Source organism: Giraffa tippelskirchi, chromosome 5, assembly GCF_054371585.1.
Source record: "Giraffa tippelskirchi isolate mGirTip1 chromosome 5, T2T-mGirTip1v1.2.pri, whole genome shotgun sequence".
Taxonomy (NCBI): Eukaryota; Metazoa; Chordata; class Mammalia; order Artiodactyla; family Giraffidae; genus Giraffa; species Giraffa tippelskirchi.
Genome location: NC_137279.1, coordinates 16654171 through 16942528, shown reverse-complemented (window position 1 = coordinate 16942528; position 288358 = coordinate 16654171). Strand labels below are relative to the sequence as shown.

The 288358-nt window shown below is 43.8% G+C and overlaps 5 protein-coding genes and 2 long non-coding RNA genes across 65 annotated transcripts; 1 reads left to right on the top strand and 6 right to left on the bottom strand.

Annotated features, from left to right (window-relative positions):
* Nucleotides 1–33308: 33308 nt before the first annotated feature.
* LOC145504651 (uncharacterized) lies at nt 33309–45757 on the bottom strand. Its single transcript, XR_014052371.1, has 3 exons — nt 45651–45757; nt 44940–45112; nt 33309–34302 (listed from the first exon to the last, which is right to left on the bottom strand). It is a non-coding gene; the product is annotated as an uncharacterized LOC145504651 (long non-coding RNA).
* Nucleotides 45758–92818: 47061 nt separating this feature from the next.
* On the bottom strand, nt 92819–103495 carry GLUL (glutamate-ammonia ligase). Of its 4 annotated transcripts, XM_081485812.1 has the most exons (8): nt 103377–103495; nt 102207–102323; nt 100535–100713; nt 99055–99216; nt 96028–96174; nt 95501–95628; nt 95100–95299; nt 92819–94560 (listed from the first exon to the last, which is right to left on the bottom strand). In XM_081485812.1, the coding sequence occupies exons 3-8, from the start codon at nt 100698–100700 to the stop codon at nt 94242–94244; spliced, it is 1122 nt and encodes a 373-aa protein (XP_081341938.1). In that variant the 5' UTR covers nt 100701–100713; nt 102207–102323; nt 103377–103495; the 3' UTR covers nt 92819–94241. The 4 variants fall into 4 exon arrangements, with proteins under 4 accessions (XP_081341938.1, XP_081341939.1, XP_081341937.1 ...); XM_081485813.1 differs by lacking the exon at nt 102207–102323 and having other exon boundaries at nt 102378–103495; XM_081485811.1 differs by lacking the exon at nt 102207–102323.
* Nucleotides 103496–104979: 1484 nt separating this feature from the next.
* Nucleotides 104980–231626, top strand: RGSL1 (regulator of G protein signaling like 1). 50 transcript variants are annotated; one of them, XR_014052366.1, is made up of 25 exons: nt 162070–162094; nt 164223–164306; nt 165592–165674; nt 167622–167696; nt 169123–169252; nt 171068–171172; nt 172184–172366; nt 173434–174401; nt 182451–182513; nt 183036–183258; nt 186951–187058; nt 194333–194438; nt 197903–198096; nt 200334–200451; nt 200844–200958; nt 203383–203509; nt 205138–205309; nt 208245–208383; nt 208625–208749; nt 211598–211707; nt 213549–213641; nt 214692–214758; nt 215843–215989; nt 218153–218231; nt 228504–228632. XR_014052366.1 is itself a non-coding variant. In XM_081485783.1 (23 exons), the coding sequence occupies exons 6-23, from the start codon at nt 171073–171075 to the stop codon at nt 215877–215879; spliced, it is 3027 nt and encodes a 1008-aa protein (XP_081341909.1). In that variant the 5' UTR covers nt 162065–162094; nt 164139–164306; nt 165592–165674; nt 167622–167696; nt 169123–169252; nt 171068–171072; the 3' UTR covers nt 215880–216267. The 50 variants fall into 50 exon arrangements, 28 of the variants coding, with proteins under 28 accessions (XP_081341924.1, XP_081341899.1, XP_081341900.1 ...); XR_014052357.1 differs by lacking the exons at nt 162070–162094; nt 164223–164306; nt 228504–228632 and adding exons at nt 161640–161725; nt 230923–231626 and having other exon boundaries at nt 172205–172366; XR_014052350.1 differs by lacking the exons at nt 162070–162094; nt 164223–164306 and adding an exon at nt 161640–161681 and having other exon boundaries at nt 172205–172366.
* On the bottom strand, nt 110344–116340 carry TEDDM1 (transmembrane epididymal protein 1). The gene has a single exon (XM_081485815.1). It carries the CDS (start codon nt 111827–111829, stop codon nt 110927–110929), a length of 903 nt encoding a protein of 300 aa, XP_081341941.1. The 5' UTR covers nt 111830–116340; the 3' UTR covers nt 110344–110926.
* On the bottom strand, nt 138350–161906 carry LOC145504650 (uncharacterized). Its single transcript, XR_014052370.1, has 3 exons — nt 161744–161906; nt 144604–144724; nt 138350–138690 (listed from the first exon to the last, which is right to left on the bottom strand). It is a non-coding gene; the product is annotated as an uncharacterized LOC145504650 (long non-coding RNA).
* RNASEL (ribonuclease L) lies at nt 226217–245648 on the bottom strand. 6 transcript variants are annotated; one of them, XM_081485808.1, is made up of 9 exons: nt 245547–245648; nt 244945–245068; nt 243207–243466; nt 241380–243042; nt 233983–234068; nt 232369–232574; nt 231376–231508; nt 229106–229236; nt 226217–228441 (listed from the first exon to the last, which is right to left on the bottom strand). In XM_081485808.1, the coding sequence occupies exons 4-9, from the start codon at nt 242854–242856 to the stop codon at nt 228297–228299; spliced, it is 2178 nt and encodes a 725-aa protein (XP_081341934.1). In that variant the 5' UTR covers nt 242857–243042; nt 243207–243466; nt 244945–245068; nt 245547–245648; the 3' UTR covers nt 226217–228296. The 6 variants fall into 6 exon arrangements, with proteins under 6 accessions (XP_081341934.1, XP_081341931.1, XP_081341935.1 ...); XM_081485805.1 differs by having other exon boundaries at nt 243207–243295; XM_081485809.1 differs by having other exon boundaries at nt 243207–243295; nt 244945–245064.
* A 10075-nt stretch (nt 245649–255723) lies between these two features.
* Nucleotides 255724–261383, bottom strand: RGS16 (regulator of G protein signaling 16). Of its 2 annotated transcripts, none has more exons than XM_081486785.1 (5): nt 261231–261383; nt 260224–260334; nt 259387–259451; nt 258927–259093; nt 255724–257609 (listed from the first exon to the last, which is right to left on the bottom strand). In XM_081486785.1, exons 1-5 carry the CDS (start codon nt 261272–261274, stop codon nt 257388–257390), a joined length of 609 nt encoding a protein of 202 aa, XP_081342911.1. In that variant the 5' UTR covers nt 261275–261383; the 3' UTR covers nt 255724–257387. The 2 variants fall into 2 exon arrangements, with proteins under 2 accessions (XP_081342911.1, XP_081342912.1); XM_081486786.1 differs by having other exon boundaries at nt 259387–259448; nt 261231–261380.
* Nucleotides 261384–288358: the final 26975 nt, after the last annotated feature.

Sequence of the window (288358 nt, the reverse complement as noted above, 5' to 3'; positions counted from 1 at the left end):
TGAGATCTCTTTGTATTATCTTTGCAATTTCCTGAAATCTATCATTGTTTCAAAATAAAAAGTTTTAAAAGTTACTCTTGTTCAAGAGAAAGAAATAATAACAGACACTTTAGAGGTATGAGTTGACTACAAGGTATTGTGAATCAGTACTGTGATGTGGGTGACAAACTAATGTTGATGCAGTTAGGATGAAAAGAAGTAAAAAAGTTCTGAGGAGGGACTGTAGAAATACCAGTCTCTTATGTTTAGGTCAGTCCACATCTGAAGTGATAAATCTAGTTCTGGTATCATACTTCCAGATTAACAACCACATTGAATAACAGCTTGACAAAAATACCCAGAATGGGGTAGCTCTGTCATATAAGAGATAGTTGAAGGAAGTTAATTTATCTACCCAAGAAAACTGCAGACCTCCGTGAGACATAACACCTGTCTTCAAATACTTGGCAGACTGTCATTTGGCAATCAAATATAGATGAGCCTTTGACATCCCTTAGCTGCAATAAACTTACACTTTCTCGTCACAAAATGCCAGAAGTATTTTTAAAGGACACTTAGAGAAGCCATTTTAGCCATGCTAAGATTTCTGATTTTTTAAAACAATGGAAGCAGAATAAATCTCGAACATTAAAACAGTCTCCTACCTGAGTCTTTAAACTGTTAATTTCATTTGATTTGAAACTGTCACAATTTTAAGGACCCTCCACTTTATTACCACCACTTTCAAGTATTTCTTCCTGCCACTGTCAAAAGAGCCTTTAAGATATAAGATCTATAACTCAGAGGTCTGTCAGCCTTTCACATGGAACCAAGAAGTTTTATACTTGCCTTGACTAGCAAAGATGGGAGTACAGCGCTTTTCCTATTTCTCCTGATCTATGGATGGAAAAGAAGATGGATTTAATACTGCAAGATTAACATTGATACCTCTTAATATTAGCTTATATACTGCAATGAAGCTGAGATGGAAATTTAACAAGAAAGAAATAATAAAAGGCTACAAAAAGTATGGTGATAAAACCCAATGAAAAGAATCTTGCAGACACTGATTTTCATATCCTGATTGTAATGAAGGCATGAATTATGCATTCTCACTATTGTGTTCCTGTTCAGTCTGCTGATGAATTTTTCTAATTCTGACCCCCCACACAGAAAAAAAGTCAAAAACAAAAATGTTGAACATCATCATGAACCAAAAACGAAATACAGAACATTGTTCTTCTTTTCAACAAAACCAAAACCCTTGTTATACCTGGAATGGGGACTGATTGTGGTTCTGGGTGGTAGCTGTCTTACAGTCTCGTGCCATTTGCATCATCATTGGGAACAGGCAACAAGCAAAATAAATAAGTAGATATATAACTTGTTAGATGTGACAAATGTTATAGAGAAGAATAAACTAAGAAAGGAGAGTAGGAGATGCTGAGATAAAGGCCTAGAAATGAGAGAGCAAGATAAGCAAAAATCAGAGACGAGCAGTTCAGGAAGAGTCCCGGAAGTGTGCCTGGCATGTTCCAGGCAGAGTTAACAGCATGAGAAGTCACAGAGAACCTTGCAGGCTATTGTAGGAACTTTGGCTTCTACCAGTGCGAAGAGGATCTGGTGGAGTTTGAGAGGAAGAGTGACCCAATCTAAACTACAGTTTTATAGGAGCGCTCTGACTGCTACACTGAGAATAGATTGGATGAACTGGGAAGGGAACTCATAAGCAGAAGAGGAGCAGTCAGGAGACTGTTTTCATAATTTGGGTAAGAGCTAATGATGGCTTGGAGCACAAGGACAGTGGTTGAAATGGGGAGAAGTGATTGGGTTCTGGGTTCCATTTTGAAGGTCAAGTTAACAGGTTTTTCTAATAGATTTTTCGTGGGGTGTGAGAGGAAGAGGAGTGTCAAGGAAGGGTGAAGTTGCCATTCACTGAGGGAGGAAGACAGGCTGTGGGAGAGAAAGTTTGGGAGATGGAGGCTGTCAGAATCTCACTGGGGGCAGAATCTCACTGGGGGCTGCTTGGCTGGATATGCCTTAGGTCAGGGGTCCCCCACACCCAGGCCACAAACCTGTGGCGTGTTAGGAACCAACCACACAGCTGGAGGTGAGCGGCAGGCAAGTGAGATAAGTTTCATCTGTATTTATAGCCGCTCCCCATCACTCACATTACCACCTGAGCTCTGCCTCCTGTCAGATCAGGGGTGGCATTAGATTCTCATAGGAGCACGTGAATCATCCGTAGATCATCCTCCAGCCTTCATGGAAAAACTGTCTTCCAGGAAACTGATCCTAAGTGCCAAAAAGGTTGGGGACCTCTGCCTTAGATATCCAATTGGAGTTGACTAGCAGGCAGTTGGATATATGAGGCTGGAAAGCATGTCGGTGCCAGAGCTATAAATTGGGAATGGGTCAGTATTTAGATGATGAGTAATCTGCCTGCAATGTCGGAGACCTGGGTTTGATCCCTGGGTTGGGAAGATCCTCTGGAGAAGGGAATGGCTACCCACTCCAGTATTCTTAACTGGAGAATCCCATGGACAGAGGAGCCTGGCAGGCTATATAGTCCATGGGGTCTCAAAGAGGCAAACATGACTGAGCGACTTTCTACAAAGACCATAGTCACTAGACTGGATGAAAACTCTAAGCGTGAGTGTGGAGAGAAGAGAGACGTGGCCCACTGCCTGAGCAGCATTCAGCATCAGAGAACTAGAAGGAACAGGAGGAAGGGAGGAGAGAAGCTGTGGGTCCTCCTTCCCCCTTGCTTCTCTCCCTGCAACTCTCATTCTCCTTCTTCACTTTCCACCTCTCTCAGCCTCGCCTCCTTCAGCCTCACTCTTAGATACTAACAAAGACGTTTTCTATCAGAGTGCACAAGTCAAAACAGATATTTACCAGCTAAACACTATCCTTTTGATTGGGTGATTCTTTTTAAAAGGCACACAGATCACTCTTAGGTGCATTAGTTACACTATGTGGATCAGCTAGAACAAGTTACTCGGCTCTGTGGGTTCCACCGACCTGCCTGCCAAGTCGTATTGAAGATGTTCTCATTAGTGTTGCCGTTGTTATTGTCCAGGGAGGCTTCAACCCTCAGTGCACCCCTCCCTCCTGCCTTCTCCCACTCCACCCCCTGATGCAGAGGCCAACAAATGCTCACATCATTTCACTTCGGTCCAGCTGCCAGGCTGGGGAACAGATGTTGTATTGTTCACACCAAGAAGAGAACAAACAGCCCTGCTCCTCTGTGTTCTCCCACCTCCCCCTCCATCCCCATTTTAGTTCCCTGGTGAAAATGGGCAGTGTTGGGGGGAGGTGAGGATGGGGCTCCAAGTGAGTAATGCCATCCTCCCCAGCCAAGGCTGAGCCCCGGCCGGAGGCGCATGGAGTGTTCTGCCCGGTACTGTTTACAGCAGACACGAGTTCAATCAGCTGAGAGGCTGGCTCGTGGCTGGTGACGTGAAGATACTCACACTGAGCAGAGCATTGAGAGAAAGAACACAATGACCCTCTTCTACGTGTAGCCCCAGTAACCCATCTACCTGCATTTGATGAACAAATCTGTGCCCAAAAGACAATCCCAAGGAAATGATTTCCTAGCTGAGGTCTGCTCATTTCTCCTTTAGAAACTTTTAAGAGTTGGAGGGACGTGGGCCATTTCTTTTCTGGAGACTAGAGGTTTAAATTCTTCTGATTTTTTTTTTTTTTTCATTCTCCTGCAGACCATTTCCTCAGGTTCAGGGACGTGGTGGGGTGCAGGGGTGGAGTAAGCATGGGCAATTGAGAACCAAGGCTAGAGATGAAATAGGGCATGGAATTGAGGAGGCCAAGTGCGGGGCAAAAAGGTGTGCAGGGCCATGACGACCAGGCTAAGTAGTTGGAACTTCCTTGAAGTTACTAAATGGCGTTGAACAGATTTTTGACAAAAGAGTGATGTACAGGAAGCAGATATTTCCTCTGTGAAGGACGGACGGGAAGGAAGAGCTGGTTAAGAGGCTGCTCTAAGAATCTGGGTAGCAGACAGAAAATATGCTAAGAGTCCATTAGAGTTGGCTCAGCTGTTGTCAATGAGGCAAAATCAACAGGGCTTAGGAAACAATTGGGTGTGGAGAGGGGATGGCTGAGAATGACTATGGTTATAGTGAGAATGTACTGGTTCTCAGCCGTGAAAAGGTTATGCCCATCCAGCCTCCTCTATGCATCATTCAAAATAAAATAGGTGTTAAGGAAGTGGGATGGAGAAGGAAATGACAACCCACTCCAGCATTCTTTCCTGGGAGATCCTATCTACAGAGCCTGGTGGGCTATAGTCCATAGGGTCGCAAAGAGTCGAACACAGCTTAGCGACTAAACAACAACAACAAGGAAGAGGGGAAGGAGAGTTAGGATAAATTGGGAGATTGGGATTGACGTATAAACACTGTTGATATTGTGTATAAAGTAGTTGGGCTTCCCAGGTGGCTCAGTGGTAAAGAATCCACCTGCTAATGCAGGAAACATGGGTTTAATCCCTAGGTCGGGAAGATTCCCCGGAGAAGGAAATGGCAACCCACTCCAGTATTCTTGCCTGAGAAATCTCATGAATGGAGGAGATTGGCAGGCTGTGGTCCATAGGAGTCGGACATGCCTTAGCGACTAAACAACAGCAACATAAAATAAATAACTAGTGAGAACTGATATAGCTCAGGGAACCCTATTCAGTGCTCTCTGGTGACCTAAATGAAAAGGAAATTCAAAAAAGAAGGGGATATATGTATACATATAGCTGATTCACTTTGTTGTACAGCAGAAACTAATACAGCATTGTAAAGCAACACAACATTGTAAAGCAACTGTTTTGTTGTTATTTAGTGGCTAAGTCATGTCCAATTCTTTGTGACCTCATGGACTGTAGCCCACCAGGCTCCTCTGTCTGTGGGATTCTTCAGGCAAGAATACTGGAGTGGGTTGCCATTCCCTTCTCCAGGGGAGCTTCCTGACCCAGGGATAGAACCCACATCTGTCTCCTGCATTGGAGAATCCTCCTCGGTGGATTCTTTACCGCTGAGCCACCGGAAAAGCAACTATACTTCAATAAAAATTAATTTAAAAATGTTTTAAAGTAAGTGTAAGGAATTTCAAAAAGTTTGTTTTATTCTAGAATGGCTTACTTGACACTTTTTTAAAAGCACTGAACACTTTCCAAATAATTCTTTGGCACCTGTTTTCTTGGTATTTCAAGCACATACCTTTTCGTGCTTGTTGGACAAGCCAACACGGGGAGAGAGTTGCGAAATTCATGTTTGGCCCACTAGGTGGATGGCACGCCTCTCACAAAGAACAGTGAAGCAGGAAGAGAGAAAGCAGGGGCAGAGTGGGGCTGGTGAGCTCAGCCTTGGACTTGTGAGTGTGAAGTATCAATGGAGACAGACACTGCCAGAAGGCAGCTGATTAGATGAGTCTGCAGCGGAGATGGTAGAACTGGGCATCATCAGCACTCATGGGACAGAAGTTGGGGCAGAGTCATGGGAGAGGGTAAGGTCATTCAGGGTGAATGTGTGGAGGGAGAGGGAAGAGAGCCTGGAATAAACCTGCAAGAAACTGGCATTTTAGAAGTTGCACAGGAAAAGGAGTCTGATGAGGAATATCTGGGAAGATGAAAGAAAATTCAGGAGGCAGTAGAGCCTCAAAAGGCTAAGGAACAAAAGAGATTCAAGAAGTAGGAAATAATCAATAGCATCAAATGCTGTAGCCTGATGCAAGTCAGATAGGAGGATGAAAGCACTGATTAGCATCACTGCACATAACATCAAAGAGGTCCCTGTTTAGCTAGGTCCCATTTGTTATTTTCATTACTCTAGGAGGTGGGTCAAAAAAGATCTTATTGTAATTTATGTCAGAGTGTTTTTCGTATGTTTTCCTCTCTGAGTTTTATAGTGTGTGGTCTTACATTTAGGTCTTTAATCCACTTAAAGTTTGTTTTTGTGTATAGTGTCAGATAGTATTCTAATTTCATTCTTTTATATGTAGCTATCCAGTTATTCCAGCACTGCTTATTGTAGAGATTGTCTTTTCTCCATGTATATTCTTCCCTTCTTTGTCATAAATTAGTGACCATAGGTGTGTGGATTTATCTCTGGGCTTTCTATCTGGTACCATTGTGTGTGATACGTATATACAATGGGATATTACTCATCCATAGAAAGGAAATTGAAAAGGAAAAAGGAAAGTGAAATTGGGTCATTTGTAGAGATGTGGATGGACCTAGAGTCTGTCATACAGAGTGAAGTAAGTCAGAAAGAGAAGAACAAATATGGTATATTAATACATATATGTGGAATCTAGAAAAATGGTACTGATGAACCTATTAGCAGGACAGGAATGCAATGCAGACATAGAGAACAGACATGTGGACATGGCAGAGGGGACGGTGGGAGATTAGGATTGACATATACACACTACCATGTGTAAAATAGATAGCTAGTGGAAACCTGCTATATAGCACAGGGAGCTCAACTCGGTACTCTGTGATGACCTAGAGGGGAGGGATGGGTGGGGGGCGGTGGAAGGGAGGTCCAAGAGGGAAAGGATATATGTATACATATAGCTGATTCACCTTGTACAGCAGAAAGTAACACAACATTGTAAAGCAATTATACTCCAATAAAAATAAAAAGAGGTCACTGTTGGCCTTATTATTGAGGGTAATTCCTAAGGAGTGGTATATGTGGAAGGATGTGTGAGAAGCGAATGAAATGATAGAGAAGAGGTAGTGAGTTTACCCTATTAGTGGTGGCTATAGAAAAATGGAAGGTTGAGGTTGAGAGAGAATTTTATGAAAAGATGGCAGAGGACACATTAAAACCGTATTTATACCTGCCAGACAAATACATGAAGACCCACCAGATTCAGGGGCAGAGTGGGAAGCTTTAATACATAAATGAATTTTAGGGGAAAACTTTTCTTTTCGTCACCTATAGGCTACAGAGCATCAGCTGAGGCAATGATTTTGCTTGGCTTGAATGTGGTGTTCTGCAAAGTTGGATTGTCATCTGTCAGGCATTTATTACGCATGTTAGTTACTGCATGAGCTGCTGTGGGGGATTCAGAAACAATGAGCTCAAGAAGCTCATCACCTTCTGGAGAGAGAAAACTTATGTCAGAGGCTACAAACGTATAGTGTGAAGCACCTGTTCTATTTGTCCTATGTAGTGTTTTTGTAAAATCGAACCATCATTTTAAATGATCACATACAAACCTGGATATTTGGCTTCTCTCAAAAAACTAGAAGATATATGACTCTTAGCCTGCATTACTGCCAGGCAGTGGTTGACTGGAGTGAAGGTATGACTGCCCATTACTGAGAACATCCATTCTCTAGTTCTTCCCTTGCTTAGAACTCTTTATTAGCTGACTCATGGAGAAGACTTCATTTACATTATCTGCCTAGCCCTTGTGAGTCATTTGTGACTGCTCCTGAGGACAACCCGAGTCATGTATGAATCCCTACATACTAGAATGCGTGAGGCCAATAGCTATGTTACAGGTATTCAGGAAAGGAAGAAATAAGTAGAATTAAATAATTAAGCAAAGCTTCTCAGATTTGGTCTTGACAAGTATGTAGGAGAAAAATAGATGGTTGAATGAATAGATGATTGGTTAGATGAAAAAGAGCAAAGCATTTCCCTTGGGTTCCAGGATGGACTTGATGCATTTCCATGGCGTGCCATAGCTGGGATTGAGGGAGCACAGATCTGGCACTTTTCCTTTAAAATATGAAAACTTATTTTCAGAGCAGGAAGAAGAAATTTTAATTGAAGACAGTGGTATCTGTAATTTCTCCATTCTCATTTGACTGTCTTCTTGTAGACAGCTTCCTGGTCAACAGCAATGATCCTATAGTGATATTGCAGTGTGCTGCTCACTTGAAAGTCAAACAGAAAGGTCGTGTAACTTTAGGATTTTATATCTATATAGTCCACTCTTCCTTGGCACAGTTGCTTTAATCTCACATCCCTGGGTAGTCGTAACAGCCAAATCATCTTTCTTTTAATCTTTTCCATTGTTTGTGCCCATCCCCAGAGGGGGTGCTCTTCAGGCTCAGGAGGTGCAGTTCCAACCTTGCCTCTAGTTTCAAGTTTGGGACAGCATTTGAAAGGACCTCAAAAGTATAATCACTTATTAATCCCTTTGATGATTTCTAAAGTTTAAGAATGAAAGAAAGGTCACCCTAAATAAAAGGGAAAAGCACTGAACTTATACCTTGCTACTTCAGTGACCCTTGTTTCAAGGACCTGGCCTCTGCACTGAATTTTCTGGGTTCTGAATATGACCAGCTGTGTGTGAAAAAGCCCGCTTGTCATTTGATGACCAAGCCTACCAGTTGACAAACCCCACTGTTAAACAAGAGCGGACAACCAGATGCTCGAGAGAGCCCTCCGACATGAAAGATGGAGACAACAACAGTCAGAAGGTGACTTGCAGAAGCAGAGGCAGTGCAGAAAGCAGAAAATTACCATGAATATATAATCAGTGCCTTCAGAGAGGTGAGGGAAAGTTTATATCCATGAAACAAGGTTAAGATGCAAAAACAACAGCAAAAGAAATCATGAAAATAAGAAAAAGTGTTTGAGAAGTAAAGGTACAGTAAACTCATTGGAAAATGTAAAAAAGAAAAGAAAAGAAAACCAGCTTCCAAAAGGTAAGAGAAAAAGTGTAAAAAGTGTACAGTGATGGATAAGATTTTTTTTTTTTTAAGTTAGGGAATCAATCCAGGCAGTTATTTTTCTGAACAATTACAGTTCCAGAAAGAAAAAAAAAAAGGGAAAAATAATAGAGAAGAAATTATCAAAGATGTATTACAAGAAATGGAAGAATAAACAAAAGCTTCCATGTAAAAAAGTTACAAAGAAAGAAATGGGAAATAAAAATAGCAACAAACTTCTCAACATCAGCACTAGACTAACCTACTAGACAAAAAAAATTTTTGAAGGAAAATTATTTTCAACTATTCCCAACTAAAGATCTTAATTAAATGTGAGCATAGAATAGACATTTTCATATGAGCATGATTTCAAAGCACTGCCTATGTATGCCCTCTCAGGAATTCTTGGTAAATGTGCCCCACCAAAAGGAGGGTGTAAACCAAGAAGGGTAAAGCCATGGGATGTAGGAAACAGGAGATGCAACAGAAGAGAAAGACGAAGGGAATTTTTGGAATGACTATGAAGGGAATTCCCTTGTGGTCAATTTTGCAGTGAGACTGGAGAGCAAGCCCAAAGAGGAGCTGGAGGACAGAGGCTCCTGGAGGAAGAGCTGCAGGAAAAAATGAAGTTAGACACATGGCAGGCTGCAAGACGAATGCGGAATGATCTCCATCCTCCACTGACAGCCGGTTTGACCTTGTGGAAATTTATGTACAGTGACTGTTGAAGGTGTAGGGAGATTTAGCCATAGATACAAATATAACTGAAGAAGGGGAAGAGGAAGAGGAAGTGGAGAAGGAGGAAAGAGGAAGAAGAGGAGGAGAGGAGGAAGTAGGCTATAATGCATTACCTGAAAAAGCAAAAGGTTGAAATCATAGTCCTTCGGCTGGGCATGCACAATCTTTCAGTGATGATAATAATCTAAACCCTGAATATTGTTTTTAATTCTCTGTTAGAAGAATTGGATGCACTAGAGAAAGAAAAGAGTGTGTGAAAGATCTAATACCTCATTTACAGTAAAATTTTAAAAATAAATCATCAAGTGACAGAAGAATTAGCATATTATTTTAAAATTAAGAAGTACATATCATAAGAAAGAGCTGAAAGACTTGAATGCAGTTGCCTCTGGGGAACCAGATGTGGTGGAGGTAGTCAGGAGGCCACTGGACTGCTGGGTTGATAAGTATCTAGCACGTTTGACTTGTCTCAACTCAGAGCCTGCCTATGTTGCTTTGATTAAATTTTAAATTACTTTCAGAAATAAATAGTAGCCCCAAGGCAGTTTTAGAATACCTGTGCACCTACCAAGGTGAGTGCTGGGAAAGATAATGACTCACTTAGATGCATCAGTTGTGCATCTGGTATCTTATCAAATAGTTACCAGCCTGGAGTTACAGCTTCATGTACAGTCCTCCGTGGAAACACTTGCCCAGTGTGTTCAGGCAACAGCTGCTTCTGCCAGTCCTTGTTTTGGGAAGAAGGAAAGTGGATGAGTTAGACAAAAATAGCTATCTGTGTGGGAAGAGATATTTTTACCTTCATCTTTAAGCCTGCTCCGTGTATAGCTACTATGACAGAAGACTGAATGTTGAACAGTATTGAAGCCAACAGCTAGTTCTCAGCCTCTTTCTGAGATATCCAGGAAAAGGTAGAGAAAAACAAAATGAGATATGCCAAGTTGCTGAAATTTATAGTATCCTTTTCAAGTAAAAACTGTCAGGTCGCTAGTCAGAAAAAAATACTCTACCCGAGGTGTTAGAATGCTTCATACTGAAAAGTTAAGTGTTAGAAAGGAACTTAGAAATCAACCAACTCACCTATCCCCAGAGACTCAGAGAGGCAGAGATTGTCCAAAGCTACCCAGCTTACTTGTTTGAGAACAAGATCCAGAACCCTGGATGAGACTCAGTACTGCCTACCTCAGAGTTTGACTTGTAGCCTTCGGATAGATAAATAGATACAGATTGTAGAGCAAGGTCGGGATCCGAATACGATTGTAATTCTAAAACTTGTGATCTTTCTACCACTCCAAACTCTCTTACAGAGCAGCAACAATAAAAGGAGAGCTATAAAACCCAACAAATCAGAAGCTTATCTCTCTGCCTGAACTGCCAGCTTTTAGGGTTTAACTGGTCCATTCATTCAACAGTGACTTATTGAGCACCCACTGTGTCCTGAGTGGTTTCCAGATAGAGGTGGCTAGTGGACCGGTGGATGCTGGGGTTTGAGGTGAGAGATTTCAGAGTCATGACAAGTTAGGTGGCGATCACTATCACACTGAAGAATGAGATTGCCTGGGGAGAATGAGTACACTGAAGAGAGAAGATGCCCAAGACAGGATCCTAAGGAACAACCAGCCTGAGGACAGAAAGGCAAAGGAGTAAACAAGGAGTACCTGGAGCCTACACCTATCTCTGAGTGTAGGATCTTACATGTCTTACATGCCTTAACTCGTTGCTTGTTTTTCTCTTGAGTGTTAAATTTGTGTCATAAGTATGAGTAGCCAAGGCTTGAAGTGGTAGAAGGGAGTAAGTGGGAGGATTTAAGAGTGAACAAAGGCATTCAGACTTCTCCAGGTTCATCCTGGAGAAGTTAAGTTAGTGGAACCAGTTCTGGACTTCCTGTGGAGGAGTAAGCTTCAGCCCACTCTGCCCCTGTCCCAGCACTGTTGCCACTAGCATAGGCCCTGGGGAAACCTGGGGAGGACAGGTGTTTCCTGGAAGGGTCAATGGAATGCCATCACCCTTTGGCCAGATGGGCCTGGTCCAGATCAGAGGATGTGCGCCTAGATGTGCACCTTTCACCTAGTTAAGTGTATTTCTTAGAGAAATGTCATTTTAGAAAAAATAGGGATTCTAAGTAGGAAAGTGTTGAGTTGGCCTAGAAGGGATATTGGTTGTTAGTTTTTGATTAGGCCAAGATCCAGGAGATTTTATGAGCAAGAAGTTCCAGATCTCCTCTCTCATGTCCTAATTACATAGGCCCTCCCTGGAGGCTCTCCTTGGCTGGGCCTTCATACCCAAAGGGAATTGAGAGAGCTGGAAAACACTGCAGTGGAGAAGAAAGAGGCCAGGTTTTGGAGCTTTGCAGCCTAGGTTTTAACCCTGACTTTAATAATTGATCAGTGTGACCTTGTAAGATTTATGTAAACTCCATGGGTCTTGGTTTTTTCATCTGAAAATGTGAATGGCACTTACCTCAAAGGATCGAGTGAGATAGTATTTATGGAAAGACTGAGCTGAACTGAACTGAACTGAACCAGTGGGTACTCAACCAGTGCTCCTTTACCTCCTACTTCCTTCTGTTCATTTCCCCTTGAAAGCTAAACTGTGGAAAATTCTGAAAGAGATGGGCATACCAGACCACCTGACCTGCCTCTTGAGAAACCTGTATGCAGGTCAGGAAGCAACAGTTAGAACTCGACATGGAACAACAGACTGGTTCCAGATACGAAAAGGAGTACGTCAAGGCTGTATATTGTCACCCTGCTTATTTAACTTATATGCAGAGTACATCATGAGAAACGCTGGGCTGGAAGAAGCACAAGCTGGAATCAAGATTGCCGGGAGAAATATCAATAACCTCAGATATGCAGATGACACCACCCTTATGGCAGAAAGTAAAGAAGAACTAAAGAGCCTCTTGATGAAAGTGAAAGAAGAGAGTGAAAAAGTTGGCTTAAAACTCAACATTCAGAAAACTAAGATCATGGCATCCGGTCCCATCACTTCATGGGAAATAGATGGGGAAACAGTGGAAACAGTGTCAGAGTTTATTTTTTGGGGCTCCAAGATCACTGCTGATGGTGATTGCAGCCATGAAATTAAAATACGCTTACTCCTTGGAAGGAAAGTTATGACCAAGCTAGATGGCATATTTAAAGGCAGACATTACTTTGCCAAGAAAGGTCCGTCTAGTCAAGGCTATGGTTTTTCCAGTAGTCGTGTATGGATGTGAGAGTTGGACTATTAAGAAAGCTGAGCGCCGAAGAATTGATGCTTTTGAACTGTGGTGTTGGAGAAGACTCTTGAGAGTCCCTTGGACTGCAAGGAGATCCAACCAGTCCTTCCTAAAGGAGATCAGTCCTGGGTGTTCTTTGGAAGGACGGATGTTGAAGCTGAAACTCCAATACTTTGGCCACCTCATGAGAAGAGTTGACTCATTGGAAAAGACCCTAATGCTGGGTAGGATTGGGGGCAGGAGGATAAGGGGACGACAGAGGATGAGATGGCTGGATGGCATCATCGACTCGATGGACATGGGTTTGGGTAGACTCCAGGAGTTGGTGATGGACAGAGAGGCCTGGCGTGCTGCGATTCATGGGGTTGCAAAGAGTCGGACATGACTGAGCGACTGAACTGAACTGAACTGAACTGATTGGGCAAGATAACACTTAATAATCTTGGCTTCCCTTCAACTCCTTGCAATTTGGACACATTTTCCAGATAGACAACAATCTCAGGATTTTTTCCTGTGGACCATTCGTAGGTGGGATGCTACCATCATGTCGCCAAGCTATTGCATCCTGAGCATTGCATGCGTCAGTCATTGGATATGAGCCAACATGCTTTGGTAACTCTCAGCTATTCACTCTGTTCTTTGAGAAAACATTACATTTCTGTCTGTCATTAGAGGTAGTGGAAGCTTGATAAGATTCCTCATTTTCCATCATCTTTAAATTCCCAGAATGGCTCAAGTGCCTCAATTAAAAAGAATCTCTCCCATCCCCACCCCCCACACACTGTAATATACACAGCTAAGTAGCTGCTACTGGTCAGCATTGATGAGATTTCCCTCTTTTGCTGCTGTGATTCACCAGCCATGGGTACCATCTTTTCTGGTTTCTCTTCCTGGCATATAAGTAGTTCCTCATTTGTATTTCTTTCCCTGAGGTTCATGCCCTCAAGCACCGCCAGCAACCTGGATAAGTTTAGCTCTTCTCAGGAACTTCTGCTGACTTGGTTCCATGACTGCTGAAAGTTTGACTGCTCCCCAGAAAGAGTTTGGGGCTGACTCCCCTCACTTGGAGATCTCATCTGGTTCTGTTGATTGCTGTGTCACCTGCATAATTGGTCATTTGAGTCACCTCAGGCCACCCAGTTTGAGAACCAACCAGTTTGTGCTCTTGGAAGCTGAAATCCTTCATTCCTGCTTCTGACCCCTTGGAACTCCTTCCCTGTTTTTTTCTTGCTCTGAACAGCCTGTGGCTACTGCTCTTAGCTATCATGGTCACTTCCCGTTAGGGCTGAGAAAACGACTAGGCTTCTTGGCTCTCTTCTCCAGAAGCAAAACCTCAGGTCCCATTACCAGGATCCAGCAGAGAGAAGTTTACTGAGCAGATGCTCATTTAATGCTTACTAATTTGACTTCTTCTAACTAAACACCAAAGAGGCTAGAGTCAGAATCCCTTGTGAGTGAGTGAAGTCGCTCAGTCGTGTCTGACTCTTTGGGACCCCATGGACTAGAGCCTACCAGGCTTCTCTGTCCATGGGATTTTCCAGGCAAGAGTACTGGAGTGGGTTGCTATTTCCTTTTCCAGAGGTTTTTCCAACCCATGTATCGAACCCAGGTATCCCGCATTGCAGGCAGATTCTTTACCAGCTGAGCCACCAGGGAAGCCAAAGAATACTGGAGTGGGTAGCCTGTCCTTTCTCCAGCAGCTCTTCCCAACCCAGGAATTGAACCGGGGTCTAGTGCATTGCAGGCAGATTCTTTACCAACTGAGCTATCAGGGAAGGCCCCAGACTCCCTTGGTCAGCCACTGGAAGAGAATGGAAGAGAAATGCACCCTTGGTCAGCCATGGAAGAGAAATGCACCCCAAGGCCAGAATGTTAGTTTAGACACGCTCATTTTCAAGGGTCCAAAATAAAGCTCATGGATCACATTGAGTAGGCTTGTGTCGGATCTTAAAGGATGGGAAAGATTTGAATAGATACAGTGGAGAGGGGAGGACTTGTTAGGGGAAAAATACAGCACAAATGTAGAAAGCAAAGACCAGGGGAGAGAACTGGCACAGGGTATATGTGTGTATGTGACTCGGTGGTGTTCAGAAAGAGCTAGTTTTTCTCCAGTGAAAATACATATAAGGAAAAGAAGAAAGAAAAAGTGGGCTGTGGTTAGTCACTATTTGTTGGGCCTTGGGTGCTAGGCTCTGACCCACTCAACCAACCAGCTGCAGACCTGCCCCCACCCCTGCTCACTCCAACCTCCCAATGGCATGAACGAGCTCTAGTTGGGAAGAGGAGATTTTGTCCTTGCTCCTTACAGGAACAACTAGAATGGCCTCTTTCCAGTCCTGTATCCACCCACACCCCTGTTTAGCCGCCCTTGTTTCATGGAAAACCAAGTTTAAGAAGTGTCTGTAGAACCAAAGCAATCTACTCCAGAGAAATTCATGAGCATGCATCATGGTAAGGGTCTCTAGAAGTGCCTGGGGCGGCAAACACTCATCTGAGGACTCTACCCCTTGGTGATGATCAGGGCTATGGAAGACTATGGCTTCAAGAGGCAGTGAGATGAAGGAACAGCTGTGCCCTGCGTAGATGAGGAACCCACGCACTCCTGATTGGCCATTGTTCTGGCAAGAGAATGGGACCAGTGACCCTGGTGTCACTGTTGCCATCTTGGCTGAGCCACAGATAAGTGAGTCAGTTCTATTTTAAGACTTTGTTCAGCTGGTCACATGAAGAAATTGCTGTTAAAAAACAGCTATTTACCAGGAAAGTAAAGCTCCTGCAAAACAAAAGGTTAGTATACTATCCCCAGTAACTCTTTAAACCAAAGCAAACAGCAAGGCAGTCCATGTTTGCTCTGTAGTTCTTTCTGCTCTCCGCCCTGGGTTATCCAATTCCCAAGGTTCCTGGTTGATCTCCTCCTTGGGAATAAGCTGAGACCAGGCAGCTGGGAAGCTCAAAGGGCAAGGGTTTCTAGAGGGTAAGAGAGTTAGGGATACTTGGCAGTTTTCTTGTTAAATGATTGGTTGGTTTTTTCTAGGAAAGTCAAGGAGCTCAACCAGGCAAAAACACAAAAGAACCTGGAAGGCTTAAGACCCTTTATCAGGAAAGTGTCCCCTTGTATTTGAGGATTCTGTATTAATGGATGGGAAGTACATCAAATACGGTCCACGGAAACACTGCTCAAACTGGAGGAGCAAACCATCAAGGCAGGAGCAAGAACATTAAGATCAACATTGAAGAGACAACAAATGTGCTGATTATGGTGCCTGTGCAGCGACTGGCATTTCCTCCAGACTGTCACAACAGTATGACCTCAGCTTCTCCGTGGGTATCCCCTTAGACTCAGCTTAAGCTGTACTGAGTCATATCAAGTTAGTACATCCTTATGTGGCCTGTCCTGTGAAACTGACAGTCTTGCTTAGGGCACAGTGTGACACATGTATCCGACAGAGAAAATAAGATAAAGCAATATATAAATACTAGAGAATAAGTGGCATAAAAAATTCAAAGTGTGGCTGGGGACACATCAGTATGCATCTGGTGGGCAGATCAGATATGTGGCCTCAAGCACACAAGAAAAGACATTGTCTGTAATGGATATTGAAGTCCCTAGCCTGACCTCCAGAGCTTTACAATCTGGCCTCCACCTGCCTGTCAGCCTTACCTCCCAGAACCCCTCTTTTACTGTCCAGCTAGACTGCAACATGGGTGGTTTTTCACCCCTTAGCACAAGTCTTCCTTTCCTCTGTTTTTCCAAATACTAACCATGTTTGAGGTCTGGCTCACATTTCTTCTGTTCCTTGACATCACTCCAGCCACCTCATCCCCAGCCCTCAGTGACCTCACCCTGCCCTTTGTCCACCTGTATTTACTCTCAGTGTTCACTATCTGGATGCTTGTCCAGCTGTCTGGACAGCTTAGAATGACTCTGAATTAGTTAACTCAGACTATTACCTAACCTTTGACTTTGGCGGGAGGAGGGGGTGGGGTGGGCTGCTCTGTGTCTTTGTTACTGTACGAGTTGCGGTGAGTGGGGTCTGCTCTCTAGGTGCAGCGCATGGGCTTCTCATTGGGATGGCTTCTCTTGTTTCAGAGCATAGGCTCTGGAGTGTGGGGCTTCAGTAGTTATGGCCCAAGGCATAGTTGCCCCACCACACATGGAATCTTCCTGGACCAGGGATCGAATCCGTGTCCCCTGTGTTGGTAGGCGCATTCTTAACCACTGGGCAGCCAAGGAAGTCCCTAACCTTTGAGTCTTTGTGTATCATCTCCCCTAGCTGTGTTATTCTCCCTTTGAGAGCTTGCATCTTGGATGCCCTGCATCACCCAGCACAGGACCTAACACATAGTAGGTGGTCGATAATTTGTAAAATGAATGACATTATTGCTTTTTGATGCACAGCTTATACTTCCTAATTTATTCTACCTGAGGAAGTAAACAAAGGGGATACATTTAATGAGGGTCTATCATCTGCACCTGTTTGGCACTTTCTGAACATATTTAAACTTTCTGTCAGTCTGAGAGGAAAGAATGTCATCTTCGATTTATACGTTAGGAAAATGATCAGAATTTTGAGATACTTTGTTTAGTGTCGGTCAGGATTAAAATAGTTAGAGTTGAGAGCAAACCGTGGTGTGCCTGACTTAGAATAGCACGCTCTTCCAGTGGTCCTGCCCTCCGTCCCCCCGAACATCCAAGGGAAGGTTGCTGACGTTCTTGGGTGGGTCTTGGGTACTCTGCTCATAACTTTTCACTTCATGGCTCCACGCATTTCCCCCTCCCTTCAAGCTACCTCCCCAGAGTTGCTTTTCCTGGAACCCATTGCAGGCTTGTATATTTCCTTGTAACTCCCTTGACCTGGAAAACATCCTCCTGTCTTTTCTACTTGTCAAATCTTGCTTATCCTTAAGATCCACCTGAAATGAATATTGTCTCTGTGAAGTTTTCTGTAATCACGCATGACAGTAAAATTAAATGCCTTTACATCTGAGCCCCCACAACCCACTGCCTCTTCCACAGTTTGTAACTCAACTTTATTCTGCTTCAAATTCCAATCAGTTGTTTACCTTCCTGTGTCTTCTCCTAGGCTCTAACCTGAGGGCACGGAATGCATCCTCTTCATCTCTGTATCAACTTGGGCCCTGCATGAAAGCAGCCCGGTCTCCTAAGAGTCTTTGATGGTAAAGGCAATTGTTGGTTCAGAGCATGGATTCAGTGGCGTCACCTGTACCTTCAATGATTCTGCCTGGATAATGAGCCACTGGATACCAAGCAGAGCCAAGAATAAGAAGCTCCAAGCGGGGACTTCTCTTGTGGTCCAGTGGCTAAGACTCCAAGCTCCCAATGCAGGGAGCCAGGGTTTGATCCCTGGTCAGGGAACTTTATCCCACATGCTGCAACTAAAGATCTTGTGTGCCACAACTAAGATCTGGTATGCCAAATAAAAAAATAAAAATAATATATATATATTTTTAAAAAAGAAGTTCCAAGCAGATTTCCCAGTCTGTCTCCAACTCTCAACCTGGAGGGCCTTCACTTTGAGGCTATACAGTCCCCAGTGTTCAGCAATTCAAGGATGGTCCTACCTCCCTTCTGAATCTGCTCTAAGGTCCAACTTGTTCCCGAGATAGTTAATGCCACAGGGAGAGGCTGTCATGACAGTTTTCTCAGTGTTTTAAAGTACTATGGAAAAGAAATGGCTCTATATATTCTTTTTAACCTCACCTTTAAGAATAAGGTGTAACCCTTAGGTTTGAAAAATGAACAAATGAATGAATGAATGGTGAACATATCAGGCCCCATTTAAATGAAGACATATGACATTTGTCTGATCCTCCTTATAGAGTTGCAGCCCTTCCCCAAGGTTCTAGAACATATTCCACCTAAAGATGGAAATTGGGTTTCCTTCTGAAGTGCAGGTGCCATAAAGGGATACTGATTAGGGAGCCAACCCAGTGAATATGACCAGCATGGTATCTGCAGCCCAGAAATCTGTACACAACCTCTGACTCCATATGACTCAGCCTCGGACCACCTGGTAGCCCAAACAACAAAGGTCTTTGGAAGTAATCACTCAGCAGAGGTTTAGGGAACACATTTTCTGTGGTGTGCTGTTCAAAAGTTTCACAGCTTAAAACTTTTCATTACGTGTTCCTCCTGCCACTGCTAAGTCGCTTCAGTCGTGCAGCCCACCAGGCTCTACCGTCCCTGGGATTCTCCAGGCAAGAACACTGGAGTGGGTTGCCATTTCCTTCTCCAGTGCATGAAAGTGAAAAGTGAAAGTGAAGTCGCTCAGTCGTGTCCGACTCTTAGTGACCCCATGGACTGCAGCCTACCAGGCTCCTCTGTCCATGGGATTTTCCAGGCAAGAGTACTGGAGTACGTGTTCCTAGTTTCTGGCAAAAAGTCTGCACTATGGCTGACACTTTATACATATTTGTAGATGGAAACCATTCTTAGTTTCTCTTCTTTTGTCCTCCCACTCTCTTTTTCCTCCTTTCCCATCTCCTTTCTGTCCATTAGGACTCGTTGAGGCCCTAATAACTGGAGAGTATTAAGGCCTTAATCACCTTCCCCTTGTCCACCTTCCCTCCAGGCAATACATGAATATTCCTTATGACACGTTAAATATTGGGTTCCCTTGTTTTTTGGATGCCCAAGCATGATAGTTGGCTTCTTGGTGATCAAGCCCTGTTGCTATTCCTTCACCTTTTCTCTCGTTTTCCTCTCACTTCTTTTCAACTGTTAGTAGCGTCGAATCCTGCTGACCCTCCACACTGACCCTAGAGCAGCTGCTGCCCCTCCACGCTGAGAAACTTGGCCCTCAGAACCCTTCCTTGGGAACTTGTGCTGGCTGATTGTGTCAGGTTTCTTGTAGATAGGTTCCTAGCTACCATTGGCCGTAATTCCCGCTTATACCCCCATTCTTCTATTCTATGCTCACTCCCCCCCAAATCCAAAATATTACCAAGAACTGTACGCTAGGGGACTGGACACATAGGCTGTACCGGTAGACTTTGGGCTGTGCTGGCCACCATCTCCAGATTAAAGGCAGGCCACAGAAGCAGGAAAATAAACCACAATGTGGAGAATGTCAGCACTCCCAGGAAGACAGATAGAACTCCCTTGTCTGATCTGGTTTAATTTTCAGAGTTCATGCTGAATCACTTTGCTTGCTTGAGCCTCACAACATACACCCACATAGTTTTGAGCCCTAGTCCCAGCACACTCCAGCCCAGATGTTCTCTGGTCAAGGGGTGGAGTTTTCAAGATAGGGAATGTGCAACCGTGAACAATCCCCTGCATGCTTACCTTCCATCCCATTCGGAGAGCCTGCCCCCCATAGTGAGGAGTATTTGGTCCTCCTGTCTTCCTGATAAACTTTCAGACAGACTGTGTGTGTGTGTGTGTGTGTGTGTAGTATTGAGTGGGGATGGTAATGTCCTCAATAATAATTCAAAACGATTACCTACATATGAATATTGTCTAGTATTGGAAGGCAAATATGTATTCATTACATGTCAGTCATTGCTTGAGAAGAATTTTTAATGGGGAAATACTCAAAAAAGAATGCTGATAGAAAAAAAGCAGGCTTTCCAATGGTCGATATTATATGTTATAGGTAGAGATAGAGACAGAGATATGCACTGAGCAAGGAGTAGACAGAAATAGATCAAATGCTGGAATTTTTCCCAGGGTTGTGAATTATGGGTGATTTTGCTTTCTTTTTTTTTCTGCAGGTTTCTGTGCTGTCCAAGTTTTTTTTTTTTTTTTTTTTTTTACCATGAGCAAATATGACTCTGTAATGGTGGGTGGGATGAATACATTTTTAAATTTGTTTTTCAAATGTAGATTGCCTTGCCTTGATGCAGCTTCATCATGAAGCCTCACTGAAAGCTGAGTGATCTGAGTGCCAAGACTTCAGATCTTCCCACCTCACGGCTCAGCCCACCTTCCTATTGTCCAGCACAGCATCCAGCAAAGGCCTTCACCCTTATCTGAGGGCAGAGGGTGAGTGAAAACCACACGAAAGGGGTAGTTCAGCACATAGGTCTGTGGGAACCAAGTTCAGAGGTAGGCCAAGAGGCCATCCAGTGCTCTATAGCTGTGCCCTAACCCCCAGCGCACCCAGCCCCCCAACCCCACCCCCTCCTCCCCCCAGCTTGCTCCAAAAAGATTCATTAGCAAAATGGAAAAGGGAGGAGATCAGATATAGGAGGGGAATGAGACAAAGGAACCAAGAAGGGGATTTCTAACAAAGAATTGAAACAGCCCTGTTCAGGAGCAGGCAGGTTTCCGAGGATTTCTCTGGGTGGGTGGGAAGGGAAGGCCTGGAAGGAAACCAGAGGCAGGAGCAAGGTTCATCTTAGCTCCAGGACACCCCACCTCCTCCTCTGGCTCCAACCCCCTCCACTCACTGTCACCTCTCTTAAATCCCCTTTTGTGCTTCTCTTATCTCCCTTACCCAAGCTCTAGCTCCCACCCCCACCTGACCATGTGAGCTTGTCTCTCCAGGGCCTGCAGTTCCTGCTGTGGGGATGACAGTCACACCCAGTTCTTGCAGAGGGAAGTAGCTTGTGAGGTCAGGGAGGAACTGGCGGGTGGGGCTGGGTGCAGAGGAGAAAAGCTTCGAGTGGACTTTACAGAAGTGTGGAGAGGGCAGCTGAGGGCACCCAGCTCCACGCCACCCCTGCCCCCATTATGCTGTTACTGTGGCCCACCCTTGAGCTGCCCTCCATGTTGGCTTCCCAGTGGGTGGGTATCCAAGAAAGAGAAACTATGGAAGCGGAAGGCAGGAAAGAGCAGGCACTGCTGGGCGATGCCCACCTTTGCACTCACCTGTCAAGGCCCACTGGAAGCAGCAGCCATAGGTTGACATCTGTTGTTTATATCCCAGTGCCAAATAGATTGCTTGACAGTAGTTTAACATGCACATCTAAGATGTGCACGCATATGTGTGTGTGTGTGTGTGTGTGTGTGTGTGTATAGGGAGGTTAGTGGGGGTTCATGGGAGGCAATGATGGGAGGGTCCCTCTGGAGAGTGAGATGACTTCTGCATTCCTCCAAACTTCTGGGGGAAGAACTGGATAACAAGTTCAGAAAAATCACTAAATCTTGGGGATTTGGAGCCAATCTTCCCACAGCCAGATATGCCCACATCTGTCCTTCAGGCCTTATTGCCCCTGATTTTTTCTTTTGGAAACCTGACTTCTTTTTTGTATATATATATATATATATAAATCTGTGTTCTTGAAAAACATAAGCCATCACTTATGATTTCCACGACATTGGGAGTTTGCCACAGGAGGCAGTCTGACACAATGGTCAGGACGTGCACCACAGAACCAGACAGAGCTTGAAAAGCCTAATTCTGACCATGGCGAGCTGGGTGACCAGTTTGAGCATCTGTAAAGCAGCAATGGTCCTAGTTCCTCCCTCATGGGGTCGTTGTAAGAAATAAATGAGAGCATACGTGCCGCACTGAAGCACAGAACCCGGCGCCTGGTGAGACTGCTATGGTCCTGTTATCTGGTCTGTGCTCTCCATATGGCTTTGCCCCCAGTAAAGCTATTCCGGGTAGTTAGTAATAGACTAGGCACCAGAAAAAGGGTAGCAGACTGTAGCCAGTGGGCCACATCCTACCTGACACCTACTTTTGTTTGGCCTGAGAGCTAAGAATGTTTTTCCTTTTTTTTATTTTTTAATTTTGACTGTGCTGGGTCTTCCTTGCAACACAAGGGCATCTGTAGTTGTGGCACAAGGGCTTCTTGTTTCCATGCAATGGCTTCTCTTGTTGCGGAGCACGGTCTCTAGAGCACGTGGGTTTCAATACTTAGCCAACTTAGTTGCCCCATGGCATGTAGGATCTTAGTTCCCCAATCAGGGATTGAACCCTCGTCCCTTGCATTGGATGGCGAATTCTTAACTACTGGATAGTTTTGTGTTTGTTTGTTTTTTTAATTTTGAAATGATTGGGAAAAAATCAAAAGAAGAGTAATATTTTACAACAGGTGAAAAAGTACATGAAACTCACATCACAGTGCCCATGAATAAAGCCCCTTCTGGAACACAACCACAGTCATTTGCTCTGTATCTTCTATAGCTGCTTATGCAAAAGACCCACAGAGACTATCATACTCTCTGACCCTTTGCAAAAAAAAAACCAATCAACCCTGAATTACAGGATCAGTAGCCGAATTCCAGCTGTGCTTCCCACCTATGACCAGAGATAATACTTTCCCCTTTGTCACCACAAAAATGCCCACCAGCAGAGTACACACACACCATTTGTCTCATTCACCGTGTTGTTGTTGACACCAGCTGGCCTACACATTGAAAAGTGTAAGACAGGACTTGGCAATAAAGCATTACTGTTATTTTCTGATCAAGCACTTGGGAGTGGTGTAGTCCCGGTCACCCTACTGAAAAGATTCAATGTGCTCTTTGTTCTCCCAGCCCTTGATCTTTCACTCTTATTACTATTTCTCAGGCCTGCTGTGTCCATGAGCACTAGCTCAGCTGGGAAAATATGAGTTGGGCTTTGTCTACACCTTGAATCAGTTTACTGGAAAGAGGTCAGAAACCAAAAATAAAAGAGAAAAAGCCTTAAAACGTATACATTATTGAGTGCTTGCTATATGCCAGGCACTTTGGGGATTAGAGTGTGAATAAAGAAAGATCCCTGAGAGAGGAAGAGAGAAACAATAAGGCAAATAGTTCTAAAACAGTGCAAAAGCTGCTATAATTGAGGCATGTACAAAGTACTGAGGGAGCAAAGAAAATGACGTAGTTTATTGGGATATTGACAAGGAGCATGAGGAAAAGTCACAGGGAGGTGACAGCTTAGAAGAGTGGAGAAGAGTTTGTTAGATGGGAAGAGAGGGTGAAGTCGTGAAAGGACAGGAGAACAGTAAGGGCAAAAGCAGAGATAGGGTACCCTATCTCTGTTCAAGCATTCTCCTGACATCATGTACCCTATCATGTTCAAGCAGAGGGGGTGACCCAGGGGAAGTAAGCTGGCACTAGTGTGTGGGTGAGCCTGTGTACCCTAGTCAGGGGGTAACACTTTTATTCTAGATGGGTATCCTTCAGAGACTTCATAGACTTAAAAGAGGAGCACGAGATCATAGAGTTGTATGTTAAAAGTGATTATTGACAGCAACAGAGAGGGATGCGCTGGCATAGAGTAAGTCTTGGGTTAAAAGCAAGTCCTGGGTGGTAGAGAAGTGTGTCAGGAAGAGAGATCTTGGGTATAGAGGTAACAGGACTTCATGACATGTTGAGTTCTTAGGTGAAGCAGAGAACAGAGTTAAAGAATGAATCCAGGGATTCTGGAGTGGTACCTAGATAGATATTAGTGCCATTAACTGAAGCAGAAAATGCAGGAGAAGCAGCAGTTCTACTTGGGCTGAAGGTGATCCTTGGGCGCGATTAACTTGTAGAAGACGGCACAGTTTTAGGTCATCCAGGTGAAGAAATCCAGTAGGCAGTCACTGACCCTGTAAGCTGAGAGCCTGGAAGATGTAGGGGCTTAGAAGTAGGTGTTTAAGAATCATCAGTCAATGGGACTTCCCTGGCGGTCCAGTGGTTAAGACTCCACACTTCCAATGCAGGGGTTGTGGATTTGATCCCTGATTTAGGGAACTAGATTCCACATGCTTTTCAATGTGGCCAAAGGAAAAAAAACTCATCAGTCTATGATGCATGGGAGTAGAGGACTTTATTCAGCAAATGTGAAAGGGAAAGAAAAAATTACAGTTAGAACCCTGGAGAGTACTAGTGTTTCAGTTCAGTTCAGTTCAGTTACTCAGCTGTGTCTCACTCTTTGCAACCCCATGGACTGCAGCATGCCAGGCCTCCCTGCCCATCGCCAACTCCCGGAGCCTACTCAAACCCATGTCCATTGAGTCGGTGATGCCATCCAACCATCTCATCCTCTGTCGTCCCTTTCTCCTCCCACCTTCAATCTTTCCTAGCATCAGGGTCTTTTCAAATGAGTCAGCTCTTCACATCAGGTAGCCAAAATATTGGAGTTTCAACTTCAGCATCAGTCCTTCCAGTGAATATTCAGAACTGATTTCCTGACTCCATTAGGATGGATTGGTTGGATCTCCTTGCAGTCCAACTTATTCTCAAGAGTCTTCTCCAACACCACAGTTCAAAAGCATTAATTCTTTGGTGCTCAGCTTTCTTTATAGTCCAACTTTCACATCCGTACATGACTACTGGAAAAACCATAGCCTTGACTAGATGGACCTTTCTTGGCAAAATAATGTTTCTGCTTTCCAGTTCTCACATCCATATATGACTACTGGAAAAACCATAGCCTTGACTAGATGGACCTTTCTTGGCAAAGTAATGTTTCTGCTTTTTAATATGCTGTCTAGGATGGTCATAACTTTTCTTCCAGGGAGCAAGCGTCTTTTAATTTCATGGCTGCAGTCACCATCAGCAGTGATTTTGGAGCCCAAAAAATAAAGTCTGACACTGTTTCCACTGTTTCCCCATCTATTTGCCATGAAGTGATGGAACCAGATGCCATGATCTTAGTTTTCTTAATATTGAGTTTTAAGCCAACTTTTTCACTCTCCTCTTTCACTTTGATCCAGAGGCTCTTTAGTTCTTCTTTACTTTCTGCCATAAGGGTGGTGTCATCTGCATATCTGAGGTTATTGATAGTTCTCCTGACAATCTTGATTCCAGTTTGTGCTTCATCCAGCCCAGCGTTTCTCATGAAGTACTCTGTATATAAGTTAAATAAGAAGGGTGACAATATATAGCCTTGACATACTCCTTTCCCTATTTGGAACCAGTCTGTTGTTCCACGTCCAGTTCTAACTGTTGCTTCCTGACCTGCATACAGATTTCTCAAGAGGCAAGTCAAGTGGTCTGGTATTACCATCTCTTTAAGAATTTTTCAGTGTTTAATGGGATGCAAAGCAAGAGAAGCTAATTAGAGATGGGAAAATGCAGAACATCTAAAATGCAGAACATCACCAAAGCCATGGAGAAGAGAGCTCTGAAAGTTTCTCTTGTGCAGGAGAGGAAGGTCAATAGAACAAAAATGATCAGAGCAAACAATCCTCATTTAATGGGTTCCCACAAGACCCGCTTGGAATTCTGTGAAACACTAAGTGTCACCACAGAGAGTTATGAAAATCAGTTTGTCTGTTTCCATAGCCCATTGCCCAGGATTGGTAATTTAAAAGGCAGAGGTATTTTTCAGACAGATCATTGGTTTTGGATGAGCACCAAAAGGAAGCTGCTGGGTTTGCCAAAAAAAAAAGGTTGTCATTGATGAGATGGACAGGGGCAGTTTCCAAAGAGTAGTAGGTACAGAAGGCAAATTCTCGTGGGCTCAGAGTCAGTGAATCTGGAGAAATGAGGGCAAGGAGCATACAGTGGACTTTCAAGAAGTGATATTTCTAGAACTCTTCTTTTTTTTTCCCCCTCTCAAAAAATAATTGTCTGTCCTGGAAAACCCCTCTGCTTTCCAATTTACTAATCCTGGGCACTGTGTTCTGGAAATAGACCAAGTGACTTTTATAACTCTCCTAGGTGATATTTATCCTTTCACAGAATTCCTGATGGGCCTTGTGGAAACCCATTATTTGAGGGATTTTGTCTTTTGTCTCACAAATACTTCTAGGTAAAATCAATGAAAAGGATTAAAAAGTCTTGTTGTGAGGGCACACCTTACAAAGATAGGTTCTTGTAAAGGACTTTGCCATGAGTCCGCACAAGCAGTCAGCCCTCTTTTTTCTCCAGCTTATGGCATGGTTCCAGGAAAGGAGGAAAGGGGGGTAGCTCTTCTCTTAAATTTCACTTCTAACCCAAGGCCCCTTTTTCACTTCAGTCTGAGACCAAAAAAGAGCATAGAATATAGGGTAGTAAGAGACTAGGCCCCTGGAGAGCTGTTACCTAGTTCCAGCTCTACTTCTTATCCACGGATCCTACCAAAAGGAGACAGTTGTCCCTTTTCTATTTTGACTCTCTTTTATTTATTTTTAATTTTTAAAATATATTTTGGCTGCACTGGGTCTTTGTTGCTGCATGGGGGTTTTCTCTAGTTGCAGCAAGCTGGCTTCTCTTGTGGTTGAGTAGGCTCTAGAGAGCACAGCCTCCATAGTTGCAATGAGTACCAGCTCCTCTAGAGTCTGAAGGTGCTTCATGAAGCTCTTTGCAATCCCCAAGACTAGGTTAGACTTCCTGCTTTAGACTGTGTGTCCCTTTCTTAGCATCGCCATCCCAAAGCTTGCTTCAGGTCAGTATCTCCTCCTAGAATATTAGGTATCCATTAGGGTAGAGAACTGTATTTCTCTGGTGAATAGTGATGTCAAGCATCTTTTCACATGCTTATAGCCATATGGACACTCTCATTTATATACAACTTCTAGAATAAGACATATAATTTGTCATGACCTTGGGACAGGCAAAGACTTCTCAAATAGGAAACACAGAAGACTATCCTTAAAGGAAAAGAGTGATAATGCAGACTCCCTTAAAATTTAAATATTCAGTTCATCAAAGGACATCATTAAAGGAATTGAAAAGCAAGTTACTGAATGAGAAAATATATTTGCAATCATAGCCAAAATTCTTAAAGAACTCTTGGCAATCAGTAAGAAAAAAAAAACATGCCTCAATGCAAAAAGTGAGCAAAAGACATGAATTAAACCTTTATTGTGAAATATCCAGAGTCATGTATGGATGTGAGAGTTGGACAATAAAAAAGGCCGAGTGCCAAAGAATTGATGTCTTTAAACTGTGGTGCTGGAGAAGACTCTTGAGAGTTCCTTGGACTGCAAGGAGATCAAACCAGTCAATCCTATAGGAAATCAACCCTGAATATTCATTGGAAGGACTGATGCTGAAGCTCTAATACTTTGACCACCTGATGTAAAGAGCCAACTCATTGGAAAAGACTCTGATGCTGGGAAAGACTGAAGGCAGGAGAAGAAGGGGATAACAGAGGATGAGATGGTTGGATGGCGTCACCAACTCAATGGACAAGAATTTGAGCAAACTCCAGGAAATGGTGGAGGACAGGGAAGCCTGGCGTGCTGCAGTCCGTGGGGTTGCAAAGAGTTGGACACGACTGAGCAACTGAACAACAATTGTGAAACGTTACAAACATTAAAATATTTTTGACTGTACTTTTTTCTTTTGTGTAATTATGGTCTTTAATAAAGTCTGTTCATTCAGTGCAGTCTCATTATTTTATATCTTTTCATGATATTTTACATTAAAAAAAGTCACATCAGAATGTAAACAATTCTTTTGTGTCACAGTTTATACTGTTATATTGATTTTAAAAATTTGATCACAATGATTACTTCATCTGGTTCAGTTCCCTACCTACCCTGAGCCCTTATCTGGTGAATAATCTCCCCATTTTCAGGACTTAAAGATACTCAACAAAAACATGGAAAAGAATGATTGCCCCTCTGCCTTACAGGATCAGATTCAGAAAAAGCTCAGGTTCAGATAAAGCACTCCAAGCCTTCGGGCCTATAAGGAATGTGTACAACCTCACCTTTTTTCATCTCTCCTGGTACTGTTTTCCCCTAGCTACATACAAACTCCCTTTCTCCCCATACCACCACCGCTATCACCACATTCTTTGAAAATCTTCAGAGTGCCAGGAATGGGCAGAGAAGTCAGTAAAAGCAGGAAGGCATCTCTGCAAGGAGGGAGGTAGATGTGGAGAAAGACTAGGGTAGGCGCCAAAGTTCTCTTATCTACAGAAATAACATCTCTGCAGTCCTTTGGGGCTGGACTACAGCCAGGGTTAGGAAATCTCTATAAATAACTGCAAATATCTTTTTCCCCCTTTTTCTTCTCATCTTACTCAATTAAAAAAAAAATATTGAATTGAGAACCTGCAGTGACAGCTGCAACACTGAAAACAGAAGAAAGATACAAAACCCAAATATCTACTGAACACCTACAGATGCCAAGCTGTATACTAGATATTAAACAAATCTTTGCCCTCAAGTCACTTAGAGTCTAGTATGGATGAACAATAATAACAGCTAGAATAACAGTGACATTTATTTAGTGCTTATACTATACAAAGAATTTTAATACATGTTTTGATATATATAATCATATATTTGGTGGTGGTGGTTTAGTCGCTAAGTCGTGTCTGACTCTTGTGACCCCATGGACTGTAGCCCACCAGGCTCTTCTGTCCATGAGATTCTCCAGGCAAGAATACTAGAGTGGGTTGCCATTTCCTTCTCCAAATCATATATTTAACATAAAACAAATACTCTGATGTATAATATATTTAACATATGTTATAATACATTTTCATGTTTTAAATATCTTAAATCTTCAGAGCACATTTCTGAGAAATGTCATTTTTCATTCCCTTTTATAGATGAATAAACTGAGATATCAAAGCATTAAATAACTTGCGTAAGGTCAAGTAAGTGGTTAGGAAGAAGCCAGGCTAGGAGTTGAACCTAACACAATTAGGAGGCAGTAATAACAAATGCATGCATTGTAAACTACACTGGGAACACAAAAGAGGAGCAATTAAACCAGCTTGGGGAAGTCAGGCAAGGCTTCAAAGAAGAAGTGATATGTGCACCATCCTGAGGGGTAGGTATAGGGTTAGGAAGGTAGGTGAGGGAAAAGCATTTAGGAACAATTATAGCACCTGGGAAGATACAGAAGTGTGGGACAGCTGACTTGCGGTGTGACTGAGTCACAGGTCATCCTAAAGGAAATCAGTCCTTTATTTGTAGGACTGATGCTGAAGCTGAAACTCCAGTACTTTGGCCACCTGATGCGAAGAGCTGACTCATTGGAAAAGACCCTGATGCTGGGAAAGATTGAAGGCAGGAGAAGAAGGGGACGACAGGGGATGAGATGGTTGGATGGCATCACTGACTCAATGGACATGGGTTTGGGTGGATTCCTGGAGTTGGTGATGGACAGGGAGGCCTGGCGTGCTGCTGTTCATGAGGTCGCAAAGAGTTGGACACGACTGAGCAACTGAACTGAACTGAAAGGCAGTGAGAATCCATAAGAGGATTTTTTTTTTTTTCCTGAAAGAGAATATAAGAGGATTTTAACTAAGGAACATACAAGTTTAAATTTGGATAGTACTGAAGATGATTTGCTGAGAATGAGAGAATTGTAGCCCTTACCAGGACTGCAGGTTAGGAGGGTATGGGAAGCCAAGGGAAAGAACTATTACAGAGGGAAGATTTTTGTTTTAAACTTATTTGTTTTTGCTTCCCTGGATCTTAGTTGTGACATGCAGGTCTTTGATCTTTAGTTTCATCATGTGGGATCTAGTCCCCTGACCAGGGCTTGAACCTGGGCCCTCTGCATTGGGAGGATGGAGTCTTAGCCACTGGACCACCAGCAAAGACCCTAACCATGTAGACTCTTTTGACTTTGTTCAGAACTGTACACCCAGAGGTATGGACTTGCTAGAGCAAACAAGACCCGGCCCACCACCAGTTGTGGCTAAGGTAGCTTTGTCCTAGTTCCTGATCCTGCAAACAGCCATCTTCCATCCTTGCCTCAACCCGTCATTTCCAGCCTCCTTCACCTTGCACTGCCTTATATGCTCCATGAGATATGTGTATTTTAGCATCATGCATATGCAGAAGGATATATGATCAAGAGCCTAGGCTTTGGAGTCAAAGAATCCTGGGTGTGAATTTCAGCTTAACTATATCAGATATGTAGCCTCTTGGCTTTGTTGCTGTAGTATGTGAATAATAACATAGGGCAGATTCAAGCGCTAGTGGCCTTGTAGGTAAAGTGTGCCTTGTTAATTGTAGCTTTTATTGTTCTTATTATTATTCAGATCCTTTATCATCTGGCCCCTACCTGCTACTACAAGTTAACCTCCTGCCAAATATCCCCTTGCTCTGTATTTTACACTCCCATCAATATCACACTGCTTGACATACTGTTTGATTTTACATGCTGTGTGCTGTGCTAAGTTGCTTCAGTTGTGCGACCTCGTGAACTCTACCCACCAGGCTCCTCTGTCCATGGGATTATCCAGGCAAGAATACTGGAGTGGATTGCCATGCCCTCCTCCAGGGGATTTTCCCAACCGAGGGATTGAAACCGGGACTCGTGCGTTGCAGGCAGATTCTTTACCATCTGAGCCACCAGGGAAGCCCAAGGTTTCACATGCTTATGCCTTTTACATACTATTTTCAGTACCTGAAATACCATACCTCTCTTGTCTGTCATGGGAATTCCATTTCCATCTGTCTTTCAAAATCCATCTCATGTGTCATCTCCTCAAGGAAGCCTTTCCTCATATTCCAACTCTGAGTCAGTTCCTCTACTGTGCTTTCTCTGTGTCTTACATCTTAGAAGTGCTTCTATTCTTGCATTTATTACTCTGATGATGTCTTACAGCATACTTCTCTGATTGCTTACCTGTCTGCAAGTGCTCAGTTGTATCTTATTTATCTCTGTACCCTTCAGGTACAGGGCCCAGTGTCTAGGATCTAGTAAGGAAGAGACTTATCCACTGAATGAATGATATGTCAGGGAGCATAAGTCTAGATAGTCCATGGGTTTTTGGTAATGCCAGTCCCCAAGATAAGGGTAAAAGTAGAATAACTGGCTTAAGGGTTAAGTTTATCCAGTAAAGTTCTAGCATGGAATTTATAACATGAGACTACATGTGAGATGAGTGATAAGGGCCTGATATAGTTTTGAGAGCCCAATCCATGTCTATATGATAGCTGAAGCTGTGGTTTTGGTTAATGGTGCCCAAGAACTATGAATAAAGTGAGAAAAGGAGAAAGCCGAGGACTCCTGAGGACTCCTTTTCATTTCAGAAGTCAGCCACAGGATTTCCTTTGTGGTCCAGTGTCCAAGACTCTGTACTCTCAATGCAGGGGCCCAGGTTCAATCCCTGGTCAGAAAGCTAGATTCCACACAGTGCAACTGAAGATCCCACGTGCCGTGACTTAGATCGAAGATCCTCTGTGCCTAAACTAAGTAAATATATTTTTTTCAGTCAACCAAATTAGGTAAAAAAGATTAAAAGATGAGCAGGTGGAAATGGAGGAGAACCAGTGAGAAGACGTGTCCCAGAAAAACTAAAGGAAGACAGAATATCAGGAGATGTCAATACTCCACAGATGCGAGTAGATATGGATTTGGCAAAATGGAGGTCTTTGGGAAATTTAGTGGAAACAACTTCAGCAAATATCAGAGGGATGGTGTGGTTGGGATTGCAGATTACTTGGGAAAAGGGAAAAACCTAGACAGCATATTAAAAAGCAAAGACATTACTTTGCTGACAAAGGTTCATCTAGTCAAAGCTTTGGTTTTTCCAGTAGTCATGTACAGATGTGAGTGTTGGACCATAAAGAAGGGTGAGCCCTGAAGAATTGATGCTTTTGAATTGTGTTGCTGGAGAAGACTCTTGAGAGTCCCTTGGACTGTATGGAAGTCAAACCAGTCAATCCTAAAGGAAATCAACCCTGAATATTCATTGGAAGGATTGATGCTGAAGCTGAAGCTCTAATACTTTGACCACCTCATGCAAAGAGCCAACTCATTGGAAAAGACCCTGATGCTGGGGAAGATTAAAGGCTAAAGGAGAAGAGGGCAGCAGAGGATGAGATGGTTAGATAGAATCACCAACTCAGTGGACATGCGTGTGAGCAAACTTGGATATAGTGTAGGACAGGGAAGCCTTGACATGCTGAAGTCCATGGGGTTGCAAAGAGTCGGACACAATTAAGCAACTGAACAACAGCAACAGGGAGAAAGGATAAAAGGAGGATGTGGAGGATCCACCTACCTGATCATTCACATGAAGCGTTTTATTACCTGCTTAAAGGTCTTAAGGTAGTATTTGTGCTTTCTTCAAGGATAGTCAGCAACTCCAGAAGTCCTATCATAGTGCTGGCAACTATGCTATATGCTATATGCTGCATATATAACTATATGCTGCTAACACACAGTAGGCACTCGTTATTTGTGGAATGAATGAATAAGTGGAATTGAAAGAAAGTAAAGACAAAGTTGTTTTAGTCTAACTCCACCTTGCCTGGGGCCTTTTCCAGCTTTTTTCTTCCCAGAACAAGGCAGTTCCTGGCCCTATCTCATTCTTTCCCACCTTCTCCCACCCTTCCCTTGGCTGCTGACTTCAAAGCTTTTTTAACTTTCCATACTTCAGTAAATGCTGTTGCATTGAATTGTGACACAGACGCCCCAGGATTAATCAGATAAACCCAGCCAATCAGTTAGCTAAGAGTTTTTACTCCTCCCTAGCTTGAAATTTTAATCCCCTTTTGTCTCCAGAAGCCCTTGAAAGGAGAGCTGGAAAAAATCTGTAGGGCTTTTGCTATCCCTATAGTTATTTCCCTTCCCTCATGCCACTGTGACTCTCCAAATGCTGCAACTCCCCCCATCATACAAGCAGAAGCACATATTTTTCAAGTGGGCCAATGAACTTTTATGCAGAGTACATCATGCAAAATGCTGGGCTGGATGAAGCACAAGCTGGAATCAAGATTGCAAGAAGACCACTCTTATGGCAGAGAGTGAAGAACTAAAGAGCCTCTTGATGGAAGTGAAAGAGGAGAGTAAAAATGATGACTTAAAAAACTTCAACATTCAAAAAACTAAGATCATGGCATCTGGTCCCATCACTTCATGGCAAATAGATGGGAAAACAATGGAAACAATGACAGACTTTATTTTCTTGGGCTCCAAAATCACTGCAGATGCTGACTGCAGCCATGAAATTAAAAGACACTTGCAAAAAAATAAAAAAATTAAAAAAAAAAAAAAGACACTTGCTCCTTGGAAAAAAAGCTATGGCCAACCTAGACAGCATATTAAAAGGCAGAGACATTACTTTGTAACAAAGGTCCATCTAGTCAAGGCTATGGTTTTTCCAGTAGTCATGTATGGATGTAAGAGTTGGACTAGAAAGAAAGCTGAGCGCTGAAGAATCGATGCTTTTGAACTGTGGTGTTGGAGAAGACTCTTGAGAGTCCCTTGGACTGCGAAGAGCTCAAATCAGTCAATCCTAAAGGAAACCAGTCCTGAATATTCACTGGAAGGACTGATGCTGAAGCTGAAGCTCCAATACTTTGGCCATCTGATGCGAAGAACTGACTCATTGGGAAAGATCTAATGCTGGGAAAGATAGAAGGCAGGAGGAAACGGGGACGACAGAGGATGAGATGGTTGGATGGCATCACCAACTCGATGGACATGAGTCTGAGCAAACTGGTAGATGGTGAAGGATAGGAAAGCCTGGTGTGCTACAGTCCATGAGGTTGCAAAGAGTTGGACATGACTGAGCAACTGAACTGAACTGAATGGATGAAGAGACTTCTCTGCCCGCCCCTTGGCTTACATGGTAGGAGAGAGTGCCCCAGGACTGGCTGAGACCAGGTTTCAGTGACCTTCCACCTTGTTACCTTGATTTATTGCTTCATCAAGGTGATCCTGGGAGAATTGCTTGTGTCACCTCCTAGGCCTAAGGGAAGATCTCTGGCTGCTGAAGCCACTCACCCCATCTAGCCACCATCCTGGGTTACCCTCTTGCTCCCCAATTCCAGTTTGCCTTCCTTGGCTTGCTACTGGGGCCTACATGGCTCAGGAGATTTCTTCTGTTGATGGCGGTGGTGCTGGTATTAAGCTTTGTTTTGGCTTTCTCCTAATCTGGAACAGATGGAACGAGGAAATGAAAAACATTTGACTTATCTTTGGTAAACTTCAAAGACAGATTAGACGAAAATAAACAACCATTCAGTAAACAAGAATTTAATGCACATTGTTTTGGTGATCCAAATTAGTTCTGGCCAATAGAAATATAACGTGAGTCATGAATGCTATGAAAAAGTTTTTAGTAGCCACATTAAAAAGATTTAAAAAATAGCGATGTTAATGTTTATAAAGTGTTATTTTTATAACATGTTATTTAACCTAGTATAGGTGGCACTAGTGGTAAAGAACCTGCCTGCCAATACAAGAGATATAAGAGACACAGGTTCAGTCCCTGGGTCGGAAAGATCCCCTGTAGGAGGGCACAGCAATCCACTCCAGTATTCTTGCCTGAAGAATCCCATGGACAGAGAAGCCTGACAGGCTACAGTCCAGGGTCAAACAGAGTCGGACAGGACTGAAGCGACTTAGCACAACTTAAGTGGCTTAGCACGCATGCACTGTATACCCCAAATATTATCATTTCAACATATAATCAGTCTAAATTTATCAGTATGATGTTTTTATACTAAATCTTCAAAATCTGACATATATTTTATACTTCGGGCACATCTCAATTCAGACTAACCACATCTCAAGTTCTCAGTAGTGCACATGGGTCCAGTTGCTCCCATACTGGACAACACAGGTCTAGATAGAAATCTCTCTGGTCGTCATACAACTTTAGAAACTAGGTAAAGAAGATGATTTTAGATTATGAGAAAGAGAAATGCTAGAAACGAAACAATGCCACTGAGAGGTCGGGGTGGGGAGTGTTGCTACTTTAGATGAGGAAGTCACCTTGGACCTCTCATGGGAAGCATTTGACTGGGACCTGCCAGGTTAAAAACGGACCAGCCGGTGAAGAAGTGCGTTCCAGGCAGAGAGCACAGAGCAAAGGCCCTGAGGCATCAAATGCTTGGCTGGTCATGTTCTCAGCATGGCTAAAGAACACTGTGGGAGAGTGGAGGGAGAGGACTGTAAGCCAACCCCAGAGCACATGGGGCTTGTGGTAGGCCTTGGAGGAGAACTGGATGCAATTCCAGCTGAGAAAGGATTTAAGCAGAGAAGTAATGTGATCTAATTTGCACTTCTAAATGATTTCTCTATCATTTGCATGGGCTTCCATGGTGGCTCAGTCGGTAAAAAAAAATCTGCCTGCAATGCACATAGAGAATTAATTAGAAATTAGCGAGAGTGGACTTCCCAGGCTTTCCAATAGTTAAGACTGTGCTTCCACTGCAGGGGGCACAGATTCAGTCTCTGGTCAGGGAACTAAGATCCCACATGCTACCCGGTGCAGCCGAAAAATAAAAAAAAATATATTCTTTAAAAATTGAGATGTTAGCAAGAGAGCTGCACAAAAACTAGTTGGAGGAGGTAATCTGTTGACTTGGTAAGAGACAGCAGAGGCTTAGGTAGGGTGATGGCAGTGAGGGTTTACAGAGAAGTGACTTTAGGACAAGCTTTGAAGGTAGGACTGCCTGAGTTGCTAATAGACTGGTTATCAGCGGTGAGAAGGAAAGAAAAATCAAGAATGTCTCCTTTGACTGTCTCGAGCACATGACTTCCTTCCCCTTCACAACCCTAGCTCCGCCCTCTGTAACCCACATCCCCAGAATTTCCCAACTCTGTCCAGAAAACCAGCGTCCCTGGGTGTTGAACAGGAACTTGTCTCCAGAGTTTCAAGCCAGCATATGCATCCTGCTTCTCTGTTGAATTGTGCTCGGCTGCTGCTGCTGCTGCTGCGTCGCTTCAGTCATGTCCAACTCTGTGCGACCCCATAGACAGCAGCCCACCATGCTCCGCCGTCCCTGGGATTCTCCAGGCAAGAATACTGGAGTGGGTTGCCATTTCCTTCTCCAGTGCATGAAAGGGAAAAGTGAAAGTGAAGTCGCTCAGTTGCTCAGTTGTGTCCAACTCTTAGCGACCCCATGGACTGCAGCCTACCAGGCTCCTCCATCCATGGGATTTTCCAGGCAAGAGTACTGGAGTGGGGTGCCATTGCCTTCTCCCGAACTGTGCTCATCACTCCCGAAATCCTCCAGGAATTCCTGAGCTCCCATGTCAGGACTGTATTCCTGAGTGAAGTGTGTCTGTGCATTGGGACCAGTGAGGTGCTGAGAAGGCAACCCCATTCAGGTCACTTAGTACTGAACAGGTGAACCAGCCTTAACTGGCATGTGAATTTATCCTACCAACTGGAGAAAAGGTAGAGATTTCTTCTAGGGGTGAATGTCAACCAACAATACATTCAAAATAAGAGGTCAGAAAGGCAAGCCTGTGTGCACCACTGTGAGGAACAGCTGTAATAACAAAAGGTGCTGGTCTAGCTTAAGACATAAATAAGATCCTAAGGAAAGAATTTCCTAACAGCACTTCCTTATTTACTCCGGGCAAATGTTGAGCCTTAGTACACTTGATATGGAATTCACAGAAGCACAGAAGCATTTAAATCGTGTTGTGGCTTGAAAACTAAGGGAGGGTATTGCTGTGTATGTGTGGGGTCAAGGGGATGAGGGGTGTTTACAGCAAGCTGGGAAGATAGGCAGAACATACAAAAAGAGGGTGAACTGGATGACGGCAAATGCCTGAGCCCTACCCTTGTTCCCTGCCACCTGGGACAAGACTAGCAGGAGGCATGCCAAGTAGCAGCTACACCAAAAGCAAACTAGTAGCATTTATGCTGCCCAGAAATAAGTACCCCTAACAGATGGCATTTCCCAGGAGAAATGAATTGGAGGCATAATGGATAATGAGCCTGACCTTAAATCCTGGAATTGGCTGAGTCACAATAGCAATGAAAAAGAGAGTCCCTGTTCAGTTTATCTTTCAGGCTCCCCCCGCCCCGCCACCCCATAGTCCACACACACACAAACCTTTCAGGCTCCCCCCGCCCCGCCACCCCACCCACCACACACACACACACGAACACACACACACACAGACACACACAGACACAGACACACACCCCAGTCCCAGAACCAGTGCTGCATGGATTTAAGAGATGGGAGGACACGGTACGTAATTATTTCAGTCTGCTCCATGACACCTTCTTAGCAATGGGCATAAATCCTAGGCCTGCTTCTCCAGAAATAGCCAGTAGCTCCTTGGGCAGGAAGCCTGACTTTCTCTCTAGTTTAGGTATATTTTCTTTTCTGAAACTTTCTCATGCTTTCGCTAGAGGATTAAGGAGTGTGATTTCCAAGGCTAGTAATACCATGACTTGAAGCCCATCCCCAGAGAGACTCTCAGGAAAAGGGACTGTCACTTCCCCCACCAGATCTAAGATATGAATGGATGGCAGGGAGACATGGAGTGGAGGATGGAGGTGGGAAGAAAGGTGAAGAGAGAAGTCATCAATGGAGTTCAAACCAATTCTCACCCCTTTTGGACAACCAGCAGGATTTCCCATCCTGACCTGGTAACTTGAATTGTACATCGTCGTTAATCTTTTCTTATTCACCCTCCAAGTGATGGATATCCACGACCTTCCCCAACCTCTTTTTTAATTTTCATTTACTTCTGTTTTCAAACTGTAACAACCATGCACTTCAGTTTCATTGACAGAGTCTGTTTTTCTTTAAACCAGAACTCGCCTTTCAGTTGGTGGTGTGACGCTGTCCCTAGAATTAGTAAGGACTAAACATTCTAATCAACGGAGCCGCACAGCATTCCGATAATAATTGTGTGCTCATGCATGTGTAATCTCAGCGAGGCCTTTGGATCTAATCTAGTGCCTGGAGAGCAGAGACCCAGAAATCAGGTGTCCTAGAGTCAGACTGCAGCTTTGCCATTGAGTTATGTCACTTTCAACAGGTCATTCCTTCTTTCTACTGCCAAGCCCAAAAGCTGAATTTAGGCAAACACCAAATCAAAAATAGCAACAATTCTATGAGTTTGTTCAGGATTGGAAATGGAGGCGGGGCAGGGGATGGGGGGTAGGGTGGGAATTGACACACTTGCATTTTTTTTTTTCTTTTTGGCTGCACTGCACAGCACGAGGAATTTCCCTGACCGGGATAGCACCCGTGCCGCTTGCAGCGGAAACCCAAAGTCTTAACCACTGGACTACCAGATAAGTCCAGCTCACTTGCATTATTAAACAGTAGAGGTGCACATATGAAAAACCCACTCAGCAGTTGCACAAAAAGCTGATCTGAGATAAAATTCTGAACAATATCCTTATTATGAGATCCACAAATTTTAAACATTCACCAATGCTTCTTGGTGGCTTGTCTTTCTGGGGCTTTCAGATCATTTGGTCTTGCACAAGCAGCAGCTGTAATCAGCAGGGAGATTCTGCAAGGGGAAAGTGCATTGCTGATCCTGGCCAAACAGACTTGCCTTTCATTTCTAGAGATTTGGAATTATGCTGCCTGCCTGGGGGGCAGAGAGGAATGAAGGGTTAATCTAATCGGCCTGACTGCACAAGACAATCTTGTTTACGTGGAGCAGGGTCAGGAGACTTTACTACATACCTTCAAATTACAATTGAAAAGTTAAACAGAGTTTGTTTCCAGTAGGGTTTGGCTTTCTTAGCAGAGGAAAACTGCATATTTGAGTCCAGAGAGAAAGACAAAGTCTAGCTGGACCAGTAGTTCTGAACCTATTTGATGGTATTTCATGTTATTACTTGCTTATTATTTATCATTTGCCCCCCTCACTAGAATGCAGGTGCCGTGAGGTGCGGCTCATGCCTATTGTACTTCTACTATATTTTCTGGGACTAGTAGGATACCTCACACTCAGTAGGCACTTGAAAAAATATTTGCCGAATGAGTGATAAGTGAATGCGTTACTTGGCCTTTTTTAAGGTCCTGGAGTCCTTTTTTAAAGTTGGATGAAAGTTACAACTCCTCTCTCAATTAAAAAAATTGTATATATACGTGTGTGTGTGTTTGTGTGTGTGTATGTGTGTGTATGGGCTTCCCAGGTGGGTCTAGTGGTAAAGAACCCGCCTGCCACTGCAGGAGATGTAAGAGACTAGGGTTTGATCCCTGGGTCGGGAAGATCCCCTGGAGGAGGGCATGGCAATCCACTCCAGTATCTTGCCTGGAGAATCCCATGGACAGAGAAGCCTGGTGGGCTATAGTCCATGCGGTCGCAAAGAGTCGAACATGAATGGAGTGACTTGGCATGGCATCAGTGAAGAATTCTAGCCTCCAAAGGATATTCCTGCTTCACTAGTATGCCTCAAAAACATGTAAACAAAAGCTCTTTTGTCACTACATTCTACAGAGGAGCAGTTCTGAAGAGGACCAGGGTTGGGACTGGGGTCTCCTGACTCCTGGACTACAATGTCTGAACTTGGTCCTTAGACGGACAAAGGATTCTGGGTCACCTTTGGACACACACCCAATAAAAACAGACCCTCGGTGAAGGGGAACAAAATAATCTTGAATTTGTGACTCCGAAAACTGGAGTTGAAACCCAGCTCTTGCCCCTTACTAGCTGTAGTATCATAGCCAGGTAACAGACCTCTCTGGGCCTTGGTTTTCTCATGTGAATTAAGTGGTGCAGCCTAGGCCCAACATTCCATAATATGGGTGTGTGCAGAGTCTAAAGTCATGTCCAACTCTTTGCCACCCCATGGACTGTAGCCCACCAGGCTCCTCTGTCCATGGGATTTCCCAGGCAAGAATACTGGAGTGGGTTGCCATTTCCTTCTCCAGAGGATCGTCTTGACCCAGGGATTGAACCTGTGTCTCCCTCATTGGCAGGTGGGTTCTTTACCACTAAGCTACCAGGGAAGCCCATTCCATCATAGTAACTTGTGAATCAGGCCAGTGAAGCAGCTAGCAGGGTTGCTTTGTAGTTCAAGCCATCTGTCTCATGGCAGGGCTCCCTCACACTAAGAAGAGAGAACGATTTATGCTGAAGCAGAAGAGATTTTAAGTAAGACATTGGGAAGAACTCTGAACTATAGAGACTGTGAGACACTGAGTCGGGCATCTGGGTGGAATCTCCCTCTGAAGGTGCCTCGGGATGATGGCTGACCCTCAGCTTTCCAATGATCTGCTCCCAGTAATGCCTGGAAAGGAGTCATCAGGTCAGATTGTCTCCAAAATCCACTCAATCTCCTGATTCTAAGAAGAACCCTAGGCTTACCTTTGCCACAAATAAGATCTTAAGTGCAAAATTCCTGACAATCTGTTCTAATTCTTTGGAACAGGATATTGGTTGTCTTGAGATATTTTTCTTCTGGTTGGTTCTTAAAGAAACCTGGTAGAAGGCATCATGGGTTGAGGCCCTACCTGGCAGTCCTTTCCACTTCCTGTCTTGTTTAACCCTGGAATATCCCTGCAAGGCATGTTTTTATAGATAAGAAAGCTGAGACTAAGAGGAAGAAAGCAACTTGCTATCACATAGCTAGGAAATAGAGTTTAAATCCAGGTCTGTGTGGCTTGGAAATACTTTTCTCCAACACTGGGCTGCCTGTGGGGAGGAGCTAAGTGCTGATGGAGCAACAGCAGTGTTTCCAGGCCTTTAGGTAGTGCCGTGTGCAAAGCACAGTCTCCTCATTCTGCTCACAGAGGGCCAAAGTGCACTCCGTATCTGGAGTCTTCTCTGATGTTCCCGTGAGTTACTATCTCCAAGTCTCTTCCATAAAACAATGGACTTTTAGACCCCAGCATGTAGTTGGAGTGCAAAACTCTGAAAAGAAGAAGCTGAATCATTGTCTGAGAACTATAAGGCAGGAGAAGGGACTAGGTGACCTCCAGAGTCCTCCCAGCCCTAGCATTTGGTGGCCTGTATGTCCTTAGGAATCTTAGGTTCCTTTCCTGATGGCCCCCTTCTTTGTGGCTGTAACTAAGGAGCATGTCAAGTTGTGTAGTATCCAATGTGAGTCAGTTCCATCATAGGAATTCATTTTGAGGCTGTAAACCTCATACTAATACCCCTACTCTTTGAAATGCATTTTCCCATGCTTTTTAACGCTTGTTCATACATCACGTTATTACTTCAGATTCAGAGAAAACAACATTCATAATTAGATTAGGTCTTGGCCAAGATTTTAGAGACTACCCACCACCACCCTCTGTCACTTGCAAAACTCTGTCTCTTCCCCTTTCCTTGCTCTTATCATCCCTGCCTCTTCATCACTTAATCTCTATATTCTGCCTTAAAAATGATTTTTATGACTGTAGTCACAGGTGGTATAATTAACAATTTCTGTCATTGCATATTAACTTTAGGAATGTGGTTAACAAATAACTGATACTTGATAATATTGCCAACCATAAAAAAGTTCATATAACAGAATATCCGTCTGTCGCAAGAATAATGAATCAAGTATCTACAACAAACACTGCCATGTTCTGTACCGGTGGTTTCATAGCATTGAATGACATGAAACTATGAACAGGAAGAGTCCCCCTTGAAGGAAGATGCAGCTAAGTAGGGTTTGTTTTAGCTATAGAACTCGAATTACATGGTGGTCATCCTTTGTAGGAGACTACTTTTCACAGCATGGCTGAGAGGCCCAGCATGTAAACTCAGCCATCACCTCATGAAAGATGGGGTTACACAGGGGTTTCAGATGATGTAAGAGTTCTGGTGGGTTTCCCTGAGCCTGGGGTATTCCACACCTTGCTTCGTGTCCCTCTTACTCCATCATAGAAGCCTTAAACATTGTGATTTTGGCAAACTTACTTTGGCTGAGTGCTTAGAAATGCATCAAGCATGTTTTCAATATCTTTGGTTTTTAGGATAAGCAGCCTTTCTTTGCAGGCTGGTCATCTCATCCTTGGCTTCCCTGGTGGCTCAGTGGTAAAGAACCTCCCTGTCAGTGCGGGAGACGTGAATTTGATCCCTGGGTTGGGAAGATCCCCTGGAGAAGGAAATGGCAACCCACTTCAGTATTCTTGCCTGGGAAATCCCATGGACAGAGGAGCCTGTTGGGCCTCAGACTGTGGGGTCACGGTCATGACAGTTGGACACGATTGAGCAACTAAACAACAACAACAACACATCTCATCCTTACCTCAACCACCATGTCCGCCCAAGCTGACCAAGTCTCAGCAGGATCCAGAGGATGCTCTAGCTCAGAGGTTCCAAAAGTGTCACGTCACCCCTGCTTCAGAGAGAGCTGCAGCAGAACTCATGACATTGCCTAACAAGCTCTGCCTACCCTGCTTCCAGCCTGGAGCAGAGGAAGCGGCAGTGCTGTGATGAAGAGTCCTGTGCAGGTGATCAACCTTTGGGTCCATCTTCTTTGTGAAGATGAGTCAGGACAACCCCTGAAGTCCCTCCTTATTTTGACATTCTAGGCTTCCACTCTGTCGTGGAAAGGGAAGCTCTCCCCTTACTCCCAGATCCAGATTCTTCTTTTTTTAAATTATTTATTTGTTTATTTGGCTGTGTCAGATCTTAGTTGCAGCACTCAAGATACTCATTGCCACGCACAGACTCTCTAGCTGTGGCATGCAGTCTCAGTAGTTGCAGCGCGCAGGTTCGGGTGCTCCGTGGCATGTGGGATCTTAGGCCCCCAACCAGGGATCGAACCCACGTCCCCTGCATTGCAAGGTGGATCCAGATGCAGTTTTTGCTGGCTTTCTATTGTTACCTCTCCCAAATGAGCAATATTGTGTTATCCTTTCCTCTTTTCATTGAAAGGAAGGAAGAAAGGGAGGAGAGAGAAGGAGAGAGAGGAGGAGGAAAGAGAAAAGCTTTTATAAACAAAATTTTAAAAATCACAAAACAGAGCCATGCATTTTAGAGTTAGTTGGTTGCTGGGAGGAGGCGGTACAGTGCTCCCCTGCCTTGCAGGCACTGTATAAGTGCCATTTCATCTCATCCTAAAGCCGTGACTCTGTGATCCCACTTAGTTATTACATCCCATTGTTTATTCAAAGTGAAATATGGGACCTGGACAGCTTGCTGGGTAGCATCAGAGATCTCCATCAAAATAGGAGACAAGAGACCACATTCTTCCCTGCTCCTTCCCCTAAAAGATCTGGACCTGTCAGTCCATGCTTCCTAATCTAAAAGCACCATCTCCTTGTGGAGTTTTACTGGGATGACTAATGAAAACATCGTCCACTAGCCCCAGATGGATGCTTTGTTAAAAAGAATATGAGACACTGAGAAGTATTTAAGATTTCAGAAGTATTTGATTCTGACAGTCCTTCCAAACACAGGAACATTTTAGCATCCTTCCTCTTCCCACCATCAGTCAGAAGTGGAAAGCAGATTTTGCCAAGGGGTTTAAGGAAGGGCTTTCTCTTTGTTTCCATCACTGCAGTTGAATAAACTGTCCCCAAACTGCAGCAGTGTTAATCATTACTGGAAAATGAAGACAAAATCACTTAGCCATGGGATCTAGGCAACCAAGGGTGCAACAGTCAAATCCACTTAGTTCAAAAGGATTTCCAGAGGAAAATTCCACTTGGTGTTCCCTAGGCCAGCGCTTTCCTGGCTGCCTATCACCTATTCCCAGAGCTTCCTCCCCCTCCACCCATCCTAACTGCCTCATTAAAGAGCAGCAGTCCCCCTCCCCCAACAAAAAGAGCAGCCCCTATGTCCCACCCAGGCAGGAATTACTGTCATACCTCAGGCCAGCTTCACATCTGGAGGGGAAGAGAACCAAAATGGTCATTTCAGATACTTCCTCTTCTGCGTATCTGGGGATTGAGGATGGAGGCAGCCTAGGGTGTTTCTGTGTGTGTCTGTGTGTTTATCAGCTTGTTCTTGCATGCCTACGTGAAGTTTCCATCACAAACAAAACAAAATTCCTCCCTTTGAAGAAAGAAGATATTCAAAAGCAGTGCTTCTCTAAATATGTGCCACAGCACTTGTGTTACAAGCAAAAATGTTCTTTGGTGCTATTTCCAAACACTGAGTTTAACAATCTTAAATTAATGGGGAGGTGGGGTGGGAGGAAGGCTCAGGAGGAAGGGGATATATGTGTGTACATAGTTGATTCATTTTGTTGTACAGCAGAAACTAAGACAATCTTGTAAAGCAATTATGTGTGACTTGCTTAGTCGTGTCTGGCTCTTTGCGTCCCCATGGACTATAGCCCGCCAGGCTCTCCTCTGTCCATGGGATTCTCCAGGCAAGAATACTAAAGTGGGGAGCCATTCCTTTCTCCAGAAAGCAATTATGCTCCAATAAAAAAAAAAATCTAAAATTGATTTCTTGGCCACAAGACTTCTCAGACACATTCCTGTGGATCTCTGAGAAGAGGATATGACTTTCAGCATCCTGTTGTTTCATTTGACTATAAAATGCTTTTGTCACGGCGTGACTTGATCAAACAAATATTCTTCAGAATACACTTTGGGAAAAGCTGACTTGGAGGAAAATGAGAATTCCCCTCCCAGCCACCCCCCTCCCTCTTTAACCTCTGGTTTAGATCTTTGGGGATTTTCAACATTGAGGGTAGAACTGATTTAGAACACAAATCGCTACTGCAAGTCACAGGTATGATGGATGTTTAGTTTGGGAGACTACGAGCTGTTATATAGCTGTGCTTGTTCTGGCAGCTAAGGAAAGAGATCTGCTTCCTCGTTGGAAAAGCAGCCTTTTATATCTGAAGCCCAGGCTCTCTGAGTAGAAAGAGACCCGACCATTGTCCTGGAGCCCCTTACCTGTTCCATGGTACCTTTGAGGTCAACTTGTCTTGACTTCTCCTGTCCCTTAACATGAACTCTCCCCTCCCAGGCTCCTCCTGTGACTAATCAAGAGATGCATTTTAATAGGGTCCAGATGGGGTTGTGGAGTCTCAAACTATGGTCCAGCAGCATCAGCAGCACTTGGAAACCTGTGCAAGAATGGACTATCTCTTTACATGTTAACTTCCCCTCTGTTCTTTCCTCATCTTCCCATGAAAGTTAAGTTACCACTGCTCTGTACTAAGTCCCTGTTTATTATATGGAATCAAAGTCTTGGATAATGGTGACAGGCAATGCATTTACCTTTCAACAGCCTTTCAGAAGACATGGGCTGCACATTATAACAGTAAGAAAAGAAACACTCAATACCATACATAATGTCTGATGAACACATAATATGTAACAACCGATGTTGCTGATGGATTGAGATTTCAGGGTTAATTCTCTTCTGCATCTATTTGGATATGGACCAAGCCCCTGCCCACATACCTTGACTAAGTACACTAACTTGAATATAGATTAAGGAGTTCTCGCCAGGAAATAAAAGTAGAATTGAGATTCTGACCATAAGTGATGGTCAGAACTATAAATGCATATGCAATGGTCAGGGCTGGACTCCTCTGAAGCACAGCGTATCTTAAAGGACAGCTCAGGCTTCCCAAGTGGCACTAGTGGTAAAGGACCTACCTGCCAATGCAGGAGATTCAAGGGACATGGGTTCAATCCCTGTGTCAGGAAGATCCCTTGGAGGAGGACATGGCACCCCACTCCAATATTCTTGCCTGGAGAATCCCATGGATGGAGGAACCTGGCATAAAGAGTCAGCACAACTGAGCACACACACAAAGGACAGCTCACAGTAACAGTCATGAGCAAAGAGAAGTCTAGCCTGATTGTGATGCAACCCATGCCCTACAGATTTCAGGGGAGTGGGTGATTGCATGTACAACGCACAACTGAGAGCAGAGGTGAGTCCACCGTCCTTGCCCTGTCAAACTGAGTGTTCGGGGGAATGTAAATGTGAACTCCTTTTACTTATTTATTTATTTATTAACATTTTGGAGTTAGGAGACCTGGCTCCAGGTTTCTCTTTTAGTGAGTATAAATAGAGGAAGAAACTGTTTTTCTCCTCACTTAAAAAGTGATTTCTAGATTGCACAGTGACGAAAGAGATAAAGAGAAATTTGGGGGGAGAAAAGAATTGAGTGACGTCCTAGAAGTGGGAAGGCTGAGTCGTGAAACATGCAGGCGCATTTGGAGCTTTGCTTGAGGTTGTCCAACTCTTTCTCCTAAGTGCTTGACCACTTGCAGCCAACTAGAGTTTTTATTCTACCGCATCCTGGCCAATACTCACTATTGTCAGACTGTATATTTGCCCACCTGGTGGGTCTAAAATGGTTTTCCAATATGAGTTCAATTTGCTTTATCTTTGCTTATAATGAAGTTTGTTATTTAGTAACTTTTCCTGATGGGTTAACTGCTCTGGCCTTGATATTTAAGGGGAAGAAAGGGAAATCAATTATTCCACCCTTCTCATTACAATAGAAATTGCATGACTCACTTTGCTACACCCAGTTGATGTGTTTGCCTGTCACTGGGTATCAAAAAAATACCCTGATGTCCTAATCTGAGTTTATTTTTTAATCACACAACTGTTGACCCTGTTTGAGTCCATTTAAATCAGATCTTTGAGGAATTAGGGAATTTTGTCAGACACAGTAGGTCTATTTCACTGGGCTCTCAGACATTCTGTCTTTTCCAAGGGAGAGAGAAGTGGGTGATGTCATTAATTCATTTAGCATTTTATGGATTAGGCCCTGGGAATAATTAAGAATAAGCCCCTACTTTTCTAGAACTTGCATTCTGGCAGCACAAATGTAATTAACAGCCCACCCCCAACTGCCCTTTCCATCTTACCAAGTCTCAAGTCTTCATGCATACAATCAGCATTACTGAGCACACACCCTGGGCCCCACACTCTGGGAAGCACCAAGCCACCTTGGAGGAGGCATTGTTTCTCATGGTGCCTCCAGGAACCCTGCCTGGCAGCCTGGCTTCAGGGCTCCCTGAGGAACCATTAGTCCTTTAAGGGAGGTGTGAACTGAATCACGACTTTAAACAGCCACGTTTCCCCAGCTGCGGTTTACGTGCAGTCAGAATCACTCTTCAGTGCCTGTTAAAAACAAAAATTCCTGCACCCCTAACTCAAAGAGCTAATGATTCAGCAATTTTGAGGAGCTGTGCTTCCACAAGCTCTCAGAGGTTTCTGATGGCTGTTGAAGTTTGAAAACTACCATCTTCCTAAAGTCACACAGCTAGAGAATGTTAGCACCAAAGGAAGGAACATAAAATAGCAGAGTGGGCTGCAGGCTTAACAGGCAGGGACTCCGGCATTGTGGCCCTCTGTCCAGCGTTCCTGGCTCTGAGGGGACCTGAAGCAGCGGCCCTTCTATGTCCATTGAGCTGAGGCTGCTGACTTAGTCAACTGGAGAACTTTGCTGCTGGAGTTTCCTAAGGTAGATACACTGCATGACCGCTCCACGGGCCCCTGGACATTTGTCCACGAAGACATGTGAAAACACTCCGGCCCCTGAGTGGCCCTTCTGGGTGGTAAACCGCCTCAGTTCATAGTCGAGGCATGCTTGGAGCCCCACTGGCTCCCCAAAAGGATCTATCCAGACAGCAGAATAACAAACAAATGGATAGCAGGCAACATGGGCCCACTCATGGACAGGCTGGGAGAGGGGGCCTTCCCAAGGCCTGAGTTCCTGCTCAGAGGAGGGGAGAGTCCCTATCTCTCAACAGGTGCTCCATAAATGCCAGCTGCATGTTGCAAGCACTGTGACAAAGACCCAAAACACTGGGAGGAAATGGGTCTAGAGAGGCTGGACCATCACGTCCTCAGAGAGAGCAGAACTCATCCAACCTTCTTCCCACCACACCCTGGGACTTTCATTGTCCTTACGATGCCTTCCAGACACTGGCCAGTGATGCCAGCTCCAGGCTCTGATCAAGGAATGCGCGGCAAAGCCACAGAGGCTGAAGACGATTTAACTGCTATTAAACTTGATGACTGTTGCACTATATAGTTCGTAGAGCATTTTTTACTCTTATTAGCTCAGAGATTTGCCTGGAATGCTCTTCCCAGGTTGCAGGGCTGGCCCCTTCTCAGTTTGCAGGTGGAGGCTTTGGAATAAATATCACGTCCTCCCAGGGGCTGTTTCCTCATCCTCTGAATCTCCCTCAGAGCAGTTGTCACAATCAGTAATTGTCTTGTTTACCTATTTCTTTTGTCACCTCCTCTCTCTGGAATGCAGGCTCCAGGAGGTCAGTGATTGAAGCTGTCTCGTTAAGCGCCATATTGCAACCCTGGAGGAGCCAGCACAGCGTTTTTATTAATGACCGAGTAAGAGTTCTAAGGCAGGTGTTGCTCAGATGCATGCCTGGGGCACAAAGGGAAAAAGCAAGCTGCTTAACTGTGAGCACCTGATTAGTGACAAGACCTGTACTAGAATCTGCAGTCTCTGGCTCCTAGTCCAGCCATCAGCAGGATGCCCGCACCTGTCCCTGTCCTGGAAAGGAAAGGAAACTCAATAATATGCCTGCAGAAGAGGGAAATGAGGGAGAGCCAGACCCAAGAACAGAACTGTTGCTGGAAGGGGGACCCCTTCCAGGGCCTGAAACTGGGCTCTTGTCTAACACTTGGAAATAAATTGTCTGAGGAGACACATGTGCTGACAAAGCAAGAGATTTTATTGGGAAAGAGCACCTGGGTGGAGAGCAGGAGGGTAAGGGAACCCAGGAGAACTTTCTGCCACATGGCTTGCAGTCTCAGGTTTTATGGTGATGGGATTAGTTTCCGGTTGCCTTTAGCCAATCATTCTGACTCAGAGTCCTTCCTGGTGGTGCACGCCTTGTTCAGCCAAGAAGGATTCTGGGAGGTGGTTGGACATGTGGTGTCTCCTTTTGACCTTTCCCGAACTCTTCCCGTTGGTGGTGGTGTATTAGTTCCGTGTTCCTTACCAGGACCTCCTGTTGTAAAACAACTCATGCAAATGGTTACTATGGTGCCTGGCCAGGGTGGGCGGTTTCAGTCAGTGTGCTTCCCCTAACAGAACCAGCCAAAGTCTGTCCTCTCTTTGACCAGTGTTCTCAGTAGATTTCCTCTGTGCTCGGGCCCTGGGGACAGAGGAGAGAGTGAGTCTGGGTCCCAGCAAGCCACACCAAAGGTGTATCCTCCCGCACCAATTTGCTACCTGCCCGAGCTTTGGTAGAACCCAGACATGAGGGCTCACTCAGGTCCATGGAACTGACGGCTCAGACTGCTGGGCTACTGTAACAAAATACCACAGACACTCTGTGGGTGAAACAGAAATTAATCTCACAGTTCTGGAGGCTAGAAGTCCAAGATCAGGGTGCCAGCCTGGTGGGGTTCTGGTTAGGACCCTCTTCCTGGTTCTCAGATGGCCACCTGCTTACTGCATCCTCACACGGCAGAGAGAGGGGGACTCTCAACCTTCATGACCTCATCTAAACTAACCACCTCTTAGGACTTCCCTGGAATCCACCTTCCCATGCAGGGATTATGGGTTGCATCCCTGCTTGGGAGCAGAGATCCCACATCTGCAGGCAGATTCTCTACCGACTGAGCTACCAGGGAATTTCAAGATCCCACATACCATGGAGCAACTAAGCCCATGCGCCGCAAGTAGAAAAGCCAGCACGTTGCAGCTACTGAGTTGGCGCGCTCTAGAGCCAGTGTTCCACAAGACAAACATGCATGCCACAACTAGACAAGCCCCTGTGCCCCACAATTAGAGAAAGCCTGCCTGCCCGCCCGAAGAGCCCACACACCACAAGGAAGACCCAGTGCAGCCAGTAAATAAGTAAGCAAATCAATCACCTCTCAAAGGCACACCTCCTAAAACCATCCCACTAAGGGTGGGGGAGGTTAGGGTTTCGCCACACGAATTTTGGAGGGACACAAACATTCAGCTCTTAGCTGGGACTCAAAAAGTGGCAGCTTCAGGGCAGAGGAGAACCAAATGTAAAGCTCCTGTGACCCTCCGCCAAAGGTAAGAGAGGAAGAAACAGGAAGTGGGCAGGGAGATGGAGAATTCCACCCCCATCGCTCCCCGCGCTAAGCCCTCAGGTGGTTCCCACGGATCTCACATGCTCAGCAGATACACTGGGGAGGGAGGCTGCTGGGCTGAACCCCCATCGGCAGGCCTGTGTTCTGTGACAGGTTGCTAGTGTGCTGCCCCCGGCTGGGAGAGTGCGAGGCACCACCCCATGCTGAGTCACCGAGCTCAGGGACCAGGAAACTTACATAACGAGATGGATTGTGTGTGTTTGCACATCAGGCTCAAGCTCCATGGGCAGAAAAGAAAGAAAGGCAAGGCGGAGGGCAGCGGGAGGTCAGGGGAAGTGGTACTCCTGGGGACCCCGAGTCTATCCGTGCCAGGAAGTCGCTGAGGACCCAGGAAACCATGAGCGGGCACACGCTATGGCCGGATTCCTGGGGATTACAAACACAGATTAAAGAGAACTACAAGAACAAGGACCTCTAGCTTTCAGTCAGTCCAGCTCGTTTCCCTTGCAGCCTGTTCTCGGGGGCTGGAGAATGTTAAGCCAGTCCAAAAAGAACACAGGTGGCAAAAGAGGAACTTCATAAAAATGTGAACTCCTGAATCCTCTTGTCTTCAGGATATTGTTAGCGCCACAGATAGGCCTGCAGTGACATGGAATAGTGTTTGTTGGGCAGGGAAACAGCCTGTGGGCTAGAAAAATGTGAGTAGGTGGCTGTTTGAACTTCACTGCAAAGCTCCTTTCAGTCAGGAGCCTTTGTAGATGAAAATAGACTGGCTAGGGCAGGAGGCATTCCTGAGAACTGGTAGAAAGGACATACTTTCCTTTGTAAGAATATTTTTTCCACCCCAGCCCTTCAGATGGCTTTTGTTTATGCCATTCCTGTTCTTTATCTGTTAATGGTTATACTAAATTTACATTGTCAGAGCATATTGCTATTATTACATACGATGTGCCCTACTGCTAACTCTCATTTAATCTAATTCTACAAGGAGCCATGTATTTAACATTCATCAACAGTCCTTATGGACTTCCCTGGTGGTTCAGCTGGTAAAGAATCCTCCTGCAATGCGAGAGACCTAGGTTCGATCCCTGGGTTGGGAAGACCTCCTGGAGAAGGGAACGGCTACTCCGGTATTCTGGCCTGGAGAATTCCATGGACTATAGTCCATGTGGTCACAAATAGTCGGACATGACTGAGCGACTTTCACAATAGTCTTTATACTAATTATTTCTAAGTTGTTCAGCTTGTCCGAAGCACATTTTTTACAACATTCTTTATGAGGGGCTCATGGAACAATATTCCTTGGCTCTTGCTTGTTGATAAATTTGTCAGAGCCGTTTCTACTTTAAAGGTAAATTTCGCTGGATTTAAAATCCTCAGTTCAGGACTTCCCTGGCAGTCCAGTAGTTAAGACACCATGCTCCCAAAGCAGTGGGCTGGGGTCCTATCCCACATGCTACAACTAAGAGTTCACATTGCTGCAACTAAAAAAAAAAAAAAAAAAAGATCCTGGATGCTGCAAGTAAAGATCCCATGTGCTACAACAAAGACCCAAAGCATCCAAATAAATACTTTTTTTTTTTTAAAAGAAGTCCCAACCTAAATAAAATCCTCAGTTCATCCTTACTTTCCTTGAGTAACTTAAAAATGGTATTCCACTTGATCCTGGTGTAAAGCATTGCTGTGACAAAGTCTGATGATAAACGAATTTTCTTTCTAAGTAACATGCTCATTTCACTTTCTTTACAATCTAAAAGTTTTACTAATACATGTTTGTTCTTCAGCACTTTATATGCTCTTCCAGTATATAGTTTAAGATCTCTTTCTTTTCTTTTTCTTTTTGAAATTTAGGCAAATTTTCTTAAGTTACAGTGTTTAGTTTTTGTTTCCTTGCTTTGGTTTTCTTCTTCAGGACTCCCATTAATTAATATATAATATTAAAAATTATGTATAGAATTATATATTAATATATATTAATTATATAAGATATAATTTATATCTTTTTGCCAATCTGAAATATTTGTCACATTCTCTCAAATCTTTGTCGTCTTCATTACTTTTTGCTTCTCTTTCTGCATCTCTTTTGTCCTATTTTGTTGTATTCTGAATCCACCCCCAGCAATTTCTCCTCCAATAGCACTGTGTCCAGGAAGGGAACCTGCAATGGGCAGTTTCAAAAGTTCAGAGGGACTGGTGTGCTCCAGCCCCGGGACCTGACCTCAGGCCCCACAATCACCTGCCTGCAGAATGATCTTCTCAAATTTGCCTGTCTGATACCATGACACAGGAGAAGCTGACATGCAGGTCTTATGGCTTTTGCTGATGTGTTTCCGTCCATTTCTTTTTTGTGAAGACACTTTGTCACCTAATTTTGAGCTAAATGTTGTCCCAGGGTTTTTAGTTTTCATTCTAGTTTCTCCATCTGTTGTTACAGGGAGATTCAGAAATGTCCCAAAAGTATGCCTCCACTGCTGCTGCCATCTTTCTAGAATGATCCTGTTGAATGTCAGATCATACCACTTCTCAAAAGTCCTGAAAGTGACTTCCAATTTCATTTAAAGTGGAAGCCAAGGTCTTCACAGTGGCATACAAGGCGCTGTTGTTTCAGCATCTCCCCCCCACCCCTCACTTCCCTGAAGCCTTCTTCTTCGCTCTTTCCCCTCCAGCTACTCTGGCTTCCTTGCGGCTCCTTGAACAGGCCAGACGTCTTCCCATCTTTGCACCTTTCCTCTAGAAGTTACCTCTGCCTTGATCACTCTTCCCTCAGAAAAGAGCTGAGTTAACAACCACTTCCTTCAAGTCTTTGAAATCTCTTTCTCAATGACATCTAGGATGACCTCCCTGTCTAACACTGTATCCTCCCCACTGGCAGTCCTGGTCTCCTTTGCTCTGCTCTTTTCTTTTTTCATAGCATTTAACATCTTCTAACATTAAACACTTTATTTAATATGCTTATTATTTATTATCTGTATCCCCCTTGTGAGAATATAAAGTCCATGAAAGCAGGAATGTTAAGTCTGATTTGTTCTCTTATGTGTATGAAGTTCCCAGGTACAGCTGTTTAGTGAATTCACAGAACTTCCCCAGTGGCCCAGTGGTTGAGAATCTGCACTTCTGGCCACTCTTGCCTTCTGAGATGGACCACGGTCTGTGAAGTGTGTTTCTCTCTAAATAAATCCACTTCCTGTCTATCATTTTGTCTCACTGAATCCTTTGTTCAATGAGACATCAAGAACATGAGCTTCATTAAGTCCTGAGACCAGGAACTAAGGCCCCCACTGGGTGGAGGATGGAATGATGATGTTGACCCTCCCGACTTCAGTCAACTAAAGCTTGGACTCTGTCAACCTTTGCCTCAATTCTCTACTGAATTCTTCTCTATGCATGTACCTTTAGCTTAAAACTTGCCCAGTTTTGCTATTAAGGAGACTCTTCTTCGGAAGCGTGTTTTCCTTACTTGCTGCTAGTAATAAGAAATCATTCCTTCTCCTGCTTAAAAAAAAAAATTAAAAATCTGTGCTTCCACTTCAGGGTGCATGGGTCCAATACCTGGTTGGGGAGCTAAGATCCCACATGCCACATGGCATGGCCAAAAATAAGTAAAAAATAAATAAATGAGTAAATAAATAAATGAAGCAGCCAAGGGTGTCATTTGCTCTGAACCAGCCACTAGAGAGCTGCCTTGGTGTCACCACTTCCATCCCCCTTCTGCCCTGGCCCCTGTGGGTGCCGTGGTTCACAAGCCTATTGTCTGAATGAGTATCAGGAACAGCCAGGCAGAGCATTATGAATTCTCAGAAGAGAAGTAGTGTCACAAACATTCTTTCTAGGACTTCTGAATTCAGCCCAAGCCAGAAACAGGACCCCAGCCGTGTGCCTTGTAGCAGTTGAGCACATCTGCCGCTCATTGCACTGAAAGAGCAGAGGAGCCTGGAGGGCACCTGAAAACAGAGAGACAGCCCCAGGCCTCGAGAAGGAACCCAAAGGTAGGGAAGATGAGAACACACGCCAGCCCGGGCCCAGCTGTGTGCTGTGTGCTGTTTGGAAACCCAGTAACTAGAGTCAGTTGTGTCCTTGTCTCTCTGGATGGAATTTGTGACCAGTATTTACAGGGTGTTCTCAGCTTAGTCTCAGGGAATAGACATCACTGGCCTATCTTATAGCTCTTCCAGCACAACTAATCAAGTCATTACCGACCTAGCAAGCATCAGCTCAACAGTCTTACCATCTAATCAAACCTAGTAGGTCTCAGGCAAGCAGTTACTGACCTCCTCTCAGGGCAAGGAAGCCTAAGGCAGAGGCCTTCTTAACAGGGAAAGTCTCTCCTAAATGCTAATTAGTCTTGGGAAATGCTCGCTGAGTTTGGATGCCTGAGGGATCATTGTCCAGTCAGGAGATTGCAAGCCTATTGCCAGGCCCAAGAAAACAGGTAAAAGGCCAAAATTGAGGTTGTTTTCAGCCCTAAACTTACCATCTCAGCTCTTTCCTTCACTTCCTATTTATTCAGTTCCTATTTACATGGAACCTGCAACCACAGCAACCAAGATGACCTCTCATCCTCTCTCCACGTTGTCATGGGTGGGCTCATGTCAGATCCTCCCCCAAGCCCTTCTCTGCCCTATTTCCAGGGCAGTACAGGAAGTACATTTTGAAGTGTTTTTTTCTCTCTTTTTTTTTCCCCTTCTTATTCCCAAGTGGTAGATGGATATGCTTTCAGTTCAGTTCAGTTCAGTTGCTCAGTGGTGTCCGACTCTTTGCAACCCCATGAATTGCAGCACGCCAGGCCTCCCTGTCCATCACCAACTCCCGGAGTCTACCCAAACCCATGTCCATCGAGTCGGTGATGCCATCCAGCCATCTCATCCTCTGTTGTCCCCTTCTCCTCCTGCCCCCAATCCTTCCCAGCATCAGTCTTTTCCAATGAGTCACCTCTTTGCATGAGGTGGCCAAAGTATTGGAGTTTCAGCTTCAACATCAGTCCTTCCAATGAACACCCAGGACTGATCTCCTTTAGGATGGACGGGTTGGATCTTCTTGCAGTCCAAGGGACTCTCAAGAGTCTTCTCCAACACCACAGTTCAAAAGCATCAATTCTTTGGCGCTCAGCTTTCTTCATTGTCCAACTCTCACATCCATACACGACTACTGGAAAAACCATAGCCTTGGCTAGATGTACTTTTGTTGCCAAAGTAATGTCTCTGCTTTTTAATATAATATCTAGGTTGGTCATAACTTTCCTTCCAAGGAGTAAGCGTCTTTTAATTTCATGGCTGCAATCACCATCTGCAGTGATTTTGGAGCCCAGAAAAATAAAGTCAGCCACTGTTTCCACTGTTTCCCCATCTATCTGCCATGAAGTGATGGGACCATATGCCATGGTCTTAGTTTTCTGAATGTTGAGCTTTAAGCCAACTTTTTCACTCTCCTCATTCACCTTCATCAAGAGGTTCTTTAGTCCTTCTTTGCTTTCTGCCATAAGGGTGGTGTCATCTGCATATCTGAGGTTATTGATATTTCTCCCGGCAATCTTGATTCCAGCTTGTGCTTCTTCCAGCCCCGCGTTTCTCATGATGTACTCTGCATATAAGTTAAATAAGCAGGGTGACAATATACAGCCTTGACGTACTCCTTTTCCTGTTTGGAACCAGTCTGTTGTTCCATGTCCAGTTCTAACTGTTGCTTCCTGACCTGCATACAGGTTTCTCAAGAGACAGGTCAGATGGTCTGGTATTCCCATCTCTTTCAGAATTTTCCACAGTTCATTGTGATCCACACAGTCAAAGGCTTTGGCATAGTCAATAAAGCAGAAATAGATGTTTTTCTGGAATTCTCTCGCTTTTTTGATGATCCGTCGGATGTTGGCAGTTTGATCTCTGGTTCCTCTGCCTTTTCTAAAACCAGCTTGAACATCTGGAAGTTCACGGTTCATGTATTGCTGAAGCCTGGCTTGGAGAATTTTGAGCATTACTTTACTAGCGTGTGGGATAAGTGCAATTGTGCGGTAGTTTGAAGATTCTTTGGCATTGCCTTTCTTTTGGATTGGAACGAAAACTGACCTTTTCCAGTCTTGTGGCCACTGCTGAGTTTTCTAGATTTGCTGGCATATTGAGTGCAGCACTTTCACAGCATCATCTTTGAGGATTTGAAATAGCTCAACTGGAGAAGGCAATGGCAACCCACTCCAGTACTCTTGCCTGGAAAATCCCATGGATGGAGGAGCCTGGTAGGCTGCAGTCCATGGGGTCGCGAAGAGTCGGACACGACTGAGCAACTTCACTTTCACTTTTCACTTTCATGCTTTGGAGAAGGAAATGGCAACCCACTCCAGTGTTCTTGCCTGGAGAATCCCAGGGACAGGGGAGCCTGGTGGGCTGCCGTCTGTGGGGTTGCACGGAGTCGGACACGACTGAAGCGACTTAGCAGCAGCAGCAACTGGAATTCCATCACCTCCACTAGCTTTGTTCATAGTGATGCTTTCTAAGGCCCACTTGACTTCGCATTCCACGATGTCTGGCTCTAGGTGAGTGATCACACCATCATGATTATCTGGGTCGTGAAGATCTTTTTTGTACAGTTCTTCTGTGTATTCTTGCCACCTCTTCTTAATATCTTCTGCTTCTTCATGGCAAACTACTTCAGTGTTCTTGCCTTGAGAACCCCATGAACAGTATGAAAAGGCAAAAAGATAGGAGACTGTAAGATGAACTCCCCAGGTCAGTAGGTACCCAATATGCTACTGGAGATCAGTGGAGAAATAACTCCAAAAAGAATGATGGGATGGAGCCAAAGCAAAAACAATACCCAGCTGTGGATGTGACTGGTGATAGAAGCAAAGTCCGATGCTGTAAAAAGCCATATTGCATAGGAACCTGGAATGTTAGGTCCATGAATCAAGGCAAACCGGAAGTGGTCAAACAGGAGATGGCAAGAGTGAACGTCTACATTCTAGGGATCAGCGAACTAAGATGGACTGGAATGGGTGAATTTAACTCAGATGACCATTATATCTACTACTGTGGGCAGGATCCCTTAGAAGAAATGGAGTAGCCATCATGGTCAACAAAAGTGTCCGAAATGCAGTACTTGGATGCAATCTCAAAAACAACAGAATGATCTCTGTTCATTTCCAAGGCAAACCATTCAATATCATGTTAATCCAAGTCTATGCCCTGACCAGTAACGCTGAAGAAGCTGAAGTTGAACGGTTCTATGAAGACCTACAAGACCTTTTAGAACTAACACCCCAAAAAGATGTCCTTTTCATTATAGGGGACTGGAATGCAAAAGTAGGAAGTCAGGAAACACCTGGCATAGCAGGCAAATTTGGCCTTGGAGTACAGAATGAAGCAGGGCAAAGGCTAAGAGAGTTTTGCCAAGAGAACGCACTGGTCATAGCAAACACCCTATTCCAACAACACAAGAGAAGACTCTACACATGGACATCACCAGATGGTCAACACCGAAATCAGATTGATTATATTCTTTGCAGCCAAAGATGGAGAAGCTCTATACAGTCAGCAAGAACAAGACCAGGAGCGGACTGTGGCTCAGATCATGAACTCCTTACTGCCAAATTCAGACTTAAACTGAAGAAAGTAGGGAAAACCACTAGACCATTCAGGTATGACCTAGATCAAATCCCTTATGAGTATACAGTGGAAGTGACAAATAGATTTAAGCGACTAGATCTGATAGACAAAGTGCCTGATGAATTATGGACAGAGGTTCATGACATTGTACAGGAGACAGGGTTCAAGACCATCCCCATGGAAAAGAAATGCAAAAAAAGCAAAATGGCTGTCTGAGGAGGCCTTACACATAGCTAGGAAAAGATGAGAAGCAAAAAGCAAAGGAGAAAAGGAAAGATATTCCCATCTGAATGCAGAGTTCCAAAGAATAGCAAGGAGAGATAAGAAAGCCTTCCTCAGCGATCAGTGCAAAGACATAGAGGAAAACAACAGAATGGGAAAGACTAGAGATCTCTTCAAGAAAATTAGAGATACCAAGGAAACATTTCGTGCAAAGATGGGCTCGATAAAGGATATTCTTTAGCCAGTATAAATGAATGGACCCCACTTTCATTAACTTATAGTGGGCCAAGTATCCTAAGATCATAGGAACCTGAAACTCAGATCATCTCTCAGGGTTTCTAGAGATCCTTTGACCTTGGACCAAATATTGAGTGGTTCCCACCACTATCCCAACAGCCACAGGGGTCCCCAGCCCAGCTGAGAAAGAGATTAGTATGCAGACTTAGTACCTATGATATTCTTACTTATTACATATAAGCTGCCCTGAGATAAATACCATTTGCTGTTATGTACATGAGGAAACTGAGTTCAGTGAGGCTGAGTGGCTTATCCAAGGTCATGCAGATTGGAAAAGGCCCCATAATTTTTTCTGCCTTATGATATGTCCTGTCTCACCTATACACATGTGTTCTCTATGTTCAAGGATTTCAAGGCCATTGACCTCTGAAAGGTTTCTGAAATGTGCGGAAATAAGACTTCTAAAATAGAGAGACCAGGGGGACTTCCCTGGTGATCCAGTGGTTGAGAATCTGCCTTCCAATGCAGGGGATGCAGGTTTGATCCCTGGTCAGGGAAACTAAGATCCCACGAGTTGTGCGGCATGGCCAAAAAAGAGAGACCACGCATACTGGTTTCCCCCAGGAGATTCTGTTATTCTAGAGTTATTAATATTGTTCTTCTTTCAAAAATGTCTTAGTTTGAACAGTGTTCCATAGTCACCCTATGCAAGATAGACCAGGAGCAAAGAGGTAGGAAAAAACTACAAAAAGAATTGCTCAAGAAGTCACTGAGCAGTAGGCATGGAAAGGCCTCATTAGGGCTTTGATGTTCTCAAGCTTTTCCCACAGACTTTGTCTCAGAGGCACTCTTCCAAAACCGCTTGTACCCTCCTTGTGCAGTGCCAGGAAGGAAATGAGGCTGGAACATGCCAGAGGGTTCTTACCACCCCAGATGACCCTTCCAATGGATCCCTGTCTTAATATGAACAAACTACTTCTCTAGGCAGGAGACACATGTCCTTCCAACCCTAACAGGAAGGACTCACTCCTGTAAAGGAAAATCTAAGACACTACCAAGGTTTTGAATGTCATGTTAGAGAAAAAAATAAGAATGTTTTGACTAAAGCTTTTACTCCACATAGGAGCTTCCCCAGAGATTCTCCTCCATCACATAGTGAAATGACACATGGAAAGAAAATCAGACCTCTGAGTTTGTATGCTAGCATGCCCGCTTCTGAGTTGGGTGACCTTGAGTAACTTTCTCAACCTCTTTGAGCTTCAAGCTTTCTAATTCATCTGAAAAATGAGTATAAGAATACCTACTTTGCAAAGTAAATATCAGATAAGATTATGTGTAAAATATGTGGCATATAAGAGATTCATTAGATGCTTCCCAGGTGGCACCATGGTAAAGAATCTGCCTGCCAATGCAGGAAATGCAAGAGGCGTGAGTTTGGTCCCTGGGTTGGAAAGATCCCCTGGAGTAGGAACTGGCAACCTGCTCCAGTATCCTTGCCTGGAAAAAATGGACAGAGAAGCCTGGCAGGGTCCCATGCCATGTAAGATAATGGATACTGGAGATTTCAGGGATACAAATGAATGAGTTCATGCCCTTAAGCTGCTCACAGTCAAATGGAGGAGGGGCCATGTGCCATATTGTTATATCTGGCCTCTTGCAGTTTTTAATTGCTTTAATCTATAAGATCCATTCCAACTCATATTCTTCAGGTGTGTGTTGATATAAAATTCATAAACTCTTAAAAATAAATAAATAAAAGAAGGGCCACGTGGAGAGTTCCCTGGTGATCTAGTAATTAGGATTCAGTGCTTTCACTGCTGTGACCCAAGTTGAGTCTCTGATTGGGGAACTGAGATACTACTAATCTTGAAGCACTGCCAAAAACTAAATAAGTAAATAAATAAAGTCACACAGTTTCATTAAAAAAAAAAAACACAGGGAACATGTGTCCACACCTCACCATGTTGTCAGGCAGGGTTCTTTTTTTTTTTTTGGCTGCACTGAGTCTTTGTTGCTGTGCACCGGTTTTCTCTAGTTGAATGAGCAGGCTTCCCATTGGGGCAGCTTCTCTTGTTTCAGAGTACAGATTCTAGGCACTCAGGCTTCAGTAGTTGTGTCTCTCAGGCTTGATTGCTCTGTAGCATGTGGGATCTTTCCAGACCAGGGATTGAATCCATGTCCTCCGGTTTGGCAGATGGATTCTTATCCACTGTACCACCAGGAAAGTCCTAGGCAGAGTTTTAAAACACTGTCAGAGCAAAGAGAATGAATAGACCATTCTGGCTTAGCAGGTGCAGAATCTCATAGAAGAGTAGGAAAATGAACAAACCCTGGATAGCTAGGTTCCTAAGCACCTGACAGCATGTTTATAGTCTAGCTTGGGAAAGTTTGGTTCCATTCTTCCTTCTGTAAAGAAGACAAGTTGTTTCTCAAAAAGAAAGATAAAGGAGACTGCATACTCCTCTTCCATTTTCTCATCTGAGATAAATTTCCAATTCTAAAACTGAAGACACACCTTGAGAGCCACCTAGACCAAAACACAGAACTTTTGGTGCGGAAATTAATCAAGACTTGGATATAAATTCAAGTCACATATGAAAAATGTTTCAACTCCATAGAGTTCACTTTGAGACATGTAATAGAAAACACAGCATTAAATCACAAAATAAATACACAAAATATGACTTTTCAGAGGTAAAAAAAATAAACAGTACTTAAGACATGCCACTGCTAAGAAATATTAACCAAGGTCATTGGCTTGAAAGGGGAATTAGCAAATTCATTCATTAGCCTTCTGCTTCTACTGATTCTCAAGCCTTGTTTAAACTAGTAAGTTACAACTTTTTATTAAATAAGCAAGTAATTGGCTCTGAATGGAAAATGAAACAGAAGCATAATTCAGTTTGCTTGTTCATACTTGGATATCATCTAGTAGAGCATGAAGTGTTTCCATGTCTACTGCTGGCCATCTTGTCCAGTTTTCCTCCGTTTGCTTTAAGTCTGAAGCAACAGGAAATTGCTCCTCAGAGGACATTTGGCAATGTCTGGGAACATTTCTGATTGTCAGAATGGAGGAGGGTAGGAAGTGTCACTGGCATCTAGTGGGTAGAGACCAGGGATAATGCTAAACATCCTGCCGTGCACAGAACAGTCCCCCAAAGCAAAAAAAAAGGGGGGGGGATCCAGTCTGATATGTTAGCAGTGCTGGGATTGAGAAACTGGACAAAGTCTGGGTAAGTTGAGAAAGGCCTTGCAGAGAAAAAAGAGAAGATAAAATTCAGCAAATCCATAGCTTTCTTTATGATGAAATTGTGAGAAGAGTGTTAATATGAGCAGGTACTTAACTTCAAAGATTCTATAGCATTTTGAGAAGAGCAGATCAGAAGCTCCACAGTTGCTGTTCAGGTTCTGCAGTGATTCCATTTTATTAACTCCAAATTGAAACCATGGTTTGGTAGACATTTTCCTTTTCTAAGTAGTGAATTTGTTTATGTGAAAAATTTTAATAATAAGAAATAGTATACTGCATGTGTATGTTTGTGTTTATCTGTATCTGTGTGTACACATACACACACACAGGCTTCCCAGGTAGCTCAGTGGTAAAGAATCTGCCTACCAGTGCAAAAGAGGCAGGAGACTCAGGTTTGATCTCTGGGTCGAGAAGATCCCCTGAAGTAGGAAATGGCAACTCGCTCCAGTATTCTTGCCTGGAAGATTCTGTAGACAGAGGAGCCTGGCAGGCTACAGTCCACAGGGTTGCAAAGAGTCAGACACAACTGAGCGATTGATCGTGCACACACACACACACATATATACATATATAGATATAATTCCATTTATTAAAAAAATTATACTGTGGAAACATATATCCATTGATGAAGGACTGCTAAAATAAATTATGGTACGTATCTTTATATCAGAGTATTTGTATATCCATTAAAAGTAAGAAAGATGAAAATAGAAATATGGTATGCTTTAAGATTCTACAACAAAAATTTTAAAAGAAGAATAGGTTTAAAAATTGACAACTTAGCAATAATTGTTGAGGCTTGATGGAGGTTATTTGAAAGACTAAATTTTCCATATACTGTTTTAAATTTCTATTAATAGAAAAAGTCAAAAGTAATCATTGGGAAGCACTATGTGTTTTCATTTAGAAATATCAAGATATAATGTGAGTAGGGACCTAAATGGGAAGGAAATCCAAAAAAGAGGGAATATATGTATACATATAGCTGATTCACTTTGCTATACAGCAGAAACTAATGCAACATGGTAAAGCAACTGTACTCCAATAAAAATTAATTTAAAGAAAGATATAATGTGAGTAGAAAGAAGTGAGGAATAGAAGTGGGGGGGGCAGAGTGAGGAAACACAAAAATTTATTTAAGTATCTGTAAGTGTTTAAATAAGGAAGTTATGGAATGCTACCCAAAAATGAATTAAAGTCGTTATGTGGGGACCTGGAAAGAGGAGTCAGGAACTAAAAGGATGGGGAATAAGAATGGGAACAAGACTTTTCAGTGTATACCTTTTGTAAACTTTTGAGCCCTATGAAAATACTACATATTTAAAACCTTAAATGGTATGAAATAAGAGTTCATAAGATAGAAATGAATCTGTCCTCAAAAACTGGGGACATGTTGGTGCCATATTACATTCTACCCTTGAAAAGAACTCAGACTACTTTCACAAAGATTATCTCATTTGTCTTCACAAAAACCCTGAAAAATTTTAAATGGGCATTGAAATGGGGGTAGAGCAGCAATCTTCAGTCTGATACAGGCTGCACACATCACATGAAACTGGAATTAGGTTTGTTCTCCCTGGATCTTCAAAATAGAAAAGAACCAAAGTATAAGAGTAAAGAGAGAGAGGGTAATTCCCTGGTGGTCCAATGGTTAGGACTTCATGCTTTCTCTGGCAAGGGCACGGGTTCGATCCCTGGCTGGGGAACTGTGATCTCACACAGAGAGAGAGAACATTAGACACAACAGGATGAACTTTTAGAACAAAAACCAGTCTAAGGGAGGCCTCAGAAATAGCAAATTGACTGGGTCATCTCTATATCAAATGTTGGTGGAGCATGCATTTCAGCAGGCATTTATTGAGCTTAGATTGTGCTAGACCTAAAGGCAGAATGGAGTTAAAGATGAACAAACCACCTTCTTAGATATGGTTATCTCTGCATGTGAGGAGAGTGTTACCTGGCAATACCTGTAAAGATTTAAATTGCCTGCCTCCTAAAACCCAGAAATTTCATTTTATGGTATCTATATATACAAAAGAGGCAAGTGTGTAAGAATGATCTGTGGATCATGTTTCTTCAGTATCCTAAATTGGAAATGACCTATGTGTCAATTAGTAGGGGATTGACTGGCTAAAGAAGGCTAGAGTAATATATTCATATTAGGGAATATCAGGAAGCAGTTTAGAAATAGAAAGTAGAAGACAACTTGAGAAAGCTACATGTAATAAAAGAATAGACTGCCAAAATATACAGTTGAATTGGAAAGGGAAGAAAAAGGTTGAAGGACCACCCATACAATATGATACAAATGAAATTTTTTAAAAGCTTTATATTTTCCATGGGCATATACAAATGTATGAAATATGCAGGAAATTTTCTGGAGGAAAAGAAAAAAGTGATAACAAATGTTCACTTCCAGGGACTTGGAAAAGGATGCCTTTAGCCGTCTCTGTAATGTTCTAAATTTTTACAAGGCCAGTGAATTTATGGAGCATTTATTTAATTAAAATAATTGCTTTCATGTGTGTGCTAAGTCGCTTCAGTCGTGTCCTAATCTTTGCAACCCTATGGACCATAGCCTGCCTGGCTCCTCTGTCCATGGGATTCTCCAGGCAAGAGTACTGGAATTGGTTGCCATTTTCCTGCTCCAGGGGATCTTCCAGACCCAGGGATCAAACCTGCATCTCTTACATCTTCTTCATTGGCGAGTGGGTTCTTTACCACTAGCACAACCTGGGAAGCTCCATACTTAAAAGCAAAGAAGAGGAGAAGGCAGCATCCTTTCTCAGTAGTGCTAAGAGATGCAAAAGCCATCTTGAGACTACGAGAAGAGCCACATACTAAGGATGGTATGTGGCAAAACATCTTCTGAGGAGTTTGGTACCTTGATTATATCCTAGCTCTGCTGCATAGCCTGGGCAGTTACCTCTGACTTCTTCCTTTTTTAAATTTTTTTTTAAGAGACATATTTCTTTGTTTGGTTGGATATTCTCTCTCTCTCTTTAAAAAAAAAAAAAATTACTTATTTATTTAGTTGCATCAGGTCTTAGTTGTGGCATGTGGGATCTAGTTCCCTGACCACGGATCAAACCTGGGCCTCCTGGCATTGGGAGCGCAGAGTCTTAGCCTCTGGACCACCAGGGAAGTCTCACCTCTGACTTCTTGTTGTGTGAGGAAAATAAACCTCTTTCGGTTAAGTCCACAGTCAGATTCCTTGCTGACAAATGTGATCTAACAATCACACAGAACTCTAGAAAGGTTCTAGGTTCATTTTGGGGAAAGAATAGAGATGCCAGAAAGGCCTTAGCCAAGTCTGGCTTGGAAAATGTAAAGGAATTGCTCCTCCACTCCAAGGTCCCTTGGGACCACCAGGCCCAGAGCATGTGCCAGACACACCAGGAATCAAATGGAGCCACAGCCCTCAAAGACTCAGAGAAACATGGAATGGAGGGAGGGGGCATGCACGGGGCTTCAGATCCCCCTAAGCAAAAACACAGGGCAGAAGGACAGTCTGCTAGAGAGCTGAGTATCTGCAACTTGACTCCAGTGTTTATGGCCATAGATCCCACTCTACACGTAGCAGCAGCAAGTGTGGCAGGGGAAGGGCTGGGGCTTTGGCAGCTGTTTGTTTAAACCTGCCTGGGCAGCTCCCTGAACACTTGTTTCAAAAGCAGGCAAGGGATGGGAACATTTCAGGAGTCCCCAGAAAGAGCTTAGGAGAAGGGAAAGGAATGGCACACACCCTGGAAATGGATTATGTTCCCCAAGGCAATCTTTGTCCTTTCAGATAGGCCAAATCTCCCCTGATGGGATTTCCCTGAAACAGGAGGGAAGGGGGCAGGGCACAACCTTTAAAAGAATGACAGAACCATAGGACATGATAAAAAACTGAGTCCAAGATGGCACAAGATCCAACTTCAAGTGGACCTTGAGCCACATTATATGTTCATTGTTATACACTAACAAACTAAAACTTAAAACTCAGCATTCAAGATCGTCCCATCACTTCCTGGCGAATAGAAGGGAATGAACTATTAATGAGAAAGTAGAAGCAGTGACAGACTTTATTTTCTTGGGCTCCAAAATCACTGAAGATGGTGACTGCAGCCATGAAATTATAAGATGCTTGCTCCTTCAAAGAAAAGCTATGACAAACCTAGACAGCATATTAAAAAGCAAAGACATCACTTTGCCAACAAAGCCCCAATAAGGGCTTACTAGTCAAAGCTATGGTTTTTTCCAGTAGTCATGTATAGATGTGAGAGTTGGACCGTCAAGAAGGCTGAGTGCCAAAGAATTGATGTTTTTGAGTTGTGGTACTGGAGAAGACTCTTGAGAGTCCCTTGAACTGCAAGGTGATCAAACCAGTCAATCCTAAAGGAAATCAACCCTGAATATTCACTGGAAGGACTCATGCTAAAGCTGAAGCTCCAATACTTTGGCCACCTGATTCGAAGAGCCAACTCTTTGGAAAAGACCTTGATGCTGGGAAGTATTGAAGGCAAAAGGAGAAGAGGACAGCAGAGGATGAGATGGTTAGATAGCATCACCAACTCAATGGACATGAATATGAGCAAACTCTGGGAGATAGTGAAGGACAGGGAAGCCTGGCATGCTACAGTCCATGGGGCTGCAAAGAGTCAGACAGCACTTAGTGACTGAACAACAACAAGCTAAATGGCACACCCACCAGTGCCATGACAGTTCAGAGGCCAACTATAAAAGGCCAAAAAATGGGCAGTGGCTCAATTCCTGGAACTGAAACACAAAATTTTGATCATAAACATTTTTTTTTTACATGATACCTGCTCCAATACAAAAGCTCATGTAGAATGAACCAGACTCTGGGTATTGCCCTCTCTCACATCTTCTGGGATTTCAGCAAAGGCAACCATGATAGGGACTAGAGTTAGGAAATTAGGTTTCAAATCCTGGCTCTGCCTCTTAACCAACCACGTGGCCTTAAGCAAATCACATCATTTCTTGGAACCTCAGTCTCTTCATCTGCTAAGTGAGAATAATGTACCTGTTACCTAGAGGAGGAAATGGCAACCCACTCTAGTATTCTTGCCAGGATAATCCCATGGACAGAGGAGCCTGGCGGGCTACAGTCCATGGGGTCACAAAGAGTCAGACATGACTGAAGCCAGTGAGCACAACTAGAGGAGTTGTGAGAATCAGATGAATACTTGCTGAGAGCAAGTGCACCCAGATCAAGCTTTGCATGAAGTTGGCCTTCATAGACTGTTGGTCACATCTGAATCTGGGGAGATGGGCAGCCCCCCTCTCTGAGCTGGATTCCTAGTGGGTCTTAGTGGCAGCATCTGGTTGAAAGAGAGCCCTGGGCTAGTTGATTTGAAGCTATATATGCATAGCAAACACAGTGTTTTTGTTTTGTTTTACTTAAAAACTCTATCATTTCATAACATAAAGTTCCCTATTAAGAAATTAATTTTAAACATTTTCATCATAATGTAATACATTCTCACCTTACTAAACATTTTTAAATGTAGGAAAATCAACCATAGTTCTAGTATTTAATTTACATTTAACATATTTTTTCTAGTTTTTTTCAATGTGTGCTTTTTTTTTTTTTTTTTGACCTTGGTAAAGATGCTGGTAAAAACTAATTAGGTTCTATTTTCTCCTAGGAAAAAATTTGTAGATATATATATGCTTATCTATAAATAAATATATATATATATGAGGTGAGATAGAGAAAGAGATAGGGAAAGAGAGGGAGAGGGAGAGAGAGAGATTTATTTTAAGGAATTGGCTCATGCAATTGCAGAGGCTTGGCACATACAAAAGAGGTAGAGATTCAGAGAAGAGTTGCAGTTTGAGTTGCAACAGAATCCCTTCTTGCTCAGGGAAAGTCACTCTTTTTCTCACCAAGTTCTTCAACAGATTAGATAAGGCCCATCCACATTGTTTCTCAAAGTCCATCAATTTATTTTATTTTATTTGGCCATGCCCCGAGACCTGTAGGATCGTAGTTCCCCAACCAGTAATCGAACCTGTGTCCCTTGAAGTGGCCACACAGAGTCCCAATCGCTGGACTGCCAGGAAATTCCCAAAGTCCATCAGTTTAAATGTTAACCTCATCCAAAAACACCTTCACAGAGGGGCTTCTTTGGTGGTCCAGTGATTAAAAATCTGCTCTGCAGTGCAGAGGATGTGAGTTCTATCCCTGGTCAGGACACTAAGATCCCACATACCTTGGGGCAACTAAGCCTGTGAGCTGCAACTACTGAGCCCTAGAGCTCTAGAGCCTATCCTCTAAGAAAGCCCGCATGCCCCAATGAAGATCCAGTCCAGCCAAGATTTAAAAAAAGAAAAACATATAACACAAAAATGCCTTCACAGAAACAGAAATCATGGGTGGGTACCATGGGCCAGCCTGTTGACATATAAAATTAACCCTTTGTAAAACCTTTTTATAAATGAAAGCCCTGAGGGTCAAATGGAGCTCTGTATAAGCTGCTTCTCATACTATAAAGGTATCTGCATAAAACTTTGTGGAAACCATGGCAGCTGTTGAACCCTGGGCAAGTTTAGCTTAATTCAAGGAAGAGTTTTATAACAGTTGTGGTAGTGTGTGTGGAGTGATTTTACTATCTGCAGTCAGCAAGCTCATTGCTTTTGTTTAGGTTATATGATGAAGACAGGAATACGTGGAGCTGATGGAAATTGTGGTAGGAGGTGCTTAAAGCACGTGACTTTCCTTTAGTGAGGTCACGTGGCTTGAACGAACCAGCTGGGCCAGTGATACCCTGATGGTGCTTCTTAAGGAGATGATGTTCGTGTCCTCTGGAAAGCCTGCTAGCCCAACCCTACAGCTTTGACAAAGCTCCATCACCCTCAGGAGAAGGCTTGAGGCGGCCAAGGCAATAAAGGGAATTAAAATTCTGGCAAAGGTAGAAAAAAACCTCAGGCCAAAGTCCCATTCCCAAAGAATGGGAGTTGGAAGCATGAGCCCTGCTATTTCTGTCTTCTCAGAGATTACAGTGTGCGGCTGGCAGGCATCTCTAACGAGAAATTTGTAGAGCATGAGAGCCAGTAGCATACAGTGCGAGGAAGGCACAGCCCCACCCCTGCCACACCTCCCGATACACCACCAGTCATCAGCAGCTTTAGTCATCTCCAGCCTAAGATAGAGGTTGTACGGAACCTTAGCTGGAAAGGTCAGTTGATTTAAATAGCTGTGGCATTCACAGCAACTTTCCTGGCCTAAGAAAGGAAACCCAAGCCGCAATCGATGATGTGCCCAGGGCTCTACCTATGGTCGCAGGGACAGAAACGAAGGCTACTGAGCATTCATTTGACACCAGCTATATTCCCTACTTTAGCACATCCACAGAGTGACCTTACTTAACCCTCAGGGCTGTATATCGTTGTAACCATGTTGTAGGTGATGGAAAATCTCAGCAGGACTAAATGACTTGCTCAAAGGCAAGAAGATCAGACATTGCTCCTTCACTGACTCAGTGCTGTAGACTTAGAGCCATGTGCTTAAAAAATTAGACACTTTTTTCCCCTGGAAAAGATGATAAATGCATGCTTTTTTTTTAACTCCAAACTGTAGAGAAAAACACCCGCAAACAATTCTCTCTTATCCCTGTCTCAAGTAAGTCACTATCAGTACTTGTAAATTTTACCAAGGAACGGTCTATGAATATAAGCATATAAATGTATTTGGAAGTGTGTGTGTTTTTCGTGTGTTTGCTTTTTGTGTACACCCACCTTGCTTTTTCACTTGGTCCAGGGGACTTCCCTGGTGGTCCAGTGGCTAAGACACGACGCTTCCAGTGCAGGGGACATAGGTTCAACCCCTGGTCAGGGAATTAGATCCCACATGCTCAGCGTGGCTAAATAAACTTAATGAGAAGCTACTGTATAGCACAGGGAATTCTGCTCAATGGTCTGTGGTGACCTAAATGGGAAGGAAATCTAAAAAGAAAAAAGGATATATATGTGTGTGTGTGTATATATATATAACTGATTCATTTTGCTGAACAGCAGAAACTAACACAACATTGTAAAGCAACTATACTCCAATTAAAAATTTTTTTAAAAAAGAAAGTCTGCTGATTACAAGCTGGGAGTTCTAGAGAGCACAGTGGAGAGGTCAGTTGTGGGGAAGGGAGGAATAAATTGGTCCACGTTAAGGGATGTGTTGAATAGCAGGGATACGAGAGGCCCTGTGATAAAGGCTGAGGTTTGGAGCTCTGGCTGGGTTGGGAAAAATAGGGATGGGGACTTGATGGCATTAGTATTGGGTGATCCATTCAAAATGCAGTCCAGAATATTACTAATCCCTGAGTGAGGAGACTAGGCTTTGTAGCAACAAGCTCCTTGGGCAGCTTGGGGTGTTATGAGTCCCACTTTATAAGTATAGCAAATTACTCTTGGTGAACTTAAGTAAATTGATGCCAGATGGAGAGTAAGCTAGATCCTTTGAGTCCAGAAGAATCAGGAGTTGGCCCACATTCTGAAGCTAAGAGGTATTTCCTAAATTTGATTGAGCAGAGTTATATGGGATGGTTCTTTTTTTGGGGGGGGCTGTGCTGAGTCTTAGTTGCGGCATGTGGGATCTTTAGTTGCAGCATGTGGGATCTAGTTCCCTGACCAGGGATAGAACCCAGGCTTCCTGCACTGAGAGTGCAGTGTGTTAGCCTCTGGACCACCAGGGAAGTCCCTGGGACGGTTCTTAAAAATATATACTCGCTCTCTCCCTCCTCTGGAGGTGGGGATCCCTGATTCTGCAAGTTTCTAATTTGCCCCATTACCGAAGTTGTAGAAAGAAGATGGTGCTGGGAAAACAGAACTCTTCCGTTAGTTTGGAATTGTAGAGGACCATCTTTTATATACATGATTGTGATGTTTGAAGAAAAGGTGGAGGGGAAGTGAAAGCTTAGTACTAGTTTAGTCTAATGTATCCCTACCAGTTAAAAACAAACAGCATACAAATAAGTTCATTGCATTTTGAAAGCAAAAATTATATGGTCAAGGAATACACTAACTGTATGGCTTCCCTGGTAGCTCAGATGGTAGAGAATCCACCTGCAGTGCAGGAGAGCCAGGTTCAATCCCTGGGTTGGGAAGATCCCCCAGAGAAGGAAATGGCTACCCACTCCAGTATTCTTGCCTGGGAAACCCTATGGACAGAGGAGCCTGGCGGGCTACAGTCCATGAGTCAGACATGACTGAGACACGCAAAGAGTCAGACATGACTGAGCAACTAAGCAGGAAGGCAAAATAGGTTGCCTGTTAGTTTGCTAGTATGTACTTAGGTGTGAAGAGCCCAGGAAACTGAGAATCATAGTGGAAAATTCAAGTTGGTTGTTTTTCTTCTTCATTCATCTGGTTATTTTAGCCCTTGTGGCAGTTCTTTCAGAATATGATAGAATCTGGGCTTCCCTGGTAAGTCCAGTGTTGAGAGTCATGCTTGCCAACGCAGGGGACACGGCTTTGATCCTTGGTCCAGAAGGATTCCATGTGCCACAGTTACTGAAGCCCACACACCTAGAACCTGTGCTCTGCAACGAGAGAGGCCACTGCAGTGAGAAGCCTGTGCGCAGCAATGAAGACTCAGCACAGTCAAATCCATATATACATATGTATATAAAATTTTTTAAAAAGAATATAATATAATCATTATTGTTACACTTAGTCTTTTCATATCACGAAAGAAAAGTGATAACGAAATTATGTCAAATAGATTTGACCTACAGGTATCCCCCGCTTTTCAAAGTTCACCTTATTCTGGGTTCCTTTATGCCCCTTTGTTTCAGGAAAGACCTAAAGACCTAATACTTGTTTTGGTAACAAATCCGAAGAGGATTTTTGCTTTTACAAAAAAAGTCGAAAATTGAGAGTAGCTTTCAGTGTTTGTTTTGCAGGAGACTTTATAGAAACAGCATGTACCCCTGACCCAAACAGAGTGGCAGTGCCAGGCTCCTTCCCAGGGAGCCACACTCCTCATCTCAGCATCAAGCCGCTGTATCCCTTTTGTCTGTTTTATTTTTGTTTAAACTTTTTATTTTATATTGGAACATGCTGTGATAGTTTCAGGTCCACAGCACCGTGACCCAGCCATACATATACATAAATCCATTCTCCCCCAGACTCCCCTCCCATCGAGGCTACCACATGACATTGAGCAGATTTCCCTGTGCTAAACAGTGTGTCCTTGTTGGTTATGTATTTAAATTTTTTAATTTATTTTTTATTCATTTATTTTTGGCTGCATTGGGTGTTTGTTGCTGCGGGGGCTACACTCCAGTTGTGGTGTGTGGGCTTCTCACTTGGTCCAGAGCACAGGCTCTAGAGTGCACAGGCTTCAGTAGTCGTGGCTCATAGGCTTAGCTGCTCTGCAGCCTGTGGAATCTTCCCAAACCAGGGATCAAACCGATGTCCCCTGCATTGGCAGGCAGATTGTCAACCACTGGACCACCAGGGAAGTCCTGGTTATCCATTTTAAATATAACAGTGTGTACATGTCTAACCCAAACCAGCCCTTCCCTCCACAAGCCACCATAATTTTGAACTGTGTCTATGAGCACTTATGCTTTATCTCAGTTTACTTTGGGCCTCCATTAGCAAGGTGTGTACCGAGGTGATTGCTTCTTTGATTTACGCCATTTCGAGTTGGGAGAGGTTTCAGAGGAACACGCCGAGGAACCAAGAAGTCAAACTTAACCTGAGTTAGAAACATAAAGACAAAGGAGTAGGAACCAAGGACACAAAATAAAACTCTGGCCACATCACAAAAAGTTAAAGCAAGAGTAAGGGCTCCGTTACACTTGTAAGTAACTAAAATTAATGTACGACAATGCCACGTTGTGCAAGTTACAAAGCACTTTCACATTTACTGTGTCCCTGAGGCAGTAGTGGTAGGCTCAGGACAGTTATCACTGCCATTGCCATTTTGAGGATGACAGACCACAGGGTTCCAGGAAGCTGTGGAACTGGACTGCCTGGGATCAGATCTTAACTATGCCTTTACTTGTGTGCGGCCTTTGGCAAGTGGCTTAATCTTTACGTGCCTCAGCTTTGCCGGTAAAATGGAAATAATAATAGTAACTCTAGCTCATAGGATTCTTGTGGAGTTAAATGGATCAACAGCACTCAGCAGAGTGAGGCTCAAGAGGGAGGGGACGTATGAATACATAGAGCTGATTCACGTTGTACAGCAAAAACTAACACAGCATTGTAAAATAACTATTCTAATAAAAACAAACAAAAAAACCCACAAAACAAACAAAAAACAGCACCTAGTATGCAGTAATTACCGATGCCAGGAGGAGAATCAAAAAAAAATACAAAAACTTTTCACATCGTCTTTTATTATAGAGATTTTTGTTTATATTTTTTTTTAAAGCACATGCCTGAAAGGTAAAGGAATATAAATGAGTAACTCAGCTCCATTAAGAATTCATCTACTCATTCAACACTTATTGAGTATCTGCCAGGAACTTGGATAGATGTCAAGAGGTGCCAAAGATAGGGTAGAGACTTCTGAATTTACACACATAAAATGTTATTTTACTTCATCTGCTTTAATTAAATGAAATCTGAAGCCAATAGTAGTGATACTGAGGTGCCCTGGTAGCTTCAGCAACCGCATACTCTCCATCAGAATCTCTACTCAGCCACTCCAAATAGATTTACGAGCTAAGTAAAAGGTGTCCTTGCTCGGCAAACGCATCTCCAGGGTGAGTCGCCTGGCAGCACTGACGATGCAAACGCTGCCCCACTCGCCTCCTCTCAGTGGTGCCCTTGGTGCCCTCCGAGCCTGGGTTGCTGGGTCCCTGGCCCTGCGAAGAATTACCTGGGGCCCAGAACAGAAGGAAAAGGTGGCAAGCAGCTGCTGCAGGTGATGTCAATGCTTGCAGTCCCTGGAAGCACATGGCCGGCTCACTGCTCTGGCCCAGCCTCTTCAGGTGAATTCTGTCTCCTTCCTGGGCCCTAAAACAATATCCATCCTTCCTTTAAATCTTTTCAGAGGTTCCCTTTCTTGGGGAGCCCCCTGTGCCCGTTCCCTGTAAGATTTAAAGTGCTTGAGCTTTCACTTGAGGACTGCTAGGCTTCCAGTAGCTTCAGGTTTCCACCCAGCTTCAGTTTCCACCCAGCAACCCAACCTTCCCCTGAGGCAAAGAAACAAAAATCCCAGCTAACCACCTGCCAAGCGGTGGGGCCCGCTGGGGGTGGGGGAGGGGAGGACTGCCTGCTAAAGTGCTCTTGGACCCACTCTCAGTAACCTTAGCACGACGGAAGCCAGGATACTATACACTGGGTGATTGCTGCCCTAAGTTTTTGAAATACAAATTTTGGTAGTGAGACTGGTAAGCTTTTTTTTTTTTTTTAATTTATTCTCAGTCGGAGAATAATTGCTTTACAATGCTGTGTTGGTTTCTGCCGTACAACAACAAGAGAGAGAGAGAGAAGTCGCTCAGTCATGTCCAACTCTTTGCGACCCCATGGACTGTCGCCTACCAGGCTCCTCCGTCCATAGGATTTTCCAGGCAAGAGTACTGGAGTGGATTGCCATTTCCTTCTCCAGGGAATCTTCCCGACCCAGGAATCGAACCCGGGTCTCCCGCACTGCAGGCAGACTCTTTACCCGAGACTGGTAAGCATGTTTTTTTTACAAGAATAGACATAAAATCCATAAACATCTAAGTCCCTGCTATGTGCTAAAGGCCATGCTTGAGGCTAGTACAGACCAGAGACCAGAAACCACACAATTCCTCTTCTCAGAGTTAAGTGGGAAGAGAGGCATTGAACAAGTTAATTTAGAAATCAAACACTCTGTTGTTAAGAATTACACGTGTGCCAAGCCATAAAGTGAAGCAAAGGACTGAGTAATACAAAATTCAGGCCATGATTACTTTTGTGGAGAGGGAAGGTGAAGCAATGGGGCAGAGGCTGTACGAAAAACTTTTCATTTTATATTGGAGTATAGCCGATTAACAATGTTGTGTGACAGTTTCAGGTGAACAGTGAAGGGCCTCAATCCTACATATACATGTATTCATTCTCCCCTACTCCCCTGCCATCCAGGCTGCCACATAACATTAAGCAGAGTTCCATGTGCTGTACAGTAGGTCCTGGTGGGTTATTCATTTTAGACATAGCAATGTGTACAGGCAACCGTAAGTTCATTCGCTAACTCTGAGTCTGTTTTTGTTTTGTAAGTTCAATTGTAGCATTTCTTTTTAGATTCCATGTATAGGGGATGTTATATGATATTTCTCCTTCTCTGTCTGACTAATTTCATTCAGTATGACAGTCTTTAGGTTCATCCATGTTGCTGCAAATGGCATTATTTCATTCTTTTTAATGGCTGAGTAATATTCCATTGTATGTATGTATCACATCTTCTTTATCCATTTCTTTGTTGATGGACATTTAGGTTACTTCCACGTCTTGGCTATTGTACACAGTGCTGCAATGAACATTGGGGTGTATGTATCCTTTCAGATCATGTTTTTCTCCGGATATATACCCATGAGTGGGCTTGCAGAGTCATGTGGTAGCTCTATTTTTAGTTTTTGAAGGAACCTTCATATGTTCTCCATAGAACTGTACCAATTTATATTCCCACCAATGGTGTAGGAAGACTCCCTTCCCTCCACACCCTTTCTAGCATTTATTGTTTGTGGATTTTTTGATAATAGCCATTCTGGCTGGTATGAGATAGCATCTCATTGTAGTTTTGATTTTGCATTTCTCTAATAATTAACAATGTTGAACATCTTTTCATGTGCCTGTTGGCCATCTGTATGTATTCTTCAAAGAAATGTCTATTTAAGTCTTCTGCCTATTTTTTGAGTGGGTTGTTTGTTTTGATACTGTTAAGCATCATGAGTTGTTTGTATTAATAAATTTTGGAGACTAATCCCTTGTCCATCACATCATTTGCAAATATTTTCTCCTAATCCATGGATTGTCTTTTCATTTTGGGTATTGTTTCCTTTGGTGTGCAAAAGTTTTTGAGTTTAAGTAGGTCCCATTTGTTAATTTTGGCTTTTATTTCCATTATTCTAGGACATAGATTTTTTTAAAAAAGATATTGCTGTGATTTATGCCAGAGAATATTCTGCCTTTGTTTTCCTTTAGGAGTTTTATAGTGTCTGGTTTCACATTTAGGTCTTTAATCCATTTTGAGCTTATTTTTCTGTATTGTGTTAAAGAATGATCTAGTTTCATTTTTTTTACACGTACCTGTCTCGTTTTCCCAGCACCATTTGTTGAAGAGACTGTCTTTCCAACATTGTGTAGTCTTGCCTGCTTTTCATAGCTTAATTCACCATAGGTACATGGGTTTATTTCTGGGTTTTCTATCCTGTTCCATTGGTCTATATTTCTATTTTTGAGTAAGTACCATACTGTTTTAATGACTGTAACTTTGTAGTGTAGTCTGAAGTCAGGGAGCCTAATTCTTCCAGCTCTGTTTTGCTTTCTCAAAATTGATTTGGCTATTCAGGGTCTTTTGTGTCTCCATAAAAATTTTGAAATCTTTTTGTTCTAGTTCTATGAAAAAATGCCATTGGTAATTTGATAAAGATTGCATTAAATCTGTAGATTGCCTTGGATGGTACAGCATTTTGATAATATTGATTATTCCAGTCCACAAACATGGTATATCTTTTCATTTGTTTGTGTCTTCTTTGATTTCTTTCATCAGCATCTTCTAGTTTTTGGGGTACAGGTCTTTTGTCTCTGTAGGTAAGTTTTTTCCTAGGTATTTTATTCTTTTTGATGTGATGGTAAATGGAATTGTTTCTTGAATTTCTCTTTCTGATCTTTCATTGTTAGTGCAGAGAAGTGCAACAGGTTTCTGTGTATTAACTTTGTAACTTGCAACTTTACCACATTCATTGATGAGCTCTAGTAGTTTTCTGGTAGATCTTTAGGATCTTCTGTGTATAGTATCATGTCATCTGCAAACAGTGACAGTTTAACTTCTTTTCCAAGGAGTCCCTTTACTTCTTTTGCTTCTCTGATGGCTATAGCTAGGACTTCCAAAACTAGGTTGAATAAATTGTGGCAAGAGTAGACATCTTGTCTTGTTCCTGGTCTTAGAGGAAATGCTTTCAACTTTTCACCATTGAGTAGGATGTTAGCTGTAGATTTGTCATATATGGCCTTTATTATATTGAGGTAAGTCCTCTCTATGCCCACTTTCTAGAGAGTTTTTATCATAGATTGATGCTGAATTATGTCAAAAGCTTTTACTGCATCTACTGAGATGAGCATCTCATTTTTATTCTTCAATTTGTTGATGTGGTGTATCACATTTGTTGATTAGTGTATATTGAAAAACCCTTGCATCCCTGGGATGAATCCCACTTGGTCATGTTGTTGTTGTTCAGTCACTAAGATGGATCTGACTCTGCAATCTCATGGACTGCAGCACACCACGTTGCTCTGTCCTCCACTATCTCTTGGAGTTTGTGAAAATTCATGTCCATTGGGTCAGTGATGCTATCTAACCATCTCTTCCTTTTCCTTTAGTCTTTCCCAGCATCAGGATTTTTTCCAGTGAGTCAGCTCTTTGCATCAGGTGGCCAAATTATTGGAGCTTCAGCTTCAGCATCAGTCCTTCCGATGAGTGTTCAGGATTGATTTCCTCTAGGTTTGATCTTGCAGTTCAAGAGACTCTCAGGAGTGTTCTCTAGGACCACGATTCAAAAGCATCAGTTCTTCAGTTCTTAGCCTTCTTTATGGTGCAGCTCTCACATCCATACATGACTACTGGAAAAACCATAGCTTTGGCTATGCAGATCTTTGTCAGCAAAGTGATATCTCTGACTTTTAATATGCTGTTTAGGTTTGTCATAGCTTTTTTCCCAAGGAGCAAGCATCTTTTAATTTCATGACTACAGTCACTGTCCACAGTGATTTTGGAGCCTACGAAAATAAAATCTGTCACTGCTTCCACTCTTTCCCCTTCTATTTACCATGAAGTGATGGGGCCAGATGCCATGATCTTAATTTCTTGAATGTTGAGTTTTAAGCCAACTTTTTCATTCTCCTCTTTCACCCTCATCAAGAGGCTCTTTAATTCCTCTTCACTTTCTGCCATTAGGGTGGTATTATCTGCATATCTGAGATTGTTGGATATTTTTCCTGACAATCTAGATTCCAGTCTGGCATTTCACGTGGTGTACTCAGGATATAAATTAAATAAGCATGGTGGCAATATATAACCCTGTTGTACTCCTTTCCCAATTTGGAACCATTCCATTTTTCAATGTCTGATTCTAAATGTTGCCTCTTGACCCACATACAGGTTTCTCAGGAGACAGGTAAGGTGGTCTGGTACTCCATCTATTTAAGAATTTTTCACAGTTTGTTATGATTCACACAGTCAAAGCCTTAATCATGGTGTATGATTTTTTAATGTGTTGTTGGATTTGGACTGCTAGTATTTTGTTGAGGACTTTTGCATCTACATTCATCAGTGATATTGACCTGTAGTTTTCCTTTTTTGTGGTACCTGTCTAGTTTTGGTATCAGGGTGAGGGTAGTCTTATAGACTGAGTTTGGAAGTTTTCCTTCCTCTGCAATTTTCTGGAACAGTTTCAGAAGGATAGGTGTTCGGTTCAGTTCAGTTCAGTTCAGTCACTCAGTTGTGTCTGACTCTTTGCGACCCCATGGACCTCAGCACGCCAGGCCTCCCTGAACATCACCAACTCCCGGAGTTTACCCAAACTCATGTCCATTGAGTCGGTGATGCCATCCAGCCATCTCATCCTCTGTCGTCCCCTTCTCCTCCTGCCTTCAATCTTTCCCAGCATCAGGGTCTTTTCCAATGAGTCAGCTCTTCACATCAGGTGGCCAAAGTATTGGAGTTTCAGCTTCAACAACAGTCCTTGCAATGAACACTCAGGACTAATCTCCTTTAGGATGGACTGGTTGGATCTCCTTGCAGTCCAAGGGTCTGTCAAGAGTCTTCTCCAGCACCACCGTTCAAAAGCATCAATTCTTCGGTGCTCAGCTTTCTTCACCGTCCAACTCTCACATCCGTACATGACTATTCTAAAAACCATAGCTTTGACTAGACGGACCTTTGTTGGCAAAGTAATGTCTCTGCTTTTTAATATGCTCTCTAGGTTGGTCATAATTTTCCTTCCAAGGAGTAAGCATCTTTTAATTTCATGGCTGCGGTCGACCATCAGCAGTGATTTTGGAGCCCCCAAAAATAAAGTCTGCCACTGTTTCCCCATCTATTTGCCATGAAGTGATGGGACTGGATGCCATGATCTTAGTTTTCTGAACATTGAGCTTTAAGCCAACTCTTTCACTCTCCTCTTTCACTTTCATCCAGAGGCTCTTTAGTTCTTCTTCACTTTCTGCCATAAGGGTGATGTCATCTGCATATCTGAGGTTATTGATATTTCTCCCAGCAATCTTGATTCCAGCTTGTGCTTCCTCCAGCCCAGCATTTCTCATGATGTGCTCTGCATATAAGTTAAATAAGCAGGGTGACAATACACTGCCTTGACGTACTCCTTTTCGTATTTGGAACCAGTCTGTTGTTCCATGTCCAGTTCTAAATGTTGCTTCCTGACCTGCATACAGATTTCTCAAGAGGCAGGTCAGGTGGTCTGGTATTCCCATCTCTTTCAGAATTTTCCACAGTTTATTGTGATCCACACAGTCAAAGGCTTTGGCATAGTCAATAAAGCAGAAATAGATGTTTTTCTGGAACTCTCTTGCTTTTTCGATGATCCAGCGGATGTTGGCAATTTGATCTCTGGTTCCTCTGCCTTTTCTAAAACCAGCTTGAACATCTGGACGTTCACGATTCACATATTGTTGAAGCCTGGCTTGGAGAATTTTGAGCATTACTTTACTAGCGTGTGAGATGAGTGCAGTTATGCGGTAGTTTGAGCATTCTTTGACATTGCCTTTGTTAACTCTTCTCTAAATGTTTGATAGAATTTGCTTGTGAGGTCATCAGTTCCTGGACTTTTGTTTATTGGGGAGTTTTTTAATCACAGTTACAATTTCAGTGCTTGTGACTAGTCTGTTCATATTTTCTATTTCTTCCTGTTTCAGTGTTGGGAGACTAACTTTGTAAGAATTAAACAATTTCTTAATACTGGTAAGCTTTTTAATGCCAACAAAATTTTAGAAAAGTCATGAAAGCAAATTTCATGTGGTGATTAGAAACAAAAGGCCTGATCATAACAAATAGACTAAGAACAAGTCAAGACAACCTGGCCGCTTTTCTTTCTTTCTTTCTTCCTTCCTTCAGTCCTTTATTTTCTTCTTCTTTTTTTTAAAATAATGTCACTAAACTAGTAGATAAGGACAAAATTTGTCTTAATTTCAGTAAGAAAAAAGTCTGTTATGAGTAAACTAAACAAATTGAAAAACTGGATAAATGAAAGTTAGATGGATTGGTATCTGGTGGAACAATGAATATTCAGAGTGTTACTTGATTAATTGATTTCAGCCTGAAAGGAAGATTTTTCATAGTTTTGCAGCAAAATATTCTATTTATCAGTGCCTCCATTCTGTTTTTTGTCATTTATTTGATTGAAGAATTTATAGTAATACAATTACATAATTTGCCAGTAGCTCAAAAAGGAGAAACAAGATGAATTCAAAAAGATCACAGTGACTTGAAAAATTTGTACCAAAATCAGTAAGATGATTTGTAACAAGGATAAACTTTTTAAAAATTTTGATTTTATATTGGATTATAGTTGATTTAAATGTTGTGTTAGTTTCAGCCATACAGCAAAATAATTCAGTTGTTCATATACATATATGTATATTTATACGTGTACATATAAAAATTCTTTTCTCAATTAGGTTATTACACAATACTGAGCAGAGTTCCCTGTGCTGTACATGGGTCCTTGTTGATTACCTATTGTATTTATTTATTTATTTATTAACAGTTTATTTGATATTGGATTATAGTTGATTTACAATGTTGTGCTAGTTTCAGGTGTATAACAAAGTGATTCATTTATACATATGCAAGTATCTGTTCTTTTTCAAATTTTCTCCCATTTAGGCCATTACATAGCACTGAGCAGAGTCCCTGTGCCATACAGTTGGTCCTTGTTGGTTATCCATTTTAAATACAGCAGCGTGTACGTGTCAATTCTAAACTCCCGGTTTATCCCTCCTCCACTTACCTTTCCCCTTTGTTAACCATAAGTTTGTCCTCTAAGTCTGGGAGTCTGTTTATGTTTTGTAAAAGTTCATTTGTATCATCTTTTATATTCCTTTATGTAAGTGATATAGTATGATATTTCTATTTCTCTGACTTAGGATAAACGTTATATTCTTATGAAGGCCTAACCTGAAAATCAAGACCACAGTATATGTTGGTTTAAGAGCAATGCATTCCTTCTCTCAAGGGTTTTAATAGACTGAAAAGTAACAGATGTGATAAGACTTTCAAAAAGTCAGCAAAACTTTTCTTACGTTAATTAGAAATTTAATGTCTAGAAGAAGGACGAAGCAGACACCTATTTTAAAATTACACCTATTAGAATAGTCCTAGAGAATTAACCTTTTAGAATTGGATCAATGATCCAGAAAATATCTAGAGGAATGAGAACAGGCTAGAGAAGGATCTAGAAGTCATTATAGAACAAAAGTAACTGGGAATGTTCAATGTGAAAAAGAAACGACTCAATGTAAACATGAGTCCTGTCTTCAGATCTCTCAAAAATTGTCATCTGACAGAAATCAGCCTCCTGAGTCTGTGGGCAGAATGAGGATGAAGATGAAAAGAAAAGAGAAAAAAAAAAATAACAACTGCAAAGAAGTAAATTTTACCTCATCATGAAGAAAAGCATAAAGCATTTCATAAATAGGAAGGGCTTTCTTATGATAGAATGACCTCCCTGCCTTATAGAGCTTGAGCATAAATTGCATGACCACCTTTAATGGATGCTATAAAAACAGTTCCTGAACCTGGAATTCTGCACAGAATGACCTGTTGGGCAGGAGTGTTTAACCTGATTCCTTGGTTGGGCTTCAGGAAGACTTTGAACACACTGAAATGATAAATAAAGTATATTTGAGAAGGATATCCATAATTCCTTCTGTTTGTATGTTTTAAACATACAATTCCAAGAGAGGAATAACCCAAAAGAAAGTTTAGGTGACTGCCCTAGGCTGACTTCCAAGTTCAGATATTCTAGGATTCACATTCCTGCAGCAACATCTTTGATAGCAAAGGTCAGTGCAACGTCTGGCCTGGGGCATAGAGCGGGTCATCCCTGCTTCAGCACCACTGCTTTTGGCTTCAGCTTTCATTAGACTGAAGTAAATGAAACCAAGTGATATTTTGTGGGTACAAACTCAGAACCCTTCCCCCTGTCTTTTGCACCTGTCCCTGATGACTACTCAAGTTCCTGGAAGTGGGTGAGGAAGTAGGTGAGACTGGGCTCTAATTTTCTGAAATACGGTAGAAGAGAAGGCCTCAGGTCTCCAGAACCCTCTGAGGCTTTCCCACTCACCAGCCCCTGAGCCATGCTGTCAGCGTGGAATTGTGTTGGAGGCTGAGTGAATGGAGGCAGTGTCATGCCGGTTTGTATGCCACTGAGAACACTCTGGGCTACACCATGCAGCTGCAGCCTCCTAGGACACCAGTGGGTCCTGGGGTGATGCCTGCAGGCAGCTGGCACTCAGTAGGCTCCTCCAAAAATGGTGACCCAAAAGAAGCCTCCAGCCCAGCTCAAAGGAGGGGAAGAGACCTTTTTTAGGTAGCATATCTCATCTCTGGAGACCAAGAATATATGAACAAGCAAGAGAAATAAATAGTCTCCCCATCTCCACGTCGGACAAGACTTAGCAACTCACAACATCACCTCCACTCGGCCCTCCATTTTTTCTCCCACTTTTCCGCTCCTTCCTTCTTGCCCTCTTTCTATATTTTTGCTCCACTTCTTCTTCTCTTTTGTTTGGCACCAAGCAGGATCCTAATTCCCCAACCAGAGGTCAAACACCTGCACCCTGCTATGGGAGTGTGGAGTCTTAACCACTGGACCACTGGGGAGGTCTCATCTCTCCATGTCTTTGACTGCTCTTCCCTTCCCCTTCTGTTGTGATGTCTCAGTTAGCTCAGCGTCGCTGTTCAAAATTTTAGTTACATAATATGGCTCATGAAAGCAAAATAACCCTGCTGCATGCCATGCCGTGCTAGGTGAAACTCAGATGGAAAGAAAACGCCCGGTGCTCGGCCCTTCTGGGCTTTCTTGGACTCTTTGCTAGGAGGATTGGCAGAAAGGAGCTGACATGTTCCGAGGGCACCAGACATCTGTCTCTCTTGAGACGAACTCAGTCAGGTCTTGGAACTTTCCAGTCTGTTTAAAGGCAGAGAAAGAACAGGTCAGAGACCAGGGATGGTGAGGGTGGAGTGAGTGTTGGCAAAGAGAGACTCAGTGGTTAGATACGCGTGAAAACTGAGATGAGAACCTTACATTCTTTCCACGCTCTGTCACCACCTCTGGAATACGTCAGCATTTCTGCTGAAAACCGCACAATCCGCACTAGCTTAGTAGCCCCTGGAAGTATTTATTGGTTTCTCAATAGTTGTATAGACAAATGGCAGGGCCATATCAATAGTTTCAAGCTCCGAGAAGTGACTGACGTTAACCTAATCCTCTAGGAGATGTCCCTGACTCCCGGATCTTGATTATTCAGGCAGAAATATTAATGCAACCCCACAGAGGTCTCTCCTGGGAATGCTGTGGTAAGAACATAGAGGTTTTTGGGGGGTTCTGAGTCTGCATTCCTTCTGCTGAGGATTTGCTTTTTTTCCCCTAAGTATCAATCAGGAGAAGAGATGATCTATAGTATCAGTTTTTAGGATTAGACAGGAACTAGGTTTAGGGGGCGGAGAAGGCAATGGCACCCCACTCCAGTACTCTTGCCTGGAAAATCCCATGGATGGAGGAATCTGGTAGGCTACAGTCCATGGGGTCGCTAAGAGTCGGACACGACTGAGCAACTTCACTTTCACTTTTCCCTTTCATGCACTGGAGAAGGAAATGACAACCCACTCCAGTATTCTTGCCTGGAGAATCCCAGGGACGGCGGAGCCTGGTGGGCTGCCATCTATGGGGTTGCACAGAGTCGAACACTACTGAAGCGACTTAACAGCAGCAGGTTTAGGGGGAACCCATCATATTGTGTACATATCTTCTCCAAATATTTTAACCCAGGTGAAATATGGATTACAGTGACCATCAAGGGCATCTTTTAGAGAACGATGAGCATGAAGAGCTCTCACAGAAGAGCATGAAGGTTTGGGCTTGTAGTGGAGCTAATATGAATGCAGGGATTGCGCTTGGCTTTGGAAAGTCTATAGGAGCCCAGTCTGGGAATTCACTTTATATGCACACACACACTCTGGGGCTTTTTTGGTCCCTGGAAATGTTGCTTCTATCTTCTTGTCTGTTCCGGGTTCCCTGTATGGCTTCCGGAGCACCCGCGTGCTGTTGGGGATGGAGAAAGGGAAGGAAGTGACCATATCACCCCTCACTCCCAATTGAGTGCAAACATTGAACGGGAAATCCTTAATTCCATTCTCTGACAGACAAGTGGGAGTAATTAAAAACAGGAATCAAAGGAAGAAAACCAAAAACCATAAATAAAACACTTGCTCCCCAGATAATACTTCAGTACTCTACTATTGTCTCAGGGCCAAAGCTGCCCATCCTGATATATATAAGGATTTGCCCACAAATTCTTTGATACTTGTCCCCTCAAGAGGTGGAGCTTTTCCTTCTAAGCATGGACCAAATTTATTTTGTTTTATTTTATATATATATATATGGCTGTGCCAGGTCTCAGGTGCTGCATCCAGAATCCTTAGCTGTGGCAGGTGGGATCTAGTTCCCCAACCAGGGCTCTAATATGTGTCCCCTGCATTGGGCATCTTAGCCACTGGACTACCAGGGAAGTCCCAAGTGTGGAACAATTTTAGTGATTCACTTCTGGCATACAGAGCACGGCAAAAGTGGTGGAATATCACTTCCAAGATTAGATTATACAAAGAGTATGTCTTCCATCTCCCACTCTCTTTCACTTTTGTTTTTGCTTTACTCACTGTGAAGAACGACATGTCATGAGTGGCACTGTGGAGAGGCCCGTGTGAGAAGGAACTGCAGCCTCCTGCCCAGTCATGTGACTGAGTTTGGGAGCAGATCCTACAACGCAGTCAGATCTTCACAGACTGCAGCCCTGACAGATTGACTTAGCATCCCAAGAAACTCTGATGCAGAACCACCCAGCTAAGTCACTCCCAGATTCCTGACCCCAGGAAACTTGTTGTTGTTTAGTCACTAAGTCATGTCCAACTCTGCAACCCCATGGATTGAACGCTCCAGGCTCCTCTGTCCATGGGATTTCCCAGGCAAGAATACTGGAGCAGGTTGACATTTCCTTCTCCAGGGGATCTTCCTGACCCAGGAGTTGAACCCGTATCCCCTGCTTGACAGGTGGGTTCTTTAAAACTTAGCCACCTGGGAAGCTATCAGACAATGATGGATAATACACACTTCAATGCTTTCAAAGTGTATATATATATATATATATATATATATCCCTCAAAGAAAGGCAATGCCAAAGAATGCTCAAAATACCGCACAATTGCACTCATCTCACACGCTAGTAATGCTTAAAATTCTCCAAGCCAGGCTTCAGCAATACGTGAACCATGAACTTCCAGATGTTCAAGCTGGTTTTAGAAAAGGCAGAGGAACCAAAGATTAAATTGCCAACATCCGACGGATCATCAAAAAAGCAAGAGAGTACCAGAAAAACATCTATTTCTGCTTCATTGACTATGCCAAAGCCTTTGACTGTGTGGATCACAATAAATTGTGGAAAATTCTGAAAGAGATGGGAATACCAGACCACCTGACCTGCCTCTTGAGAAATCTGTATGCAGATCAGGAAGCAACAGTTAGAACTGGACATGGAACAACAGACAGGGTCCAAATAGGAAAAGGAGTATGTCAAGGCTGTATATTGTCACCCTGCTTATTCAACTTCTATGCAGAGTACATCATGAGAAACGCTGGGCTGGAAGAAGCACAAGCTGGAATCAAGATTGCCGGGAGAAATATCAATAACCTCAGATATGCAGATGACACCACCCTTATGGCAGAAAGTGAAGAAGAACTAAAGAGCCTCTGGATGAAAGTGAAAGAGGAGAGTGAAAGAGTTGGCTTAAAGCTCAACATTCAGAAAACTAAGATCATGGCATCCAGTCCCATCACTTCATGGCAGATAGATGGGGAAACAGTGGAAACAGTGGCTGACTTTATTTTTATGAGCTCCAAAATCACTGCAGATTGTGATTGCAGCCATGAAATTAAAAGACGCTTACTCCTTGGAAGGAAAGTTATGACCAACCTAGATAGCATATTAAAAAGCAGAGACATCATTTTACCAACAAAGGTCTGTCTAGTCAAGGCTATGGTTTTTCCAGTGGTCATGTATGGATGTGAGAGTTGGACTATAAAGAAAGCTGAGCGCCGAAGAATTGATGCTTTTGAACTGCGGTGTTGGAGAAGACTCTTGAGAGTCCCTTGGACTGCAAGGAGATCCAACCAGTCCATCCTAAAGGATATCAGTCCTGAGTGTTCATTGGAAGGACTGATGTTGAAGCTGAAACTCCAATACTTTGGCCACCTGATGTGAAGAGCTGACTCATTGGAAAAGACCCTGATGCTGGGAAAGATTGAGAGCAGGAGGAGAAGGGGACGACAGAGGATGAGATGGCTGGATGGCATCACCGACACAATGGAAATGGGTTTGGGTGGACTTAGGGAGTTAGTGATGGACGGGGAGGCCTGGCATGCTGCAGTTCATGTGGTCACAAAGAGTCAGACACAACTGAGCGACTGAACTGAACGGAACATGGGTGGAGAGTACTGGGCTGATCTTCCTGGGGAAGATTGTTATCTGCTTTAAGAGTCCTGCACGTAAGCAGGAGTCTTCAAACAGAGAGAAGTTGTTCTCTCTAACCTAGAAGAAATGAGTTTTAAATAGGTTAAATATTCCTATAATTACTCATACTAAAACGTTGTTTTACATTTTTACCCCCAAAGAAATGCTTTGTCAAGGTATGACTTGTTCATTTCTTTCAGACTTCTCCAACATCCTTGACTTTTTGAATTCAGCTGTGAATGTTGATCACAAACAAATAACTGTCAGTTGAAATCACTCATCCCCCAAGAGAGCAAATTCAGCCCTTAACTGCTTCATTTCACTGTTGGACATGGTTTACTGCACAGAATGATAAATCCGAAAGGAATTTCAGGGGTGTGCATAGCTTATCTCAGGCGGATTCTATTAGAATGGTGCCAATTTATGTACAAATGAATCATTTAATGCCAGATAGTCTAGAGATAAAATTGCCAACATCTGTTGGATATCAAAAAAGCAAGAAAGTACCAGAAAAACATCTATTTCTGCTTCATTGACTAGGCCAAAGCCTTTGACTGTGTGGATCACGATAAACTGTGGAAAATTCTGAAAGAGATGGGAATACAAGACCACCTGACCTGCCTCTTGAGAAACCTGTATGCAGGTCAGGAAGCAACAGTTAGAACTGCACATAGAACAACAGACTGGTTCCAAATAGGAAAAGGAGTATATCAAAGCTGTGTATTGTTACCCTGCTTATTTAACTTATATGCAGAGTACATCATGAGAAACACTAAGGCTGGATGAAGCACAAGCTGGAATCAAGATTGCCGGGAGAAATATCAATAACCTCAGATATGCAGATGACATCACCCTTATGGCAGAAAGTGAAGAAGAACTAAAGAGCCTCTGGATGAAAGTGGATGAGGAGAGTGAAAAAGTTGGCTTAAAACTTAGCTTTCAGAAAACTAAGATCATGGCATCTGGTCCCATCACTTCATGGCAAATAGATGGGGAAACAGTGGGAACAGTGGCAGACTTTATTTTTTGGGGCTCCAAAATCACTGCAGATTGTGATTGCAGCCATGAAATTAAAAGACGCTTACTCCTTGGAAGGAAAATTATGACCAACCTAGAGAGCATATTAAAAAGCAGAGACATTACTTTGCCAACAAAGGTACATCTAGTCAAAGCTATGGTTTTTCCAGTGGTCATGTATGAATGTGAGAGTTGGACAGCGAAGAAAGCTGAGCACCAAAGAATTGATGCTTTTGAACTGTGGTGTTGGAGAAGACTCTTGAGAGTCCCTTGGACTGCAAGGAGATCCAACCAGTCCATCCTAAAGGAGATCAGTCCTGGGTGTTCATTGGAAGGACGGATGTTGAAGCTGAAACTCCAATACTTTGGCCACCTGATGAGAAGAGCTGACTCATTGGAAAAGACCCTGATGCTGGGAAAGATTGAAGGCGGGAGGAGAAGAGGATGACAGAGGATGAGATGGTTGGATGGCATCACCGACTCAATGGACATGAGTTTGGGTAAACTCCGGGAGTTGGTGATGGACAGGGAGGCCTGGCCTGCTGCAGTCCATGGGGTCGCAAAGAGTTGGACACAACTGAGCAACTGAACTGAACTGAACTTAGTCTAGGTATGTTCTCAACTGTCCCCTCCTTAGGGAACGGAGGAGCCTGCAAGCCTCAGCTGCTTCCAGGATACAGATGATCATTCTTGAAGGCCTGCCTTTGGAATCAGAGAGAGGAGAATATTTCTGGACCGGGTAATTAGGGGTTAACTGCATGAGTGAGAAAGCTGATACACAAATTATTAACATCTAAGATTAATGCCCTCCCACCCCCACAGTCACCCTCCACCCCACGCTCCTAGCCACTTCTTTTAGCTACTGACTGACACTGGCAGTGACCTTTCTGTTAATTCTCAAACATTTACTAAAGGCTTACATGGTTAAGTGCCTTAAGTAGACTAGGCCAGAATGCACTTATGTAAAAATGTTAATAGGGTGGGAGTTTCTGATTCCTAAGCCCACCTAGGAATGAGTCTGGAGATAGGTTGTTTGGGGAGGAAGAACCCAGTACATTCACTTTTTTATTTTTAAAAGTATTTAATTTATTTATTTGCCTGCATCGAGTCTTAGTTGTGGCACACGGGATCTTGTTGCGGATCTTTCGTTGCGGCACACGGACTCTCTCTAGTTGCATCGTGAAGGCTCCAGAGCACACAGGCTTCAGTACTTGCGTTGCATGGGATTAGTTGCTCCCAGGCATGTGGGATCTTCCCGGACTAGGGATCAAACCTGTATCCCGCACACTGCAAGGTGAATTCTTAACCACGGGACCACCAGATCATACATTCATTCTGTGATCCTCCCTTGTAAAGAAAGCCCTGGGGAAGTGGATTCTCCTACTTATACTGACTCTCAATTCAGCTCCTAATAATATCAAAAATTCCTTTCCAGACACCAGATAAGCATTCTTTTCTCCCCCGCCCTCAGCAGCCTCTCACTGCCCTATATCCTCTTTCCTCCCTTCTACCAATATGATGCTGTGCTTTATTATATAGTGTTATTTGAGTAGTTATCAGAGCAGCTCAAAAAATCATGAGGATAATACAAGATAATCAGTATACATAGCAACAGGCCCATACGAGAAGTCTCATACCATCTCATGATGCCAGTGACACTCTTAGCTGTAAGAGGGAGGGGAATGAAGAAGAGGAAGAATTTCTCTTCACCTGACCCCCTCATTCCTGTTTCCACCAAAACACCAAAAAAATAGTGCCTATTTTGTCCCCATAAATTTTGGAGGTATCTTGAATGCCTCCCCATTTAATGTCAATAGAGCAGAATAATAGTCACAAAGGAGGAGTTATTCTGAACTTCCATTGAAAAAGGCAAGTGCAGAAAGGCTGCCATGGAGATTTTAGATTTTTTTTTTTGCGGCACCATTCGACTTGTGGGATCTTAGTTCTCTGTCCAGGGATCAGACCCATGCCCCTTGCATTGGAAGCACAGAGTCTTAAATCAGTGGACTGCTAGGGAAGCCTCAGAGTTTAGATTTGATGAGTGTGCACCCACTGGAGTTAAATCTGCAGATGCTGACTACGCCATAAGGTGGAGGAGTAGAGGAAGCTGAGACAGCAACAACCTCAAGATAATGCAAGTAACTTAATCTGAAATCCATGAGAAAAAGGACAGCTTGCTGAGGTCCAAGACCCTCCAAAAGTAAGTCATCAAGTGACAATAGGAATGACACAGACACTTTCTCTGTAGCATGGGACTAGGTAGGACACCACCCCCTTTATATCAGAGGGGCTCCAGACAGTGCCCAAGAACCTCCTGTCCGTTAAGCACAGGAGAGGGTAGAATTAGAAAGGATTGGCAGTAGAACTGTGCTTTGAGAATGATTATAGCATCTATGTCTTGACTCCCTACTCCTGGTGACAGCGTCTCAGACCAGTGAACCCACTTGAATGTATACTACTTCTGGAAGAGATATTCATAAATTTCTGTCTCCTTTATAAAGTGCTATAGTTTTTGTAAAAGGTTTGTGTAGGATGCTTCTATTGTGTATCTAATGTGTACATATATGCATATGTCTCAATATGGTATATGTCTATATTTTGTATATGTGTGTATGTCTATTACAAAATCAAGTTGACTTTTTCTTTTTTAATGAGTGGCTGGTGACTGAGCTAAAGGCTATAAAATGATAGGGCTCTAGTCAAGTCAGATTATTTACAGTAGCAATTTACCTGAAGCCTTTGGAATGAATGATGAATTGCCACAACTCATGAAACAACATGAGGCTCTTGGCAGCCTGACTCTAGCCAGAATTAACCAAGCCAGCAGTCATTAAAAATTCAATAAAATGGAACTTCATCTTAGTGCCATGACCAGAGTTAAAACACAGCCAAGCCACCAAGACTTTATGGGTTTAACAACACCCAATAGAGCTGTGGGCTTAGAGCTCCCAAAACTGATACTTAAAAAAATAATTCATTAGACAAGTCCTGCAGACAACATGACAGGTAAGGATACAGTCCTGAGAAAGAAAAAACAGGATCCTTGCCTGTTTTTCAAGTTTACTGTCACAAAGCTGTGTGAGTGACAGGCTTTCTTTGGGATAGCAAGTTACTTTTCAAACTTTGCACTTCTGTTGATGTAAGGGCCAAGGAGTGAATGAAAGTAACCTCAGTGAAGCCTTTGGTGAGATATTTGAAACTCTGGCACCAAGTATTTGTTTAGGAAGTTCTTTTATCCACTAGGTGTTCCCAGGTGGCACTAGTGGTAAAGAAGCTGCCTGCTAATGCAGGTTAGATGTAAGAGACGCCGGTTCGATTCCCTGGGTCAGGAAGATCCCCTGGAGAAGGAAATGGCAACCACTCCAGTATTCTTGCCTGGGAAGTCCCTTGGACAGAGGAGCCTGGCGGGCTGCAGTCCATGGGTTCACAAGAGTCAGACACAACTTAGTGACTAAACAGTAATAATTCTTCTGTTAGCTTGTGTTGTCATTCAGCTCCTATCGAATCACTGACAGGATGAAATTAAGGGAACTCATCCTTTTGTGAATACTGGCCTGTCTCTTTAAGGCTGAAGGCTTGACCGTCAGTCTCCATTTAATCTATCACTGGTAAAGTTATCAAGTAACCTAGTGTCTGCTAAATGAGCTATAAGAAAACACCTTAGAAATACAAAGGGATTGCACTGTGACATGTAGGCCAAAGCTAACTCTACCTAAGAGGGTGGAGAAGGAAATAGACTGGTTGTTTCCACCTAGATCCTGATGACATTAATTTAGAATTCCTTTTCTGTCCTTTTGAGAATTGGTTACAGTGAGCACAAAAACAGTGCATGCTTGGCTTATTTACTCAATGTAGTGCTTGTGCTGTACAGAATATGCCAGCCCTTCCCCTGCTCCCAAGAACCGTGGGGTGTGTGTGTGTTGTGGGGGGGGGGGATGACCCAGGGAAGGGATACTGACCTTGGCTAGGGAGAGGGAAACAGAGCTTCAGTTGAAATAATTTATCAGCAAAACCCAGAAAATGCCGAGAGCAAGAAGGCGCTCTTAATAATCATGCTGCAACATGGTGCCAACTGGGACCACACCCAGCAAACAAATAAGTAAAGATCATCCTACTTTGAAGATTGTCAGGACCTAACCTTCCAAAGGCTTCCTTCATAGCTCCGTTGGTTAAGAATCCGCCTGCAATGCAGGAGACCCCAGCTCGATTCCTGGAACAGGAAGATCCACTGAAGGGATAGGCTACCCACTCCGGTATTCTTAGGCTTCCCTTGTGGCTCAGCTGGTAAAGAATCCACCTGCAGTGCAGGAGACCTGGGTTCAATCCCTGGGTTGGGAAGATCCCGTGGAGAAGGGAAAGGCTACCTACTCCAGTATTCTGGCCTGGAGAATTCCATGGACTGTGTAGTCCATGGGGTTGCAGAGTCGGACACGACTGAGCGAACCTTCCAAAAGAAAGAAAAAAAAAATGTCTAGGATTACATAAGACTAGAGTGATACACACTTGCCCAAAGAAAACTCATGTCTAAATCTGCTGTTAACAGGCTGAAACTATCTCCAAACTGATAGAGGACACCATCTTTTTAAAAGGTAATCAATTACTATTGCCTGTAGTACCTGGCACCTTACAAAGTGCAACTGTTGGATGAGTGTTTTTGCTGGAGGTGTGTGCACCACAGAGGATGGAGCTCCTACCCAGCGTGATATAGAAATAAACTCAGGTAGGAAGAAGTTGAAGAATTTCCAGGGAAAGAGACAAAGAGCAGAGGGATACAGGTGTCTCCAGAGCCTTCGGGGGCATTGTGAACAGCTCACTAGTGCAGGGAAAAGCGTATCAAGGCATATCTGGGGCTGGCTTGCCCTCAGAGCTAGGTCAGCCTTGGAAGGCTTTAACCAGCATAGCAACGTGGTCAATATTTGCTATTTAGATGAACCACTGGCAGCTGGGCAGAAGGTGAAATGGAGTAGGGACAGTGAGACCAGTTGTAAACAGACTAGGCTGCAATAAAATCAAGCCAGTGTTCAAAACGTGATAGCGTGATAGGCCAAAGGCAAGCTCTGGAGCACAGGGAGGGAAGGGTTGGGGTTTGTACACTACTGCAAACTTTTAGGGCCGGGATAGGCCTTAACCCAAACACCCCAGATTCCCAAAGCATAGGATGGGGCTGGTTGGCAATAAGCCTCAGGAAGGATTCTTTAATTCCCAGAACAGGTAAACCTCAACTTACTTTGCCTCTTTTAAAAAAAAACTCCCCTTTTTTGGTAGTAAAAGGGAAATGAAGTGGCACATAGGGATTTAAAAGAATCACAAAAGTCAGAAGCAATCTTATAAATCAACCTAACATTTATAAGAGCTGCTCTGAGCAGTTAACAGTTTGTTTACAATTAAGACTTATCTAACTCTGAATATACTGTACATGGCAATTAGAAACTGTCATGGTAAGAAAAAAAACCACTACCCACTTTCCACAACCAACACAAAACAGCCAGAAACAGTAAGGAAAATGTAAGGACAAAGGTGGGGTTTGTTTTTATTATAAAAGAAAAAAAAATAGTAACTCCTCAGGAATCTTAACAAAGGAAGGGAATATTTCACACTCAAGAGAACAGACACCAAGATACAAAATTACAACTGTTTGGACTCCAGACTTGTCCCATCTCCTCCAGAGCAGAGATGGGGAGGAGACAGCTGAAGCAAACAAGCAATTCTGTAAAACAAAGACTTAGAAACCCTACAAATATGATTAAAATCTAAAATTCTGTTTTGCTTTAAAAAAAAATCTTTTTTAATATTATCAAAAGGCCTGCTTTAGTGACATGCTAGTCCCACTGGAAAATAACCCCAATACCCCTTGTCAGTAACATGCTCAAGTTGACCAGCCAACTCATATTTCCAAACCCCTGTGTGTACAAGTACATGTGTGTCTTTTAAACCTGGGGCTCAGGTGATGGCTACTGCTATCATGGGCTTCCACCTGTTAACCAACCGTCAGCCTCCCCAGAAGGGCGAGCAGGGCAGAGAGAAGCCCTGAAGTGGTAGTGAGGGAGTAACAGCCCCAAACAGCCAATTTTTCCAGCACACCCTCCCCCATCCCCACGCCCACTCAAAAGGAGATCCTTATTTCTAATCATACTTGTCTCAAATTTGGGTTCCCCGTAACCAGAATGGCTTTTTCTCCCTCAAGAGAAAACACACATTTATCTGCACACCCATATATATAATTTTTTTGTTTTTACATTTAAATATAAAAATACTACTCTGCTTTGTGTTATAAATGGAGGACCACACAATGAGAACTTTTTCTTTTAAGGTAGGGTTATCCATCCATTTATGTGGAACCTGTGAGGGCACTGAGCCCCAGGCAAGGGAAGCACCACACCAGGAGATCTAGGGTGTTTTCCTACCTGACTTCCCACCCTTCCTTCCCCCTTAATTCTCACTTTTGATAGAAAGTTGGTTATAACCTTGTAAGTAATGGAACTTCCCACCAAGAAATCCTAACCTAACCACAGAATCCAGCACCCCTGTCCCCCACTCAGTAACCACTCAGAAAAGGTCCTCCCCATCCCTTCACAATGACTGGGCTCTCTGTCCGGAGAGCTATGCCTATTGGACAAACACACCTGATTAAATGGAAGCAGTGGTTATGTTTCCCCATCCCCCTCCCAACTAATGCACTAGAAAGCTTCAGTGATAGGAAAAACAAAAGGGCAGGGGTAGGTAGGTGGTTGTGAAGTGATTAAGAACTTGACCCCTTCAATCCTGACCAAAGAAAGCAAGAGATATTAACTGGGTGTGAGGAATTAAAAAAAAAAAAAGACCTTGATATTCCACCCTTTGAGTTATAGCTATTATGACATTGAGAGGGGCGAGAGTGGGAGTAAGATGTAGAATTAAGAGGGGTTTTGAGGGCTGCAAGTCTAGTCCACTTAGTTCTTGTACTGGAAGGGCTCGTCGCCGGTTTCGTTCAGAAGACATGTGCGGATGAGGGCTTCCGTCACTGCGAAGGGGTCACAGTTGGCAGAGGGGCGACGGTCTTCGAAGTAGCCCTTCTTCTCCTGGCCAACAGTCCGGGGGATGCGGATGCTAGCACCACGGTTGGCCACGCCGGCAGAGAAGTCGTTGATGTTGGAGGTTTCGTGGAATCCAGTTAGGCGCCGGGCATTGTCCAGGCCCCCCTTGGGATCGTAGGCTCGGATGTGGTACTGGTGCCGCTTGCTTAGTTTCTCAATAGCCTCCTCAATGTACCTGGAAGAAACAGGCAAGATGAGGGTCCGACCTGCCATCAGGAAACCTGCCCTTCAAGGAGCAGGTGTGGATCCAAGAATGGAGTGACTCGTCTACGAAAGACTGTTTTCCAGGCTCCAATTCATCAAAACATGGCCCTAGGAAAAGAAATTCTCCACAAAGGCAGCACCCTGCCTATAACCTATATCTCTTAGTGCTGGGCATTCATGTCCCAATGAAACTCTCTCCCACCCACAGGCATTAAGCTCATTTAGAAGCTTGTACTATTACTAATTTAGTTCTTACTAAAGATTTTCAAATGCATTCATCTGTGTCAACTTTCCCCATCACCATCCTTGAATCCTACTCTTAAAAAGTATTTTGGGGGTACTTTCCAAATAGGAAGAAAATGACAGGATCAGAAGACAGTTTTTGAAGCTGAGTACTAAGAGCTAAAGGCCCCAACTGGGAAGGCAGCTTACTCATCCCCAGTACATCAAACCCCTGGCAGGTATTCTTGAAGAGAGAGTGAAATGGCCCCAGCAGGAGGCAACACTCACTTCAGACCATTATCCTCTCGCATGGCCTTGGTGCTAAAGTTGGTGTGGCAGCCAGCACCATTCCAGTTCCCAGGAATGGGCTTAGGATCAAAGGTGGCGATCACTCCAAAGTCTTCACACACACGATGCAAGATGAAACGGGCTACCCAGAGATGATCGCCCATGTCGATTCCTTCACAGGGTCCTATCTGGAATTCCCACTACAGAGAACGAGAAAATGGGCCTTTAAAGCAAAACCAGCTGCTCACCCCAACCCAGAAGCTGACACTTGCTCCCTGCTCACCTCTACTCCAAGCCACCTTGAGGGCTGTGGGTTAAGGAGTGGGCACCACAATAGTCCTTCCTAGCAAAAGCCCCCATGTGCCTCTAGGTGAGCCAGGTGGTGGGCTAGAGACCTTTACCTGCGCAGGCATGACCTCGGCGTTCGTGCCCCCGATCTTGATGCCGGCATACAAACAGGCCCGGTAGTGAGCCTCCACAATATCCCTGCCGTAGGCCTTGTCCGCTCCCACACCACAGTAGTATGGACCTGGAGAGGCGTCAAGATGGAAGGTCAGGAGGCAGGACGTCAAGAAAATTCCTATCTAAGTGAGATGCATGGCCCAAAGTCAGAAGTCAGAGCTCTCACACCTTCTCCTGATCACCATCCCTGCCTTTACCAGGAGGCAGATGAGTGGCGTGCAGTGGGCTTCTCTGGGTTGACCCCGAGGAGAGCCCATGGTTTCCCTGCAATGTTGACATTCAACATCCATTATTTGGATTTAGGTAACAGAAGGGCTAACTTTCTACAGTATCATTTCAGCCAGTCTCAGGGATATCCCTCTAGCTTCGTGGTCTACAAGGATTCACTCCCATCTCTGGAGAGACTTCCCTTGGCAATTAAGCACTTGGGGAGGAGCAAGATTCACCTCTCACCAAAGAGACTTACCTTGGGGCCCAGGAAAGCCGTTGGAAGGCCAACCAAAGGGGTGCCCATCTGTGCCCATGAGGGTATATTCCTGCTCCATTCCAAACCAGGGGTGCTGATTGCTCACCATGTCCATTATCCGTTTACAGGTGTGCCTCAAATTGGTCTCTAGGAGAAAGAACGAGTGGACACGCTATTAGACACATATAGACAAATGCACTGAATCCCTGTGTTGATGGGAAGTGGTCCTCAGATTCCAGGTACCTGAGATGTTATTTACTAAACTGACCAAGTGTCAACCTTTCTGTGCCCCGGTTAGTGTGAGAGGGGATGATAAGAGAAGCTATGATTATGTATCTATAGGGAGACTCTCAAAAGGCCTTATTTATAAATAAACTGGGTCACAACAAAGTCACATGGGAGAGGACCCAGAGGACACAGCAAGGGTTCACCTTATCTGCAAGCTGGCCCCCTCCCAAGTACCAAATGTCAGGCACTTGAACCCTCTATTCACAGAAGAACTGCTTCTAGCTGTCAGACCTGTTCCTGGTTTCTCAAGCATTTATAGCCAAATCTACAATTCTTACTGAGAGAATCATTTGTCTAGTCTATCAACAGCTTTACATTCCCAGTGAGAAGATACAAAGTGCTAAGTTCTATAGTACTGGCTCATGCAAAAAAAAAACCAACCAACCAACCAAAAAAAAAAAAGCGACAAGCTCAACCGGGAAAAATTTCTACACTAGAACAGATCTTTATAGACTATTATTGGCTGTTTCACTATGTCCCAAGAACCATTTTCAGACCTCTATGATATGCAAATGATACTACTCTAATGGCAGAAAGCAAAGAGGAACTAAAGAGCCTCTTGACGAGGGTGAAAGAGGAGAGTGGAAAAAGTAGGCTTATAAGTCAACATTAAAAAAATTCAGATCATGGCATTTGGTCCCATCACTTCATGGCAAATAGAAGGGGAAAAAGTAGAAACAGTGATAGACTATTTTCTTGGGCTCCAAAATTTCTATGGATGGTGACTGCAGCCATGAAATTAAAAGATGCTTGCTCCTTGGAAGGAAACCTATGACAAACCTAGACAGTGTATTAGAAAGCAAAGATACCATTTTCCTGACAAATGTCTGTCTGGTTAAAGCTGTGATTTTTCCAGTAGTCATGTACAGATATGGGGGTTGGACCATCAAGAAGTCTGAACGCCGAAGATTTGATGCTTTCAAATTGTGGTGCAGGAGAACTCTTGAAAGTCCCTTGAACTGCAAGGAGATCAATCCTGAATGTTCATTGGAAGGACTGATGCTGAAGCTGAAGCTCCAATACTTTGGCCACCTGATATAAAGAGCTGACTCATTGGAAAAGACCTTGATGCTGGGAAAGATTGAGGGCAGGAGGAGAAGGGGATGACAGAGGATGAAATGGTTGGATGGCATCACCAACTCAATGGACATGAGTTTGAACAAACTCCAGGAGACAGTGAAGGACAGGGAAGCCTGGTGTGCTGCAGTCCACAGAGTCGCAGAGTCAGACATAACTTAGCGACTAAACAACAACATTGTATCAAAGAAAACCCACAACTGCATCTTCCTAACAACCCTGAGATGGGTATTATAAGTATCCCTTTTTACAAGTGAGAAAAGGAGGCTCAAGGACGGCAGGGAACCTGCCCGGGGTAGGTAGCAGAATCAGGAAACCCTGGCTGTCTCAACTTCAGAACTCAGGTCTTTCACCACAATTTAATGCCTTCTAAAACAAAGACTTTGGGGGGAGGGGGACTTCCCTTGTGGATCAAATGGTAAAGAATCCACCTGCAATGCAGGAGACCTGGGTTCCATCCCTGGGTTGGGAAGATCACCTGGAGAAGGGGAAGGCTACCCAGTCCAGTATTCTGGCCTAGAGAATTCCATGGACTGTATAGTACATGGGGTCGAAGAGTTGGACACAACTGAGTGACTTTCACTTTTCACTTCAAAACAAAGACAAGTAAGGCTCAGAGTTACTAAGTGACTTGGCAAAAAGTCTCACTGGCTGAGTATGGCAAGACTTCATGGAAGTGAGACCTCCAGCTGAGTCTAAAAAAGTGAATGGCAGAAAACTGAGACCAACAGGTCTGCCAGAAAAAACCAAAGGTGCAGTTACAGCAAACCTCACGGCAAACGTATCTTATCAGTGAACCAAGATGCTCTTGTTTTAGTCAGTAGACAGAGAAAGAAGACAAGCTCTCTGGAACAAAAAGGCAACCAGTATTTGACATACAATTCTTCTCGATCATTTGCACATAACTCAATCCTCTATAAAAAATTTTATGAGATGGATTTTATTAGTTGCTCCATTTTTTTAAATTTATTTTTTAATTTGTGGATAATTGTTTTACAATGTTGTGTTGGTTTCTGCTGTACAACGTGAATCAGCTATGTGCTGTGTTTAATCACTCAGTCATGTCCGACTCTTTGTGACCCCATGGACTATAGCCTGCCAGGGTCCTCTGTCTATGGGGATTCTCCAGGCAAAAATACTGGAGTGGGTTGCCATTTCCTCCTCCAGGGGATCTTCCTGACCCAGGGATCAAACCCAGAATCGGCTGTAAGTATCCATATAGCACCCTCCCTCTATTCTCCCCCATTTTAAAATGGGGGAAGTGACAAGTATAGGGGACAAAACAACTTGCCCAAGTTCATAGCAAGTAAGTGGCAGATCTAGAACTCAAACCCAGCATTCTAACTTTAGAATTCAAGTTCTTAAAATCTACAGGCAGGAGAACTGTGACATGGGGCACTCCTCCAGCAAACAGATTTAGAAGAATCCAGTGTGGTTTTCTGCAGCCAACAATGGGAGGATGGACCACACAACCTCTCTCAGCAAAAAAAGTTCAGGATGAGGAGATGCATGTCCAATCCTTCAGACTTGTAAGAGTTAGTTAGAAGTTAGTTCTAACAGACAGTTCTGGGATAAGCTCGTCTTCCCAGTACCGATTTTGGAATACCCTCTCCCCCCGACTTTACAATTCATGGATTAGGATTAAGTCTATCCTATACACACCTGCAGGCTTTCGGTTGTACTTGAAGACTTCACAGAACACCAGCTTGTTGGGGTCCTTGCGGAAAGGGTCCCGAAACATGGCAGCAGGGACAAGATACATGTCACTGTTGGAGCCCTCAGACTGAAAAGTACTAGAGCCATCAAAATTCCACTCGGGCAACTCTGTGATAAAAAGAGAGGGACAAATTAAAGCTACAAGCACAAGAACTTCTCAGGGAGGAGTTCAGCATCTCATTTATCTTTTTATCTGTAACACTGTCTTGTCCAGAAAGCCAGTGATGCATGACTGCTGCTAACAACAGGCAAACCCTGATGTTTGCAGGTTGCCCTGTAGTCCTTTCTCTCTGAGTTCCAAGTAAGACCATTGCATCACTTTCTTAGAAGAAGTACAAATCACAAAAACAACCTAAGAATAATATTTCCTCTGTAAATAAGTCTGCTGGACACCCAGGAGACAAAGTGGACATCTCTAGTCAGTCAGTCATCATTTAAAATATTGAAATACAGGAGAAATAAAGACTCTGATAGGCCATCTGTGTTGCTTATTTCTTTCACTCCCCCCCCTACACTGTGTAATGGACAGTCCCAGTTCATTTGGTGTCCTTATTTTAACAGATAAACAGACACTAGCAGGATGACTTATTCAAGGGTGCTCTCACGTCACTTATCCACACTGTGTTTTAAAGGCCAGTTCCTTCATCTCTCTCCAGTTGACTATGAGTTCTCTGAAGGCAGAGACCAGACTCTCATCTTATACTTCCAGGGCCTGAGCAATACCTGCCACATAGCAGGTACACAGTATATGTTTTGTATTACAGCCATTCATTCATTCACCCAAATGTGAGCATTATCAGAAGAGTAAACTATCCTAAATCAGGTAAAAGATGATGGACCTCAGTCCCTTTCCAGAAGGAGGGCAGCTATGGTTTGTTCTAAACCAAAGAATAAAAAAAGACAAAGTTGTCCCAATTCATATAATAGCTTCTGTACGATAAGCAATCAGCCAGTTTAAGAATTCTAAAAGTGCATCCACTAAAAACAAATGATGGCTAGCTCTATTTAGATTCCACTTTTAGGGTGTTTGCTTTACATCTAGAACCTAAGTGACATTCAAAAGAGTTTGTATAGCAGATGGAATAGTCAGGTCAGAGCTGTGGTTTTCAAACTGGGTTCCTGGGGGTACCTTAGGTCAGTCTGAGATGGGATGCCCAAGTCAACAAAGTTCCCAATCCCTCTCTCCCCAGACTTCATCTTTTTTCCTTCGATATGCAAGATTCAATTTAAATAAAGGGGTCCATTGTTAATGCTTGGAGGCAGTGTAGGAGCTTAATGTTGACTGAATCAAGTCTGTAAAGTCCTGCCTTAGAAAAGCTTTACATCAGAATAAAGAGGCCAGATCTAGTGGCTTGGTCTCAGGCTGCCACCCACCCCCACGCTATTCCCATCTAACACGTACCCCCAATTCTGCCCGGCCTCTCACCTTCTACACACTTGGGTTCAGAATCCAAGGTTCGGGTCTTGCAGCGCAGTCCTTCTCCAGTACCATCGATCCAGATGTACATAGCTTGGACTTTCTCGCCCTGAGGTAGGGCCATGTACACCTGCTTGATGCCTTTGTTCAAGTGGGAGCTCGCCGAGGTGGCCATGGTGGAAGGTGTTCTGAAGAGAGAGAGAAAAAAATAAAATAAGAACACCAACTCCAAACAGATCCTCTGCAGGAATGACGCAACAAGGACAATTAAATCAAGAAGTCACAGAGGGAGTGGGGGCTCCTCCCTTTGGAAGTCACACATGCAAAAGTACAGTACATTTATTTAACTTGCTTTCAGGGAAATTCAAGTTTTATACTGAACAAAAGTCTCCTTATTAGCTTCCTCAAGCCAGAATCTAAACTTCTGAGCACAAAGTTCTATTTTTGCAGTTTGTCAGAGGTAGAGGAGTTGTTTCATTTTTCATCATACTAAGATACTGGGGGGTGGGGGTGGGGGTGAACCCAAAACAAAATACAAAAGTTCAGAAACAGTCTGCAGAACAGACATCTGTCTCCAAGTAAAATCCGGCCACAGAAAGGCTTGGCTGCTATGATCTCTTGGTTTAAGTTTTCCCTTTTCCTTACACCCCAGAGGATGCCTCAATAAAAAGTTCTTTTGAAGATTCCTCCACCCTTCCAAATAAACAACCCATCCCACTCCCATTTAGCTGGAAGGATGAAACCGGGGACTAGCTATAAGATTTAAGAGCTGGTGGCTTCCTAACAACAACTAATGTGTACTTTGGTACATTTGATCCAACCTGGATTTTAAGACACACACTGGCACGACTTCCATCAGTTTGAGGCAAAGTTCTCACTTCAGAGAGTAGACTTAAGTTTGAGAGTGACCAGATTCCACCAGAGAACTTTAAGTTAATTAAGAAATTCCCACTTCTAAATCAAAAAGATCTGGGGTTTCAAAAGCTGAGGCATGCTAAAATCGGCGAGCCACCACCGCAAAACCTCTCAAAAAAGAGACACTGAAGCCACAAAACCAAACCCCAAAACAAAGAGGAAACGTTCTACCTCCTTCCTCCCCCACTGATAGCCCAGGGTGGCTGGAGAGGGAACATATTGTTCTCCTCCAATGACTTGGGCAACTTTCTGAAGTACAGTGGCAAAGTTTCTATGGGCAACCGTCCATGTTTGCCCAGCTGAAAACAACTGCTTCTCCCTGCAACAGCCTCACCCTTCCCCTGAGGGAAGGGAAGCTGTCTGTCAAGTGTTAGCAGACAACTTTCGCCGACTCCCTCTAGACTTGATCAATCAAATCCCACCCCCTTTGCCCATTGCCCATCCTGCCTTTAAAAGCCAGAAGGAGCGATCCCAGACCCTTTTAGCTCCCAGCTATAACCCCGTCTCTGGCTTTCCTCTCCAAGCGGTTACCACCTCCAATTTCAAGTCACTTTCTCCCTTAAGCCTCGGGGCCTGCTCTTTTCGGTGATGCCAACTCGGTTCCGTGACGGGTTGGATGCCAACAACCGCCTGCTCTATCAACTAGTGCCGCCGAGATTTCACGTGGGGGCCGGGGGGGCGATGGGAGGGCTGGGATTCTGCAGTCCTTAGCAGTTTCTTGCAGCTGCGGTGGGAGCAGGGTCCTGGATCCCTGCTCCTCACTCACCCCAGCCACGTAAGGTCAATGGTATCGATGATGCCCTCTTTGGCCCTTCTCCTTTTGGAGTGGCGTTCGCGCCTCTCGTGGGTCTCCGGCTCTCGCTGGTCCACGCACCGGAGCTTTCTGGGCGAGGGAGACGGAGAGGGAGGGGGAGTCGGAGTGCGGTCGGAATCGCACCGTGTAGAACAGGAATACGAAGGCTCCTGAGTCGTCTTGATCTTGACTCGCGGTTTCTCTGCGGCGTTCACCGAGTAGGCGACGAAGCCGAAGCAGTTGGAGGGGGACCCTGAGGCCCGAGATTCCCGGTCGTCTTCATCTTCGTTCGTGTTCTTCGCGGATTTGCGGCCAGGGGAGCATCCCCGCTTCCCGCCCCCAGGGTAGTTGGGAAAATCCACTTTGAGAGCAGCCCTTTCCCACTGAAACGTCCGGAAAGTCGAAGCCCCGCCCCTTGGGCCCCCGTCTGGATCTCAAGGCGTCGCCGAGGGGGCCATACCCCTCCAAGGCCGGGGCGGGAGGGGGTGGGGGGGGAGCTGGAGAGTCCGCTGGAGGGACAGCGTGCCGCTGCTGCCCCTGTCCGGCCAGCCAGGCCTCTCCACCCGCCGCGCTCCCGGGCTCCCCATTGTTCAGTCACAGGGCTAGGCCCCCGGGACCCCGCGGCAGGAGCGGGCCGCACCACCGACTCTCCCGGCGCCTGGCCTCGGCGCAGGCGGCTAACCGCGCCCAGGCGCCCCGGGGCCTGCCGCCTCGGAGAAAGAGGGCGAGGCTCCCGCAGGGGGACCGCTCCATCCACCTCGCACGCTACACGGCCGAGCCGGGGGCGCCGGGCCCGGGCAGCGACCGGCTCCTCGGCTCGTCCTGCCCAGCGACCTCCAGGGGCGGCGCTTCGGGCCGCCAGTAGCTGAAGATCAAAACAACTCCCCGCCCTCCTCGAAGCCTGGCGCGCCACCATCGCCGACCCAGACCCGCCGGGAGCCGCGGGCGGCGAAAGCAAGCTGGAGGGCCCCCCCCTCCACACACACACCTCCCTCCAGGCCGGGGCGCAGAGTAGGGCCAGGAGGTGGGAAGGGGCCAAGACGATCGGTCAGGGCGCGGCGGCTCGGGAGGCGGCGGGGCCGGCGCGGCACACTTCCGAGCCCCCCATCCGCGCCCTCCTCCCCGGGCCGGCCAGGTGCTTACCTGGGCGCCGAGCAAAGCGGCCGGGCGAGCAGGCGGCGAGAGCGAGGTGAGGAGAAGAGAGGCGAGGAGGACGGGAAGGTGCCGCTTAGACAGCCTGCTCTTCTCCCATTCTCGGCTCTGCAGGGCGGCCCGCCGCCCCGCAACGCTTTATCGGCGGCTAGGGCCGCCCCCGGCGCCCTGATTGGCTCCCAGAGGCCCGGAGCCCGGGCGGATCAGCTGATGCACCGTCCCGGCACCGCGGCCATTGGGCGAGCAGCCGAGCGGGCGCCGCCGGGTGGGGGCGAGCGGACCCGGGAAAGAAAGAAAGGGAAAGGGCGGTGGGGGAGGGGCGCCAGGCAGGGCGGGCCGGCGGCGGGCGGAGGGCCCGGGGCCTGCCGGGAAGGACCCCGCCGGCCCGGGCTGCCGCGCGCCCCCGCCCGCCTGGCCCGGGGCCGTCCCCGCGTGCTCGCCCCACCGCGTCCCCCGCCGGCGCCCCCAGGTCAGATATTCTGAGGGAGGGTTCTTTTCCCAGGTCCCATGGCACGGCCCAGAGGAAATTCCAACCCGCAGGCACCCGCTTTTGCCTTTCGTTGTTAGAGAACCCCCAGCTCCCTTGCCCGGCCCTCAGGTCCTGCTTGTGAGGGAGTTCGGGGGTGTGGGGTCCGCAGTAGCCCCAGGCTCCCCGGTGCCTGGGCCGGCCTCGGAGGGGGCGGTGCAGACAGGGGCCTGCCGGAGGTAGGCCGGAAAGAGCCCCCTGGCCGGCCGCCTCGGCGGGTTTGGGTATGTGTCCTGAAGTCTCCCATCTCCCGTTTGTAGTGAACGCGCTGTGTTTTGTCTCGTTGCGTAGAGAGGATCCCGGCGGGCGGAGACACAGAGTCGGCCTCTGCCACACCTGAGGCAACTCTGCAGCCTCTCTGGACCCAGGTTCCCTCATCTGCAAATCAAATAAAGCGGCTCAAGAGAGGACCTTTAGAGCCGCGCAACAGATTTGAAATCCTTTGTGCGAACTGTTTCCCAAGGACAGCTGACAGGGGATTGAAGTCTTGGCATCTCCCCCTTTGAAACCTAGGGTACGTCAAAAATTTAGAATTCCTAAAATTCTGTCTGGTGTTGCTTTTCATGTAATTTATTGCACGTCTTTGAAATCTGGAAAACGAGAATCAGTACCCCTTCCTCTTCTCTCCTCAGGGCCTTATTAGGATCGTTGAGAAAATGTGTATGTGAACAAAGTCTTGAAAGGGATGTTTGTCAACAGGTACACAATTTTACATATATATACAACACACATGAATATAATGTCTTCATTGCTACCAGTGATAAGATTTAATCATACTGTTTTTATTGCCTGAATCCTCCTGATGGTGTCTAGCCTTTATCGCACCTTTCAAAAGCCCCAGTATATGAGATTTTCTGTTTGAAAACTAAGAAGTCATGTTTCCAGGACCTTTGGAAGAGGAAGGGAAGAAGTTTGCTCTTCTGGTTATTTTTTGTACCACAAATATGGAAAAGAAATGTTGCCTGTGACCACACACATAACTTGGCTTCTTTGGTCAACATCCCTCCCCTGTGAGAGTGTGGCTAACATTGCAGTGCTTTAAGATGACAGACTCAAGATTCATCTCAAACAGAGGCTTTTGGCGTGTTTCAGACGGGTGACATTCTGGATCAGGTAAGTCGCCTTGCAAGTGTAAGGGATTCTATCCTTACACTTGCACTTAAACTTGTGATCCTTCGAATGATGGTGAAAGGCTGGGCTTCAGGTCAGGCAGTGTAGGTTCAAATCTGGGCTTGACTTCTTACCAGCTTTGTATTCAGGTGGATGCTTAGCCCTGAAGCCTCAGTTTCCTTGCCTACAAATTAGGCATGACAGCTACCTTGTATATTGTAAGGATTAATTGTGATGGCAATTGCCTATACAGCTGCTGCTGCTGCTAAGTCGCTGCAGTCGTGTCCGACTCTGCGTGACCCCATAGACGGCAGCCCAACAGGCTCCCCCATTCCTGGGATTCTCCAGGCAAGAACACTGGAGTGGGTTGCCATTTCCTTCTCCAGTGCATGAAAGTGAAAAGTGAAAGTGAAGTCGCTCAGTCGTCTCGGACTCCTAGCGACCCCATGGACTGCAACCCACCAGGCTCCTCCATCCATGGGGTTTTCCAGGCAAGAGTACTGGAGTGGGGTGCCATTGCCTTCTCCGGCCTATACAGCAAATGCGTAGAAAACAATAATTGTAATTATTGTAGGCCAAGATAATTTGAAGGGATTAGATTATTTCTTTCCCTGCCACAACCCATGAAGTACAACTTTCTAACTTTGGGTAATGCGCCACCATTAGTTTTATGAGAGTGGGTTTAGATCTGATAACAAAGTGAGCTGTCTTCATTCCATTTATTTCTGTGAAGTCTTGAGTTTAAATGGTTGAGGAGGGGGTGTTGGGAGGGGAAGGGCCATGTTCTTATTTTAAAAAACGTTAATTTCCAGTTGCCAAACTGCCAGAAGTGAGCCAGAGCCTTCTACTGTACTGGTCATCACCAGCACCCAAGGTAGGGATGGCACACGGAATAGAAAATAGAAAAGTAAGAGGCAAGTGCAGTTCTTAAAGCTTCTAGTATGTGAATGCCTGCTGCCCTGGCTGGTGTCTTAATCTTCCTTATTCATCTGTGTGTCCCCCAGTAGTGTCCAGGGTGAGTGGTCAATAACTGATGTTTGTTGACCACACAGAACTGACAGCGGCACCATCAAGAGAACATGTGCTTTGAGCTGCTTTTCCAAGAGTAGAAATGGATTTGCTTTGATCCATTCATGTGACCGGGGGCATACTTTGTGAGGGTTAGCAAGGTAATACATGACCACTGAGTTTTTCAGGCAGAACAAGAGGCCTTGTCCTCCTTAGTCAGCCCCCTACTTACTTAACCAAACTGAATTAGGGTCCAAATGAGTTCAAGGACTATTCAGGGAAGCTTAAAAGAGTATGAAGGAAGAAAAAGCTGAAGAAAGAGCTTAAACTAACTGGTTTGCCCCCAGAAACCCAGACTGGACTTTTAGAGAAGTTAGAAGGAGAATGGCCTGTTTCATCCAGTTTCACTTTGCTGTGTCTGCTGCCCTTTGTTCTCTTTCTCCTTCTTCCCTAAATCGCCCACCCCCAGTCTCCTCCCACTCCCTAAAAAGCATTAGAGCACTTGAACCTATAAACTCTTCTGTCTCCTGGTACACCCAGTATCAAAGCAGACAGGGAATTCTGTTTCATGGGCTTTGAAGTCAGGCTTTTTTCTTTTAGAGTAGCTGCGTCCAAGGGGTGGGTGGAGTGGGAGAGAAACACCACAGGTCAAAATTTGGTTCCAAATCTGCGGAAATGGCTGGGGACTGAAAAAAAGGACTTCTTCAGTGTTCTGATGCTTGTAATAAAGGCCTTGTCTTGGGTGGACTTTACCTGTGAGTTCTTCTCTCAATTTCTTTCTCTTTTAAAGGACCCAGTCTCACTTTGCAGATTGAAAACCCTTAATCTAGTGACCTGAACATGCCTTCCTAGGGCCTGTGTGGTTGGTTGCCTTGCATTCATTGGAGACAAGATTTGGGGTGAGGCTCAAACATACTCAAACCTTCAAGCAGAACATGTAGTTTGGGAAATGGAGTTTTTCCAACATTTGGATGATTTCTGTAGGCAGTAAACAAAACCTTTAACTCATGCTAAAGAGACAGCTGAGACTCAGGCTTGAGGAACACCCTGGAAACCCAACCCAGCATTATAAAACTTTTTCTCTTTTTAATAAACCAACACTAGTTCTTTCCAAAAGAATAGACCATTGTAAAATCTAAAAGCAAAACAAAAATAAAAGGAAAAGAAGCCTTGGAAGCTGATGTCATTACTCTTAAAGCAAATATGGGGGAGAAGCTGCAATAAACTGAGCTTTCGGACTTGAAGCTACATAAGTAAAGAAGGAAAGACCAGGTTTCACCTCAATTCAGTATTATCTAATACTGAACCCAGAGGAACTGTTCTTTATATCCTTTCTGATTGTTGTATACTCTTAAACTCAGGTTAGGAAACAGTAAGTTCAAGTCTCAGCTATTTTTCTTTAGTCTGAATTGAATTTTGTTGAAGGGCCCTTGAAACCGTTCAAATGTAGAGAACACTTAGTTTTCCAGCCTACACCTTACAATTGAAGGTTTAGGTCTTGAGCCTTACCCCAAATCTTACCTCTAAAAGGAAACTGCTTGGAGAATTGGGAGGAAGTAAGTTCATCTTAGCTAACGACATGGTAAAATAAGTCCTACCGAGAAAATTACAGCCATGCCATTCTAGAATTAATCTTGACATCATTCTAGCTTAACCGTGAGAAAGCTGAGGACTTGCTCATTTGCAGCCTCTTGCTTGAATCACCTTAGTGCAGTATTTCACAGCCTTACATGCTTCCAAGGTACAGCTCCCTTGAGAGCCTTTTTCTGTTTCCCTTCCTTCACCCTTCTCAGGCTGGGGATGATGCATTCCTGGGCACCACCTCTAAACTCTGAAATCCCTACTGGACCCACAGGGCAGGAACCAACCGGTTTACCTCTGAGTCCTTCACTGTGGCTTCCCCCCTGCTGCCTCACATAGCAGACATTCAGTATATTCTAGGGCCGGGGGTGGGGTGGGGGATTGCTGTATGACAGGTTTTTTTTTAAAAGGAATCTTTGGAGATCGTTTTGTGTGTTTAATAACCTGCTTCATGGGTTTCTGAATCTGGGATTTTCATAGATAAGTGTTGTTCCTGTTCTCAGTATATTGAGATTTGTATGGATTTATCTTTGTTCTCTAGATTGATTGGAACATTATTGAAGCTTATTTAAAAGTTTAGGAAATTTAGCATTATGGTCAAAAACAACTTGAATCAGAATATGTCCTTTAGTTGGTGCTCTTCTGGAAGATAAGGTCCACACCCCTTCCTCTCTCACCCCCATCTCATTAGTTGGTTTGAATCCCTGTTTATTTCACATTCGCATGCCAAATTTTAACAGGAAACAAACAGCCCTTGGGTATGTTTTCTGGATATTTGGTTCTGTATTTTTCCTGACCTCCTTTCCCCTCCCCCCACCTCATTTGAACCAGTACTTGGAGACTTGTTTACTGGGTTGGAGAGTGAGTGTGAGATGCTTGGCTGGGTGTGATGCGGCTGTAGTGCCCTCTGGTGGAATTTTGTGGGAATTGCAGATTTCTCCCATACCCTTTGAAGTGTTTGGGAAGTAGTAGCTGGCCTTCAAGGCTTCTCTGTTACATCTCAAATACTATATAGTAAATTAATAACATTCAAGTTTATTGTCTACACTGGATATTTAAGAGATATTATGTTGGGTATATCAACTGATTACTTGGTTTGTTTATCATTATAAAATTAGACCTCAAGTGACTAGAAACGGGCAGCCGGCAGCATCTGTGCTTTTTCATCATCTCCCAGCAATGTGTATGAGAGGTGAAGAGAAAAGAAGTCCCCCCAAGAAAGGTCAGCGAAAAGAGTCTAGGAACCAAGAATTAAGCAGAAATAGTAAGGATCAGAAAACTTGGTCACAAACAATTCTTATTCTCAGCCCTCACTCGGATCTGAGCCCAGACATTTAAGGCCTAGCGAGAGGTTGAGAGCCTGCCAGACTTTCACTCCCAGGGGAGATTTGGGGGTGGTCATGGACAGAAAGTGACAGACGCAGTCTTTGGGGGGTCTATAGAGTATCTGTACTATGCCTCTTGCTCCAGCTGGGCTTTCTGGCTGACTTTCTTCCTGTATTTCCTTTCTTTCAACAGTTTATTTATCTGACTGTGAAGGGTCTTAGTTGCAGCATGCGGGATCTTCATTGCCTCATGCAGATCTTTCATTGCTGGCATCACAGGCTCTTTAGTTGCGGCATGGGGGCTCTCTAGTTGTGGCACACAGGCTGCGGAGCACACGGGCTTCAGTAGTTACAGCATGCAGGCTTAGTTGCTCCAAGGCATGTGGGATCTTAGTTCCTCAAACAGGGATCAAACCTGCGTCCCCTGCATTGCAAGGCGTATTGTTTACCGCTGGGCCACGAGGCAAGTCCCTCAGCAATTTCATTTTGAGGGTCACTCCCTTTTCCATTACCATCGGCAAAGTCACCGTGGCCCAGAGGACACAGTCACTGGCTTCAGTCAGACACACCTGCACTTCAATTCCTGTTTTGCCTTGTACCAATTATAAGACTTGGACAAGTCAACCTGCTGAGTCTCAGCTTTCTAGAGGTTCCTTATAGAAACACATGTGAGGATTAAAAAAAATAATAACAGAGTAAACATTTCAGAAACAGCTTAGTGGATTTCCTTATCCCAAGAATGAGGAAGAAAGTGGGCCCATTGCTAAGGAGGTGACTCAGGCTTTAGGATTGTTGGTGTCTTCCTAGAACCTTGGAACACGTGTTGTCCAGCAACACGTTTTGAAGGAACAGGAATGTGGAAATTCTGGAAGCAAATAAGCCTTTATTAAGCATCACCTATGGTACATATTTGTTACATATGTAGGAAATTATGTAACTTGACTATGAAAGAGTCTTTACCTCTTAGGAGACTACACTCAAGGTGGTGAGGAAAAACATGCCCAGGGAAAATGATTGCAGAAACAGAACAAAGCAAAGTGTGTCAGCCATGTGAGCAGACTAACAAGGCAGGTATAGCATAAATGCTTAGGAGTTCCAGAACAAGGGAGTCAGTAGGAATTCTTAGAGAAGGCCCCCTTGGAGGTGCTCAGTGGGATTGGGATGAAGGTGAGTTTTATGCTGGGTACCAAAGAACAAGGCAAAAATGTGATTGTGGGATGGCTTTCTGTGAGATATAAGACAGTGAAATTTGCCACGACCCAGGGGGGACAGGATCTAGTAAATTATATGTGCCATGGTAGTGATGGTGACTGGAATATGAGTACTAAAGTAGGAAGTTGGAGAAAGATTGAACATTTGAATTTTATAAAAACTTTAAGCCTGCAAATTTGAAATGTTACCATAGCAAAGCATTAATAAAGTTTTCCTTTATTAATTTGAATTTGAAATGAAGCCAGTCCTTAAAAATTGTTGGGGTGGGGGGGAGAGGAGTTGGCAAAAGTGTCATTTCAACCAATATAAATTATAAATTCTATGTATCTTCCAAATGGTGGTGCCACTTTGCTAAGCAAGCAGAAGTACCCACTATTCTTTGTCAGGAAGAGACTTGAGTGATTCTAGTTTGGGGTTGTGAGAAATCAATATTCCATCAGGTAAAAGGCAGTTACTTGGACCTGGAGAAGCGTCTGGTGGTGAGTAACAGACTCTCCTCTCACCCCTTCATAGCCCCCCTTCTATTGCATTCTCTTCTCCTATGACTCTCCTTGCACACTTCCTCTTACCAACCCCATCAATCCTATCAGCTTCCCCTTCTCATCTCCTCAATGATTAGATGTTCAGGGACAGGAGGTGCACTGGCAGATGGAGACCAGTCGCTCTCCTTCATGGCCACTGTGTCTTCACCAGGGACCAAAGAGGGTACAGTGCATTCTGGGAGAACCCACAAGGGGGTAGATGGGGTGGAGAGTGAGCCAGGCATTCCAGGCCCTGTCTCAGGGTGAACTCTTTGAAAGGAGAGCCTGGCCATCTTTCTCTGACTGCTCCACTTCCTGGAGCAATTGGTAGAGAGGTCTCCTGGAGTATATGTAACATGGAGCTTCTCTGGACCCCGTCAGCTTCCAGCTAGGATGGTAGCAACGGTGCCAAAAGGAAGACACCCCATAGATTCCCAGCAGGCACAAAGCATTGATCATCACATGCCAGCAGAAGAAGGTGGTAACAAACATGATGTCACTAATGTCATCGTCCTCCCACGGGTAGCCAGAGACTGGTTTGTACAGAATGAAGCCCGCCTGTACCAGCCAGGAACCCATCATCTGAAACAGAAAGGTCTCGATCACAGCGAGTTGAAATGTGTCGGGAGCCCACAGCTCGGCGGTGAACACCAGCATCAGCAGCAACACCACCAAGATGAGTAGAGAGTGAACCTGTAGCTCCACCCCCACAGAGTCCTGGACATGCGACACCAACAGCAGCAGGAGCACATAAAAGGTCAGCACCAAGATCCCTTTCTCTAGGGGCACACAGCGCTGAGGCAGCAAGTTTTTGCTCACGATGTCTATGCAGCCATTGAGGGTGAGGAGGGTGAACATGGTGAGGTGCTGCCACTGTTTGGCGTACATGAATCTCGGTGGCAGGTCCGTGTTCATCAGTGTCAACCCTCCCTTAACGCAGCTGATCTCATATGCCATCAAGGCAGAACCAGCTAGCATCTTCAGCAAACCTCCGTGGGAGATTTTCCACAGCCTGGCCCATCTCCCCTGATTCTTGGGAGGCAAAGAAGGATCCAGGAAAGAGTTGCTGAATATCACAGCTTTGGAGACCACTACTGCTCGATACAGTCCATATGCGAGTAGGAACAACCCTGGATACACGTGACCAATAAAGGTTCCCATTGAATCACAAATCGATCGAATGAAGGCGAGAAGAGTAAAACCCAGACACGTCCTTCTAGGGCCACCTCAAGGTCTTGACTTTGGATAGAGTTGCCTTCCACCAACTTTTATCATTTCACCCCACCCACTGCTCCCCCACAGAGAGGAAATGGTTCTTGAAACAAGCCTACGATTTTAGTGGCATAAAGCCTCATTGTTCCATTCTATTCTGGAACACTGGGAACTAACTGGCTTCTGCCCAAGAAGAAAGCTGGTGAATGTGCCTTTAGGGGTCCCCTCTAGGGCCCTTGGGGTGCTTCTGGTCATACTTGTCCCTTTCTCCCATGGCTTCCTCCCTCTGGGACTGCCTGCCCAGCACTCAGAGGGGAGAGGAGGATGGAATGGCGCTAGGGGTTGCCGTGGTCTCGAGAGGAAGACTGAGCACTCACAAATCCTCAAGTGTCCTTCAGCACCTCTCAGACATTAACTCTGGCCCAATCACAGGATTTTCTTCCTGGACATACACATTTAAAAACATTTGGATACATGATCATATTTCGCACCTATCTGGCTTTTCTATTGTTCTTTTATAGACTTGCTTTGAGGATCACCAGGAAAGCTCACTTCCTCTCCACCCCTTATCTCTTTACATTCCCACATTTGTCTCCCCACGTCAGCATCTCTAATGGCCAGTAAGTGGATCTGAAAAACTACCTTTTGAGACTGATTTTAGGGGCTGGATATTTTGTACCGTGTCAGCCTGACTAAGCTTGAGCCATGTTTCCCAGAGTTACCTTCCCTATATGGTTTGAGATTGAGTTGACTGCAAGAGAAGTTTACATAAGAATCTGAAGATGAAAGTAAAGCAGCAACCTAGTACACTCTGAAGGTGTAGGGTACCAGGTGCTCCTACAGCTCACACATTCAGTTCCTGATCTGCTCACCTTGGTATGGGCAGCCAGGCCTATAGCTCCCTCAGCTTCTCTTTGTGTAAAAGGACACAAGCTTCTGCAAGCCACCTGCCACTGAACTGTGAGGTGACAAGGGAAAGACAAGCTGTAGCCTGTCTTCACAGGTTGCAATTTGTCCTTGCCCTTCCCCAATTTTTTGTGTGTAATATACTTCTTCCTGACTGCTGCCACACAGAGATGAAAGGACCGCCAGCCCACCACACAGAAGAGAGCCAAAAACCTTCCATAGATTTCTTCACTCCAAATGCGTTAAGGTCTAATATCCTTGAGAAATTCATATTCCCATGATCCATCTCTAACTGATACAAGGAATTAAGATGTAATCCCTAAAATGCTGGTCTGTCGAGAGGAGTGACTCCAGTGAGCTGGTGTTGGCCATTCGGGTTTTAATATGAATTAACCCATAAGTTTCATTTATCTATGACTCCACTAGTGTCTAATGCACCTCAGAAGACAGAATCCTAGGTAATTGGTAACAGACAGCTGAGTATAAGGAAAAGAGAATGACGAAGAATAAAATACAGGGAATGTGAAGCCTACGATGGTTTTGGGTTTATTGTAGGAGGTACAAGCAATAGGAGTTTCTCTGGGGGTGATAATTATGCTGAGGGAAGAGGAAGTTCACCCCTCAACGTGAGCAGTACTGACCTCACAGTCTGCATAACCATCCTTCTTTAAGGTACAAGCAATGCTGTGGGGCAGAGAGCCAGCACCTGTATGCTGACAGTGCCCCTAGTGAAGAGGAGGAGAATTTACACGCAGCTCAGCACTGCCTCTGAGACCTCACGCCTATCCAACTACCTGTACATTCTCAAGTCTAGTCAATACCAGAAAAAAAGTTAAATTTTTCTGCCCTTGAGGATGACAGCAATTCAGATTTCTTCTTGCTATTGAGAGATTTGGTGGGGCTAGGGATTTGAGTGTGAAGGTAAATTAGGAAGAGCTTAATTCAGCTTTCTGAGGGAGTTTGCTCCTTAAAAATTTTTAACATTAGGTATTTTTTATTCAATGTATAGTCATTGTAGAAAAATGAGGTAAAATACATTCACAAAAAAAGAGCACTACAAGTCATCTGTAATTCCATAATCTGGAGGTGACAACTGTTTTCTTTGAGATATAGAAACAGTTCTAAGAAGGCAGCATGAAGAAGTGAAAAGTGCATCAACTGGAAGTCAGAAATCTGAGTTCTCCTTTGACTTGCTGCATGTCATACCTTTCACCTGAAAAGAAAAATTCTGTTGAACTTAACCTTCTATTAAAGTGAAAATAAATGACATGAATATTGTTGCACAGAAAGAATATTTATCTCCTGTCTCCATCTCCCTTTTGGTGAATTATCAAAACACTGTGAGAGCACCATAGGGCTCAATGATCAGAGGAAGGAGATTCAAGGGGAAAATCTGAGTGACATTTCTGAAGCAAGTCAGGAGGCAAGAACCCCAGGGATTATCTTGGGTTTTTGGATTTGATCTGGGAGAAGCACAACATGATTGCTCTTCTGCGTATCAGCAGGGCTGGGACAGGAAGTACATGGTCTGCAGGCCTTAGGAGGAGCCACATTTGCTCATTCTTACTGTTGCTTCTACTACTTTGAGGCTGTGATACTGGTGAGTTGGGAGCAGCAGAGCTTCCTCCGGCTCCCACACTGTCCTTGACAGTTGTTCCTGGCAACTGTGAGCCAGAGGCCAGAGGAGGACAGAAAGCAGCAGCACTGACCCAATAGCAATGTGAGGTTGAAAGAGGCACATATGAGGACAAGAAGCCCCACTTCAGGTCCCATCAGGGTTGCTCAGGTACCAAATCTGCATGTTGTTCATTACATGAACATCCTGATCAAGACTTTGAAGATAAGAATCGCCCACCCCAAACCAGACATTGCCCACGAGTAGCCGAGAAGGAAACCAAAGGTAGTGAATGATTAGCAGAGCTGGCAGACAGCTCCAGGGTCTGTGGACACTGAGTGCCTGGAGAGAGTTTCATGAGGAGAACTCAGGTTGACCACAGGAACCCATAGAAGTCCTTCTCAGCCTGGTTGCTCCATGGTGAGACTTCCCTCAGACCTGCCTCCCCCAGCCACCACCCCATGTAATTGAAGGCCCCTAGGCACAGCCACTGCCATTTGTCTGGCATGAAATACCAGAATGAGCCAGAATGCCTTCAGAAATTCAGTAAATATGAATTTACTAACTTCTGTGGATTCTACTGAGTACAGCAGGCATATAAAAAAGCATATGATGTAGTTATCCTCAAGGGGCTTACCATTTGAAGGCATACATCTCTACACACACACACACACTCAAACAAAACATTAGGGAAGTATTTAGACTACCTTGGTTCCATAGTAATCAAATGTCACATAGGTAATTTTAAATGTTCTAAAGCATTTGATAAAATCCAACATTGATTGATGATAAACTCTTACCAAAGTGGGTACAGAAGGGAACATATCTCAACATAATAAAAGGTATGACAAACCCACAGCTTACATATTACTCAACAGTGAAAAGCTGAATGCTTTCCTGCTAAAATCTAGAACAAGATAAAGATGCCCACTCTTACCACTTCTATTTAACATACTGTTGGAGGTCCTAGTCACAGTAATCAAGTAAGAAAAAGTAAAGTTACCCAAAGTAGAAGGGAATAGGTAAAATTGTCACTATATGCAGATGACATGATACTCTATAAATAGAAAACCATAAAGACTCCAAAATTACTAGAACTGATAAATGAATTCAGCAAGGTAACAGGATAGAATAAAGATTAACGTGCAGAAATCTGTTGCGTTTATTTGCACTAACAAGGAAATATCAGAAAGGGAGAGCAAAAAAAAAAAAAAAACCCTTTTAAAATCACATCAAAAAAAAAAAACTTAGGAATAAACCTGACCAAGGAGATGAAAGACCTATATGCTGAGAAATATAAAACATTAATAAAGGAAACTGAAGATGATACAAAAAAGTGGAAAAATATCCCATGCTCTTAGAAGAATTCATAGTTAAAATGGCCGTACTACCTAATCTACATATTTAATGTGATCTTTATCAAATTACCCATGACATTTTTCACAGAACTAGAACAAATAATCCTAAAATTTATATCAAACCACAAAAGACCCAGAATTACCAAAGCAATCCTGAGGAAAAAGAACAAAGCTGGAGGCATAACCCTCCCAGACTTCAGACAAGACTACAAAGCTACAATAATCACAACACTGTGGTATTGGCAGAAAAACAGACATATGGGTCAATGGGCGAGATAGAGGGCCCAAAACACCTATGATCAATTAATCTTCCACAAAGGAGGCAAGAATATACAATGAAGAAAAGACAGTCTCTTAGCAAGTTGGGAAAATCTGGACAACTGCATGTAAATCTGTGAAGTTAGAACACTCCCTCACACCATACACAAAAATAAACTTAAAACGGCTTAAAGACTCAAATACAAGACATGACACAATAAAACTCCTAGAAGAGAACATAGGCCAAATATTCTCTGACATCAATCTTGGTAATGTTTTCTTAGGTCAGTCTCCCACGGCAATAGAAATAAAATCAAAAATAAAAAAATGGGACCTAATTAAACTTAAAAGCTTTTGCACAGCAAAGGAAACCATAAACAAACCAAAAAGACAGCCTACAGCTTGGGAGAAAATATTTGCAAAGAATGTGACCCACAAGGGCTTAATTTTCAAAATATACAAACAGCTCATACAAGTCAGTAACAAAAGAATTAAACAGTCCAATAAAAAAAAAAAAGGGCATTTCTCCAAAAGAAGATGTACAGATAACCAGTAGGCATATGAAAAGATGCTCAACATCACTAATTATTAGAGGAATGCAATCAGAATTACGAGATACCACCTCACACCAATCAGAATGACCATCATTAAAAAGTCTACAATTAACAAATACTGGAGAGGGTGTGGAGAAAAGGGAACCCTGTTGGTTCCCACTGTTGGTGGGAACGTAAATTTGTGCAGCTACTATGGAAAACAGTATGGAGGCTCTTTTAAAAGCTAAAAATAGAGTTGTCATATGATCCAGCAACCCCACTCCTGGGCATATATTTGGAGAAAGCTATAATTTGAAAGCATACTTGTAACCCAATGTTCGTAGCAGCACTATTTACAATAGTCAAGACATGGAAGCCACTTAAATATCCATTGACAGATGAATGGATAAAAAAGATGTGATATGTATATACAATGGAATACTGCTCAGCCATAAGGAAGAATTATTGCCATTTGCAGCAACATGGATTTAACTCAAGATTATCATACCAAGTGAAGTAAGTCAGAAAAACAAAGACAAGTACCATATGATACTCTTTATAAGTGGAATCTGAAATATCATAAAAATGAACTTAAAATGGATAAATACACTAATTAAAAAGAATGAACTTATTTACAAAGCAGAAACAGACTCAGCGACATGGAAAACAAACTTATGGTTACCACGGGGGAGAAGGGGTGGAAGAGGGATAAATTAGGAGTTTGGGATTAGCAGATACGCACTGCTATATATAAAACAGATAACAAGGTCCCACTTATAGCTCATGGAACTATATTCAATATCCTGTAATACACCATAATGGAAAAGAATATGAAAAAGGACATATATATTATGTAACATATAATACATATACATTATACAATATATATATAACTGAAGCACTTTACTATACACCAGAAGCTGACACATTGTAAATCAAGTATACTTCAATAAAAAATTTTAAAATAAAAAAATTTTCTAACAGCACATTAAAAAGATGAAATTAGTTTTAATAAGATATATTTAACTCCATATGTCCACAATATCATTTCAACATGTAATTAATATAAAAGTTATAAATGAATTATTTTTAACAAATGAAGTATTTGATTCCATATTTCATACTAAGTGTACAAACTCCAGTGTTATGTTTTACACATAACAGCACATTTCATTTCAGACAAGCCATGTTACATGCTCAATAGCTACATGTGGTTAGTGGCTGCCATATTGTATTATGTAGATTCAGACAGTATAGAATGACTAGTTGAGTGAATTTTAAAGTTTTAGTGAAAAGAACAGTTCCTGGTGGTGGTAGAAGTTTGTTCAGAAATGGTATCTCGACAGCTACGCTGTAAACTCAGTGGTTGTAGGATTTTAGTATGGTGCTGAACATCTTTTAATTTACTTTCTGTTTGCAAGGGGCAGTATCATTATCATCAGCATCAAAAAAATGACTACAACTCACCTTGCTGCTAGGCAGAAACCCACCACAGGAAGAGAGCAAGCCAGAGGTGGGACCTTGAGCAAAACCGCACAGGGAATGGGTCGTGGAAATCAGAATAAGATCAGAGCCCATCTGTTTATGTGCCAGACTTTCATCTTAATTTCAAATAAGCATTACTAAGCCTTAGGGTTTGTCACTAACTTACCAAAACAAAGCGCATGAGAGATAGAAACAACATTCTTATTTCTTAGTTTGAAGGGACATATTTGCTTTATTTCTCCTGGCACACCAGCTCATAATTCTCTTCTTTGAAATTTCCTATAACAGGAGCTTTATACCTCATTGCATAACCATGGCTTAGGTTTCACAGTTGGTATAATAGATTTCAGGGACTTTTAGTGATCACATTTCAACAGCTGCTTTTCTTTCTGAAAACTTTTGGCAAGGTGGGAACACGTACTCACCTTATCTCTGTTATACCTATTTCTTCCTTTACGACTATGGTATTAACTCTCACCCATGGCTGAGGACAGAACTCAAGGACCCTGAGTCTGTTCCTCCATAGATCAATCCTTTTCCATCCCAGAATATGCATCTCCAAATTAGGAGTTAACCTTTGTGCTGTCCTGTGAAGGATTCTTAATTCTGCAATTTGGGAACCCCACTGTAAACTTCAAAATTCCCTGTGGGAAATGCGTCTGTCTCACCATTGAATATTCTTGTTCTCCTCCCACAATATAGGGTGTTGCCAGGAAGTTGCCACCCAACCAAGGACCATGTTACCTGACGATTCCATGACTGAGTCTGGGCCAGTGGGATGTGTATGGAATTGATATACACCACTTCAAGACACGGCCCATAGAAACCTCTCTCCTATTCCTCACCCTTTCTTTTTCCATATCTGCTGGCTGAATACAGAAGACTGTGAGGCACTAGAGAAGGACAGAGTCACAAGATAGGAAGAGTCTGACTTCTGAGAGACTAGGTGAAAGGCTGCCTATGCTACTGTATGCTTAGTCACTCAGTCACGTCCGACTCTTTGACCCCATGGACTGTAGCCCGCCAGGGTCCTCTGTCCATGGGGTTCTCCAGACAGGAATACTGAAGTGGGTTGCTATTTCCTTCTCCAGGGGATCTTCCCAACCCAGGGCTCTTATCTCCTGCATTGGCAGATGGGTTCTTTACCACTAGCACCATCTGGAAAGTTGATCTACTAACTAGAAATGCTGGCATTTAATTTTATGAGTGTGGGAGAAATAGCCTTCTGTAGTGGTAAGCTGGTGTGATTTAAGGGTTTATCTGTTTTAAGTCAATTAATCTACATTGTCTACCAAGCCTCCAACAGGCCCACTGGGAGCTGATATAAATGTAGCTCTTGGCCATCAACTTTGATGTGCAAACTACCTGAAGGGTGAAGTTGGTTGCTCCCACCCAACTCCCGTCTCACCTTCAGTATCCCAGAGTCTAGAATTCTCATGTACCCTGTCCATGCCACAGTTTCTGAGGCCAGGAAAGTGAATTCTCAAAGTTGCCTTGTAACTATGGATAGAGAGCACAAAAACTTGATGGTCCCAAAGCTTCTCATTCTCATTATGACCTTTGCTTCATTTTGGACACAATCTTCCAATAATATAGGCCACACATCTTAATGAGGTACAGTGTTTCTCATCATTGACCTGTGTCAGATAAACCTTCACCCCAAGGATTTCCCTGGTGGTCCAATGACTGGGACTCTGTGCTGCCAATGCAAGGGGCCTGGATTCAACCCATGGTCAGGGAACTAGGGGCTTCCCATGTGGTGCTAGTGGTAAAGGACCCCTCTGCCATGGCAGGAGATATAAGAGACCTAGGTTCAATCCCTGGGTCAGGAAGATCCCCTGGAGGAGGACATGGCAACCCACTCCAGTATTCATACCTGGAGAATCCCATGGACAGAGGAGCCTGGTGGGTTTAGAGTCACCAAGAGTCAGACATGATTGAAGTGACTTAACACACATGCATGCAAGGAACTAGGTCTCACAATTAAGAGTTTGTTTGTTGCATGCTACAACAAATATCGAAGATCTCCAGTGCCAACCCAGCACAGGCAAATAAATAAATATTTTTAAAACAAACAAAAACCCACTTCACCTGAAACTAATGCTACCAGTAATTAGTTTTTTACTGCTGTGCCACAAATTAGCATATAATTAGAAGCTTAACCAACACAGATTTATTATCTCACATTTTCCATGGGTCAGGAATCTAATATGGGTTAGTTGAGTCCTTTGCTCAAAATCTCCTCAAGCTGAAATTAAGGTGTTAGCTGGCTCAGGATCCTCTTGCAAGCTCATTGGCTGTTGGCAGAATTCAGCTCCTTGCTGTTCTAGGACTAAAGCTCCCATATCTTGCTGGCTGTTAGTGACTAAAGGTTTGCCCACACTTCCTTGCCATGTGACCCTCATTGGAAGTTCACAGCTTGCTTTTGTCCAGGCCAACGGGAATGTATCTCCTTGATGATTCACCTTGTAATGACCTCACCTGACTAAGTCAGACCTATTCAGGACACTCTTCCTTTTCACTAACTCACAATTCAACTGATTAGTATCATGGAAGTGATATTCCATTATATTCTCTAGTCCCACTCACACTTAAGGGGAGGACATTATACAGAACATGTATACCAGGGACAGGAATCTTGGGAGCCATCTAGAATTCTGCTTACCACACCATCCAATCCTCCTTTTTGTTCATTATTATAAGTTGCAATATAATTGTGCACATCTTTGTATCTTTCTCATTATTATATTATTATATTGCTAATACCTTCATAGTAGTAGTCGTGTTAGTCACTCAATTGTGTCCAACCAGGGGATTTTCCCCACCCAGCGACTGAACTTGAGTCTCCTGCATTGTAGGCAGGTACTTTACCATCTGAACCTTTTAGTACCTGGAAAATAGCAGCTGTTTTAGGATTTTTTCATTGAATTAATTAATCCTTTGATCTTCTTGATTGAATTTGGATGACCCGCTTAATGTGTTACCTGCAAGATTACAAATTAATCTCCTTCATTGTAAGTTTACTTTTGTGAAATTCATTTGTAAAACTTTTTCTCTTTTCATTGTTTCAAATATCTGGGAGTAAATTCTAGAGGCTTCTGGCCTCCAGTGCAATTACTTTACTGGTGTTTCAGATAGAGTGCCATCAGGAAATAGATGGCACCCAAGCAGGGATAGTTCAAGGAAGGCTTTAATTTTTTGTTGTTGCTGTTGCTGAGTTGTGTGGCCTGTGGGATCTTAGCTCCCTGAGTAGGGATGGAACCTGCATCCGATGCAGTGGAAGCACAGCCTCTTAACTGCTGAATCACCAGGAAAATCCCAAAGGAAGGTTTAATAAACGTACTTCTCTTAGAGATGTGCATAGGGTACGTGAAGTGAAGTGAGAGTCGGATCAGTCCTGTCTGACTCTTTGCGACCCTGTGGACTGTAGCTCACCGGTCTCCTCTGTCCATGGAATTCCCCAGGCAAGAATACTGGAGAGGGGCGCCATGCCCTTCTCCAGGCGATCTTCCCAACCCAGGGATCAAATCCCAATCTCCTGCATTGCAGGCAGATTCTTTACCATCTGAGCCACCAGGGAAGCCCAAAAAGGATAGCTGAGTAACTGTTGGAGCTATTACAACCTCTCGGGCCCAAGGGACATGAAATGAGAGAACTTCCTTGGTGTGTGCAAGGATAGCGTCGTGGGTTGAATGATGGCCCCCAAGAAGATATTTTCAAGTGCTAACCCCAGAACCTGTGAACTTGACCTTATTTGGCAAAGAGGTGTTTGCAGACATAGTTAAAGATCTTGAGGTAAGAGCATTCTGGATTTAGAGTGGGTTCTAAACCAATGACAGATGAGCTTATAAGCGAAAGGCAGAGGGAGGTTTGAAACACAGAGGCACACAGAGGAGCAACGTGAAGGTGGAGGCAGACAGTGGAGTGATGTATCTACAAGCTAAAGAACACCGAGGATTTCCAGCAGCCGTCAGAAATTAGGACAGAAACATGGGACAGACGTTCTCTGAGAGGCTCCAAACGGGACCAGCGCTGACTGCATCTTGATGTTGGACTTCTGGTAACCGTAACTCTGAGAGCATAAGTTCCTGTTGTTTTAACCCACCAAGTTTGTGGCCATTTGTTATGGCAGCTTAGGAAACTAATACTGATTGTGTTGTGGTGGAGGGGTACGGCCAGCCTGAGGGGACCCCAGAGATAGAAGCTAAGAGATTAATACCCCGATCTCAATCTTATTTCCATCCTCCTACTGGGGCTAGTCATTGGCCAAAAGTTAGAGGATAAGTGAGCTCAGTGATGTGAAATATACAAAGGCAGTCTCCTGGGAGAGGAAGCAGGATAGAGGAGAAAAATGAATTTGAAGGGGAAAATTAAAAGTATATGGCACACCTCTTTTAGATTATGGTAGACTAACATAGATCCTGATTTGTCTGGAGTAGTTTGGTTTTTACCTGTTGTTTCAGTGGAAAAATTAATTTTGTATCTTTTCTCTCTCAAGTGTCCACGTTTGAGTGATAAATTATATAGTCACACTAATTATAGGTTAAAATCCAATTGGTTCATTATTCAAATGGAGATAAAATCTGCTGTAGTGTATGTTAAACAAGTCACACCCATCAAGATGTTTTTTCTCTTGACTACCCTATGGTCCTAACCATTCTTGGTTACGGAGAACTTTTAAGACTTTCTGAAGTTAGCAAGAATACACACCTGTCTCCAAAACCTGCATCATATGCCCTGTATTTCCTGCATTTAACTTTTTTCACTTCATCTTGGAGATCTTTTCATGTCAGGACACAGGTCTCCCCTATTCCTTTTAACTTCTGCATTGTACCCCATAATTTATTTACCCATCCCTCTATTGGTCAACATTTATTATTTAAAGTTACCTATGGACACAGTGCTTCAGTACCTGTTCTTGTACATGCTTTTTGTGTAGATGTGTGAGTATTTCTAGAATATACACTGTATCACAGTTCTTAGCTACAGACAACAAGAATCCATTCTGACTAGTTTAAAGGAAAGGAATTCATTATAGCATCATTAGGAAGGCTGGAAAAAGACTCCAGGTTAAGTTTGAAGGACTAGTGCCCAGAATTTCACCGTCAGATGGGCTTAGGTTGTTGCCTCTGGCACTGACCTCGGAACTACAGGGCAAATCAGTTTGGTGATGGACAGAGGTTTCCATCTTTGCCAGTACTCTTGTTACAGAACAGAGACCTCATATGGATTCAGTTTCCTTACGTTGCTCATTCTGAGTTGAAGTATTAAGTAAGTGTGTCTAATTGGTCACATACCTGGACCCTCAGTTCAGTTCAGTTCAATCACTCAGTCATGTCCGACTCTGTGACCCCATGGACTGCAGCACGCCAGGCTTCCCTGTCCATCACCAACTCCCGGAGTTTACCCAAACTCATGTCCGTTGAGTCGGTGATGCCATCCAACCATCTCATCCTCTGTCGTCCCCTTCTCCTCCCACCTTCAATCTTTCCCAGCATCAGGGTCTTTTCAAATGAGTTAGCTCTTTGCATCAGGTGGCCAAAGTATTGGAGTTTCAGCTTCAACATCAGTCCTTCCAATGAACACCCAGGACTGATCTCCTTTAGGATGGACTGGTCGGATCTCCTTGCAGTCCAAGGGACTCTCAAGAGTCTCCTCCAACACCACAGTTCAAAAACATCAATCCTCCAGCACTCGGCTTTCTTTATAGTCCAACTCTCACATCCATACGTGACTACTGGAAAACCATAGCCTTGACTAGATGTACCTTTGTTGGCAAAGTAATGTCTCTGCTTTTTAATATGCCATCTAGGTTGGTCATAGCTTTCTTTCCAAGGAGCAAGCGTCTTTTAATTTCATGGCTGCAGTCACCATCTGCAGTGATTTTGGAGCCCCTCAAAAAAAAGTCTGCCACTGTTCCCACTGTTTCCCCATCTATTTGCCATGAAGCAATGGGACCAGATGCCGTGATTTTAGTTTTCTGAATGTTGAGTTTTAAGTCATATTTTTCACTCTCCTCTTTCACTTTCATCAAGAGGCTTTTTAGTTCTTCTTCACTTTCTGCCATAAGGGTGATGTCATCTGCATATCTGAGGTTATTGATATCTTTCCTGGCAATCTTGATTCCAGCTTGTGCTTCATACAGCCCAGCATTTCTCATGATGTACTCTGCATATAAGTTAAATAAGCAGGGTGACAATATACAGCCTTGACGTACTCCTTTTCCAATTTGGAACCAGTCTGTTGTTCCATGTCCAGCTCTAACTGTTGCTTTTTGACCTGCATATAGATTTCTCAAGAGGTAGGTCAGGTGGTCTGGTATTGCCATCTCTTTCAGAATTTTCCAGTTTATTGTGATCCACACAGTCAAAGCCTTTGGCATAGTCAATAAAGCAGAAATAGATGTTTTTCTGGAACTCTCTTGCTTTTTCGATGATCCAGCAGATGTTGGCAATTTGATCTCTGGTTCCACTGGCTTTTCTAAAACCTGGACCCTAGCTGACTACAAAGGAGGTGAGGGGTTAAAAGCAGATATCTTATCAGGAAGGCAGGCCTGACAAAATGGAAATATCAAAATATTGGGAGGCTATTTCAAAGATGTTGTTAGGTTCACATGACAAATGTCCACTGCAGGTAGCAGGAAGTGGAAAAGTTTGCTTGGAAGATATATGCACTTTAAATTCTAGCACACCAAGTGTCTGTCAAACTGACTTTAAGAAAATGTGGACCAATTCATATTTCTACTTACATTATATGATAATTCCTTTTAGTTGTTGAGGCAAAACCTCACCAGAGACACAGGACAAAGCACAATGTATCTGTCTGACAAAGGAGAGAAGAGCAAAACTCAGGCTGTCTACTCTCCTCTCTCTTGCTATTGTTGTTCAGTCACCCAGTTGTGTCCAAATCTTTGCAACCCCATGGACTGCAGCATGCCAGGCCTCCCTGTCCCTCACCATTCCCTGAAGTTTGCCCAAGGTCATGTCCATTGCATGAGTGATGCCATCCAGCCATCTCATCCTCTGACACCCTCTCCTCCTTCTGCCCTCTCCCTTGAGGGCTCTTCAAGTTTGGGGATTTATATATATATATATATATATATATATATATATATATATATATAAAACTAACTTCCACCTACTTTTATCATATCCCTCTGGTCACTGCTCCCAGACAGAATGAAAAGTTCTCAACAGGAGTCTATACTTTTAGTGAGCTGGTTCTCACTGTTCCATTCCACTCTAGTAGATTAGTTCTTAGTAGAACTAATTGACTTCTGCCAAAGGATGAAGATAAATATTTCCCAGTGTGCACCTGTGAGAATATATGCTCTCCTGAGGTCTGTTTGGGCCTTTGAGATGTTTCTGGTTGCACTTGTCTTTCTCTCCCATGGCTTGCTTTCTTCTGCTACTGTCCAGTACTTAGAGGAGCAGTAGACAGGAATATTAACACAGAGATTATCAAGAAAAAGCCTGGGTTATACTAAAACATATGCACATCATTTAAGATCCCTTACTTATTCTCTGATCATATTGAAAACATTAAACTTTATAAACATTTGGGAGTGTGCTCACATTATACATATTGAGTATCTATCCAGCCTCTTCATTTTTCTGTAAAAGACAGATTTAGGGGACCACCAAGAAAGCCCTTCACTTACCCCTAAATATCCACTGGACAATAGGTGAACCTGAAAAAGTACCTTTTGAGATTAATTTTGGATGTCAGAGTATTATTTCTTATTAACATGCAAATATGTTGAGACAAGTAGATTCAGTGAACAACCTGTATTTAATATGAATTAGCTCATCAACCTTATTCTCATCTGCTGTGTGTCTAATACATATATAGGTAGAAAGAGTTCTAAGCACTAGGTGATATTCAGCTGCATTTGTAGAATTGTGTTCAAGGTAAGGGTCTTCTTGTAAGGGGGATGGTGAAGATCAAGGTACAGGGAATGTGAGGCACGCCCTGGGCACACCAAAGGTTCTGGCTTGTTGTAAGAGGTACATGGAACAGGAGTTTCTCTGGGAGGAATAGGTGTTCTGAGAGGAGGAGAAGTCCATCATTCAATGTGAATGATGCTGACATCAAACAGCCTTCTGCATAATCAATCATCTGTCCTTACTGTATAAGCAATGCTGTGGGCAGAGAGGCAGCACTCATATCTGATAGCACACCTAGTGGAGAGGAGGAGATTTTACACATCAAACAGTCTTCTGCATAATCAATCATCTGTCCTTACTGTTTAAGCAATGCTGTGGGCAGAGAGGCAGCACTCATATCTGATAGCACACCTAGTGGAGAGGAGGAGATTTTACACATCAAACAGTCTTCTGCATAATCAATCATCTGTCCTTACTGTATAAGCAATGCTGTGGGCAGAGAGGCAGCACTCATATCTAATAGCACACCTAGTGGAGAGGAGATTTTACACCCAGGTCACAGCACTGCCTGAGAGCCCTCAGTCTCATCTTTCAGCTTCTCCCTTTCCTGCATCTCTTTAATATCAGAAAGTCCAATCTGTCCGTGCTCTTGAGGATGAAGGTCATTTCTTAACTGGGGGAGAGTTAAGAAATTTTCACACTCAAATCCCACTTTGAGTGTGATTTGAGTGTGAAATCACATAGAATTATGTTCAAGGTAAGAGTCTTCTTGTAAGGGGGAGTGTGAAAATGCTGCGGGAGAGTTTAAGATTGCTTTATGAAGTGCTTACCTTCCTTATTCCATTTTAGCTTCAAACTCTTTTCTTTTTCTTACACAAGTGTGGCATAGATTGGCTAACAATTCATCACATTCATTTCCTTTTCCTTTGCTGATAAACTACATTTTTCACCTGTCTTGTAGGTGGATGCAGCCTTGCAGTTGGGCCAATGGAGTTTGAATGGAAATGAGATATATTACTTTCTGGTCACATCCATAAAATCCTTTCTAACATACTCTTCCATGCTATTTTCCTTTCCTCTGGATTTATACAGAATATCACAGCTTATTTGAAAGTCTTATGTTGTTGAGGTTGGAGGAGCCACACGATGAAAGGAACAGGTTTCCTGGGATACTCCTTTTAGCAGGCCTGTACATTGTTCAGGAACACTCATTTTAGACTACATGTGTTCAAGGAATAAACCTTTTTTTGATTAAGAAGTGGAAAATTTTCACATTGTTTGTTATAGCAGCTAGTTTACCTGAACTAATGGAAAACTTATATGTAGTCTTTATAGGAAAATTGTAAAAAATCAATAAGCAAAAATGAGAGAAAAAGTAAGCAATTCCAAACCTAATGATAACCACTGTTGATATTTTACTATAGAATCCTAGCTTTTAAGAAGGCAGTATGGTGAAATGGGGGTGGGGGGTGAATGACAGGAAATAGATCAGGAATCCAGTCTTATTTTCCCCCTAAATAGCAGAGCTTTGGTTTCTCTTTAGAAAAAGGAAAGAGCTTTGTCATCTGTGTTATTTAAGGAGGGGAGGAAGGATGCAGGGAAGGGAAGGGGAGGGAAGGAAATGGAAGAGAAAAGGGAGGGAAAGAGAGAGAAAGAGGGAGGGAAACATTCAGTTGTTGCCTAGGAGGAAGTGATTTTGTTATCCCACAATTTTTCCTTCTTAGCTCATGGTCAAAACACTCAGACAACTTCGAAGAGCTGAACTCTCAGGCGGAGGAGGTACCGTGACATGCACTTGACACTGTGATGAGTGAACCAGGGGGGAGAAATCTCTGGTACCCTCTTTGGTTCTTGCCTTTGCTCTAGGGAGTTGTTCAGCTGCTCTGAGCAGAAGTGGCCTTCTGTGCAGCAAAGACCATTGCTCCACCAAGTATTTGCCATTAGCAAAGAGCCAGGGCACATTTCTGAGTAGTCCCATTCTACCTATTTGGGACTGCAGATGTCAAAAAAACTATTTTAGATCACTCATAATGAGATCTCCAGCACATCAGAGCTGTAGCTCTAAGTGGCATAGTGGACACTGAGGGACAAGCAGATACCACTCATCTCCTGACCACCATATTTATCTCCACCTCTTGGCCATTTCTGGCAGCTGTGAGTCAGCGGCCAGAGGATGAGAGAGAACAGTAGCACTGGCCCAGCAGCAATGTGAGGTTGAAAGTGGCACGTATGAGGACAAGGAGCCCCACTTCAGGTCCCGTCCAGGTTTCTCAGGCCCCCACCTTGGCCAGGCACCAAAGCTGCATGATGTTCATTAAAACATGAACATCCTGATAAAGACTTTGAAGATAGGAATCTCCCACCCCAAACCAGACAGGGCCCATGAGTAGCCAAGAAGGAAGTCAAAGGTAGTGAATGATTAGCAGAGCTGGCAGACAGCTCCAGGGTCTGTGGACACCGAGTACCTGGAAAAAGTTTCATGAGGAAAATCAGGTTGACCACAGGAGCCCACGGAAGTCCTTCATGGTCTGGCTGTTCCATGGCAAGATTCAACTTCAGACCTGCCTCCCCCAGCCACCACCCCATGTTCTCAAGGGGCCCCAGGCACAGACACTGCCATTTGTCTGGCATGAAATACCTGAATGAGCCTGAATGCCTTCAGAAGTTCAGCAAATATGGATTTACTAAATCTTGACCTCAGAAAGCTTCCAATATAGTTAAAAGTGTAGTAGGCTCAGATATGCATAGGAAATACATAACTTACACATTAATTAAAAAATGTTATGCTGAGTGATGCATAGAGTGCAGGTTAGAATAGTTCATTGACATGACAGGAGTGTCCCTGGGGGAGGGTCAAGGTTAGTCAGAATCACTGGTCAGTATGTCTTAGAAAACTATCAGAAGCTCAGGGAAGGTTTTAGTGTCAAGTTCTTTCAAAAGTCTTGATACCAACTTTAGAAGAATTCTTCATTTCTTATCATTGCAGGGCCAATATGGCTAAGAACCCAGTGCTGTACTGGCTGGGTCGTAGAGGAGCAGGGGCAATTAAATGCCTGCCCTGCCAGTCTCTGGGGGTTTCCCCAGATGGCTCAGTGTAAAGAATCCACCTGCCAATGCAGGATACCCAGGTTTGACCCCCATATCAGGAAGATCCCCTGGAGTAGGAAATGGCAACTCACTCCAGTATTCTTGCCTGGACAAGAATCCATGGACAGAGGAGTATCCATGGACAGAAGAGCCCGGTGGGCTACAGTCCATGGGGCTGCAAAGAGTCAGACATGACTGAGTGACTAAACACCACCAGTCTCTAATGATAAGATGAGATCACCCATGGGGGAAGGAATAGGACCCTGAGATTTGAGATGGGGAAAGCAAGTGAAGCTGAGAAATTTGAACTCCCAAATTCCATAGGACCTCTCTTTCTGATGGAGGAAAGCCCTATTCCCACCTGAGACAAAAGGTCTTCCTCTGCACAGATAACTTTCAATGGCTGTATCCTGGAGGGATCCATCATCAATGGATGCCAGCCTTTGTAGGACCTACTCCCACCACTCTTATTACCTCTGTGTCCATAACAAGAGTAGATCCTAATACAGGCCAGACAAGAATGTACAAGACCTGGTCTGGGGTGAGAGAGGAAATCAATACCAAATCAGTACCAATCAATACCAAAAGGATCATAAAAGCTCACCAGTCAGCCCTGGCCAGAGTGTGGGGAATGTGGATGTGGATGAATTCTAAAGGTGTATGACATGTAAAGTGAAACTGAAGAATTGATGGAGCCACATTTGTCAATGTGAGTTTACTTTCCTGAGATTCTAGGTTCAATATGTGCCTTGAGCATCTGGAAACAGTATAAATATTTGGCCAGGTTGGCCAATTGAAACCTGGGCTCAATGGTGGCCTACAGTCAAGCTAAGCTGACATATTGGAACTGCCCTGGCAAACTCTAGAGAAGCAGTGCCCAATAGAACATTCTGCTAAGATGGGAATTTTCCATAATCTATACTGTCCAGTATGATAACTTCTAACCACTTATGGCTATTGGGTACTTGAAATGTGGCCAGTACTACTAGGGAACTGAATTTTAAAATTTTTAATTAATGGTTTATTTATTTTTGGCTGTTCTGGGTCTTTGTTGCTGTGTGGGCTTTTGTCTAGTTGGGGTGAGCTGGGGCTACTCTCTAGTTGGTATGCGTGGGCTTCTCACTGGTGGTTTCCCTTGTTGTAGAGCATGGGCTCTGGGGCACATGGGCTTCCATAGTTGTGGCACATGGGCTCAGTAGTTATGGTTCCCAGGCTCTAGAGTACAGGCTCAAAAGTTGTGGCACATGGGCTTAGTTGCTCTATGGCATGTAAGGTCTTCCTGGATCAGGTATTGAACCCATGTCTCCTGCATTGGCAGGCAGATTCTTTACAACTGAGCCACCAGGGAACCTTGGAAACTGAATTTTTAATTGTAATGAGTCTAAATTTAACTAGTCAGATGTGGATAGTGGACATTGTATTGGATGGTGCAGCTCTAGTGTAAAGAGACTGAAAGCTCAGGAAATGTCAAAGAGACATTTTTTTTTTCTTTTTGGCCACACTGCACAGCTTGTGGGATCTTAGTTCCCCACCCAGGGATTGAACCCAGGTCCTCAGCAGTGAAAGCATTGAGCCCTAATCACTGGACTGCCAGGGAATTCTCAAGGAAACTTCCTTCTTTATCTGAATCCACTCTGGCTGCATCCCATGGGCTTTGATACATGGAGTGCTTTCATTGTCATTCACTTCTGAATAATTTTTCATTTATATTTTAATTTAATTTTTTCTTGAACCTAAAAGTTATCTATAAGGCCATATTTTAATTTCCAAAAAAATTGTTTCTTTTTTCTTTTGTTATCTTTTTATGTGATGTTATTTCTGCTTCTTAAAAATATGTTGCTTTTCTTTCATAAATGTTCCATGGGAAGTATTGAAATATTCTATATTCCTGTTAATTTTTATATGATATATATATGATGATTTCTGAGATGAGCATGTTGTATTCTTTGACTATGACTCCAGATTTGTTCATTTTTATTTCTATCAATTTTTATTTTATGCATATAGATGCCACAATGTTAATATTAATACATTAAAATTGATAATTGTTTTATCTTCTTTGTGAATTGAATAGAAAAGAGAAAATATATTTGTCCCTTTTAATTGTTAGTGATTTTCATCTTTAGTTTTGTTTTGTCTGATGTTAGTATTATAACATCTACTTTCTTTAATTATTTTTCTAATCTACTTTAATGCCTATGTTTTCAACCTTTGTGCCCAGTTTTTTAAGCATATGTCTTGTAATCACCATGTTGCTTAACTTTGTATTTTAACTTGTTCTGAAAATCTGTTACTTTGGCAGAGGAATTTAAGATACATTTATTGTGATCATTGATATAGTTGGACTTATTTTTAGAATTTTATCTTATGCTTGTCTTATTTCTTATTTTCATCCTAACTTCTGTTCCTCCTTTAAGAAGATTTCCATAGGACTGAGTAACTTACATTTACTAGAACAACACTATTTGTTGTTATTAAGCAACACTTATTAACAATAAGTGTTGTTATTGGCAACACTTTACTGTGCTTCTACATTCTCTAACCTTGCTTACTCCTCTGGCTCCAGCTTTGTAAAACTTTGCAAACCGTCCTGCTGAATCTTGGAACCTGGACATGATTGACATACAGGCATGTCAGATAGGCAGAGTTGTCCTTGTGTTCTCATGGCACCAATTGTTTGTGTGACAACTTCTGTCCTTTCATTCCTCAAATAAATGAATTTTTATATATGGAATTTAATAAAAACCAGGGCCTTATCCCACCGGTACTTCATTCAGAGCAGTAGCATCTAGGGTAGCCATTTTTGGTTAGTATCTTTTTTGTCTGCTAAGAAAACATTTTGAGACATCCTAAGAAACAATAAGATGAAGTGGGTAGTAGTCCAGACCCTGGGCCTGCTCTGCTGTGGTTGGAATCTCAGCTTTGTTACCTACTCTGTTGTCCAATAGTTATAAGATATCAGTCCAGTTAGTTAACTTCTCTAGGCCATGCTTTCCTCATACGAAATAATGTCAATTATAGTATCTCCCTGAGGATTACTGTGAGGATTAAAAGAGGTAATCCATGTGAAAACATTCAGCACAATACTTAGCATATAGTAAGAACTCAGAAAATGATAAATGATATATATATTTTTTGGCCTCACTATGCAACATGTGGGGCCTTAGTTCCCGGGATAGGGATCAAACCTGTGCCCCCTGCAATGGAAGCTTGGAGTCTAAACTGCTGGACCACCAGGTAAGTCCCAGTAACTGATATTCTTAAGAATGATCTTAGTCCATAGCCAGGACTCAAAACAAAGCTATTTTCACACAAATTGACATTTTCTGAATCCCTCCCTGAAGGAGAGCTGTGGAACTTCTTGAAGACTCATGACATCTCTATGAAGAGGTATAATCTACTTCTCCTGATCTTCTTAGCGTCTCAAAGCTGACTGAAGATGTATATCCGTGAACAGAGGGGCCAGGGTTTAAGCAAGTGCTACATGCACTGGCCTCAACCTGATAACCTCTGCCCTCTCTGTATGTTTTGTCTTCAGTTGCTGGATAAAGAAGACCTAGCCTGAATGAAATATTCAGACCTGGATCTTTTCATGTCCCAAATTAACATTAATGAGCAAACAGGGAAAGATCAAGAGGGCTGCGACTGGGGCTTAGGGGAAACTTTGAAGCAGAAGCCAGGAAGGGGTAGATGCCCTCTGGAAATGGGCCAGCGTTTGCTTTTGATGACAGCAAGCCCTCAGATCTTGTTCATTTGAGCTGAATACAAGGAATTCTGGTACCAGCATACCTGAGATTTCACCTTTTGCAATGCCTCTGTATTCCTCATTCAACAAACATGTGTTGAATACCTACTATGAGCAAGAAATTTGCTCTAATGCTTTTATTACATGTCGTGAGTAGTACCAAGATGAATAAGACACTGTCACAGCCCACAGGGATTCTTTTGTTCTAGCAGAGGAAATAAGATTTACACAAATGGCCACATTACAGGGGGGATTGTGACATGCCAGAAAAAAGGTACAACGTTCCATCTGATTGAGGAAGAAGCAACTGTTTCCACCTTAGAAAGAAGCAAGAGCTACTGTGAGCAGGTTGTAGATGGGAGCTATCCTTTTAGGACTAGTGGGGTCTGGACCAGTAGAAATGAGCAGTGGTCTTTCCGGTGGAGTGCGCAGGATGAGCACTGACAGGGCAGTCCAGGGAGTGTTCTGGAAACAGCAAGTAGTACCTACCCTGTTTCTTCTAGCTATGTTTTCATGGGGAAATCTGAATAATTTGAGCTCAGTTTCCCCATGGGGCTAGTTCTGTATACTTCTCGAAATAATTGTAAAGATTAAAGGGCTTGTGGGAATTCCCTGGTGGTCCAGTGGCTAAGACTCTGTGCTCCCTATGCAGGGGGCCCAGGTTCAATTCCTGCGCAGTGAACTAGGTCCCACATGCTACAACTAAAGATCCCACATGCTGCAACTAAGTCCCAGTGTAGCTAAATAAGTCAATAAATGTCTTTTTAAAAAATAGATTAAATGGCTTGTAATAGGCGAGGGTGTAAATCATTGTAAATGCTTGAATAATGGTAATTAGTGTCCCTTGTGCTGTTTCTGTTTCTCCCCTTCATTCTAGGCCCTAAGCTGGTGAAAAACAGATTCCCAGGAATTTCTACTGGGACATGGAATTTGAGGGCAAAAAAGGGAGGGATCTGCAGGTGTATACTGATTTTAAATAAGGAGGTGTGGGATTGCCACAGGCAGTCCCCAGCAGAAGCAGTTCCCTCCTTTCATCAAAGGGCCCCCGTGTCCAGGTTAGAACTATTCCCATCTTGTTACAAACTCTAAGATATCATGAGTATCTTTTCTAAGCGTATTGTCACATCTACATCATCACTTCTTTCAAAGACATTCTCTTCACTGTTTCCCCCGTCTTCTCGTTAAAGACTTTTCCAGAAAGGAGCTTTAGAATCCATCAGCCATTGTGTTCCTAGCAGAGCTGGTCATCTGGACTTGTCTCAAGAGTAATAGACCTCATTTGGAACTCTATCATGCCATTTCCCATATTTGTTAGTTGTTCCATGGCATTTTATCCTCTCCCTCCACACATGGTATGAGCAGTTCAGTTCTAGCAACTAATTCAAATTTTACTTCTGCAATTATAGAGGTGTGTTGTGAAGATTACATTGATTCACTCATTCAACACATAATTACATTTTAATGGGAGGAGATAGATAATAAAAGATAAACAAGCAATGTATGTATATATTGGACGCTGGTAAAGTCTAGAGAGAGAAATAAAGCAGAGAAAGGGAATAGGATTCACCAGGCCTGTGAGAGGTTGCTGTTTTGATTAGGGTCATCAGTGAAGACCTATGTGATAATGGTGACATTTGAGCAGAGATGTAAAAGAAGTGATGTGAGCTAGTGAGTCCTTCAGATATCTGGTTCAGTTCAGTTACTCAGTTGTGTCCAACTCTCTGCAACCCCATGGACTGAAGCACGCCAGGCCTCCCTGTCCATCACCAACTCCCGGAGTTTACTCAAACTCATGTCCATTGAGTCAGTGATGCCATCCAACCATCTCATCCTCTGTCGTCCCCATCTCCTCCCACCTTCAATCTTTCCCAGCATCAGGGTCTTTTCAAATGAGTCAGCTCTTCACATCAGGTGGCCAAAGTATTGGAGTTTCAGCTCAACATCAGTCCTTCCAATGAATATTCAGGACTGATTTCCTTTAGGATGGACTAGTTGGATCTCCTTGCAGTCCAAAGGACTCTCAAGGGACTCTCAACACCATAGTTCAAAAGCATCAATTCTTCGCCACTCAGCTTTCTTTATAGCCCAACTCTCACATCCATATATGACTACTGGAATAACTGTAGCTTTGACTAGATGGACCTTTGTTGGCAAAGTAATGTCTCTGCTGGGGAAGGGACCAGTTAAGAAGATAATAGTTATCCAGGTGAGAATTGATAGTGGTGTGGACCAGGATGAGAGAGGTGAAGATGGTGAGAAGTGGTCAGAGCTTGTATGATATTTGAAGGTAGCGTCAAGAGGATTAAGAGATTGATTAGATGTGTAATATAACAGAAAGAAAAGCATTTAAAAGAAAAAAAAAACAGCACCAGAAGTTTTTAGCCTGAGGAACTGGAGAGATGAATTTGCATTCTATTGTGATACAGAGGCTTCGGGAAAAAGGATTTGGGGGAAAGACAAGGAGTTTATTTGGGGACACTTTAAATTTGAGATGCTTGTTGGATGTTGATGTATTGATATCGTGCTCAGTCATGTCCCACTCTTTGTGACCCCATGGACTTCAGCCCTCCAGGCTCCTCTGTCCATGGAATTCTCCAGGGAAGAATACTGGAGTGGGTTGCCATTTCCTTCTTCAATCAAGTATTGATGGCAATTGGTTATAAGTATCGGGAGCTCAGGGAGAAGTCAGGACTAGAATACAGGAGTGCGAGCTAGCATATAATTCTACTAATTTTCAGTGAAGTGATTCTCAGGAACTGTGAAGGATCTGAGTTTTAAGGTCAGCTTACCACAGCCTAATGGATGCTGACAGAAGACATGAGTTCCTGGGGTCACAGACAAGACCTTATTACTCTCAGTAATAGCAGTAGACAGAGTACCCACCTTTCCCTGCCCTGTGCCCTGAATCTCAGTTTCCTAAGGCAGTGTGGATAGGGCCAGAGGGACCTGCACACACACAGTGGGTTGCATGACAGGAAAACAACCCCAGACTAAGGAAGCCTGAAGCTTTTGTAATAAGCAATAAGCGTGCCTATCCTCTTCTCGGAGACAGACCCTATCTGTATGTTCCAAAGCTGTTTGCTACACCAATGTCCTTGAAAAGACAGTCCTCATCTCTGCTCATGAGCTGTTCAGACATCCAGAAGACCACAGAGAATTCTCCCACGTGGTGTCACTCCCAAAGGAGCATTGTAGAAATATTATGGGGCACTTTTGGTTCTTTTTAATGACTGAGGGTGCTACTGGCTTTTCATAAGCAGAATCAAGGACTATTCGATATCCTGATGTGTGTGGACCAATATCACATAAAGAGAATGATCTCAGGTCCCACACAACTGTTACTGTCTTGTCAGGCATCCACTTAAGTGAAAAATTATAATTATTTGAATTATTTGAAACTAGACTCTATTTCTGCTTTACAAAATATTCTTTTTGGATGACAATATACACTTAATATTTAATCATTTAAATCAAAGGAACATTGTACTTTGCTTTGTGCAAAATTTTATCAAAAGTTACTATTTGGGGAAAAAATACATTGTTAGCAGCAAGATCCATTATTTGAGTAGCCATCCTTATATCAGATTACAGTTGCAGCTAAAACAATTATAGTAATTGTAAATGTGTGTGTGTATTCAGCCTTTATTTCATAAAGTCAAAAAGGATGAAATAGATATTTTTTGGAATATTATCGAACTTCTCTTAAGTAAAACTTACTCTTTATAAGAGGACATCATAGAGTCAGATGCTTGTATCAAACCCTGTTGAAAGGTCAACAAAGAAGAGGACTGGAAAGTGACCATTGGATTTAGCAGCATAGAAATCATTAGTGACCTTGAAAAGAACAATTTCAGTGGAGAGGTGGGGGCAAGAATCTGTTTGAAGTTAGTTCAAAAGAGCATGAGAGGACAGGAGTTGAGACACGAGTATAAACAACTTCTTTGAGGAAGTTTCCTATAAAGGAGAGAAGAGCAAGAGGATGATTTGCAACATACTTATCCCAGTGCCTGGCACACAAAAAAGGCTTTAAAAAATGTTGGGCAAAGAAGGGCATGATGATTTAATGGAGGTGCTCAGTATTTGTTGGTTTGTTATAGGAAGAGCCAATTTTGACTATGTGTTGGATCTGTTTCTTTGACTTTAATCTTTCCTTCTCATTGCTTTTGTTATTATAATCATATGTAATGTCCTGCTTCAGGGAACCCTGCCCCTCTACTTAATTGTTAAACTAAAATGCCTTTATTCAGAACCCTGTACACCTGTGGAAGGGACTATAGGAAGGAAGAAATTAACACATTCCCTCTCTGAGACTGGCCATTCTAGGAGATATTTGTAAGGTTAATGGCTTTTTTAATTTTACTTCCTCCCCTCCCCCTCCCTGTTCTATAAAAGAACCTGGCATCCAGACCCCAACAAGATGGTTATTTTGAGACATTAGTCCACCACCTTCTTATCTGCCAGCTTTCCAAATAAAGTCATATTCCTTGCGTCAACACCTTGTCTGTAGACTTACTGGCCTGTTGTGCAGCGAGCAGAGTGAGCTTAGTCTCAGTAACAGTTTACTGAATAAGAGCTAATGAAAAGAAATGCAGACATAGAGGCTGGTCAGGAAAAGCTTCCTGGAGCCTTGTAGTCTTAAAAGAAATGATGGAGTTAGAGGGGAGGATAGAGGTGAGAAGGCATTTCAGGCATGAGCCAGGGCACCCAAAGGGGAAGAGTTGGGCAGGGGAGGGGACTGCCTGCCAAGCTAGGGAGCTTTGGAGGAATAGCCAGGTTTGACTAGAGAGACCTGGAGACAGATAATAGAAGACCTTGGATGCCAGACTGTAGCATTTATTTTGGGTCTGATGAATCAGTAGGGTGCCAGAGATCTTGAGCAGTCAGGGACATAGTAGGAATATAGCATTGATTGTGTTTCTCAGACTATGAGTTATGCTTCTATTCCAAGTGTTGAAGTTGGGCAGGTTACAACTTGTGCTGCCGACAATCTAATGAAAAGCACATATTTTTATGCGAATCCAACCTTTGGTTCTTTTTCCCCGAGTTAGGTCCATTCTGGGAATACAATTCTGGGGAAATTGATTAATGGGAAATAGAAACTCACCAGGGATCTAAGGAGGGGTGGGGAGAAGGAGTTTTTCCAAAGAGTACATTTGATGGTGCCTTTGAAACAGACTGTTTCTGCAGAAAGCTAGGCACTGCTGTCAGCTGGTTGTTAGCAGCAGGCCCTGGTTTCTCAGACAGGAGCCTAGATCCCTTAACAATGCCTCTTCATTTCCGTGAATCAGGGTGAGAAAACTGCAACCCAGCTGGTATTTTAGAAGTAGGGTTATTCATCTTGTCATGTATAGTATTGAGAGTCTGATCAGGCAAGATTGACACAGTCCAGTTACCCAGAGAATGAGTGATGAGGGTCAGTCCAAGAGGCAGTGTGGCCCAGGAACAAGTACCAGGCTATGGTCCCGACTCAACCCGGGTTTAAATCCCAGTCTTTCACCTCCTGCCTATGTGACCTCTGACAAGTCCCTAAACCTTAATTACTTTATCTGTCAAATAGGGAGTATGCTTATTGTAAGGATCTGCTATCCACAGAGTATGTTGCATAGAAGGTTTATTAGTGCCATTAGTTAATGTTTAAATGCCATCCAGTTCTGAGGAGTCAATAAATGATGGAGTAATGGAGAACTATGAGAGAGAGCAGCAATACTATTTGGCCAGAAGGTGACAGCTCCATCTAGTTAAACCCCACTTAGCTTCAGATTATAGTCCCTTCTTCAGTAATCCTATTTTTTCACGTGGTCCAAGTTGTAAGGAAAGCTCTCACAGGAGATTGTAGTCATTGCTGAATTCTTTATATTGTTAGATTATTAGATTATAACTCAATATCCTCTTTTGATCCTGGGGCTTTTCACATAGAGAGATTAGTCAGGAGCATAGCTAGAAGGAAAAAGCAGGCAAAGAAAGTGTTTGTAAACCAGTGATGTTGGGCTCTGACAGCAGCTTGGAGCTATATAGAAGTCTGTAGAAATCTAGCTTTCTATTAGATCATCAACTGCTGGCTCAGGTGATGGAAATAACCAGATGTGTCTCTATGGGTGTTAGGGCCTTGCTTGACTCACTGCACCATGGGAAAGTTGCAGTGGCAGCTGCATACAGCGATCCATAAAAATTCAACATGGCCAATGGGGAGGTGGGTTTGTCCAGACTGCTTCTGTGCCTGAAGAGAGAGTGGTGGAGAGACAGCCATGCACGGGGATGTGATCTGAGGGGACTTCGCTAACAGAAATCATGTATATATATATATATATATATATATATAGAGAGAGAGAGAGAGAGAGAGAGATCATATATATATATATATATATATATATATATCACTTCTTTTTTGTATTTCCTTCCCATTTAGGTCACTACAGAGCATTGAGTCAAGTTTCCTGAAACAAATATTGTATATTAATGCATCTATGAGGAATCTAGAAAAATGGTACAGAAGATTATCAATTGTTATCCAAGCTCTAAAGAAGCTCCAAATCCCCAGGTGATAAAATATAAACTGTAACACAGAGCTAGATGCCAGGCTCATGAGTTAACCGTGGGGCAGGCAATGGGGCTGAACCCACAGAGAAACCCTACCAGCTAGGATGTTCATGCCAAAAGTATGGACGAGGGGGAACTGAAACACAGATTTCTGCATAAAGGTGTCAGCAGAGTTGGTTCCTTCCGAGGCTTCTGGTGGTTCACTGACAATCTTTGGTGTTCCTCATGGTGTAGAAACATCACCCCAATTTTGCCCTCATTTTACATGGTGTTCTCCCTGTGTGTGTGTCCAAATTTCCTCTTTCTTTCTTTAAATTGTGTTGATTTATTTGGCTGCGCCGGGTCTTAGTTGTGGCACGTGGGATCTTTGTTGCCGCGCACAGACTGTCTAGTTGTGACATGTGGGCTTGGTCAGCTTGCAGGCTTAGTTGCTTTGCAGCACGTGGGATCTTAGTTCCCCAATCAGGGGTCGAACCCTCATCCCTCTGCATTGCAAGGCGTCTTCTTAACCACTGGACCACCATGGACATGCTCCAAATTTCTTCTTTTTGTAAGGACACCAGTCCCATTAGTATTAGATCATCCTACTTCCTTCTGACCTCATCTTCACTCATACAGTTACATCTACAATATACCTATTTCCAAATCAGGTCACATTCTGAGGCATTGGAGGTTAGGACTCCAACATATGAGTTTAGGAGTGGGAAATAGACACATTCCAGCCCATAACAGATAATCCACAGCAAGAAGGGTGAGCTGACACACATAGTGAGGGACTAGCACCCCAAGGATGGACCATAGAATGTATTAGAAGAATCTGAATGAAACAAAGCTCTTCACCTCTCTCAGACACGGTCTCCTCAGCATCACAGGGAGGGAGCATCCTCCCCCTAGCATGGCTTGTGAGGATCAAGCCAGATAATGTGGAGAAAGCTCCACAAACTGTGGTAACATGAGTTTTCATTTTTATCGTACTAATTAAGAAAAATAGGGTTTCCTGGTGGCTCAAACAGTAAAGAATCTGCCTGCAATGTGGGAGACCTAGGTTCAATCCCTTGGTTGGGAAGGTCCCCTGGAGAAAGGAATGGTTACCCACTCCAGTATTCTTGCCTGGAGAATTCCATGACAGTGGAGACTGATGAGCTGCTAGTAACTCCTACTTATTGAGGGCAATGCTAAACTTTGTCTCATTCAAGTCTTACCATAACCTTGTGTGGTAAATATCCTCATTTTATGGGTAAGGAGACTGAGGCATAGAGAGGTTCAGTCATTAGCCTGAAATCACATGGCTAGTACATGGCAGAGCCAGAATTGAAACTTTGCCTTGTCAGGGCCCAAAGTCTGAGCCTTGGCTTATTCTAAACATTTCCTGATATTAGGACTGAGTTCTGGGCAGTGCTAAGGCTGAGGAAGAGGCAAAAGAAAAGAGCTATGTTTTATACTGAGAAAGAAAATGAGGAGAGTAGATGGAGGTTTATTTTAAAAGTAGCTAAGCCTGGGGAAAAGGGGGGAAAAAAGAAATAAAACGATGGTTGAGTCCTGGCCCTGGAGGAGGCATGGAGAGTAATAGCATCTGTGCATTGCAGCCTTGAGAGGGCAAGAAGCCTCTGACCCCAGAGCGAGTAACTGCCTGGAGGCTGAGGTCAGGAAGGTAGGGGAGGCTGCAGAAGGCAGATGGCTTTGGCCTGATTTGAAACATGCCAGGGTATGGGCTCTGTTCTGAATCCCAGCTCTGCTACTCAAAAGTTGTATGACCTTGAACAAGTTACTTAATTCTCGAAATTTCCATTTTTAAAACTGTAAAAAAAATTTTTTTTTGCCTTAACAACCACTTGCCTCTCTATTCTGCCTATAGAACACTCCCCTCTCCCTTTTTCTTCACTAGCTCCCTCCCCCCTCTCAGAGGGAGGTGAGCCTGCTTACCAGCCATGGGCAAGGAGTAAAGTGAAGTAGAGCAGTCTGAGCCCAGTGGTGATTCCCTTGCTGCTGGTGGGTTTAGGGGTGGAATGAAATCCAAGTCTGGGCAAAGAGATGGGAGGGGAAGCCTGCTCTAGTTCTTCTGGTAAACAATTCCATCATAAAGGAATATTTTATATACACAATAGAGCTGTCTTCTCTTGCCACTGGACATTCTATGAAGATATGGTGTCTCTAAGTGTGGCAGCATCTTGAAGCCATGACGGTTGCTAACCTGAGCACAAGGCCAAAGAGAATGGCAGAGAAGAAAACTAGAAATAAACTGGACCCTTGATGATTTCATTCAGTCATCATATTAATCAGCTCTGAAGCTACACTACCTCTGGGTTTCTCATTCAGTGAGAGAGTAAATTTCTTAATGCTTAAGCCAGCAGCAGCAGGGTTTTCTATTATTTACAGGCAAAAACGTGTTAAATGATTCATTACCTTATAGGTTTGAGTGGGGTAAATGTGGTATTTCCTATAAAATGTTTAGCACTGTGAAATGTTAACAATGATCATTGACAGAACACTTTATTATGGAATTATATACTGCTTTCTTCTTTACTAATCACGTCATACTTCTCCAAATATATATGACAAATTTTGGCCAGAATCAAAGACTGCATATTTGGTGCTCAACTCAGTTGCCAAACACAACACATAGTAGATGTCTAATGTCTGTTTTATAATCTATCTATGTATCTAGTCCTCTAAATGTAACCCTGATGGACAATATAATCCAGGTGCTCTTGTTAGTTGGGTGGAGATCCTGTTCCCAAGATGTCTTTTTTTTTTTTTTAATTTTTTTTCCAGGATGTTTTATTTTGCTACTGGGCAGTAAACTCCTAAAAAATCTAAGTAATTTGAAAAAAGGGGGAACATGGCAGACCTTTCTAAAACTAGAAGTCTCCAGAATCACAGGCTGTCAGGGCTGGAAAGGACCTAGGAATCACCTGGCCCATCTTCTTCATTTTACGACTGAGACCCAGAGACTTCCTTATGGTCACACAGCTAGAGGCTGGGTCAGGACAGGAATGCAGCCCCCAGACTCTGCCTCAGTCCTCTTCCATTGTATGTCATTAGTTCCTTGACTTTCTCCAGAGTCAGCTTCTCTTACAAGCGGAATAAGGGAGAAGCCTTCTCCCTAGAGGCTGTTCGGGCTGCCAGGAATCTGTGGGAATCCGTGGGAATCTGTGCATCCACTTCCCACCAAGGTCATTCTGCAGAGTCATTGCCAGCGACCAGGTGGCCTGGCATGAGATCTGAGACTCGGCATCCTTTGCTGTCTGTCTGCAAACATCAGCCCCTCTTCCTCCAGGGGTCACCGAGAGCCAGGAATTGGAAAGAAGCTTGTCCCTGTCCACGCATTGGTTGGATCCTAGTGTGGAAGGCTGATGACAAGGGCCGTGCAAAGAACACAGCACATATAGGCTGGGCAGCCATCCATGATTTAGGAGCTCCTGAAAGACCTTTGTTCCAGTCTGTCCCAATCTGACTCTGTATGTGGCCTAGCCTCACCCTCACCTCCACCCCCACCCGCATCCCACACACCCACACACATTCACAGTTTTATTCATGCCCTGTTCCATGAATGAGTGCTCCTACCTATTCTCAGTTGTTCCCAGCCCCAAGTTGTTGGCCAGTTCAGTTCAGTGCAAATGGCCACTCCTCCCTCAGAATTAACCAGACCCTTCTTGCTATTCCCACCATACTTGGTTTATTTCACCTCCACAAAGTTTAATTCAAGATAGCTTTAGTTGGATCTTTTCTACTAGATCAGTACTTCTCAAACTTTAGATGCATACAAATTACCTGGAGATCCTAGCAAAATACAGATTCAGATTCAGTAAGTGTGGCCTGGGGCCTGGGAGTCTGCATTCCTAACAAGCTCCACAGTGATGCTGACACTGGTGGTCTATGGATCACACTTGGAGTGACAAGGTACTGCCTCTGAGTTCCTTGAAGGCAGGTGCTATGTCTTACTTATCTTTGTAATACTAGCTTTTGGTATAGTGTCTGGCTGATTATAGCTGGTTAATAAACATTTGTTGAAATGAAATGGGTTAAGGCATTGGTATTTCTGGGGTGTTTCCCTTAAGTGTAAGTATGTGATCTGGGCAGTATTAGAGTATTGTTTAGTTGAGATGGTGTAAAGTAGGCTGGGGCAGGGCTTGGGGTTCACAGGAAGGCAGGATAAATCCTGAGTGGGACCAACACCTCAGCTTTACAGATCCAGAAGTTCACTTTTATCCATCTGTTTAGGTTCTGAAAGACTAGTGGACATTTACAAACCAGAAGGCCAAGTATATTCATTAACATTAAAGGATATGTCTTTCCAGGGACTGAATTACTTGTGCCTGCCTATGAGACACCCCGTGCCCCCCACTACCCATCCACACTCCACCCCCACCCTGCTCCTCACCTGAAATCACAGTAGCAAGGGATAAGTTAGTTCAGAACGTTGACTCAGGACACAGATAACTAAGTGTACTCATGGAGAAAATAAAGCAGGTAAAGGAAAGGCTTGATAAATTGTCCCTTCTCCAAAAAGATTTCACTTCTTTAATATAGTACGGATTTCCTCCCCAATCCAGTCTTTCTCCTTGGTTAGCACTGGATAAAGACCAGTATATTCCTGTTTCTAAGTATCTGTGTTCTTGGAGTCCATATTGACTAGCTGCTCCAGCCAACTTCAGCCAACACATCCTTCTACCAGGAAGCCCAGCCTGATCTTATTAGAACCTTTTCCAGCTGCATTCCAGTCTTGAGGGTGCATTCAAGTGAGTGTTTTAATGGTGGACGTGTATGGGGGTGGGATGCTTCTGCTCATTTGATGCTGGCTCTCACTGTCCGCCAATTCTGAGGATGCCTCACTTGGCCTTTGCTCTTAACGAGATGGCTGAGGGGTTGGGCAGGGTGGGGCAGACCAATATCCAGCTTGTGGACCAGCAAGAGCACTTGGCTCTCCTGTGGCCTCGGGGCCGTCAGTTGAGGGGGCTGACTGGGAAAGAGCCTTCCCCCACTTCCTGCCCCTTTTGCCTGATGATGAGCTGGGGTTCTCTTGAACTTCTTGACTGCTTGTGACTGAGTTTCTCAGCATATACTGTTACCTACTCACCAGTCACCATGTGACATCCTGTAGGTCACTTCTCTCTGGGCTTCAGTTTCTTCCTCTAAGAAAAAAGGGACGTGGAGGAAGTAGACCCTGTGGTCTCATCCAGCTCTGAGATTAACAGTTTAAAGCACCTTATGTTTATAACTTGCTTTAAAATGCACTAATTCATGAAATCCTCACAATTACAATTCCACATTTGCTCATGAGGAGAATGAATAAGTCTTAGAGAAGATAAATACCTTGTTTTAAAACATCTGTCCAGCAATTAGCCAAACTAGGTCTCATCCATCCATTTTCGTAATCACCAGCAGATACTGTTTCCTGAGCCTGGACAAGGAGGACTTCTTTCTTCTCTCCTACCTGAAGAGAGAAAGCACCGCCTTCTAGCTCCCTTGTTTCCCCCTTTCATCACCTCTCGCTCCCAGGGTCTGGGCTGTGTTCACCTTCTTTGTCTTCTTTCTGCAGAGTTCTCTGTGTTCTCCCTCACCTTCTCTATCTCCCTTTCTCTCCTCCACCCTCCCTTCCCTCTCCCTCCCCAACCCATCCCTCTCTTAGCCGCCTTCCTCCCCTGTCCTCCCTTTTTCTCCCGCATGCCAGCCTTTCTTGGTAAGATACTTTTGGATTATGCTTTTATAAAGATGTTACCCACACTCCTGTGGGAATCTGTGGGTCAGTGAGGGCAGGAAGATAGCTTCCAAGTATGATCTGATGACCAGAGTGGTGTTTTCTAATCTAGGGCAATGGTTTCCAAGCATCAGGTGAAAGATAGCCTGCACTGAGATCACCAGTGTCGGGAGAGGGCGTGTGACTCAAAGTGCAGATTCCTGGACCCCAACTTAGGGACTATTCAGTAGAGTCACTCTGAGTACTCTGCATTAAAAAAAAAAAATTATTTATTTGTTTTTGACTGTGCTGGGTCTTTGTGGCTGTGTGGGCTTTTATCTAGTTGCGGCAAGCAGAGGCTATTCTCTAGTTGTGGTCCACAGGCTTCTCATTGCAGTGGCTTCTCTTGTTGCAGCGCATGGGCTCTAGAGCATGAGGGCTTCAGTAATTGTGGCTCCTGGGCTCTTAGAGTACAGGTTCAATAGCTGTGGCACACAGGCTTAGTTGCTCCATGGCATATGGTATCTTCCCAGACCAGGGATCCTTTACCTCTGAGCCACTAGGGAAGCCCTGAATACTCTCTATATATTTTTAAAAAGCTTAGTACTCTACATTTCAATAAAGTTCTTCTTTAGTGATTCTGATGTGTAGCAAGATGCATGCTCTACTGTTGAGACCTGTGCCCATTAGACTCTGTCCCTGGGGGCAAACCATTGAGTAGCCAAGCATCCACAGTAGTTCTAGGAGTGTTGCCTCAGGCGGAGGCCTTTGCTTGTGGGTCACAGAGCATTAGTGAGTGAGTCTTGCACCTGCTCTTTCCCCATCACTGGTGGATACCCCATCAGTGCTATGTCTGGCTTAATAGAGGGGAGCTCATGGTTTCTACCACACTTGGACAAACTGAGTCTCCTGATTTGCATTTCATCTATTTTTGGCTAAAAACCTCCAAAACAGAGATATACTTTTTGATGACACTTCCTTCTCTCTTACAGTTGTTACCCTGTTATTGACCAGAGAGGAATAACAGGAAAGCAATTTTCACTCACATCCCTCTAATAGAACATGAGTTTCCTAATGGGTTTAGTTAGCTTACTAATTAAATTGGTTTTCTAATTAAATACCAGGACATTCCCCCTGAGATCTCTAGGTTCTGACAGCCAGAATTTGGAAGAATCTTTGAGGCCATCTCGTCTACCTCTCACTAAGGAGCCCTTACTGCCTACTGTTGAAAGAAAAACATTTTTTGAAGATAAACATTTTTTGAGGGTGAGCTCTGTACTGCATCAGAGTATAGAGTACAGATTCTTTGCTGGATCATACTCCGCCCTTGGTATACACCATGTGCTCTCAAAGGGTACACTGTCACCCCAGAGGAATTAAAAATTTGTGATTTTAGGTGTTACAATGGTTTGTGGCTTTCCAAAGAGCCATAGGACATAAAAATATAGACAGTATATCTAGGTATTAAATTTTCATGAAGGGATTATAAGGGAACGTACGTTGAAAAGCTTTCTTAGGGAGGACAAAAAAAAGAAAAGTGTTGAAAAATATTGGTTTATACAAAGGGAGTCTGTGTCTCTGAGAAGTTATAATTATGCCATGTCATCCACGTCCCTTCATTCTGCCTCTTCTGTGTTTAATTAAGGACAAATGGAACTCACAAAAGTCAGTCTCTGTAGTCCTTCATTGGGAATGATCCCATTTGCCCTGACTTCTACAGCTGGAGTGAGCTCTCTCTTCTAATTGCATATCTCTGGTCATTTGTTCACTCATTTGGTATTTCACTCTTAGCATTAGTGACCTGGTATATATCATTTGTATGTATCCATTCAGTCTTTATAACTAAATTATAAGCATTTTATGGTAGAGACCATGTGTTTATTTGATAATTTATTCATGTATTCATTCATCCATCAAACAACCATTGAGTATCTTCAGGCATGGAGCTAGATTCTAAAGAGACAAAACAGGACTTCCCAGGTGGTCCAGTGGTTAAAGAATCCACCTGCCAAAGCAGGGGACACTTCCTGGCCCAGGAAGATCCCACTTTCTGAGGGGCAACTCAGACACACACAAGTCTGTGCACTGCAACTTCTGAGCTTGTGAGCTGAAACTACTGAAGTCTGCGTGCCTAGAGCCCATGCTCTGCATCAAGAGAAGCCACTGCAGTGAGAAGCCCATGCACCACAACTATAGAGTAGCCCCCACTTTCCATAACTAGAGAAAGCATGTGTGTAACAGTGAAGACTCAGCACAACCAAAGTAAATAATTAATAAAAATTTTAAAAAATAAAGATACAAAACAGGACATGGTTTCTGGCTTCAAGTACTTCCCAGAAAATAAGGACTGGTGAAACAGGGTGACAAGTGTAACTATAGACATGAGAAGATGTTGCATGAGTGGTATCCTTCCCAGCTGAGAGGAGGCAGTGTTTGAGTTGAACCTTGAAGGGAAGGCAGAGTTTCTCAGGTAGAGAAAAAATATGTAATAGGAAGTCCATTCCATACTGAGCTGGAATCTTCTGATATGCCTGGAGACAATGGTACATGTGGGAAGAGACTGGAAATGAGGCCAAGGCAAAACATGAGGGGCCTTGAAGCCCATTCTAAGGGCATGGATTTTATCCACAAGTCATGGGATGCCACTAGAGAATTCAAAGTAACCAGTGCATGATTTGGTCTTCATTCCCCAAGCCTCACAATGGTGGAATGTAGATAGAAATTGATGAGGATTGGGACCTGGTCAAGAGATACTGCAACAATGCAGGGTTGGTGATCCCTGAACAAATGCAGTGGGTAGGTTTGGACTAGGAGGAACAGACCAGAAAAGTTACTTAGGAAGAAGAATCTAGAGAACTTGTTGATTAATTTGGGTTGAATGAAAATTGATACCACCACTTTGAAGGGACATTTATCACTATTAAAACTAAGAACGGGAATACTTGTCTATGACTCAGAAAGTCATTTATGGTTATCTACCCTAAAGAAAAATAGTTTCTCAGCATTATGTATTTTTTTTTTAATAAATTAGTTAATTTTGGGCTGCACTAGATCTTTGTAGGTGTGCATGGACTTTCTCTAGTTGCAGCAAGCAAGAGCTACTCTCTAGTTGAGCCGTGCAGGATTCTCATTACGTGGCTTCTCTTGTTGCGGAGCACAGGCCTTAGGGCACCCAGGCTTCAACAGTTGCAGTTTAGCAGTTGTGGCTTGCAGGCTTGGTAGTTGTGGGCCATGGGCCTAGTTGGCCTCATGGCATATGGAATCTTCCTAGACCAGGGATCAAACCCGTGTACCCTGGATCAAGTGCCCATTCCTTGACTGATCTGTTACTAGGAAAGTAGAATCTGTTAAAAGATGACAGCTCCCACTTAACTGAGATGGTTTGAGGGGGACACTTCTCAGAAGAGGGAAGCTTTCATAAACAAAACAGCAATAGATTTATACCATGCCAACTCAATTAGGAAAGGCATTTAGAAAAGACAAAAATATATCTAAAAGGTCATAATTTTTTCATTATTTACAGATATGATGACATAAGAGCATTTGGAAATTAGTAAGAACAGTATGTAAATGCAACAAAATGATTAATATAAAGATCAATATAATATTATAGTTTCTTATATCAGTAAAAGTAAAATGGAAGATCTATTCATAGTAGCAACAAAAGATAAATAAACCAATATGGAGAGCTACAGGATCAATATAAAACGTCATTAATTTGAGACATTCCTTGTATTTGATTGACTGTTATGAAGGATAATATGACCACCACCACTCTAAATGAATGCTATTTCATGAGAGAAAATATATTTTTTGAACTTTTTATTTTGTATCAGGGTATAGCCAATTAACATGGGCTTCTCAGGTGGCACTAGTGGTAAAGAACACACCTGCCAGTGCAGGAGACATAAGAGACATGGGGTCAATCCCTGGGTTGTGAAGATCCCCTGAAGGAGGGCATGGCAACCCACTCCATTATTCTTGCCTGGAGAATCCCGTGGACAGAGGAGCCTGATGGGATACAGTCCATCAGGTTGACAAGAGTCGGACATGACTGAAGCGACTTAGCGTGCACACATAGCCAATTATCAACGCTCTGATAGTTTCAGGTGAACAGTGAAGGGACCAGCCATAAATATACATGTATCCATTTTCCCCAAAATATCTCTTACATCCAGGCTGCCACATAACATTGATCAGAGTTGCATGTGCTATACAGTAGGTCCTTGTTGGTTATCCATTTTAAATATAGCAGTGTGTTACATGACCATACCAATCTCTCTATCCCTTCCCCTTGGCAACCATAAGTTGTCTTCTAAGTCTGAGTCTCTTTCTGTTTTGTAAGTAAATTCATTTGTGTGATTTTTTTTTTAGATTCCACATTTAAATGATCTCATATGATATTTCTCCTTCTCTGTCTGACTTACTTCATTCAGTATGACACTCTTTCGGTCCATCCGTGTTGCTGCAAGTGTCATTACTTCATTCTTTTTAATGGCTGAATAATATTCCATTGTACATATGTACCTCATCTTCTTTATCCATTCCTCTGTCAATGGACATTTAGGTTGCTTCCATGTCTTGGCTGTTGTAAACAATGTTCCAATGAACACTGGGGTGCGTGTATCCTTTCAGATCATGTTTTTCTTCGGATATATGCCCACGAGAGGAACTGTAGGTCATATGGTAGCTCTATTTTTAGTTTTTTAAGGAACCTCCATACAGCTCTCTATAGTGGCTGCACCAATTTACATTCCCACCAACAGTGTAGGAGGATTCCCTATGAGAGAAAACATTTGATGATTAACTCACATGAAGGTTACTAACTTAATAGAAACTTCTTTGTTATAAGTACTTATATTTTACTCAGTGATTCTCAAAATTTAGTATTCATAAGAAAAATTACTGGGCTTCTCTGGTGGCTCAGTGGAAACAATCCAGCTGCTAGTGCGGGAGACATGGGTTTGATCCCTGGTCTGGGAAGATGCCATCGAGCAACTAAGCCCATGCACCACAGACCACAGGAGCCTCAACTACTGAGCACATGTGCCACAACTACTGAAGCCTGCATGCTCTAGAGCCTGGCTCCACAAGTCATTTCAGTGAGAAGCCTGTGCACCGCAACTAGAGAGTAGTCCCTGCTCTCTGCAACTAGAAAAAAGCCTGCATGGCAACGAAGACCCAATATGACCAAAAAAAATAAATGAATAAAAATTATTTTGAAAGAGAAAATTACCTAGGAATTTTTACTGAAATGCTTTTTGCAAACATAATCCCAAGAAATTTCAAATCAGTACCTCTTCATAGTTAACTGCTGCACTCAATATGCCAGAAAATTTGGAAAACTCAGCAGTGACCACAGGACTGGAAAAGGTCAGTTTTCATCCCAATCACAAAGAAGGACAATACCAAAGAATGCTCAAACTACTGCACAATTTCACTCATTTCACATGCTAGCAAAGTGATGCTCAAAATCCATCAAGCTAGGCTTCAACAGTGTGTGAACTGAGAATTTCCAGATATACAAGCTGGATTTAGAAGAGGCAGAGGAACCAGAGATCAAATTGCAAACATCAGTTGGGTCATAGAAAAAGCTAGGGAATTTCAGAAAAACATCTGCTTCACTGACTACACTATAGCTTTTGACTGTGTAGATCACAACAAATTGTGGAAAATTCTTAAAGAGATGGGAATACCAGACCACCTTACCTGCCTCCTGTGAAACCTGTATGCAGGTCTCGAAGCAACAGTTAGAACCAGACGTGGAATAACAGACTGGTTCAAAATTGGGGAAGGAGTATGTCAAAGCTGTATATTGTCACCCTGCTTATTTAGTTATATGCAGAGTACATCATGTGAACTGCACAGGCTGGAATCAAGCATGCGGGGAGAAATATTAATAACCTCAGATTCGCAGATGACACCACTCTTATGGCGGAAAGTGAAGAACTGAAGAGCCTCATGATGAAAGTGAAAGAGGAGAGTGAAAAAGCTGGCTTAAAATTCAACCTTCAAAAAACTATGATCATGGCATCCAGTCCCATCACTTCATGACAAATAGATGTGGAAACAGTGACAGACTTTATTTTCTTGGGCTCCAAAATCACTGTGAATGGTGACTACAACCATGAAATTAAAAGACCCTTGCTCCTTGGAAGAAAAGCAATGACAAACCTAGATGGCGTATTAAAAAGCAGAGACATTACTTTGCCTGCAGAGGTCTGTATAGTCAAAGCTACTGTTTTTCCAGTAGTCACATACGCATGTGAGAGCTGGACAATAAAAAAGGGCCAAAGAATTGATGCCTTTGAACTGTGATGCTGGGGAAGACTCTTGAGAGTCCATTAGACTGCAAGGAGATCAAACCAGTCAATCCTAAAGGAAATCAACCCTGAATATTCTTTGGAAGGACTGATGTTGGAGCTGAAGCTCCAATACTTTGGCCACCTAATGCAAAGAGCCAAATCACTGGAAAAGACCCTGATCCTGGGAAAGATTGAAGGCAGGAAGAGAAGGGGATGACAGAGGATGAGATGGTTGGATGGCATCACCTACTCAAAGGACATGAGTTTGAGCAAGCTCTGGGAGATGGCGAAGGACAGGGAAGCCTGGTATGCTGCAGTCCGTGGGTTCGCAAAGAGTTGGACACGACTGAGCAACTGAACAACAACAACAAAACCTCTACATAGAAACTATTTGCCTATATAACTTGAAAAAACACTGAAACTCAACGGAAGGAACCTCAAGTGGTGGCACTTTAGGTTTATCTGGAGATGAGCAGAAGAGATTCTCAGGAGTGAACATTTTTCTGGTCATGCTCAAATAATATCAGAGTAATTGTGCTGTGTATGTTTACTTGTGAGTTGTAACTATTTATACCCAGGAGAGCACATTTGTTCCTGGTATTTGTATGAAGTTATATATGAGAATGTTTACCTATATTGTGTGTTATCCCTGCTTTCTCTGAGTACTTCCTGACATTCTGTGAATTGGGGAAGGAAGGAAGGTAGAAATGATAAATCTGAAGCATAGTCTGTGAGAAGGGAAGTTGCCCAAGCATTGTGCTGGATAATATGTTTATTTCTTCATATGGCAATGGTTGATTAGCTATCAGTGGACCAGAGCAGAAGACAAGAACGGAAACCATGACACCCACCCCACCATGAGATTGGGTTTTTTCCAAGATCATTTTTCTTCTGTATGTGGATGCTGTGAACTGAATAGAGAATATAAGTAGACTTCAAAAAGTCTACAGGCTTCCTGCAGACTCTAGAGCCTGACGTGGCCACACCTGAGCCTCTTGTCTCTGCCTGTAGACAGACCTACCTTCAGTTTCATGGGAGGCTTCGAGGGTCATCTGTACCCAGGACTGTGTATCTTCTTCTATGGACTTTATCACGCACGGCTCAGCTTCAAGGCCTTGATATGTAACCTCCCTGTCCAGTATCCGCCACGCCATCCCTGGAGCCAAGGAAGATGGGCAAGGCTGCGGCAAATACACTATGTGGGGCTGGTGAAGACATTGAGCAGCTTTATTTTAGTGGCCCAAGAACTGCATAGCATTCAAGGGCAGTTTGTACTTATCACCAAGATGTTTCATCAGAGAAACTTTTTGTACGACAAACAGTGGCAGCATCTTACTCTCTACGCGACCTTCTTCCTGAGCGGATGTGTAGACATGGTGAGCCAGAACTTGTTGCCCCAAAGGGCTCCTGCCCTGGAGCAAGGTGCCCAAGCGCTGAGCATGTTTCTGATTTTGACCCTGATGGTGTCTCACGTGGAGGACTCAGAAGGAGTGGAGCTACAGAGTCACATCCTGTTCATCCAGGTCTTATTCCTATTGCTGCTGGTGGGGATCACAGAGCTGTGGGCTCCCAACTCATTGCGGTTCTGGGTGATGAAGGCTCTTTTGTATATGATTGCAGGCTCTTGGCTGATTCAGATAGGCTTTATGCTGTTCAAACCAATCTCTGGCCACAAATGGATGGATGATGACAAAAATGATATTCTATTTGTTACCACCTTCTTCTGTTGGCACGTGGCTTCCCTTGCCATGCTGATGGTCTGGATCTATGGCTTTTCCTTTTGGTGGTATCATTACGTTTGCTGATGCCCAAATCAGATGAGCCTGGAATGGTTCCTGTCACCTGCACATTCCAGAACATCTGGAGGAGAAGTTGAGGGAAGAGAAGCTGTCAGAGAGGAAGACCGGGTGTCTTTCCTTCAGAAGTGCCAAGGGCGTATGACTCTCTCCTCTTTAGGCTTCTCTCAGTCTTGTTTGCTAAGCAGTGAGCAGAGAAAAGGCAAATGAAGCCCAAGAGGCCTGTTGCTGTGACCTACACTTTCAATTCCCCAAGTATTTCCCCATCTCACTTCAGCTCCAGCCAAGGCACCTGCTTGCTGTGCTCTTCTCTGTATTCCTCACCCCCCGCAACCCAATAGAATGTGAAAATAAATGTACTATATCCTGCCTTTGGGTTTTTATAAATATCCCTCACCCATCACATAGAATACCTAACACTGGTCACTGACATTTAGTAATTAAAATGATTTACAGTCTTTAGTGCCGCATAATAATTTATCTATCATAAAATTACCCCCTCAGCTACTCCCTCATCCTTTCTCTTTCTTGATCGCTTCAATACTCATACTAAATCCTAACTGATATTTTGAACATCTGGAACTCACAGAACTGTTGCTGAGGCCTTTCTTTTGATTACTTTATGGTTTATCAAACAGAAAGTCAGATGCTTTTTTTTAAAGCTTTGTTGAGATGTACTTAATATACCAAAAAAAGTTGGATATAATGTATACATTTTGATGAGTTTGGCATAAATATATTGTGATACCATCCAATGGCAACCCACTCCAGTATCCTTGCCTGGGAAATCTCATGGACAGAGGAGCCTGGAGGGCTGTAGTCCATGGGATCACAAGAGTTAGCAACTAAACCACCACCACCATCACCAAAGTCCGTCAAGGCAGTTTCCTCTGCAGGGTCTAGAAGAGAGCAGAAGCCTGCACATAGGGCTCAGAAGCATTCGCCTGCTTCCAGAATTTCTCCACCCTCTGCTCACCCAGTGTAGTGTCTGCCAGATTCTTCTACCTGGGTAGATCAGCCCATTGCTCTGTACACACCTCAACTGATGTCCAAGTAAGACTCACCAGGACCCACTCCTTTTGGGGTCATCTCATATAAAATGAAATCCAATGGCTTATTTATTCTACCCACTCCCCCCTCCCTGCCACTTTTCTTTTTAATCCTCACAAATATTGTATGAGGTAGGCTTATAGATGATAACCTAAAACTCAAAAAGTCTTAAGAAGCTGGCTTAAGGTAGCTAGACATTTAGCCATGTCACATAATGCTAATAGCTGCATGTCAAAGGGAATGGAATTCTGAGGAGTAGAGTTAAATGATTGAGAACTTGTAAAAGAATGTCTTTAGGCCACCCATTTGGATCTCTCCCTCCTGTCCCCAGAGTATGGAGAATCTAAGCTTCCCTCATTCGTGGTCACAGTTAAAATATCTATGCTTAAATGGAGTGAGGTTGGGGCAAGGATTCTAGAGAGTCATTATCCTTCCAGTTTCCCCCTTGCTTCCAGTTCCTAGGAAAACTAGATGGAGCCTTTTTCCTTTGGTTCTGCCCTATTCTTCCTTGTTAATTTTCTTGTTCAAAAGTTAAGGTGTAAGGACTTCTCTGGCAGCCCAGTGGTTAGAACTTTACCTTCCAGTGCAGGGGATGCAGTTCAATCTCTGGTAAGGGAACTGGAATCGCACATCCCTTGCCACCACACACACACAAAAAAACCAGAAACAATATTGTAATAAATTCAATAAAGCCTTAAAAAAAAAAGTTAAGGTATAGCACGGGTAAATTGTCTGGCTGTTACAAGCTTCTGCCCTCTGGTTTTAGGGGCTTGTGAGCATTCTGAGAATTGCAAAGGAAGGGGGTACTTTCAGTGTTATTTACAGGGGGCTCAGTGCTGTCTCAGGATGAGAGGGAGGGCTGGTATGCATGTGCTGAACATCCACTGTGCAAGCAGGGATTAGCTCTCCATCAAAAGCTCACACCTTGCAGGGGTGGGATGATCTGGTAACCATGTTGCTCCACACGAGAGAAGAGCCATGATTCCCGCTGCCCGCGCCCCACCCCGCAACCACCAGGTGGAAATAAAATATTCTGCAGGCACTAGTCCTGTTTTGTGCTTCTCCTTGCTCCTGGTGACAGTGGAGCTCCGCACTTTCCCCTGGAGGCTCTACCCTCTTCCTGGTTGTCACCTCTGGGTCCCTTCCCTTTGTTTCTCACCCACAACCTTGGGTATCTTTTCAGGCCTTGCCCAGCCCTGCAGCTCCTCCTGCCTGTGGCCTAGCTCATACTCCTCCAGTGCCTTGGGGTGGGGGTAGTAGGGAGTCTGCTTTTCATCTACACTCCTTCCTAGTGATTTGGCAAAACTCCATTTGCTACTTCACTCAAGCCTGCTCTTTTTTTCATATTGGAAGTGATTTTGGATTTTTTTAATCTAAAAATTATTATTATTATTATTTTTTGCCATTACAATATGACCTCATCTTGCAGCAATGTCTTTCACTAATTAGGAGAAAAGTTATATATAAGGGCAGACAAGAAAAGCCTAAATATTAATATGTTAAGGTATTTTTCTTTATACAAATATAAAATTTTTCTCTATATAAATATAAAAGGTGGAGAGATACCAAAGCCACGTTTTGATGTCTCTCTCCTGAGTTTCTCAGATGTTTCTCTTCTTTTGAGCACTTTTGAGGTCAGATACTGATAAGCTCATTTCTTATAGTAAATTAATACCTCAAATATTATTATTTCTCACAACATGTATCTCTGAGGTGAAATAATAAATATTAGCAGGGGCCTTCAAACCAGAAAGGATTATTATTACTGAGGCCTGATAAAATGGAATGGGCAGGCCTGCTGTTCAGGTGATAAGAAACTTTCTGTATGCCTCATATCACGGTAGGTAAGAGCACTCTGACAGTAATCCTAATCACGGCGGAATGCAAAATCAACTGAAGAGAAATCTGGAAAAAACAAATAAAAAAACTCAAATAGAATTTTGGAGAGAAAGGTGTAATCTTTAGCATTGCCCACCAGAGGGCACCATCTTTCCATGAGCTGGGAAAGGGACACTTGCTCTCCGTTTGTACTGGAATGGCAACCCCACTCCAGTATTCTTGCCTGGAGAATCCCATGGACAGAGGAGCCTGGCGGGCTACAGTCCATGGGGTCGCAAAGATTCGGACAGGACTGAGCGACTAGCACACACATCAATTTAAAAGAAACGAGGGAGGTGTAAAGAAGAAGGTAGAAAAATGTATAAGCGAGTGTTTTCCAAGCATCTAGTAAGCATAATGAAGGTCTGTTTGTTTCCTATTAAACTTAGATGTGTGGACATGAATCAGCATAGATTCAACATAGATGTAGGGTATATATGTATATATCTATATACCTAGATACATAGGTAGATGGATATATAGACATATGGATATCTATGTAGACATATATAGATACAGGTAGCTATATACACATAAATATATAGATATATATGTGTGTGTGTCTCAAAAACATAGCAGTGTCAAAACACTTGAGCTAAAATGACTGTTTTTTAAGCAACTCTATAAAAATCGTCAAAATGCTTGTTTAGCTTATCACAGAATAGGCATACAATGAATAGTTGACTGAATGTATAAATAAAGTATCTAGTATAGGTGTAACGTGGATGAAATGTCAGTTTAGTTCTGATCTGGTTTTTGAGGGATAAGCAGGAGTTTGTTAGAGGAGTTCAGGGCAGGCATGCTGAGGTCATACTTTCCTGTACTCATAAGCCTGGTGGTACGGTTCCAGTGATGGAATTTCATGGCCCGATAGTACCAGAGAAAACTACTGAGTTCCTGCCCCACCTAAGAAAGGTAGTTAAGGAAGAACCCTGCAAATTGTCTTATGGAAAGCTTGATAATTTACTTTTCAGATTAATAGGCTGTTACAAGGGAGCATGATGCCAACAACAACAAAATGTTTGGTATTGCTTGTGTTATAGTCAGTATTCAATATATTATGGTACATATTTAATAAACTAATTATTAAACTTTTAAACTTAGCATATAAAATTGCTTATAAATATAATTTTACTTTAAATTGCTTTCACTTGGTCCTCATTTTTCAATAAAATCTTACTTTGGATAAATTTTCCTAAACAGATACCACTTCCATATTTTAACTAAATTTCTTAGACATTTCATATTTTGAATTGAAGATAAGATTTCAAAAAAAACTTTAAATAGCAGGCAGATTTACAAGCCTAACAAAGTAAATTCTCCTAAGAACTTAAAAAGGCTCTTGTAAATTTAATGTCAGACTTTAAAATAAATATAAAACAAAAATTAAGCATTTTATTATATAAAAAACAAGATTCACAAAATAGCACACATTTTTTAAAAGTATGTTTGCATGTGTTTCTTGATGTTTTGTGTGTTCCAAGATGGTTATAGCCTACCATGTTTCTTCAATCATCAGTTACCTCATTCATTAATCAGTGTAACAGACACACATGCCCATTCATCTTAAGAGAATTCAGGGTGAAGCTCTTGATAATTTAATAATCACATTTTATTCCTTAGATTATCACTTCTTTGGAAAAGAGCTAGCATAACCTGGGCAAAAGAAATTCTTTTAGTTCTCTTCCTAAAAGAGTGGCCTATTCAGTACTGATCTATACCCACATTCCTTAAGACACTATGTTTTTTAGACTTGTCTTCAATAAAGCTATGTAAAGCCACTCTCTACTCCGAATCACTGCCCTACTGTCTTCCCCACAGCTCAAGGAGGCTGACTGCTGGAGCTATTAGCAACCAAATGGAGTGCTGTCACCCCAGTAATAGCAAGGACTGAAAGCCAGCAATGAATTACGTGCAGTTAGATTCCTGACCCTTTCAAAACCTTAGAATTCCCAAAGTAAAAGGGTGCCAGACGTCTCCCCAAGTTGTGTGATGATAAGAATCACCCAGGGTGTTCATTAAACACATACATTACCAGGTCCCTGCTCTGGTAGAAAAGCCTGGGTGAGGCTCAAGAGTTTTGTATATTTTACAAGTTCCCAGATGGTTATTATTATCAGGCAAATATAAAATAGATTGTTTTTTTAAAAATTACACTTGAGTTCACATCTCAGCTCTAACACTTCCCAGTTGTGTGTTGGATCAGATCCAGCTTAACAATGATTTCCCAAAGCTCTGGGCATCTACTTTACTCCAGTAATCTCTTTGATGAAAGTTTGGAAGAGACTCAGTAAATACTTGGAAAGATAATGTAAGGTTCTTCCTAAAGGGCAAAATACTTTCTTTTTATTCAAGAGCTTCTAGGTCTGACTCAGGATTGAAAATTGGATGAGGGGTCTAGAATTCTACAGGACAGCTCATTTTTGGTTCATATTCATATTAATTCTTTCACTGAGCACTTCCATGTGAAAGAAACTGCTCTAGATGTTTGAGATGCATCATGAAATAAAATTAAAAAATTCCTGCCACCATGGAGTTTATGTTCTCAACTAGAATCTGAGCAAGCTGCCACATATTTTTTTCCAAGGGACTCTATAATCAATAGCCACCACCAAGAACCTGTGGGTTGGATCATTGTGATACCCCCATGCCATAGCTACTACTATTTTATTTATTTATTTGGCTGTGGTGGGTTCTAGTTGTGGCACACAGGATCTTTAATCTTCATTGCAGCATACAGGATCATTAGTTTTGGCATGGAAACTCTTAGTTGTGTGGGATCTAGTTCCCTGACCAGGGATCTAACTAGAGCCCCTATACTGGGAGCACAAAGTCTTAGCCAATGGACCACCAGGGAAGTCCCCATTGTTACTATTATGATATCAACATATACTTTATCTTTGGTGGTTAGCAGCACCTCCCATTAAAATTGTTGCCAAAATCTAGGTTTCCAGTCTACTGATGCCAAATAGAAATACAGAGACAGAATTTGGAGGAAATAGAAAAGAGTATCTTTATTATTTTTGCCAGGCAAAAGCAAAACACAACAGGCTAGCACCTCAGTAACTGTGCCCCTATCTCTCGGGAATAGGGGAAGGTTTTATATCCTTATTAAGGTCTTGCATTTTTTTTCTCCTGCAAAGTTTCAAAATGACCACAGCTAGCATCAGGCAACTCAGCAAGTAGGCCTGGTGTCCCTGAAGTTATCGGCCCTTGACCTTCTTTCTGAAATGCAGAATGCTAGAAGAGAGTGTAGGGGGAGAAGGCCAGGTGCAGAGTATAATCTATATGGAATCAGAGAGTAATTAGCTTTGTGAAGCTTTGTGGAGGACAAGTCTAGTTACAAGTGTTTATTAGCAGTAACAGCTAAAGAATAACCAAGATTGTTTAACTCTTGCAGGCCTGTTTGTTTGCGCCAAAAGGCCATTCACTCATTTCTGTTTTTGCTCCAACAAAATCAAGGCTAATTTGCAACCACAGCATCTTCTTCCAGCCTTTGTGGCCATCTCCAGTCTGCCACTACTGCTGGCACCATCACCAGTGAGCATTTGCTGTCATAGGCACCACCATGCATTATTTCTCCTTGCCCCTGAGCTTTTGAGTCGCCCCTTCAAGATGAAAAGTTCTGGATGGAGGATCTAATTGCTGAATCTAGGACAGGTGTCCAAGTCTTTGCTGCCAGGACAGGAGAGGGGCTGTCTGGTCCCTCGGGCATTTATAATGGGAGACAGTCCCTCCAAGACTCACAATTTTTCATCTCAAATAAGAAGAACGGTCATAGACTGAGTGACCAAAACAAAACTCCACAAAACCCTAATAAATGTACTTATTCTTGACCCCTTTGGTGTTTAAGATCCTCTTTGGGCTGATTTACGTGTATCCCAGGACAGTGTGAGGAGGGATCTAAATGTGGCAAATCAGACCCAAAGGTGGGACTACCCAAGATGATTTGCCTCTCCTTCAAGTGAACATGAGCTTCGTCTTCAAACCCATTTGAAGGCAATAAAAAATGAGTAACTAAAGTTAATTTCTATATTAAAATATTCTGAGCACTTGTCTTACAACAAGTCATTCTCTGTGAGTAAATTTATGCTGAGTTCCAAATTTCCAACTTGTGACAAATGTTTTAGACCTTGGTACGTTGGGAATATGTTAGAAACTTCTATTTCCTCATCATTTATTATTGTTCTTCATCTCTAAGACTCTTTCCATGTGGACAAAAACCTTTCTGCTCTTGGCTTTGAGTTGCTCATGACCCCAGAAGTAGGCCTGGCCCAGTTTACAATTGAAAAAACATTATACCACTTATACCATCCTTGGGCTTCCATGGTGTCTCAGTGGTAAAGAATCTGCCTGCAGTGCAGGAGACCTGGGTTCGATCCCTGGATTGGGAAGATCCCCTGGAGGAGGGCATGGCAATCCACTCCAGTATTCTTGCCTGGAGAATCCCCATGGACAGAGGAGCCTGGCGGGCTACAGTCCATGGGGTCACAAAGAGTTGGACATGACTGAGTGACTAAGCACACACATACCATCCTGAGAAAAATTAAAATGAAAGAATTATAACTTCTTTCCCATATTGCCTCTTGCTCACCTCTGTTTTCTTGGAATAATTGGCCTAAATGAATGAGGCATTGATCAGGAATAGAACATGCTTGGTCAAAACTGGTCACAGAAAATTTCTAGTTCTTCTGTATGCTGTGATTTGATGAAAATGTTGAATAGCTTTGTTTCAATCTTATGGTTAATTTCTTAGATATGTGGGATACCTTTTTCTAAGTAGCTCCTTTCCATACAGATACTGTTTACATCTTACTTTATAAAATCTGTGGGAAAGTCTAATTAAACATATAAGGATATACATAAGAAGTAGTGGAAGAAATTATACAGAAAAATACATTATTGTGAGAAAGTCCAGGAGAGTTATTTCTAAGCCCATTGAAGTATGTTTTCCATGTGAAAAGAAGGTTTGATTTACTGGCATATTGGAAATAACACAAGCTCTTGAATCAGATAGGCAGAGTCCAATCTCAGTGTTGCATTTACTATTTTGCATTAAAAAGGAGGTGATGATAATCCCTATTTTGCATGACTAAGAATTGAATGAGAATAAAGTACAAACACCTAGTCTAATTCTTCTACATGAAAACTAATGTTTGTTCAATCTCTTTTCAAACCCACAACCAACCAGAGGAAACTGTCTGGAAAAGAAGAGAAGGGGTAGAAAACAACATGGATATTAGGTTGAATTTTCCAGCTTATCTGAGGGTCAAGTCATTAAATATTCATTGAATACTGGTTAAATTTCTAGAAGGATACTAGATCCAAAAGACACATCAGAAGTTAACAGATTCCTACTCCCTCAAAGAATGAAGTCAAGTTCAAGAGACAGAACTCAGGACCTATAATTAGACAACAATTAAAAGGAAACTGTCAATGCACACCAAATAGTATGGACGAAAGCCCTAGGTATAGGAAGAGTATGTTAGTTAAGGGAATTCAGGAGCTCAGTTAACATAAGATTTATCTTCAGACTGAGTTCTATTACAGAGGTATAGAATCTGGAACCCCTAGCAGGAGGTGTCACTGTGCATTCATAAGGGGCAGGGTGCTGTTGACTGGGGGCTGATTCCGCTCCTAAACAATCACAGTAGCAGGAAGAGCAAGGCGACATGAGCAATGCTGGTGAGTCTCTGAGAGGGATGTCCCAGCAGCTTTGAGCACCCCAAGTAAGGCAAACTACTCACCTTCGCAGTGTTAACAGGAATGAGTCAATCGGGGACACCACATGTGGACTCTGTGTTATTCATGCCCATTGTTTTTCTTCTCTCTTCTCCCCTTCCCCCACCTCATGCCATCAGATCTTTGAGGATCAGATAGGGTCCCATTGATAACACAACCAAGGCAACTAGGAGGAATACCTAAGAGGGAAGAATTAACATGTGTATCAGCCATTATGTGTCATACCTCCTCCAGGGAGAAGGCTGGCATGAGGTTTGGGGTTATCCAACAATTTCTTTATTACCAAATCAGCATCACTATTGTATGGAATGAATGTTGAAAGCCTCAGATTATTCTGAAGTTTGAAGGCAGAACTGGTAAGAATGGAGAAACAGGAATGCAGAAATAGGATGGGGAAAGGGAGTATACAGAGAGCCTTTTTCCTACTCCCCATGAAGACTGTATTGTTAATGCCAAGCACTGTCACAGTCCAGTCCCTTGTCACCATCAGTGTATGTGTGGCTACAAAAACAATCAATTGAGAAATTTCTTCCAAGCATCACTTTCCTGTAGTTAGATCCTCTCAATAATCTGTTCAACAAATCCATACCAGGCTTTATGCATGACAAACAAGTGAACAAAAGTCCAAAAGATCGAAGATCTTCTCTTGAACGAACAATTCACTCAACACTTACAGAACACTTTGCAAACATTCTTAGTGTCTAGAGGGGAAAAAAGGAACAGACAAAAGTCTCTCCTCTCATGGAGCTCAGTCTGGTGAGGAAGATAGATGCATCAGTGAGTGAAAACAATGACTTGTTAATTGTTGTAATAGAAGTTGTACATGACCATGTGAGGTGACGAGGAGTAGTGATCAATTTTACTATTGTGGTACATTCTGCCATTCTTGGTTCACCAGGGAGATTACATGTAAACCATTTCTTGATAGATAACAATTTGTGAAGCAGCCTGGGGTTGAGAGAACGTTTCAGGGGATGGGAATATGGGAACAAAGATACAGAGGTTGGATGTGAGAGTGCATAGCTTGTGCAGGAAAGAGCAATGTCTTGGTTGGTCAACAGGAGGCAACGTGGAGTAGAGCCTCCCAGGTGAGGCTTGGAAGGAATACAAAAACCAGACTGGGTGAAGCCTCAGATACTGTACTAAGGAATTTAGTCTTTATCTTGTAGGATATTGAAGAATTGCTGAAGAGTTTTAACAATAATATGGTAGCAGTGATTAGAAATAGCAAGAACATTTGAAGAAACTGATGCAACAGTCTAGATGAGAAATGATAGAGGCCTGAAATAAGAAAGTGACTTTATGGATGGAGATGCAAGAATAGATGCCATAGATACATAAAAGGAGAAAGCACATGCTGCTCCATTGCATGTGGAAGTATTGAGAGAGAAAAACAGAGAGCAAGAGAAATCAAAGATGACTTTAAGGTTTCTGGTTCAGACAGTTGGATGGTGGTTCTAGTAACTGAGACTGGGAATACAGGAAAAGGAGCAGGTTGGGAAGAAAAACTATCAGATCAGCTTTGAAAATGTTGAGATGAAAGTGCCTGATGGGTGTCATGTGGAGACATCCCATAGTTCATTGAATACTGAAACCTAGAGTCAAAGAAAGAAGTCTGGACTGAGAACATAGATTTTATCCATGTGGAACAGATTAAATAAATCAGGGAATTATAAAAAGATGTGCAGAGGGCTGAAGAGAGACAGAAAAACATAAAAATTTACACTAGATAGCAAAAAAGACATCTGTGGAACAGAGGGCAAAAATTAGCATCAGTTCTATTATAATAGTGTTTGATTGTCTGGTTTTCTCTTTCTATTACAAGAAAATAATAACCACCAAAGTATCATTAGGAAAAGCGATGAAGGGGATTGTTTAGTTTTCTTGTGTTGTAACTTCACCCTAGTGGAGTGACACTTACTCTTCTCATCAGACATTTAGCTAGACTGAGAGATAGATCTAGTGTCTAGTATTTAGGTTTCTCATTTTATAAGTCTTTCATTATAAATTTTAGATATGATAGAAAAATACTGGGCCATTAATAGGACAATTAACTTACTATTTGCTAGTTAACATTAGACACTAAAAAGCATAGACAGTTGAGTTAGAGTAAACTTAGAGAGGCCACCGGTGGTTTCTATGCTTGGCTTTGAGACAGTCAGCATTTTTGCCTTGTATTAATTTGGGCAGCACAATGATCAAGCTTGAGAGTAATAATAAATATGTTACATAACCAGTATTTTTCAAAAGAAAGCTCTTTGGGGGTTTTAATGTTGGGCCCAAAGCAACTAGTTGAAATTTGACTTGGTTTCTGTAAAGTGACTGCATAAATTAAAGATGGTGGAGTGAATAGTGTAATGTGAGAGTGCCCAGAGCTAACCTCATTTCTGGCCACACTAGTATAACTTAGAAGATGGGCAATAGTCGTCTTATGCTCTTCCCTGGGAAGAATGTGAAATGCTTGAATTATGGGTGCCCCTCCAGCCAATGAGAGGGGAGCCAAATGGAAAGAAGGCCATGCAAGGAAGTACTGAAGAAATGCTTAGTGGCTAGCCAGAGTGGGCAGAGGTAAGCAAAATGTTGTGATGTCTTTATAAATATGGGAGCATTGCCCTTTAAAAGAGAACTTAGGTGAATTTGGTCAAGCTTCAGAGGGCAGAATTTCAACAAATGGAAAGAAAATAAAGGAAGGCAGTTCACCACAGAAAGTTCAGTTCAGTTCAGTCGCTCAGTCGTGTCCGACTCTCTGTGACCCCATGAATTGCAGCACGCCAGGCCTCCCTGTCCATCACCAACTCCCGGAGTCTATCCAAACCCATGTCCATCGAGTCGGTGATGCCATCCAACCATCTCATCCTCTGTCGTCCCCTTCTCCTCCCGCCCCCAATCCTACCCAGCATCAGGGTCTTTTCCAATGAGTCAACCCTTCGCATGAGGTGGCCAAAGTATTGGAGTTTCAGCTTCAACATCAGACCTTCCAATGAACACCCAGGATTGATCTCTTTTAGGATGGATTGATTGGATCTCCTTGCAGTCCAAGGGACTCTCAAGAGTCTTCTCCAACACCACAGTTCAAAAGCATCAATTCTTTGGCGCTCAGCTTTCTTCACCGTCCAACTCTCACATCCATACATGACCACTGGAAAAACCATAGCCTTGACTAGACGGACTTTTGTTGGCAAAGTAATGTCTCTGCTTTTAAATATGCTATCTAAGTTGGCCATAACCTTCCTTCCAAGGAGTAAGCGTCTTTTAATTTCATGGCTGCAGTCACCACAGGAAAGATATTGCTAAACTATTTTCAGTTCAGTTCAGTCACTCAGTCGTGTCTGACTCTTTACAACCCCATGGACTACAGCACTGCAGGTTTCCCTGTCCATCACCAACTCCTGGAGCTTGCTCATACTCATGTCCATCAAGTCGGTGATGCCATCCAACCATCTCATCCTCTGACATCCCCTTCTCCTGCCTTCAATCTTTCCCAGTATCGGGGTCTTTTCCAATCAATCAATTCTTCGTATCAGATGGCCAAAGTATTGGAGTTTCACTGGAGAAGGGAATGGCGAACCACTTAAGTATTCTTGCCTTGAGAACCCCATGAACAGAATGAAAAAAACTTATTTATTCATAAATGGAATGGGCAGCCCTGTAAGGTGACAAGCTTCCCACAGCTGGGAGTGTTTAAGCAGGGTTGCAGAAGAGGGTTCTGGAAAGGGGCGGAAATTGAGTTGGATGACCTTAAAGGCCATCATCATGTGGAAATTTGCCCTTGTGAAATGACCTATTCAATTGCTTCATTTTCTCATCCTAAATGCAATCCTGCTTATAAGAGTTTTTTTTTCTTCCCTTATAGAGATAATTGGTTCAACAAATCTTATAATTCTGCTAGAGGATGAAATCTTTGCCGATTTTTTCAACACATTTCTTTCTCTCCCGGTAAGCATTCTCAGACTTAAATCCAAATGTTTCATCAACAGCCAAACAGTGAATATCACTGAGCTGAGTGCCTTTTTAAAAAATAAATAAAAACTTCATATGAAATCAAAACTATTTCAATTTGAGCAAATAAATGTGAATCAGAAAATCCTCTAAAATCTCCAGGAGTTCCCATTACTGATATAATAAAATCCCATATCCCCAGCCTCCTTACCTGTCCATGGTTATCTCTCATCACACCCTTTGCTGGTACCCAGTGCTCCTGTGATCCATCTCTACCTGCAGAGGGTATTCACCTGGCATTCTCTCCCTCCATGCCTCTCCCTGGCTGGGTTCTTAGTTTCCATGTTTTCATCCACCAAACTCTTAATCATTTTTCAGATAGCTACTTAAATCCTGCTCTCCTTAAGGAGTTACTAGGTCCTCCCAATCAGAACTTATCTCCCCCTGCCTCTGTGCTCCTTGACACTTTGCTACTCTCTTGTGTTGTATGTATGTGTTTCCCCCACTGGACTGTGAAATTGTGAATTCCTCCAGGACAAGAACCATGGATTATTCACTCAGCTCTACTCCCCTCAGTGGGTGTTTAACACATAGCAATTGCTGAGTTGTTAAATGGAAGCAAGTCTATACAGCTTCTTAATCTATGCAACCAAAACAAACCTCATACATCAAAATATTTTTAAACCCAGACCTATACCAATACTGCATTTTTTTTTTTTTTTTGGTTTGAATATTTGGTTACATCTGAATGCTGGTGCGTTATAAATAGTTGCTCATCTCAATGCACCTTTTTCCATGGAATGCTGCCTCATTGAAATTTCATACAACTAGGAAAAAACACTATTATTCCACAAATACCTATTGGGTGGTCACTTTGTGTCAGATGCTAGGCTTAGTACTGGGGATATGGATATTAATTATATACCATCGTGTCTTCAAGGAATTGCCAGTCTAATGTGAGAGACTGGTATTTAAGGTGAGTGCAAAAAAGGGTTGCGTGTGACATGATTGACATCTCTAGGAGGTGGTTACATTGGAAGAACAGGCCATTCCTACTTGAGAGAGTCAGAAAGGGACCAATGAAGAGGTGACACAAACCAAGTCTTGAAAAAAAGACTAGGTATTTGACGATTGGCTGAGGGTGAAGATAGGGAGGGAAGGGTGGATGAAGAAGCAAGAAGAAATGACTGGAGGACTGAGTAGCAAGAAAAGATGCCTTAGAACTGTGATACGCCAAGAGTTCAGCCAGAAATTAGAGCTTTAGCCTCTCTAGTTTATCACAAATACTTTGGGAATACTTTGAGACATTTTGATGACCATGGTGAGATGGATACCTGTAAACATAGAAACATAGAAGCATAGATACCTGTAAACATAGAAGTCATTTCCCGTTAGTCTCAAAGCTGGTTGCCTAGGTCCCAGTCCCTTCTCTGTGACAAAAGAGGACAGTAGCCTAGAATTTTCTATATGATTTTGGATATTCTTAATGCCCCCCTAAGTATCAATAATTTGTACCCTTAGTCCTTACCTCCTCAGTCTTCTTTACTTTCTCCAGTTCAACAGGTTAGGTAAATCCAAAGATATTTCTCTTTATGAAAAGACTTTAAGCTTTTGCTCTAACTTTCTAGGTCCTGGAGAAATGAATAATGCAATACACAAAGTAAACACCTTTTAAAGTCATGAGCTTTGGCCTTTGCACAGAGGCAAGATAACTCCCAGGTTGGGGCAGGATGGAGCCAAAAGATAAATGAATCTTGTAATTTAATCTCTCTTTGTCGTTTTGCACAAAGCAAGTTGATTCACTGGAATAAATTTAAGAATTAACATCCCTTGAAATAGGAAAGCAGTGGAACCTCTCTTCCCCTGTGACTACAGATGGACCATGACATTTTCACGAAGAGATGCTCTAGACCCCTTTGGCTGTTTCTTAGCTTTCTTTTTCAGGTCTTTGGTCAGACACCATTTTACACTGTTGAAAATTCACAATGGAGCCTGTGGCCAGAAATACCCCACGACTTGGTGAGCATGATTCTTGAATGGTGGATGGTTTGGGATGGAGGAAGAGGCAGATGGATTTGAAGTGTGGATTGGGAGAGGGGAAGGGACAGGAGCTCATGACAGGGTGACTATGGAAGAAACTATAAAGCGGATGAGTAGGACAAACAGAATCAAGCCAGGTAGACATTTCTCCTTTTTGCATTTTTATCGCTTAGGCAGGCAGTTGCTGCTGAGTTCTTTCCTCTGTATTTTAGTCCATGGTTAGCAAAAGAAGTTAACCTCTCATGTCCACTGTGATGGTTGGGTAGTCGATGCTTGGAGCACTGTGTTGAGAAGAACTCTGCAGGCCACACCTAAGCCAGAAAGAGTCTGGGAATTGATGGGCAATGCCTGCATGGGTGTGGGAAAGGAAGTGCAGCCCACAGGCCCATAGCAATTATTTGCATTGTAAAGTAAGTGTTAGTCACTCAGTGGTGTCTGACTCTTTGCGAGCCCATGGACTGTAGCCCACCAGGCTCCTCTGTCCTTGGGATTTCCCAAGCAAGAACACTGGAGAGGGTAGCCATCCCCTCCTCCAGGGGATCTTCCCAACGAGTGTAGCTCAAGTCAAGATGACGCTTGACAGTTCCTAATGACTACTTGACCACAGAGCATATCTTTTCCCCCAGTCTTTTCTTCTTTTTATATGTTTTTTCCTTGTTCTTGTCCACTGTCTTTCTCTCTTCCCCCTTCCTGTTCTCCTTTTCTACTCTGTAGACCTTGGACTCAGCAATGGCTCCCACATGCCCTTTTTGTGACAGGTGGGATCAGAACGATCACGCTGAGCACTAAGCCATGCTCACAACAAAGTTCTATTTTTCTCTGGAATGTGGATTGCTGAGGAAGACACTGCACTCTGATTCTTATGCATGTATTTGGTTTCCCAAGGAGAATCCCAACACTTAAAAATTTTATCTTCTTACCCCATCTCTGGAGATCCCATCCTTTGGGTATTCCTCCCTTACTTATATGGCATGTATCAGACTTTGTGTGTTTTTGTACATGTTGTGCAGTTGATATGGGTTGGGAGCTTGTGAAAAGTTGTAAGTGTGCTTACAAAGAAGCAAGTTGAATAGAGTTATGACTTGACACCACAGACCAAAATCTCTTCTGCTTCTCCTCTATCAAGCAAAGCTTAGGATTGTGTCATTGCTCTGTTTTTGTTTTTTACTTAGGTCTTTTCTTAACCTCACTCAGGAATAAGATTTTTTTTGATGAAGGAAAAAGTCTTTTCTTTCCTACCAATCCATTCACTCCTTTGAGAGCATCTTAAATACTATTTTAAATCAACACACCTCTGGGCCAAATATTACAAGCATAAGGTTATCTAATTGCTTCTTGCTAAGCTGCATTTCCTAGCAATTCAGTTCCATTTCTCCTTTCTGTTCCTATTTTGTTTGGACTCTAGATTGCAAAGTACAAAGGATTATTGACCTGGTTGGAAAAATATCGATTACCTTTCTTTTGTAAAGCCAACTTATGTTTCCATTATATTCTCTGTCAGGAGTTCATCAGTTTCATTAAGTCCCCAGAAGGAGGTAAGCATGTGGGGACATGTGTATATAGAAACATGGGGAGCCAGGTTGCAAACCATCCTATGTCTCTCAGTCCTACAGTAAAGGTACAAATACGGGCTGCCTTTACAGCCTTAGATGTGTGGGTGGCTTAGCCTGTATTGTGGCAATAGGTGATATCTTAGGCTGAAAAATTGGTACCAAGAACAAGAAGCAGGAGTTAGTTGGGCTGCAACTCACTGCAGCTAGAAATGAGAGAGGTAATGATGGCCAAATTGCCTATACTACACTCAGAATCAAAGGTGGCTCACCACCTTCATTGCTATCACCTGGCCTAAGCCACCATCATTTCTCACCTGGCTGTTTTCTTTTTTTTTTTTTTATATTGGGATATAGCCAATTAATAATGTTATGATAGTTTCAAATGGACAGCAGACGGCCTCAGCCATACATATGCATGTATCCATTCTCCTCCAAACTCCCCTCCCATCTAGGTTGCCACATAACACTGAGCAGAGTTCCATGTGCTGTATAATAGGTCCTTGTTGGTAATCCATTTTAAATATAGCAGTGTGTGCATGTCCATCCCAAATTCCCTAACTACCTCTTCCCTCCATCCTTCCCCCCTGGCAACTGTAAGTTCATCTTCTGCCTGTCTCACCTGGCTATTGACAGTATCACTGAATCAGTCTCCTTGCTCGTGCTTTTGTCCTCTTGTCCCAGCAGCCAGGGTGAGCCTTTTAAAACTTCCTTTAGATCATGTCACTCCTCTGCTCACTGTCCCTTCCCACCACCACCACCACCACCAATGGCTCCCATTTCCGTGTGAAATCCAGAGCCCCTGAAATGCCTTTCCAGGCCTTGGAGAACTGGCCCCATTTCCTTTCTGATCTCATCTTTTCCTACTTCTCCGTCGTTCATTCCATTCCAACCACTTTGGCCTCTACAGTTCCTCACACATGGCTGGGCACATTTGCATTTCAAGGCTTTGCACCCGCTGTTCACTCTGCCTGGGGTGCTTCTTCTCCAATATATTCACATTGGTGCCCCCACCTTCACCTTAAATTTCTGTGCACTTCTCACCTCCTCAAGGAAATCTACCCTGGAAGCCCACTGCCCACCCAGCCAGCCCCTACCCAGCTTTACCTATACCCTCCTTTCCTTCTTCATTTCTTCCTATAGTGCTTATAACCTTCAGCCTTACTAGAAAATGTATTTATTGTACTTATCATTTATTGTCTGTCTCCTTTGCTAGAATATAAGCTCATTGAGGGTGGGGATTTTTGTTCTGTTTGCAGATGTATCCCAAACACCTAGAATGGTACCCAGCACTTAGTAGGCCTATAATAAATGCTTGTTGAAAGAATGAATGAATAAAATTTTGACCTAGGGTTGAACTGATAACTTGACTCAGCTCAACTAGCCAAAGGAAACTAGGGAAAGTGACAATTTGGGAAATCCCATTGAGTAAAATGTAACAAATCACCCATTATACTCATCTCCCTCCTTCAACATACATATTGGAAAACTTACTGTCAGGTGGGGACCATGGAAGGCCAGGGGCCTTGTTTGGAGGGTGATATTGATCTGTGGATTGTACGTATGCTTGTAGGTTCCCCCACCCCACCCCCACCCCGCCCCGTGTCACTTGATGCATGTCACTAGAGGGCCTGGGTCTGGCTTCAAAAGCACCACATAGTCAGAGCCCTACTTATCTCACTGGCCACCATTTCTCCTCACTCCCATTGAGCGAATGGGAGTCTGGCCATGCGCCAGGCTGAGAGAGGGGCCGGGGGAAGAGCTCATTCTCAATCTCTTACCATGGACTTTTCCTGGCAGCCAAGATGATGAGATGGAAAAAGGCAGACCAGTGGCTACTCCAGAAATGCATTGGCGGGGTCAGAGGGATATGGCGCTTCTATACCTACCTCAAGGGCAGTGCAGGTGGGTTCTTGGAATTGTTCCTGGGGCCTTTGCAAGTTCTTAACAGCTTCCAGGATACCCTGGAGCAGTTCCACTGCTGCTACTAACAGTTCTGTGTATCTATGGTGAATACAAAAAGTGTTTTATAATACAGCTTGGGTAGAAGTCTTTGGAAACTGGAGTCTATTGTGCAGGTTATGGCAAAAGCACTCAGAGTCCCTTTCATTCATTCATTCATTTAACAATGTTTATTGAGCACCACTGTAGGCAGCCACTGTGCTTGCAGGTGGGTATACAAAGGTGAACAAGAGCCCTAAGTCCCTGCTTCCCAAAGCTGCCATGACAGTGGGGAGACAGACAAGGGACAAGTATATACACAAATCCCTGTAGCAAAAGTGCTTTCTGTTCTACTGGGTCCAGTAGGTGATGAGTCTAGGAGGCTGGCAGTGAATACTAACTGACATTCCCATTTAGCATCATTAAATTTGACACAGGAACAAATCTTAGTATAAAGGTGAAATTCTGGATTTCCATGGGTCAGGCAGGGAAGAACTAGATAGATTGTCTTATAGTTTGTCATTCAGACTTCAGCCCTGGCAAAGCTATAAAATGGGGAATGTACTCTTTGGCACCTTTGGGCTCCAGTGTCCTTCTGCAGGCTGCTCTGGGCCCATGATCTAGGAAGTGTTCTTTTTACCCTGATCTTTATTTTTTGGACAAAACTTGAATGTCTAATGATCTATTCTCATGTGGTTTTTCCTAAACTGACAGTTTTTCTAACAACCACCCCCCCCAAAAATCATAAAAGAGTCCCACCCATTAAGTCCCTTTTCTCTACGTCTCCCATCAACTCCTGCATTAGAACAATTCTGGAGATAATCCCTTAAGCCAAAGGAGTGGCTCAAGGTGATGTTGGAGGCAGTAGAGCAGGCTGGGGGTGGAGATGGGGTGGGGGTGTCAGCTGCCGCACTCAGATGCAACCACTGAAGGGACAAGCTTGGGGTGCAGCTCAGTCTGCTGTCTGATCCATAGGTGATGCTGTCTGATCCATAGGTGAAGAACTGGTGGATTTCTGGATTCTTGTTGAGAAGATCCTGAGCATAGATGAGATGGACCTGGAAGTGAGAGACCACTACCTCTCCCTCCTCTTTGTGCTGAAGGCCACCCATCTGCAGGAAAGCTCACGGGTGGTGACTCTCTGCAACATGAACATCAGTAAGAATCATAAAGCATATCTGAGGTGAAATCCCTGGGAGATGCAAGAAAAAAATCAACCCAATGTCTGATAGTCCTCAGTCTCTTGCCTTGCAGACTGCTCCTCTCTCCATTAGGGATGCTAGTGGGAACCCCAACCCTTAACAGGGAACATTTGAGAGAGATAGTTGTTCTTAAGCTGTTATGTGCCTCTTCCTGAGATGTTGCTTGTTAGTGAAGGTTAGCTAGAAAGAGTGGAGGGGAATTGGGACAAGGTAATTGAACAGTTTCTGTACTTTCTAAGCCTGCATGGCTTGTTTTGTGGTTTTTTTTTGTTGTTTTGTTTTCAATTAGGATTCTCTAGAACAAACTACAGTCCACAGGCCAAATGCAGTACATGTGGCCTATGAGCTAAGACTGTTTTTGTATTTTTAAAAGCTTAAAGAAGACTGTACAACAGAGACTATAAATGGCTCACAAAGCCTAAAATATTTAGTATCTAACTCTTTATAGAAAAAAAGTTGCCAACTCCTTCTCTAGAACATCAAATTCATTCAAATGTATTTATTTATTAAATGAGGATGCATTCCTAACCCAAATACAAATGATGTGCTCCCGAAGCTGCACTCTTTGGGGTTAGTCACACTCCTCTCTATTTATATAGATAATTGGGAATTGATGATATTAAAATCAGGGATAGTCAGGACTTTTCCAAATTATCCAGTCTAAACTACTTCCTTTGGTCAGATCTAACTTTGAGAAATTCCATTCAGAGGTACATGTTTCTTGTTCTTAAACATATTTGCTGGTACCACTTGCTTTTCTTTACAATAATGTTCAGTAGTCTAAAAAGTAACTTGAGGAATACCACAAAATGGTTATTTCTCTGGGGAAGAAGCAAGGTGATCAGAGTAATAAGGGGTCATTGTGTGCTGAACAAACCCTAAAATCTGTTCACTTTATCTCTGACCTGTCTAGGGTTGCATGAGGAATGAATGAAATGCTATACACAAAAATGTTTGGGAAAATTCAAAAACCTAACTATCCCCACATCATTTTCATCCTCTATCTCTCTTTATTCTTTCCAGAAGCCCTCCTTAACCTGTCCATCTGGCATCCCAACCAGTCAACCACCAGGAGGGAGATCCTGAGCCACATGCAAAAAGTGGCCCTGTTCAAAATCCAGAGCTATTGGCTCCCCAACTTTTACACCCACGCCAAGACAGTCATGGCCAAGGAGGAATCGTGCCAGGCTCTGATGCAGGAATATGAGACTCGCCTGTACAGTATCTGCTATACCCATGAAGGAGGGCTCCCTCTGAATATGAACATCAAGAAGGCCCACCAACCCCAGAAGCAGTACTCAAGCAGGAGGATCAAGAGGAAGATGTGGCACTTGATAGACCGTGGCTTGTGGTCTCTGGAAATGGATACCAATCCAGATGCCAACACAGTGCCCCCCCAGGAGCTGGGTTCTCAAGACAAGGTGTTTATACAAAAACCTTTCCTAAAAGAGGCCTCTTCAAATGACAGAATCATTAGTTCCCCGGAAAAGGATGTTCTCTATGCCAGGAAGTCCAATGTGAAGAAGAAAGCCAAGCGCCACCTCCGCATGGAGGGCCTCTTTGAGACAGCATTCTCAACCCACCTGAGGACTGTCACCCCCATCATCAATTACTCCTCCCACGTGACCATCAAGAAGGCCGTGAAGCAGAGCCTCTCCTTGGGGTACACCCACTGGGCCCTGTGTGCAGATGCCTGTGCAGGGAGTCCCTTCCGAGACCACCTGAAGAAGCTAAATTTGAAAGTGGAGATCCAACTCTTGGACCTCTGGCAAGACCTGCACCATTTCCTCAGTGTCCTGATGAGTAACAGGAAGACTGGGAAAGCCATCTTTCGGCACATGCTGGGCAACAGGATCTGTGAGCTCTACCTGAATGAGCAGATTGGCCCACGCCTGCCGCTCAAATCCCAAACCGTTGAAGGCCTGAAGGAGATGCTGCCTTCTGGGGATGTGAACCCCTGGATTCCCAGAGCCCAGAAGGAGATCTGCAAGGTAGGCCATGCATCACAGAAATGGGCTGGTATCTGGAAGATTAGGTCAAGACTGACCAAAAATCCTACCTGGTCATCTATACTGACTAACTTAATGATATAGCTACCCACACAATACATATTGACGAGTTGGTTGATCTCTTATGAGTAAGTTATATAAATTCCAAAGAAGTAGCCAGAACCCCAAAGTAGGATGAAGGTAGAAGAGTAGTCATTACCCACCTTTTATTTCTCCTTCAATTCTCCCTGATATGGAGTCTCCCAACCTCAGACTCTTCTGCTGAGGGATGTTTTAAGAACTCTGAGCTAAATGTCATCAATCAAAATACAGGGTCTCCCTTTCCTAGACTAGCCATCATGGAAATGGCCAAGTGGGAGGATTTGTTCTTATCCCAAAACATTAGATAAAAGCATGGGGCTATCCTAGACATCCACAGGAAGTAGTAGGTTGACTATTGTCAAAATCTTGGCAGAAAACAAGTGGCTGAGCCAAATTGAGGAGAAAGCTCAATAAAAAGGGACTACTTACAAAGAAGGGTAGGGAAACCACAGGGCCAGTAAGGTGCATTGGAGGTTGTGCTGGACTAGTAGAGGAACCAGGGTTAGAACCCAGGAGTTCTTGGCTCTAAGTCCCGCACAATTTCCAATGCACCTTAATTATCCAGGATTGCACATCTGGGCAATGTTGGATGAGATCTGTCCAGGGAGTGCACAATCAAAGCTGTCTGCACAGTTCCCAAGTAGAAGTTCCAGAGCCCTCCTCCCTACCTGCCCCACCCTTTGTGGAGGCATTTGGAACTAGATGGAGGCTTAGATAGGCTGTGTTTCCTGCATCAGCAAATCCACACAGCAAAGCTCCCTCCCTTGGCCTTTGGTCTGCTGCAAAGATATTAAAGGTATTTATATTATTAAATAATGCTGGGCTATCACAGTTTCTAAGATGAAAAATCTTGATATCATTTATGACTCACCTCTTTGTCTCACACTCGTGTCTAGTCTATGGGTGAATTCAGTTGGTCCAACCCTAAAAATATGCAGAATCTGATATTCCTCCCCTCACCTGTTATAACCACTCTTATCCAAGCTCTGTCCAAACTCACCTGGATCACTGCAATGGCTTCCTAGCTGATGCCTCTGGATCTGCTCTTGATCTTCAGCAGATCCATTTCCACACTGGCCACAACATAAGTTGTGTGATTTAACTGAAAATAAAAGTGAGGACATTGAAGACAGATGGCTGTCTCCAGTAAAAGCCGAAGTCTTTGCTAAAACCAACAAGGCCTAAACTGTCTGTCCTCTGCCTCTCCTCTCTGGCTTCATCTTCCTCTACCCCCATGCTCATCACTTTGGTCATACCAGACACATGGCCAGCTCAGCCGTGCTGCTCCTACTGTGTGTAACGTGTGGAGCCCCGTACAACTGAGTCCCTGCCTCCCTCAGGTTTTTGCTCAAGTCATCTCAGTGAGGCCTTGCCCACTTTACATAAAACTTCAGCCCTATCCCCATTTTACTTTTTTCCTTAGCACTTACCATGATCTGGATCCATGTATGTATCCTTCCACACATACATACATACACTTTGTGTATATGCATGTATAATACGTGTATAATCTTTATAATGCACATGTATGCATTTGTGTGTACAGTGTACATCTGTTATATACACATATACTTGTATTATATTTTAAATAAATACACAATATGTATATATGTTATATATGTGTGTGTTATATAGATAGTTTTTTTTTTTTAACTTATTTTGCTTCTTTGCTTTCTCCTTATGAAGGCAGAGGTTTTTATATTTTGTCACTAGTCTCCAGCATCTAGAAAGCTACTGGCAATGTAGTGTTGAGTGCTCAATAGTGCATTCAGCAGACATTTGTTGAATCAATTAATCCCAATTGGAGATGACCCTTACTTTGGGCTTTGCTCAGGACAATATTTTCTGGTTTGAGACACTTGTTTCTGTAAGAACTCTCATTTTCATCCATCCGTTCAACCATCCTCCAATTATCCAGTTACCTTTTGTTGAATACTGATAGCATGCCAGCTAATATATGTCTATTTCCTAACTTCTGATTCACTTCTGTGAAAACAGAATCCGTGTGGAATATAGGAAAAAAGTTTTAAATCCTGGTTTTATCACCATTTGGCTAGGTGGTCTCGAACAAACTAAGAAGTCCAAATTCTTTAGTTTTCCTAGGTCTCTTTGTCCTCAGATGTAAAATGAGAATTGGGATAAGATCATATTTTGTTATTATATTTGTGTATTCAATAAATTTATAGAAATGTTGAGGATACTATACTGTAAAAGGCAAATAAATGAAAAGGGAAAGATGTGGAAGACCGAACATCAGTCTTAAAGTCGGCTCTTGTTTTCTAACCAGAGAGAGGAAGATTGAGAGACAGTGCTGAAGAGTCAGGGATATGGAATTTCATAGACAAGGAGACCAACAATGATGACAAGAAATTAAACTGAAAGTTCCTTAACTAAGAGAAAATCTAATGGAAAATAGATTCACAGTTACCAGGGACTGGGGGCAAAGAAAATGGGGAATTGTTGCTTAATTAGTACAGAATTTCCATTTGGGGTTATGAAAAAGTTTTGGAAATAGACAGTGGTAATAGTTGTATAATATAATGCATGTAATTAATGCCTCTGAATTGTACACATAAAAAAAATGGTTGAAATGGCAAATTTCATGTTTTATATATTTTACAACAATAAAAAGTTTCTTTTTTAAAGAGAGGGAGTAAGATTGGAGACACAAAGGACTTTGAGTTTTAGTGGAGAGAGCAGACAGCCATGAATATGAAGGCCAACTTCTCCACTTTCAAATTGTTTTATCTGAGGTGGAAGGCTATGGGGCTCCTTTGTCCTTGCCTCCTCAACAGTACAATGGGGATCATAACAGCCCCCTCAGAGAAAGGCACTGTGTGTGCAGCATCTGACAAGTGGTAGGTACACAAACGTTCGTCCTCTTAACAACCCTTAATCAGATCCATAGAACCTTAGAATCAGAGGAAGCCCTGGAGGTTCCCTCAGCTTCCACTCTTATTGTACAGATGACAGAACAAGGTCTAAGGTCTCACTGTTGTCTCCTGGCAAGTGCAGAGCCAGCATCCAGATTCCCCTGCTAAGTTGCTAAGTCGCTTCAGTCGTGTCCGACTCTGTGTGACCCCATAGACGGCAGCCCACCAGGCTCCGCCGTCCCTGGGATTCTCCAGGCAAGAACACTGGAGTGGGTTACCATTTCCTTCTCCAGTGCATGAAAGGGAAAAGTGAAAGTGAAGTTGCTCAGTCGTGTTTGACTCTTAGCGACCCCGTGGACTGCAGCCGACCAGGCTCCTCCGTCCATGGGATTTTCCAGGCAAGAGTACTAGGACTGTGCATACTGTTCACACTGGAGAGTCACAAAGGTAGGACCTGGGTAGAAACCAAGCACGTCACACACACAGGTCTCCGTAGTTTTCCAACGTCTGCCACGTGGCTCCTCCTGAGTGAGCTTCTCCTGAGCAAAGCCACGTTCGCACGGCTGACCTTGGGAGGCTGGTCTGCGGCCCTGGAGGTTTGACATCCATAGGAGGGCATCTCCTGCTCTCAGGTCCACCTGATACCAAGACTCCCTGCAAGGTCCACGGCTCCAGGGAGAAATGCCACATGGGGCAGCCACTCTCTGGGCCCGAAGTGTGTCTCTGGGACCCATGAGCTGCTGTCCCCACCAGGTTGGTGGCCCAAGCTTCAGCCCCAGGGAACCCCACCAGGGACATGGGGGGACACGGATGTAGGTGCCTGAGGACTGGCAGAGCCCAGGCCCTGAAGGTCGGGGCAGGGCAGGGAGGGGCAGTGCCCCCAGGGGAAGGGTGCTGCAGGCACCAGCGAGGAGGAAGAGGCCCGCACAGCAGGCAGGGACAGTCACTCTACTATTTGCGACTTACAAACTCAAGCTTTAGAAAAATGTGCAATCCTGGTTTCCTTTTCTATTAGGCTCAGAGCATGCCTCCTGGCTCCCTTTGGGTTGAAGGGGACAGTGTGCTGGGGTCTCTGCCCCAGGAGCTGGACTGCACTGTGGGGACACGGATGGGCTGTGGCTGGCCCAGAGGAGTTCCGCAGCCCTGAGGGAGACAAGGAAAGTCTCAGGTCTCTCTCCTAGTCTGCTTCAAAGTCAGCAAACTCCAGTCCTGGAGCCAAATCCAGATTACCTCATGTATTTACATAGCCAGCGAGCTAAGACTGGTTTTACACCAATATCTTTACTAGACAGGTTGTTGCTGTTGTTGTTGTTGTGGGTTTGGGGGGTTGGTTTTTATTTTTTGGCTGTTGTAGCCTTGTGAAATCTTAGTTCTCTGGTCAGGGATAGAACCCATGCCCTCTGCAGTGAAAATGTGGAGCCCTAACCACCGGGCTGCCAGGGAACTCCCTGGTTTTACATTTTTTTACAGTAGGAAAAAAACATCAAAAGAAAAATGCATCACACCACATGGGTATTATACGAAATTCAAATTTCTGTGTCCATAAATAAAGTTTTATTACAACATAGCTATGCCCATTTGTTTATGTGCTGTCATGTGCTACAATTACACACTTAAATCATTGCAACAGACAGTTTGGTCTGTGGCCCACACAGACTAAAATATTTGCTATCTAACTCCTTACACACTGTCCTGAGGAAAGGCCAAGAAAGTTTGCCAAGTGATGGACAAACTCAATTCTGAAGGAAACTCTAACATTCTAACTAAAAAGAACTATAGAAAAATAAAAATAGTAGGTTAAATTAAAAAAAAAATCATGATGTTTTTAGATATTATTTTATTTATTATTAGATAATTGATAGGAGAAATCTGCTGGTTGCCTAATGGGGGTTCCTGTGTAGGTTACCATTATTTTTTCCTCTGGCTTCATTTAAAATTCTTTGTCGTCAACTTTGGACGGTTTTAATACAGTGTGTTTTGGAGAATGTCCTTTTGTGTTGAGGTATAATAATTAGGTATTCTCTTAGCTTCATTAACTTGTATATCCAGTTCCTTCCCCAGGTTTGTATTTCTTTAAATAAACTCACTGCTCCCTTTCCCTTTTCTCCTTCTGGGATATGTTTTATGTTACCCTTCCTAATGAAATCACATAGTTCTTGTAGAAACTCTTGTCCTTTTTCTTCCTCATCTTCCTCCTCTTCTTTTTCTTCTTCTTCTTTAAGCTCTTAGTTCTCTCTCCTCTTCTCTCTGTATCATTTCTAGATTTCTATCTTTGAGTGTGCTAATCTTCTCTTCAATATAGTCTGCTCTATTTCCAGTGCTTTTAAAATTTTTTCTTTAGCCATGCCATGTGGCATATAGGACTTTAGTTCTCCAACCAGGGACTGTACTGGGCCCACAGCAGTGAAAGCATGGAGTCCTAAACCACTTGACTGCCAAGGAAGTCCCTCCAGTGCTTTCTGACGCATTCTTCATCTCATTTATCGAGTTCTTCAGGTTCAGAATTTTTGTTTGATTTTTTTTTTTAGAGTTTCAGTCTCTTTGGTAAAGTATTCCTCTGTTCATTAATGTTATTCCTGAATTCATTGAACTGCTTTTCTGCTTTTTTCTTACAGCTCACTTATTTTCTTCATGAAATGATTTTGAATTCTCTATCAGTTAGATTGTAATATTTCATGACTTTAGTGGAGAATTGGTTTCTGGAGAACCAGCCTTTTCTTTTAATGATACCATGTTACTGTGTTCTTCATAGTGCTTGATAAGTTGTTCCTCTGCCAGTGCATTTGAAGTACTAGTAGCAAACATCCTTCTTATTTAGGTAAAATTTATAACTTGATTATAACAATTCAAAGGGCTTCCCTGGTGGCTCAGAGGTAAACAATCCACCTGTCAATGGAGGAGATGCAGGTTCGATCCCTGAATTAGGAAGAGCCCCTGGAGAAGGAAATGGCAACTCTCTCCAGTACTCTTGCCTGGAGAATTCCAGACTACAGTCCAGGGGGTCACAAAAGAGCTGTACATGACTTAGCGACTAAACAACAACAATTAAAAAAGTTGGTACTTAGAGGCTTTTCTTTTGTTTCTTAGTAGGTGGTGATATAGCACAAGTTTTTGCTTTCTCTTACCTGAGTGCCTCTGGCTGTGTTTGAGGATTGGCACTTTCCATCCTCCACCACCTCTGCTAGAGTTGTCACTGGTGTCCTCATGGTTGCTGCTTGCGCTTCTGGGGTGTCTGGTACCTTGCTGCTGGCGGTACCATTGCTGTCACTGGCATCACTTCCTGGGGCACTGGGATGATGGACATCACCACTGTGTCCAGGAACACCTGGATCAGGTGCTGGGAGGGAAGGGTGAGAAGGAGCTGGAGTTGTGGATGCTTCTGCCAGTCCATTCATCTTTTGTGTACAGATGGGTGGACCCCGTGAGCATCCTGGTGTGTTGAACAGAGAAGCATTTGTTGAATTGTAGGTGTTCACTAGTTGTAAATTGAAGGAGAGAGACACTGATGACCTGATGTCACCACTCATAAATCTTTGAAACCTAAATAGACATCAATAGAATACTCATTTCACATGTTGATTTTTAATATTTGATACATATATTTTTAGAGCTTATCCATTAGTAACACTATGTTACATTATAGATTGCTATTATTCAATCATTGAGTTGAATTCGTTCAGGAATATACTTCACTTTGGTTTCCTCAGAAGCCTGGGAGATCTGATAAAGTTATTAAAACTCATGCTCTTAAACTCACCTTTCGACAGCATGACTTGGGCAATTTCTGGAGACAATCTTATGTTCCTTTTAAATTATTATAAGCAACTTATTGCCTGTAAAATAATGTCCAGACTACTTATCAAACCATTCATTCAAGTTTCTTATATATAGTACCAATCGGCCTTCTCTACCTCATTCCTTGCCATTGCTCCAGCCCTGAGCTCTTTAAAAGAATGCTACAGCTCAGCCATCCTGGAATATTCATTGTTCTCATACATTTTTTTTCCCTTCTCTGTCTCTTTGCTTCATCTCTTCCCATTAACTGAATGCCCTTTACTCCATGTCAGAATGGTGAGCTCCTACTTGTACTGCAAGGTTTAAATTGTGATTTAATTCTTCTTGTCTTTATGAACTTTTCTTGGATTTTCTGAACTCAAAACATAGCTAATTATTTCCTCTTCTCTGCTCCCAAAGAACTTTGTTCTCACCTCTATCATAGCATGAGTCATACTAGAAAGTGAACTTGAGAACCAGGCTTGTAGCTTATTGGTCTCTGTATTTTCAGTCATGTGCACAGTGTCTAGCACATGGGAGGCACTCAGAAAATAGTTACCAAGTAAATAAATGAATGAAAGTAAGTGTGGATAAATCAATCTAGCTAAGCACTGACTTGTGGGATTTTTTTGGTTGTTGTTTATTTGTTTGTTTTAATCTGATGAAGTATTCAAGTGGGTAAGGTCTTCAAGTGCGAGATGTAAAGAATAGACATACCAAAAAGAGACGCTTGGTTTCCGGGACCCTTTTAAGAATTAAATGAGATAGTACTTTACAAAGGAACAAATAAGTATGTAGATGTCAAATAATTGCCCTTTAGTAAAGGATTTGTTGTTTCTCTTCTTAAAGTGAAAGTGAACATGTTAGTCGCTCAGTCGTGTCCGACTCTTTGTGACCCCACGGACTGTAGCCTGCCAGGCTCCTCTGTTCTTGGAATTCGCCAGGCAAGAACACTGGAATGAATTGCCATTCCCTTCTCCAGGGGATCTTTCTGACCCAGGAATTGAACCCTGGTCTCCTGCATTATAGGTAAACTTTTTACTGTCTGAGCTACTAGGGAAGCCTCTTCTTAAGTAAATATCAATCACTGTTCTCTGAGATTCAGAGAGAGGCTGTGATGGGAGCTGTCATATTCAGAGAGGCAAAGGAGTACTTCCTGGTTGGTCATGGCTAATGTTTGCTATTCCATATGTCCAAGTTAGAGAAGCCAGAATCTGCAGCCTTCTCTTCTCCTATGTGAATACTAGCAGGACAGAGGCAGCAAGCATCTCCTCATAATGCTTATGTTGTGTTTGGATTTCAGATCCTCAGCCCCTGGTATGCTGAATTCCTGGATGAAGAGGACTACTGGTTTCTCGTTTTTACAGTAGGAGGGACTTTGAGTTGGGGAGGAATCATGAGGTTGAGGGAAGAAAAGGGAGTTACTGCTCTTTCAGAAGTGCTCTTTGTTAAAGTCAGTGAAATGTTGAGTATTTTTCTATCAACTGGGGTTGATGGTCTCTGATGTTCTAAAGAGAAACCTCTCAAGGAAAAAGATTCAAGTGCATAAGCTGGCTTTGAAGAAGTCACATTCATATAGAATTTCTCACTTATAGAGAAAGAGTTTGATTCGAAGATGTGTGGTATGTATGGTGTGTGTGTGTGTGTGTGTGTGTATCTGTAAAGGAACAAGAGTTTGATTCGAAGATGCGTGGTATGTATGGTGTGTGTGTGTGTGTGTGTGTGTGTGTGTGTGTGTATGTATCTGTAAAGGAACAATAGTTCTTAAAAAACTGAAAATAATCAGAGTCCATGTGACAAGGAGGCAAAGAAGAACCGAGCTGTAAAAATCTTGCTTCTGGCCTAGTTCCTATAGCAAATGCTGTCTGCCACCATCTCCTTCTCTTAGACTCAGAGCAGGCTCATCAGCACCAAGTGGCATAAAAAAGAATCTATTAGCAAAGAAGAGATCATTCTTCTTTACAAGAGATTTGAGGAATCACTGGAGTTAAGCCAGGGTTTGGCTAACATGGAAGAAATGGAATCTATGCAATGGCAAAAGATAGCTACTGAGGACCTGAAGCAAGGTGGGTCCCTCCGGGTAGAAAGGAAGTCTCCAGTGTTTCTGGCAGGTAAGGTCAGTCACCATAATTTTTTTTTATCCTTACATACAAGCAGCTGTGAAATATTAGTATTTTAACATTAAGTATTTACTATGTGTCGGCACTATGCAATGCAAAGGTGATAAAGAGGACCTCATTTGATCTTCCAAATAACATGTGAGTTAAGTACAGGGTAACTGAGGCACAGAAAGGACAAGTTACATTTCCAAGGTCACACAGTAAGTGGCAAGAGTCAAGATCTGAATCCAGACTGACTGACTGCAGAGGCCCCCACTGGCTCTGAAAGGGAACCAGAGAACTCAAGTTTGACCAGGCTCATGCCCACCAAGACATAAACACAGTTATACTGATTACTCCATTTCATGCATCTGAAAAACATGTGCCATACCTCCCCAGAATCAGGTCTAAGGCATTTCTGTGAATATATTTTTAACAGCCACTCGCTTCCCCCAACATAACACACCAGCCACCCAGGCATTGGAGACCTGTGGTTAGGAACACAAGGCTCTGCTGTCCCACAGATCTGGGTTATATCCTAGCTCTGCTAGTGACTGTGTGAACCTGAACAATGTATTTAACTTATCTTCAAGCCCCATTTCTCTTAACTGTAAAATGGGAATAATAGGCTTGTTGTGAAGATGACCCAAGACCATCCATGAAAGCTATTAACACAACATTTGGCAATAGTAAGTGTAGCCAGTATTGTTCAAACTGAACAAACTGCTTTAATTATCAGTGCTGAGGCAGTCAGAGTACTGCAATATTTCTCAAACTTCAAAGCATGATAAGTTCTTTTGACTTCATTTCAGGAAACATACCTGTATATGTATGTGTGTGTATATAAATATATATTAAAATTTTTTCACAAAGCAACACCTGTCCTTATTACATAAGATTATATACTCTCATGCTCTCTATATTATTCCATTTCATTTTGTAAAAGCTGGTAATAACTGTTTTTTGACATTCTATGGAGTCATGACATACACATTAGTAATCAGTTCAGTCGCTCAGTCGTGTCCGACTCTTTGCAACCCATGAACTGCAGCATGCCAGGCCTCCCTGTCCATCACCAACTGCCGGAGTCTACCCAAACCCATGTCCATTGAGTCAGTGATGCCATCCAACCATCTCATCCTCTGTCATCCCCTTCTCCTCCTGCCCTCAATCTTTCCCAGCATCAGGGTCTTTTCAAATGAGTCAGCTCTTTGCATCAGATGGCCAAAGTATCGGAGTTTCAGCTTCAGCATCAGTCCTTCCAATGAACACCTAGGACTGATATCCTTTAGGAAGGACTGGTTGGATCTCCTTGCAGTCCAAGGGACTCTCAAGAGTCTTCTCCGACACCACAGTTCAAAAGCATCAATTCTTCGGTGCTCAGCTTTCTTTATAGTCCAACTCTCACATCCATACATGACTACTAGAAAAACCATAGCCTTGACTAGATGGACCTTTGTTGGCAAAGTAATGTCTCTGCTTTTTAATATGCTGTCTAGGTTGGTCATAACTTTCCTTCCAAGGAGTAAGCGTCTTTTAATTTCCTGGCTGCAATCACCATCTGCAGTGATTTTGGAGCCCACTTCATGGCAAATAGATGGGGAAACAGTGGAAACAGTGGCTGACTTTATTTTGGGGGGCTCCAAAATCACTGCAGATGGTGATTGCACTCATGAAATTAGTAATCAAGAGCTTTGAAAATTCATTTCCACCACTCCTTTGCTCTGTGAGCTTACTTGGCCAGCCACTGTATCTCCCTGAGTCTCATTTCCTCGTCTATAGAATGAGGATGATGGCACTGTTGAAAGGATAGGTGGTAATGGATTTGCACAGCAAGTAGGTCCTCAACAAGTAGTGCTTGTTAGATTCACTAAAAAATGTAACCCTCACCTCTTTTAAAACTTTGATGTGCACTCTGTGTACAAAGCAAGTTGCTTTGGGTGCTTGCCTTTTGGAACATACTAGGGCATGAGTTATTAAAAGCTAGCATGAACAGGCCATCTGGTTTACCTTAGGATTTCCCCTTCTCTAAATCCCAAACATTCCAAATCCTCTCCCAGGAATCAAGAAAAAAGTGAAAGAAAGGATGGCTGATGAATTTGACCCTACACATGCTGGGCAAGGGGCATTCCCCTTGAAGGCCATGAAATGCCAGGAGGGGTCAGGAAGAGTGGTAATCACCTCCATGGAGATGCCCCCTCCCTCCCTCCAGCATATCCTCCACCATTGCTTTCTTGAAATGCAAATCTGCCCCAATGAAGGGCCTCCCATGCATTTGTCCAAGTCTGGGCCCTGGATCCCCAAGTAGGCTGATGCCTTCATTCACACTATACCATAAACTCTCTGAGCATCAGAGCTGGAATACTCTCATATTTCTTGTACAGAGACTGAGCCAAGGTAAGAGTCTTGCCCTAGGTTTCTCAGCAAGGGAGGGATTGATGAAAGACTAGAAAACTGAATCGATAGCAGCAATAATCCACTGCTTTTACTACTATAGAGTCTTCTGACTGAGAGATGGTAATGATGACAGTGACAAGGCTGACATAAGGACAACTGACATTCAGAGGGCCACACCCCATATTCCTTCTAGATTCCACCAGTATAACCTGAAAAAGTCCTGGACTGCCCTGGAGAGTTTCAGGGAAACTGTGGGTGAGGAGATTTACCCTAAATCTCAGAGCTCATAACACAAATGAGTGTTTTGACCTTGGTAGGCACAGTGTTGCTATTCTGCCATTGCCTATCAGAATGAGTTCAGCAGCTCAGTTGTGGCTGATTCTTTGCAACCCCATGGACTACAGCACGCCAGACTTCCCTGTCCATCACCAACTCCTGGAGCTTACTCAAACTCATGTCCATCAAGTCAGTGATGCCATCCAACCATCTCATCCTCTGTCATCCCCTTCTCCCACCTTCAATCTTTCCCAGCATCAGGGTCTTTTCCAAGTGAGTCAGTTCTTCACATCAGGTGGCCAAACTATTGGAGTTTCAACTTCAGCATCAGTTCATATTCATCCTTCCAATGAATATTTTATCCTTCCAATGAATATTCAGTGCTGATTTCCTTTAGGATTGCCTAATGCCTCATTAAAACTTCTCTTGCTGCCTCAGCCTTATAGTCCCATCTCATTTTGAATACAGAAAGTCATTCCCTTCCAATTCACCATGTATGACTAGACATGATATATAGCTACCTTTAGAAAAACATAATTCACTCTCAAAGGACAATGATTCACAACTATTGATGATATTCAGAGATATTAGTTGTCGATTCTGAAGGTAATTGCATCAAATTTTTTGGCACAATAGCAGAATGTTTGAATGCATTTGCAGCTCTTCCCTATACCAGATGGGGTTTGAAGGGGTCCATATTCATTTGGATAAATTATTTCTAGTATGTATGTTAATACTTAGTGCCTCTTTCAAAGTCATATCAGTTACCCTTAGGCAGAAAATGTCCATGGGTCAGGTCTCCCCAAGAAGGGCAAAAGCCCCCATTCTAGAGGACAGAGGAAGTAGTATTTTCTTGCTTCTAATTTGGCCTAGGAAACTTGTATTTCCTATATAAACATTCCAGTAAAACACTATTGTCCTACTTAAATAGCATTTTAAAGACAATACTTGCAAAAAAAAAAAAGAAGTGCGTGAATCTTTGAAGCCAGAGTAGACACAAGTCTCCATTTTTGTTTTTCCCTATTTGATAGATATAGAGAAAATGGCCTTTGAGGAACTCTGTTATAAGTATCCAAAGGTGGCCATAGAGAAGATCAGTGATGACTACAAAATATATTGTGAAAAAGTACCTCATATAGGTAAGTGTTTAAACTCAAGGATAGATGTGAGACAACCAGGTAAGAGAGAATCTCGAAACCTCAAGAGACATAAACCAAAAGAAGGGTGGTCAGCAGAGAATGACCATGTCTGTCTTTCCTCCTACAAAGCCAAAGAAGGGCATCATGAAAGTCAGATGCAATTGCAAATGAATGAAGATGATGGTGAAATTGTTCATTCCTACCTTCTTACCTAGTTATCACTCTGGGGTTTTCAACAATGTAGATTTGTCTCCTGCCAAGATTTCTGTAGTCATAGTTTTGTGAAAGATTTGCTAGGGGGTATGTTCTTAGAAATAACACCCATATGGGGGTGAGGAAAGCAGAACTGGGCAGAGGTAGATGCTGAACTGTGAGGTAGTTATGATAAACATCAGCAGATCCTATAGGAAGTTCTAAAGCTAAGATAGCCCTTCAGAGTTGTCCCTCATTGAGGCAAAAAACTTGTACCTCCTCACTGACTCAAATGGGATGTGACTGATTTTGGGAGGACATAACCTTGAGTCAGGCAGTGCCCGTTGGCCAAAGACACTTCCAGAGGGGACCTCACCTGTGGCAGCAGCCAATAACTCCAGGCAGCTGGGAAAATGAGTGCTTTGCTCCTAAAGAAATGAGCTAAGGCATGCACCAGAGCACTCAGAATTGTCCACTTACTTTGTAAGGAAATTTTACCCCATCTTGGAACAGTTCTTCCAGGAATCTGGTGGCTTCTTTTCCTAGGGAACTTATGTAAGAAAGGCTGACACACACTATTATGGCTTGTCTGGAGATCACAACAAATACTCCTTTTCTGCTTGCTTTTCTGCTCATAACAGATTCTTTCTGTGGTTCTGCTAGTGGCTCTGCTGGTTTCGGGGGACTTACTTGGCAAGATAACCTAGACTTTCACCCCTGAGAGACATGAACCCTTGATCATCATGACTTCTCAGGCTGTGGCTGCTTACCTGTTGATTTATCATCACAATTGGACAAGGGACTAAGAAGAGTGCCAAGTGAATTCTGCACATCCCCTGCTACATAAATGATGACCCTGATGATTATAGTCAATGGCCCTGCCAGTGCAGTGACTCCTTTGCCTCCCTGCTAGCCTTCTGGCATAAAGAACTTGAAATGACTGAGCTCCTACTGTGGTAGCATTCCCACTCTGGGAACCTGGACCTCCAAGCTGGCACGGTCCAATACAGGAGCCTCTAGCCCCATGTGGCCACTGAGCTCTTGAAATATAGCTGGTACCAAAAGGTCAAATAAAGCACATTACTAAAATTAATTTCACGCTTTTTGTTTTAGTTTTTTAAATTTGACTGCTAGAAATTTTAAATTTATATCATATATGTGGCTCCCATTATATTTCTATTGGACAGCGCTGGTCCAGACCCACAGAACCTAAAGTTGTAAGGATTAAAAATTTCCCTAAGTCCCCAATACTGATGGTAAATGGATCTCTTATACTGTCGTCCCTTGATTCTCACTCAATATTCAACTCACTGGAGCCACAGCACCATATTATGGTCTTCAGTTTTTCCTGGAGGATGATGCCTCATTTTTCAAAAGGTATTGTCTCCAAGCTGGTGTGACAGCTAGACCTTCCAAAAATGGCTTTGTTTCTCTACCAGGCCAGCAGCTCTCATAGGTGACAAAACTAGTGGATCCAATTACCATATGCCCTTTGCCAATCCCCTTTACTGTAAGTATATCTCTTGATCAGAGGCAATGTTACAGGGGATCCTATTCAGGGGATCAAACACTTGTAAGCCCCCAAATATCAATGCTAACTTAAGCCTCACAGTTAGGAACACATGTCCATTCCAGTCCAACACAGTCGCCCCTTCCAGAATAAAAAGATCCAATGTCATCAAATCGCCACCAAGTAGGTAGCTGGTTTTCCGTGAAGGATGTTGAAATATGTGAGTTTTAGTGTTTGTCTCTTGCTGGCAGGTTGAACGTTTGGCAGCATGGGTAGCTAAATCAGCCTTAATGAGTATGGAGCCCATGCTACTGTGTCCATACACAGCCTCCATCCCTTTCACCTACCAACTCTGTTCATGAGCTCATTGTGCCAGTGCTAGGATGGACTGTGACAGACAGTGATTTCAGATGGACTGTGATATCAGACTTGCTAGTTAGTAATGCTCAAAATTCTCCAAGCCAGGCTTCTGGAAGAAACACAAGCTGGAATCAAGATTGCCGGGAGAAATATCAGTAACCTCAGATATGCAGATGACACCACCCTTATGGCAGAAAGTGAAGAAGAACTAAAGAGCCTCTTGATGAAAGTGAAAGAGGAGAGTGAAAAAGTTGGCTTAAAGTTCAACGTTCAGAAAACTAAGATCATGGCATCTGGTCCCATCACTTCATGGGAAATAGATGGGGAAACAGTGGAAACAGTGTCAGACTTTATTTTTTTGGGCTCCAAAATCACTGCTGATGGTGATTGCAGCCATGTAATTAAAAGACGCTTGCTCCTTGGAAGGAAGGTTATGACTAGCCTAGATAGCATATTTAAAAGCAGAGACATTACTTTGCCAACAAAAGTCCGTCTAGTCAAGGCTATGGTTTTTCCAGTGGTCATGTATGGATGTGAGAGTTGGATGGTGAAGAAAGCTGAGCACCGCAGAATTGATGCTTTTGAACTGTGGTGTTGGAGAAGACTCTTGAGAGTCCCTTGGACTGCAAGGAGAGCCAATCAATCCATCCTAAAGGAGATCAGTCCTGGGTGTTCATTGGAAGGACTGATGTTGAAGCTGAAAGTCCAATACTTTGGCCACCTCATGCGAAGAGTTGACTCAATGGAAAAGACCCTGATGCTGGGAGGGATTGGGGGCCGGAGGAGAAGGGGACGACGGAGGATGAGATGATTGGATGGCATCACTGACTCGATGGACATGGGTTTGGGTAAACTCCGGGAGTTGGTGATGGACAGGGAGGCCTGGCGTGCTGCAATTCATGGGGTGGCAAAGAGTCGGACATGACTGAGCGACTGAACTGAACTGAACTGAACTGAACTGATATCAACTGGCTAAGTCCCTCCATCTTCTTGGTCCTTTAGTGCCTCTTTCTTAGTGGTTGTTTATTGATGGGCTTTAAGATGCAATACAAAGATCTTCACATTTCAAATATATATATATATATATGTATGTATGTATGTACATATATATATATATATACACACACATACTGATCATCTATTTCTTCTTGTATGACTTTTGATAAATTGTGCCTTTCAAGAAATTGATCCATTTCATCTATGTTTTCAAATTGTGATATGGACTTGTTCTTAGTATTCTTTTCTTACCCTTTTTATGTCAATGGTATCTGTAGTGATATTATTGCTTTCATTTCTGATACAAGTAATCTGTGTCCTCTCTCTGTTTTTCTTAGTCTAGCCAGAGACTTACTGATATTATTGATCTTTTCAAAGAACCATGTTTTGTTTTCATTGATTTTCTCTGTTGATTTCCTTACAATTTCATTGAATTCTGCTTCAAGTTCTATTATTTCTTCTCTTCTGCTTACTTTGGATTTTATTTGCTCTTCTTTTTTCACTTTCCACTTTAGATGATTGATTTAGATGATCTTCCTTCTATTTTTATATATGCATGAAATGCTATACATTTTCTTCTAATTGCTACTTTTGCTCATCTCCCAAATTTTGATAAGTTGTGCTTTCATTTTTATTTAATTTAAAATACTTTAAAAATTTCTTCTTGGACTCATGTGTTATTAGAAGTATGTTTTTAAATCTCCATGTGTTTTGAGATTTTCCAGCTATCTTTCTGTCATTGATTTCTAGTTTAATTGCATTGCGGTCTAACAGCAGATGTATGGTTTCTATTCATTTAAATTTTTTAAGGTATGTGTATGGCCCAGAATGTGTTCTGCATTGGTAAATGTTTCATGTGAGCTTGAGCAAAGTGTGTGTTCTACTGCTGTTTGATAAAGTGGTTTGTAGCTATCTAGTTGATTGCTCTAGTTGATTGATGGTGTTGTTAATTTCAACTAGATCCTTATTGATATTCTGCCTGCTGGATCTTTCCATCTGTGACAGAGGGGTGTTGAAATATCCAACTTTGAAAGTGGATTTACATTTTTCTCCTTGTAGTTCTGTCACACATAGAACTCTTGTTTTGTTCGCATAGTTTGATACTCCCGTAGGCACATGTATGTTAAAAATTGTTGTATCTTCTTAGAGAATTGACCCCTTTGTCATTATGTAATACTTTTTTATCTCTGATATCATTCCTTTCTCTGAAGACTGTTCTGTATAAAATTAATACTCTTCTTTTTAAAAACATTTATTTTTGGCTATGCTAGGTCTTCATTGGTGTGTGCAGGCTTTCTCTAGTTGAGGCTAGTGGGGGCTACTGTCTAGTTGCAGCCTGTGGGCTTCTCATTGCTGTGGCTTCTCTTGTCGCAAAGCATGAGCTCTAGAGTGCAGGCTCAGTGGTTGTGGTGCATGGGCTTAGTTGCATGTGGAATCTTACCCAACCAGGTATAGAACCTGTGTCCCCTGCATTGGCAAGCAGATTCTTAACCACTGAACTACCAGGGAAGTCCTCTTCCTTTCTTTTGATTACTGTTAGCATAGTGTATTTTTCTCTATCCATTTACTTATAATCTACATGTGTTTTTATATGTAAAGTCAGTATATTCAGTAGCTAATATATAGTGCTGAGTGCAGCACTTTAACAGCATCGTCTTTTAGGATTTGAAATAGCTCAGCTGGAATTTCATCACCTCCTCTAGCTTTGTTTGTAGTATGTTTCCTAGGGCCCACTTGACTTCACACTCCAGGATGTCTGGCTCTAGGTGTGACCACACCATCATGGTTATCTGGATCATTAAGACCTATTTTGTACAATTCTTCTGTGCATTCTTGCCACCTCTTCATAATATCTTCTGCTTCTGTTTAGTCCTTGCCATTTCTGTCCTTTATTGTGCCCATCTTTGCATGAAATGTTCCCTTGGTATCTCCAATTTTCTTGAAGAGATCTCTAGTCTTTCCCATTCTATTGTTTTCCTCTGTTTCTTTGCATTGTTAACTTAAGAAGCCTTTCTTATCTCTCCTGGCTCTTCTTTGGGACTCTGCATTCAGTTGGGTGTATCTTTCCCTTCCTCCTTTGCCTTTCACCTCTCTTCTTTTCTTCAGCTATTTGTAAGGCCTCCTCAGACAATCATTTTGCCTTCTTGCATGTCTTTTTCCTTGGGATGGTTTTGGTCACTGCCTCCTATACAGTGTTTCAAATTTCTGTCCGTAGTTCTTCAGGCACTCTGTCTATCAGATCTAATCCCTTGAATCTATTCATCACCTCCACTGTATAATCACAAAGGATTTGATTTAGGACATACCTGAATCGCCTACTGGTTTTCCCTACTTTCTTCAATTTAAATCTGAATTTTACACTAAGAAACTCATGAGCCACTGTCAGCTCCAGATCTTGTGTTTGCTGACTGTATGGAGCTTCTCCATCTTTGGCTGCAAAGAACATAATCTGATTTCTGTATTGACCATCAGGTGATGTCCATGTGTAAAGTCATCTCTTGCATTGTTGGAAAAGGATGTTTGCTGTGACCAGCTTATTTTCTTGACAAAATTCTCTTAGCCTTTGCCCTGCTTCATTTTGTACTTCAGGGCCAAACTTACCTGTTATTCTGTGTATTTCTTGACTTCCTACTTTTGCATTCCAATCTCTTATGATGAAAACTACATCTCTTTTGGTGTTAGTTCTGGAATGTCTTGTAGGTCCTCATAGAACTGGTCAACTTCAGCTGCTTTTGCTTCAGTGGTAGGAGCATAGACTTGGATGACTGTGATGTTGAATGGTTTGCCTTGGAAATGAACCAAGATCATTCTGTTGTTTTTGAGATTGCACCCAAGTACTATATTTCAGACTCTTTTGTTGACTACAAGGGCTACTCCATTTCTTCTAAGGGATTCTTGCCCACAGTAGTAGATATAATGATCTTCTGAATTAAATTTTCCCATTCCCATCCATCTTAGTTCACTGATACCTAAGATGTCAATGTTCACTCTTGCCATCTCCTGCTTGACCATGTCCTATTTACCTTGATTCATGAACCTAACATTCCAGGTTCCTATGCACTATTGTTCTTTACAGCATCTTTTACCACCAGACATGTCCACAACTGAGCATTGTTTCCACATTGGCCCAGCTGCTTCACTGTTACTGGAACTATTAGTAATTGTCCTCTGCTCTGCTTCAGTAGCGTACTGGACACCTTCCAACCTGGGGGGCTCATATTCCAGTGTCATATCTTTTTGCCTTTTTATACTGTTCATGGGTTAGTCCAGTCAAGAATACTGGAGTGGGTTGCCATTTCCTTCTCCAGTGGACCAGGTATTGTCAGAACTCTTCACTATGACCCATCCATCTTGGGTGGCCCTGCACAGCATGGCTCATAGCTTCATTGAGTTACATAAGTCCCTTTGCCACGACAAGACTGTGATCCATGGAGGGGAGTTTTAGGGAGCAAGATGAGCAATATACCATCCCTGCACATAACGAGTTGATAGTCTATATATTCTACAATATTAACCTCAGGGGGCTCTTCTGATACTGAGATCCTTGGAATCTACTATTCTTCAATAATAATGATTTAATATATTTTTTGAAATAGTAGTTTCTTAATGACAGTAGGGAACCAGACAACCATTCTAAATTCTGTATTGTGTGATAGAATACTACTTGAGAAGCTTGTAGTGGATAAGAGAATGTTTCAGTACCCTCAAATAAGAGAATGTTTCAATTAAAGCAGGAAGGTGGAAGGAACCTTTAATGAAAAGGTCAAAAATCTGTGAGTGTTGCTGATTACAAAGTAGATGTTCCATTGGGCAAATGAAAGGGTTTAGGATGGGATAACAGATGTGTCAAGGAAGACTGAATGTCATATGGAATATGGTCAAGTTAAAAAAACAAACAAATGCTGGTTGAGGGAGGGATAACATTTGGAGTTCAAATAAGAATTATGACAGACAAGGTCTCAGCAGTCTCCTGAGGAAGGTGGGCTCTATGTCTATAAGAAAGAACAAAGTGCGAAGGACATTATCATACACTGAATGTACGTAGAATAACCGGAGTCGCCATAACAGCTACTATCTCAGGCCGTTGGCCATTGGGGACTTTGGTTTTTCTACACGCATTCAAAGTATGATAATGTCCTTCATACTTTGTTCTTTCTTACTGTCTGCAGTGTTCTTTATAATATGATGTTCCACACTTTTGTAATTTTATTTTTAGATTTTACTGTAGAAATTGTCAAAGAACCAAAGAAGGTTTTACCCTCAAAAAGGAGAACATCATTCTTTAAAAGGGCTAATGTGACGAAGCCTTCGATAAGACCCAGGTAAGACACAGGATCTGGTCACAACAATATGTCCAGCCACAAGCTCTCCTTAATCATACTGTACATACACAGGCATACTTTGTTATTTTAAATCACTATTTATTTTCTAAAATTTGCACCATGCAATATATATTATACAGTTACTTTTTAAAACTTAAGTCATCATGGATATCCTTTCATGTCAATATAAATAGATTTACCTTCTTCCATACTATGGATATTGCATGGTTTATTTAACTATATATTTTTAATGGACATGTATATTATCTTTACTTTTTCATTGCTATGAATAGTATCCCAAGAAACATTTTTGTATGGATGTCCTTGCCAGTTTGTGTTTTTGTGGATTGCATACAGCTGTAGTAGTCTCCTAACTAGCTCCTTACTTCTTGTCTCTCCCCTTTACGATCAGTCTTAGAGTCAGCCTCTGATAAGTTCCCAATGCTAGACAGAGTCTGTGATCTTTTCTTTCAGAAATGCCCACTCTTTCTTTCCACTCACCTTAGCACAAGTTCCATCTCTACAAAATAAAGTTCTCCAGTTGTATGTCTGCTATGACTTCCACCTCCTATGAAGTAATAAACCTTTAAAATACAAGAACTTACCATGTTCTATTTTTTACTACTTTTAATTTTTTAAGTATGTTTTCCACCTTCTCAACTTGATGATAATTTTCTTATCCATATTATTCATTCAGGCACTTATTTTTTAATTTAGTATTATCTATTAATGACTGGCTGTATGAAAAGTTCTCTTATAGATAATAGAGATATATTAGCACATACAAATTTGTTAGTCAGTGTCACTGGCAGAATATTTTGCATAGAGAAAGCTTCCAGAAGTATGTTTTCAGTTACTGATAATGTTCATTGAGGGTTATAAGTCCTCTGTCTCTTCTGTATTCTCTAGATGGAGCTTCCTCCTCTTCAGGGAACTAAAATTATTCCCTGAAGTTCAACCATTTATCCCTTTTAAGGAACTGGAATTATTCCCTGAAATTCAATCATTTATTCCTTTTTCTGTTCCAGTTTGTACTATTCACCACTCTCCACTATGTCTACAGAAATATGTAGTTCCCAGTTTAGTTGAATATAAAAGAAGTCTTGTCTTTTCCTTCTCTTTCTCTCTCTTATTTTGATCCCTCCATGCAGCTTGTCAGAACTTAATTCCCTGACTAGGGATTGAACCCGCACCCTTGGCAGTGAAAGTGTGGAACCCTAACCACTAGACCACCCGGGAATTCCCCCAATCTAGCTTTCCACTATTACGTTTTATGTCCCTTCACCCTGTATATTCTGTGTTTTAACAGATTTTCAAGTCTATTTGAAAATTTAGTATTTTCAAGTCTGTAAATACTATATTATATATCTGAAACTAATATAATATTATAAATCAGCCATACTTCAATAAAAAACAATGGTGACTAGAGGTGGTGGGATGATACATTCAGACTAAACTCAGGGGAAGTAGAAGGAAGTAAATAATAAACATGAGTGGAAATCAATAATACGAAGAGAAGAAAAATGAGAAAATCCAAGCACAAACAGGTTTTTTGTAAAGATCAACAAAATTGATAAACCATTAACTATACTGACAAAAGGGAAAAAGTGAGATGACACAGATTTCCAAAACCTGGTCCAAAAGAGAGGACCACTGACCCTAAAGAAACTAACCTGTTTGTAAGAAAATGCAAGGAGTATGACAATGATAATTAGATGAAATAGAGAAATTTCTAGAAGTACCCAAATTTCTGAAACTGACTCAAGAAGTGGAAAATATGAGTAAATCTCTATATCAAGAGAAGAAATTGAATTAATAATTTAAAATCTCACAGATAAAAGTCTAGACAGATGGCTTCACTGGAGAAAGCTATGAAATATTTAAAAAATAAATGCTACCAATAGTCTAGAAACTCTTTGAGGAAATAGAGGAAAAAAGAACACTTCTAATATGTTTATGAGGCCAGCAAGTATTATCCTGATCCCAAAGCCAAACAAAATTATCATAAAATACAGAGCAATGTCCCTCTCAAACCTAGGTATGAAAATCCTCAATAAAATATTAGCAAACCAAATTCAACCACATTTAAAAAGGATTATATACCATAGCCAAGTGGGATTTATTCCAGGAATGCGAATAATGCATCTGAAAATAAATTAATACAATGCATCATGTTAATAAAATAAGGGAAAAAACTTCACACTAGTATCTCAATTGATGCATAGAAGCATTTTATAAAATCTAGCATCCATTTATGATAAAAATTCTCAATAAACTTAGAAGGGAATCATCTCATCCTTAAAAAGTACATTTATGAGAGAGTGCGATGAATGGGGAGAGTAGCATGAAAGCATATACATTGCCATATATTAAATAGATAGCCAATGGAAATTTGCTGTTTGACGCAGGGAACTCAAACTGGGGCTCTGTAACAACCTGAAGGGGTGGGAAAGGGTGGGAAATGTGAGGGAGGTTCAAGAGGGAGAGGTCATATGTACACCTGTGGCTAATTCATGGGCTTCCCACATGGCTCAGAGGTAAAAGAATCTGTCTGCCAAGGCAGGAAATCCCGGGTTGATCTCTGGTTTCGTAAGATCCCCTGGAGAAGGAAATGGCAACTAATCCAGTGTTCTTGCTGGGAGAATCCCATACACAGAGGAGCCTAATTCATGGCTAATTCATGGTGATGAATGAGAGAAATCAAACCAATATTGTAAAGCAATCATCCTTCAATTAAATAAATAAATAAAAAGAAAAAAACCTATAGCTAACATCATTCTTAACAAGACAAGTATGTAATAGGAGAAGAACGAGTTGGACAACTTGTGAATTTGTATGGAGAGGTTCTACCAATGACAAATGACATAAAGATAAGGTTCAATGGGCAGCTAAATTGTGAAGTGGAGTTCACAGAAACTAGAGATATAGCTTTACCGTAACGGTGAAAGTTGAAATCACTTCCTCATATCAATGAAAACTGAAACCACAGAGGATGTAGAGATTACCTAGCAGAAAAAAATCATAAGGCAAAAGTCAAGAGAATTGAGTTGAAACATTAGGGTAACACCTGTACACAAGAAACAGTGAAAGAAGAAATCAGCAATGGAAATTTAGAAATATTGATCTATAACAACTGCTGGTCACTCATGCTCTGTCTTGCTGAAATGACTGCCAATGAATCCATAATGGAAGAAGTTTCCCTTAAAAAAAAAAAAAAAAGCCCCCTTTAAAATACTCCTTCTCTTCTTCCATTGGGGTTGTCAAATGATTAGACCAAGCTTAGGATGGGTACATTAAGTTCATCTCCAAGGAAATAAGCAGAGTAACCAATTTATCCACTCTCCTCTTCAATCACAGTTCAAAGCCCCGAAGCCTGGGAAAGGCCCTTCCCCATTCCCTAATTGGAGCAGAATCCTGGGTCACCATCTCTTTCTCTCCGCCAATGATGCTTTCTTGTTTTCCAGAAACTTGGCAGAAGTCCTCCTAAACACACAGCACTTGGAGTTCTTCAGGGAGTTCCTCAGAGAACGGAGGGCTGAAACCCCACTGCAGTTCCTGGTAGCCATACAGAAGATCAGTGTTGAGACAAATGAAAAGATTTATAAGTCTCTCTTTGAAAACACAATCAAGACTTTCTTCCATGGCGAAAACTCTCCTGGTATGCGTTCTCCTCTCCTGAAAGTGTTTCCTTTACCCTTTAGAATTTAGGTTTGGGGAAAAGACTGCTCTCTCCCTGAGGAAGCGGAACAGAGCAGCGGCCACATGGGGCAGTATTGAGACAAAGCTGAAGACAGTGAAAGCAGAGAATAATAATAAATCCACTCTTAAAAATTGACGTATAGTTAATTTCCATTATATTAGTCTCAGATATATAGTATAGTGATTCAGTATTTTTATAGAGTATAATCCACTTATAGTTATTATAAATTACTATATTATATAATATTATATATTATATTAAATAAAGTTAATATAAGACTGGTGTGCTGTGATTCATGGGGTCTCAAAGAGTCGGACACGACTGAGTGACTGAACTGAACTGAACTGAACTGAATATAAGACTATATTCCCTGTGCTATACAATACATCCTTGGTGGTGGTAGTGAAGTCACAAAGTTGTGTCTGACTCTTGCAACCCCATGAACACTAGCCCACCAGGCTCCTCTGTCCATGCGATTTTTCCAGGCACGATTACTGGAGTGGGTTGCCATTTCCTTATCCAACAACATATCCTTATATCTTATTTATCTTATACATAGTTCATATCTCTTCATCCCCTCCTCCTATCTTGTGCCACCTCCCTCCCCTCTTCCCACTGATAACCACTAGCTTATTTTTTATATCTGTGAGTCTGTTTATGTTCTGTTATATTCATTTTTTTTATTTTTTAGATTCTACATATAAGTGATAACATGCAGTGTTTCAAAAAAGAAAAAACAAATCAAATCTATCATTCTTTTTCTTAAAGATAAAACTGAAAGACACATAGGCCCAAAAAACTACATGCATTGTTGTTCTTTTATATGTAACCATTCTGAAGTATAATATTGATAAGACAGAATGGATAGTGAGTTAAAATCAGAATGTGCTTGAAGCAGGAGTTTTATTTAAATTCTTAACGTGTTAGTATTTAGTTTTTTATAAGTAGGAAAATTGCTATAGAAAAACTAAAATAATAACACAATAATAAATTCAAAATATAATATCACAAGTAGAAGAAAACACTTGTATGTGAAATATATCCTCTCAACCCTGAAAGTAGGATTTAATTTAATCCTTAAGAGATAGGTATAAATAACTTAGGAGGTAGGGATAAACAACTCCATTTTTCTAATGAGGAAAGTAAAACACGGAGAAGTTAACTGACTTGTCCAGTTAGTGAAACTTGAATTCAAGCTCTAGTCATTTGATGCTTCACATCAAGTAGACTGGAGTTAGATCAAAATCATGTGTTAGCAGGATGCAAAGCTAGAGTGTCCACCATCCATGGGATGTAAAGAGTACTGAAAGGTACTGAGAAGGAGAACTGTCTCCCTGAAAATCTTTGTTGCATAAGTTTTGTCTTATTTTCTTGCCTAAGGCAGAAGGGTAAATCTGATCCATGTAAATTCATCTTGTCCACAAGCAGAAACTGCAAGTAAAGTACTAACCTATAATTCTAGAGGAAAACAAAAGGGGGTGAGCATGATCCCATCCTGGAGGTAAACAAATCTTCTTGCAAAGCAATGAAGAAGCCTCCTATTTTGGCACAGATGAACAGATAGGCTTGTGTGTGTGTTTTGCTTGTGTTAAACCAAGATAACGTTGTAAGTTATGAAAGCAGAAAAAGCAGTAAAATGGGCAGGTCTTTACTTGTAAGTAATATTTATTTGTTGAGTCTCAGGATATTAAGTTTTGTGCATCATTTTGAATGAGCTGGAAGAGAAAGAAGAATATGCAGATCCTGTCCTTAATAAGCTTTTAAATCTTTTTAATGAGCACAGTAGTAGTCTTTGAACACCTGGAGAATCATATTGCCCTTAGAATATTTATTGATAATCCTGGGTTTCCCATCTGCCTCAGCCACTGAACTTTAATCCTTTATTCCTCTGTTCTCTTCCTTAACTGAAAACTTCAAACTAGCTGCAGAAATGGAGTCCTTTAAACATTGCTTTCCCCTTAAGCACTTACCTTTGAAATTTGGAATGGACTAAACCAGGAAGTATTTGCTCTACAAATACGCATACACATAGCGTTCCAAATGTACTTTTGAGATTTTCAACCAAATTGTAGAGAGCTGAATCTGGCCAGATTGAGAACAAGGAACCATAAGTCTCTTGGATGAAAAAAATCCTAGCCACCTCAGAAATGGTACATAAGAAAATGATGACTTTTCTTCTCTCTTGCATTTTTTAGAACAAATGCTGCAGTGTAATGCCCCTATTATCAAGGAAGTCTCTCTCATGCATCATGTCAGCACAACAACGTTGTTAATGCTCCAGGGCTATGTCATGAAATCTCTGGAAGAAAAGTGGTGAGTGTTGCTGGGTGAAGGCAGTGATTCTCTGAAGCTGCTCATTGACTTCTGAAAGTCATACTAGTCTCAGAGTCTACTCTCACGGTTCACTGCCAGAGCGTCCCTACAAAAGAAAAGCTGAACTTGCCCTGAACCTTCTTACCTGCCTACCTGCACACACATACACACACATTTCTGTTCACCTGCCTGAGCAAGGAACACTACAGTATTGGTCAGGAAGAACAGACTGACATGAGCAAAGGATTGGAATGGTTAGAGGAGTATTTTTGAATATCTCACCATTTGCCAAATCCCCCTTCCTCCAAAAGCTGAGAGAGGTTTGCCTGGACTGTTATCTTTTATGTACCATGTTTTTGCCTTCTTTAATATTCCTGGTCTCCTGCTGGCAGGTTTAAAGATTACCAAGAACTGTTTCCACCTCTTCCTTTGGAGAAGGAAGTTGAAATACCACTAGCTTCACCCAAGAAGCCCTCAAAGACAGCAGTTTATCTGCAGGAATCCCAGGTCAGTGGGGAAGATAGCAAAGACAAGACTGGGGACCAGGAAACCACTGCCTAGGCATTGTCGACCACACAGAAGAGTTTCACTGTTAGCTTATTTATTCACCAAAGCAGCTACTCTTTGGGATAGGTTTTCAAATCCCCATTTACAACAGAAGAATTTGAGGCTCAGAGCAATTGTTACAGAGGGAATTTCAAGAAACCCCTGTCTTCATTATTTGTGATTAGAACCAGTTGAATGACAGGCACAGAGGCTGGTCATAATGGAGATCAAAATGTCTGTTTGTTTTAACTACTGAAAGCTGATTTGGAGGACATGGATTGGCTGTGAAGTCAAGTGGGTTTAATAATCCTCTCTGTACCCTTACTTACTTACATGTCCAGTCACTAACAAAGAGGAACAGTGAGGCCCCCACTTAGCTGGGTGAGCTCCCTACTGTATGACAAAAGGCAGGCCTGAACACAGGTGTCTGCAGACCAGCAGCTCCCAGAGAGAACTCAGGAGGCTAAAGAACAAAGCCTGCCCTTTTCCTGCTTCCAAGCTCATCAATTATCGAACTCATTCTTTCTCCCATGGGAGGACAGAAGAAGGAAAGAAAGAGGAGACAGGAATATGATTCAGGAAAGTCTCTTCATAGGGTTTGAGAAACAATGTACATACTCCTCTTAAATAATCACTTGATCAGCATGTTGTAAAACTGGGCATCAGAAAGATTTGCACCCAACTCTATCTGACACTAAAGATCATGCCAAAGAATCTCTGAAAACGCCTGTGCCACTCACAGATATAGGGAAGAAATTATGGTTACCAATGAGGAGAGAGAAGTAGGGAGGGACAAGATAAGGGTCAGGAAGGAAGAGTTATTATGAGACTATATGAAATCATATGTGTGAAGTTTTTGAAAACTGTAGAGTACAGTTTAAAGAAATTGTCATTCATTTTTTTTAAAAAAGATGTGACAAAGAAATTTTTTAACCCAACAGAACTCCAAATCGTATGTGTATTATAATCACAACTATATCAAATTATATACCCACTGGGTGAAATAAAAACAATTATATTAGGATAGTGAAAAAATAATGTCTATGCACACTGATGCAGAACCCCAGGTATGATAACATGCTGCTCCCTTCTTTCTCCTTTTTATTTCCTCCATATGTGGATCCACTCAACTCTATGTCAGGGTACCATGAATGATCACTTGGGAGAGTGAAAAGAATACTGCATCCAACACCAGGATGCTGAGTTTTAATTTCAGGTCTTTCAGTTGCTATTAGTTAAGATGTAAAAAGGATTCAGCATGTACTTAGTGCCTGCTTTGTGCCAAGCACTGCACATAGTGATATACATATATTATGACTAACCTTCACTATAACCCTGAAGGCTGTTGTTTCTATCTTACTCATGGAGACATTGAGACATACATTAAGGAAATTGACACAAATTACCCAATTAAGGTGAAGATAGGCTCCAGACTCAAAACTTCTGACACTAAATCCAATAGTTTATATGCTTTGCCACTGACTCTCTATGGGCTTCCCAGGTGGCTCAGCATTAAAGAATTTGCCTGCAGGAGACCACAGGTTTGATCCCTGGAGGGATCTCCAGGAAGGTACCCTGGAGAAGGAAATGGCAACTCACTCCAGTATTCTTGCCTGAGAAATCCTATGGAGGGAGGAGCCTGGCAGGCTACAGTCCATGGGGTCATAAAAGAGTCAGACACAAATTAGCAACTAAAATTCATTCATTCACTGGCTCTCTAAAGCCAAGCTTACACTGAGGTTTCCTCTCTATGAAATGAGACAACTGAACTAGTTGATCAAGATTCTTTCTGGCTCTAAATATCAGTTTATCAAGGGGTAAATAAACTAAAGAATTGTCACTGGGAATCTATTAAGAAACAGGTGAAGAAATGTAACATGCATTTTTAATGTGTCCCTGTGTGTTGGTGGAGGGGGGGAGTGTATAGTGTGTGCACATGTAGTTATATTTTTCTTTCATAATGCTTAGAAATGATTTACTCATTTCCTTATTTCTTCAACATTTCAAAATCTGCTTGAGCTATTGTTCCCCTTCCTGTGAGTCATGTTTATCATATCTCTGTCCTCTGTCTCTTTCTGTTTTTAGCTCTCACATGCCCTCTCCCATTCATGGCATCTCAAATCTTCACTGTAGGAAAACTATGGTAGAAAGAACATTGTCAGTGGCCTCAACCATGCCTGGGTGATTCTGGCTTATTCTGGGGAAGGTTGTATAAGTTCTTTGACCTGAGTTGCCTTACTTTTAAATTGAAGCTAAAACTTATTCTTTTTAAAGGAGCTGTTGTGAGGATTCAATGTAATGAATGTCAAGTTTCTGGCATATAGTAGACTCAGTGAACAGCAGGCTATGCTGATGAATATGTGACGCTCCTTTCTCTTTCCCCAGAAGAGAGGTTGGCTGAAGATGATCAGCTTTATTAGGAGCTTTTGTAATTACCGCCGATTTATGTCTCATCCCCATAAGCGCCAGGAACTTGAAGACTATCTTCACCTGGAAGTACACAACAAGGAAAGTAAGTCACTTCTCTATTTATTCCTCTTCCCTGTTGATATTTTAGCTACAAGGGTTAACCCAGGTAAGAAGCTACAGAGCTTACTGCTTTATGTCATGCTATTGCAGAAACACACCTGGGTTCCCTCACTTACCTGCAGTACAGCCAGTCTTCTGACACTGAGTTGTAGTGAAGAAAGGTAAGGCATTTTTGCAGGGCATCCAACACAGAGCCAACCAAGCAAGGAGCATGGGCAGCTCATGCTCAAAAGACCCGAACTCCTGTTGCCTTTTAGAGAATGATTTTTAAAGGGAAGATGAGGGAGAGGGTTGCAGGGTACTGATCAGCTCATTGACATTCTTCTGATTGGTTGGTGGTGAAATAATTGGGGGTCAACCTCATCAACCTTCTGGTTCAAATTGGTTTGGGATCTACATGCTGGTGGTCAGCATGCAATTAACTTCTTTCACCTGATTGGGGTTTTAGTGTCCATAAAACAACTCAAGGATATGACTCATATAGATTATTATCTATAGCCTTTGAAGAGGAACCAAAGGTCCTTGGTTGGATAAACTGTGGATAACTACTATTATTTTCTCTTGCTTGACTCTTTTCCTTAGTTGCTGCTGCATTTTCTCACTTCTATGATTCAATTTTTCTTTGGAACTCAGCGAAGGCCCAGGAGACTAAAGCTTTTCTACAAACAAGAGGCAGGGGGTATGGGGGGTGGAGGTGGAGGTGTCTGTCCCTGGGAAGACCCTGCAGGGTCCTGTTTGCTATTAATGCTTGCGTTAGCCTGGGGTCTAGCAAGAACTCCAGTTCCTGAGTATGAAGGCAAGCCTAGTTCCACCTAGTGAGGATGTGAGTCGAGTGCATTCTGTTTCAGAAGCCAGAAAAGACAGGTAATGATCAGTCTCAAGAACTTTGAATTCTCACATGTTACAAAACTACTTCCTCAGGTTGTTTGTATAGATTTATTCAACTACCTCATTCATTAGTTCATTTGTTTATTCAGTGCACTTTTTGAGAATCCAGTGTGGCCAGCACTTTTCTAGATGCTGGAGATACAGTAAAGAATTTGCAGCATATGATCTGCCCTTATGGCATCCCATTTTTAGGGCAAGACAGAAAATGAGAGTCACAGATATTGGAGCCAGATTGCCTAGATTTCAATCTCCCACTTTCTAACTGGAGGATCCTGCATAAGTGACTTTGTGCCTCATCTGTAGAATGGAAATAATAATTGTGTTGTTGTGAGAATTAAATGAGTTAATACATGTAAAGCCTCTTAGAACTATTCTTGGCAACAGTAAGTGCTATAAAAGGGTAGGGGCTTCCCAGGTGGCATTAGTGGTAAAGAGCCCGCCTGCCAATGCAGGAGATGTAAGAGACATGGGTTTGATCCTTGGATGGGGAAGATCTCCTGGAGGAGGGCCTGGCAACCCACTCCAGCCTGGAGAATCCCATGCACAGAGGAGCCTGGAGGGCTACAGTCCTTAGGGTTGCAAATAGTCAGACATGACTGAAGCGACTTGGCACACAGCATGCACACATAAAAGGTTTAGTCAGTATTCTTGCTATTTTTATAGAATTGTGATGAATGATCCCATTGATAAATGTTAATTCCTCTCTCTCTCCCCCTCTCTCAGATTTCTCCGTAACACCAAACATATCAGGACGCCCAATGCCACATCCCAGTGTCCGGAGCACAGATCATGAAAATGGAGACATAGTCCTTGTGAAGCGCCGGGTATTTGGTCACAGGATTATCACCATCAACTATGCCGTCAATGATTTAGATTTCTTTTCTGAAATGGAAAAGTAAGTTTCCTATCTCTCCTTCCCCTCACGGCTTTCCACACTTATTTCCTCCCAGCAAAGACTGCAGTGGCCTGGAAGTGACACAGGGACTTCAGCTCTGCCAGGCAGCAGTCTCCACCTGAACATCTCACTGTGTAAGGTCCCTGTATCCATGCCCACCATTCTTTCCTCTCAGTCTTAAAAGCTCCTCCATATTCTGCAATTCCTGGTGTTGAAATGCACTTATTTATACCCAGGAAGTGGAGCACTTTTTTCCATTATTTGTTAATATGATAGATGTCTGCTTATGTTGCATAACTGGACCAATAGTTCTTTCGTTAAAGTAAGGAATTATAACAATAAAATGTGTGTGTGTGAATGTATGACATTAAGCAGATAAATTTTTAAGTTAAAACATATTCATGTACATTTACCTGTAAAACTTGAAGTAAAGCCAAAATCATTCCACTAACTGGAGGTCTACATATTTTTCTTGCGTAAACCATACCCAAAATGCGATATACTATTTCTAATTTTTCTCTTCTGTAGTGAAGGGAGAAACTATAGTTACTGCAAAGCAATTTAATCCTTCTGGATTTTTATACTTGTTTTTTCAACATTTAAAATTGCCTTACCACACCTATCTAACTCAGTAGTAATTTTTAATTTTTAAAAATTGGAGTCTAGCTGATCTCATTAGCCATTTTTTAATACAGTTTTTAAAATTTATGTTATCATGTTGGATCATAGTTCCCCCACCAGGGATTGAACCCTCATCTACTGCATTGGAAGTGGAGAGTCTTAGCCACTAGGCCTCAGGGAAGTCCCAATGGCAATATTTTAAAAAGAAACTTGCCTTTACTGGAACATCCCAAAACATTCAAATTTGTTTTCACAAAAACAACAAATTCCTTTTCTTTTCATATTCATAGTTTGTCCATTTTCATAAATTACAAATTTAAGTGACAACAGGCAAAAATATTTGGGAAGAGATATGAATAACTCGCTGTAACTGTTTGCCTCAGTTAGTTACAGAAAAGTGACAGAGTTCATGAAAAGGTCCCAGCAGTGTATATGGTGGGCGTGCCATCAGTATCAGACAATGTGTTCTTTAGACGTGCAGGGTACCTACCTGGTAACTCAGCACACCAGTTAGGGGTGTTTGGTTAAGAGATCTTCCACTGGTACCCCAAGGAAGGGTTTGGCTCAGTTCCACATATATTTATTGATTGTTTATTATTTCTTAAGCACTGAATTTAGCATTGCAAATATAAAACAAACCTGCTAAGGCATGTTCTCTGTTCTCCAAGACCCCACCGACTAATGGGATGGCAGACAAAAAACACAAGTGGAAGTTAAGAAGTAGTATGATAGTTGTCAAGTCAAGCCCAGGAAGTACATTTAGACAACTGAGTGCTTAGGAGTGGTTTCTTAGGAGACAGGTTACCTAAGCTGAACTTTGAAGGATGAGTAGCAGTTAGTGAGATTTTTTTTTTTAAGTGTTCAAGGGGGAGGTGAGTGAGGAGCAGAAAAATACCAGCATGAACAGCCCTCCCTAGTGCTCCAAGTCCTGCCACCGTCATCTCTGCTTTCTCACTTGCCCTCTACAAACTTGTCCACACAGCAGCCAGAGCAGCCTTTTCTCAGTGTAGACTGATTATATCACTCTCCTGTTTAAAGCGTGCTGGCAGCTTCCCATTCCCACTGGGATGAAGTCCAGACATCCTCTCACTGCCTAAAGGGCCTTGATGAACAGAGCCTGCCTGTATCTTGGAGCTTACCTCACGCTACCTGCTACTTGCCCCATGGTCTAGCAAGGAGGGTCTCTGCTCTATCCTACCAGTGACCCCCAAGATGGTGCCTGCCTCAGAGCCTTTGCACTCCTGCCCTCTTGGCGGGAAGAAGCCCCTGCCCTCAGATCTTCAGATGACTGTCTTTTTCTTTTTCATTGTACAAGTCTCAGTGCCTCCCCCCTTTCCTATCACTCATGCCCTTTTGTTGTCTCCTTAGCACTCTACTGCATATTGAATCATTCATCTGTTTACTTAAATGTGCCTTCTTCCTCTCACTGATTATGAGCTCCTGGAAAGCAGGATATTGTTTACTGTGTTCACTGCTGAACCCCTGCTCCTGGAACTGCACCTGCACAGCGTAAAACCTTAATAACTATCCGCTGATCGAGTATATGAATGGACGTGTAGAATAGGGCTTATAATGGGAGGCCCGTGGTACCCTACTCTTAGGAAGATTTTAAACGGTTAAGATTTAAAATGGCCTGAGAGAAGTATGCTGTGTACTTAAGATAAGGTATAACTGACAGATATTTTGGTTAGTAAAAGAATATGCTGCTAGAAGACAAAAAGTAGTTGCTGCCAGGGGCTGGAGGAAAGGGGAAATGGAAGTTAGTGTTTATTGTGTATGGAGTTTTAGTTTGGGAAGATGAAAAAGTTTTGGAGTCAGATGATGGTGATGACTTCACAGTTTATATGAATGTACTTAATGTCACTGACCTCTACACTTAAAAATGATTAAACTGGAAATCTTATGTCCTGCATCTTTTACTATAATAAAAAAAATTTAAGGAAAGGAATATGTTGCTTCAGAGATGGTGGTAATTGTGAGAGGGTCAGCATAGGAGGGGAAAAAAGAGCAAGATAACACTTAGTCTTGAAATAGTTGCAGGCAAAACTGATGAAAGGTCCAGGATGGCTAAAGAAGGGAGGATGGGATAAATAATGGAGTTTGCAGTGAATAAATATACTTGAAGAAGCGCTTGGCATAACCTGTGACATGTGGTAGGTGCTCAACATTTGCCAGTGGATGAATTATGATTGAATGAAGGTCCTGGCCCAGGACTAGCTCTTATGTTTTGAGGACAGAAATAGATCTGGGCCAGAAACACTATTTAATCTTGCATTTTCTCCTTGCTGATTTCCTCTTTACTACTTCGTTTTAGATTTAATGATTTGGTGAGTTCAGCTCGTGTGCTACAAGTCAACCGGGCATACAATGAAAATGATGTGATCCTAATGAAGTCCAAAATTAGTATCATCCTAAAGCTGTACCTGCATGCAGATGTCCCTCCAAGGCTAAGAGTAAGGAGGACACCCACTCCTCTCTGGCCTTTTGCCAAGAAGCATTTCCCCCTACAAGAATCCTGAAAGCTTTCATAAGGCACCTCCTAAGTCTGGGTCAACCAGATGACCTTTACCTAGCAGTCCCATTAAAAACTTCTGCCTTTGGGGAGGGGATAGTCTTGAAAGTCCTGAGGTCCCAAAGAGGTTTCCTGCCTTCCCTGGAACCTCTTCCAGTGACAGGCTCCCACTCTGTGGGTAGGTGAACATCTCTGATGCCCAAAAGGACGCAATCCTTGCTGCCATTTCAGACGGCCACCTAGATCGGACCATCTTCCACGGGGCTATCATGTCTCTCTTCCCCGTCATTATGTACTTCTGGAAAAGGTAACTGTCTCCCTTCATCTGAGCACCATGAGGTCAGAAAAACACATTTGACTTTTGAGAGACCTTTCTGTCTTCCTCCAGCCCTCTGTTTCGGTTTCTCCTTGCGTGGGAACTACAGTGGTATATCCTTATCCTGCTCACCCACCCCATCCCTGACACTGAACACTGAATCAGAGGATGGAAGGCCATGCAAGGGGTGGGTAACTGGTTCCCCCTCTCTTCTGGGCTTGCTTGGAAGAGGTGTTAGGTTTTCTTAGGTTTAGGTTCCTCACCTAAAGATGAGGGTACATGTGTGCTCAGTTACTTTAGTCGTGTCTGACTCTTTGCCACCCCATGGACTGCAGCCCACCAGGCTCCTCTGTCCATGGGAATTCTCCAGGCAAGAATACTGGAGTGGGTTGCCATTTCCTCCTCCAGGAGATCTTCCCGACCCAGGGATCGAACCTGCCTTTCTTACATCTCCTGCATTGGCAAGCATGTTCTTTACCATTATCCCTACCTGGGAAAGCCCCAAGGATGAGAGTGGATTGCAACTACTTGGGGGGAAATTCTTTCAAGACTAACACAATTGTATTTGTGCTTAAGGAGCCTCATGGAGGCAGTAATCAGAAAACCTTTGCTCTGTTAGGCTCAAATCCCATAATTATCACTAGGGGCACAGCTATTAGATATTTCCATTTTCAAAGGAGATAGACAATCAGATTTGTATGCCATATCTCTCAAGATTAAAGTAGCAAATGTGGCCATTAACTCAAAATGAAAACATGGTGAGGAATCTGTGAAGGTCAAAATACAGACATTAAACTAACCAAATGGCTGCATGAGAGATACAACATGAGGCCCACTGGTTTCAGAACCTACTTATCATGGTTTGGGCTGAGAGACTAGCCCAGGTCCTCACAGTCTTCCCAGCCAGTTATTAACTCTTGTAATCCACTCCAGCTCCAGCTCATGCCATCGACATAGTGACTGGCAGTACCCTAGGGGATAGTGACCAGAGGACAGCTGGCTGAAATGTTCCCAGACCAGGCTGATTTGGCCATTTAGACTATTATGTGATTCTGACTCTTAAGGGTTCCCCTCTCCTACAAAAAAATGTTGTTCATTAAAATAGAAGTGTAAAGGTTGTTTATACTTCCCTCATAGCTCAGTCAGTAAAGGATCTGCCTGCAATGCAGGAGACCTGGGTGCAATCCCTGGGTCGGGAAGATCCCCTGGAGAAGGGAATGGCTCCACTTCAATATTTTTGCCTGGAGAATCCCATGGACAGAGGAGCCTGGCAGGCTACACTCCATGGGGTCATAAGAGTCGGACATGACTCAGTGACTAAACCACAGGTTGTTTCCCATCATCAGCCTTTACTTTAAAATCACCAAGATAATAAATTATTTAATGTAGAATTAAAAAAATACAGAAATCTAAGATCAAGATAATCAGTTTAGCTTTTTGTTTTATTTTTTATTATTATTATTTTGTGTGTGTGACCACGCCACGTGGCATGCAGAATCTTAGTTCCCCAACCAGGGATCAAACTTGTGCCCCTTGTAGTGAAAGCACAGAGTCTTAACCATTAGACCAACAGGGAAGCCTCCAGGTTAGCCTTCTGAACACCAATTTTTATCTAGCACTTAAATCTAGACTTGATTCTAGTTCTCCAAACCAGGACTCAGTGGAAACTCATCGTGAAACTTTCCAGACGTTTAGAAGCCCCTGAGAAATACATGCTGTTCCTGGTTGGAGTCAGTGCTCAGCTCTTCCTCAGACCTATTGAGGAAGTATAGAGGTGCTTCAGGCAGGCTTTGAATACCTAATCCTCATGGAGCCAGTTCTTTACTTCCTTTCCTATGCACTTAGAAAGAGTTTCACGTTGTGCAAACTGTGTTCGTGCACATTACCTCAGACAGCCTCTCATCAACACTGTGAGGTGGGTGGGGCAAAGTCTTAACTGTCACTATTTTATAGATGAGGAAACTGAGGTTCAGAGTGATTAAGGGACTCGCCCAGGATCACTTGGTAAGCAGTAAAACCAGAACTAGAAACCAGGTCTCTTGGTCTCTTAAGCACCATAAAGAATGCATTTGTGGCATAGTGGGTGGTTCATGATGAGAGGGACACCCAGTTCAGTAAGTGGAATGGGAAAAACCAACTGCGAATGAATAGAGTACCCTTCAGGGAGGAGGAGGAAGGGTGGAGGTCAAGACACCAAGAGGTCAGCAAGAGGACCTCCAAGAGGTCATCATCCAAGGGCAGGCTGACGGAGAGCAAGGGGTTAGAGCCCAGGGAGGAAGGGGTGGGGAGTGTTCCAGGGTTTCTAGGGAGCGAGAATTCCCAGGTTGCAGTGAGTCTACGTGAGGAACCAGGGTCTATTCCAGGGAAAGGGCTCTGGGGAATGAGCTGAGGGGATCACAGCCCCCAGTTAAGGAACAGGTTAGAAACTAAGAATCAGGCCCCTGGAGGAGGCCAGTCAGACGCTCTGGCTGTTCCAGATAGGGTTATAGATAGTGATCTCATCCCCCAGTCTAAGGCTGAAGTCAGTATCCCAGCAGTTAGCCCCACCCAGGCCTCAGTGCTGCACATTCTTTACAGACTCCATTCACTGGTGATTCCAGAAGGAAGTCCTAACATCCCGCCCAGGCCAGGCATTCACTGGAGCCGGGCCTGGACAAAGAGGCAGCCTCAGAAGGGCCTCTGACAGGCAGCTCTCTGAGGCCCAGGGCTCTCCTCCTCTCTGTAGGATACTACCCCCTCTCTGTGAGGACTGGTCCCCACCCACTTCCTCTGTGCTCAGTGGTCCAGCCCTTTCAGTGGGTCGTTTTCTCTCTGTGACCTGAAGCCATTTTTCTCACAGGTTTTGTGCCTGGAAGGCAATCCACTCTTACTTCCAGTACAGGGGAAAGAAGTTCAAGGACATAATAACTTCTCCAAAACCTCTGTACAAGTGCCCTCCTTGGAGTGGAGGTAAGCTTCACCGTGACCCACAGCCCCATTCTCTAGCAGACGAGATTCACGAAGGGAGAGCAAAGCCCGGAAGGACCAGCTGTAAGACTTCACAGAGGGCGTTTGCTGGGGGTTGGCCATCTTATTAACTTGGCCCTCAGAGAAGCATGAACACCTTATTTTATCTGTGGCTCTCAGTGCTAGCAAAAGGGTACCCCACCCACACACTGCTCCCCAGCAGTACCTCCTGGGGTGCCTCTGGGGACATAGATCTCAGACTCCATGGTCAGTAACGGAGGTGGTGAGCTACTTCACTACCATAGATGAAGGCTCCTGCTCCAACTATCTCCATCCAGCCCTACCATTTGAAAGAGCAAAAATGTTAGTCACTCAGTTGTGTCCAACACTTTGTGACCTTGTGGACTGTAGCCCATCTGGCTCCTCTGTCCATGGATTCTCTAGGCAAGAATACTGCAGTGGACTGCCATCCCCTCCTAGGGGATCTTCCTGACCCAGGGATCAAACCTGGGTTTCCCACATTGCTGGCAGATATTTTACCGTCTGAGCCACCAGGGAAGTGCATCTATTTTATAGTGTTAAGTGAGAAAATTAGGAAGTGGAGGGAGAGTGTGATTTTACATGGTAAATATATATAAATATGTATGTATGTAATTTTTATGAAACACAGGAAAGAACTTAGAAATAAAGGATCAATAGAATTATCCCTGGGTAGTGTGATTATGAGAGGCTTAAACAGTTATTATTAACATATATTAATCAATAAATATATACATATGTATGTTTTCTTAATACAGAGCAGTTAAACTCAGCCCCTTCCCAGATACCTGCTGTGACATCAGTACTTGAGCAAAAAAGGGAATTTTAAAGAGAGGGAGGAGTGGATCTCTCTGCAGTAGAAATTTCAGGGAACAAAGATAACGGGTCTGTGAACAGTACCAGCATCGGGACAAAACATGGAGACGGGACAAGAAACTTAAAAACAGCAGCTAACTGTCCTGAGACAACAGGAGCTGAGCGTTCTGTCATTTCAGCTCAAACCCGCCCCATTCTCATGTCTACTTCCTCAGATACCCACCCCTGCCCCTATTCCATCCCCCACAAACAAGCACCCCACCTGCTTCCTGGAGTGCAAACAAGGGTCCTTGAGGGTCATCTCTGGCTGACCCCCTGAATGGTAAGGGAAACAAGGCTGGCTGGTGTAGAGTGTCCTGCCCCTCTGAGAGTGTCCTCACCTTAGTCCAAAACACATCACCTACCTCTCTTGCTGCAGTCATCCCAAGGGTCAATGAACATTGCTCACCATCCTTGTCTCAGCAGACGGAAGTGTCACATCAGCTGATGGAAATCAGCAGTCTATTTAGGATGTGGGGCAGAATGTCCCTGGGGGTGCAAAGGCTTGTTTGGGATGCCAGTGGGGGTAGGGGAGGAGAGGAGCAGTAAGAAGAAAAGGAGAGGGAGGGGGCCAGGCAGGAAGGGCAAATGCTGCTCACTCAGAAGAGCCAGAAAGTGTCCCTTAGGGGTGGCCCCAGAGCTTCCAGCCTTTGGCTCCCTTCCTCCTACTGAGTTCCCAGGAAGCAAATGCCCAAATCTTTTCTGATGTCTGAAGAGGGCAGCAGGGCGCCTTGAGCTAAGGGTCAGGCCACCTGGAGAGTCCTGGACCATCTTGCTTCCCCTGTCTCAGCCTCACACACCTGATCTCAGTTGCAGAGGTGTGGATGTAGATAGTGTTCTATCACTCACATCCTATAATCTGAAGAATGGTAAACAGGGGCTTTCTTGCTGACTTACACAGACTTACTCTGTTGGGCATCGCTGTACTGTGCCCCTTCTTCCTTCCCCAGGAGACCACGCCATCCTAAGATTCACCTTGTGCAGAGGTATTGAGTGGTTGCGGCCTCAACCTCGGGATGTGACAGGAAGTTCAATCCAAAACTGTGAGTTGGAAGTGGAAGTCCACTAATATCAAAAGTCCACTGCTCAATTAGAGGGTGACGGGAAGGCCAACTCAGCCAAGCCTCCTTACTGACCAGGAAGAGACCAAGACCCCCAAAATGTGAAGTGACTGCCACTCACAAGCAATGGGGGGTGAGAACCAGGTGTCCTGACCACCCTTCCAGGGCTCCATGCACAGCTCTCATTTGAATAGTTACATCTTCCTGATGATGGCTCCTGGTATAGACCCTTGAAGGGGAATGCCTTAAGCTTCTCTGTCTCTCTCCTGGCTCTCAACCATTTCCAGGCGTGGTGGTCTCTTTATTAAGAGATGATCGTAACGTCCCAATGGGAACCTCTTCCTCCCACTGAGAGTACCTGCTGACTGAAACAGGACCCCCGCACCTTCTACTTTCCAAAGGCTCCTGCTACTGATCTTCTTATCCCTGTAATAAACTCTCTGGCTCTAGCTTCACATTTTGGGCTCCTTGTTATATCCTTTTTTCTTCTCCATCTTCAGCCTCAAGGAGTCAGTTCCACCCCTAAGCAGTAAACCTGCCTCTGTGGTCTACGTGGTCTCTCTCAACCAGCCTTTCCTTTCTATCCCAGTTGTCGGCATTTGTTCCCAGGTTGGGAGATACTGCTTCTCTGCTTCCCGAAGGCATGAGATGCCAGCTTGCCCTACCTGCTTGTTTGTTTATGTCCCCTTGTTGCTTAATGAGGGAGGCAGCTACAGAACATTGCCATGATCTGTAAAATCCAAACAGCCCTAAAGTCTTGTGATTCCAGTGCTCATCTGGCAGATTAATCTCCTTATTTTACTTCCTTGGATCTATGAGGTTGGCATCATGACCTCTGCATCCAAATGAAATGTCTCCTAAGGCAAAAAATATTATATTGCAGCCCAGAAATGAGGCTCCTAAATGTCCCTCGAGCACCACTGCTTCCCCCTCCCTTTCCCAACTCCTTCCCTGGAGGCTATCCTGGAATGACCTTCCAATGAGTGCCTGTGCCATTAGTGCTGATGTATTTTTCTCTGTATTTGTCTTTAGCTTCATCTAGCATCTTTACTCAGTCAAGACATGTGATCTCCACCATGCAGCTGTGTCCTGTCCCAGGGTAGGCACGAGCCGGAAGTCTTCTTCTTCGGTCCAGAAGAAGTTGCTTTGTCCAAGTATACGATGGGAGGGGGCAGAAACCTAGCTCCACATCCCAACACCCCTTGGCATACAGAACCAAGAAGTTGTGCTTCTCAAGAGGCGTATAGTCAGGCTAGTGAGGGAAGGGTTTCTCTATGGGTTGTTGTCCACCTCCATCAAAACGGACACTTTTAAGAAATTGGAGCCCCTGACCCACCTCTGGGTAGAATGCTATTGTTGGGGGAAGTGTCCCAGATGATCTTTTATTGCTGGCTGCCCTAATACTCCGAGGGCTCCCCAGGTGGCGCTAGTGGGTAAAGCACTCGCCTGCCATGCAGGAGAAGTAAGAGACATGGGTTCGATCCCTGGGTCAGGAAGATCCCATGGAGGAGGGCATGGTAACCCACTCTAGTATTGTTGCCTGAAGAAATCCCATGGACAGAGGAGCCTGGCGGGCTACAGTCCATAGGGTCGCAAAGAGTTGGACTTGACTGAAGCAACATAGCACACTAATACTCCAGTCCTTCAGAGTATAATGTATAAGACGGGAAAGAAGAGCTATTCTTCTGCATGGCCAAATATTACAATAAGGATGGAAAGGATTTGAGACTGTCAAAATCTGATTTAGCCTAATTCACTTCTGTACAAGCATCAGAGCAGGACTGATGGTAAGTTAGAGCTATAGGAGAATCCCTATAGGGGCATCATGGAAACAGTGCCAAAGAGCTACCGGAAGGTCAAGGTTAGAGACAGTAGGCTCTATGAATGGAGACCTGCTGCAAGTCCAAAAGGGGCTTGGAGCTGCCCAAGTATCATTTGCCAGTGCTGGTGCCTGGAAGACAAGCCAGAAACTTGGAGGCTCTTTGCACAGAAAGGCAATGCGTTGCTTCAGAGTTACAAGTTCTTGAAGAGGAACATGAGGATAAGAATGCGGGGGGTAAAAGGGTTTCGGTTTTGGCCATCACCACACTTAAAGGGAAGGACAGCAACCAACCAGCAGAGAGTACAGTGCTAGTTACCTCAATGCCACTGTGATAACTGGCCACTCTTCTCTCTTCCTTCAGACCAAAGTTACCCAGCACCAAAAAGGAGAAGAAGTAATCAAGTCAGACCCCCAACAGAGGCACATCATCTCTCAGAAGCCTCCTCCCACTGACAGAACCTTTTCTGGTCAGAAATGAAATGCCCTGACGCCATCTGCCCCTGGAAAGGTCAGTCGGGGAGCGGCCCAGACATGGCGGGACCAGACTGTAGTGGCTAAGATGGGAGTGGAGAGCATGGACAGAAGCACCTCTAACCCCCACCCCATCCTGTCCTGGAGTCAGAGACAGTCTTTCCATGGTGGGTGTGCAACAGAACACCTACCCTCAGGGTCTGGACACCTGTCGCACTCTGCAGCCGCATGGCCTTGAGCAAATCCTTGACACAAGGTGGTTGAAGAATCCCAGGAGACCTGTGTGCAGATGGCATTAAACACTCTAGGAAGCAAGGTACTGTTTTATCAGATCAGATCTTTTGTTGCTAGGATCCTCCCGTTTGGACCATGACTCACACCCCCGTTGTCTCAGCAGATCCTCACAACCCTGTGAGTGACCATGTCTGAGATCATTTATTTTTAAATAGATGAAGAACTGGCACACAGAGAAGGTAAATGAATTTCTCAAGATCACTAAGTAGTAAGTGGCAGAGTCTGGACCAGAACACATCACTTCCGATTCTCTGGCCAATTCTCATTGCGTGGTGACCATCTGCACAACTTTCGACACCAAAGGAAGAGTCCTTCCCTCGAATTCTGCCCATTTGCCAAATTAACTGATAAAGAGACTCAGGAAAATGTCTAGCCTAGAAGCCAAATCACTGTCATCAGAATGGCCAGGCCCATTTTCTGTCCTTTGAAGACAATTGGGAGTAAAATGAGTCAGAATATCCTAAATAAGCCCTCCACATGGCTCATTGATTCTATGGGTTGCAAGACAAGGAAAAACTAGAAAGCTTATTGGAGAATCTGGTCTCATTTCCAGACAAAGTATCCTGCTATGCTGATGACCTTTATTCCCTAGACTTGTCTCAAGATGATAAGTGTTGAGATGTGAGGACAGCAGGGCTCATGCCCACCCAGGACTGTAGAATCATCTGGGTGGGGCTGTGACTGTGACAGGTCCAGGAATACTGTAGGCAAATATGACTAGGGTGGGTCTGGATATAGGCAAGGAGTGGGGAGCCTCTTGGGCACTGGGACAAAGTCCAGCAGAGCAAGCATTCAACATAAGGGGACCCAGAGGAAGGGAGTAAGGCCTCCTCCCCCAACAGGGTCAGGGCTCCAGAAAAGGACTTCAGTTAACAGAAGCAGCAGAGGGCATGAGACAGAATTCCAGTTCCCAAAACTCAGGCAAGAAACTAAGGCAAGATGCCAGGAAAAGGATGGAGAAGAGCCCTGGTACTGGAACTGAGGTGCCAGGAATGAGCTTGATCCAAAAGAACAGGAATCAGAACATGGAACCGGAGAAGATGTCAGGCCAGCAACAAGGTGATGGATGAGGATCTAATAAAATACCAGCTCAGGGCCATTGCCTGCCTACCCTTGCAATGGGCTGAGGCAAGGCTGGACCCATAGGCTGGCAGGAAGTGAGTCCTGCTGGAGGAAAAGAAAGGTTGTTCAGTGGACTCATTCAAAACTGTGATCTTTGCTTGTTTTTCAATTCTCTTTCTCTCTCTGCACGCTCACTCATAGTATATTCATGCACAGGTATGCAAGCATATGCAAACATGTTATTTAAAGGGCCTCATGACACTTAGGAGGACCACTCTGAGTAGGAAAAAACTGTACTCTTTTATTGAGTCTCACTGATTGCTTCCCACGGTTTCTTATTCTCTCACTTCAGAGATCTCTGAAGTGAGAGAATAAGAAACTTCAGATCCTCAGAGATCTGGTGTTAGAGATAACACCAGAAGTAGATAAATGTCCCAAAGTCCATCACCTGTAGGATGCAGGTGAGTCATGTAAGAGGGTAAAGTAACCCCCAAGAGATAACAAGGTGGTAGAGGCTGTGATAAGCTGGATAACACAGCTCAAAGGGGACATTGACAATCAGCTCGAGCTGCCAACCCAGTGCTGTCAGAGTTCTTGGGGAAAAAAATGAAAGAAAGAAAAGGAAGGAGGGAGAGAAGGAGTGAGAGAAGGAAGAAGGGGAGAAAAGGGGGAAGGAAGGAAAAAGAAAAATAAAAAAGAACGAGATGTCTAGAATGTTTATAACATGTGCAGGTTAAGCAAAACCTGGATGTGGACAAGCTTGGTCCACAGCCCAGTGAGCTGCAGTTTCTGCTTTGAGCTATTTCTTTCCCTGTGAAATTATGTTTGGGTCCTGGGTCATCAGAATGGAGGAAGAGATGTCGCCACAGTAGACCTACAGGGGCCATGGACCTCTAAGGAAAAGGCTGAGGCAGAAGAGACAGGTAAGGAAGCCGGTCTACTCTTGTCCCTTGTATTCCTTTTCTTTTTTAATTAATTAATTTAGTGTGCTGAGTCTTAGTTGCCTCAGGCAGGATCTTTAGTTGCGGCATGCAGACTCTTTAGTTGTTGCTTGTGGGGTCTAGTTCCCTGACCAGGGATCGAGCCTGGACCCCCTGCATGGGGAGTGTGGAGTCTTAGCCACTGGACCATCAGGGAAATCCCTTGTATTTGTTTCCTGTTCCTACCGTAATGAATGATTGGAAACTTAGTGGCTTAAAACAACATCAAATTATTACCTTACAGTTGTGAAGGTCACAAGTCTGACCTGGGACTCATGGGGCTAATATCAAGGTGTGCAGGACTGCATTCCTTTGTAGAAGCTCTATGGATGGAGCCATGTCCTTGCTAGTTCAGGTTGTTGGGAGAATACAGTCCCTGTGATTGGAGACTAAGGTCTTGTTTCATTGCTGACTGTCGGGCTTTTCTTGGCCCAATTGAAAAAGCCTCAGCTGCTCAGTGGCAGACACAAGACCGTTGACAACTCAACCACAGGCTAGGTTTCCACATTCATCTCTTGCCTCTCCTGCTCATGAACTCCAACCTCCAGCAACACGATTGTCTAAAATGACCTTCCCTTTCTTTTCCACTGGGTGATAAGAGACATCCCAGCGCTGACAGCTTCTCCTTTCCCCTCTTACCCTTCTGTTTCTGCAACAGGTTCCCTCCACTTTTCAGAGATAACTGTCCGTGTATGGGCTTCCCAGGAGGCACTAATGGTAAAGAACCCACCTGCAAATGCAGGAGACATAAGAGACACGGGTTCAATCCCTGGGTCAGGAAGATCCCCTGGAGGAGGAGATGGCGACCCACTCCAGTATGCTTGCCTGGAGAATCCCATGGACAGAGGAGCCGAGCGGGCTGCAGTCCATGGGGTCGCAAAGAGTCAGACATGACTGAAGCAACTTAACATGCACGTCTGTGCCTCACTTACTAGACTATATACTTTTATAGGGCAGAGACCATGTCCTATTGTTCTTCATACCTCCAACACCTAGCACAGTAATGCACGTAATAGTTGCCCCATCAATACACATTGAAAGCATTTGTAAGCGAACTGTGTTGGGCGCTAAGAATGGAGTGGCAAAAACAGAATATGCAGTTCATGGCTGCCCTGACCTTATAGCCAGTTATGCTGACCTCACAGTCCATTAGAGTAGACAGTGCTGTTGACCAGAAAATCGAATTAGTAATCAATACAATTGTGACCAGCACAATAAAGAAGAAATATCCAAATTTCCTTATGAAACATTTTCATATTCCAATAATGCTTGATGCTTTCAGAACTTTCTGTTTTTTAAAGGAAGCTCATATAACCCATTCAGACTGAAGGCTGACAGAAAGAAACAGAGGAAAACAGAGCAAAAGAGCCTGATAGAGACCGAACCTGAAGTCTTGCAGGCCAAATGCACACCACAGGGACCAGGCACCAAGTTGGGGGCGAGGACATTAGTTGCTGGTACCCTCTTTCCACCTTTTCCCCTAACTTCTCAGAACATGAAGAAAGTGATTGACCAGGAGTGGTATAGCTGAAGAGCTAAATCCTGAGAAAATTCTAAAAGGAATTCCTCCAACAAGATATGTGGTCCATGGGGGTGTGAGCCTTCACCGCCCCTTTTAACAGCAGAGTCCCTCTGGAGTTTTCATCTCTCAGACTTGTCCACACTGAGCCTCCAGAAATTCATTAGTTACCCTGCTTATTTAACTTACATGCAGAGTACATCATGAGAAATGTTGGGCTGGATGAGGCACAAGCTGGAATCAAGATTGCCAGGAGAAATATCAATAACCTCAGATATGCAGATGACACCACCCTAATGGCAGAAAGTGAAGAAGAACTAAAGAGCATCTGGATGAAAGTGAAAGAGGAGAGTGAAAAAGTTGGCTTAAAGCTCAGCATTCAGAAAACTAAGATCATGGCATCCGGTCCCATAACTTCATGGCAAATAGATGGGGAAACAGTGGCTGACTTTATTTTTGGGGGCTCCAAAATCACTGCAGATGGTGACTGCAGCCATGAAATTAAAAGACACTTACTCCTTGGGAGGAAAGTTATGACCAACCTAGACAGCATATTAAAAAGCAGACATTGCTTTGCCAACAAAGGTCCATCTAGTCAAGGCTATGGTTTTTCCAGTGGTCATGTATAGATGTGAGAGTTGGACTATAAAGAAAGCTGAGCACCGAAGAATTGATGCTTTTGAACTGTGGTGTTGGAGAAGACTCTTGAGAGTCCCTTGGACTGCAAGGAGATCCAACCAGTCCATCCTAAAGGAGATCAGTCCTGGGTATTCATTGGAAGGTCTGATGTTGAAGCTGAAACTCCAATACTTTGACCACCTGATGCGAAAGGCTGACTCACTTGAAAAGACCCTGATGCTGGGAAAGATTGAAGGCAGGAGGAGAAGAGGATGACAGAGGATGATGGTTGGATGGCATCAATGACTCACTGGACATGAGTTGGGTAAACTCCAGGAGTTGGTGATGGACAGGGAGGCCTGGCGTGCTGCGGTCCATGGGGTCACAAAGAGTCGGACATGACTGAGCGACTGAAATGGACTGAACTGACAACTTAGGTTTTCTTATCCTGTTGCTGGTTCTCACTGAGGTGGGTTTCTGCTCTTGAAGTTAGGATTCTCTGCATTCAGCTCTCTCGCTTGGGGAGTAGTCATTTGTCCTGTGACTTCATTTCTCTGACAGATCGAAGAGGAATTGATTTTTCAGTTCAACTTTTTACTTATCGTGAGAACAGAGTGATGATTTCTAAGCTCCTTATGTGTTGGATCAGAAAGAAGCCTGAAGTTTCCAGGAGATTTCTTTTTTTTGGAAAAGCTTAAGCCTGGGCCCCACCAAGGTTCTGACTTAATTATTCTAGGATGGGCCCCAAATTATTCTAACATAGAGCTAGTTTCAAGAACTACTGATATGTACCATATACAGTTTATTGCTAAAGAAGAGTGAGTGAGTGAAAGTTGCTCAGTCATGTCCAACTCTTTGCGACCCCATGGACTATACAGTCCATGGAATTCCCCAGGCCAGAATACTGGAGTGGGCAGCTGTTCCCTTCTCCAGGGGATCTTCCCAACCTAGGAGTCAAACCCAGGTCTCCCACATTGCAGGTGGATTCTTTACCAGCTGAACCACCAGGGAAGCCCAAGAATACTGGAGTGGGTAGCCTATCCCTTCTCCAGCAGATCTTCCTTACCCAGGAATCGAACTGGGGTCTCCCACATTGCAGGCGGATTTCATTGCAACTGAGCCACCAGGAAGCCCAAAGAAGGAGAAAGGAAGATAATAATGAGAATGAGCACAGAGGGCTTTCTCTTCTGGTCACCCTATTTTAATTTCACTTATTCTCCCTATTTTCCAACCCCTTAATCTACCATACTTTTATCCCTGGTCATTATCACCTTTTAGTGTGCCATATCATTTTTTGTATTTTATTGTTTTATTGTTTTATGTGACCATGCTGAATCTTAGTTGTAACATGCAAGATCTAGCTCCCTAACAAGGGATCGAACCCTGTATTGAGAGTTCAGAGTCTTAACCACTGGACCACCAGGGAAGTCCCTCTATACCTATATTAATGCTAAATTCCATCTTCCACCTCTCTAATTCTCTGTGAGGACAGAGATCTTGGTTTGTTCACTGTAGTGTTTCTTCTTTAATCACTGAAGATAGCAAAACACCGTTCTCTCCATGACATAATCACCTGCTTCCTGGACTTCTGGCCACTGAGGCTTTATCATGAAAGAAATACAAAGCTATCATACTTCAGTCACTTTCATTTGGGCTTTATCAAAAGAGCTACTAAGTAAAAATCCTACTTGATTACCTCAATTTTACAAAATCACAAAAACAGAATCCCACCTAATACTACAGAAGAGGAGAGAATTTTCAGGAGAGAAAGAGAGAATGAAAATCTCTGGATTGATAGTTCTTCCTGCTGGAGTTCATCCCTCCTGGAGATACAAAATCACTTTAGGATTCTTGTGTTAAGCATTCATAGGCTTCTATTAGGGATAAACATAGTGATAGGCACATACTAATCTTTAAAAACAATAAAAATAAGTATTATTAACATCTAATCTTGTTAATGTTTCTCTAGAGCCTCTGAAAATCCAACCCCCCTGTTTTATTCCACTCACTTCTATTTGTTATTAGCCTTTCTTAAGCTAAGCAAACAGTCCATAAAGCAATTAAAGCATGACTCCAGTGAAAAACACTGTGGAAGAAATGAGACTTTGTGATACTTTTTTCCCTTGATATTTCTATTTCCTGCAATAGAAGAAGAGAGCAGGAGCAGAAAAGATTTGCTGCAAGCCTGTCATGAGCTAGGTGATTAACAATAGCAGCAACCGATATTAAGTACCTACTATATGTCAGGCACTATGCTGGCCGTGTTGGCAATTCTGAGAGCCCTGAAGAAAGAGAAAGGGAAAGTTGGATTTCCCAACGTTTCCTCTGGACGGAGGTTCTGCTGCCCTTTATCCAAAGCATCTTGAAACCCCACTGTCCTAAAGTGGAGGCGAGTGGGCAATGAGAAGAAGCTGTCCTTGGAGTTAGCTCCATGACTTACCAGTTTCCCAGGCTGCAGGAGGAACCCTTCAAAAATCAATTATAGTGAATTTAAGAAGCATCTCCTATGCACCTATAACATGTCAGACACTGTACCAGGCTCCCGGGAAACAGGCATAAACGCCACCTGCCTCTGAATTCAGCACGTGGGGTAGAGTTGTTGCCTTAAGTGTGTGCAAGCTAACACCAAAGAAAGTTTCAACTGCAAACAAATTTCAGAGGAAGCTGGGCTGGTGGGAGGGACGACAGACTAAGAGTCCACGAGCCTGACACTATTACTACTTGGTTATTCCACAGGCCAGGGGAAGTTAGGGACCTGACAGCTGCTTCTCTTATAAGCAAATGTCCTGAAATAATTTGAGAGACACCAGAAAGCATCCTAATGTCCTTCCTTACCTCCCGACATGACACCTGCTGTCACACCTTTCAATTGTATATTTTTCGGGCCCTCAGCATTCCTTTCGAGACCCATATTAACATGACAGAGCCCCCTGGGGGTGGAAGGATCAACCAAACACAACAAATTTTACCAAACCACCTATTCAGTGCCAAACACAATGAACAAGAAAAAAATCTCGACCTTCTAGATGCTTATATATTAAAGAAAGGCTTATAATGAGATAATTCTAACTTAATGGTGACATATTACACTCATAGAAGCATTTACTTCTCCATTCAATAAAAATATATCAAAATTTGCTTTGTTCCAGGCACTGTACTGAGTGTCAGAGATGGAATATAATGATGAATATGACAGACAGCATTACTGCTATCACAGAGCTTATGTTCTCATCATCATGAAAAAGAAAGGTTTTTTTTATGTGAAAAAAATTTGATAATTTCAGATAACATTCAGATAGTGTTATGGTGTCCTCAAAAATAATGACAGTTATGAACAACTTTGGATAAGGGGAAGGCCCATCAAAGTACAGACACTGTAGCTGAGGACTAGATTATGGAAAGGAACTAGATACAAATTCCAGGCAGAGGGGTGAACAAGAGCCACAACCTCCAGGAGGCAAAGGTCTCAGCATTCTTGAGGAACAGAGATAAGGCCCGTGCGGGAGGAGTTGAGCCTGCCAGGTAAGAAGAGAGCAAAGCAATGAGCACAATACAGATGCCGCCAGCTCACACAAGGCCCTGCATAATGTGGCAACAGTTGGGTTTTATCCTAACTGCCATGGAAAGTCACTGAAGGATTTTCATCAGGGAAGTGACCTGATGTGATCCATGTTTTTTCAAGATCACTTTGTGGATAAAAGATTGTTGGAGCATGAGGACGAAAGCATGAAAGTAACCAATTACTCAAGGCTCATGTTTCAGTCCACACAAGAAATGATGATGGTCAGAGCACAGCAGACAAAGATGGGTGTGAACAGATTTAGAATTTATTTTGGTGTGAGAACCTACTGGATTTGTTAATAGATTGGATGTGGGGGCATGGGGGAAAAAAAGAAGCAAAAGATGGATAATTTGTAAGCAATTATGTGGATAAATTTCAGAACATGTATATCATCTGCCTGTTTATGATGATATTAGCCATGGCTCTTGAAAAGATCACTACAGGGAAAGAGAAAAGAGTGACTTGCTTGAGGATTAATTTGGGGACACTCAGTGTTTAGCGTTTGAGCAGAGGAGGAGCTAGCTGGCAAAGGACAGTGTGGAGGAACAACCAGTGGGGAGGAAAAGCAGGTGAGTGTGATGCTGAGAGTGCTAAAGAAGACAGGGGCATGGGCAAAAGAACAGTTATCTGAATGAGCTGTGGTGTAAGCTTGATGAAGACAGAGAAGGACCATTGGATTTGGTTGCTCTGAAGGTCATGGGTAATTTTGACCTCCTAGGCTGGCTCAGACTGTAAAGCGTCTGCCTACAATGCAGGAGACCCAGGTTCGATCCCTGGGTTGGGAAGATCCCCTGGAGAAGGAAATGGCAACCCACTCCAGTACTCTTGCCTGGAAAATCCCATGGACAGAGGATCCTAGTATGCTACAGTCCATGGGGTCGCAAAGAGTCGGACACAACTGAGCGACTTCACTTTCACTAGGCTTAATGAAGGAATGGATGAAAAGCCCCGAGACACATCCTCACGGTGACCACCCAGCCTTCCTGAACTCCTGTAGCTGAGGACTAGATGATGAAAAGGATGATGAAAAGCCAGCCTTGACTGTCCAGAAAAACCACACTCTGTGGACTTGCAGAACTGGGTTTGCACCTTGGCTCTTCCACTTACAACCCTTACGTAGCAATCCTTTTTGAGCATTAGTTGCGTCTTCTCTAAAATGGGAATAATTGCATCTTATGGCAATGTCATGTGTGTTTGGGGATGTCATATGTAAAAGTATTTGGCTCTAGAAAACGGTAGGTGCTCAAGAGGTGGCAACGATTACTCTTAACGTAATTTTCTCTCTTATGTTGCTTGTTTAGTGCATCCTAGGCAGGCAAGTTCCCCTCATCTCTGGGTAACTGGTACCGCTGCTTGCCAAGTCCATGCACAGAATCACGGTGCCTAACACAGCACCTAACGTGAACTACAAGCTCAATTAAATGTTTGTGATAATGGCAACTGAATCAGAGATACTTACAGCATATCCACAGAACCCCTTAGAGGAGTAAAGAAGGGAGAAAAATGATCAGATCTTTTTCTACAAGGACACCCAGGGTGTCCCAGATTAATGGAGGGCTAAAATTAGGTTCCTTTTCCCATTACTAAAGAGCAGAATGCCTTTCTTAAAATTTACCCAGGAGTTAATCATTGAGCATTTCCTTCTGTAGATATCACCACTCTCTAAAGTGGAAATGTCACTCAGAAAATCAGACATTCAGATAATTCAGTTTTACTGAATTTTACTAACGGACATTTGATTGTCATGTCTAAGTACTCACTACAAATCAGAAAATCAGATCTTACTTTTAAAACTTAAAACTGCTGCTCCTGAAACCTGAAAGGGAAGTCTTAAGTTTCTTCCATCCCTTGTTAATTTCATTCCATAACACCTGTTTTAGACCATCTCCTTTTAATATTTTTTATTTCTCTATTGGCTGTGCCATGAGGCATGCAGGACCTTAGTTCCCTGACCAGGGATCAAATCTGTGCCCCCTGCATTGGAAGCACAGAGTTTTAACCACTGGACAACCAAGGAAGTTGATACCATCTCCTTCTTATTTTTTATTTATTTTTATTGGTATACAGTTGCCTTACAATGTTGTGTTAGTTTCTACTGTACAGCAAAGTGGGTCAGCTATATATATACACATATATTCCCTCTTCCTTGGATTTCCTTCCCATTTAGATCACCACAGAGCACGGAGTAGATACAGAGACCTGAGCTATACAGACACCAGCTTCTTTTCATTTATTTATTTTTAAAATTTTATTTATCTGTTTATTTATGGCTGTGCTGGATCTTCATTGCTGAAGTGGGCTTTCTCTAGTTATGGCATGGGCTTTGGAGCACAAGCTCAGTAGTTTTGGCACACAACAACGAGGGGCTTAGTTGCCCCTTGGCTTGTGGAATCCTCCTGGCCCAGGGATCAAACCCCTGTTCCCAGCATTGGCAGGCAGATTCTTAACCACTGGACCACCAGGGAAGTCCCCACCTCCTTTTTTAAAAAGAACCTAAGAGACATGTTTTCCCCCAGCTCCTCTCATTACAAAGCTTCATCTTCACCACCACGGTGAGGATTCAGTTCAGTTCAGTTCAGTTCAGTCGCTCAGTCATGTCCAACTCTTTGCGACCCCATAAACTGCAGCACCCCAGGCCAGTGAGGATAAATGGAAAGAAATCAGACTTCATGCCAGAAAATCTTTTCAGATCGAGACAGGATCCTTCCTATGCATTAGAGTAAATCAACATGTCTCTAACCTTAGTTTCCTCATGCTCATTGTGAAATGAGCATCATAACACTTACCTGACAGGATTATTTTTAAAACGAAAAGACAAAATATGCAGGTGTAATTTATAAATTATAAAATACCATCAAAATGTCATCTACAAATATTACTCATCTATGAAGATGGGTCGGTCATTTTTCGATGAATAATTATTGATCACTGCCACGTGGCAGACATTTTGCTAGACTGTAATGACACACATCAATACATCATGGGCCCTAAGGAGCTTAGATTCCAGGGAGGAAGAACCATGCTCTGGGTGGAAAGACGCATGCTCTGCGTGGCTGTGGATGCTAGGGAGCAGACAGGACACTCAGACTGGGGTGTGGAAAGTGAGGGGCTTCAGAGGACTTCCTGAGGAGGTGACCCTGGTGCTGTCTCACTACAGATCCTAAAGCAAAACATCAAACTCTGGTCACTCCTTTGTGAGCTGGGCCACACACTCCATAGTCCTGGGCTCCCAGCCAGTTCAGAGGTGTCACAGCCTCTTAAGGCAGAGTTTCTCATCCTCAGAGCCACTGATATTTTAGGCTGGATAATTCTGTTTGGGGGGTGCTGTCCTGTGCATATCATAGAGCATTCAGCAGCATCCCTGACCTCTATCTACTAGAATGCCAGTACCACCCCCTACCCTCTGCTTGGATAGCCATTTTAACTGCCAAATGGCCCCTGAAGGGCAAGATTGTCAACAGTTCAAAAATACTGCCTTAGGTCATAGGAAACCAGCACAAGTGATTCTAGAAGGAATGCAGTTCATATAATTGGTGCTTAGACATACTAGTTACTGCTCAACAAATAATGAATGAATGAATGAGCCACCTAGAGTCCCTTTGACCTATTCTTTCTGGGTCTCATGCAGAAGAGCTCTGAGCTAGTCATTAAGTTCTAAGGTGCCCGAGTGAGAGTTAACAGTAACACCACATTCATTTATATGGCACTCTGTGCAGGCTGTATAATCTGGGTCAAATTGTTCAAACTCCCTGAGTCTGTCAGGCTCTTCAGTTCCTAAATGGGGACATTAATCCTATCTTGCAAGGTTGTTGGAAGAATTACATGAGATAATTGATGTGAAAATAAAGCATTAGAGGTCTAGGAACTCACTCCTTTGGTGCAATTGACAAGAGGATGCCATCTCAGCAGGATGCCCTCTCAGCTCCTGCCACTGAGCTTTACTAAGGACCAAAGTAGTTTGAACGTACACTTTTTGTTGTTGTTGTTGTAAACATGGAGAATGTTGAGCACCACACCAGGAACTGACACATTGGCTACCCAATTCATCACTCACAAGCAACCAGGTTAGTCAAGAGGCCCAGGGAATTCCCTGGTGGTCCAGCAGCTGGGACTCCACACTTCCGCTGCAGAGGGCCCAGGTTCAATCCCTGGTAGGAGAAACAAGATCCTACATGCTGCGTGGCATGGCCAAATAATAAAAATAAAAAATCAAGAGGCCCAGAGAGTTGTGACTCGCACAGCAAAATTGCACCTCCCTGAATTCAAAAGGCACTAGGGCTGGCCAGCCTGCTCACCACCACCAATTCCATCACACATCGGTTTGGTTCAGATTGAGATTTTTTGGAAAATGCTTTGCATATTCTGTGTTCTGTAGTTTCTTATAGACATACATGACCAGATCAGGAAATTTCTCCTGAAAATACTGGGAAGGTTCTCCAATTTTTGACTTCATCCTGAAATGAAACAGAAATATTTTGATATGCCTGCCTCAAATTCTGCATCCTCCCTTTTACAGCATATGGCCCTGGAGATTTTTTTTGCTCCCCTGGTGTCTATAGCAGAATAAACAAAGACTTTGGAATCTGACAGAGCAAGATTCATCTCCTGACTGTTCAACTAACAGTAAATTTCAGCAACTTAAGTTTTTTTGCGCCTCAGTTTTATTATCCATAAAATGGAGATAATACAATTCTACAATCTCTTATCTACAATGCTGAAATCCAAAAGAGCCCTGAAAACTGCAAATTTTGGGCGAGTCTGCAACTGAGGTTTTTGGTAGCAAAAGCTAACTGAATTAACATGGGGCTACACTTATAATGTACATTCATTTTACCCAGCCACCCAGTCCCCTGTGTTTCTTCTCACAAGAGTCGCTAGCCTTCTGTTCAAGCAGGCTCAACAAAAACTAAAAAGAAAGACGAGAACCTGATGGGAATGTCCATCATTGACTATAAGATCCTTGTGGTGGGCCTTTTCCAAACAGAAGGGAGGAATGACTTTCCTTTCATCAAAATAAGTTTTCTTCTTTCCATCGAATAGTGCATGTAAACTTAGAACCTGAATTTTTAAATTATTTTCATCTCATATATGACTTATAAGAGTGAAAACAGTTCTTACTTTATATTCTTTTGTTCATTAATGTGCTCTCCCAAATTCCGGATGAACTTCAGCAGGTCACCTACAGTGTTCTGATAGGTATTCCCTTTTCTATAAAATGCATTCATTGTCTTCATCACAGATTCGTCAACCTAAAAAAAAAATTACACAAAAATGTGGTAACAACACAAAATAAATCCTGATAGAATGTTAACACAAAAAGGCAGAATACAAATTTGAATAAATGCCAAAATTACCACTAATTAATAGAGCAAATTAGTAGAAAAGAATGGAAGTAAACACTGTACACCATAGAGCTAATTGTGGTTGTATTTGGATGTGGGACTATAAATAACTTTAAATTTGTGTATCTATTTTCCAAGAGAATTGTTTTCATAGAAATTAACTACAGTAAAACATGGTTTAGGAAATCGTTGGCTACTACATGAGGAAATTTGCTCATTACACTATACAGTACTGCTATCCTTGTGGCCACCCTTCCAAATTCATAACTGATTACATCTCCTCTTTAAAGAGGGTTGTCCTGACTGAGACCAGGCCTTGTAGCCATTGCCATAGTGAGTGTGGTTGTTCTTTGTTTTGTTTGTAGTTATGTTTCCAAAGATCACATGTTTCTCCTTGTTCCTAGGTGTCCCAGGGCAGCTGCTCTCATATTAGTAATGCCTTCTTCTTTGTGTTCTCACTTTTTTTTTCATTTATTTTTTAAATTTTTAATTGGAGGATGATTGCTTTATAATATTGTGTTAGTTTCTGCCATAGAGCAACATGAATCAGCCATAAGTATATATATATATATATATATATATGTCCCCTCCCTCTTGAAACTCCCTCCCACCTCCACCCCTTCCCACCCTTCTAGGTTGTCACAGAGCACCTGGTTTGGGCTCCCTGCATCATACAGCAAATTTCCACTGGCTATCTATTTGTGCTCACACTCTTTGTAAATAGTTCTGATATTTAGAAATAGTTTGGAGTAAGAGGATAAGATGCAACAACCATGAAGCCAGAGGGTCCCTTAGGAAGAGTAACTGGTGACCAGAAGGCTGCCCAGGCGGTACTATCAGTTCCTTGCAGAACTTACTGGATAGCAGGAAAGATAGATGTTAAGCCGGCAATTATGAGTGTGGTGTGTGGTCTAGAGGCAGACAAAGGAAGGAAAGCAAAATGAGACCCAGAAACAAGGAGGTATGGGAGAGGCAGAGTCCTACAACAGGCCTAAGATGTGGAAGTTGTTGGTCCCACTCAAAGACTTGAGAGTTGTGGATTTTCCCATAATGCTCTGCTTATGTCTCAGGGGTACCCAGCATGTATCCCACAGCCATCCCTTCTGTAGGTCTCTCAGCCCCACTTGGATGCTATACTGTGCTTTGTATATCCATGACCTTGCATGGGCCTAACACATGCTGGTATTTGATAGATGTCTGCTAATTAATAATAATGAAAGTTCTGATAGTGCCAATTAGACTGAACGAGTGATTAATTATTATGCTCCACTATAAGTGCATGTTTCCTAAGTTGCTTCAGTCATGTCTGACTCTGTATGACCCCATGGACTGTAGCCCACCAGGCTCCTCTGTCCATGGGATTCTCCAGGCAAGAATACTGGAGTGGGTTGCCATGCCTTCCTTCAGAGGATCTTCCCAACCTGGGGATCAAACCCATGTCCCTTGTGTCTCCTGCATTGGCAGGCGGGTTCTATACCACTAGTGCCACCTGGGAAGCCCGTGTTCCACTATATTGAGTTCAAGTTGGGTGGACCTTCTCTGGAAGAGGAGGAATTTAAAAGATGATAGTTTTTTTTCTGTTTTCTCATCCAGAAAGTAGGTGTGGGTGTGTGGATGCTCAATGCTGGGCTGTTCACCGGCATCAGAGGCAGCCAGTCTCCCTGGATGGAAATGCCCCCGTGGATGTACCTCCCTTGGACTAAACTCTATATAATCAGCTGCTCTTGTCACAATGGAAATAGAATTATTAGTCAGACCTCACTCAGAAAAAGGCTTGAGAGAAAGAGTCACAGAAGAGGAAAAGGCTTTGGGGCTGTGACAAGTCCATCCTCAAGAGGAGCCTAGATGAGTCTCTCAGGAGCACCTGGCCTGGAGCAGAGACCCAGAGAGCTGAGAGGACCTGGGATGGGAGGAGGGCAAGGAAAACCCCCTCTCTTACCCCTTGGTTGAACCAGGCCCACAGTATAGAAAAGTTAGGAAAACCAACATAACACACAACACAGAATCTTATTCCTGGAATAACTCCCAGACCATAGGAATTCATACCTCATTTGTCCACTGGGCAAAACTTGTGGAAAGTTCAGATGTTCCAGGTTGCAGAAGCTGGAGGATCTTGCCATCAGTATTTCGTGTTTTGATGTCGGATTCATTTCCCACATCCCGGAGGGTCCGGTAGCGGCTGAGAATGACAGCATGATCATGATCATTCTACCCTTCCCACTTTCCCCAGAAAGAGAAAACGATTAGATTTTGGCATTTGATAAGAGTAGTAAAAGCATGTCTCTAAATAATCTGCACAATAGGAGAGCTCTCGCTCTCTCTCTTTGCCTGAATCATTTTTCTATTCTTCAATGGAGAAAATCAGATCCAGACAAGTTAAGTCACTCCTCCAATGACATCCACCCAGGAAATTCCAAGCTGAGAGAAAAGCCTGGGTCTGTCTGCTGATTCCCAGCCTGACTCCTGCCCACCTCACCGTGATGGTTAATTTCATCAACCACGCACTCAGATTAAATATTACTCTGGGTATGTCTGTGGGGATGTTTCCAGAGGAGATTAGCATTTGAACCCATGAAGCAGACAGCCCCTCCCAGTGCCAGTGGGCATCATCCAATCTATGGGCGGCCTGAACAGAATGAAAGGGGAAATTTGCCCCCTCCCTGCTGATCACTTTGGCTGGGACATGGTTCTTCTCCTGCCCTCAGTTCTCCGAGTTCTCAGGCCTTCAGACCTTTAATGGAATCTTCATCTTCAGCTCTCCTGGTTCCCATGTCTTTGAATTCAGACTAAAATACACAACTGACTTTCCTGGGTCACCAGCTTGAAGATGGTGGAACTTCTCAGCCCCAGTATTGCATGAGGCATTTCCTTATTTTGTATATATATTTGGTTGGTTGAAAAGTTCTTTGGGGTTTTTCTGTAGTAATATCTTATGGAAAAACCCAAATGAACTTTTTGTCCAACACAATATAAAGAGCCCTGACTCACACGCTCACCATCTCCATCCTAGAGGCCTGTAATATACACTGTTTTCCTTACCTCTCCCAACTCCAAAAGAAGGGATGAGCCAGCAGGCCCCTCAGATGGCCCTTCACATTGTCCCCAGGGACTAACAGATGCTGAATGAGGTCCCGAGTTTCCTCATCTGGAGAATGCTCAATCAACTCTTCAGTTCTTAGATCCTTCAGCATCTCAAAAGAAATGTTTCCCTTGTTTACCACATACAGGACCAGCAGTCCCAGGGCCTGCACAGAAGCCATGAGTGAATGAAAGTCGCTCAGTCATATCTGACTCTTTGCAACCCTATGCACTGTAGCCCACCAGGCTCCTCTGTCCATGGGATTCTCCAGGAAAGAATATTGGAGTGGGTTGCCATTCCCTTCTCCAGGGGATCTTCCCCACCCAGGGATCAAACCCAGGTCTCCTGCATTATAGGCAGATTCTTTACCATCTAAGCCACCAGGGAAGCCCATAAATCAAATCAAAAGTACTTAAGAATTAGCACTCTATTTGGGGAACTTTGGAGGGTGGGGAACAGGCTATGAGCAAACGGAAAATGGGTAGAATCTCAAGGAGCCCACAGGATGGGCATGGGCTTGGGCATGGAGAACTCTTCAAGAAAGTGTAGTTTACGTTTATAAGGAGCAAAAGATAGTCCCAGGCCAGAGCTGTCAGAGCAGACTGCTTAGAGGAAGAGGAATTCGAGCTAGACCTCAAAGAACAGATAGAATTTTTAGATAAACCGTGGAAAGGGAGAGGGTTTAAACAACAGGGGTGCTCAGAGTCTGGTTAGGAACAGGGACTTTGGGTTGGGCCTGTGTCAGGCAGGAAATTAAAGAGCCAGACTAGGTCCAGCAGAACACAGTGAACACCCCAGGAGTCAGGACACAGCAGGGAGGAAAGACCAGGGAGAAGACCAGAACAGGAACTTCTGTACTAAGAAAGACACCAATCAGGGAAGGAGCTCAAATCTGGAGCCACTGAGCCAGAAAGGCCAGGCATGGATAGAGAGCTCTTACCAATTGGGTTGGAAGTTCAGCACCCTGGAGAACTCCAGGAGCGGGCTGCCCTGACGGGTCAGAGTCTATCCAGGAGCTGTGGTCTACAGAGGCTATGTCTCCTGCTTTGTCTCCTCTCTGGAGAGACAGTTATTTTAGGATCTTAACCTGTGGGGCCAAGTATAGTCTCTTTTGAGCTGGGGATCAATCCCATCGTTCCCATGTGCTTCAGAGGGCCTTAGTATCTGGCCCTCCTAGGAGTTTAGCACATGCATTTGAATAGAGTGGGAAAAGAAATCTCATTTACTTTGTCTTCAGGCAGCAAATGCCTCCTACAGGAATTGTGGAATTATTCTGGAGAAATCTCCTGGAGGTAATTCTTCAAGAAATGTGGCATGCTCAATGTATTTGCTATTTAGCTTGTGAGGGTAGAGAGACATCCAAAGAGATACAGAAACAGCCACAGCTAGGACCAACTCCACACCCACCCAGAGAGATGTTGTCTGCAAGGGAGTGAGGGCCATGCATACCAGGGAAATGCCTTGAAACTCCTTTCTTTCCTAGGCAAAATAGGAATGTCCTTTAATTGGCCATAGGAAGTAAGATAATGAGCGAATAAGGAAGTAGAGATGGAAAAGTAAACTGTAGAAATTACCTCTAGATCTCTCTTGATTTCCTGTGGATCTCCAGTCCCCTTGATGCTTTTATCAAAATCTGCCAGGCAAGCACCATTCTTGGAATCTAAAGGAGAGTTTGAAATTGCTTATTCTTGGGTGGGATGTATGGAGAGGGTAACATGGAAACTTACATTACCATTTGTAAAATAGATGGCCAATGGGAATTTGCTGTATGACTCAGGGAACTCAAACTGGGGTGCTGTAACAACCTAGAGGGTGGGAGGTGGGAGGGAGGTTCAAGAGGGAGGGGACATGTATACTGTGGCTGATTCATGTTGATGTTTGGCAAAAACCAACACAATACTGTAAAGCAATTATCCTTCAATTAAAAAATATATAAATATATTAAAAAAAAAGAAAATCCTCAATCCCCATGAGATTTAATTTACATAAATCTGTAACTCAATCAATGTACAATCCATCATTGCTGAGGAAGACAGTGATGAGCTCATATCGCCTTGTTTACTTTTCAAAACAGTCATGTGCACTACATTCTTTGACCTACTGGTATCTGGCAAGAGCAAGATTTACATTTTATTCACCCCAAGCCAGGGGCTGGGGAAGCATGAGGATAAGTATAGCCAGCTCCCCCTTCATGCAATTCCTAGGGTCAACAAGCACAGATTTGTAAAGAAGCTGCTGGCAAGAGTTAAGGTTAAGTCCTATAGCTGAAGAATAACTGGACCCTAGAGCTGAAGGGTCCAAATCCAAGACTACCTTAGGATAGCATTCCACCAAATCAAGCCCACTTGCCACTGCCCACTATGACATTATCATCTGTGACCATGAGTCAACCACGTGCTTCTAATGAGTCGTTGCCTCCCGCCCCCCTTCAGCATCTTCCTCCCTTGAAGGAAGCCACTGAGTCCTCAGAAAGAGGGATAAGAGAGGTGGGGAACAAAGTGAAAGGTGATTTGTTCTCAAAGAGGTGGCTTAAAGGAATCTGAGAAGGAAGGCTGGGTAACCGCAGATACCAGCCAATACAACTGTGTACTCAGAGCCCTTTCATTATGAATTTGGACCTCAGCATTGTAGGGAAATCCAGAGTCTAACAAAAATGAACCCATCAAATTGTTCAACAAATGTCTAGTGAGAGAAAAAATGATGGCGAGGAAGGAGAACACAGTCCTGGCTCTACAGAGTTTAGAGTCTCTGGGCAAGGAGCCCAATAGTCAAGGAATAAATCCATGGCTAAACATTAATTGCAGTTTTGAAAATGCTAGCCAAAGTGCAGGATGCTCTACAAGTGTACCATGAGAAGAGCTACATGGCTGCTTAGAGGGGGAGAAGTTTTCATTAAGGAAGAGATGCCTACGGAATTTCCTGGAGACCTAGTGGTTAGGACCCCACGCTTCCAGTGTAAGGGGCATGGGTTCAATCCCTGGTCAGGGAACTAAGATCCTGCAAGCCTCGGGGTGAGGCAAAAAAAAAAAAAAAGGAAGAGATGCCTAGAGAGAAAAGATCAGTAGAAGCTGGATAGGTGAGTGGAATGGGGAAGAAAGGGAAGAGAGAATTCCTGATAGGAATTCATGGAGAATGCCTGGGGCAGCGAGACAGAGTCAGAGGTGGCCTGTAATGAGACTGAAGGAGAAGATAGGTGCACATCATAAATCACAGACTGTTCTCAATTATTTCAATAATTCCATTCACTTATTTAAGCCACTTTGTGTTTTCTGCTACTGAAATTTGAAAGTGTTTAATGGAACACTTCACATCTCTTCTAACATTTGATTTTTTTTTTTCCCATGAAAAGTGAAAGTGTTAGTCACTCAGTCCTGTCTGACTCTTTGTGATCCCCTGGATTGTAGCCCATCAAGGCTCCTCTGTCCATGGAGTTTTCCAGGCAAAAATACTGGAGTGGGGCGCCATTTCCTTCTGCAGGGGAATCTTCCCGATCCAGGGATCAAACCTGGGTCTCCTGCATCGCAGGCAGTTTTTTTACCATCTGAGCCCAATTTTTTATTTTTAGTTTCAACAGACATTGTTAAAGTGCTATAAAAATTTTAAAGCTTACGCCAAGTTTCTGTATACAGCATCAGGAGGGACTTTGGCCCTGCTGACACCTGAGTTGGTGCCAGTGGAACTGGTTTTACACTTCCGGCCTCCAGAACCACGGGAGATTAAATTCCTATTGTTTTAAGCCACCAAGTTTGTGACAATTTCTTTCACCAGCCATAGGAAAGTTATACACTTGGTTATAGTTAGGTTTCTTTGGGTGTAAATTCTCCTGTTTCATGCCTCTCTTTCATGGTATTGAGAGGGTAACAGGCAGGAGGGCCAGGGGTTTCCAAACGGAGGAAATAGGCTGCAAGTGTCAGACATTTTTTATCTCTCTTAAGTGGCAGGAGGAAACAAACTACAAGTGTTAAGATTTTTTTCCCCTTCTCTGTACAAATTTAAAAAGAGGTTTCTCTTAAAATTCTGTGTTGCCATGACAACACCTAGCTCCACCTGAACTTCAGTTCAGTTTAGTTCAGTCACTCCGTCGTGTCCGACTCTTTGCGACCCCATGGGCTGCAACACGCCAGGCCTGTCCATCACCAACTCCTGGAGTTTACTCAAACTCATGTCCTTTGAGTCACTGATGCCATCCAACCATCTCATCCTCTGTTGTCCCCTTCTCCTCCCACCTTCAATCTTTCCAGCATCAGGATATTTTCCAATGAGTCAGCTCTTCGCATCAAGTGGCCAAAGTATTGGAGTTTCAGCTTCAGCATCAGTCCTTCTAATGAATATTCAGGACTGATTTCCTTTAGGATGGACTGGTTGGATCTCCTTGCAGTCCAAGGGACTCTCAAGAGTCTTCTCCAACACCACAGTTCAAAAGCATCAATTCTTCGGTGCTCAGCTTTCTTTATAGTCCAACTCTCACATCCATACATGACTACTGGAAAAACCATAGCCTTGATTAGATGGACCTTTGTTGGCAAAGTAATGTCTCTGCTTTTTAATATGCTGTCTGCTGCTGCTGCTAAGTCACTTCAGTCGTGTCCGACTCTGTGCAACCCCATAGACAGCAGCCCACCAAGCTCCCCTGTCCCTGGGATTCTCCAGGCAAGAACACTGGAGTGGGTTGCCATTTCCTTCTCCAATGCATGAAAGTGAAAAGTGAAAGTGAAGTTGCTCAGTCATGTCTGACTCTTAGTGACCCCATGGACTACAGCCTACCAGGCTCCTCCGTCCATGGGATTTTCCAGGCAAGAGTACTGGAGTGGGGTGCCATTGCCTTCTCCGTTAATATGCTGTCTAGGTTGGTCATAACTTTTCTTCCAAGGAGTAAGCATCTTTTAATTTCATGGCTGCCATCACCATCTGCAGTGATTTTGGAGCCCAAAAAATAAAGTCAGCCACTGTTTCCACTGTTTCTCCATCTATTTGCTATGAAGTGATGGGACCAGATGCCATGATCTTAGTTTTCTGAATATTGAGCTTTAAGCCAACGTTTTCACTCTCCTCTTTCACTTTCATCCAGAGGCTCTTTGCTGCTGCTGATGCTGCTAAGTCGCTTCAGTCATGTCCGACTCTGTGCAACCCCATAGATGGCAGCCCACCAAGCTCCCCTGTCCCTGGGATTCTCCAGGCAAGAACACTGGAGTGGGTTGCCATTTCCTTCTCCAATGCATGAAAGTGAAAAGTGAAAGTGAAGTTGCTCAGTCGTGTCCGACTCTTAGCGACCCCATGTTCTGCAGCCAGCTCTTTAGTTCTTCGCTTTCTGCCATAAGGATGGTGTCATATTATCTCCTGGCAATCTTGATTCCAGCTTGTGCTTCATTCAGCCCAGCATTTCTGAACTTTTCTCAAACCTTGAGCTAACCAATGCGTTTTTCTTATGGAAATATTTGTCTTTAGCTATGTTAATGAACTATGTATTTACCCTAGACTCTGTCTTCAAGTCAGTTCAGCCTAAGACTCAGAACCCACTTGACAAACCAGTATGTTTTACTCACACATTGTTCTCCTAATCTATGTTAATGAAACTATATTTACTTGGAAACCTGCCTTTCTTCAAGATTCATGTCAATCATTTTATGACCTGGGATGACTCACCTGGTGCCAATGTTATCTCAAAATGCATGTTGTGGGTGAGGGGCCTGGTGCCAGTCTGAGTTTTGAGATATTTCCTTTCTCTAATTAGCAGAATGCTAGTAGCTATATAACATCCGGCTAAAGACTAGCAGGGGGACACTCCTTCTGCCCCCTTCTGATGTCTATGTCAGAAGCTTTCTCTATCTCTTATACTTTAATAAAGCTTTATTACACAAAAGCTCTGAGCCATCAAGCCTCATCACTGGCCCCGGATTGAATTCTTCTCCTCTGGAGGCCAAGAATCCCATGTCTTTCGTGGTTCAGCAACAACCTTTCAGTATCAGCAACTCTTATAACTTTTTTCTTTTTGCCACATTGTGTGGCATGTGGGATTTTAGTTCCCCAACCAGGAATGGAACCCCGGCCCCCTGCAGTGGAAGCAGGGAGTCCCAACCACTGAACCACCAGGGAAGTCTACCAGCAACTCTAAATATCTTAGGTGATTTTTGACTGTATGTTTTACATGGCAGTTGAGACTCCCTGACATCCTGTGAGTTGCTTCTGTTAATGCCACCCAACACAGAGGAGGGATGAGAGCATTGTCAGAGCTTCTGCTTTGCATTTTTTTCAGTGAAGCTCTGGGGTAAGCGGGCCATGCCACTTAATACTTGCTTTGGCAGACATCCTGTGTGTGTAACAGCTCTTTGTTTCTCTCTTTTTTTTTTCTGAATTCTTATGAGTTTTTTTAAATTTACTTTTAATTGGAAGATAATTGCTTTACACTATTGTGTTGGCTTCTGCCATAGAACAATGTGAATCAGTCATAAGTATACCTATATCCCTTCCTCTTGAATCTTACCCCATCCACCCCTCTAGCTTGTCACAGAGCACTGTGTTGAGCTCCCTGTGTTATACAGCAACTTCCCATTAGCTATCTATTTTCTTCATGGTAATGTTATGTGCTACTCTCTCAATCTGTCCCACCCTCTCCTTGCCACCCCCCCACTCCCCCCCGCTTCAAACAATAAATGCTGAAGAGGGTGTGGAGGAAAGGGAATCCTCTTGCACTGTCGGTGGGAATGTAAATTGATACAGCCACAATGGAGAACAGTATGGAGATTCCTTTAAAAACTAGGAATAAAACTACCATATAACCCAGTAATCCCACTACTGGACACATACCCTGAGGAAACCATAACTGGAAAAGACACATGTACCCCAAAGTTCGTCACAGCGCTATTTACAGTAGCTTGGACATGGAAGCAACCTAATGTCCACCGACAGATGAATGGATAAAGAAATTGTGGTACATATATATAATGGAATATTTCTCAGCCATATAAAGGAACGCATTTGAGTCTTTCTCTTAAAATCATCAGCTTGAGACTCAATGTCTCAAGCAGTCCCCCTGTCTGCAGACAGAAAGGCCTGTCCCTAGGGGAGAGGGGAAGCCCCAGGTTTGATCTTCCGAATTTCTACTGAGATAGCAATCTGCCTGCTCTCTGGTCCTTGGTTCTCTCCTGTTTCTGGCTTCCATCGCTTTTGAGTGGTGCTTTGCTGTACTCTTCCCACTTTCATGAGTAATGTTTTTCTGTGGATTTCTGCATTTGTCCTGGGCTCCTGTGCTATTCTTCAATCCCATCCTATCTAAGTTTAGTCTATCCATGATTCCTCAAGGATTTTGTCCTCTAAGAATTCTTTTTTTAATGTTGATTTTAATTACAAATTCACTTAAAAATCTTTTCCCATCATTTGAAGAATTTAATACAGGGAAGAGTCTGCAGTATGTGCTACGTTCACCACCTTGATGCAGAAATATAATCAGTTCTTTACTGTTCAAGCTTAGGAATGGAAGAAGTGGTGCTAGAAATTTCAAAGAATAGGTAGTCAGAAATTATTTTTCTTTAGAATGTGATGTGTGACCCTTTTGCATCAAGATCAGCAGGTAGAATTGGGAAGGTCCTCACCCCTGAATGAACCTCAAAGACTCTTTCTAACCAGGTAGAGTTGTACATACTTCTGGCCCATGTCCATCTCCCCAGCAAAATTGCTTAAAACCAGGAAGGAATGGCATGAGCACCTGTCCTCAAACTAAAGCCAGAGCTTATATGTACCTATTTCTCTCTTCCAGTACCTTAAATTCTGCCCTCTGCCTCTAAATGCCCACACCTTCTTTTTGCCCTGGTCCCTTACACCAAGTTTAAACTCAGTGCATATCTGTAGGTTAGGTATCCACTTCTGCTTTAGTCCTCTAGACATGTACCTGGCCTTTGTTGGGCATGTACAATGTACAGATGACTTGTCCATTTGACACACAGCACTTAGACTTTATAACAACCTTATGGAGGAGGTATTATCAGTCCCAAGTGAGGAAACCAACACTCACAGAATTAAGCAACTTCCTTGAGGTTACAAAACTACAAAGTGGTGGAAGTAGGCTGCAAGGCTCCCTAAACCTGGCTGAAGCTGAGGATCTTTCTAAGTTATGATTTATGTTTGGCTACACTGGGTCTTCATTGCTGCAGGACGGCTTTCTGTAGCTGTGGACAGCAGCAGTTACTCTCTAGTTTGGGTTCATGGGGTCCTCATTTCGGTGACTTCTCCTGCTGTGGAGTACGGGCTCTAGAGTAAGGGCTTCAGTAGTTGAGGCTCATGGGCTTAGTTGCCCGGCAACATGTGGAATCTTCCTGGACCAGGGATCAAACCTGTGCCCCCTGCATTGGCAGGCAGATTCTCAACCACTGGACCACCAGGGAAGTCCAAGCTGAGGCTCTTACTACTGCACTACCTTGCTCCCTGGGACTTTACACTCAGCTCTGCTTGTTTCCTTGAATGTTGCTTTAGTGTACGGTTTTGGTTTACAAAAGTGGGCACTGACTTGTTCAGCCTACTTGCAGTGTGTTTCACTTGTATCACATCTTATCCTGGATCCCAAGTTTGACCTCAGTTTTGCCATTAAGTTTCACGGTAACTGAGCACACACACAACATTCACCATTAACTGCCACCTTGTCTGAAGGAACACACTTTCTAGATTCTCTTACTTGCAGACTACTCTAAGAATTCAAACTTCTTGGAGTTGGCTCCATCCAAGACCTACATTCATATTTGTATTTGCCAAGGGCAGCATAAGGTTAGCCTGGTATTCCATGAGCTTCCTTCACCTCCACATGGAATAATACGGGTTCTACCTGGTAGCAGGAGAAACTGCACTGTAACTACAGATTTGCTACATTCATCCTCAAATTGAACAATCCACACTGACTCTAGTTCTTTCCTATTCAGTCATGAAAATATGTTCTTCTGGTAAATAAAGACCCTACATTTCTGAGAGAAGATGGGGGACTCACCTATTAAGATGTTTTGCGGTTGCAGATCCTGATGAGTGTATCCAGACAGGTGTAGTTCCTCAAGAGCCTTAAACAGAGATAAGAGGATGCTTCGGGCAAATTCATCTTCCTTGTTTCGCACAGCCTCTCCTCTGTGATCAGCCAAGTGCTTCTCCAGCGTGTGCTCACACAGGGCGAGGCACACATACAGACAGCTCCCGTCACTCTCACTACCATAGAATGTCACCACGTGACCATTGGCTCGGTTGCTCTGCAAACAAGAGACTTCATTTTGTCCCTGTGTGCTGCCTTCAGAGAACCGCTTCACGGCTACCTCTTGTTCCTCATAGAACCCCAGGTAGATGCCCCCTTCAGAAGTGTCAGCAATTTTATATTTTTCATTAATAAAGATCTTGAGTTTGCCTATCATAGGACGTTTCATCCTGTGGAGCTGTTTCAGGGCCTCCCCCCAACGTGAGCTCTGAGGCTTCCAGGCTTTAGCGGGAGGGCAACCGTCTTCTATGGCTCCATGCTGGCGAAGAAACTTTGCAAGGTCAGTGTCATAATTGCGCTTCGCTATCGCGACAAGGTCCCCGCATTTTGTGCTGGCTCCTTTGTAACACAGCAACTGGGCGATTTCCTTCAGCCTGAGTTCGACAGCAAGCTGCAGTGCTGTTTTATCCTCACTGTCTGTGTCATCAATCTCTATAGCTGTTTGTTCCAGAAGCATCTGCACCAGATCCAGGTTCTTCTTTTTCACTGCCAAGATCAGCGGCGTCTTCCTTCCTTCCCCCCTCACATTGACATCAACCTTACAGTCCAGCAGAAGGCGAGTAATGGCTTTCACCTTCTCATCATCAGAGTTCAGAAGAGCACAGATCAAAGCATTCCTGCCCCTGTTGTCGCGGGCATTGACATCTGCCCCCATCTCGTGAAGGAGGATCTGCACAACATCTACATGCCCTTTTTCAGCAGCATCCATGAGAGCAGTGGCCCCTCCTTTCTTAATCCTCTCTTGATCCTCCCTTGTCTTTCTGTGCAAATTCACCTCTGCTCCATTGTTATACAGGAACCTTAAGGCTTCCACTTTGCCATACACAGCAGCTTCCATGAAAGCTGTGAAACCATTAACATCGCACTCATTGACATCTGCTACTTTAGGAAGTAACAGTTTGAGCAACTTCACGTTTCCGACAATCCCAGCAATGATGAAGGGAGTGGCCCCATTGTTCTTCCGCAGACAAGGCTCAGCACCATGACTAAGGAGAAGATCCACAATGTCCTCACTGTCAACTTGTACTGCATTATGCAAAGGTGACCAGCCCCATTCCTCTTCCTGGAAATTGACATCAGCCCCTCTTTCTAGCAATTGCTGGACCAACTCAATGTTTTCATCTTTAACAGCTTTAATCAACAAATGATTGTCTTCCATTGAAGCCCTCCCGTTACTAGAGGGTGTGGGTCTTTCCTGAGGGTTGTTACGGCTCTCAGTCTCCATGATGGTATATACCACTGACTACAACTTTCTTGCCTTCTCTTTGAGAAAATGAAAACTTATCTCCTTGGGATTTGATCAAAGAGACATGGAACTGTTAGAAACTCCTGTCAGGGGAAATAGGAATTGTCTGGCTATAGACCACCAGTATGAGGAGGCACATACTCTTGGGGTCTTCTGACTTTTCACCTGGAGATGAGAGAGGTAATTTGTAGTGTTATAAGAGTGAGAAAACATTTGAATTAGAGAAATTAATTTTACTAGCAATGTTTTCAAAATACATCCATTATAAAATTTTTTATTATAGAATATTATAAATATATATCTTTTCATACTGTTCATGGGGTTCAAACCTGAATATTCATTGGAAGAACTGATGCTGAAGCTGAAGCTCCAATACTTTGGCCATTTGATGTGAAGAGCTGACTCATTGGAAAAGACCCTGATGTTGGGAAAGATTGGGGGCAGGAGGAGAAGGGGACAACAGAGGATGAGATGGTTAGATGGCATTACTGACTCAATGGACATGAATTTGAGCAAGCTCCGGGAGACAGTGAAGGACAGAGGAGCCTGGTGTGCTGCAGTCCAGGGTGTCACAAAGAGTCAGCCAAAACTTAGCAAATGAACATCAACAACAAAAATTGTAAACAAGAAAAGTATTACTCTACTCTCCCACTGCTTAGAAACAGGCATCGTTAATATTTTAGTATAGTCTATAAATTATTTTAAAAAATAGTTGGGCTCATGATCTGTAACTTTGTATTTGGCTTCCTTTCATTTAATAACTCACTATAAATAATGTCCTATGTTATTACAAAGTATTTTAAAATATTTTAATGTCTGCAATAGACCATCAGAGAGGTGTTTCAGTTCCCTACTACTGAGCAGATTTTTAAAGAAACTTTTAAACCAGAGTTTCAAAATTAGATTTTTTTTCACAATTCTAAATAATGTTGCAGCAAATTTAGCTTATTTTATCTTGATTTCTTATGATAGATCTTATAATAGATTTCTTATGATTGATTTAAAGAACTGAATGACCAGTCAAAAGCTATGATTGTTTTTAGTATTCTCAACCTATATTAACACATTTTTTTCCAATGCCATATAAACACACTCTTACTAGAAATAAATGGCCTCTTTAAAAAACCAGAACCCTTATTTAATAAGAAAATACATGTTTTTCGTCAATATGCATTTCTGGTTGAGCGTGTTCAGTCCATTCGGCTCTTTGCAAGTGCGAAAGTGTGCACTCCTATTCAAAGTAGTGTAGAGTAAGCCCCAGTGCTCTACCTTTTTGGCACCAGGGACCAGTTTCGTGGAAGACAATTTTTCCATGGACTGGGGGGTGGGGAAGGGGTGGGTTTGGAGATGATTCAAGAGCATTACATTTATTGTGCACTTTATTTCTATTATTATTACATCGGCTCCAACTCAAGTCATCTGGCATTAGATCCCAGAGGCTGGGGACTCCTGGAGTAGGAGAAAGAACTTGAACTCCCACCTCTGCAAGATCTAAGTTTGGCCCCTAGTTGTGTAACTCTAGACTCTTCCTAATTGTGTAACCTTAGATTATTGAGTCTGAATTTTCTGTTCCCTCAAATGGGGGCGACAGTAAATACAGCCCCCCATATAAAGTGCACTGAAGGAGGGAGAGGGGAAAATATTAGGCCTTCAATAAATGGTAGAGCTAATTACATCACTTTATGAAAAGAAAAAAAAAAACTTTAACACATCCTGTTCTTCCCACCCAGTGCTTTACATGCTACACAAATAGGGAACCCGGGAGGGGTCAATTTAGTCCAACTGCCCTCCATCAGATCTGAGCAACTTAGATACAATTCAGACCGCAGAGGGCAGCAAACTTACCTGAATGTTTACAACTGCTTCCGCTACAAAAATCACAAAGCAAGTCCCACCTGTCTGACAGTCTCAAAGCCTCTACCCTCAGAGAGCTAACCAAATGTGCAGCGGAAGCACAGTCACCCAGCCATGAACTCTTTGAATCAAATGTTTGTGTAAACAACTTTAGCGACAATGAATGTGAGGTGGGCTGGAAAAGATCAAGGAAAGAAAGAAGCTCAAACAAACCTGGAGGATTCAGGGTTTCTTCAAACTTCTTTTCTTCTCTGCCCCTTTATTTATTCCAGGCGCTTCCTCCAACTGCTAGCTTCAAAGTAATACAATCATTTAGGAACACCACAGCTTGGACTGCCTTATGAGGAAATGAAAATTAAAAAAAAAAAAAATGATAGTAGTAAGACTCCACAGCCCACCAGGCTTCTCTGTCCGTGGGATTTTCCAGGCAAGAGTACTGGGTTGCCATTTCCTGCTCCAGGGAATAATAACAATAACAATAATAAAAGAAACCCGAATAACACATCAGAGTAGAAAATAAAAACAGCTCAACAAAAGCCCTGCAAAAGGAGAGTCCTGCTTTCAGTTTCATTTTCCCCACACGACCAGAGGAGCCTGATAAACAGACGCCTTGAAGAAATAATGTGTGGATTAGGACAGAACCCTGGAAATCTCAGAAGGGCTCAGGTGCAAAGGGTCCCCTGGGACTGGCCGGCTGGGTCCGCGTGACCCCAGTTCCACACCAACTTCACCTCCAGTCCCCAAGAGCCCGAGGAATCCTTCAAAGAAAACACCTTCTCAAGCTTTCCCAGCTCTCCTCCCTCTGCGTATCCTACCTTCTAAACGCAGATGCCTCCTTCTCAGTCATTCCTCTGGCGGCATCTAACCATCAAATACTGTTGCCAGCCAGAAAACAGCCCCTCCTGGGGACTGAGCCCGCGGGGCGGAGCCCGGAGAGTGACAGGAAGAGGAGGGAACGCTGACCACGCCCACACCCGACCGCGAAGGCCTGAGCTGACCACTCCCACACTCGGCCGCGGTGGCCTGAGCTAGCAGCATCTTTGGGCTTCCCCGGCGGCTCAAACAATAAAGAATCTGCCTGCAATGCAGGAGACGTGGGTTCGATCCCTGGGTCGGGAAGATCCCCTGGGGGAAGAAATGGCAACCCACCCCAGTACCCTTGCCTGGAGAATCCCATGGACCAAGGAGCCCGGGGCCGGGAGAGGGCAGGGAGGCTGCATGCATCCTGCCGCTAAGCCTGCGGCCTTTCAGATCACAGCATCCAGTTCCATCGCGACCATGTTGTTCCAAATCCCATATCTTCTTTTTTTTATTTTTTATTTATTTTTATTTTTTTAAATTAATTTATTTATTTTAGTTGGGGGCTAATTACTTTATAATATTGTAGTAGTTTTTGCCGTACATTGACATGAATCAGCCATGGATTTACATGTGTTCCCCTGCCTGGACCCCCCTCCCACCTCCCTCCCCATCCCATCCCTCTGGGTCATCCCATTGCCCCAGCCCTGAGCATTTGTCTCATGCGTCGAACATGGAATGGTGTTCTGTTTCACATATGATAATATGCATGTTTCAGTGCTATTCTCCCAGAACATCACTCATTATTAGAGAAATGCAAATCAAAACCACAATGAGGTACCATTTCACACCAGTCAGAATGGCTGCTATCCAAAAGTCTACAAGCAGTAAATGCTGGAGAGGGTGTGGAGAAAAGGGAACCCTCTTACACTGTTGGTGGGAATGCAAACTAGTACAGCCACTATGGAGAACAGTGTGGAGATTCCTTAAAAAACTGGGAATAGAACTGCCGTATGACCCAGCAATCCCACTGCTGGGCATACACACCGAGGAAACCAGAATTGAAAGAGACACGTGTACCCCAATGTTCATCGCAGCACTGTTTACAAATCCCATATCTTCTTAAGGGAAATGAACGGTAAATAAACATTTATTGAGCACTGACTGTGTGCCCGGCACTTTGTTCATTGCTTCACAAGAGATATGACCCAGTCAACCCCTAACAATCCTGCTAATGATGAAACTGAGGCTCAGGAAATCTAGGTAAGCCCAAAGCCCAAGCTCCCTCACTTGCCTGGGCGCTCTGGAAACGGCACCAGGCTGGCAGTCCTGAGACCTGGTCCTGCAACCAGAGCTGTGGCTGTTCTGCTGGGTGACCTCAGGCAGGTGGTTGAATGATGTTGGGATACAGTGATTCATCACACAAATGCTTCGTGGGGGTCTTCCTGAAGCTTGCATCTTAGTAGGGAGAAATAGAGCATTAATAATTGAGAAATGCAATATGTAACATGATTTCAGGTCATGATACCATAACCCTGACCATCCCAATTCCTTATGGGCATTATCACTGCTACCACCCAGTCCCCCATCACATCATCCTGCTTCCCACCTCCATGTCTCTGCACACGCTGCTTTTGCTATCTGAACTAATAATAATGAGGGTAGTAGCAAGCATTTATGTAGCTCTTTAGTATGCTGTAGGAACTATTCTGAGCCAACAAAATATATACATTTTTGTTGTTATTCAGTCACTTAAGTCCTGAGATAGATGCTATTTTGACCCCATTGTACAGATGGAGAAAATGAGGCACAAAGTGATTAAGTGAATTCAATTGTTCTAGAGATTTGAGCTACCTCAAGGAACAGCACAGAGAAAGATGCCTAGCCTCATTCTTGTGGGAGAATCCAGAAAATAAACAAAATAAGTAAATTATATATAATACGCTTTATGGGGGAAATCGTACAGAGAATAATAAGTAGAATGAGGAAGGTTGAAAACACCAGAATGGGAATTATGAGTCAAGAGAGATATTTTCTAAATAATGAAAACTGAAACTCCATTATCTAGCACCTAACTACATTACATTCCTTACCCTTAGGATCATTGCTCAATTATTTAAGTTTTAAATCCTTCTTCTCCTCAGAAAGTAATTTGAACAGCTGGGCCAATTTAAAAGGTTCAGTAACAGTGAATTACCTTGTGATCAGCACTTAATATGCCCTGAACACCTCATTCTTGTTACCTAAGAGCTTCCATTAAAACTTTTTTCTAGTTTTACTTTACTTTCTTATTTTGATTTTTTTTGTCCATGCCACTCGGCCCAGGAATCAAACCCAGGCCTGGCAGTGAAAGTGCAAAGTCCTAACTGCCAGGGAATTCCCTCTAGTTTTATTGAGAAATAGCTGACATATGCCATTCTAGAAATTAAAGCTATATAGCATGATGTATTGATTCACATATACTTTGAAGTAATTACCACAATAGGTTTAATTAACACCCATTATATAGCTACAATAAAAAGAAAAGAAGGGGAATTAATAGATCATATGACAGTTCCATTTTTAATTTTCTGAGGAGGCTCCATACTGTTTTCTATCTTGAGAAATTTACAATTTGCAATCTCATGAACTGTGCACAATGGTTCCCTTTTCTCCACATCCACACCAAGAGCGTCAATTTTTTAAGTTAAGTTCAGCCCTGTTGACTAAAGAAATCTTACTGTAACCCCTGTACCTACTGAGCTATCTTAACAATTATGCTAATAATTTCCAATTCAATTAACATTTCACAGCATAGTTAAACTGCATTAATAAACAAAACTAAAGGTTATATCTCTTGGATATAATTCCAAAAGAAAGAGTCAAACTTAAATAAGAGCAAAATTAGGCAGTCCCTTAGAAGAAATGGAGTAGCCCTCATCATCAACAAGAGTCCGCAATGCAGTACTTGGGCACAGTCTCAAAAGTGACAGAATGATTTTCATTCATTTCCAAGGCAAACCATTCAACATCACAGTCATCCAAGTTTTTGCCCCAACCACTGGTGCTGAAGAAGCTGAAGGTGACCAGTTTTATGAAGACCTATGGCATCTTCTAGAACTAACATCAAAAAAAGATGTCCTTTCCATCATAGAGGATCAAAATGCAAAAGTAGGAAGTCAAGAGATATCCAGAATAACTGGCTAGTTTGGCCTTGGAGTACAAGATGAAGCAGGGAAAAAGCTGACAGAGTTTTGCCAAAAGAACTCACGGGTCATAGCAAAAACCCTCCTCCAACAACATGAGAGATGACTCTACACATGGACATCAACTGATGGTCAATAGCAAAATCAGATTGATTATGTTCTTTGCAGCCAAAGATGGAGAAGCTCTATACAGTCAGCAAAAGCAAGACCTGGAGCTGACTGTGGCTCAGATTATCAGCTCCTTATTGCAAAATTCAGGCTTAAATTGAAGAAAGTAGGGGAAACTGCTAGGCCATTCAGGTATGACCTAAATCAAATCCCTTATGATTATACAGTAGAAGTAACAAACAGGATTAGATCTGGTAGACAAACAGTCTGAAGAACTACGGATGGAGGTTTGTAACATTGTATAGGAGGCAGCGACCAAAACTATCCCAAAAGGAAAAGAAATGCAGGAAGGCCAAACTGTTGTCTGAGGAGGCTTTATAAACAGCTGAGGAAATAAGAGAAGCAAAAAGCAAGGGAGAAAGGAAAAGATACACCCAGCTGAATAGAGAGTTCCAGAGAATAGCAAGGAGAGATAAGAAGGCCTTCTTAAATGAATAGTGCAAAGAAATAGAGGAAAACAATAGTGTTGGAAAGACTAGAGATTTCTTCAGATAACCACAGTGGTGTGGTCACTCACCTAGAGCCAGACATCCTGGAATAAAACGTTAAGTGTGCCTTAAGAAGCATTACTATAAACAAAGATAGTGGAGGTGACAGAATTCTAGCTGAGCTATTTCAAATCCTAAAAGATGATGCTGTGAAAGTGTTGCACTCAATATGCCAAAAATTTGGAAAACTCAGCAGTGGCCACAGGACTGGAAAAGGTCAGTCCCAAAGAAGGGCAATACCAAAGAGTGTTCAAACTACCACCCAATTGCACTTATTTCACACACTAGCAAGGTTATGCTCAAAATCTTTCAAGCTAGGCTTCCGCAGTACATGAATCAAGAACTTCCATATGTTCAAACTGGGTTTAGAAAAGGCCGAGGAACCAGATATCAAACTGCCAATATTCATTAGATTAAAGAGAAATCTAGAGAGTTACAGAAAAATATCTACTTCTGCCTTATTGACAATGTTAAAGCCTTTGACTGTGTGGATCACAAGAAACTGTGGAAAATTCTTAAAGAAATGGAAATACCAGACCACCTTACCTGTCTTCTGAGAAACCTGTATGCAGGTCAAGAAGCAACAGTTAGAACTGGTCATGGAACAACTGAGTGGCTCAAAATTAGAAAAGGAGTACATCAAGGCTGTATATTGTCACCCTGCTTATTTAACTTGTATGCAGAATACATCATGAAAAATGCCAGGCTGGATGAATCACAAGCTGGAATCAAGATTGCTGGGAGAAATATCAACAACCTCAGATACACAGATGATACGACTCTAATGGCAGGAAGTGAAGAACTAGGGAGTCTTTTGATGAGGGTGAAAGAGGAGAGTGAAAAAGTTGGCTTGAAACTCAACATTCAAAAAACTAAGATCCTGGCATCTGGTCCCATCACTTCATGGCAAATGGAAGAAGAAAAAGTGGAGGCAGTGACAGATTTTATTTTCTTGGGCTCCAAAATCACTGAGGATGGTGACTGCAGCCATGAAATTAAAAATGCTTGCTCCTTGGAAGAAAAGCTACGACAAACCTAGACAGTGTATTAAAAAGCAGAGACATCACTTTGGCGACAAAGGCCCATATAGTTGAAACTATGGTTTTTCCAGTAAGTCACCTATGGATGTGAGAGTTGGACCGTAAAGAAGGCTGAGTGCCAAAGAACTGATGCTTTCAAATTGTGGCGCTGGAGAAGACTCTTGAGAGTCCCTTGGACAGTAAGGAGATCAAACCAGTCAATCCTAAAGAAATCAACCCTGAATATTCATTGGAAGGGGACTGTTGCTAATGCTGAAGCTCCAACATTTTGGCCATCTGATACGAAGAACCAACTCATTGGAAAAGACCCTGATGCTGGGAAAGATTGAAGACAAAAGAAGAAAGCGATGGTTTACCTAACAATGGTTAGGTAGCATCACTGACTCGATGGTCATGAAACTGAGAAAACTCTAGGAGATAGTGGAGGACAGAGGAGCCTGGCGTGCTACAGTCCATGAGGCTGCAAAGAGTCAGACATGACTTAGCGACTGAACAACAACAGGCGATTCCAAGGAAAAAGTTTGTATAGCCTGACTTGACATAGCCACAGGGAGGCAGCAGAGGGTGAGTCATGGCCTGGTGAGGGATGGGCCAGGCCTCCACAGTCACAAGAAACAGCAGAACTGATTTGGAGATAGCATCAGCCAACTGGGCTTTAAGTGAATACTATGTGGATTAATGGCTCAACACTTGATTCCCTCTCCTGGAATTCTGGAATGCCCTTCATATCAAATAAAATACAGTATGGAAACAGCTGTACTATACTTAGAAAAGTAGACTTGGAATCCTGGCTTTGAATTGTGACTCTTCCATTCTTTTCAGAAAGTCAATATATAGTTATTGACCATGCTGAGTACCTGGCATCAGGTAATAATAACAGTTTAATATTCATGAGACATCAATGTTGTACGCAACACTTTTTCATTCCATGCTCTATGAAGGGTGCATGCACTCTTATTGTCCTCATTGACAGATGAGAGACCTAAGCCTTTGGAGAGGTTTAATAACTTCCCCAGGTCATACAATGAATGAACTAGTTTCTACTCCAACGTTCCAACTCTACAGGCTGGATTGCACTCTGCCATAGTCTGTTCTGTTCCATTGTATCAAATAATATGGCTCCCAATCTTGAAGAGAGTGGTTTAGTGAAAGGAAAGAGCTGTGAAGAGGTAAGTGACAGTGTCATGTCTTACATGAAGCAGTCAAGGTAAGAAGAGGGTGTGAAATGGAATATCTCCTGCCACATCTATAAACAAGGATGTCACAGCCATCGGTTTGAGATTCTGCCCTCCAAATGTGAATTTCTGAGCCCTGAGGGCCCCCAAAAGGGAGAACAGCGCCTGCAATCCAGCAGCTGTCAGCTCCCACCACTCCCTACAGTGACTAAGGATGCAACAAAATTGAAAAAAAAAAAAAAATAGGGTACTGGCCCCAGAGAGCTGAGATGCATATGAAAGGAATGAGTTCAGTGAGCCCTGACTCTTGCATCTTCCCATACATAGAAGAGCCCTAAATTCCTTAACTTGAGATATCTGATTTTCCTTAATTAACAATAATCTTCGATGTTCAGACTATCTGCCTCCTTTGTACAAACTTCTGTATAACCTGACTCCCTTCCCCACCCCCTCCCCCCCACCTCCCCTCCTTCCCTTTCTTCCCACCACACCCTCACTCCCACCCCCACCCCCAGAGCAGTTTCTCAAGGGCTACCTGAGATGCTGCCTCTTGGCCTTGAAGTCCTAAAAATCCCCACCGAATAAACACAACTCTCAACTTTCAGGTTATGAGCTTTTTTTTTTTTTCAGTTGGCAAGGCTGTCCTAGAATTATGGAAGTTTCAGAGAGATTCCGGGAAATGGATGTCTGGGAAGGCTTCACTTAAGAAGGTGATGGTTTTGCTAGATTTTCAAGAGGCTTTTTGAGGAGGGCGTTCTCCTCCACAGCTCCCAAGCCCTAATTTTTAAAAACAAATAAAAGTAAAAAGACATTCCAAGCAGAGAAAAACAGCAGATGGGTAAGGGCCACCTGGGCAGGGGGGAAGTCATAAGAGGGGCTTGTGTCGGGTCAGAGTGAGCCTTGTATGTCATCCTAAGAGCTGGACTCTCTCAGGGTCAAAGGGGAGCCACTGAAGGGCTTGAATGCAGGCACAGAGTGCTCCAATCACTGTTTCATGGCTAAAGACTGGCTCAGCGGGGACAGGTAAAGCACAGGCGTCCGTGATCAGACCCAAAGGCTCAGGGACAGCGCCCCAGAAAGACCCTTGGGCCAGCTTTTGAAAGTTGCTTCCCTAGACTGATGAAGGAGGCCATGGGTAGCTGTGATGAGGGTAGGTGACACAGCAGGGAGGTGGGCCAGGAGGCAGAAGCAAGGAGGCTTGAACAGTAGGGTGAGTGTGGGAACCGTGAACGATTTGTTTTCAAGGGGCAGGTGACGGAGCAGAGGCCGGAGAAGCATAGACGGCCCACTCAAGAAGGGCTTTGGGTGCTAAGCCAAAGCCTGAAATGCTGGGGGGAGGAACTGAGTTGGTGAGTTTAAAGATGCTGGAGACTTCTTGCTGGCTGCAAGATTTTCAGGAAATCTTTTAAGCACTCTGAGAACCAATACAATAGGGGTCCTGTTTTGGTCTGAGCCTGACACCTGAAAGACCAAGAGCCATTGGTCTCCAAGGTCAGCCAAGAGTCTTCTTTAATGAGTATCTACCACCTTGAGACTACATCATGGGCTTCAAGACCACCCTGTATGTGAAGAAGGGCTAGGAGAGGGCAACAAGCCTTGAGGATGGACTTACTGGATGAGAAGCCTGCCAGTACCCACCTCAGTCCCTGGAAGTCCATATCCCCCCTGTTCATTTCTCTACCATTCGCTGACCACACCCACCATTTCCCACTGGCGCCCATATATGCATGCTCAGTCATTTTAGTCGTGTCTGACTCTTTGCAACCCCATGCATAGTGGCCCACAAATCTCCACTGTCCATGGGATTTTCCAGGCAAGAATACTAGAGTGGCTTTCCATTTCCTCCTCCATGGGGATCTTCCCAACCCAGGATCTGAACCCGAGTCCCCTGCATTGGTAGGTGGATTCTTTACCACTGAGCTACCTGGGAAGCCTATACTGCATCAGAAAGTACACATTTGTGCCCTTGTCTGAACTTACCCAGAATCCCCATCCACCGTTAACTGAGGTTGCCTGCAGTGATGGTACAGCTATTTTTGGTTTTCTGCTAGGCACGTAGGATGCACTAGATGCAATAAATGCATGTTTAAAAAAAAAAGACAAAAAGGTGGAAGGAAAGTAATGAGGACAAGGTTCCTGACTCTCTCGGTACCATCTTTTTTCTTCCCTCATGCATCATAGCCCTTGACCATCTCTCACAGACTGGACTCCCTCCCCCCCCTTGGTGTAATTGTATTCAGCTCTCATCTCTGCCCCTCTCTCAAACCTGCTTCCCTGGGCATGTTCCCCCAGATCCCACCCCTGGGAGCTTCAGTTTCCCCATCTGTGTCATAGGGTTTTCACACCTACCTCACAGACCTGTCATTGGACTAAATGAGATCAGGGCCTGCCCTGGTGTTTGTTCCCATCTTCCTGGCCTTTAAGCTCAGAATCCCTCCTGGCATCACACACACAACTGCCCCTTAGATCTGGGCTTCGAATGTGATTCCATGGGCTTTTCTACTTAATGTACCTGAAGTCTGGTCACTTTACTCAGACTAACAATGAGGGGAAAATAAAAGTCAATATAAGGCCTAGATTTGTATATAAACAGATAATTCAACTTAGAGAAGAATTTGGGGAGAACAAGGAGGTGACTGGCAGAGTAAGAGCAGATTTGATCCTTGCAAGCCTAACTCCAAGTTCTTTCTAGCCCAGTGCAAACTGCTCATTCTCTTCCCCGGGAATGGAGCAGTCCCAAGCATCAAGTGGCTTCCCAAAGTTCATCTCAGAGATGTCTATGAAATTATAAGGAATGCTAATTCTTTGAACTCATAGTGAAGTGAAAGTTGCTCAGTCGTGCCCAACTCTCTGTATAGTTCATGGAATTCTCCAGGCCAGAATACTGGAGTGGGTAGCCTTTCCCTTCTCCAGGGGATCTTCCCAACCCAGGGATCGAACCCAGGTCTCCCGCATTGCAGGTGGATTCTTTACCAACTGAGCTATACTGCTACTGCTGCTAAGTCGCTTCAGTCGTGTCCAACTCTGTGCGATTCCATAGACGGCAGCCCACCAGGCTCCCCCGTCCCTGGGATTCTCCAGGCAAGAACACTGGAGTGGGTTGCCATTTCCTTCTCCAATGCATGAAAGTGAAAAGTGAAACTGAAGTCGCTCAGTCGTGTCCGACTCTTAGCGACCCCATGGACTGCAGCCTACCAGGCTCCTCTGTCCATGAGGGAAGCCCAAAAGTACACTAATGCAAATTGGAAATGGGCAAAGGTGAAAATGTCACAGAAGTCCCCCGCCCCCAACTGACAATGTGTGGCCATTTGGCCAGGGGAAACCACCCCTTGATATTCCAAAAACCGGGAATGGCTCATGCTGGGTCAGGTGGACAGAGGAGATGGGCTCTGAAATGGCAGCTGAGCTGGGTCCAGCTGTCACCAGCCAGGGTTCTTGGCCTTCCCCAGTCAATAGAAATTGACTGGAGGCCAGACAAGAAATTCAGACACGGTTCAACTGGGGCCCCGGCTGCAGCAGAGGGGAGTAAAAGCAAACAACAGGTTCCCTTGCTTGCTCGCTCCCTGAGGAGCAGGGAGCTGGTTCCTTTATGAGGTGAGGGTGGGAGTCTGTTCAGGGGTTAGGCAGGAGGGGTGGTTTAGCTGTTTTTCCACCTCTTAGGTGGTGGTGTGTGCAGGGCACATGTGCAGTATCCCATTTTTGCTCTAAGCTGTTCAAAAGTGACAGTTGTGTTTTTTGGTCTCTTTGTATCATTTGGGTACAGAATTTGCCCCAGCTGTACATGCACACAGTTCTTTTGAGTCCCATGGTTCCTTTGTATTTTGTTGCTGGAGGAGACGTGTATCCAGGTGCAAGCATTGCAGCCTTGCAGCAAAGGGTCCCAGGTCCCAGGCCAGGCTTGACACACAGCTTACATGAGCTGGGCCATCACCAGCTGAAGTTACCATCCTGGTGGCCACCGTTAGAACCAGTCACTAGGAAAACGTGGGCCTTGAATGTGTGCCTCTGCCCATACACCAGCAAGCTTCCCCATGTGTCCTGTGACATTTCCGGAGACCAGATCTCCCACAAGGCACCCCCCGGCCCGAGCACTTCCCTTCCCTCTTCCCCTGACCACACAGCCCTTGCAGACAGGATCTCACGTTTGGGTTTTATTTTTATTTCACAATAAAATAACATGCTGAAATAGGAAAACGGGGGTTGAATAAGTACATCGTTCACATCTAGGAAACCAGCTCCCGTTGTCAACAATAAATAAATATTTAAACGGCGAGGAGTTCCTGGCGGGAGCCAACAGGTTCCCAGCACTTCAAGAGGTAGCGTCCGCTGGAAAGAGGGAGACAGCCAGGCTACCAGCTCCTGTGGATTCTCCAGGAGAGGCAAACGCGCAAATGACAATAAATAACAATAGCAACAACATGACAACAGCAATAAAAAATAATGTGCCGTGACCATTGTCACAAAACCAACAATATGTTAGGCTTAAATACTTTTCTCCTGGAGGAGCTCCTAGTGCAGAGAGAACAGTGTGGATTTCCCTGGGGGCAAGAGGGGGCTGCTTGGTTAATTCACCTCCCCAGCCTGGCCAGAGCAGAAGTCCCACCAGGGAATGGGTGTTTGGTGATGCCCTGGGGTGACAAGCAGGTTCTGATTTCCCCTAGTCCTGCTCTTGCCAGCAGCCTCTCTCCACCCCAGCTTCATTCCCAGCTTCTATGGGCTGTCCAAGTTCACTGAGGTCCCTGCCTTGTTTCTCAGCGACACCCCAGTGAGAACACCCCTGAAATCCACAGGAAACAAACACAAGGCCCCCCTTCCAACCTGGGGAATCTCTTTTTCCCTGTTCTCGTCCTCACAAAAACAAAATATTAGCTTGATTTAAACAGGACTTTCTGGAACTGCCATGAGGTTTGTTTCCCAGGAGCCCTTTCTCCCTCGTTCCACCCAGCATAAGGGCTGGACTAGCCACTCACCAAGAGGCCCCGCGCCTTGCTCCGGGCAGCTCAGAGCTAAGAGGGGGCACATCCCAGCAAGAGGCTCTCAGCAGGCCCTGCTCACAGGTGGACCCGGCGGCACAGATGGAGTCAGGGACCCCCGCAAGAGCCCACCAAGAGCACCAAGGTTCATTTCGCATGAGCAAGATGGTCTGTTTTCAGGGCTCTCTACTGATTTGGAGAGGGGCTCGAAGGCCAGTTTTTGAGGTAAATATCTCATTCGGGGCAAGCATCACATTGGTTCTCTGGCCTCGACAAGAATGCCAGGCTGGACACAGGAGTATGAGAAGTGCAAGCTAGGGGAGGCCCCCTGGCCCCCAGTAGCCCAGAGGCAGGTAAGGAGGACAGGATGGGAAGACTGCACGTCCATGGCTCCCTCCATGCCCAGGACAGTCTGGAAATTAGGAAAACGGGTCAACCATTCAATAGGCAAAACTGGCTAACGTGGTTGTCTTTGCCTCATTTTCAAGTTCCCCTTTATCCATGCATTTCGCAAAGCCCCCTGAGAATATCCCTTGTCCTGTAGAGAATGGCCAGAGCCAATGATGACTCTTGCACCATCATTCTTCCCCCTTTCAGAGCCCCACACAACCCCCATCTTCAGCCCTGGTCCACAGGTCCTAGAAGTGGGGTGACCCTCTCATGCATGGAATTCAGTCCCAAGGATCTGGAGGTGAGGGTGTCACTGGGTCAGTTTTTTCCTTCGCTGTCCTCTCTTGCTTTGCAGAACCTGCCTCCCCCATGGGGACAGCACTTCAGGGGTGGGTGACTCAATCTCTCTGCCCGGCTGGCTCCTTCCAGGCCCTGAGGCTCAGGTGTGCGAGGGCTCAGCTGGGCTGCCGCTGGATGGGGAGGCAGAGGAGGCTGTGGCTTGGGTGGCCAGGTCTCGGTAAGCAGGGGACTTCAGGAAGCGCGGGTAGGAGTCCTTCTCCATTAGGGTTCGCGTCTTCCCCTGAGCTACATCGAAGCACGCGGCCGTGGCGGCCTGCAGGTTCGTTCTGGTCAGCTCCCTGGTCTCGTGGTCTATGTTCACCTGTGGGAAGGGAGACAAGCACATGGGTGAGTTGGGGGGCTCAGAGCCAGGGATGGCAAGGTGAGGGGGCTAGCAGGCCTGGGAGGACTGGCAGGTGGGGCAATGGAAGGAGCACTGGATTCTGAACCAGGAACTGAGGGTCAGCTGAGTTGACCATCAGTAGGCTTTTCAGCTCTGCGCCTGTCCTCACTTCTACCCTCCACTCTCTCAGAACAACCCAGGAGATGTTAAGAATGGGTACAGAGCCACCCTCTTTTCACCTGTTTCTCTGTGACAACCCAGGTTCAAGTCATCACCACCTCTCTCCTAGGCTGGTGCCAGCACCTGCTATCAGGTCTCTCTCTCCTCCCCTGAACCCCAGGGTCTGTTCTCCATCCAGCAGCAAAGAAAGCCTTATAAAACACCAGTCAGTTTGCTAGCAGTTCTGTTGTTCCCCATCACTCCGAGAAAAGGCCGACATGGGTGCCGAGCCCACAAGGCTACCTGGGCCAGCACCTGGCCGCCTGTGTGACATCACCTCCTACTCTCTCTCCCTCACTCCCCGCTCCACATGGGCCCACTCGCTGGCCTGTGATCACAAAGGCACTCTCTGATCTTTGCATTTTCTGTCTCCTGTGTCACATCCTCCAACCCTGTACCCTGGTACTCTCTCTCATAGCCTGCTTTCCTTTTATCAGAGCACAGATCACCCCCTGGCAATATTTATTTAATTAGTTACTGTCATCTTCTGTCAGTGGGGTAGAGGCTTTGTGTTCACTGCCATATCTTCGATGACTATAAATGTGCCTTGCATGTAACTGGTGCTGAACATATCTTTATGGAAGAAATAAAAAAGCTCAGAAAACAAATACAAAGATACAAAAGCCAGCCATTACTACTCTCTCCACGAGGTGGCGTCATATTCCTTATCAAACACGGTGGAGGCCTGAGGGATGGTTGAAAAGGTCACCAACCACAGACCTGAGAGAGTGAAGCAGGTCAGCTGGGGGGCTGAGTCAGGTTATCCTACGATGAACTGTCTCCGCAGTTGTGTTAAGTATTCCGAGTCTCTAAAAAGGGCTTAGTTTACAAAAGTGGGTGTGGACAGAAGCCAAAACCTCTGCCAACCCCTCCAGTCCCGTTGATGACTCTGAGGGTAACGGTACCCAGGGGTGGCCTGGAGCCTGTCTTTTTTGATCTCCAGCCTTCTATGTCAGATGAGGCCACTCTGCTTCTAAACTCAGCCCTTCCCTTACTGGCCCCTGACCATCCCCAATTCTCAGCTGGGAAGGAGCAGGCAGGGTCTGCAGGATCCCTGGAATGGGTCATGGCTCTGACCTCTTTGGGGGCTTCACTGCAGATGAACTCCTCAAAGATCCGGTGAGCCCGAGAGGCCAGCTTGGTAGCAGACCGGAGCTTCTTGAACTCCTCACAGGCCAGCCAGAACTCCAGGTTCTCCTCGCTGAACTCTGTCTTCAGGAAGGCGTGGAAGGTGGCCACTCCATCTGGGGTTGCAGGGAGAGAGGAAGAGGCAGGTCAGACAGTGGGGACAGCCAGCCGGGAATAAAAGAAGAAAAGACAGCAATTGTATTTAATGGCTCTATTTTTAGGATGTAATTTTCTCAAACAAGGACCTGCCTTTGTATTATGGATAGAGGCTGACACACTAGGGGATTATTATTACTATTACTATTATTTTGCCCACATTCTCAGCATCCTCAGGCTGGCTCTGTAGCACATGGGTACACATGTGCCACCCGTGCGCCATCCACAGACAGACACAACAGACACAACTCACTTTTACTGCTCAGCAGCAAGTCAAATGACTCTTTCCATCCCAGCACGTCTTCCGAGAAGTTTCTGCTAAAAAAAGGAGGGGGGGAGCAAGATTTTAATTTAAAAAACAACAACAATAAGCTAATACATAGCACAAATCCTAGCCAGAACTCTGAAGTTGTATAATTCACACAGAGGCTTGCTCAGTAAAATTACCGGAGCTGACTCCTCAAACTCCCCAACTTTTTGCTGAGGTTTAGGGAAATGGTTGTGTTTTCTAGAGGACAACTTAGTAACCAGAAACCAAAGCAGGGACCTTCCGGCCCTCGGTAAATATCTAAGACTGTGTTTTTGCTGTCTAAAATTTCTTCGATTCCCCTAATTCTCAGTTTGTTTTGTACACTTTCTCAAGGAAATAAGGGTCTCCTGAAGAGAGATTATGTCTACCCACAACTCCAGAGCCCAGCACAGCACCTGCCACAGTTGACAGTCAATATAACAGGGCTTCCCGGTCAACTGCATGCAAGTGGAAGCAGAGTCCAGTGGCCCTGGGCCCTGCCCTTGCCCTGGTCACACATGCAATGGCATCTCCAGGTGGGAGAGTCTGGTAACTAGACATTCCAGCCCTGGGTATCCTCATTTGTTGGTGGACTTAGAAGGCTGGAGCCATCCACCCAGTCACCCATGAGACAGATAGCCATAGCAGACCAGCAAGAAGTTCCATTACAATCTCTAGGAAGAGGTCACCAAGGTCCACGATGGCATGGCCTAATTTCTCCTAGTATTTTCCTTCTGAGGACTCCCATCCTAAATCTGGCTCCTTCCCTCTAGGGGCTCTGGGCTGGTCAGCAGGACTTACCCCTCTTTGCTGTGTTTACTGCCCCACTCGAACTTGCCAACACTCCCAGTATCGGAGCCCAGTTCTGACTTGTGAAGAAAGATCCCCAGCCGTGTCTTGAATTCTTTGGCTCTGGAAGGCAAAGCATGAGCTCGTGAGGATTCTCCCCTTGCTTAGTCAGGGCAGAGAGATTCACGAAGTCCCAGAAGAGCACAGGCTTGTGCCACCCAAATTCCAAGCCTGAGGGTTCCTGTGAACCCATAGCTGCTCCCAGGGCTTATGCTTCACCTCTCTCATCAGTATCACGAGCCCAGAAACAATGAAAGCAATATTTGAGCTGTGACTTGGTTGTCTTACAGTTTAGGGGTTTGCAGTATAGCACACATGGGCTTTTTCCCCACTTAAGTCACATTGATCTATCTTTGTGCCTGTTGATTTAGCAGAAAGCATTTCAGTACTCTCTAGGCTTGTCACAAATATTTCCGGAGCTGTGTGGAAGCTGATTTCTGCCTTCATCTTTACTTTTTCCTTCCCAGCCACCGGCTCCAGCAAGGATTGGAGTGGGTGTGTAGGTCCCTGGGAAGTGGGGACATCCCTCGCTGAGGGCCTGAAAAACAGTTCCCTATATTTCCAGGATCAGAGGAGGCCATGCCCTTAGCTCTATAACTTAGAATGAAAACCAAGTGCTAAACTGGGGAAGACTCAGTTTCGCCTGCTGATGACCCCGCGGTCTTCCTGCAGCAGGTCACCTGGGTAGAATTGCCACTTGTCAGAGGAATGGTGGGGAATGGCAGTAAACGGTGGTCCCCCTGCTTCCCTTGGCTTTGCCTTCTCGGTTCCCGTCACCCATCGTTCCCTGAGACTCTGAGAGAGGCATCTGAGAACGCGGAACCAAGATGACCTCTGCCTCTCAAGTCACTTTCATCCCGTTCTTCAGCCCACCCAGGTCTGCAAGTCGGCCGCTTCACTCCCTAAGGTTGGCGGGACTTGTCCTTCGTCCCCCAGGCGTCTGGACAACCTGCTCTTACCTCTCCAGGCAGGTGGTGGGGAAGGCGGCCAGGGTCCGACACATGGCTACGGGTGCAGGGCAGCACGTCTTGGGGACGATGGTAGCGGGCTCCAGCGGGCACCGCAGACCGCGAAAACACAGAGGAAAGGCGGCCAGCGCCTGTCTGGGTTTTCTGAACGGGATAAGCGGAGCCGGCGGCTTTTATTCCCTTGTAGGGGGCGGAGCGGCTGCGCGCCGCCGACCAATCGGAGAGCGGTACTGAGCGCGGGCGAAGGCGGAGGCGGGGCCTGGAGCTCGACGGGGAGGGGCGCCCGGCCCAGGATGCGCCCTCGCCCGGTGCAGCCTTCGCTCCGCGGGGGTGCTCACGGGGCTGCCCCCTCCTCCGAGCGGACGCCGGCCTGGGGAGGGAGAAGCGGCAGAGAAGTCACACGGAGAGGAGACGCGCGCACGGAGTTTAGTAGGTAAAAAAAACCGCCGGCCGCTAGTAAAAGCAGGAAACCATCTCAGCGATGCCAGGAGAACTTGCGTGGGGGTGGTGGACAGGGGAGGTACACCTGGTGTCGATCACAGCTCAAGCCTGAGCCTGTTCGGCCCTAAGGACCCGAGCACACGGTGCAAGCCCGACAGCACAGCATCACGATTATACTGATAACTTCCATTGACTGTGTTCTTACCACATGGCCTCGGGTCAACCAAGTAAGCCCTTTATCATCATCACCTCATTTTATAGATGAAGAAACTTGAGTCAGAACGTTAGAGACTTGCCCAAGATCAGAGTTAGAAAGAGCAGACAAAGACTGTGTGTGTTTGGAGGGGAGGTGGGTGCTGGCTTTATTGAGCATCTACTATGTACTTGTTACTAAGACTCGGGGTGAATGATTTGCTCACAGTCACACAGTCAGTGCTCTGCCGGAATTCAAATATGAATTTACTGTACTTTTTCCACTCCCCCTCTCCAAATCCCAACACTTCCGTAGCTAATGAATGATCCTGCCTTTAAGCAGTTTCTGGCTAGTTCAGCGTCTTCACCTCTGAGATACAGGTAATAAATGCCCTGCCTCTCTCTAGTTTCCCCATTCCCCAATGCTTCCCTTTGGGACTGCTATTAAGAGGCTGCACGTGAGAGCTTCCCTGGTGGTTCAGTGGTAAAGAATCCACCTGCAATGCAATGCAAAAGAGGCTGCACCTGAGTGTAAGATCTAGATTTTTTGGTTTCAAATCTGGGCTCCTCCATTTACTGATGGGAGACCTTAGGCGAGCTTCTTAACCATTCCATGCCTCTGTTTCCTTGTCTCTAGAATAAATGATGCACTTATTTCATAAAGTTGTTGTGAGGACTAAATACATTTAATTCTTAGTTTGAATTCCCCAGGAAACAGGAAACTTGGTTCCTCTGAGGCAGAGACTCGCTGGGGAGAGTTCTGGGAACTAAGAGGGTGGGAGGGAAACAGGGCTGGGCAGAGGGAGGAAGCAAATGCTGAAGTGGGTCCCATGGGATGCGCTGGAGTGGGATGGCCCTTCTGAGCAGCCCCCCACTGAAGCAAGGGGGTGGGCCTTTGCACCTCATGTCACCGGTGCATTGGACAACCTCATTTTAAACCAGGCAATTCGCTCTGTCAAGGCAGCGACTGAGAGAGACTGCTGTGAGCCTGCAGCAAGGATAAGGCTCAATAGCACGTTTTCTGTGACTCTGGGAGTTTAGGTGTTTATTTCACAAGGGGCATTTGAGAGTTGCTATTTCTCAGTGAGACCTGGAAGTAAAGGGTCGGAAAAGAGAGGACATAGGAGAAGAGATCTCCCCTGACAGAACCCAGTGAGAAGGCCCAGAAAAGCTGGTCAGGGAGGGAAAGGGAAAAACCACAGAGGGGAGGAGGGGAGGAAGGCTGTGAAACAGTCGTGGAGGCATCACTACAGAAAATGAGACCCAAATCAGAACAGCATGGGGGATCTTCTGTCAGAGCAGGTTCCTTTTTTAAGGCAGCGCCTGCGGGAGCTGACCCAGGAAGTCAAAAGCTGATGCACTCTGAAGCCAGAGCTGAGCCCTCCCCAGCCCCCCAGCCCTTTATTTATTTATTTTTTTAATAAATTTATTTATTTTAGTTGGGGGCTAATTACTTTACAATATTGTAGTAGTTTTTGCCATACATTGACATGAATCAGCCATGGGTTTACATGTGCTCCCCATCCTGAACCCCCCTCCCACCTCCCTCCCCATCCCATCCCTCTGGGTCATCCCATTGCCCCAGCCCTGAGCATTTGTCTCATGCATCGAACCTGGAATGGTGTTCTGTTTCACATATGATAATATACATGTTTCAATGCTATTCTCTCAGAACGTCCCACCCTCACCTTCTCCCTCAGAGTCCATAAGACTGTTCTATGCATCTGTGTCTCTTATTCTGTCTCGCATATAGGGTTATCGTTACCATCTTTCAAATTCCATATATATGCATTAGTATACTGTATTGGTGTTTTTCTTTCTGGCTTACTTCACTCTGTATAATGGGCTCCAGTTTCATCCACCTCATTAGAACTGATTCAAATGTATTCTTTATAATGCCCCCCAGCCCTTTGGAGGGTTGGTTCATGGAGCACAGGGTTAGAGGCAGCAGTGCCATCTTAGGTGCCAGATCCACCTGCACCCGTTCTCGCCCACCTTGGCCCTTGTTCTGCCTTTCTCACAAGTCCCGGGCCGGACTGGTGTGGGGCAGGGCGATGGGCAAGGCATGGGAGGAGGCCACGGAAGGAGGCCTTTTTGAACATCTGCTGCTCAGCACGATCCTTGGTCCACATGATGACGCATTAACTGGGATGATGGCTATTTTTTCACCTGGTGCCGCCCTTGCCCCAGTGCACGCTTTTATCACACAGCTGCTGAATGGGGATGTGGGTGGTGTCTGGGATACCTTTTCTCCAAGCAATAAAGGTGAGTTTATGGATGGATTGAACCCTCGGTCTTATCCTCCGTAGTGCCACGTTAGAATCAGCCTGGATATGGCCACATGACAACAAGAATAGTGGTCAGGCAGAAAACCTCCTCAAACCATCCTGATCTTTCTGTATCCCTGTGAATAGGCCAAAGGAGCTTTTAAATGTCCATTCTGCAGACAACAAAACCTCAGTAGTTAAGGCGCTTAGTTAAGGGCACTCGAGCTGAAAACAGCTGAACCCTGTGCCCAGTCTCCAGATTCCTGAGCTAGTACTTTTTCATTCAGCAAAGAAAGCGAAAGAGACAAAGGGATTGATGCATGGTGCGCAGATGGGCGAATCAGGAGCACAAAGCTCCCTGCTCAAGATGAAGAGCCCTCTCCTAGCTCGACCTGCCTCCGGTTGCCATGGTTACCCCTTCAGTTTCCAGGCAGAAAGTTTTTGAAGTTCACGGTTTATCCCAAATTCTCTTCCCAGCAGGTAGGTCGGTTCATGTCTGCAATTTCAGTAATGACTAAACAGTTGTTGTCAATCCAGCAAGTTGAGTTCGCCTGTGAATCGCACTGGCTTTGACAGAACCTGACCTCATTTTTGCCCTGTGAGCCCAGAGCAGATGCGCTCTCTTTAATGGGGACTGTGCAGACACAGCTCTGCACCTGGGTCATCTGGGGTCAGGATTCAACATCCACAAGGCCCCAGCCACATGGCCGTCCATCTCTTTCAGCTCTCCCTGACCATTCTTTCCACGGAGACTGAGGTTTAGACAGGACCTTTGTCTCCTGGAAGTGGTTAGAGGAAATGAAAACACTTTCTTGATTTCTGAAGGACCCTCCAATCCCACTTCTACTCATTTTACTCTTTTTTTTTTTTTTTCAAACTTTTCATTTTGTTTTGGGGTATAGCCGATTAACAATGTTGTGGTAATTTCAGGTGAACAGCAAAGGGACTCAGCCATACATGTACATGGATCCATTGTACCCCAGCCACCACCCCACATACACACACCCATCCAGGCTGGCACGTAACACTGAGCAGAGTTCCATGTGCTGTACAGCAGGTCCTTGTTGGTTATCCATTTTAAATATAGCAATGTGTACATGACCTTCCCAAACTCCCTAACTATCCCTTCCCCCTGGCAACCGTAAGTTCCTCTTCTGAATCTGTGAGTCTCCTTATTTGTAAGTAAGTTCATTTGTATCATTTCTTGTTTCAGATTCCACATATAAGGGATGTCATACAATATTTCTCCTCTAACTTACTTCACTCAGGATGACACTGTCTAGGTCCATCCATGTTGCTGCAAATGGTATTATGTCATTCCTTTTAATGACTGAGGCCAGTTCTCACTTTAAAGTTCATTTTCAGTAAACTAATTTACACAGATTGAGATACAGCTAGCATATAGTAAATGCACAGATCTTAAGTGTTCAGCTCAATGAGTTTTGATGAATGTAGACATCCACGTAGCCATCATGCACCATGCCAGCTTGCTGGATGGCATTTTACCTAAGAGCCAATCAAGCTATGGAATACTTCATCATCCTAGAAAACTTCATGCTCCTTCCAGCCAACCTCCTGCCCCACCCCACATCAGAGGCAAACGCTAGTCTGAGTCCTACAACCATAGGACTTGTGTTCACTCGAGTTTGTTTGTTATTTTTGAGACTGGACTCAAGTGGTCTCTCATCTCTGGAACTTGCTCCTCCCTATGTTGCCCTGAACTCAGAATTATTTCCAGTCTGTTTGCTCTGTGAGCTCCTGGAGGGCAGGGATCATGGTCTTGGTCCTCTTTTTATCTTCACCCCTGGCAGCATGCCCAGTTTGGTGTGTATTCTATGAATGTTGGCTGGCTGGCTTCTGTTTCAACAAAGGTCATAATAGCTAACATTTATTGAACACCACCTGTGTGCCAGGCTCTGTTCTGTGTGCTTTCTTTCCCCCAAATTATCTTTCAGTTCTCATAATTAAAGGCAGGAACTATCTTGTCCTCATTTTACATTTGAGTAAACCCTGGCAGAGGTGGGTTAAGTCACTTGCCTGCCATCACACAGCTAGTGAGTGGTCAGGTTGGGTTTTGATCTCAGCCCAAGTCCAGAGCCTCAGTTCCTAACATACACCATCCCATCTGTGTGTGATGTTTTCTAGAGCTCAGAATTCATCACTGTGAGATGAATGAAGCATAGGCTTGGGAAGAACGTTACCCTTCGTCTTCTGTCTTCCATAGTTTTCTCTCCTGTATCCCCTCTTCCTTGCTCCCCATCCCTCCCGCCATTCACACTTCCCACTTTCTTTTTTTTTTTTTGCCCTCAGCTGTGTGTCATCACTGGCTCTGGACTTGTCTGCTTCTTCTGTCCCTTGTGTGTGCGATTCCCATGTGTGACTGCTGACACCCCTTTCTCTGCTAAACTCCCTCAGCTAACATATGGGCTTTTATTATCTTTTCAGGAAAACTCATTTCAGCTGCTTTGTCCCGCCTTCCTTCCCAGTGATGCCTCCCCAGCCCTCTTTGCTCATGAGGACCCTGGCTCCTACCTTGGAAAGAACCAGGGGCAGCTTTCAAGGGAGGCAGATCTCCAGTTTCCAAAGGCTTTGGGCTCTGTGGGGCCCTGGGGGGCCTTTGTTCCTCTTCACCCTCCTGCTGGTAGATGGAGCCCCTGGTAGATGCTTTCTTGGTGGTTGCATGCGGCCCATGGCCCTTCACAGGCCCTGCATTTGCCGTTGTGTGGTGTGCTGCACTCAGATGGGCCTGCCTGCCTGGCTGTGATGATTTGCTTTCCCCCACACTTCTACCAGGCTGCCTGCCTGTCTCTGAATCCTGAATTCTCTCAGTGCCCGGGGTCCCCCTGCAGTGTGTGCTGTTCTAGGCCCCTCCCTGTGGTGCCTGGCTTGCATATTGATGCGTTCCCTAAAGTACCAAGTAAATCCCTGGCCATAAATGAGCCCCATCTCACCCTACTACTACCAGTTCCAAAATAGGAGGGTTCCGTAAGCACCCTGGGTTTCTGTCTTCTTCTTTCTCACCCTCCCCCTTTGCACTTCTGTCACAAGTGACATTTTTTCTGAGAGCATCTCACTTCTACTCACTGAATCTTAGAAACAAAGTTTTATCAAAATCTGGATTGTTCTCACTTGATAATTTTCCAAGGTCCTAAGAAACCACTTAGAATAAAAGATTTGTTTTTGTTGCTGTTTAGTCGCTAATTCGTGTCCAACTCTTTGCAACCCCGTGGACTGCAGCATGCCAGGCTCCTCTGTCCTCCACTGTCTCCCAGAGTTTGCTCAAATTCATGTCCACTGAGTCAGTGATGCTACCTAACCATCTATTCTCTGCCACCCCCTTTTGCCTTCAATCTTTTGCCTTCTGCTTTTGCCCTCAATCTTTCCCAGCATCAGGGTCTTTTCCAATAGTCAGCTCTTCGCATCAGGTGGCCAAAGGATTGGAGCTTCAGCTTTAGCATCAGTCCTTCCAATGAATATTCAGGGTTGATATCCCTCAGGATTGACTGCTTTGCTCTCCTTGCAGTCCAAAGGACTCTCAAGAGTCCCCTCCAGCACCACAGTTTGAAAGCATCAATTCTTCAGTGCTCAGCCTTCTTTATAGTCCAACTCTCACATCTGTACATGACTACTGGAAAAACCATAGCTTTGACTACACAGACCTTTGTGGGCAAAATGATGTCTCTGCTTTTTAATATGCTGTCTGGGTTGGTCATAGCTTTACTTCCAAGTATCAAGTGTCATTTAATTTCATGGCTGCAGTCACCATCTGCACTAATTTTGGAGCCCAAGAAAATAAAATCTGTCACTATTTCCAATGTTTCCCCATCTATTTGGCATGAAGTGACGGGAGCAGATGCCATAATCTTAGTTTTTTGAATGTTGAGTTTCAAGCCAGCTTTTCACTCTCCTCTTTCACTCTCATCAACTGGCTCTTTAGTTCCTCTTCACTTTCTGCCATTAGAGTAGTATCATCTGAATAATAAAAGATTTGAGGGTGGAAAAAAGTGAGGCCTGGGATTTCCAAATGGCTGAAAAGGGAGGTTTGTATTTCCAATTCCCAGTTCTTTTGTGGGCTGAGGAACGAAGACTTGGATTCCAGACCTGGGATGTGAGGCAGGTACTGCCCGCTGGCTTGTACATCACTCCAGGCAGTTAACAATCACTGAGGGAATCTCACAGATGCCTGGTTGGGGAGGAGAGGGGGGTCCTGACCAACTGCTTTCCTCTATTGTGTCCTCCATCCATGGCAACCACCACTGCTGATAGGTAATGTTCTGGGCAAGAAGAAGGTGCCCTGCTGTCTGGGAAGACTCTGCAAACAGCCTACATGAAACACTGTTTTACTCTCAAATCGTGTCTGTGTGTGTCTTCCCTCTAGGGAAGATCCCCTGGAGGAGGGCATAGCAACCCACACTGGTATCCTTGCCTGGAGAATCCCCATGGACAGAGGAGCCTGGCGGGCTACAGTCCATGGGGTCGCAAAGAGTTGGACAGGACTGAGCAACTAAGCAGAGCACACAGGCCACAGATGATACACGAGGACCACTCACACAGCAAGCCCCAGCATGTGAACAGCTCACGCACGTGCAGAGATGTCAGGTCAGAGCTGCAGCAGGCAGTTGTATGCGTGTGTGTGTGTGTGTGTAGGGGCAGAGCACTGAAAGACTCCCATAGACACAAACCTCTACAAGTAGCAGCTTAACTGCCAGCCCACCCACCCTCATCTCTCAGGAAAGCTCAGCACACCAGACTCTCCCTGGTTCTAGGGACGCTGTGCGTGCCCTCCTCGGTTAGAAAGCTGCCTTTGAGATATGGGTGCTTACTTCAGACACTACCTCAGGGTGGTCTGGAACCTTGAACTTGTGCCTAGCACAGTGTCCGGCCTAATATAGGTATAGTCATGAAATGCTGAATGGGGAAGGGAGGAATGCGTCCCACTGGACTTGTTGGATGTCTTGGAGATCCACTGTCAACCCAGTCTCCCCAGGCTCTTGGGATCACAAGCATTTTTGGCTGAACTTCAACCAGAGGACTTTCTGGAAATGGGTCACAGACAGGCTGGCTTACACAATGACATTTATTATTATGCGCCTCCCAAATGTGACCCCCTCTGCAGCTTGCAGAATCCCCTAGTGCAGAGAAACCAGCCCAAAGTTGGGGAATGTCTGGCCGACATCAGTGATTTCAGAGCCCAGCTTGAGCTGGAAACAGGGCACCAAACACACAGAGATGTGCCCTGTCATGCCATCCCTCTGAAGGTTTTCAGTGAGGAAAGGCACTGCACACTCCGTCCCCTTCCCCCGCTCCATGGTGTTCCAGAGAGGCAGGTGCTATGGAGGTGCTGGGTTTGGTAGGAAGAACAGATTTCAGCTGGTTGCAGCCGACTAACACCTGACCTTGTCTTGAAGGAAGGGACGTGCCATTTACAGAGCCCTCCATGACCCAGTGGGCTTCCCTGGTGGCTCAGTGGTAAAGAATCCACCTGCCCATGCAGGAGACCGGGTTCAATCCCTGGGTTGGAAAGCTCCCCTGGAGGAGGGCATGGCAACTGACTCCGGTATTCATGTCTGGAGAATCCCCGTGGATAGAGGAGGCTGGCAGGCTACAGTCCATGGGGTCACAAAGAGTCGGACACGGCTGAGCCACTAACACAGCACGCAGGCCACAGACATACACAAGGACCACTCACACAGCAAGCCCGGGCATGTGAATGTCTCATGCACGTGCAGAGATGTCAGGCCAGAGCTACAGCGGGGGGTTGCCATCTCCTGGGAGTCAGGGAACCTGCCTTCCTTTGAGTCACTGTCCTCGAACCCCCATTTCCATAGGGAGAGTGGGGGTGGGCCGGGGAGGGCTGATGCAGGACCCCAGAGGAAAAGCAATCTTGTAGCCAAGTGGGAAGCTTGACAAAGCATCAACACTTGCTGTGAGCACCGTAACAAGTTGGGAGGAAACGTGTCTCTTACACTGTGTCTGCGGCCCCCATGCACGGAGGGAGGAACGTGGCGGGCTGTGTGAGCTGCTGGAGGCTGGGGCTGGCAGCGGCAGGGTGGCAGGGGAGGGAGGGGGGAGCCATGGGAACAGGTGGTCCTTCCACAAGCTGCCCGGCCGTCAGCCCCTGACACAGCAGATGTCCTAGAAACAGGCCCAGGTGGACCAAGGGAAGAACACAGCAGGGGGGGTGCGTGATGTTTGGCAGAGAAAGAAATGAGCTCTGCCTAATGGGCCGGCCACATCTGAGCAGGGGAGACATGCGCGGAGCCGTGTGACCAAGCCCTGGCGAGCCACTCCCCCTCCACTCGCCTTCTGGCTGGGCTGCTCCAGCGTGGGCCACAGGAGAACCTGCTGGAGCCAAAGCCCCAGGCTTCCCGAAGCCCCCGGCTGCGGCAGTGGTGATGACAATCACTAACGTGAAGCGAGCATTCTCTGTGCCCTACATTTATGGTTCTTCTCATCTCATCCTCACGCTAACCTGTGCAGAAGGTATGCTTACTGTCGTTGTTTTACAGATGGGGCAACTGAGGCATAGAGAGGCTAACTGAAGAAAGGACAAGAGGGCCGAGCCATGATTTGATACTGGGTCATCTGACTCCAGGGCTTCCCAGGTCGTGCTAGTGGTAAAGAACCCGCCTGTCAATGCAGGAGACATAAGAGACGCAGGTTTGATCCCTGGGTCAGGAAGATCCCTTGGAGGAGGTCATGGCAGCTCACTCCAGTATTCTTGCCTGGAGAATCTCCTGGACAAAGGATCCTGGTGGGCTGCAGTCCATAAGGTCACAAAAGAGTCGAACACCACTGAAGTGACTTAGCACGCACACATCTGACTCCAGCATCCATGCAGCGATGCTGCCACTCACTGTGTAGACTGCCCCATCCCTGCCCCTTCCAGAGCTGCAGAAAGCTCTTTCCCTGCTTTCCAAATGTTCACATCCCCAGCTTCAAGAGGATTCTCACAATGAAGGTTTACCTTCCTTCTCTTAGTTCAATCTGGTCGTCCCTTCTTGGCAACAGGAACACAGCTTTCAGCTTCCAAGGCACAGGTTAGGAGGACCAGCCCAGTCAATCCTGGCACTTTTTGACCCTGGAGTCACACGCGTCACCTAGATAGAACCTTCCTCCACTCTAAGAATGGTACTTTCACTTACCAGCAACTACCCGTCCTAGTCTGGAGTTTGGAATCTCACACACATGAGCTCTTTTAATGCTCCCTGGGAACCTACAAGGTGGACAGGCCCCTCTCTGGTCTCCCACCTCCATAGCTGTCCCTCTTGTCTTCTATCTGTCCTTCCATAGAGGTGCTGCCCAAGCTTGTACCCTGGCCAGCCTCCCTCCTTGTACTTTGGCCTCTACCAGAGTTAAGCTGTTTTGATCCAACCACTGTCAGTATGCTGCTGCACTCCTGGACCCAACCCATCTCTCTGGCCCTTTCTAGCATTCAAAATCCATATTTCCGCCTGCATACGAGGTGTCTTCATACTTGTCCAAAACTCGTTCAGTATGTACACCATTATGTGTATAGATGTGACTAGATGAATGGCATTGATGAACGGCAGTAAAACATCTGTTCAGCTGGTCTTGAGAAAAATCTCACCATCAACGATCTCTCACTTTCATCCTTCTTCCTTTTTTTTTTTTAAAGATTTTAAAAATAGGGCAATTTTAAAAGTCTGTCTTGAAACTGTTACAATATTTCTTCTGTTGTTTACATTCTAAGGATTTTTTGGCCAGCAGGCACATGGGATCTTAGGTCCCCAACTGGGAATTGAGCCTATCCCCCATGAATTGAAAGGCAAAGTCTTAACCACTGGACCACCAGTGAAGTGCCTTTCCTGTTTCCAGTCAGCCTCCAAGTCCCTGTCTACTATCATCTGATCTGTGGACTCTCCCCTTTCCATCCTCACAGCCACTATCCACCTTCTCAAACCCTAAACCATCTTCTCACATTCTACCCCTCCTGCCTGCTCTGGTGGCAGATTAAAAAAAATTAGAGCACGTTCTCACCCTCTTAAAACCTCCAGTATCTCCCACCCGAAGCTGCCCCCTCCCCGAGGCCCCACACTGAAATCCTTAGTGGGACATTCCCCTTCCTCCAATTGGTTCCAATCAGTTGCTCCAGCCTCCTCTTCTACCTGCTCCCCAACCAATTCAGCTGTGGTCACATTCCATAACATTTTCCCCCAAATGTTCCACACCTTTCACCCATTTGCCATTGCCTGGAATGACCTTCTTCTTTTGTCTGATGAACTCCTATTCATCTGACAAGACCCAACTCAAAATTCACCTCTCCAAATGCCCTTATTCTTCAAAGACACATGAATGTTTAGGAGTGAGCATCATGACATCCCTCATTGACTTTGAAATGATTTATCTGCATGCCTACCTGCGTGCACCATGCTAAACCTTTTCAGTCGTGTCCAACTCTTTGTGACCCCATGGACTATAGCCTATCAGGTTCCATGCCCTCCTCCAGGGGATCTGCCAAACCCAGGGATCAAACCCACATCTCTTATGTTTCCTGCATTGGCAGGCAGTTTCTTTACCACTAGCGCCATCTGGGCCTACATAAATTTGTATATATCCAGGTATCTATATCCATCTGTCTATCAAGAGAGAGACAGAAAATATGGCAAATGCTAACAATGGTTGAACTTAGGTGGTGGTTATAATCATCTTTCAACTCTTCTATATGCTTGAAAATTTTCCCAATTAACAGTTGGGTGATGAGGACCTAATGTATAGCACAGGAAATTATAGCCAATATCTTGTAATAACCTATAGTGGAAAAAAATCTGAAAAAAACCAGATACGTATATATGGATAACTGAATCACTTTGCTGTATACCTGAAACTAACACAACATTGTAAATCAACTGTACTTTAATAATTTTTTTAAGTTGAGTGGAAAAGCTACCTCATCTGTCATTTTTTTCCTCATTGTCCCCAACAAAGTGAATTATCCCTTTCATTGTGTTCCCATAACATTCTGTATTTGCCAGTAACATAGCACTTTACTGCATTTTATTGTAATTTTGCATTTGGCAACTTGTCCACCAATTGTGAACCTGCAAAAGCAGGGTAGCTGCACACAGTAGGTGCATTCATGTGCATGAATGAACGGCCTCTCCTATGAGGTTGAGGTTGAGTTTGAGAAGCAATAAGCCATTAGAAGAATAGGAAGTCCCGGGAATTACCACAAACCAGCCCCCAGGCTTCATCCTCCATAACAGGGATGCCTGTGAGCACAGGAAGGTGCAGTGATGCAGGGAAAGCTAATAAATGGTCGCTTAATGAATGCAGTAAACTGACTCATTTGAAAAGACCCTGACCCTAATGCTGGGAAGGATTGGGGGCAGGAGGAGAAGGGGACGACAGAGGATGAGACGGCTGGGTGGCATCGCCGACTTGATGGACATGGGTTTGGGTAAACTCTAGGAGTTGGTGATGGACAGGGAGGCCTGGCGTGCTGCAGTCCGTGAGGTTGCAGAGTCGGACATGACTGAGCGACTGAACTGACTGACTAACTGACTGAATGCAGAACACAGTTTAAAACTGAGGAGATCTAACCTCTGTGACTGGTTCATATGACTAACCAGCTGTGTGACCGCCAGTGGTCACCAACCTCTCTGTGCCTCCGTTTTCTCACTTGCAAACAGGGAGTTACAAAGTCTGTCCCCTCAACAAATGGAGGGGGAGAAGTGTATGACTGTGCTCTGAGAAGTCTAAGGTTTACACAAATAATGCGGTGCTCTCCTCATTTCTGTTATTAAAATGAGCAAGCCTTTTTTGTCCTGACCAAGACCAGTGAAGAATTCTGAGTCACTCCCTTTGGGGCTAAGGCGGGGCGGAGCTTCGCTTCTGTGAAGGATGGGAATTTCCACCCAGTTGAAAGGAATTAGCCCCTGTGGCTTGGGCCTCATTTCTCCCACCCCCGCTTTCCCTTTCCTCTGACCAATTGACAACTTCTGGGAAACAGAACTGGGAATCTTAAAATAGAGCAGCAAATGTCTGGGCTCCTAGCCCCAGGCTCGGTTGCACCGTCAGTAGACTTGGGCAGCAGACGCCGAGAAATGAATGGCTCACGTGGCCTCCAGCCCTCTGCGCCGGAAAGGCCGAGGCCATGGAAAAAGTAACACACGGGTTTTGGAGAAAAGCAGTCATCCAGGAATGCGATGTTTTAGTTGGCTAGAACCCAGCGTGTTGGGGTGAAATGTTCTGCCCTGATATTCCTGGATCATCCAAGGCCTGGGGAACCACCCCACCCCCCTGCAAAAGAAGCAGCTCTTCCCGGAAGCAGGGGCCATCCCACTGGCCCCAGCAGGCTGGGGAAAGAGACAGGCATCCATAATTCGGTGATTTCAGAGAAGGTTGGCTTCCCAGGCTCTGAGCACCCAGGGTTGGGTTGTTTATATAACAAAATGCCGGCAGCAGCAAGTGCTCAGAAGAGGAGAAAATGCTGAAGACTGAGCCCTCGGTTCCAGACCCCAGATTTCAACCTGGTAAACTCTCAGCCTAACCCTAGAGAAAGGGTCCTCCCCGGACAGTGAAGGTTAAAGCGATGAGACACAGATCATCAGACCCTGAAAAGCTGTATTGTTACTTGGATTTCTCCTAAGTTCATCCATGAACACGGTGTGCCAGGCCGTCTTCTCATATGTGCTCTCATTTAATCCTCGCAGCAATTATATACACAGGAACTGTTATTGTCCCTGCTTTACTGTTGGGGAAGCCAAGACACACAGAGGTCTGAAATCTCACACCGGCAGTGCCACGGTTCAAACCCAGGCAGGCTGGCCCTGGCGTCTGCGGGCATAACCAGGATGCTATGCCGAGCAGCTTCCAGGAGCCTGGCAGTGGACGGGCCCCAGAGGATGGCAGAGGAAGCCCTCAGGCAACTTACATCTGGAGGGGGAAAAGAGATGATGAGCTAGCACCAAATCAGTAAAATGATGATGAGCCGTGATGAATGCAACAAAGAAATGGAAAGCAAAGAGGGAGCCACTTTAAGTAAGGCAGTCGGAAAGATGTCCAGGTCAAGTTTCCATGGCTAAGGATGAAAATGGACTGTCTCTGACTTAAAGAGAAAAAGAAATCATTGAAGGGAGTGTGGGGTACCCCACAGAATTTTCAGGAAGTCTCAGAACACAGACAAGAACAAAGAGAGGCTCAGCAGTCAAAAATCCCTCCACAAAACCACGCTTATGGGGATCCAACAGGTGCCACAGCTGAGGGCTAGACATCTCAGCCTGCTCACAGCCAACGCTGGAACTCCCCAAATGCCCCTGCTGACTCTGCTGCCCCTGGAAACCGGATGCCGCTGACACCACTAACCCCAAAGCGACATCTCCACCACCCCATTTCTTTGCATCACCAGTTCCTGACTCAGAGTCCCAGATGAGGGTACCTAATTGGCGCCCTGCTGCTTCTGATGCAAAGTTCCAAGCTGTGCTGGGCAGATGCTGGCAGCTTCTGGCATCGGTCCAGTTGCTGCTGAGTGTGCAGATGTGAGCTTAGGGCTGACTATCTATCCACTCTTTATTGCAGTCAGCTGGCCCCCACCTCCAAAGCCATTTTGGCTGATGGCAGCCTTTCTCTTTCCCTTTGATGAGATTCCAGCCTCTCTTCCAATAAAAATTATAGCTACTAATTTGGAGTGCCTATTATACACAAATCCTTTACAGACATCATCTCTTAGGCTTACTACCTCTTTGCAAGGTAGCTACTTAAATACTCTCCATTTTAGGATGCAGTCTCTTAAGTCTTAGAGATTAGGAATTTTGCCTGGGACATGGCTGAGCCCAGATTTGAACACAGATCTGCTATATTCTCAGGAGCACACACTGTCTCCCAAGAGGGTCAAAAATCAGGCAAATTTTGGACACAGAAGAGACGTCTGCTGCCAAATCTCAGCCATGATCCACGGTGGTGAAGGGACAGTAAGCTCCATTTGGATTTCGATTCACCAGCTCTTTACCTAATCACCTACATCTCTTCTTGATACCCTAGGACTGCAGCCGTCCCAGTCTCCCAGGTAGCCACACTCTGTGAGGCCATTTGGCAGGGGTCTCTGGTTTCTTCTTTGTCAAGGCAGACCACTCCACCTCCCACTAAGCCTTAGCCCAGCAGGCCTCCATAAAGGTTCTCTGGGGTTCTATGCCTCTGGGTTTACATTGCTACGGGCAGGGCTCCCTTTCATAAAACACATATGGTCCCCAAAGCTGCGTGTGATTTGCATCTTTGTGAATCAATTCTGTATGTTCATTGGCTTACACCCTAATTTCAGCAATCATTGTTAATCTCCAACTGCTTTTCAGCACACACTGACAACTGGGTGTGTGCATGCATGCCAAGTCACTTCAGTCATGCCCGACTCTGTGCAACCCTATGGACTGTAGCCCCCCAGGCTCCTCTGTCCATGGGATTCTCCCGGCAAGAATACTGGAGTGAGTTGCCATGCCCTCCTCCAGGGGATCTTCCCCACCCAGGGATCAAAACCATGTCTCTTACGTCTCCTGCTTTGGCAGTTGTGTTCTTTACCACTAGTGCCACCTGGGAAGCCCTGACACCTGGGTATTTCAGCTTAAAGTTTTCAATGCCCCCTGCATTCACGCTTTCTTCTTGGCAAGCAACAATCTATAAGCCAATATTTAAATATATCAGGGAAGCTCACCATTTCCGAGAGAAAACATCTTATAAACTGAAAAAAAAACTGCTTTTTGATAAGAAAGATCATCCTTGAAGACATTCAAATTGTGAACTGGATTTTTTCTTCTTGGTTTTTATTCATCAGATTGTGTGTATATACTTAGAGGTTTAGTAATAAGTCTTTAAGAAAGGGTAATTTAGTCAAAGAGAATGGAGAGAGAACAAGAGAAGCAATGAAAGTGAGATGAATTTCTGGTCCTTTTTGTTACTGGTTACTCAGGGACCATTGGGCCAGCCATTCAGGACTCAGTTTCTCTCTTTGAAATACAGAGCCTGGAGTGTCTTGTCTATTTCATCAGGTTCTCATGAGATTTTAATGAAGCTCTCTGGTTAAGACCCTGTGAGAAGAGCCCAAAGTATTATTAGAATGTAACTGCTTGCCTCTACTAAGAGAGCAGCATCTCACCTATGGATATGATGAAAAGGTTGCTGCCTCTTCTTAAGTGCTCTCCCCTGGGCCAGACTTCTGTTCTTCCAAAGTACTAGCGCCTGAGTCATTCCTAGCAAGGAGGGTGCATCACATCATTGGCCCTCTTACCCAAGGCCCAAACAACAAGACAGCAAAATGGCTATAAAGTTGAAGGCTCAGTCTCTGGCTGCTGCTGGAAGCCTACTCGGCAGTATTTCCCCTGGCAGCAGACAGCTGCCGTGTTAGGTGTGACTCAAACACACAAACCTCTGGAGATTTGTCTTTCACTTTCCCGAGACGCAACTTAGCAGAATTACTGAAAATATGGTGACACGTTGCCTCAGCACCGGGGCTCTCAGGGAGACGGCAGAGAGGAGGGAGGGAGCACTGTTTCTCACCAGTGCTCAGGAGCGCGTCTAGTCCCCATCACCACCCTTCTGTGTCCCTCTGTGCCTGCCATCCCTGTCTCTCTTCTCCACCCTGCCTTTCTGGAATTATCAGACTCTAAGGAGTCGATTTGGCCCCCAGCTGTCCCTGACACCTCTTTGGGACCGTGATTACATCTCCAGAGACACCAAAGCTCTGTCTGAAGAGCTGTAGGCAGGAGTCGGGCTGGAAATGACCTTCCTCATCTCTCCCCTGATCACTTGAGGTAGGAACCCGGTCATACGTGCATGTACACGTACATGTGTGCACACACGTGTGATTCCTAAGCTGAAGGACTGAAATTCTCTCCAAATACATAGCAGTTTCAGCTGCATCGACCTGACATTCCCATTGGAGGGCTGGTGATCCCTTGGTAATGTATGAGTAGTGCAGTGCAGGGTAGAATCATTCTTTAGCCTCCTCCGGTGCTGGATTCAGGCTAGACTTAACAACATGGAGGCTGAGGGAAGCCAGGGGGTTAACAGAAGCCTACGCAGAGCTCCTGTGTTTGGGGCCTGACTATTTTATGTCATTATTATGTGGTGGGCTTCCCTGGTGGCTCAAATGGTAAAGAATCTGCCTGCAATGCAGGAGACCTGGGTTTCGATCCCTGGGTCAGGAAGATCCCCCGGAGAAGGAAATGGCAACCCACTCCAGTATTCTTGCCTGGGAAATCCCAGAGACAGAGGAGCCTATGGGGTTACAGTCCATGGGTTGGCAGAGTCAGACACGACTTGGCAACTAAACCACCACCACCAACGTATCTGAGCACCCATTCTGCAGAGTGCTAGAGAGGCAAAAACAACACAAGAAGTCAGACCTACCCAGGGTGCCTCTCAATGAAACGGTACCAGGGTGATGAGGCTTCATGTAACACAAAGGCTTTAGGTAGCGGGAGTGAGTGGCCCTCTTAGGGCATTGGCCCTCTGACTGCTCAGGTTTTGGCTCAGACAGCCACAGTCCCCATCCACAGTCAGACCCATGCTTCGTAACTTCTCTTCCTGACCAGCAACCTTTGGAAGTATTCTCTGTGGACCCCTGGCCCTCCCAGCCATGCCTGTCAGGGTCTTGCTCCCTCCCTGGGGACACCCGTGGGAAACAGATCCCAAGCCTCCTCTGCTCTGATGACCCAGCAGCCATCTATTCCTTCCCGCCCCAGCCCCAGGGGACTCTCTTTCCAGTGGAGAGTTCAAACCACTCCAGAGGGGAGACTTAGAGACGTCAACATGTGGAGTTCCCCACAGAAAAAGCCCCACTCAAGCCATAGAGCTTTGAGTCACCCACTTAGCCTTTTGCTCTTAAATGTGAGTGAAAGCTAAGGATCACCAGACCTTAGAGCAAAGAGTCAAATGTGAAAGGAAGAGACTAATACGAATAATATTATGGACCTAGGAGAAACAGAAGCAATGTAGGGAAGAGAAGAAAAAAATAAACAAGAGCCATCAATAATATACTCAGAGAAGTAGGAGAAAAGGTCGCATCATGAAGTAAGAACAGGGACTTCCCTGGTGGTCCAGAGGCTAAGACTCCTCACTCTCAATGCAGGGGGCTCGGGTTTGATCCCTAGTCAGGGAACTAGATCCCACATGCCACAACAACGATCGAAGATTCCACCTGCCAAAACCAAGTTCTAGTTCAGCCAAATAAATAAACTTAAAAATAAACAAGAACAGAATTTTGGTTTCTAAGATTTAAGGGCTAATCAGAGGAAAAAATACAAACTCTTGGCAGTTAAAAATATGATAACAAAACAAACAAAAAACAACCAACAGAAGTGTCCAAAGACAATGCTGTGGAAATCTCCCAGAAAATAGAAAGAAAAAGATAAAGAGAAAGATAATCCCCCCCAAAAAAGAATAAGACCAATAGAAGATAAAGCCGAGGAGTCTCATTTCTAATAGGAGTGCCAGAAAAAAGGAGAGGAAACAATAGGGAAGATATTATCAAAGCAATGGTAACATGCATACCATCCCCAAGGTGAAGTGTATGTGCATGCTAAGTTATTTCAGTCGTGTCCGGCTCTTTGCGACCCCATAGACTGTAGCCTGCCAGGTTCCTCTGTCCAAGGAATTCTCCAGGCAAGAATACTGGAGTGGGTTGCCATTTCCTTCTCCAGGGGATCTTCCTGACCCAGAGATGGAACCCATATCTTTTCTTCTGCACTGCCAGCTGGATTCTTTACCACTAGCGCCACCTGGAAAACCCAAGTGAAGCATATTGTTGTTGCTTAGTCTCCGAGTCATGTCCAAATGGGCAAGGCCTGTTAGTGCTCATATGCATGGATAAAGCCCCACATCAAGCCCCATGTCATTGTAAATTCAGAACCCTGAAACAAACAAAACAAGACTCTACAACCTGGGAAGCCAGAGTGATGGGGGATGAGGAACAGACCACAAATAATGCTCAGAAATCAGAATAATCTGTCTTCTCAACAGCAACATTGAACACAGAAGACAGAGTAGTAGTTCCCAAGGACTAAGTGGAAACCGTTTTCAACCTGGAATTCTATACCACTCAAATCAAAGGTGGGCAGAGAGGCGAGTTTCAGTCAAAAAAGTTTCCAAAAACTTATCTTCCACGTACCCTTTCTTAGAAAGCTACTACTGGAATGTATGCCCTGTGGAAATAAAAACAAGGAAAGAAGAGCAAGAAAGAAGATGGGGGGGAGACAGGAATTACAAGACAAGAAGAGAGGCGAAAGGAATTCCCAGGGGACTTCCCTGGTGGTCCGGTGGCTAAAACTCTTCCCTCCCAATACAGGGGGCCTGGGGTTCGATGCCCGGTCAGGGAACTTGACCCCACATGCCGCAACTAGGAGTTCACTCACCGCAACTAAAGATCCCACCTGTCACAACCGAGATCAAAGATCTTGAGTGCCACAACTAGGACTCGGCACGGCCAAATAAATAAATTTTTAAAAGTAGGAGTTCCCAGGAAGTCAGCGAGTGAAAGGGCTATAATATCTAAATGGTAGACTTGAGACAGTCACCAATCCTAATAAAATCAGAGGACTTCAGGAGACACATCTGGGGTGGTGGATTATCTGACAGGTTCCACAACGTGGTAGTGTCACTGGGTAGTGTTTTACAGCTGTGGAAGCACGTAGGAAGATGTAATCAGGTGTTGATAGACACTGAACAGATGAAAATTAAAAGCAATTATTAATCCCAGGGCAGGGAGGGGTTGTGCAAGAAAGCATATGTAATTTAAATATATTAATTGGCTTAAAATAAACAATATTTATACAATCATAATAATAAAAGCATCGTTAACCAGAAATTGGGAAGACCTAGAAGAAGAGGGAAAGTACACGAGTTTAGAATCCTCATTATCATCGTGGGAAGTCTACAGCTAACGTCTGAAATGGATGAATCAAGAGTGAGTGGCATGCTCTTTGAGTTAGAAATATAGGGGAAATCACCAGATAAATAACTCAGAATTGAATTGGTGGTTTTCTCTGTGGAAAGGGAACTGGGGCAGAGAGGAAGAGAATAAGAGACAGACAGTTTTTATTGTGTTTGTTTCCTATGTATATAGCTTACAACTCATTTCCTAGTGTATTTTTATTGAAACATATTAAGTGAATATCATACTTTTATACTGTTAATATTCTTAATAATTTAAGAAGAGTAATTCTTAATATAAAGAAAATTAAGTGAATATTAAAAATGGTCCCCAATGGTCACATATGTGAAACAGACACATAAACAGATCAGGAAAGAGTTACAGGTGCTACCTGTGTACAGGTGAAGCATGGGCATAAAAGAGAATAGCTAATTCTACCTAAGAAGGGAGCGCCAAGAAATTCCTGACTTCTTGTCCCCCACCTTATCCAGGGTCACTGCTGCCAGGGTATGTATACAGATGTGGCTCCCTTAAAAAATCAAGCAAGGCAGAAACACACCAAGCCCTCGTGGAGAAGTTGGTAGCATCTGCTGGTTAGGATCCCAAACCTGAGTGTCACTCTGCCTGGGTTTGAATCCTGGCTCAGCCACCAACTACCTATGTCATATTGGACACGCAACTTACCCCTTAAGTCTCCTCAAATGTTTGTACCTTGTAGGATTATTCCAAGGATTAAATGAGTTAAAGTGTAAAGGGCTCAGAACAATTCTTGGTACATGTAAGTGTTATATTCTCTCAACAGCTACTTGGTGCATTTGCCAAATGCAGGCATTGGATAAGCAGTGCAGGAAACAAAGAACTCTAAGCCTGTCCCTGCCCTCTAGGAGCTTAAGGAGAGGGCACCAACTGGGGCAGAAGAGAAGATGCACCCATAAATAAGCATTTTACCAGTACCAGTGTCCAGGTGGCTGGATGCAGAACCAGGGGGACTAGTCTCCCGGAAGGAGAGCTTGTCAAAATGTGCTCCATGGGAGGGTCAGGGGGACACCTTTTGGACTGCGCCTCTAGTACCCTCTTCTCTAGAAATTTCCCCTTCCCTTCCTGCTTCCACGCAGTCACAGCCGAAGCTGTGTTCTGATAAAGTGAGCTTGCCTCCTTGACCCAAGGGAGAATATCCAAATCAAATTGGGCCAATCAGCCTGGGAGTTTTTTGACCCAAGACTGAAAGACAGAATTGTCTCCTCCCCATGTCTTTGTGTTAGGACTGCTATGTAAACATGGGAACTGCCAGCCATCTTTTACCATGCCAACTGGAAGCAGAGAAAAACAGTCTGCAAGAAGAGAACAGGGTGCGGCAGGTACACAGAGAGAACCAGAGGGGAGGAGAGACAGGGTTCCCGGGTTCATTAAATCTCTGCTCACTGTTTCTGGTGCCAGTTGGGCAGCATCCCTGTCTAAATTCCATAGGATGCCCCCTACTCTGGCCAAGTTCCCCTTTTATTCATGCTGGTTTGAGGTGAATCTATGTTGCAAACCCAAATTTCCTTTGTAACAGAGGTGGGCCTCCCTTGCTCCCTGCCACTGTAATAGGCAGCAGGAAGAAAACATGGGGAGATCTGATTGTATGACCTGATGAGACATGGGGAAGTTTAAACCTGGAAAAACCCAAAGGAGTCCCTAAAATTGCACTGAAATGTAATCTGGCTCTGGGCCCAGGACAGAGCAACTCTGGCTTCCTGGGAATGACTTGGACTGTGGGATGGGATGAGAGGGTGGACAGCAAAGGCCAAGGTCCTGGTCTCTGGGGGAGGCAAGGACATCTGTGGCTGGGCTCTTCAGGCTAGAAGTGCAGAGTCTGCAGTGAGAGGATGCAAGGGGAAGGTGGAGAGATCCGAGAGCCATGGCAACAGCCAGGTGAAGAAAGAGGGGCAGGGGTGAGCAAAGCAAAGGTGAGCCACTCAAGATGCAGGGGCAGGCCAATCACTAGTAGCCTTTGCCATCCAATGACTATGTTCTGTGCTGCCCATTGTATGCTAGGCAGCAACATTTGGGGACAAGAGAATGAAAGACCAACTCTTCGGGGACTCTGCTATGGAGATGAGCCATGGAATTAAGAGTGTTTCCGTTGTGCTTCCTTAGGTCAGTGTAGCTGAAGAGTTACCAATCAGCAGGTTCAGCTCAGTTCTGTCGCTCAGTCGTGTCTGACTCTTTGTGACCCCATGGACTGCAGCATACCAGGCTTCCCTGTCCATCACCAACTCCTAGCTGCTAAGTCACTTCAGTCGTGTCCGACCCTGTGCAACCCCGTAGATGGCAGCCCACCAGGCTCCGCCGTCCCTGGGCTTCTCCAGGCAAGAATACTGGAGTGGGTTGCCATTTCCTTCTCCAGTGCATGAAAGGGAAAAGTGAGCTAGCTCAAATTCATGCCCATCGAGTCAGTGATGCCATCCAACCGTCTCATCCTCTGATGTCCCCTTCTCTTGCCTTCAATCTTTGCCAATATCAGGGTCTTTTCTAATGAGTCAGTTCTTCTCATCAGTTGGCCAAAGTATTGGAGCTTCAGCTTCAGCATCAGTCCTTCCAATGAATATTCAGGGTTGATTTCCTTTAGGATTGACTGGTTTGATCTCCTCGCAGTCCAAGGGACTCCCAAGAGTCTTCTCCAACACCACAGTTCAAAAGCGTCAATTCTTTGGCACTCAGCTTTCTTTATGGTCCAACTCTCACATCCATACGTGACTACTGGAACAACCATATCTTTGACTAGATGGGCCTTTGTCGCCAAAGTGATGTCTCTGCTTTCTAATATGCTGTCTAGGTTGGTCATTGCTTTTCTTCCAAGGAGCAAGTGCCCTTTAATTTCATGGCTAGAGTCACCATCTGCAGTGATTTTGGAGCCCAAGAAAATAAACTCTGTCACTGTTTCCATTGTTTCCCCATCTATTTGCCATGAGGTGATGGGACCAGATGCCATGATCTTCGTTTTTTGAATGTTGGATTTTAAGCCAGTATTTTCACTCTCCTCTTTCACTTTCATCAAGAGGCTCTTTAGTTCCTCTTAACTTTCTGCCACAAGGGTGGTGTCATCTGTGTATCTGAGGCTATTGATATTTCTCCCGGCAATTTTGATTCCAGCTTGTGCTTCATCCACGAGAATGCACTGGTAATAGCAAACACCCTATTCCAACAACACAAGAGAATACTCTACACATGGACATCACCAGATGGTCAACACCGAAATCAGATTGATTATATTCTTTGCAGCCAAAGATGGAGAAGCTCTATACAGTCAGCAAAAACAAGACCAGGAGCAGACTGTGGCTCAGATCATGAACTGCTTATTGCCAAATTCAGACTTAAATTGAAGAAAGTAGGGAAAACCACTAGACCATTCAGGTATGACCTAGATCAAATCCCTTATGAGTATACAGTAGAAGTGACAAATAGATTTAAGGGACTAGACCTGATAGACAGAGTGCCTGACCAACTATGGACAGAAGTTCGTGACACTGTACAGGAGACAGGGATCAAGAAAATCCCCATGGAAAAGAAATGCAAAAAAGCAAAATGGCTGTCTGAGGAGGCCTTACAGATAGCTGGGAAGAGAAGAGAAGCAAAAAGCAAAGGAGAAAAGGAAAGATAGTCCCATCTCAATGCAGAGTTCCAAAGAATAGCAAGGAGAGATAAGAAAGCCTTCCTCAACGATCAGTGCAAAGAAATAGAGGAAAAAACAGATTGGGAAAGACTAGAGATCTCTTCAAGAAAATTAGAGATACCAAAGGAACATTTCATGGAAAGATAGGCTCGATAAAGGACAGAAATGGTATGGACCTAACAGAAGCAGAAGATATTAAAAAGAGATGGCAAGAATACACAGAACTGTACAAAAAAGATCTTCACGACCCAGATAATCACGATGGTGTGATCACTCACCTAGAGCCAGACATCCTGGAATGTGAAGTCAAGTGGGCCTTGGAAAGCATCACTACGAACAAAGCTAGTGGAGGTGATGGAATTCCAGTTGAGCTATTTCAAATCCTCAAAGGTGATGCTGTGAAAGTGCTGCACTCGATATGCCAGCAAATTTGGAAAACTCAGCAGTGGCCACAGGACTGGAAAAGGTCAGTTTTCGTTCCAATCCCAAAGAAAGGCAATGCCAAAGAATGCTCAAACTACCGCACAATTGCACTCATCTCACATGCTAGTAAAGTAATGCTCAAAATTCTCCAAGCCAGGCTTCAGCAATACGCGAACCGTGAACTTCTGGATGTTCAAGCTGGTTTTAGAAAAGGCAGAGGAACCAGAGATCAAATTGCCAATATCCGCTGGATCATCGAAAAAGCAAGAGAGTTCCAGAAAAACATCTATTTCTGCTTTATTGACTATGCCAAAGCCTTTGACTGTGTGGATCACAATAAACTGTGGAAAATTCTGCAAGAGATGGGAATACCAGACCATCTGACCTGTCTCTTGAGAAACCTGTATGCAGGTCAGGAAGCAACAGTTAGAACTGGACATGGAACAACAGACTGGTTCCAAATAGGAAAAGGAGTACGTCAAGGCTGTATATTGTCACCCTGCTTATTTAACTTATATGCAGAGTACATCATGAGAAACGCTGGGCTGGAAGAAACACAAGCTGGAATCAAGATTGCTGGGAGAAATATCAATAACCTCAGATATGTGGATGACACCACCCTTATGGCAGAGAGTGAGGAAGAACTAAAGAGCCTCTTGATGAAGGTGAAGGAGGAGAGTGAAAAAGTTGGCTTAAAGCTCAACGTTCAGAAAACTAAGATCATGGCATCTGGTCCCATCACTCCATGGGAAATAGATGGGGAAACAGTGGAAACAGTGTCAGACTTTATTTTTTGTGCTCCAGAATCACTGCTGATGGTGACTGCAGCCATGAAATTAAAAGACGCTTACTCCTTGGAAGGAAGGTTATGGCCAACCTAGATAGCATATTTAAAAGCAGAGAGAGACATTACTTTGCCAACAAAAGTCCGTCTAGTCAAGGCTATGGTTTTTCCAGTGGTCATGTATGGATGTGAGAGTTGGACGGTGAAGAAAGCCGAGCACCGCAGAATTGATGCTTTTGAACTGTGGTGTTGGAGAAGACTCTTGAGAGTCCCTTGGACTGCAAGGAGATCCAATCAATCCATCCTAAAAGAGATCAATCCTGGGTGTTCATTGGAAGGTCTGATGTTGAAGCTGAAACTCCAATACTTTGGCCACCTCATGCGAAGGGTTGACTCATTGGAAAAGACCCTAATGCTGGGTAGGATTGGGGGCCGGAGGAGAAGGGGACGACAGAGGATGAGATGGTTGGATGGCATCACCGACTCGATGAACATGGGTTTGGGTAGACTCCGGGAGTTGGTGATGGACAGAGAGGCCTGTCGTGCTGCAATTCATGGGGTCACAAAGAGTCGGACACGACTGAGCGACTGAACTGAACTGAACTGAACTGTGCTTCATCCAGCTCGGCATTTAGCATGATGTACTCTGCATATAAGTTAAATAAGCAGGGTGACAATATACAGCCTTGATGTACTCCCTTCCCAATTTGGAACCAGTCCATTGTTCCATGTCTGGTTCTAACTGTTGCTTCTTGACCTGCATACAGATTTCTCAGGAGGCAGATAAGGTGGTCTGGTATTCCCATCTCTTTAAGAATTTTCCACAGTTTGTTGTGATCCACGCAGACAAAGACTTTAGCATAGTCAATGAAGCAGGAGTAGATATTTTTCTGGAATTCTCTTGCTTTTTTTTTGATCCAACCGATGTTGGCAATTTGATCAGCAGGTAGATGCACCATTCAAATTACCTTGAAGGAGGCAAAGATCAGCGAGCAGGGCAGGTAGGAAAACCTGGGAAGCCTTCATGGAGGAAGTAGACCTTAAAGGCTAAATAGGATTTAGACATTTAAAAGCCAAGTTTTACAATATCCAGTAGCCAGATAGTTTTTCTCTTTGTACTCCAACTCCCACAGTACTAACACAGAAGATGCTCAAAATTTTATGTTTTATTGAATTGGACTCCAGGCAGAAGGACTAGCATAAGTAAAGGCAAGGAGCAGAAAAGGGTATGGATACATCTATAGAAGTCCCAAGTCGTAATCCTTTTTGTTTTTAAAAGGATGCACAAAATCGATCAATGGAAGGAAGATACACTGAAAAGAAAACTGGAGGCAGTGACTGATCACTCCCAAGCAGAGAGCCCATGACATTTATCCTAGCCTGTCCGGTCATGGGCTCAAAGGCCTACAGAGTAGGTGCACAGAAAGTATTTAAATGAATGAAAGAAGATAGAAAGTTATACTACTACCAAAAAGTTTACCCCTGGATTTCTTTATTTTTTCAATTTAATTATTTTTGGCTGTGCTGGGTGTTCGTTGCTGCTCTAGGGATTTCTCTAGTTGCGGCAAGTGGGGACTACTCTCTAGGCAGGGTGCTCAAGCTTCTCGTGGTGGCTTCTCTTGTTGCAGAGCGTGGTGTCTAGAGTGCAGGGCTCAATAGCTGTGGCAACAGGCTTCAGTTGCCCGGGTAGTGTGGACAGGGATTAAACCAGTGTCCCCTGCATTGGCAGGAAGCTTCTTAACCACTGGACCGACATGGAAGTCCATTTCTGCCTTTCTTTAAATCGAATGTCCCTTAGTCTGTTTAACGTAGGGCTCAGTGCACAGGAATGAATCGAATGTCCCTTAGTCTGTTTAACGTAGGGCTCAGTGCACAGGAATGACTTTTCCCACATCTCTCAGAATGAAGCCCACTGATGTAGCAATTGCTTTGGCCTGTGGACCTGTGTCTGAACTCCACCTGACTGTTGGGGGGAATGTTAATTTCTTATTCCTTGCATTTTCATGTGAACGGACTCCCCCAAAGTTATACTTGTGGCCTCCCTCTCTTCCCAACTTGACTCAGTCCTACCATGCAAGCAGCAACGTCCGAAGTGGCCTGTCACCAGGAAGCCCAAACCTCCTACTCTTTTCTTTCTCTAAGTTTAATGGGGCCTGAGGGGAAGCCTGGAATGTGCCAGTTAGGATCAGAAGAACCTATTAGCTGAACCATTTAGCAGCGCTTCTTAGTCAAGCCTCCCAAACCAGCTTTTATCAGTAATGAAGTTGACATTTTCGTCATTGTGTGTCTGACTCCTGAGTCAGTCAGAGTTCAGTACTCAGGAAGCGAGTGGGAAAAGGGGAGTATTAGTTATTGGCTCCCCCAAATCCCAACTCTTACTGCCTGAGAGGTTCTTACCAATAAGGTGGATATGAATGGTAATAGGCGTTCTGAGTAGACAGTAGCATGTCATGTGACCTTGGATGGATCATGTTA

Excerpts from the sequence above, each read along its gene's own strand:
- GLUL (XM_081485813.1), bottom strand. The coding sequence starts at position 100,700 with ATGGCCACCTCGGCGAGCTCCCACTTGAACAAAGGCATCAAGCAGGTG. Across the intron at positions 99,217-100,534 it reads TGAACCCAAGTGTGTAGAAG|AGTTGCCCGAGTGGAATTTT; the intron begins GTGAGAGGCCGG and ends TTTTTATCACAG. Across the intron at positions 95,300-95,500 it reads CCGAGGTCATGCCTGCGCAG|TGGGAATTCCAGATAGGACC; the intron begins GTAAAGGTCTCT and ends CGTTCTCTGTAG.
- RGSL1 (XM_081485771.1), top strand. Across the intron at positions 194,439-197,902 it reads AAGCCTTCGATAAGACCCAG|AAACTTGGCAGAAGTCCTCC; the intron begins GTAAGACACAGG and ends CTTGTTTTCCAG. Across the intron at positions 200,452-200,843 it reads AAATCTCTGGAAGAAAAGTG|GTTTAAAGATTACCAAGAAC; the intron begins GTGAGTGTTGCT and ends TCCTGCTGGCAG.
- RNASEL (XM_081485808.1), bottom strand. The coding sequence starts at position 242,856 with ATGGAGACTGAGAGCCGTAACAACCCTCAGGAAAGACCCACACCCTCT. Across the intron at positions 232,575-233,982 it reads AAATCAAGAGAGATCTAGAG|GCCCTGGGACTGCTGGTCCT; the intron begins GTAATTTCTACA and ends GCTTCTGTGCAG. Across the intron at positions 231,509-232,368 it reads TTCTTTTGGAGTTGGGAGAG|CCGCTACCGGACCCTCCGGG; the intron begins GTAAGGAAAACA and ends TGTCATTCTCAG.
- TEDDM1 (XM_081485815.1), bottom strand. The coding sequence starts at position 111,829 with ATGGGAACCTTTATTGGTCACGTGTATCCAGGGTTGTTCCTACTCGCA.
- RGS16 (XM_081486785.1), bottom strand. The coding sequence starts at position 261,274 with ATGTGTCGGACCCTGGCCGCCTTCCCCACCACCTGCCTGGAGAG. Across the intron at positions 260,335-261,230 it reads CCCACCACCTGCCTGGAGAG|AGCCAAAGAATTCAAGACAC; the intron begins GTAAGAGCAGGT and ends TTTGCCTTCCAG. Across the intron at positions 259,452-260,223 it reads AGTAAACACAGCAAAGAGGG|CAGAAACTTCTCGGAAGACG; the intron begins GTAAGTCCTGCT and ends TCCTTTTTTTAG.